General features: G+C 36.4%; 4 protein-coding genes across 4 annotated transcripts; 2 read left to right on the top strand and 2 right to left on the bottom strand.

Annotated features, from left to right (window-relative positions):
- Nucleotides 1–57181: 57181 nt before the first annotated feature.
- LOC145689595 (uncharacterized) lies at nt 57182–57613 on the bottom strand. The gene has a single exon (XM_081763774.1). The coding sequence runs from the start codon at nt 57611–57613 to the stop codon at nt 57182–57184; it is 432 nt and encodes a 143-aa protein (XP_081619900.1).
- A 15014-nt stretch (nt 57614–72627) lies between these two features.
- LOC145689021 (uncharacterized) lies at nt 72628–224831 on the top strand. Its single transcript, XM_081763160.1, has 6 exons — nt 72628–72705; nt 82962–83108; nt 157115–157337; nt 163182–163366; nt 170313–170454; nt 224377–224831. Exons 2-6 carry the CDS (start codon nt 82968–82970, stop codon nt 224484–224486), a joined length of 801 nt encoding a protein of 266 aa, XP_081619286.1. The 5' UTR covers nt 72628–72705; nt 82962–82967; the 3' UTR covers nt 224487–224831.
- Nucleotides 185731–209316, top strand: LOC145688809 (uncharacterized). The gene is made up of 3 exons (XM_081762981.1): nt 185731–186078; nt 187500–187943; nt 209212–209316. The coding sequence occupies exons 1-3, from the start codon at nt 185803–185805 to the stop codon at nt 209314–209316; spliced, it is 825 nt and encodes a 274-aa protein (XP_081619107.1). The 5' UTR covers nt 185731–185802.
- A 9916-nt stretch (nt 224832–234747) lies between the features above and the next one.
- LOC145689020 (uncharacterized) lies at nt 234748–239120 on the bottom strand. The gene is made up of 2 exons (XM_081763159.1): nt 239000–239120; nt 234748–235863 (listed from the first exon to the last, which is right to left on the bottom strand). Exons 1-2 carry the CDS (start codon nt 239054–239056, stop codon nt 234832–234834), a joined length of 1089 nt encoding a protein of 362 aa, XP_081619285.1. The 5' UTR covers nt 239057–239120; the 3' UTR covers nt 234748–234831.
- Between the last annotated feature and the right edge of the window lie 49238 nt (nt 239121–288358).

The raw sequence follows: 288358 nt of genomic DNA, 5'->3' as shown, positions 1-288358 counted from the left end.
AACAAATACACATCCTGAAAAAAAAACGGAAAACAGATAAAGACAAAAAATGTCCTCCTCCTAAAAGTCTTTCCTAAAAGAAATAAAGTTATAAACCAAAAAATGTGAGTTTTTTCCACTTTTTAAATTCAAATTTGAGTTTTTAAGACTTTTTAGAAATTAAAACCGAGAAAGCAAATACGAAAACCCACAAGTCTAACTCTTCTAGGTAGATTACAGTTTCTGTGATCAGACATTTTCTCAGATGTCAAAAGATGTTCACTGTTTATTAAATTATTAAGCCTTACACACACTGTCAGACAAAATGATTTGAAAAGGACCCTATCCGAATTATAAGCTGATGTACTATTCCAGCATTCAGTTAATCTGTCAAAGAAAAGCTTGGAAAGAATAGTGAGCATGGCCGGCTATCATTTTTTTAAAAATAGAATACTCGCACAGCTATTTCCATCTAAATTTAAACCTGGGCCATTCACACAGGTGTAAATTCCTATAATAATAATAATAATAATAATAATAATAATAATAATAATAATAATAATAATACAAAACTGTGAAAAAGGTGTAGAAACGTCTTTGCAGATCACCTATCTTGACAAGTTTTTCTTCATTCGCACCACACAAACTCATAGGCCCCAATTAGACTCCTTTGCAATGTCTTTGACGAAGGACCTTATCTCTGTGACGTCTTCGTCATAAAGCCGGAGATGCCTTAACAACATTTATATGTGAAATCAATAAATTAATAAATAAATGTACTCATGTCTTTTTCTGAAGTAGTAGCTGTCAAATTAACTTGTTCTTTGGATTTTCTTCCCTATTTCTCTGTATATATTTTCATCAACGGAATTTACAGAGCTTTAGTCTCTTTTCCTTTTTAACCAATTTTCTAACACCTTCTTGGACATCTTAAAAATTGCGAAGCAACTCTTAATTCGTCAACCCAAACATAAAGTTTAAACACTACTTAGCAAATGAAGTTCGGCTACTACAAGTGACGGCTCTACTGAAATGTTTAAAGATTGCTGTGACACGATCATACTCTATGTCTTTTCTGACTTTTGTTTACCACCTCCTCTTGTTAACAAATTTTGTTCAAATATTTTTTATCTCAACGAAAACGAAACAACAAAGAAAAATGTTTATTTTTACTTCATCCTTTTTTGTTGTTGTTTTTGCCCAGTAGGTTGCGAAAAAACTATTGCTAGTACTAACTGCTGAGTATTTATGAAAATCAATCGCCATTTTCTTTTATGTCAATTGCGGCTACAGATAAGCAGTACTAATCCAAAGTTCGCTGTTGTATTTGATGGTATTAGGAACGACGGTGAAAACTTTAACTAGACCGACAATAGGTCACGTTGTTTTGTTATTTTTTGGCCAACGATTTTTTGGCGAAAGTACTGTATATTCATTCAATTTCCTCTTAACCCTTGAACTAAAGTAGAGACTCGTTCTTTTGAAACATCCTTACACGAGTGAAAAGGAACTGGTTCCATCCCGTATTTCCTTGCTCAAATTGTATCCAATAGGTAGACTTTGAATTTGGATCAAAGAGGTCATTGGTATGTCAAAACAGAACAACTTCAATGTCACCACCCGGATATACGCCCTACTTCTTACACCCTAAAAACTCAACCTTATCTCCGGGGCCGCGGTGGCTCAGTGGTAGATAGGGATGCGCTCGAGTCGAGACATGTCTCGAATCTCGACTCGACTCGACTCGAATTCGAGTCGAGATTCGAGTCGAGACACACTTTGTAAAATTCGAGACGAGTCGAGACAAACGTATTTCTCGACTCGAATTTTCGAGTCGAGACACGAGTCGAGTCGAGACGGCTCTTAAAAATCTCGACTCGACTCGAATGTCTCGAAAATTTTTCTATAATTTTTAATATTATTTTGAAGAAAGTATTCACTCAGAAACAGCCTTGAAACCAATTCCAGCTTTTATTCCTTCAGAAAGGTACAGAACGCATAAAATTAATAGTTAATCTTTAAAGATCAAGATTTAATTTTCAGCTCAATTCAGTTAATTAGAACTAATAGTTAATGTTGTTGTATTTGGTTGTACTGCAAATATAATGATAATAATAATAATTGATTATCTAGTTTGTATAAAACTATTATCCGTAGTTTAAATCTAGTTTGTATAAAACTATTGCGATAAAGTGAACTTCATAAATTCTCTGAATGAGCAGTTGATAGTCTATAGTAATTTAGCATAGTTATAATTATTGTTTTTGTTCCCATGAACGCAATAGGGTTACGTAACTTCTGGATTATTCGCTTGCCCAACTATTTTGAGGCTTTAATATGTTGCAGCATATCAAGAGCTACGGATAATATACTGTATAATGAAACATTTGTTGTACATCACATATTGTGATACGAGACTATTTTACATAGTATATCTTATCTAATATAAATAAAATAAAGAGTTTGTTTGTGAGTTTGTCTGTCTGTTCGTGTGCGATGGGGACCAGACGAGTGGACCGAGAGTTCCCAAAATTTGGTCACGGGTACCTTGGTCCAGGCCCCAGATCAAGACGAAGCGTTTATTTTTAAATTTCGAACCAGGGGGGTCTCGGAGGGGACGTTTACTGGGACCGACCTGAGGACCAGACAAGTTGACCGAGAGTTACCAAATTTTGGTCACGGATACCTTGGTCCAGGTCCCAGTCTAAGGCAAAGCGTTTTTGTCAAAATTGTAACCAGGGGGGTCTCAGGGGCGCGTTTACCGAGACATGTAGTAAAAGTAATCCAAATTGATCGACATTAGTGTCAAATCCATAGTTTTCACGGTCGCTGAGATCAATGGTGACACTTCCATCAGCGATGACTTGCAAATTCAGCTACCACTGTACGCGGGCCGGGTGTCAGCGGGTGAGGAATACCGAGACATGTATAAATTGCCCATATTGATTGATACTAGTGTCAAATGCATAGTTTTCGCGGTCGCTGAAATGAATGGTGATACTTCCACAGGTGTTGACTTCCAAATACAGCCCCCATGCTAAGAATGGGTATATTAAGCTAGTATTACAGTAAATTGACTGCTTGGATGCCAAGAACTAGTACAGATAAGTACCTTTCACTTCTGTGAATAGGTATTTTTTTAAAGGATTTTTGTAAACACTAAATTATAAAACAATGAACTACATACAATATTTATGGTTTTGGTTCCCAACATAAAAGAAATATGAATTGTTCATGAGATATTGAACTTTAACTTTCACTCCTGGAAAATTTCAATTTTGGAGTTAGGCCACTTGGCATCGAAGCAGTTCACTGTAAGATAAATACATTCCGCACATTAGTAACATAGGTGTTCAGGAGCCTTCGATTTCCATCCTCTCAAATGAAAGCTGAACGATTGCTTGGTACATGCTGACTATATAGGAGAAATAGTGTATTAAGTTTTCGAGCTTTGGTGCGTATCCGTATTTACACTCTGATATAACTTTAAGTTCACACTCAAATCGAGCTAATTGTTTAACACATTTCGAAAGCTTTTGTTTATATGCAGCTCATTAAGGAAAATCTATTTCATAATCGTAACATTTATGTACTAAGAAACTATGAACGTAAAGTGTACTCGACCTAGCCTCGTGGCTGCTGTGACTCAGTGGCACAGCTTTTACCCTTGGTGTGTGAGGACTCTGATTCTGTGTGTGTGTGTGTGAACTCCGTGGCTAGTGTACGCGTCTTTGTCGTGGAAGACTCGGGTTCAATTCCCGGCGCGAGCTCATGTAGTTCGGATTCCACGTTAATCAGTAGGTCTACACTTCATATATCCTCGCTGCTGAAAGAGACGGTAAAGTCAAAATCAACTCAACAATATATATGTGTGTGTGCTTATGTGAATTTCCTCGTGGCTGTATGGTTAACACATACACCTTGATCGCGGGAGACTTTGGTTCGATTTACGGTGGAAGCTCATGAAGTTGTTACCGGTATTCCACTTTAAACTGTAGATCCATGCCTCATATAACCATACATATAATATATATGCCTTTGATACACTTATTTTCCGACTTGGAAGCCATCGAAAATTTCCGAACACAGAGTCCCGTAGACCGAAAATGAGAAACATGGCTACAGAGTAAAACTGCCATAAAAATAATCCTTATATATAATGCAACTAGCTTGGCCAAGCTATAATGAAGGAAATGCTATCATTTGCAACACTCTGAGAATAGAAAATGTTCACCAGGTATTACTATCCTCCCCTCTCCTGCAGAATGAAAACCCTGACTAAAACTCAATATTATATATATATATATATATATATATATATATATATATATATATATATACAGTGGCGGATCTAAGGGGGGCTATAGGGGCTATAGCCCCCCCCTTGACGCTCGGGTATACACTGGATAAAATGGACTTCAGTCCTGCTTTACACTGGATAAAACGGAAAAATATGGTTTAGCCCCTCCCTTGATCATATCCTGGATCCGCCCCTGTATATATATAACTATTTTGTGTAATGTAACAAACAGTGGCGGATAGTATTCATGTTTTCTTGCAGAGGTCCTTACGAGGGTTCGCTTCCATCTTCCTCTCCCCAAGAACTAATAAATTAAAAAATTGCGATTACTTGTTAATCTTGTAAAATTGCGATTACTTGTCAATCTTGTACAAAGGACGCAATTAAAGTCCCAGTGTAACACCCCTTCACATTTAGATTTTTGCCCTGGAAGAAAACCAGTTATTATTGTTTCTTGATTTCTCAGTCTCACCTACATAAACATACGAATAGAATTAAAGGATAGGACATGTTTAGAGTGCTTGCACGTGACATCTAACTATATTTCTCATCAAATGTGTCACAGATGAAAATGTCCGTTTGTACTGCCTCTATTTTCTGGTACACATGTTTCATTTATGTTATGTTGCTAAAATTCGTTAGGAAACAAGTACAGACTGCGCCTGTGTGCCTGACAAAACGTAAATGTACTGGATAATTATTTCTTCACTTTCTTAAAAAAAAAAGTAACACATCTCATGTCGGCTAACAAAAGGAGGTAGCGGACCAAAGATAGCCGTTGTTTACCTAAGGTCGTTACACAGCAGGGGTTTCACTCAGTCAGAGAGAGAAAAAAATAATTTAAAGTTTCTACATTTGTTTTGAACTGCAATATACTTCTTCCTTTTATTTTAAGAACCATTTCCTTGTCATTTGTCTGCATCAGAAAAAAATGCAAAAAAAAATCACTAGAATGTGCCTATTTACCCAAAGTACGTACTAGATCACTAGTTCAATAGTAAAATCACTAAATCTAGTATTATACGAAATCATAAATGTGGCATCCCTGGGTTGGAGCGAAAGTAATGGTTGAATTAAAAACTAGTCCGTATTTCTACTGCGTTCTGTTGTTGAATTCACAGAAATGTTCAAAAATAAATTCAAGAAGTAAAACACGATCCTACAAAAGACTGTTTACTTGCTCACTGGTTTTAGTATTGTGAACTGAAACTCAAGTCGCAGTCATGTTGAATACTTCTGTCCCTTTCTAGTAGTTTCTACTTTACAACTTGAGGTAGGATGAGGGTCGAGTCAGAAGCGGTATGTATTGTTTATACTACTTACAATGTTACCCCCCCCCATAAAATATAAATTCACCCTTTCTCCCTTCCCTTTTTCGAATACAATGAACCGACTCTTTTGCTGAAGAAAGATGCTAAGAGAAAATTGAAACATCTGTGTCTAAACTTTCTTTGAAGCGCATTGTTTTGTATTTGTAGGGTTTTGCGAGTGTTTTCACGTCAATATGAAGAGATAGTTAGCCAAATCTTTTACCATGGACTCCTGCTGCGAACTGACCGTGAGTAAACATAAACACCCGATCTCGCTGTGCTCAATTTCTCTCGCACACGTGAAATGGGTGTTGTTGTTTCCAAAACAAATAGGAAGTTATCTTGTGCTTTTGCATTTCTGCACGCACACAGGTACCATTGCTATATTTTAATGATCAGAAGAAATATCAAAACCATCCAATATATATGATACGAAACAGCTAACAGAGGGAGGCAAAGATTATAGTATACCAAGTTTTCCGCGTGGTACCATTATGGAGAATAAATATTTGATAAAGTCACGTAGATGCGCTTAAACCTATTCCATCTGTCCTTATAATTTTTCTGGTCTCATCAATTTCTCAGGAAAATACGTACAACATATGTCCAAATTCCATATATACTATTTCTAAACTAATGAGTAAACTCATTAAGAACACCAACTGATATCAATAAACAGGAAAGAAAACAATACTTTATACTTCTATCATTTGGTACACATCTCTATGAAGCACAGCTTGTTTCTTTTCGAAATAGCTCCTTCGTGTCACAGCTGTGGTTAGTTTTGTTTTGTGTAAGGATGAAAGAGAGAAATGCAACATTTGCTTCGCGGTGAAGTTATATATATATTATTAAGATGAGCGGTGATAAGCGAGGTTTAACAAAGAGTGCCTTTCGGATGCACAATTTAACGGGTAGTTGCAGTCCGTGTTGAGAATTGAACCAAAGCTATGTAAGACATGTCAATATTGAGCTCTTTTGTGGTAAAAGTGAACTTCAGAAACACACAAAAGACTTGAAACATCAAACTAATGTAAGGCAATTGAAAAATAGCCTACCTATCGCTGCATCTTTTCTGTGGCTAGGAACATGCAGTGTGTAGCAACAAGAATCGTGTTAAGGACTTTTTTTTTTTCGAACATAACATTCCCTTCCACACCATAAAAGACAATATAATGTTTGTTAAAAGAAAGTGCACATAATATTTTTAAATTTTGTTTGTGATCCTATCATGCATAATTATAAATAATGCCTTTCATACTACGAGAATGAGTTCAACTATACGTCATGGCCCCTCTAAAGCGGGGTCGCGGTGGCTCAGTGGTAGATCGTTCACCTCTGGTGCTTGGGGACCCTGGTTCGATCCCAGCTCGCACCAAGTGAACTTTGTAGTGGACAAACACCGTGTGCATGGGTTTCCTCGGGGTTCTTCCGTTCCTCCCACTTTCTTCATTCCACGATTTCACTAATTTCTTATCATCACCCCTCTCCTTTAGCCTAACCGGCATAACCGTGGGACGTAAAACTCAAAGATTTCACTTCATTTTTTCCCTCGAAAGCGATATCTTTCAAAATCATTTATTGTTAGATATTGTAAATTTACGGTATCTATTTTAGTGGACGGGAAATTTTGCATCTAATCGGATAATTTCATGGCTTCTAACAGGAATTCGCAGTTACGAAATTTGCATCACTGTCTTTTGAAAGGATGCCTAGAAAAAATACTACTAGAAAATAACTGAAAACACAAAATGGATTTGATAGCCAAATTCACGTCATCTTGGTTCGTCATCATTTTTCTTTAAATATTTGTATTTAGTATTAGATTAGAGTTTAGTGTCCCTTTCAGCATCAAGGCTATATGAGACGTGAACTTACAAATTAACGTGGGTTCAGAACCATAGGAGTTCCCATCGGAAATCGAACCTAGGTCTCCCGCACCAAAGACGCGTACGCTAATCATATGGACAAGGGTGTTCGATATTTAGTAATGTGTACATAAAGTTGTGAAATTGCGCTTGTATAATGGAATGCAATTCCTTCTATTGACATAAACCTTCACAATACTTAGCTGGACAAAGTATCTTTAAAAAGAAAATGTCACTCTTTATGTTTCAGTTCCTGGTTCGACTGAAGGATGGAACAAATTGCAATGAGCGTTTTTGGATCCTACGTTGTGTAGTTGATTCATCATAAACTTTGTATTTGATACGGATATGAACTATTACACTTATTTGGTGTTTATTTCTAAATAAGTCCTAATACAATTTCATAAAGTTGTAATTCTTCTTTAGTTTGTATCACTTTACACAATGACAAATCCAAAAGGTGTGTTGTATCGGTGCAGTACCAGTTTTTCACGTTTTTCAAAATGTTCCAAAACCCAAAGAATAATCTTTAATTTCTGATATTTTAGTCGTCACAAATTACAATTTTATAATGTAGTCAATGTAACGTCCCGTTCAGCAGCGAGGCTATGTGAGACGTGGACCTACTGATTAACGTGGAATCCGAACCACATGAACTCCCACCGGGAATCAAGCCCAGGTTTCCCACGCCAAAGGCAAGTATACTAACCGTTAGCCACGAAGGAGCTCCACCATAATTTTAGTGGGCGATAAGAAATATTTCGCCATTGCTTTTACAATAAATAAAATTTTATAAGTATTAAAGAATAGTGGTAAGAGATTTTATAATAGCTCTTTTATTTATGAGATATGAGTATTTAAAAAAACAACTAAAGAATAGGTTGGCGGAACCACAAAAGCCTCGTAAAATAAACTTTCTTATAAATACATACGCACCTTACTCACCTTTTATAATTGCTATGCTTACGTTCTCCATAAAAACAGAAATTCTCTTTTAGTGATACTTTACACAAGATCATGAAGTGGGTTCAAATTTAATTAAAGGCAAAATACAATACAATAATCCACAAATATTGCCTCAAGCGAGTTTAAAGATTTCTAAACACTAGTGCGAAACCGGGCTCTGCCGTTGCGATCAATTTACAGGTCTTGAGACGAAAGTAAGAAGGGACTTACGCACACAGTAAGTAAAAACAATTAATATGCCTGTAACTTTCCCCCAAATGGGTGTATCTTAAAACTAACCTCACCATTATTTTTCTAATTAAATTCTAGCCCGAAATTATGTATCATATTACCCTATTCCCATTTTGAAAACTTGACCTTAATTCAAAATGGCGGATTTCAAGATGGCTGCCATCAAGGTCATATTTACCATACGACTTCCCCCAGGACTTATATGTATCCACATGGTTTTTCTTCACTTTTCTTCATTAACGCTCCGTTTACAAAGGGTAGTAAGGGACTTCTGTAGTAATCTCTAATAACCACATCACAACTCTTAAAAGTTATTTAAAAAAATAGAAAACATGCACCATGGCAAAAATTTGTCATCACAAGTAATGATGCATACATGCCTTCTATCAGCAAAAAAAGTTTCATTGAAATTGGAGCCGGACATTTGAGTGATGTCCCTTGTGGGATGTGATTGAACGTGACGTCAGAACACATCGCCCCCCTTCCCGGAATTTACGGGAATTAGGTGACCTGAGTGAGCACATGTGGTGCCAGCTCTCTCCAGCGACCTATCAAGGATCATTGCGTGTATGCCAAGAAGTGTCGCCGTTTTTATCCATGCCAAAAGTCGACATACTGACAATTAGGTAGGTAGTCATGATGGTCTGGCTGATGTGTGCGTATATTTTAACTCGTACATTTTGTCTCGACTCGAATTCGAGTCGAGTCGAGACAGAGACTGTCGAGTCGAGACACGAGTCGAGACAGAAATATATTTTCGAGTCGAGACACGAGTCGAGACAACATTTTCTCGAGACGAGTCGAGACAGGCTTAAATCTCGACTCGACTCGACTCGAATGCATCCCTAGTGGTAGAGCGTTCAGCTCTGGTGCTTGGGGTCCCGGGTTCGAGCCCAGCCCCCGCCAAGTGAACTTTGTGGTGGACAAACACCGTGTGCGTGGGTTTTCTCGGGGTTCTCCCGTTTCCTCCCACTTTCTTCATTCCACCATTTCATTCATTACTCATCATCACCGTCTTCTTTAGCCTAACCGGCATAACCGTGGGACGTAAAACTTAAAGATTTCATTTCATTTTTTTCAACCTTATCTCCCAATGATTTTTAGAGACCAAAAAAAAAAAAAAGAGTTTCTAAGAGTTTCCAAGAAAAACATTTAGAAACAGCTTAACAGAGGTAAGCTTTTAGAAGGTAAGGACAGCGCATGTGACATCTTGAGGAAAAAACACTCAGGTTCAGAGTGATGTTTTCCATTATAGAAGGGATTCTCAGAAAACTCGATTCCCACACCCCGAAAACGAAAACATTTTTTTTTTAATTAGACATCATTCGCGACCACTGCATGACAACTAGTTGTTTAGTGTTTTTTTTTTTTTAATACAGTACAGAAAGAATAGTAGTTGCTTTTTAAAATTAAGTCAGTATACTATGAATCGCATGTAGCGTATACCAACTTACTTCCAAAATTTTAGGTGGCTATACGATAGTTTCCAAAACTTAGAGGTGGGTATACGCCGTATACCCGCGTATACCCTCCATTACATCACTGTCTGTACTCCAAGTAGTGACGATTCTGTGATGTTGTAACGGAGAACTGAAAAAAAAAGAAAAACTTCAGACTGCCAAAAACACTCTTTATCTAATAGACGCCATAATCCCCAAGTTACAAATTCCATATGAAGGTGGCAGCTGCATCCATAGGTCGCTCTTTTATGACAGCAGTAACAGTTCATTATGTTAATTAATGAAGGAGTTATATGCAGTTCGTCAACAAGCCCCGGTCTCCCCTATGGTTCACTAATTTTGACCCAAGCATAGGCATCTTGAACATTATAGATGAAAACCAGACACCATTAAAATATAGAAACACACACACACACAACATATATATACTAGCTGAACCTGCGCGCTTTACACAGCACATCATTCATATATGAGCATGAATCTCTCTGTTATTCCTCACATCTGTTTAAGTGAAAGAAGTCTTGGTAAAAATGGGCAAGAGATACCTTAAAGGGGGGAGTTCTTTCGATTACTTTTTCAATATCTTGTACCGTTTGCAAGATTTGAGCCTACTTCCGGTTGGAGTTTATACTTCATGAATGATCTGTGTTTTCTTTGTTCTTGCATGTAGTATGTAATAAGCAAATACATAAACTAACTAATTCTATGGCCTATGGAACTCGTTGGATAAATGCCGCGTTCACAAAAGCTTTCCACTGACTTCTATTCTTAACCAATTGGATCCAGTTTCTACTTTGTATTCCTATTTTTGCGAGATCCATCTTAATATTGTCCTCCCATCTGCACCTACGTCTTCGTAGTTGTTTTCTGGGTGGTCTTCCAGTTAAGATTTCGAAAGCGTTCGTCCTTACTTCCATCCTGGCTACATTACCTGCCCACCTGAGCCTCCTAGATTTGATGACCCAAACAACGTTGGATAAACCGTATAAATTATGTAGTTCATCGTTATGAAGATTCCGCCATTACCTATTCCCGTTTCTCTTGGGTGCGAATATTCGTCTCAGGATCTTGTTCTCAAATACTATTATTGTGATGGACTAAATATTCAAAATCTGATTTACTTGCAGCTTGTAACATGTAAATTGAGAATTCTGTTAATAAGCACCAGACCAGTAGCCAGCCCAAAACTAAAGGTGTCTCGTCTTAAGTTAGGGGGCCTACCAAACCATATGAGAATTCATCATCATATTATAGTTCATTTGCAAGCCTACCGTGAAAATTTTAGGGGGACCAGGAAAAACTTAGCGTGCACCCCTAGACTCCCCCTCGATACGGACCTAATAAGCAAAAAGTGCAACTATGTTAATCATACAGTCCCATAATTTTTCAACCTCAGGATGTGCTTTTTGTTATGAAAATAGCATTGTTCAACATTTTGCAAACTAGTTTTTTTATTAAACTGTGTAGATTTGCTAAACGCTTTTTTAAACTTCAAACACTAAACTTTTTGTTTGTTATGCATCTGCTCCGTTGTTTTTAATGGTTTGTGTAACTGTAGAAGTAAAAGCGTTTTTCTCTGTGCATTTGTGAAATTGTATGCTGCGTTGTGTAGGCTGTAGATGTATTTTTTGTATTAGATATTTCAATATTAAATATAAGCACCAATTGGAATTTTGAAAAGTTGGTGCCTATGATAAGGTTTATTATTTACTACTTACAAAATTTATTTAGTAATAACTAGAACATGTGGGCACGTTCTTCGTTTCTTTGTTTTAAAAGGAGACAAAGCAGTAAAAATACGTATTTTCTTATCTTGAATTTTAGTAGGGTATTCATAGAATAAATGTCTCCCGATAATTTAATTATTTTAAAACTGTCACATTTGGATCGTATTTAGGAGTTTGTTCCGGAGACGTTAGCTAAATCCAAAATTCATTAAACCTCGTTTTATTACATTATGAGATACAAATCGAATGAAAAATAAAAACTAATTTGGAAACGATAATGGAAAATAGCAGCGACAACACCAAACCAAACACGCATTCTATTCTTTGCCTTTCAAGCAGTGATACCAACCTGAAACAATATGAAATCCCATGTCGAGAGGAAAAAAATCCCATTTTACGTGTGAATTTCCCACGTTATACTTATTAAAAGTAAGCTGTAATATTAAAAATTAAATTTCTTTGTGTTAGTCACTTTTTACAATATCTAAATGAATAAGCCGTAAATTTCGATCTTCTCGAAAAATCACATATATGCTACTTATTATCCCTTTCCGAGAAAATAAGGTCAAAAACTCCACGATATGGGATTTCTCCTTCAGGTTGGTATCACTGCTTTCAAGATCATAAATAATTCACAGTATTTAGTAGAGTAAAGAAATACCATATAGTATTCCAACTCCACATCCAAAAATACAATATTTAAAAACCTGATGAAAACATGATAGTAAAATTTGTTCGTTCGTTCGTTCGTTCGTTGTTCTTGGCGGATTTTAGTTTTACAAGTAACGAGCGTGTGCTCTTGACTTGCATTTGAGTGTTCTTTTCTTGGCGTTTGTGTTACATCATCTTATCTTTTTCGGATCGCTACTGTCGCAGATCCTTCGGTTTGTTTTCCTTAGGGTGGTCGTGGCATCCTGTAGACTTGTCTTCTAGGTGCATTGGTTCCAATGGCTGCGATGCTGGGGTTGGGGTGGTTGGTGACCTGTGCCCAGAATCTGGCTGAAAGGTTCTCTCGAACTTCCTGGAGGAGAGGGAGGTCCAAATCTTCATGTAGTTGTGCAATGCTGGTTCCGAGTGCGTGCCGGGTTATGGCTCTTGCTGCCCTGTTCTGGATCACCTGTAGCTGACGTTGGTGATGACGTGCTGCGTGCTCCCAAGCAGGGTGAGCGTACAACAAGATGGGCCGTATGCAGATTTCGTAGATGTGTCTTCGGGTACTGTGGCTGAAGCTCCCGCTGAGAAGAATTGGCAGCAGTGCTCGTAGTGTTCTAGTTGCTTTGGTGGAGGTTTCCGTTAGGTGTCTTCGGAATGTTAGGCGGTCGTCCAGGATAACTCCGAGGTACTTGGCTTCTTTTGCGAGAGGTAGCAGGGTTCCAGACATCGTGATGGTAAAGTTCCGGTTTGCGTATCTTCTAGTGAAGTCTACCAAGGTGGTCTTCGCTGGGTTGATTCTGATCTTCCACTTCTGTGTCCACTCTTCGAGTTTGATGATATGTCTCTGCATTGCCCTTTCTGCGTACCGTGGGTTGCGATTCTGGGCAAAGACTGCCGTGTCATCTGCGTAGGTGGCTAGTAGTGTGCCATGGTCCGTAGGAATATCTGCAGTGAAGAGTGCATACAGAAGTGGAGAGAGGCAGGACCCCTGTGGTACTCCTGCGTGGATTGGCCTGGTGTCTGTTAGGTGCCCTGAGTGGAACACCCGGAATCGGCGATCGGTCAGGTAGCTCCAGATGATCCGGATTTGATATGTGGGGAGGCCGGCTTGATGTAGTTTGTGGACCAGTCCATTGTGCCACACCCTGTCGAATGCCTTTTCGATGTCTAGAAAGAGGCCTAGGGTGTGGCCTCCTTCGTTGTACTGATGAGTTATTCTGTCGACTACCCGGACTAGCTGAAGGGTGGTGCTGTGCCCAGGCCTGAATCCGTGTTGATGGTCCGGTAAGCTGTCTCTTTCCTGCACCTGGTCCATGATTCTCCTTTGGATCACTCTTTCCACGATCTTTCCTAGGTGGGAGAGCAGACTGATCGGCCGATAGTTTTTCGCCTCTGTCCTATGTCCTGTAGTCTTGGGTAGCATTATGATTCGAGCTTCCTTCCACACTGATGGGAAGTGTCCCGTTCTCAAGATGCCATTCGTAATTCTCGTGAGGAGTACCACAGCTTTCCTCGGTGCTTGCTTTATCGCCAGGGTTGGAATTGCGTCTGGTCCTGCTGCCTTGCGGTTGTGTAGTCGTTTGATTATTCTGGTGATTTCCCTCGGAGTAGCCAGGTCTGTCGCCGGGAGATGGTAGTCCTGCTGGATGTCCCGCAGGCTGGCCTGCACTGCTTCTTCCGTGGTGGCGTCTGGAGGGGTGTTGTTCTCCTGGAAGGTCCCCTGGAGATGGTCTGCAAACACTGATGCAATTTCTCTTGGTGAATACTCTAATCCCTGCTGCCCTCGTACGGGTTGTGTACGAGGTGGGCCTGGGGGTCTTGCTATGGCGCGGAGGAGTTTCCAGAACTCCCTGGATGGGGCGTCTATGGCTTGCAGTCTTTCGTTCCACGCTGAGTACATTTGTCTCCGGAGCCGGTTTTTCACCCGTTTCACCAGTGAATTCCAGAGTACCTTGAGCTGAGGGTGCCTTGTCTTCTGCCATTGGCGCCTGGTCCACCTTTTGAGGGAGATCAGGGCCGCCGTTCGGAGATCTTCAGGTTGTTGTTGTTGCTCCTGTTGTTGAACTGTGGTTGCCAGCCGATAGGCTGATCTGATGGCCGTGGTGAGGTGTTGGACTGCGTCGTCGATCTCCTCTGAAGTGCTCACTGGAAGCCGGGTGTTGATCATTTCTGCTAGCAGGCGAGTGTACTCATTCCAGTCGGTGGTGGCTTGCTTGGGTAAGCTGTTCACCGGAACATGGTGTCTAAGTGCTATAGTGAACAGCACTGGTATGTGGTCCGACTGGAGGTCATGTAGTACACCTGGGCCATCCAGTATCGCTGTGTTGGCTGACAGGGTGATGTCCAGCACATCTGGTAGTCCCCCGTTCCTTGGGAAATGGGTGGGTTCCCTTGGTGCTGCCGGGATCAGATCTATCTGCCGTAGAGCGTGGTGGAGTGCTCTGCCGTTTGCATTCGATACCCTGGAATGCCACGCCGGGTGTTTGCAGTTGAAATCGCCTGCCAGCAGAACCCTGTGTCCCAGTCTTCTTAGATCAATGAGATCCGGAGGGTGGAGTTTGTTCCCAGGTGCCCGGTAAACAGAGACTATATGTAGTGGCCCATCTGGAGAATGCAGCGTGACGCCCGTTGTTTCCAGGGACTGTAGTACAGGGAGTTGGAGACGGTCGTGTGCGATCTGCCGTTTGAGTAGAATTGCTGTGCCGCCTTTCCTTCCCTGACGGTCATCCCTGTATGTGGTGTAGTTCCTGACTCGGAGGGAGAGGTGGGGCTTCAGGTGTGTCTCCGAGAGCAGTACCACGTCGATGTTCTCTCGCTCCAGGAAGTCCTTGAACTCTTCTTTTTGTTTCTGAATGCCTTCAGCATTCCAGCAGGCCACCCGTAAGGCTCGGTGTATATGGGAGTTACTGTGCGCCATCATCAAGGAGTGTTGCAGCTACGTCCAGGAGTGTCGTCAATTTTGTTATGGGATCTTTGGCTGCGGCGATCTTCTTCAGTCCTTCCTTCAGGTTCTTCAGGAAGTTCTTGACGTTCAGCCCCGTCAGTAGGCTGAGGATCTCCTTGAGTGATGACGCCAGGCTGGGGTCCTCTGCTGTGGCGTCTTCGGATGACTGTGTTTCCGTTGGCTGCTGTTCTGTCTGTCTGCTGGGCCCTGGTTTCTCGGGTGGGTCAGGCTGTGACGTGGTGGCTTGTGATGTCGCTGTGGAAGATGTTGAGGGTGTCGCTGTGGGCGTTGGCGATGGTGGTGATTCTGGGTTTTTTGGAGGTGTCTTCTGGGTTGTCTTGTCTTGACTTGGTTCTTCTTGTCGTGGGGCAGAGTTGTCTTGTTTGCGTGGTGGAGGGGTGATTTGCTGGTTCTTGCCTGTCCTCTTCTTCTTCTCCGCCTGGAGGTACGGGCATCCCTGATAATTTGCAGGGTGGGCGCCACTGCAGTTTACACACTTTGCTGGGGCGTCTCTGGTCTTCTTGGGACACTCCTGTGTAGAATGCTTTTCCCCACACTTCACGCATCGTGGTATTGCATGGCACGTTTGTTGTGAGTGGCCAACGCGTTGGCAGCGGTGGCATTGCAGCAGGTCGTTCCCTTTGTACGGCTCTACCACTACTCTGTACCAAAGTAGGCGGGTGAGCTCGTAGATGCTAGGTTTCCCTTGCTTCTTTTCTAGCGAGACGAGAAACAGGGGGAATAGGGGTCTGGTGCCCTGCGCATCCGGTCTGCCTCTCATCTGGTGAACTGCGAGGACGGAGTGTCCCAGTGCTTCCAGTGCAGTTTTGACATCCTCCGGATCTGTGTCAATGGGTAGTTTCCTCACTACCACTTTCAGTGGGCGGGAAGTTTTGGGGAGCTCTGTTGAGTAGGGGTAGCTCTGCTGTTTGCAGAACGCCTCTACTTTTGCGTGGTCGCTCATTGAATTGCAGTGAAGTTTAATAAAGTCTTTGTTAAACCACACTTTGGGGGGGCTGCGAGTGCGGCCGCCAGTGTCTTCATTAAAGTGTTCTGTTTTTCCACTCCATATATGAATATGGGGGGAACTTGTCGGGCTCTGAGGGGTATGGTGGCACTGTGTTCTTCACTTCCTTCTTCCATGTCCACTTCATTTGAGGTTGATGGTTGATCCTGGGGGGGGGTTGTGCTTTGCTGGTCTGGTGTTAGGGGGAAAATCTGTTCCTACATTCGGTCCTGAATTCCACTAGGGAGCTCACTGGTCCAGTCGGTGCTCTTTTCAGTGATTTTCGGGGGGGCTGCAGGAATCCATCGTCTGAGGTGGTGGTTTCTTCTGTGGGCCTTGGGGGGGGCGGCGGTACATCTGTTGAGACTCCTGGTTCTGACTGGTATGGAGTTTCCTCCTCTCTTTGTTGTAAAGGGGGAAATTGTTGTGGGGATTGGGTATCGGGCGCTGTCTCCTGTGGTGGGGTCATCGGGGGGGGCTCCTGTGGGGTTTTCGTTGGTTTCTTGGCCTTGGTGATGGTTACTCTTCGCTTACGGACTGTGCCCAGGGCGGTGAATTTGAGTCCCTGGAGCTGCTTAGTGACGGTGTTAAGATTGCTGGGGGGGGCTTTCCTGGGGCGGGGCCCCTTGCTGGTCGTTGGTCTGCCCTTACGTGGCACGGGGGCTTGGGTGTTCCCTTCGTTCATGGCTGGAATCACTGAATGGAAATCCTACTCAAGCACTATAGTTCCGGTGGCCCTTGAAAGGACCGCAGGGTCTTGATAATACTGTCTCTTATTATGGGGGGGGAGTGTCCGTGGGTGCCGTGAGCTTTTTGGGCGTGCTCCGGCCGGCCTATTTTTCTTTTTGCCTTTCACTGTGTTTTTTGCTTATTTCTCGTGAAATTGTTCCTGTTGGGATATCAGTTTATTCATATATGGGAGTGTATCGTTCTAATCACTTGCACTAGAGTTTATTGAAATAATGTATTTGCTATGGGGAGTGGCCGCAACGTGTTGCTTCCTCCACACAGCGTGGCGGACTGAACGTGAAGAACGAACGAACGAAAAAATATTAATTTACTCTGTCTAGGCAGAGAAGGACGTCTAGCGTGTCTTGCTATTTTGTCCAGTGCAGTCAAGTGTAGTTGCTGTCAAAGTCTGTAGAAACAAGATAACGACAGTCAAAGGTAGTGTAGTGTGTTATGTTGTGTTTTTTGTGGAGAGCGTGGGGAGTAACGTGCTTAAGTTAAGGGAGTTTGTTTGATTTTTAGCTTAAAAAAAAAAAAAAAAAAAAAAAAAAAAAAAAAAAAAAAAAGTGGTGTAGGACTGTGGTTTGAGGATCCGAGGTGCTTTGACTTTTTATTTATTTATTTGTTTTTTTTTTTTTCTTCTCCTCTCCCTTCTTCTCTTCCCCTCTTCTTCTTTTCCTCTTTCTTTACATGGCTAGGAGAGAGTGCAAGATTGTTATTGGTGGGTCTGTGGGAGATCTCTCTTCATTCGTGAAGTTGTCGATGAAAAACTTTTTTTGTGGAATTCTGTCCCTGTATCTCCTGTTTAGCTTGACGATTACATCTTTTATAGGTTGAAGTTTGAGCTTGTCATAGTATGGCTTGATGTCATCTTGGTAGTTTTTTGTGATTCTTCTGAGCCAGAAGCGCTCTGCACGAGATACATCTGCGACGTTGTGTCTATTGTATAGAGGGTGTCCATAGAGGAGTATGGGACGAATAGCCATTTTGTATAAGTATATTTTGTTTTTGTTGCTCAGCGATGGATTCGCACATATGCCACTGAGGGCTAGGATGGTGCGGATGGCACGTCTTCTAGAGTCTTGTATGTGAGCGTTGAGATTAAGTCGCTTATCAAGCATTACTCCTAGATATTTTGCTGTAGTAGTGACTGGGATCTTTTGGCTTTGGATAGTGATGTTATTGCGAGTGTCCTTAATGGAATGTCGTCGCCTGCGAGGTGGAATGAAAATGATAAGTTGTGTTTTTTTTGGGTTAAGTTGTAGCTTCCATTTAGTGCACCACTGTGAAAACTCGATTATTTGTTTGCGTAGGCGGTTGAGGATGTCTCTCGTGAGCTTGGTAGACGTCCAGTAGGCTGTGTCGTCCGCAAACAGGCCTAGTTGTGTTGAGTACTGTTGGTTGACAGGTGTATCTGAACGTGAAGCGCCTGAGTTCTCCTTTTTAAGGGCTGGCTGGGAGCCTGTTTAAAACAGCCAATCAGAAGCGAGATCTCGAAGTCAAACTGGCCAATCCCGATAGGGTGCTTTCTTTCGGGTCCGCGCTCCTGAACGACTACTTTTTGGCAGTCACTTGTGCGGGAAGTGTGCGTGCAGTGCTTTGTTTGACCAAAACATGCACGTGCACACACTACTCTACAAATGCTAGCTACAGCACAGCACTTTACACTAAATTTATCACTTGCACCGCACTGAAATCAAATCACAACAAATCGTTGAGTGTTTATGATGCTGTTTATAATAAATTTGGGGAAAAATTGTCTTTATTTCCACAAATTATCACTCGGAACACGAAAGCGAAAAAACGCACATCTCACTTATTTCACTACCGTATCTCAGTGTAAAATTTGGCGACGCAATCATCGTAATTGGACCCTAAGGAGTAAATAACTAACTGCGGCACTGTTTAAATCATGAGCGGTTGATACATCACAACAAAATACAGGTAAAAAACTAAAAACAGATTTGAAAGATTTATTTATTTGCTAAACAAGTGTTCTAAATATGTTTTTGAAAGGTAATAGAGAGTTAAGTAAATATCAAAAGATTGTAGAAACTCTTGCGTTGCCCTCTAGTGACCACAAAAATATCACACCACATTTTTGTTGGGTATAGTTAAAAAACGACTGTTTTATATTGCTAAATTAACAGAGTGTCAAGAAGTAGGAACAAATTTTCTCAGCTAAGGATAACCGATCAAAAAAAAAAAAAAAAAGTCGAGGCTGTTACCCAAATTCGTATCCACGAACTGTGTTGTAATCTAGGACAAGATTAATGTATGCGTCGTTTAACCCTGAACTAACGTACTGAAAAAATGTTGCACGATTTGTGCAGGACCGGTTTTATACATTTCTTAAATGTCAGTAAACAATATGTATGCGCTCTAACTTAATTATAAAACAGTAGAAAGTTCTAATGGACGAAAATTTTCAAACATTTATTTCAGTTGCAATTTCTTTTCAAGATCTGTAGTCTCCCTGTGAATATTAATGAAAAATGGTGATATCATACCTAATTGACTGGGGATAAATACTGAAGCAAATTCCAATATTAAATAAGCAAAGATACAATACAGATACAGTATATATACATATATATATATGGAAGCAGGAAAATTCGGTGCACGGAATATTTTGGTATACGGTAAATTCGGTGTGGGGAATACGTCCGAGAAGTTGCCCCCCATTGAAGCACTAATGATCTCTTCTAGTGCAATCGTTAGTGCTTCGTAAGTGCTTCTTAGAACACCAACACCCAATATTAGTACTTCGATAGTATGGACGTTAGAAACAAAAAACTTTGGGGGGAGGGCAGCTTCACGTTAGCCCCCTCCACAAAGCACTAACGATTAAACCTAGTGCAATCGTTAGTGCATCGTTAGTGCTTCCAGAAAACACTAATAGTTTCGTTAGTGCTTCAATATTAGTGTAGATATGGCCAATTACATGACACGAGAAGCCCATAAGGAATACATGGGGAATTTTTCATTGGGTCAAATTCCCGCCAAATTAAAAAGCGCTAATGATATCTTCTTGTGCAATTGTTGGTGCTTCGTTAGTGCTTCCTAGAACACCAACTCCCAACATTCGTGCTGCAATAGTATGAACACTAGAAGCAAAAAACTTTCGGGGGGCAGCTTCACGTTAGCCCCCCTCCACAAAGCGCTAAGGATTAAACCAAGTTTAATCGTTAGTGCATCCTCAGTGCTTTCAAAAAGCACTAACAGTTTCGTTAGTGCTTCAATATTAGTGTAGATATGGCCAATTACCTGTCACGAAATGCCCATAAAGAATACATGGAGAATTTTTCATTGTGTCAAATATCCGCCAAATTTGAAAACGCTAATGATATCTTCTAGTGCAATCATTAGTGCTTCGTTAGTCCTTTCTAGAACACCAACTCCCAACATTCGTGCTGCAATAGTATGAACGCTAGAAGCAAGAAATTTGGGAGATCAACTTCACGTTAGCCCCCCCAGAAAGCACTAACGATTAAACCTAGTGCAATCGTTAGTGCATCGTTAGTGCTTTCAGAAAACACTATTAGTTTCGTTAGTGCTTCAATATTAGTGTAGATATGACCAATTACATGTAATGAAAAGCCCATAAAGAATACATGGAGAATTTTTCATTGGGTGAAATTCACGCCAAATTCAAAAGCGCTAATGATAACATTTAGTGCAACCATTAGCGCTTTATTAGTGCTTCTTAGAACACCAAGTCAAAACATTAGTGCTGCAATAGTTTGGACGCTAGAAGCAAAAAACTTTGCGGGGAGGAACTTCACGTTAGCCCCTCCAGAAAGCACTAACGATTAAACGTAGTGCAATCGTTAGTGCTTCCAGAAAACACTAATAGCTTCATTAGTCCTTCATTATTTGTGAGGAAACTCACGTAACAAAAACATTGGGAATTTTTCGTTGAGTTAAACTTCCGCCCAATTCAAAAGTCCTAATGATCTCTTCTAGTGCAATCGTTAATACTTCTTAGACCACCAAATCCGAACATTAATGCTTCAATAGTTTGGATTCTAGGAGAAAAAAAAGGCTAACTTCACGTTAGTTATCCAGAAAGCACTAACGACAAAATCTAGTGCAATCGATAGTGCTTCATCAGGACTTGTAGAAAACAGTAATAACTTTGTTTGTGTTTCTCTACTAGTTCAGTTTTGGGAGATGAATTTCATTATGTTTCTAATTTTCTCGTATGAAAACGTAATCTTTTTTCCTTGGTTCATATATAAACAGTCATTTTATTATTTTTTCTTCTGCATTGTTTTACGATACGATAAAAATTAACTACAATCCTTTGCTAATTTTAGTATCTTTAATTCTGTTTGTTGAGTATGTAAAATGGTGTTTACGGGTTTTGGAACATAACGTTTTGATCTTTTACAATAGTGTTACTTATTTGTGAACTTTAGGTTTCATGATTCAAAGTTGTATACAAAGATGAAAATGCTAAGAAGACTGTAATTAAAACAAGGTAAGTGTCTTTACAGTTAATTAATGTGGATTAATTAATTAATGTGAAGTAACTGTTATTGATTAAACTTTTGGACACAAATTCTTGAACAACTGTAATAAAGAGATTCCTGTTGTCACACCGGTTACCCTAGCAGACATCTGCTATGTTAAATACAAATTGTTAACAGGGTTGCCAGCAACATACGAAAATTAATACCATACAGTGTTCTACTGATTAATCGATATACATAAAAAATAATAAAAACGAAGAATGCATACTTCAATATTTATAAATGTATCTACTCAACGGTGATATATACACACGACTGCAAAAGTGCATTACCACCTGCAATTCTCGTTTTCCTGCAATAGCAGGCAACCCATAAAGCTCAGCGGTTGGGTTGGTTGTAAATTCGAAAGGCGTTGGGCTAAACCTCAAGTTTGTCACAAATATTACAGTGTGGGAAACTGCAAATAAGAGAATAAAACAAATTGTTAAGAATGACAATTCTATTATTGTGACGGAGTTGGATGACATTAAAAGTTAAAAAATGACTTACTTAAGCAGTTCAAACAATATGAATGGTGAGAAACAGATACAAGAGGAAGGCAATTCTGTCTTCCCCCCACCCACCCCCCAAAAAAAGAAACTCACAAAAAGAAAAAGTTATATAATATATGGTTTCATATAAAAGCGTAACAGCACAAAAACCAATAGCTAAACGAAACGAAAAATAGACAAATACAGAATAGGGGACACCAGTGGCGTAGCAGACTGGCGGCCCTCCCATTCAAGATAAAGGATGGGACCCTAGTTGTAAACCCCATTGTTATAATAATAATAATAATAATAATAATAATAATAATAATAATAATAATAATAATAATAATAATAATAATAATAATTATTATTATTATTATTATTATTATTATTATTATTATTATTATTATTATTATTATTATTAGAAATTCGTTTCCTTTCCAAAATCTCTTAATCTACCTAAGAGCATGAATGCATATAGCGATGATGTTTGCACGTTTTTTCAAAGGACCAGTCCCAAAGGCCAAAAAGTATGGAAATTTCCAAGAGAGAGAAATAAAAATCTTTCTTATGGTAAATTCTAGTTCAAAGTTCGAAGCACTTGCTTTTGCATGTGTTTTGTTGTTTTTTTCTTCAGGGAACAGAAAAGTTCTGGCGTCTAAGAAATTATATCACATAATATTGCAAATTTGAAAGTGGATATACAGTAAAACCTGTCAACTTGGCCACCTCTCTAAGCTGGCCACCTGCTTATCTTGATCTGGTTTGTCTTGAACCTGCATTTTCCCATAAGACATTCGTTACTTATTACTCTGTAAGTTGGCCACCTGTCTATCTTGGAAGTTGGCCGCATTGAAGTAATGTTTATCCTGTGTTGATAATGATAAATTTACCTGCGTATCTTGGCCACGCGAAAACGTTTTGTTATTTTTCTGAACTCTTTCGTATTCCCGTATGACAGCCAAATGTTCTGTATTTGTAACTGGAGACAGAGAAGCATAGATTCCCACGATTTGTTCTTGGAGGTCAATGATCAGAATACTACCCTGAGAAAGGGGTGGTGAAGGAAGATGAGAATAAGAAAAATCACGTACATGGATTCAGGAAATGGTTGTACGTATTTGTTTACCCTGTCTGTTTTGGTAAAACCATTAGCTATATCTGCTCCTTTCATCAGTGGGGAGCTTCAGTAGTTCCGAAAAATTCTTAAGGTTAAAGCTAACCATCTCAATTGTCATTTATTGGCACGTAACCGCTTGTCGAAAACAGATATGAATTCCCTTAACATTTTCTCAAAAAGTCTTTCGCTCCAAGGGAAACACTTGTAGCTCATTAAGAAGAGGTAGTTGCTATAAAATTAGAATGTTCATATGTACAAAAAAGAATAAAAGACATGCATCTAGAATGAACCACAATGAATAAATTTGTTATTAATAACTGATTTGCTACTTTTCAAAGGGTATCTACAGAAAATATTTGTCACTGCCGAAAAACATTAATAGAAAAACTATTAATAGAAAAATATTACTGTAATTTACCTTTTACTTCTGTTTCTGATTGTTATCAGAAATCAGCGACAGTACACATACTTTACATAGTATACCAATACACTCTATAACTTTTCACAACCAAGCAAGCCGGAAGGTGAATTTCCTGTGATATTAAAGTGGAATGTTCTAGAAAAGAGTCATAATTCATCGGCCATATTTCTATCAGTACTTTGGTACGGACTAAGAGCTACAAGACTAAAAGAACTATAAATTAGAGATTTCATTCCTTTTTTCTCTCAGACTAAAAGACTTCTGCATTTTCCTGAGGTTTTCATTTTCTTAATATAAGTCCCCTATCCTGGACTAATTCTTGCTACCGCGGTTTCGAAGTAATCGGTAAACGAAAGAGTAAAATTTGTCGACTGTCAACCCTCGACAGTTTGTGAAAAGATTTTTCACAGTTCATGTTGTTATTTCCACGTTCCAAAAACACTTCTAGTTGACTCTATTCATGATGAATTACTGAACTTAAACATTTACAATTATTGAAAAATGAATAATTATTTTTAAATATAAAAAGTCGTTACAGTTCAGTAGAATGCAGTAGTAGATGGAAGTGAATGAAAATATTGTTTATTTGTTGAGATGTGCAAACTGAATGTGAATAATAAGTGTTTATTCACGCATACTCTTCTCCAGAGGCGGATCTACGATGGACTTCTGGGGGCTCGGTGCTTTGTAATACTCTACTTAGAGAGCTACTTTTAAGAGCTCCAAACTCTGGAATGGATTTTATTTATACATGAAATAAGAAAGATTCCCTTTCTGGGGGCAATCGCCCTGATCGCCCCTGAATATGCCCCTGCCCTTGTGTAGCAGAGTTTGAAGACATTTAGTTCATGTATGCTCCTGACGATGCTGATTAGAATGGCCACATCCGGATATTTTTTTATTCGGATATCGGATAGAAACTTATCAGGATTTGCAATATCCGGATGACAGATAACAAAACGGATGATGGATAACGGATAATATCCTGCTGACGGATAATATCCGTATGACAGATAATATCCGGATAACGCATACTATACGGATGACGGATAAGGGATAATATCCGGATGACGGATAATATCCGGATAACGGATATATCCGAATGACGGATAATATCCGGATAATGGATTTACCGAATAATTTATAAAGTTAAGATAACGGGTAGTATCCAGATAATAGAACATTTGGATAAATGATTCCATCCCAATGACGAATAAAGGATAATATCCGAATAACGTATACGGTTTTAAAAGGATCACATAAAAAAAGAACATATCAGTCTATTCTGCTCATGGAGTTATTAAAAGATGATCATCGGGCAGTGGTCTTTACCTTTGAAAGATATTGCTTCTTAAAATGTTTCCTAGTAAATTCCAATTTTCTTGCTTTTGTTGTGGGGCGTAGTGTCTCAATGGTAGAGCGCTTCTTCTGGAGCGTGGGGTCCTTATTATTTCGATCCCCGGCCAAGTAACTTTGTGGTGGACAATATCGTATCCATGGGTTTTCTCAGGGTACTCCCGCTTCGCACTTTTCATGCCAACAATTCCTCTATTATCATTGACTGCTTTAATCATTGGGCGCGGTGGCTCTGTGGTAGAGCGCTTCCGCTGGTGCGTGGGGTCCTTACTGGTTCGATACCCGGCCTACTAAGTTTGTGGTGGACAAGGTCGTATCCGTGGGTTTTCTCAGGGTACTCCCTCTGCCTCCCATATTTCATTCCACCAATTCTTCTATTATAATTGACTTGCTTTAATCATTGGAGAGAGTCTTCGTCCCTTAAGCATTGCAGTGATGTCGGAAATCAGATCCAGGTCCCAAACATTTTGGGTTGTGAAGTAAACATTTGCTGTGGTTCAATCTTAGTATTTGATTACGCGAGGTAAAAGCATTAATACAGCTATAAATATTATTTTATCTTGCGCAACCAGGTATTGAGATTGAGCCAATTTTGGACGTCATTTCTGAAGCCTTGAAGCCAGGAACCGACTTCAGACATTACCCTGTGCTCAAACGACTAGGATCCTTCCAATGTTACCATCCGTGTCCAAAAACCCCATGTTTAAAACAGGGAATAGAAGTACCCGCGTCTGAAACTTCGGGACCCCGTTTCTTGGGGTTCAAGACTAGGAATTGATTTCTGACATCACAATTGTACTCAACGGATCAAAACCTTTCAAATGCCACCAACTCCTTCTAACAACTTAATGTTTAATAGGTGAATAGAAGAGACCCGTGCCCATAACGTCAGTACCCCATTCCTTGAGCTACGTGGCCTGGATCTGATTTCTGACATTAATACTGCCCTCAGAGGACCCGGTCCTTTCCAACGCTACCTCCCGAGTCCACCTACTCCATGTGTAACATGGTCCCTCTGACGTAGGACAATTGACTCCATGCTTTTTTCATAGTTACTCTCCAAATGGATTTGTATACAAGGTAGTTTTTTTAAGTTTAACAGCAGGTCTAAAATAAGCCTCTTGAGAGCGTCTCTTATTTGTTAAGGAATACATAACGATTGCTTTTGGCTGTTGCAAGCTCTGTCCAAGCAGCTTGGTAAAATAATCAGCGTAGCATAACAACAAAAAGATCTTTCTATCATAGGTTAAAAATAAAAGCACGGAAAGGAAAAGTCAAAGCTTGGTAAGGTGAGTGTCGGGGGACGCCGAATTCTACTTCGCCCCGGGCAACGAAATTTCTAGCTACGGCTCTGAGCTCCAACACTTATCGGTCTTTCAGAGTCTCATCTCTTACTTACAAGAATGTAGTTTGATTAACCTGTTATATCAAAACGTTTGGAAAGAACCTGTGAGTGAGACTTATTGATAACTATGCAATATACTGACAGAATGCCAGTCTTCAGTTTAGCACCGGAACTGCCTTTAGGCGAAATACCACGTGGCTCTCTACTTTTGTCTGTGTGTTGTAAATCGTAACATTGTGTTTAAAGGCAAACAGAAACAAGGTCAGTTGTTCAGTTCTTTGTAGAACAACTGATAAGACGTTTGTGTCTTTTACAAAAATAATTTTTGCCAGATTGCTCTTTGTAGACTTTCTGCATTATACATTATAAAACAACATATCCAGATTCAAAGAACACACAAATTTTAAAGAAGGGTGAAAAATATCTTTATTAGTCAGATGCTTTATTATTATTATTATTATTATTATTTTTTATATTATTATTAATATTTACCAGTTAGTAGAACAGCTTTGCTTTGTTGATAAAAATCTTAATTTGGCATTTATTAAAAGTAATATGACTAGGTCTTTATTGCCAGATGCAAAAATGAGAACTTTGTTCAACCATGACTACGTATTAAATGAACAAATGTATTCATGGCACCTTTCTAAAAGAAAAGTTAGTATAATTAGTAAAAAATGTATTTATAAGAATATGTCCAACAACAAACGAATGTTCTACGATTTTCTTTTCGATAAAACAATAATTCAATTTTTTTGACACACACACACAATAATTGCTTGTAGAAAGAAAAGTGTTACTTACTTCATTTCCACACATAATTTCTTGTCTAGAAGCTATGCCCCCCATTCTACTTTTTTTTCCCCACATCTTTTAGATTTCTTCTACAAATAGGGCGGGAATTGCACCGTTACTTCGTTGGAATCTGTGATCCATAAGCTTCCCAATGTATGAAAAAATGAAATTAAAACTTTAAGCATTACGTCTCACGGTTATGGCGGTTAGGCTAAAGGAGACGGTGATGATGAGAAATGAATGAAATGATGGAATGAAGAAAGTGGGAGGAAACGGGAGAACCCCGAGAAAATGCACGAGCACGGTGTTTGTCCACCACAAAGTCCACACGACGCGAGCTGGGATCGAACCAGACCCCAAGCACAGGAAGTGAACGCTCTGCCACTGAGCCACCGCCCCCCATGATGTATGAATCATTACCCCTGTGATAATTAAGAGGGATCATCAGCGCCCCGAACTTGAGAGTCTACGATTTCGTTCAAATCCCTGCAATGATGTATAAAGGTTAATGAATATGTTCTCGTGTTACAGCTACACCCCCAAAAAAGTCTAGGAGGCTAGGTTAAATACCACCTCCATCTTCATTAGAAAACTATGTGAACAACAAGTGCAAAAATGTAAAAGATCTTACATCAACGAGATTAAGAAGAAAGAGATTCTTTAGTGATTTGTACAAAACTGTGAAATTATGAAATGTAGTTCTGTGGTCTAATCCTGCATAACAGCTGTCATTCCAATTAGCAGTGAAAAACAATTTTGAGCAACCGTTTGTTCTGCTCATAATACAAACACATAAATTTTAAAGAAGGGTGAAAAATATCTTTATTAGTCAGATGCTTTATTATTATTATTATTATTATTATTTATATTATTATTAATATTTACCAGTTAGTAAAACAGCTTCGCTTTGTTGATAATAATCTTAATTTGGCATTTATTAAAAGTAATATGACTAGGTCTTTATTGCCAGATGCAAAAATGAGAACTTTGTTCAACCATGACTACGTATTAAATGAACAAATGTATTCATGGCACCTTTCTAAAAGAAAAATTAGTATAATTAGTAAAAAATGTATATATTCAAAAACTCTGGGGTAGTAAGTGCACCCTCTTAAATCTGCTTGAGAGCGTTTGAGTCCAAATTCAAGTAAAGCTAACATGTGGGACAGCCGAGTTCGATCCCAGTTGGACTTCATGAGATTCGGATTTCACGTTAATCTGTAGGTCTACATCTCATATAGCCTCCCTGATGAAAGAGACGTTAAACTCAAAATCAACTCAACTCAAGTAAAGTTAAAAGAATGTCAAAGTTTTCAATTGTTTTGGCGTATGAAATTCTACGTTAAATGAAACTACATATCTGATAATGGAAGCATCGTCAGGAATACAGTATCCAATAGAGCAAACATTTCATGGAGGATTTCTCTGATGATAAATAAACCTATTGCAAGTTGTTGAAAAGGGTGCGTAATGCAAAAATGCTATTTTATTGCGTGTGAACTTGAAGCTTCTGGAAGCGCAAGTTGTGACCACACATATTCGCATCCTTGATCATCATAAAATAAAAGAACAATTCATATTTTATAACATTCACAGACGGCACGATCAAGCACTGAACCTATTGAAAACTTACTACGTAATAATTAATGAGTAATTGCACTTTTTCTTTTAAAGCTCATGGTATAGGCTATCATAATTTAAATTGTTACCCATGTAGTGTGTACTAATGTTTAGAAAGATGGGTTTGTTAAAAAAGAAAAATACTGAAAGGATTACGGTTGTCTGGAACTGCCGCGTAGAAACATGTAATTTAATAACCTGTCTCGCAATCCACATTTTTCTAAAGTTAACTGTTGCACCGAACGTGCCTCATTAACTTACTTATGTACTTATTAGTACGTTTCTACTTACTTTTACTCGCATTTTACTAGTTTAACGTGATTTTCCAGTAACCTGGAACGACTGGGACACGCACACATCGAGGACTGTTAAATTTCGAAAGCTCTCCCACACAGAATCGAACCCGGGACCCCGTATACCAAAGGCTCACGTGGTAGCCAGTAGACCAGCAGGGAGGACACCCACTCGGCCACATAATTAGGTTATGCTCTTTACACGTTTTCATGCTATCTAGAGTATAGCTAATCTTCAATTCACATTGTCGATTTGGGTTTTTTAACGATAATTTTTATGTTGCAACTTAATTTGGATGTAGTGGGCCGCGGTAGTTCAATGATAGAGCGTTGATCTCTATGCATGGGGTTCTTGGTTCGATCACAACTCGCGCCAAGTGAACTTTTTGGTGGATAAACACCGTGTGTGTGTGTGTTTTCTCGGGGTACTCCCGTTTCCTCCATATTCTTCATTCCACCATTTTCTTCATTTCTCATAATCACTGTCTCCTTTAGCTTAACCGGCATAAACGTCGGACGTAAAACTTAAAGATTTCATTTCATTTAATTTGGATGTATAATCCTGAGTTAATTAGCATATAAGGACTTTGCACTACTATGTTGGTAGGAGATGAAAGTTGCTATTGATTTCTGTTGTTTCGCTTATTTCATCTTCATTACCCATTACTTTTGCATAAAATTTTAAAGAAATATTACATACTAACTTCTTTCTCCCAAGAACAAATTATACATATTTTTTCTCCAAAGAAAAAATTAAACGTAACGAAACAAAGTTGCCGAAAAATATGTTACAGTATAAGAGCAATTTTTCTTTATAACACAGTTGTACCTGGAAGATTTAAAATAGTTCCCATCAGCATCGACGAAATTCTGCCAACGTTCTGGAAGGCCATGGATTCCTTCGCGGTAGAACTTGTTGGGCCGTGAAGCGAAGAATGTATCAAGTGCATTTTGCATTTCTATTAAAGATTTGAACTGGCTTCATCTAGGGTGATTGTCCATGGAACAGTCCTACTAGGTTAATTATAATGTATTTCGGATCAGTACAATTGATGAACACTCCCAAATTTGCAACCGAACCACGGGGAAAGAAACGGTGTGTGTTAAAATTTTGCCATGATCCTAGATGTGTCTCGGAACTCTACAGTGTCACTGGAAATTATTTAATTTGACCACCAAGTGTACTATTTATTTTGAGAGTGACTTAATGAATCTTTCAAGCATTCTCTATATATTCCAATAGTTCTGAAAAAATATTAAAAACACAAACTCTATTTCCATATTACTGATGGACTTCTGGAAGCGGAACTTTATAATGTTAAGTTCCTTTACTACGTTGAATGTTTTTATCTCTGGTCCCTTTCCTTTCTCTTCTTCTGCCTCGTTTTCTCTCTCTGTCTCACTTCTGTTTCTCTAACAGCTATATTTTCGTTTTAATTTTTCATTGGGAAGTGATTAAGTTTCTGTCGTTTCGTCTCATTAATTATAAATCTCGTTTCGTCTCATATTTATTTTTTCACTTTATTGATACCAATACATATATATTTTGAAATTAGAATTGTGCTCATGTTGTTGTTAATTTTAATACGGGAGAAAGGAAACGAGAAGAGAGAGAGCTGGTCTTTTTACCAGACACGCCTATGCGATAAGAATGGGTATATTGGATGGTCTAGCTGCACGGTGTTAGTTGTCACACTATTTTTTCGTGTGTATAAGTTCAATAATTCACCATGAATAGAATAAACCAGAAGTTTTTTTGTAATGAAGAAATAACAACATGAAATTTGAAATCTCTTAACAAACTTTTGAGATTTGAGAGTCAACAAACTTTACACTTTCGGGTACCGATTACCTTGAAACATCCAGTAGCCACAGTTATCCCAATATAGGGAACTTATATTTAAAAGAATGACATTCTCAACAAAATGCAGAAGTCTGAGAGAAAGGAAGGAATGAAATCTTTCATTTCTAGTTCTATTAGTCTTGCAGCTCTGAGTCTGTGGCAAAAATACTGATAGAAATAAGGACAATGGATTATGAATATTTTGTAGAACATTCCAGTCTAATATCACAGGAGTTCCATCTTCCGGTTTGCTTAGTTCTGAAAAAATATAGAGTAAAATGCTATATCATGTAAAGTACCTGTACTGTCGCTGATTTGTGATGACAATCAGAAAGAGAAGTAAAAGGTAAATTACAGTAATGGTTTTCTAGTAATAGCTTTCTATTAAGGGGAAAGTATAACTAGTTTTATTTTAATAAATTTTTTGCCTTAAAATCCTTTGGTATACGGGGTCCCGGGTTCGATTCTGCATGGGAGAACTTTCGAAATTATACTGTCCTTGATGTGTGCGTGTCCCAGTCGTTCTAGGCTACTGGAAAATCAAGTTAAACAAGTAAAATGCGAGTAAAAGTAAGTCGAAACGTACTAATAAGTACATAAGCAAGTTAATGAGGCACGTTCAGTGCAACAGTTAACTTTAGAAAAAAGTGGATTGCGAGACAGGTTAATAATTTACATGACATCCACGCGGCAGTTCGCCAAAACCGTAATCCTTTCAATATTTTTCTTTTTAAACAAATCCATCTTTCTAAACATTAGTACACACTACATGAGTAACAATTTAAATTATGATAGCCTATACCATGAGCTTTAAAAGAAAAAGTGCAATCACTCATTAATTATTACGTAGTAAGTTTTCAATAGGTTCAGTGCTTGATCGTGCCGTCTGTGAAAGTTATGAAATATGAATTGTTCTTTTATTTTACGATGATCAAGGATGCGAATATGTGTGGTCACAACTTGCGCTTCCAGAAGCCTCAAGTTCACACGCAATAAAATAGTATTTCTGCATTACGCACCCTTTTCAACAACTTGCAATAGGTTTATTTATCATCAGAGAAATCCTCCACGAAATGTTTGCTCTATTGGATACTGTATTTCTGACGATGCTTCCATTATCAGATATGTAGTTTCATTTAACGTAGAATTTCATACGCCAAACCAGTTGAAAACTTTGTCATTCTTTTAACTTTACTTGAGTTGAGTTGATTTTGAGTTTAACGTCTCTTTCATCAGGGAGGCTATATCAAACGTGGACCTACAGATTAACGTGAGATCCGAATTGCACGAAGTCCAACTGGGATCAAACTCGGCTGTCCCACATGTTAGCTTTACTTGAATTTGGACTCAAACGCTCTGAAGCAGATTTAATAGGGTACGCTTACTACCCCAGAGTTTTTGAATAAATACATTTTTTACTAATTATACTAATTTTTTTTAGAAAGGTGCCATCAATACATTTGTTTATTTAATACGTAGTCATGGTTGAACAAAGTTCTCATTTTTGTATCTGGCAATAAGATCATCTCTCTTCAGTGTTTAGACTCAATCATATTACTTTTAATAAATGCCAAATTAAGCTTTTATCAGCAAAGCGAAGCTGTTCTACTAACTCTGGTAAATATTAATAATAATATAAATAATAATAATAAAGCATCTGAATAATAAAGATATTTTTCACCCTTCTTTAAAATTTGTGTGTTCTTCTCTGAATCTGGATATGTTGTTTTATAATGTATAATGCAGAAAGTCTACAAAGAGCAATCTGGCAAAAATTATTTTTGTAAAAGACACAAACGTCTTATCAGTTGTTCTACAAAGAACTAAACAACTGACCTTGTTTCTGTTTGCCTTTAAACACAATGTTAAGATTTACAACTCACAGACAAAAGTAGAGAGCCACGTGATATTTCGCCTAGAGAGAGCTCCGGTGCTAAACTGAAGACTGGCATTCTGTCAGTATATTGCATAGTTATCAATAAGTCTCACTCACAGGTTCTTTCCAAACGTTTTGGTATAACAGGTTAATCAAACTACGTTGTTGTAGGTAAGAGATGAGACTCTGAAAGACCGATAAGTGTTGGAGCTCAGAGCCGTAGCTAGAAATTTCGTTGCCCGGGGCGAAGTAGAATTCGGCGTCCCCCGACACTCACTTTACCAAGCTTTGACTTTTCCTTTCTGTGCTTTTATTTTTAACCTATAAGAGAAAGATCTTTTTGTTGTTATGCTACGCTGATTATTTTACCAAGCTGCTTGGACAGACCAATGCCACAGCCAAAAGCAATCGTTATGTATTCCTTAACAAATAAGAGACTCTCTCAAGAGGCTTATTTTAGACCTGCTGTTAAACTTAAAAAAACTACCTTGTATACAAATCCATTTGGAGAGTAACTATGAAAAAAGCATGGAGTCAATTGTCCTACGTCAGAGGGACCATGTTACAAATGGAGTTGGTGGACGCAGGAGGTAGCGTTGGAAAGGTCCGGGTCCTCTGAGGGCAGTATTAATGTCAGAAATCAGATCCAGGCCACGTAGCTCAAGGAATGCGGTATTGACGTTATGGGCACGGGTCACTTCTATTCACCTATTAAACATTAAGTTGTTAGAAGGAGTTAGTGGCATTTCAAAGGTTTTGTTCCGTTGAGTATAATTGTGATGTCAGAAATCGATTCCTAGCTTTGAACTCCAAGAAACGGCGTCCCAAAGTTTTAGACGTGGGCCCTTTCTATTCCCCTTTTAAACGTGGGATTGTTGGACACGGATGGTAACATTGGAAAGATCCTAGTCGTTTGAGGACAGGGTAATGTCTGAAGTCGGTTCCTGGCTTAAAGGCTCGAGAAATGAGGTCCAGAATTGGCTCAATCTCAATATCTGGTTGCTTAAGATAGAACAATATTTATAGCTGTATTAATGCTTTTATCTCGCGTAATCAAATACTGAGATTGAACCACAACAAATGTTTACTTCACAACCCAAAATGTTTGGGACCTGGATCTGATTTCCGACATCACTGCAATGCCTAAGGGACGAAGACTCTCTCTAATGATTAAAGCAAGTCAATGATAATAGAGGAATTGGTGGCATGAAAAGCGCGAAGAAGCGGGAGTACCCTGAGAAAAACCACGGATAAGATATTGTCCAACATATACATACTTGGCCGGGGATCGAAATAATAAGGACTCCACGCACCAGAGGAAGCGCTCTACCATTGAGCCACTGCGCTCCACAACAAAAACAAGAAAATTGGAATTTACTAGGAAACATTTTAAGAAGCAATATCTTTCAAAGGTAAAGACGACTGCCCGATGATCATCTTTTAATAGCTCTATGAGCAGAATAGACTGATGTTCTTCTCTTATGTGATCTTTTTAAAACCATATACGTTATTCGGATATTATCTTTTATTCGTCATCCGGATGTAATCAGTTATCCGAATGTTCTATTATCCGGATATTATCCGTTATCTTAACTTTATAAATTATTCGGATAAATCCATTATCGGAATATTATACGTCATTCAGATATATCCGTTATCCGAATATTATCCGTCATCCGGATATATCCGTTATGCGGATATCATTTGTTACCTGGATCTTATCCGTCATTCATTATCCGGATATTATCCGTTATCCGTCATCCGGATATTATCCGTTATCCGTCATCCGTATAGTATACGTTATCCGGATATTATCTGTCATACGGATATTATCCGTCAGCAGGATATTATCCGTTATCGTCATCCGTTTTGTTATCTGTCATCCGGATATTGCAAATCCTGATAGGTTTCTATCCGATATCCGAATAAAAAATTATTCGGATGTGGCCATCCCTAATCAGCATCGTCAGGAGCATACACGAACTAAATGTCATAAAAATCTGCAACACAAGAGCAGGGGCATATTCAGGGAGCGACCATTGCGATTGCCCCCAGAAAGGGAATCTTTCTTATTTTATATATAAATAAAATCCATTCCAGAGTTTGGAGCTCTTAAAAGTAGTTCTAAGTAGTAGTATTACAAAGCACCGAGCCCCCAGAAGTCCATCGTAGATCCGCCTCTGGAGAAGAGTATGCGTGAATAAACACTTATTATTCATATTCAGTTTGCACATCTCAACAAATAAACGATATTTTCATTCATTTCATCTACTACTGCATTCTACTGAACTGTAACGACTTTTTATGTTAAAAATAATTATTCATTTTTCAATAATTGTAAATGTTTAAGTTCAGTATTTCACCATGAATAGAGTCAACTAGAAGTGTTTTTGTAACGAAGAAATAGCAACACGAACTGTGAAATATCTTTTCACAAACTGTCGAGGGTTGACAGTCGACAAATTTTACTCTTTCGTTTACCGATTACTTCGAAACCGCGGTAGCAAGAATTAGTCCAGGATAGGGGACTTATATTAACAAAATGAAAATCTCAGGAAAATGCAGAAGTCTTTTAGTCTTAGAGAAAAAAGGAATGAAATCTCTAATTTCTAGTTCTGTTAGTTTTGTAGCTCTTAGTCCGTACCAAGTACTGATAGAAATATGGCCAATGAATTATGACTCTTTTGTAGAACATTCCACTTTAATATCACAGGAAATTCATCTTCCGGCTTGCTTGGTTGTGAAAAGTTATAGAGTTTATTTGTATACTATGTAAAGTATGTGTACTGTCGCTGATTTATGATAACAGTCAGAAACAGAAGTAAAAGGTAAATTACAGTAATATTTTTCTGTTAATAGTTTTGTATCCAAGGGGAGACAGAAAACCTACTTTTATCTTAATATTTTTTCTTAAAATTTCTATTCGGGTTCACACCCTTCTCCCTCAACATTGAATACGGAAATGGAGAACTTATTTAGAATTTGATTGTTGATTCCAGTACAGGGTTTTCATAAAGTCTGGACGGATTTAATTTGCTTATAATTTTCATAAAAATGCCCATAATGAAATCAAATAAAGTGCAAACGGTAGCGGAAGGAATAAATTTTTACTTGGCAACATTGTTAGATAAGCGGCAACTCTGAACACGTTGAGAGAGGGAGAGGGAGGGCAAGGGTCAGTTTCTTACCAAATTCCACCCATTGCTGTTTTCATTGTTGTTTCAATGTTGACTGTTGAAAGTAAGTTGTAAGCTGTATGAAAAATTCCTCTGAGAAGACTATTTTTTTACCGTATCAAAGATGGCGTCGGTGAAAGAGAAAGCGCAATGTGTTCTGTGGTACGCAGAGCTAAAATCACCAATTCTGGTGTGTCGAAAGTTCACCAAAGAGTTCAAAAAGCCGGCACCGACAGAGAGTGCAATCCGAAAGTGTCATGCTAAGTTCTTGGAGACAGGAAGCGTCCTGGACCGTCCTCGAAGTGGGAGGCCGCCAGCATCGCCTGCAACAGTGAGCAGGGTAAGGGAAAGCATCATCAACAGCCCACAGCCTACGCGAATGTGTGGACGTAAATGGCGCCCAGTTGGAGGTGTGGCGGTGAATGAACTGAGTTGGCGCAGATTACAGGTAAAAATTTAATCCTTCCGCTACCGTTTGCACTTTATTTGATTTCAATATGAGCATTGTTATGTAAATTATAAGCGAATTAAATACGTCCAGACTTTATGAAAACCCTGTATATTTCAAGCATCATTTCTCGTACCTGGGCCTGTGTTATGTCGATACATCGCTATCGTCGATATCTATATTATCATATAGCAACATTCGATATCGTAAATATATTGGACATGAATATATCATTCTAAATTTTCGATATCATTATTCGGGCAGCGAGGTATAAGGGACCCCTAAGACTTGCGATGGCTGAAGAAATTAAACTTACTGTTTACAATATTGTTTCCTAATCATAATATCTTTATTACCACAAATTGCAAAGTAAATACATCCACTTGCAAATTTGCAATATTATATGATATAATTTCTTAGACGCCAGAACTTTTCTGTCCGCTGCAAAAAGAAACAACAAATCACATGAGAAAGCAAGTGCTTAAAACTTTGAACTAGAATTTACAAAAAGAAAGATTTTTATTTCTCTCTCTTGGAAATTTCCATCCCTTTTGGCCTTTGGGACTGGTCCTTTGACAAAACGTGGACACATCATCGCTATATGCATTCATGCTCTTAGGCAGATTAAGAGATTTTGGAAAGGAAACGAATTTCTAATAATAATAATAATAATAATAATAATAATAATAATAATAATAATAATAATAATAATAATAATTATTATTATTATTATTATTATTATTATTATTATTATTATTATTATTATTATTATAACAATGGGGTTTACAACTAGGGTCCCATCTCTTTATCTTGAATGGGAGGGCCGCAAGTTTGCTACGCCACTGGTGTCCCCTATTCTGTGTTTGTCTATTTTTCGTTTCGTTTAGCTATTTGTTTTTGTGCTGTTACGCTTTTATATGAAACCGTTATATTATATAACTTTTTCTTTTTGTGAGTTTCTTTTTTTGGGTGGAGTGGGGGAAAGAGAGAAATGCTTTCTTCTTATATCTGTTTCTTACCATTCATCTTGTTTGAACTGCTTAAGTAAATCATTTTTTAACTTTTAATGTCATCCAACTCCGTCACAATAATAGAATTGTCATTCTTAACAATTTGTTTTATTCTCTTATTTGCAGTTTGCCACACTGATATATTTGTGACAAACTTGAGGTTTACTCCAACGCCTTTCGAATTTGAAACCAACCCAACCGCTGAGCTTTATGGAATGCCTGCTATTGCAGGAAAACGAGAATTGCAGGTGGTAATTCACTTTCGGAGTCGTGTATACATATCACCGTTGAGTTGATACATTTATAATTATTGAAGTATGCCTCCTTTGTTTTTATTTGGTTTATGTATATCGAATAATTAGTAGAACACTGTATGGTATTAAATTTCGTATGGTGCTGGCAACCCTGTTAACAATTTGTATTTATCATAGCAGATGTCTGCTAGAAAATGAAATGAAATCTTTGAGTTTTACGTCCCACGGTTATGCCGGTTAGGCTAAAGGAGACTGTGATTATGAGAAATGAATGAAATTGTGGAATGAAGAAAGTGGGAGGAAACGGGAGAACCCCGAGAAAACCCACGCACACGGTGTTTGTCCACCACAAAGTTCATTTGGCGGGAGCAGGGTTTGAACCCGGGACCCCATGCACCAAAGGTGAACGCTCTACCACTGAGCCACCGCGGCTCCCTACATGTCTGCTAGAGTATCCGGGGTGACAACAGGAATCTCTTTATCACAATTTTTCAAGAATTTGTGTGCAAAAGTTTAATCAATAACAGTTACTTCACATTAATTAATTAATCCACATTAATTAACTGTAAAGACACTTACCTTGTTTTAATTACAGTCGTCTTAGCATTTTCATCTTCTTATACAACTTTGAATCATGAAGCCTAAAGTTCACAAATAAATAACACTATTGTAAAAGATCAAAACGTTATGTTCCAAAACCCGTAAACACCATTTTACACACTCAACAAACAGAATTAAAGATACTAAAATTAGCAACGGATTGTAGTTATTTCTTATCGTATCGTAAAACAATGCAGAGGAAAAAAATTATAAAATGACTGTTTATATATGAACCAAGGAAAGAAGATTACATTTTCATACGAGAAAATTAGAAACATAATGAAATTCATCTCCCAAAACTGAACTAGTAGAGAAACACAAACAAAACTATTACTGTTTTCTACAAGTCCTGACGATGCACTATCGATTGCACTAGTTTTTGTCGTTAGTGCTTTCTGGGTAACTAACGTGAAGTTAGCCCTTTTTTTTCACTCCTAGCATCCAAACTATTGAAGCATTAATGTTCGGATTTGGTGGTCTAAGAAGTATTAGCGATTGCACTAGAAGAGATCATTAGGGCTATTGAATTGGGCGTAACTTTAACTCAACGAAAAATTCCCAATATTTTTCTTACGTGAGTTTCCTCACTAATAATGAAGCACTAACGAAACTATTAGCGTTTTCTAGAAACACCAACAATGTGCTATCAATTGCACTAGGTTTGATTCTTAGTGATTCCTGGGGAGCTAACTTTACGTTTGTCCAAGTTTTCTACTTCTAGTATCCAAACTATTGCCGCACTAATGTTAGGAGTTACTGCTCTAGGAAGTAGCGCTATATAAAAGTAACGAACAAAAAAGATCCTGAGAACAGAGCAGAGGGAAAAAAGAATGAACAGAATTAAAAAAAAAAGAGCGTGGTCTTCTCTATGTTAGGCCACTATTGCCAGATCCAAAGTATACATCAAAGGTAGGTACCCAAGTTCGACCAATGTTGCCAGTATCAAGGTTCAATGCAGGTTTGTATTTATGAATAAAGAATGATTCTTTAATTTCCCGTTGTTTTTTCTGATTTTGCTGAACCTATTACCTTAACCTGTTTGATATTATTGATTTAGATGAAGCGCTAAACCTTTCTTCTTGTGACTTTTTTGATTGTCTAACATGTTCCTTCACACGCGTGTTAATATTACGTTTAGTTTGGCCAATGTATGAGGAATCATATTCGCAATAGACGCGGTAAATACCCGCCTTATTTAATGGATTGACAAAATAGCTTTTAAATCCAGTGAGACGTTTTTGTAAACTTTTTGGGGGAATACTTGAAGCAGATATGTTATGCTTTGCAAGAATACGTTGAAGTTTTGTTGACGCTACATATGTGGTAATGATTGAGGATTTTTTTTTTCCACGAGGAAACAGAAAGCGTTTTTCTCTTTCCTTTTACAATTCATGAGGTGCCCCTTTGTCAAACTTTAACTTTTCTAGCAGATCTGAATTGTCATTAACGGTTGGATAACTCTCGCCAGGTTTTCAGGAAATGCTTGGGTTTGTCTCGACTAACTCTTTCAAAATATCGTTATGAACTGGGGAAATCATTCCAGCAAAATTTATGGAGCGCTTTCAAGAAAACTTCATTCATTCCGAACTATGTTGGTTATTTACTGTGCAGTTCGGAGTTGGTTAACCTTTTGTTTTACCATTTTTATTTTAGCAATATGCAACAACAAACATTAAAGCTACACTCGATACAATAACCGTAATTAGAAATAGTGTTGTGCCATATCCTATATACCGGGTGCGTCATTTATAATGTCAAACCTTGATGACGGAGAAACCAAAAAAGAGAGAGAAGCGAAACTTTGCACGAAGCAACTATACGAAGGGGCACATTGGTAGACGTATTATTTGACATCACTGGATGAACAGTGTTGCCAACCCAATATAAAGTTATGATTTTTTAAATGGAATGACCTAAATTGTATTTCATAATTTAATTCAACACTCAAAAGGAAGACGAAAGATATGCCACCCGCAGGTCAGTGTTGCAAACTTCTCGAGAAATAACGTTAAATATGTGTCACATTTAAAGGCCTTTTCCACTCACAGGGAGTAAGGTACACACTAGTTTTGCACAATAATTTAACTATTGGCCAGAACGGTTTAAATTGACACCAAGTTTAGATGGGTCCGTTAAACAGTGTTGACATAACTGAAAAGACAAAAGTCGAGTTTGGATATGGTGCAATAACTCGAAAAAGGCCATAAGTACATTACGGTTTAAAATTTATAGGACAATTTGTGATGTCATAAGAAGCATTCTCACGTTTATTTGAAGTTGATAAGTCAAGTACTTACCGAGATATTCGGAATTTTGTAAAAGCTGAGAATTTTGCGCTGTAGAAGTTGGTAACGCTGTCTCAAATTCCCACTTTTTCCCTCAACGTTGAGGAATTCGTAAAGAAGTGGTTAAAACAAAATATAAACATTAATAAACACACATACGACGAAAAAGAAATTTTTTTCAGTACTTGAAATGACTAATTAAGCGTAATTTACTGGATATGAAAACAAACGTAAGGAAGTAATAGGACTTCATATGACACGATAATACAGACTTAGAAGACATGTAGGTATCTAGTAGCTACTTTCGCACGATGAAAATATTTATCTTCTTATAAGTTTTGGACACCAATATCAAAGAAGTGGTTGAAATAAAATATAAACATTAATAAACACACATACAATGAAAACCTTTTTTTCAGTACTTGAAATGACTAATTAAGCGTAATTTACTGGATATGAAAAAAAAAACGTAAGGAAGTAATAGGACTTCATATGACAAGATAATACAAAGACGTAGAAGACATGTAGATACCTAGTAGCTACTTTCGCAAGATGAAAATATTTATCCTCTTATAAGTTTGGGTCACCAAAATCAAAACAATCCAATACTCGCACCACTAAACAATACGACAGGTCAAGCTGCTTTACTATGACAAATCTGGATTAAGCTACGAAGGTATGTATCATATGTTTGAAAGATTTTCACATACTGGTATGTAGGGTTACCAGACATGTTCTTTTATGAGTACATGTACTGTTTTTCAAGGTATTCATTTTCTACCCTCTCATTTTGAAGTGGAATATTATTTTGTACTTTTTTTTTTTTTTAATAATGTGTGACTCCTGACATGCTGAATACTTTTTCCATGTATCTGTTAACAGGAATTGGTAACATGCTGGTAATGTACACAGTGAGTATTGGATTGTTTTGATATTGGTGTCCAAAACTTATAAGAAGATAAATATTTTCATCGTGCGAAAGTAGCTACTAGATAACTACATGTCTTCTAAGTCTGTATTATCGTGTCATATGAAGTCCTATTACTTCCTTACGTTTGTTTTCATATCCAGTAAATTACGCTTAATTAGTCATTTCAAGTACTGAAAAAAATTTCTTTTTCGTCGTATGTGTGTTTATTAATGTTTATATTTTGTTTTAACCACTTCTTTACGAATTCCTCAACGTTGAGGGAAAAAGTGGGAATTTGAGACCGCGTTACCAACTTCTACAGCACAAAATTCTCAGCTTTTACAAAATTCCGAATATCTCGGTAAGTACTTGACTTATCAACTTCAAATAAACGTGAGAATGCTTCTTATGACATCACAAATTGTCCTATAAATTTTAAACCGTAATGTACTTATGGCCTTTTTCGAGTTATTGCACCATATCCAAACTCGACTTTTGTCTTTTCAGTTATGTCAACACTGTTTAACGGACCCATCTAAACTTGGTGTCAATTTAAACCGTTCTGGCCAATAGTTAAATTATTGTGCAAAACTAGTGTGTACCTTACTCCCTGTGAGTGGAAAAGGCCTTTAAATGTGACACATATTTAACGTTATTTCTCGAGAGGTTTGCAACACTGACCTGCGGGTGGCATATCTTTCGTCTTCCTTTTGAGTGTTGAATTAAATTATGAAATACAATTTAGGTCATTCCATTTAAAAAATCATAACTTTATATTGGGTTGGCAACACTGTTCATCCAGTGATGTCAAATAATACGTCTACCAATGTGCCCCTTCGTATAGTTGCTTCGTGCAAAGTTTCGCTTCCCTCTCTTTTTTGGTTTCTCCGTCATCAAGGTTTGACATTATAAATGACGCACCCGGTATATATATTATATATATATAGATATATATATATATATATATATATATATATATCGTTTTTAAATTTTACGATTAAGTCCTGATTGTGAAATAACGGTTTAGTAAAAACTAAGAAAGCTGCATTGTTTTCCTACCAGCTCGATACTTTCTGAAATTGCAATAACTAGTAAGTTTTTGAGCCGCTTTTGTATTCTGTTAATGTTGAATTCTGGACCAACAAATTGAATTGAACGAATATTTTGATTTAAATAAATTCACACTATATATTCTATAGATAGTATGAAAACTGAATATTTTAATGGAGATGTGTTATCGAAACTAACTCTATAGCGGAGTGCTTTCTCCTTTTTCAAATATGGTCTACCAACAGATTTTACCAGCAAATGTAAAAGCATAAGTAGTAAATGATCTCACAAATAAAATGTATATAAAGGTAATTGTAATCCAAATCGTAAGAGAAAAACAAGCACGTATGTATATAAGTGACAGTATATTTAATTCTGATCTGTAACATAAGGTGCTTAGCAAATAGGTTTTAATAATCTTACAGTCTTCTTTTGCAAGTAAAACTCTACCAAGCGCGCGCAAATTTTCTGTGTTTTAAAGTGTGTTTTACAAACTAACTTATGCTCTATCATCTGGTTCGAAATACAGCGGGAAGTCTTTAGAAAAAGAAAGTACACATGTTATTTATTTGTCTTGTTATGTCTTTGTTGTCAAGAAAGAACATGACTAATATAAATTATTTTGTTTACAATGTATACAGAACTTGTCATAAGAAAGAAACTCCTTGGTGAAATAATAATAATAATAATAATAATAATAATAATAATAATAATAATAATAATAATAATAATAATAATAATAATAATAAGGAAAGTGAAACTGCGGTAGGGCTAAAATAAATAATATAATAAAACGTGATAGCTACTTTCAAATATAAAACCAGGTGTGAGTGACAGAAAAGAAATTACTTGGAAAGTCAACATAATACCAATTGGTCATGTTGCAGATATTACTAATTCCGAAAGTTAGAGAAATCATGAAAGAATAGCTAGATTAGAGAATAGCTACGTGATTAATTGAGTGTCCAAATGTTAAGAAATTAAAATTTAAAAAAAAGTACGTTTAGAACTTTATCGCAGTTATTTATTAGACAATTAGAATATTGTCCCAATTATTTGCTAGTTATCAAACAGTTAAAATGTACCGTAATCACTTTTTATTCAAAGCGTCCACAGTCAGTTTATTATGTCGACAATTTAAGATTTCTGTTCTAATTACCAGATAAATAACAAAAGGATACCAACATCTCTACTCTTTAATCTGAACACAGTACCTAAGTATAGAGGCGAGACAAGCGTTACGTGAGTTCTGTTTTCTGTAATTAGTAATCTGTGACATAAGGAATAAAATCGCATAAAGAGCATTCAAGATAATTTTTCATTTTAAGTAGAGCTCTTTGTCGATTCGACTTTATATCTGTACATGTGTACGATAAATATTTTACAGTTTTCAAAATAATAATAAGAGGAGCGATCCGGAAGGTTCAAAGTGTTATGAAACAAATTTCAGGAAGATACTGAGCGCTTTGTTTCATTTTACAGTAGTTTTCAAATATTAAAGAGGATTGAACTCTTCCTTCTTTTTGTTGTATTTAAAAACATAAAATATTGAAAGAATTGACGGAGTAATTGTCGTAATTTACATCTACGTAAATTTGGTACTATTTCTGTGTAATTTTGACCAGTATTTTTGTCCTTCTGGAAGATTTGATCACCGTTTTTCCCCTTATCGACTGTTTATAACTCTGTTTAGATGTTTTCTAATGCACGTATACAAAGAGTAGTAGGAAAGTTATGCAATACAGTTTTATTTATTTTTTTTTTTTCAAAATAATTTTCACCGCATTCAATATACCTTTCCATCCTCCCAAAACTTATCTTTAAACGAGATCTCCCAAGTTTCATAGGGAGTAAGGCACATTCGTTGTCTCAAGCCCTCAGAAGATCCTCATCACTGTAAAACCGCATCCCTCTCAGCTTCATTTTCACATACGGAAACAGTGCAAAGTTGCAAAGAGCAAAGTCTGGACTGTAAGGAGTTTCAGTCCTGTAGTGATGAAATATTCGTTGCAGGCTTTCGCGCGGTAAGCTAGAGCCTTGTCATGAAGGAGAAACCAGGTGTCCATTCTTGAATTTGATCGTAGGTTCGTCATAGATTTGATAATTTCAGGCAGGCATTGTTCAGTGTACCACTTAGCTGTGATTGTCTTTTGTGCGCTCCACAATTCCACTCGATTTGAAAAATACATTTTCTGTTTTACTGATCGAGAGATTTTCTGACAACTACGGGAGTGTCCTCATCTTCAAAGACCCAAACTGTGTTCTGAGTCTTGAGCGTCACATCTTAATAGTACAACCAAGTCTTATTACCTGCCATGATATTGTTCCATATCGAGATTGTCCTTATCAAACATGTGCAGCATCTCGCAGCACCATGTCACATCTCATGTGCTCTTCAGTCAGACTATACGGCACCCAGGGACAACAAAGTTTCTTCATGTACAAATGATCACACAGAATAGAACGAATTGCTGCTGCATTTATGCCTAAGGCGTCCTCAATGTGCTGGTAGGTCAATCGCTTGTTTTCGTCAAGCATTTTCCTAATAGCAGTAATGTTTTCTTCCGTAACTAACTTCGTCGCCTTTCCTGCCCTCTGAAAGTTCTCCAGAATAAAATTTCCAACTTGGAATTCTCTGTACCACGTGGATATATTCGTACGATGTGGACAGACCACCCAGTGCAAGAGTCATTTCTTCTATGCACTGGTCTACGTTTAAACCACGCGCAAAGTTGTACTGTAAAACTGCTCGTATCTCATTTCGTGACCAAGATACCATACAAGTACTTTAGACTATCACTGCAAATGAATAACTCAGCCCGTCTACTTGGCGCAGCTTTACTGTGCAAGTATGAACATATCTCAGCTTGCACCAAGAAGCAGTCCCGTTCTGCATGGTTGCATCGTATTGCGAAACTTTACTAGTATCATTTGCACTTGAATACACACTATATGCATGCATTTTTCAAACATAGTTATTGTGTTCTTTTAATACTTACTTTTCAAGTTCAAATAAAAAACTGTATTTATAGATGTCACATTTATATACTTGGTTATATGCGTAAATCCATAGTAATGTGTGGAAATTGAACATTTATCCACATGTTGCGATTTATTTAGCACCCTTCGTTAAGATCAATATTATCAAACACTATTTAATGTCTTAACAGAGAATTCAAGGTTTCACCAACTAACATCCTTTAATTTGTAATAGCTCTTTAAAAGTGTATCCAATTGTAACTGTAGCAATCGTTGAACATCTTTTAACAAATGGTGAAATATATTGTATGTAGTTCCTCCCTGATTTTTCTTTCGACCAACAATACCAACAGTAAGGAATCTGCTCAGTAGTTTCGAAGTGTCTTCATAAGATATATTCAGGGTGTTTCAAGACAATACTGACAACGTCTGGGAGGTGATTCCTGACACCGAGATAAAACCAAAAGTATAGACCAACCTGGGTGCAGAAATCCGTCATTTCGGAGTTATAGGCTGCCGGAAACATGAAAATATGAACTTTAAAGATCCATAGCTCCAATAGTAGGAGACCTACTGTAGTCGGGTCTAGGCCACGTAGAAACTAGTATGTGCCGTATCCAAATATCCATTTTGAGAACCCTGGAGTACCTGCAACAATTTTTATACAGGTAGTTGGTGAGTACTTCAAATTATATGCCCGTAGCCAAACTCCCTCTATAAAAATCGTTGCGTGAGTACCGTAGGATTCTGGAGCATGTATTTTTGGATAGCGCACATATTAGTTCCTAAGTGAAGTCCTGACCCGACTACGGTAGGTCTCATAGTACTGGAGCTGTGGACATTTGAAGTCCATATTTTCATGTTTTCGGCAGCCTATAACTCCGAAATGAGAGATTTCAGCACGGAGGTTGGTCAATACTTTTTGTCTTATGTTGGTGCAGGAATCACCTCCCAAACGTTGTCGGTGTTGTTTTGAAACACCCTGTATATATATATATATATATATATATATATATATATATATATATATATATATATATATATATATATATATCTGTGGGTTGGGTCTAAAAGAACCTATGTCACATTTTGGCAAAAATGAGACGTTCCTCAAATTTTAACGCCTATAAATGGATATTTTCTTGTGAAAGAAAAGGAAATGTTAATATGAATGGTACATATTCCAAACTATTTCGTGTTGACATTTGCTCTTCTTGTACAATAACAATGATAGCAATAAAACTGATTATGCAATGAAGAACCTAGTCATTTGAAGTTTATATAGACTGTATGATAAACAGGTTTTTAAAAATCTAATATCGTTGTTTCAGACTGATATAGTTTTTGCAAAGATAGATCAAAATAACAAATTATAACAGAAAGTTAGAGATTGGTGTGAGAACTCTTATGTTCGTATGTAGACGGAGAGTAATTGCCTATTGAAAATTACTTATAACGTTTTATTAAGTAATTTGTTGCAGTTATGTTGATCCGAGAATGGTATAAATGCAAAATTAATTTCGCATAAGCATATTTCTCACGAGTTTCTGTAAACTTTCGATGTGGCCGCTACTGAATGTTACTTATCCCATGCCGAATGCGAGTCTCAAAACTCTTCCAGAGCGTGGAATAGCAATTCTGATTCGCATTAGCGATGTGAGGCGATAAGACCAGTGCACCTCCCCTAGGTTAACTCACAGACTATTTCGGTAGGTACCTTACACAGTTATTACACCACCGCCACGCATCGGATGATGGAGTGAATAGTCTGGATACGCAAAGAACTTGCCTTTCTTTCAGTTATCGCTGGTTGGAGTGATCCACATTAAGCTTACTGCCATCACTAACAGCATATTTTGCGCCATTTTTAGGGCGATAGCTAACAGTCTTCCAAAGAAAAGAGGATAGTAAGTTCACCTCCTAAATATGTCTGTTGGGGAGATTATCCAAGCGAGTAGAAGTCAACAGCGTATATACTGTGTCAGCGCCTGAGACGGTGAACTCACTTTCCCCCAAGAACATCAGGAGCTTGCCCGACAATACCAGATAACGAATTCCACGATATTGTCTACAACCCGCTGAATCCAACTATGATAGTTCAATGGCGCACTGTAAGACACCGGCGATGTATACTTTGCTACCATTTGTACCACTGAATACCGTAATTCGTACTTTGAGGGCAGCTTAGCTGGCTCACACAGTTTTAAACGTTGCAGCGTCCTTAGTTATTTTCTATTACTGGAAAGATGGTAAATACATGTATCTATCACTTTAGGAGTTAAAGTACATTTTGGTTCATAGAAAAACTTTAGAATTTACAAAAGTAAGTAATAATTCTCAATAGGCACTTACCTTTCTCTTCTTTGAAGAATTGTTATATTGCAGTTCTATAAAGGCGAGACAAATCGTAACGCAAAGTTGATTATTACTACGACGAATGGTATACATATACCTAAGGATGGGACGTAGATTTAAAAGAAGAAAAAAAAAGCATTTACATCAGCACGTACTATATACTATTTCAGATCAGTAGGGTGATTATTCCACTGTTAAAGGGTATTAAGTTGACTATGTGTTAAGATGATGTTTTGGATATTTTTCCTCATGTTTTAGATTTACTAATTGGTTCGAATAAGTTTTGTGTTTCATATTTGATACTTAGAAGACGAAATGTTTTTTCTTGTTTGTATTTTTGTTTGTTAACCAATTTCTCAGTGACTGCCGGCTCCTTTTATGTATGCTATATTACATGTGTGGAATGGATTTTAATATATATATATATATCTTATTGAGAACATTATTATTTTGCATTTATTTTATATATTTTTAAATATATAAGAATTGATACTGGAGACAAAGCTTCTCTTGAATAATGCAGACATGAAGTGTTTTTATTTTATAAATATTGTTTGTTTGTGTTTACATTGTACTCAAAATATCAGTTGTGTTCTAAAAAGCGGCTAGATGATGCATATACAATACGAGGAACGTCATACACTAAAGATCGTTGACAATATCATATTTATTGTATGTATATGACAAAGTACCTAAGGAAAACATGTAGTTTAATAGTTCAGTTTGTTTGATCTCTCGCCGAGACTCAGAAAATGAATTCGACCATACTGAAGTCCATTCTGCGAGTTGCAAATTCACAAATGGAAATCAGCTATAAGTGAAAATCATCTGTATACCGAACTCGAGACGAGTGTCATTCTACTCCATTGGAAATACTATCCGGAGAAACAAAATCCCACCTGCTTGTTATGTCTTGAACATGAAGGAAGATGTTGAATATATCTTACTATTTTCCGTGTTTTGGCACTTGTAGAACACCGTATACAATAATGTTTGTCACTGTACGCAATAAGGTAAAACCAAACAACTACGCATTGTATTAAGAGAATTGTTTCTATTGTTGTCCGTAAGTTTCTGTTTACTATAAGTTACAATTAGATGTTACTAATTCCATTTATTTTGTATATTAGCGATTGAACTGTGTGGCCAATATGAACCATAGTGTTGACATCGCTGTTTTAAGGAACCGCTTACTCTCTTTTGGACTGCTCTGTAATAACATTCTTAACTTAGATATTTGGAAGTATAGGGCGAGTAAAAAGCTACTGAAGTTCAGGATGTTTCTTGACCCCGATTGTCATAAATGGGTCAATCCGTTTGAAATGATTTTTTTATGCAGAGTGTTGCTTGACCATTTTTAATTTTTAAAATTGTTTTTAGATACATAGCAAAAAAAAAAAAAGGTGTTAACGTGTTCGCGTTCTGAGCATATCAGAAGTAACTAGTAACTGGCATTGAGAATTTGAATTAGATTTTACTGATGGTATGAGCTTTACGCATTATATTTGATCTTTATGCCAAGCAACGAATGACGTACTATGTTGTCTATATGTCACAAAAATATTTTTGTAAATCTTTGAATTGTTTGACAACAGTTACATGAGTAGCTGTTCTGCCATCTGTTGTTTTTAAGTCCTAGCGCATAAGAACAACAGAGGATTGCGGCAGTACTATCCATATAGAAATTATAGTATGTTATTCGTTACTTGGCATAAAGGCCAAGTATACTGCGTGAAACTTTGCTTATAGCAAACAATCAAATCCAGTGCAAATTCTCAATGCCAGTCACTAGTTACTTGTGATACACTCGGAAGGCGATGGCCTTGGTGTTAAATTAACAGACAAGTAATACGCTAAACTGGTAGTCATTTTGTGTTAACACCTCACTTTTTGCTGTGTACTATTATTACACCCATTATCAGCACAAAACTAATTTTTATAAAGTTTAATCCCAGCCCGTTTTTGAGTGGTGGTCATTTTTGTTGAGCATTGCGTGCCTTATTATCGACTTTGCAGACGTTAGCGTGAACTTGTATATCTTAGGCTAGGATTATTCAAAAACATTTCAACAAATACAATTTTGTTCAGTACTTTCTGTACTTTAATTTTGTCTAACATTTATTAGCATGAAAAGCCTTAATAGGTGAAAATTACTCCCTAAATTTAGTATTGAAATCTAACAAATTACAATTTTCAGAGCTGCAATTTATAATGAAGAAGTGAAATATCAAAGTTGATTTTTTAAATCATAACTGGATATGGCACTGTACTTACTTCACTAGAATAGCAATACTGATACGTGTTTTCTACAAGTTTTAGTATTTTTTAAAATTTAATATTTTGCAACTTTTGCATAGTTTGAAATACATCTCTGGCGGGATATGAAATGAAAAGCTTTCTGTAATATGCAGAATATACATCTATATCAAGTGTTATCATTGGCGGGATATGGAATGAAAAGCTTTACTTAATATGCAGAATATACATCTATATCAGGTGTTCTAAAAGTGGCACCCACGGACCACAGAGCAGTATTCCAAAAGTCAAACAGACAATATATATATATATATTGTTGAGGCATGTCATTGATTTTATTCAAAAAGATATTATTTTGGTAAAGGAAAGTATATTTAATAAAATTGAATGTAAAGAAACTAAGTGTTATCACGTAACGTAAACACGTGTGTGTGTTTATGTGTTGACATCAATGTTGTGTGTATGTAATGAATGTTCTACGGCTAGACGCTTGCTCGTCAATTTGTAAGATATTGTAATTTGGATTTGTAATGTTTTGAATTGTCATCAGATTGTCACATTGTAACATTGACACACTTTGACTGTGATATAATCGTTGAGTTCGCAGAAATTTGTAAGTCTGAGAATTTGATCACGATGTAATTCGGGTGAAACCAACGTTTTACCAATAGCTGAGATATACAGAAAGTCGACGAGAATGAATTCCAAGATGTCTGGAATCTTCGTATAAAACCTTATAGTTTTAGAGATTGGGAGGATTCGAGGATCAGTCTCTAGGGAGCAGTCTTCGAGCATTTGTCTCTGAATTGAGTCTAAGAGATCAGTATACGTCGAGTAGTTACATAGTTGCTCATGTCACAGTAGTCACTTCTCTGTGATTCTACGTTCAGTATTAGATCAGGAGATCTAATAGTTCAGCAGACCATTATAGTAGATAATGGTACACAATAGTCGACCATTCTAGACTATTGGCAGCAATACAGAGATCGTCCAGAACATCGATAGCAGTTCCAGTCATCAGCTGTATAAAGGTACGTGTATCTCAGCTATGTTTGAGTTCATCGTGGTTAACTTCCTAGCTGCTTAAAGATATGTGATCTTGCGATTATATTCAGTCGACGATCAATCACAATAGTACACAAGCTTAATGAAAATACAAAGTGTAGTTCAAAGTCAATTAATGTGGTTTCTTTCCGTCATCCTGTACCTACTCATTCTAGATGGTGAGTAGCAGCGATCTTCGACCGTCATTTTACATTTCATCCCCATGCTATATAGGCACGACGGTGGAAGGTTGTTATGGCGGAGATGCTGGTTTTGTAGCGGTCCTAGTGTAGTTCTCACCAGTTTTATGGTGAGGTTCGATTCCCGAAAAGTACTAGGAGTAACTCTCACCATTGTTATGGTAGAGACGCTGGTTTTTGTAGCGATTCCAGGGCAGTTTTATGGTGGAGATATTTTGGTTCGATTCCCGAACAGTGTTAAAAGTAGGTTGCACCAGTCTTATGGTGAAATCAGCTATTATAATCGTTCACCACTCAAAGATGAAATTTGGTTCGGATCACGAATGACTAAAGGCAATTGACTCAAGTAGAATAAGTAATACATTAACCCTCACCACCCACCCGCATTAGTTGTTAGGTAGTACGTAAGAAGTAGTAGTAAATAATCAATATGTTATCGCTAGTGAATAACCATAGGGAACATTACCCTGTGCTACAGGATAATGGAACTCCCGCAACAATGTTCTCATCATCAAAATTTTATAAATTGGACTTAGGGGTGTTAAGAAGTTTCACTGAGTATGGTCCAACATACGGTGAAAATAAAGAGGAAATATTTAAAAACAATGTTCAAACTTGGAAAAGGCAGCGTTGGTTTATGGGTCAATTTAAACAAAAGAATTTTAATTTAAATGAGCTTATTGACCTAGGATTTAGACGACACTTTTTGGCTACAGTGTCAAGAGTAGTTGAGACTTCTCTAAGTTTGAGAACAGCAACATTTTTTGCACTCACGTTTACAGATCCGAATTATGAAATTTGTGCTATATTTAGGGAGTGCGTTGACCAACTGAGAGTTGACAGTTGGCTCGAGAGGTTTAGATACAATTTTGAGTGTTCGACAGCCATTCAAATCGCGGATTTGGTCGAAACATTTAAGTGTTACGAGAAAAAGTCAAAGATCATTGTAGCTAACGAAAGTATGTTCCTAGACCTAGCAGCATTTGCTGGTTTATTTGTAGAAAGAAATAAATTCCTATTTTGCTAGTGAACAACATGGTGTAGGTTAAATGATTGTAGGTTAAGACTAGGTTAAAGATATTATATTTTATATTATAGTAAGTTAATTATTAGTATGTAGTAAGCTGAAGATAGTGTTAAGTTTTGTAAATAGAAGATATCAGGTTACGGGATTAATTATTTGAAGAATATATTATTGAGTAGGAATAAGTGATTATATTTTAGTAATACTAGGAGTATGGATAGATAATTTAAATATAGACATAGAGTTATAGGAAAAAGAAAAAGAATAAATAGAGCAAAAGAAAAAAAAAGTTAAATATATTGTTCAGACGACATGATTTGAGAACTAGAAGAAGAGAAATAAATATAGAATATAGAGAGATATATTGAATATGTTAGATCAGATTAGATTATTCTAGATTACAAGTATGAGACAGTAGGACAGTTGGAGTAATGTAAAAGGAAGTGAAATTGAAAGTAACATGTAGATTTTACATTTCCAACGAAAGGTTCTCGGAATAAGGAATAGATAAGAGAGATCATTACAGCTGACAGATAGATAAAGTTATAAATAGAAATAGAGAATAGATATTAAATAAAAAAATAATGAGACATTAATAGATACAAGGATAAGACTAATGATTACTTGAATAGACGAATGTTTACTCGATTAATGACTAATAAGAATATACTGATATATGAGAAATATAAGAATATTATGAAAGATAATAGAGATAATGAAGAATATATAGATATATAATTATAGTAGCTACAAGAAATGTAGAAGTATAGAAATATAGAAATATAATATAATGAGTCAGAGATACTCAGAAGTAAGAATAAATGTAGGGTAAGAAAAGACAGTGAGAAAACTGGTCGAAAGATTATCCCTAAAAGTAGGAAAATCATAGATAAGACACGAGAAATAGTCGCAAATAGAATACAATCATAATGCATCATATCAATAATTATCATTAAGTTGTATGAAAACACATTATTTTTATCAAAATTCATTTTCTAAATTCACGTTTTTTTTAAAATGAGAGAGGAATTATTGATTCATTATTATTATCAAATGATCAATTGGTATATAGATTATTTGTATTATAATAAGTTATTGTATTTAGTTCATGAGTATCTTTAATATTCATGAGGATACTGTACTCTGTTGAGTAGTTTTCTGTTTACTACTTACGAGACGACGGAATCCTGGCGAGGACTCCGTGAGCTCATGCAGCAGAGAGCGGTTGCTAAGGGGCGTGGTTTACGAGAAGATGGCCGCCAGCGTAGCAACAAGTCCCACCCACGGGAGACTAGCTACTTGTATTCACAATGATTTTGATGCGTTATGAATGAATTCTAAGGACAGAGAGTGTTGGAATGTTAAAATAAGATAGATTAAACATCAATAAAGATAATTGTACCTACAAACAACGTTAAAACTAGTAATAAAGTGTATTTAAGAGCTGAAATATGCACGAAAATGTAGGATTTTACGACTTTGAAAAAAAAAGACAATAACAGCGTCAAACGAATGAAAATGTAACAAGGATAGCAGTTTTGTATCCGAATAGGTTACATAGTGATTAGAACACTATTCATTATTTAGAATATGCATCGATTATGCATTTTAAAGAAAATAATGAACCATTAATGAACATTAACATTAGGCCTATGCTGAAATTATGAATATATTGTTCAGAAGAGAGTCATAGACCGCGGTATAGTTATATAAGTTTTTAAGAAAATAAAAACACGATTTCACACTTAGTTATATATTTACAGGTATTATGGAAAAGAAGTTTACCGTAATGGCTATTGCTTCAACATCGTTAATAACCTTAGTACTAGCAACGTCTATAATTATCATTTATTTAATTATTAAATTACGTAGATTTAGGAGAAAGAAAAAACAGGAAGGAAGAGTAGAGGATAAAAAAGTGTATGACGATATTAGTAACGTAGAAAACTGCGGATTATTTCCAATCTATGCAGAAATAAATAAAAACCACACTAAAAAGCACACTATTTGCACAAAACACAAAGCAGATCACTATCTTGAGCAGGAAAAGGAACCACAAGGTAACTTAAACATTGTTGGTATGCACTGCACCAAAACCAAAGAGGGATGTAACACAAATCACGAATTATCCGGTTTTGAAGCAGAAAAAACGGATCAACATTTGGTTACAAACTTGAAACACGAAAAACTATACATGCGTCCTTGCGACATTTTGGTCCTGTGAACATTTTGCCGAAATTTTCACGAACAATGCGGAGCACGTATTCAAAGTTAACTTTATACATCGAAGCAACGCGGCAAACAGGATAAGACGTGGAAGTTTGTCCAAGTTCAGTGTCAAAACGTTTGCTGACTTAACATTTTGCGGAAGGAAGTGCATCGAGAGTTGCTAACTCTATAGATAGCAAACTTACCATAAGTGAAGTGAATAATATTTTTAAATTTTGTTTTTGTGTTTCAAAATCATGCAGCGATAGGAGACGTTGTTCATTAGTGTATTAGTGGTTTACAACAATAAATCTAGTGTATAATGAAGTGCATTATATTTATGGAAAGCATCAGTGATATGGTCACTGGTATTAGTGGAAACTATGCAGAAACAATAAACACTGAGTTGAACTTTGAGACTAACTTCAGTGGAAAGTTTTCAAGAACGAGAACGGAAAAGTATATATATGAGCAATTCCGAGCACAGGAAATGCAACACAACTTCAAGTAGTTATATATGTAACTCAATAGATGGCAGGAGCTCATACTCTGATGAGGACTCTTGAAAAGTATTTTTTTTTTAAACGAAAACAATGATTGTAAATAAATAATGTTTTGATGATTTCTTTCGAATGTGAAAAATGAATATAAAGATATATACAGGGTGATGGTTAAATATATATGATTATTTTATGTAATATATGTAATTAGTTTTTGGTCAATTTCAGGGAAGAAATTGAGTCGAGAACGGAGTTCTCTTATTTTAAAGGAGGGGCATGTTGAGGCATGTCATTGATTTTATTCAAAAAGATATTATTTTGGTAAAGGAAAGTATATTTAATAAAATTGAATGTAAAGAAACTAAGTGTTATCACGTAACGTAAACACGTGAATGTGTTTATGTGTTGACATCAATGTTGTGTGTATGTAATGAATGTTCTACGGCTAGACGCTTGCTCGTCAATTTGTAAGATATTGTAATTTGGATTTGTAATGTTTTGAATTGTCATCAGATTGTCACATTGTAACATTGACACACTTTGACTGTGATATAATCGTTGAGTTCGCAGAAATTTGTAAGTCTGAGAATTTGATCACGATGTAATTCGGGTGAAACCAACGTTTTACCAATAGCTGAGATATACAGAAAGTCGACGAGAATGAATTCCAAGATGTCTGGAATCTTCGTATAAAACCTTATAGTTTTAGAGATTGGGAGGATTCGAGGATCAGTCTCTAGGGAGCAGTCTTCGAGCATTTGTCTCTGAATTGAGTCTAAGAGATCAGTATACGTCGAGTAGTTACATAGTTGCTCATGTCACAGTAGTCACTTCTCTGTGATTCTACGTTCAGTATTAGATCAGGAGATCTAATAGTTCAGCAGACCATTATAGTAGATAATGGTACACAATAGTCGACCATTCTAGACTATTGGCAGCAATACAGAGATCGTCCAGAACATCGATAGCAGTTCCAGTCATCAGCTGTATAAAGGTACGTGTATCTCAGCTATGTTTGAGTTCATCGTGGTTAACTTCCTAGCTGCTTAAAGATATGTGATCTTGCGATTATATTCAGTCGACGATCAATCACAATAGTACACAAGCTTAATGAAAATACAAAGTGTAGTTCAAAGTCAATTAATGTGGTTTCTTTCCGTCATCCTGTACCTACTCATTCTAGATGGTGAGTAGCAGCGATCTTCGACCGTCATTTTACATTTCATCCCCATGCTATATAGGCACGACGGTGGAAGGTTGTTATATATATATATATATATATATATATATATATATATATATATATATATATATATATATATATATATATATATTTGTATACCTTTGGGGTCCTCGTCTGGAGACGCGAATTGCAGTATGCGCCAATAAAGAACCATAGATTAGATCTACCAATCCATCGAATAATTACATCGATTCTTACCATATGACAGTTAAAGTCAATAGACGTTGACACTAGCACCATTTATTACCTTAACAATCAATGTAACTGCTTAATAGATTTATAGAGCAAAGCTATTGATTCCAAGTTAATATGCGATGTTGCCACATATTGTAACCTTGATTCCCCATAGCGGCTGAAGAAAACCCCAGATGGCATTCCATCATATAACATTTTCACTTTTTTTTTGACCTGAGTTAAGTGAGAGTTAAGGTGAATTCGGTCCTTAACCAAATTAAAAAGAAAGACTAACTTGCACAATAGAGATATTCTATTGTTGTTTTTACATACGTATGGGTAACAGCTATCCTCTTAAAATAAAAAGAAATCCATTACTCATCAGTAAGAAATAAAAGAAGAGAAAGAAATATTAACCTATTAATCTTAGGTGCAAAATTGAGAAAAAGTTATAGTATTTGTCATTTTTTTCTAATCTAAATGACTGTTAAGAGCCTAATATACTAACAAATATTACAAATTTTAACACTACTTTTTGCTTGTTTTTCATAAGTGAAAGGAGATAATGAGATGCGACTTACCACAATCATAGATAAATGTTATTCTATTCTCGCTCATTACAAGTGAGTAAGATCACTCACAACTTCGAGATGGATAGCCTTTGTTGCTAAACACACAAACACTGCAATGTAGCACTTCACCTTTGTTTTTGATTTTCTGGTACCAGTTTTGATGTAAATAGGACCGGCAAAGTTGATTCCAGAATTTGTGAAAGGTCTTGTTAGTTCTACTCTATGTTTTGGTAGTTGTCCCATTAATTGTTCTGGTCCAGCCACCTTTAATCTTTGACATGTAATACACCTTCTAATAACTTTCTTGATGGCATTTTTACCAATAGGTATCCAATACCTTTGCCTTAGTGATGCTAGCATTAACTGACGTCCAGATTGTAGCAATCGCCTGTGTTCATGTTCTATAATTAGTCTTGTTAGGTGATGATCTGGTGGTAGAATAATTTGATGTTTAGCATCAAATTCAAGTTCAGACATCTTTAATCTTCCACCAACTCTTAGTAATTGTTGATCACATATGAAAGGATTGAGAGGCAAGAGTTTGCTCTTATTGCTAACTCTTCCACTTTCTTTAAGATCGGGGGGCGCGGTGGCTCAGTGGTAGAGCGTTCCCCTCTTGTACTTGGAGTCCCGGGTTCGATCCCAGCCCCCGCCAAATGAACTGCTCGTGTGTTTTCTCGGGGTTCTCCCGTTTCCTCCCACTTTCTTCATTCCACCATTTCACTCATCTCTCATCATCACCGTCTCCTTTAGCCTAACCGGCATAACCGTGGGACGTAAAACTCAAAGATTTCATTTCATTTTTTTCTTTAAAATCAGCCATTTCCTTAGCATAAACTGAGTTTTGAACTTCTCGTATTGGTCTGATTAAAACTTCTTCAATTTCTTCCAAATAAGAGCGACTGTATTTCTTCTTGATGCTTCTACTTTAGCATTCTTGAAAAACCGCATGCAATAAGCCAAGACTCTCTGAAGTTTGTTCAAAGTAGAGAATCTTTCGATCATACTATTATCTTAAGTTGTCACTAAGTAACTTGATTTTAATTTCTTCTGTTCAGGAATCTCTCTGAGTGGGGCAGGCTCCGTCTTAGGCCAATCAAGTGAAGAACACTGTAACCATTGAGGACCGTTCCACCACAAATTATTATGTATTAACTTGTCAGGACTTGTTCCTCTTGATATAATATCTGCAGGATTTTCACTTGAAGCGACGTGTCTCCATTCTCCTCCCACTTCTTGTACCTCAGCAACTCGATTGCCAACAAATGTTTTAGATCTATTTGGACTTGCTCTTAACCATGCTAAGACCAGCATAGAATCTGTCCACATCTATATTTGGGATATTCGTTGTTTTAATGCCTTAGGTTTCTTTATTATTTGTTCTTAATGTGTTTTTTCTTACACATTAAGCTCGGAAGAGCCGAAGCAAATAAACCCATAAACTGAAACATTATACTTGATCAATGCAGGGTTGTATACCTACTTTTGGGCCACCCTGTAGATCTGAAAAGGTAGAGGGTCGCGTCAAGCTGTCCCCATGTAACCCTCACGCTTATCTTTGCCCTTTGTAACTTTTTTAGGAATGGGAGATACCACATGTTGGGAGTGGGGTAACGGCGTCACCCCACATTCCCCCTCATTTTTACCTCTGGTTATAACTTCATAATGGCTGGCAGTAATCCTTGTTCGAGTGTGTCTACAGATCGGTATGCTATTATAGAGAAATGGTTAAATGAGAAACATCATCATTACATCATTACGAAGATGGGGGAATAAACAATCCTGATATAGACGATTTGGAAAAACAACAATGGACTATAACTTCAGAGGATGAGTTTTTGGCAAAGATCATGCCAATACAATTCCAAGTGACCACGATGCGAATTCCGAAATCTCCGACGAAGATAATTACAGTGAAGAAGATGAAACCCCGGATATAACAGAAAAACACAGTACCGGAAGATCATATGATGCTAAAAATTCATTTAAATGGGCAAAGTCACCATCTGCTCGAAATGTTCGAGTCCAATATCATAATATACTCAGATTATCTAGAACAAGACGCTAACTAAGACGTAACGAACTATGTAGTTCAAAAGAGGCATTTAGTAAAATATTTGACTAAAACACAATCGAATTAATATTGCATTGGAAAATGCATTGTTTAAATTCGCTTGACGAGGATTTATTTGGTTTGAAACCCAATATATACAGTGTGTAAATTTCAGAGATTGAACATCTGTCACTTTCACATAAACAACAAACACGCTTATAGGTGGTTTAGAAGCTTGAAGATGCATTGTTGTAGGTGTATCCGAAAATAATTCCTTTGTTTTTGAATAGTTTTCTTTGTATATATTTAGGAGTGTTCAGAACACGTTATTTATATGGCACTTCGTTAACATATATTTCAAATCAAGATGAACCTAATTATGGAACATTATTTATATTACTCATTAAGAATAAATGAATAAAGAACTATATATTGAGAATATATTTTAAAATTAATTTCAGGATCGAAGAATTTTGTTTTACAAGTTTTGAAATATAAGGATCCAGTGGACCAGTGGCGAATTTAGGTTTGATGAAACCCTAAGCTACTGAAAGGAGCCACTTATACATCAAGCGTTAGGGGCCCTTTATACGTCATTCTTTCTTTTTCAGCGACAAAATTTCGCCACTTTTTAGGTTTGAATACATTCTATATGCTCATTTATGGACCCTAATGGACATCTAAATGGAAGTAAGGTACCAATATAAGCAGGGCTGGGAAACAGGGGGCTTCATTATAAGCAGGGCTGGATAACAGAGACCTTATTATAAGTGGGGCTGAAAATAGAACCCCAATACTTGCTTCATAAAAGCCTAGTACTTAAAAATAACAAAACACAATTGTTGTAATGTGTGTTTCATCTTATTTGCTTTTTCTTTTATTTGAAATTATATTACAATCCGTTTTTTCTTGAAAATATTTGGGCCCCCAAGCGAGTGGGGCCAGAAGCTATAGCTTGTTTAGCTTATGTATAGATCTGGCACTGCAGTGGACCCACGAAAGAAATACAGGGCCGAATCTATAATCCTACGAGCTACGCATTTGCAGGAGGCTCCAAGTGAAGATGGCACCAAACTGGTAAATGAATTTTGTATTTTAAATATGGATATTTATTAGAGAAAATGTTATGATGAAAGCTTTTCCAAATCTCTTCAAATAAATATTGTAGACTGAGATACAGATAAATTACATCAAAAGGATAATAAAGTCGAATCTTTGTGTGGTTGGCTGTAAAACACCCTTCTATAATTGAAATAGACTCGTGCATCAATTGACGCTAATGTCACACTCACAAGTGATGCTAATTTTAGGAAAATTTCCCACGAAGAAGGATGATTTAGGAAATATTTTTAAAGATTGTAAAAGAGAGATTTTACGAATATGTAATAAAATTGAGAGAAATTTAGCTTTTCAATAGATGTTATGTTAAGCACTACGGCAGTACGACTAAAGACAACGGCACCCTTTCCCATCATATGCACAAAATACAAATATAACAGACTCTTTATTCCTCTGCCGACAACCTTTCCGCGACCTTGCTAGAGAATATCATTACCAAATATGTCTTTTAAATAGGAATGATGAACAACAAAACGAAGTCAACTGCACGTGTTGCTTATGGTGGCATTATCACAGAAAAAAAAAAATGTCTTCAAGGGTGCTCCGCCTTGTCCTAAACAGTGTCTCCGTATAGTACGTGGGTTCAATGACCACAGTTAAGGGTTGAGAAATGTCAACGTAAATGAAATGCACAATATCGAAGTTGAAGAGACTAGGCTTCTGATGTTTTTGGTCCAGGGAAGGGGACGTTCTATTAAGAAAGACGGGCGGAACAAATGGAATTTTTGATCATTTCTGATGGAAATTTTAACTTAAGTTCCTAATATCAGTGACAGAATCACTACCCACAGCTTAATGCTCACTTTGTTAATGTCTATTATTAGTCCATTTGTCTTCATTCGTCAACATTTACGTTTCTATCCTGAGTCGTTTCTTCCTTTCTGTATTTATTTATAATGATGTGTGTTTTCACTTTTCAATAGTACTTTGTATTTCACCTGATAATAATGGCCAATGATAAAATACAAACAAACAAAAACAAGTGAGCATTTTATCGGAAAAGAAAGCTACAAAGCTTGAAAGAAGATGATAGGCGAGCGAAGGCTCTTAAATTTTTCTTTAGACTTCTGGATAAAATTTCGAAAGTGATATTGATACAAATTTTGAGACGGGGGAGTTGCCAGTATCAGTTACTAGTTACTGATAACGAAACATTTGCAAGTCGATGAAGTTTTGAAACTGTAAGTTTATTTTACTTCATTGCAGTAATTTAATTGTTAAATTAAAATTGAATAAATACGGACTTTTCGGTTACGGATCCGAGTAAGATTTAATGTATTTCAAAATGTGTTTGAATAGGCCTACAATTAGTTTTCACGCAGTTTATGCATATATAATTCGAAAGCGTAACTGTAATCGAAAGGTCATTAAGATTATAAGTAAAACTTTCTTTTAGAACTCTCACTGTCAAGGGTGCCCATGTTGTGGTTTCCAAGGGGGGGGGGCAAGAAAAAGCGACATTTCAAATATAGTTTCAAATTTCACTGTAACTATTATAAAAATTCTATTTGGTTTTCGATATTTCGAAGTACAATTTTCTCTAGGGGGTGAGCGCACCACCTTGCCCCCCCCCCTGATGGGCGCCCTTGCTCACTGTCAACCACAGCAGCGTATATATATGGTCGTTGTATTATAAGAGTGTAACAATCATTATCAATCCATTCCCTCGTATTAAATTCAGATGGAGCGATTTTTTTTTTAAACATTTGTTAACAGCTCTAAGCAAAGTAGGGTTTTGATTATTCGTTTCTTATGTTCGGGGATGATGCACTGGTAGAGGTAGTCCGAGAGTCTGAATCCCACATCTGTTAATTTTTAAGAAAATTAGCACAATTTCAGGGAGCAAATACACAGAATTATTTGCATTTTGTACAGGGCCGATCCTAGGCAATTTACCGCCCCTGAAAATTTCAGTATTTGATGCCGTGATTTCTCCAGAGAGAACAAATCTTAAAAACCACGAATTTATGTAGGCTACTCCATCATGAACAACGAAGGGGAGGAAAAACTACTCGCACTCAGAAAGGCATAGACACTACACATACAACTTAGTTTTGTTTGTTTTATCTTTAATAATAATCTATTATGTTAGTGAAAAATAAAGCAAACACACCTTCAGAAGATATATGGTTGTACTGTTTAGTGAATTGAGTTGAGTTGATTTTAGTTTAGCGTCCCTTTCAGCAGCGAGGCTATATGAGACGTGGACCTACTGATTAACGTGGAATCCGAACCACATGAGCTCCCGCCGGGAATCGAACCCGGGTCTCCCACACCAAAGGCGCGTACGCTAACCGCTTAGCCACGAGGGAGCTCTGTTTATTGAATTCAATAGCGAGTTTTAATATCAATATATCAGCTTGCAATTCCATTGCAATTAGCTCTTTCCTCTTTATTTCTTGATTTTTCTTCTATATCTCTTTTAAAATTTAAAAGAAAAACTTATTTCCACCTTCAATGACAAGGGACTTGTTTGTGACAAAGACAAGACTAGTTTTCATAACAAAACTTTGATAACTTCCTAATGAAGCATATGTTCGCTACTGTTCGAGAATTGAGTTCTTGTATTTGATAACAATCATGCATTCATACCTGTACTGGGATTTATTTGACCATATATATATATATATATATATATATATATATATATATATATATATATATGTGTGTGTGTGTGTGTGTGTGTGTGTGTGTGTGTGTGTGTGCGTGTGTACCTGTATATCTTAGTTGTATTTTGTACTTATTTAATAAAATACTATTAAATATTTAAAATTGGAACTTGGTTCAGTATTTATCCACAGTCAATTAGTTATAATTTCCCCATTTTGATTAATATTCACAGGGAGACTACAGATATTGAAAAAAATTGCAACTGAGATAATTCTTTGAAGAATTTTTGTTCATTAGAACTTTCTGCTCTTTTATAATTAGCTCCTAAATATTGTTCACTTAAGAAATGTCTAGAACCGGCCCTGCACAAATAGTGCAACATTTTTCACGACGTTAGTTAAGGTTTAAACGACGCCTATATTAATCTCGTCCTAGATTACATTTGAGTTCGTAGATACGAATTAGGGTAGCAGGTTCATTTTTTTTTTTTGAGCGGGTATTCTTAACTGATAATATTTTTGCCTACTTCTTGAAATTCTGTTAATTTAGCAATATAATACTGTCGTTTTCCAACTATACCCAGAAAAATACCGTGTGATAATTTTTTCGCCAACAGATGGCAAAGCAAGAGCTTCTGCAATTTTTTGATATTCACTTAACTCTGTGTTATATTTCAGAAACATATTTAGAACAGTTGCTTAGCAAATAAAAATGTTTTTGAAATCTGTTTCTATTTTTTAACCGTATTTTGATCTGAAGTATCAACTGCTCATGTTTTAAATAATGCCGCAGTTAATTTATGTTTATTTGTGATCCAATTACCATGTTTGCGACTCTGGCTCCGCATTTTACATCTTGTCTGGACCACTGTAATGTGGTCTATTTTTGGAGGTGGAGTTGAAATACCGTATAGTATTTCTTTACTCTACTAAATAAACATTGTAATAGATTCGTTATGAAGGTGAGAACCAAAAAGTAGAACGTGGACGCAGGGACGGCGTTAAGGGTGGGCGAGAGTGGGCGACCGCCCACCCCAACAGAAGCAGAATAATGAAGGTGACCAGTGCCGGATTTAGGTTTGATGGGGCCCTAAGCTATTGAAGATAATGGGGCTCTTTGTATTTCTAGCTTTCTTTTTCAGCGACAAAATTTCGCCTTTTTTATTTGAATATATGCTATATGGTAATTTATGGACCTAATACATATCTAAGTACGTTTTCACATATATTTCGTTATCTTAACTTACTGTTTTGAATACATTACAGAAAAACTGTAAAATTTATAAAATTAGCGGTAGTTTAATTTGGTCTCAATAAAGCCCCTTGCCGATCTTCTCTGTTTTCTTTTTGCACCAACTATGATCAACGCTCCACGCCATCTTCTACAATATGTGGAGGCCGCATCATTTCTCATTTCAAGTCGTTTCTAGTCAGTTGGGTAAAGTTTGAAACGTTTCCAGGGATCCGATGTAAGTAAATACAATCTGAATATCATCCAGGGTTGGTAATTACTGCCTGAAGCTCAACTAATCGTGTAAGCTTTTTCCAGGCCAGGTTACTAGAGTAACTCAAAATGGAATGCAACTCTTGAAGATTACACAAGGTGTAATACGACACAAATTCGCTGGAAGCAGAGGCGAATCTAGAAGGTTAAAACTGAAGGAGGGGCAACTAAAACCCAGATTATGATAGATATATTTTGAGTTTACTATAAACTTTCAAAAGTGTGTAAGTAATGGCTTCAATAATTTCTGTCACTCAAAAAACTGGGGGCTTAGACCTCTCCGGCCCCTGGTTAGATACGTCTCTGGCTGAAAAACCTGTTGCAATAAAATTATTATAAGTCCTATAAATGTAGGTAGCATCTTTTTACTGCGACGTGAAAAGATGTTGGTACCTTGCCTTGCTATGTAGTAACTAGTGCCGATAACCTAATGCATTCAGCCTGTTGCATACCAACTTACACAAGGTAAATTCGGGCAGTTCTGAACGTAACAATACGTAAAATACTGTTAATATATACAAACGAACGACTCATATGCCTATAACGAATGGATGAAATCACTATGATTCGTGCTCCTATCCTTTCCTTTAGTCAGGGGCGGATCCATTCTGAATGTTTGGGGAGGCAGTCGCTCGAAGTCAATAGGTTTTATTTTACGTTTATAATACAAAGGTGAAAATTCTTAGGATTGGTTTTATTTTTAAAATAAAAAATATTCAATTCCGCCCCTGCCTTTAGTGATGCATTATTGCACTCTATAGATCACTATATGAGCTCCTCCGTGGCTAAGTGGTTAGCGTACGCACCTTTGGAGTGGGAGACCCGGGTTCGATTCCTGGAGAGAGCTCATGTGGTTCGGATTCCACGTTAATCAGTAGGTTCCGTCTCATATAGCCTCGCTGCTGAAAGGGACATTAAATTCAAAATAAACTCAACTCTATAGATCACTTTCAAAATCAGTGCCAAGTTCTGAAAGTTATGAAAATACTTCTGCACACTACTTTTCATACTTACGTACAGCGAAATATCTATAATTTCGCGATATAAAGATTATTGCCGCTTAGGGCTGTAATTCCAATATATTTTACTATTATTTCGCCAGCTTGTCTTTTCATGTCTTCTTCTTATGCATCCACTGTTACCAGACTCAATTTCTTGTCGAATTCCAAACAGTACGTGAAAGGGTAGTACTAGAGTTCTATCCGCATACAAGATGCTGTATCACTTATGCTGTGAAGTCTTATTAAAATAATTAAGTGTAATGGCTGTAAAACAGGGTCCCGATTACAAATGGGGCTCTGAAACAAGATCCCCATTACAAGCGGAGTTGGGAAACGAGGGCTCCATTATAAGCGGGGCTGGGCAACAGAGATCCCATTGCAGGCGGTTTGGAAAACAGGGCCCTATTACTTGCTTCATGAGAGCTTAATACATAATAGTACAGAACACCGTTGTTGTATGTGCGTTTTATCTTGCTTGCTTTTTCATATTATTTGGAAATGACTACAGCCATTTTTCTTTAATTTTTTTGGGGGTCCCCAAGTTTATACGTAAATCTGGCACTGAAGGTGACATCCTATACTTCAAAAGCAATAGGTATTACTTTCGATTGAAATGTAATAGGTTCTAGGACTCTGTTTAACTCTGCAATGAACAATGATTTTAAGACAGATACTTATAGTAATATAATGATGACAAAAGTCGTGATAATTGAATTAAAGTTTAACACACATATACACAATCGTGCTAATGAAACGCCAGTGTTTGTATGTGCTGCACTGAAAAAAAAAAGTATATTTTAAAAAGCCGACTAAATAATGGACAGGTGGCCAGTATTGTCTATTGTCTCATTTCAGAAAGAGAGGGAGGGGAATAGTGCTTTGTGTCGGCGCGATAGCTTCTTATAAAAGGGTTGCAACTTGCAATTGTTTACAGCAATGTACCAATTACCACATGTCTTATCCGTGTGGCATTAAACAGATTTGAAAAAAACCCTTATTACAGCATTGTTGAGTTGATCTCTGTTGCGTTCAGAAGTCTCGGTGGTCGGTGCTTGTTCAGCTAATATGTCGAAAAAACTTATCAGCAATCTCTTCTCAGGCTTAGTGTCTTCCTTGTGTTCAAAGAAACGCGATTTTCAATTCGTTGACATTAGTGATAATTCTTCTTCAATAGAGAAAAAGACAAAAATACAAATACATGTGACAACCAGGATTCTAAATTTGAAGTGTTCGATTACGAAGAAAGTGAAAATGAACTAGATGCTGGAGAGAGCGAAGATGAAAGTATTGCTTCTGAATATACTGATTTATACTTGTCTCTTGCTTTCTTGTAATAAATCCCTCAAAGATAAAAATGTTTGCAGTAGCCTATTTTATCCTTGGTTTACTTTACCTACTTGTTGTGTATTTTATGTTATTAACGAAAAGTAGAGTATTATCTGTTAGTCTGTGTTGTTGGAACCTTCTTTCATTTCTATGCATTCATGTACATTCTTGGAGGGAGAAGAGTTAAAGCTATCTTGAACTTCATCGACTACACAGTACACACCCTTATTATTGCTTTAAAAAAAAATAAAAAAAAACTGGAAGTAGAGGTAGTGTGTCTGCCACGCGGAATAGACTGAAATAGTGTGACGTCACATCCTTCTCGTTGCCATGGTGATCGCCATTTTATTTTCTATACAAGTAGCCTAAATACCTAAAGAACCTATATGCAAAGGGAAAACTGTGATGAAATATTTCGGAACTGCAAACATTAGAGTGAAGGAAATAGTTGTTTATTTTTAAATACTTCTAATTAATGAAACGAAAAAAAAAGACAGTAAGGTAATTAGATAAAAATATGTTAAATAGACCCCCCTACTGTTACGTGCATGACATACATTGACATTGAAATCAGCGAGTTCATATGTCTTGTGAAATTTTTTCATCTGATATCGTATGTTTTGAGAATTTCTACATTTTCAAGTTAAATTAAATCTTACGGCGGACTCACTTTGTTCATAATCAGATATTAACTTTAAGTAATTCCGAAAAATGTTTGATTCAATAATATCAGTATGATACTATTGAAAATTTGACCAGAATTACTGTTTAACAGTTGTTTAAAATATATTCTGAACCATTCAAAATTATATGTGTAATTATTGCACCTTTTCTCATGTTTTTAATAGGGAATGTAAGAAAAGACCTTACTGATATCCACAGATGGTATCTATTGAATATTTCTAAAGCTGGTCTTTTTTTCTTTTGTAATGTTGTATACTTAGAAACTATATTTGTGCACTCCCATTATAAAGAGTAGACATTAGAAGTGTAAATACCCCAACAGAATTAACACTATTCTTAAAGAATTTTTCTTTTTAAAAAATTCATATATTTTTTACAATTTTTTTCTGTGACGACCATTTGTCAATCTACACGTTAGAAAGTTTATATTGAGTATAATTGCTTTTTATGGTGGATTAATGGTAATTGTGCTTACATTAACTATTTGATTTCTACCTTATTACTTAGAGATGTGGCGCTTTTAGAAATAAGCGCCATAGCTTCATTAACTTCACGGGTTTGTATAGAAAAAAACATGGCGATCACCATGGTAACGGAAAGGAAATGACGAAATCACTATTTCAGTCTATTCTGTAGGTCGAGCCTATAGCCCATCCTAAGTTCTGCATTTCTCCAGTCCCACCAGGCAATGCCGGAATTGTACCTTCTATAAGGCCAAGACAGCTGTTTTCCACATCCTTGTTTCTCCCCAATTTCGGTCTGAGCCTTAGCTAACTAAAGACTATAAAAATTGAAACTTAATTATTGTGAAAAATGTTTACATTGCCTAGTTCTCATTTTCATTGTCCGCCCACCCAGGAACTAGGTCCGCCTCTTTCCGCCCACCCCATCAAGCGTTCCTGGCGCCGTCCCTGCGTGGACGCTACTTTCCTTCATCGCTTCCAAAGTAGTTCTTATGTTTAATTCGATTTGTAACTCAATGTAATAAAACGAGGTTTAATGAATTTTGGATTTAGTTAACGTCTCCGGAACAAACTCTTAAATACGATGCTAATGTGATAGTTTTAAAATATTTAAATTATCGAGATAAATTTATTGTATGAATACCCCATTGAAACTCAAGACATAAAAAATACGTATTTTTACTGCTTTGTCTCCTTAAAAAAAATGAAGAACATGCCCACATGTTTTAGTTATTACTAAATAACTTTTGTAAGTAGTAAATAATAAATCTTATCATAGGCACAAAATTTTCAACATTCCAATTGGTACTTATCATTAATATGGAAATATTTAATACAAAAATACATTTACAGCCTACACATAACGCAGCATACAATTTCACAAATGCACAGAGAACAAAGCTTTTACGTCTACAGTTACACAAACCATTAAAAACAATGGAGCAAATGCGTAACAAACAAAAAAGTGTTTGAAGTTTAAAAAAGCATTTACCAAAACTACACAGTTTAATAAAAAAAAAGTTTGGAAAATGTTGAACAATGCTATTTTCATAACAAAAAGCACATCCTGAGGTTGAAAAATTATGGGACTGTATGATTAACATAGTTGCACTTTGTGCTTATCAGGCCCGTATCCAGGGGGTCTAGGGAGGCCGGCCCCCCTAAAGTTTGGTGGTACCCACTAAAATTTTCACGGTAGGCTTGCAAATAAACTATAATATGGTTGGATCGGGCCCCCCCTAACTTCAGCCGGGACCCCATACAGTTTTGGGCTGGCTACAGGCCTGGTGCTCATCAACAGAATTCTCAATTTACATGTTACAAGCTACAAGTAAATGAAATTTTGAATATTTAATCCATGGCAATAATAGTATTTCGTCGCACTAGATACACTGATGAATTTAATTTCACTTTTAGTTTTTTTTTTCCGTTCACCACCGGGTCTATGAGTTCCCGCTGGGAACTGGACTCAGGTCTCCCATAGAAAAGGCGCGTATACTAACCGCTTAGCCAGGAGGAAGCTCAATACTGATGAATTTATTGGGAACTTAGTTTAAGTCCACATTCTTCAAGTCATCCTTATTCATGAGCAAAATACCTTGCAATACCTTGCACTTTTAAACGTGGTTTTCTGTTTTGTTATTGTCGCAACTTAACGAATTTAGAAGCGTGGCCATATATTTTCTGATGTAGGTTGTATTGACATTTTGACCAGTTGCCCGTTTGCACAGGGTTATCGTAGAGAGTTGAGATTTGTTCTAGCTTTTTTTATTTAACAATAGCTTTCATACAATATGCTACTTGACCCCCGGTTCCATTTGCAAATTTTGAGTTAGACCCCGCCTGGGACCCTGCGAGTGCCCCGGAGACACAAGTTTTTTATTCAAAAGGTACTGTGCTTCCCACACTAATTTGATATGTATTCGCTAAGTTTCCTTACTCGACCGTTTCCGAAAAATTTGACCCGGAATATGACTTTGTAATGTATAGTATGGAGCTCAATTTGTAACTTTTCACGCTTATATCTCCGCAACGATTGCGATCGAGGATGTATCCCTTTTCGTGTTATGTTCTTTTGGGACAAGGTATCGAACGGCCATAGTTTCGACTCGAAGTCAGAGTTACAATTGAATAGATTCCCTCGTTAGACAATGATACTATAAAATTGTAAGATATTAGTGCTCCCAATCAACCACGCAATATTTCTTTCCCTCAAGTGTATTTCGGTAAAGTACGCCTATGCTTTCGGGCTTGTTGGTTCGATAACTACCCTTGGCTTCATTGGGATCCATTGTCAGAGCGGTTGTTTGGTTTCACTTGCATTAAAACTACGGAAAAAATCTTGTTTCGTTTTCAAAAAGATACGGACGAAGGTTTTACTAAAAATGGTTTCAAGAACTGGTTTCAAAACCTCGCCGGACAAAATCTCGCCAGACCGAAACCTCGCGTTGCCAAAACCTCGCCGCCCGAAACGTCGCAGGCTAAAATCTAGCCGGGCCAAAATCTCGCGTCACCCAATATCTCGCGTGACCAAAACCTTGCCGCCCAAAACCCCGCCAAAATCTCGCCTGGACAAAACCTCGCCGTCCAAAACCTCGCGGACCAAAATCTCGCTTGGCCAAAAATTTGTGGAATGAAACCTTTCCTTAAAATTTACCAAATGAGTTTCTTAAATTGCAATTCCATATTACAAATACTAATAATAATAATAATAATAATAATAATAATAATAATAATAATAATAATAATAATAATAATAATAATAATAATAATATACAAAACATCGTGTGTGTGGGCTTTTTTGGGGTATTGTAATTTTTTCCACTTTCTTCATTCCATCACTTCCTTCATCCTGATCATCTACGTCTCCTTTAACCTACAGGACATAATCGAGGGACGTAAAAACTCAAATATTATTTCATACTTTCATAAATATTATTCGATTTTGTTAGAATTTCCTAAGGTCACCGTCAAAGTGAAATAAAAACCATCCCAGGCTCAAACTCCATCTATATTGAAAATTTGATCGAGACAGGTCGGGTAGTTCAAGAGTTACTGAGTCACAAACTCAGCCAATTTAATTTTTATGTATTTCTATATGTTTCCCCTTTCCTTCCGCCTTTCCGTCAAAGTAAAATGATACAAAAAAACACCCCAGGCGGTAACCTGATCTGTCTGGCAAATTCGATCGAGATTGGTCTCTTGGTTCAAGAGTTATTAAGTTTTATTTATTTTTATATATCTCCCCCTCCACTTCATTATGCCGTCAAAGTGAAATTACAAAAGACATCCCAGGCCCGAACCTCATCTATGTTGAAAATTTGATCGAGATCGGCCGGGTGGCTCAAGAGGTATGATGTCACAAACATAGTAATTTTCATTTTTACGTATACAGATTTTCAAAGCACGCGTTAGAATATTTTCTTCTCACTATTTTAATACAATTATGTGTTATTACAAAATATATACATATAGCTATATATAGAGCATTCTACATCGAAGAAATCGTCGTGACGAGGTTTTATACTGACGACATTTCTTCCCAGGCAAGATTACGTCTCACGTAGTTTAGACCAGGCGAAATTTTGTGTCCGGAGATCAGGACCGCGAGGTTTTGGCAGGCAAAATTTTGGGTATGACGAGATTTTGGGACGCGAGATTTTGGACCGCGAGGTTTTAGACAGGCGAGGTTTTGGCCCGGCGAGATTTTTATCCGCGAGGTTTTAGGCGGCGAGGTTTTGACCACGCGAGGTTTCGGCCCGGCGAGATTTTGGGCCGTGAGGTTTCGGCCCGGCGAGATTTTGGGCCGCAAGGTTTTATGCGGCAAGGTTTTGATCAGGCGAGGTTTTGGTCTACGAGGTTGTCGCCGCAAGGTTTTGTACCCAAACCATTAAAACTATACCTTGTGAAAACCGTCAGTCCCATTCCGGACACCCTGTACTTCATCATTTTTTTATGTTTACAAGAAATTTATTTTTCTCGAAAACTGCGCATGGGAATTTACACACTTTTCAGGTCAATTATATATATTGATTGGTATATGCCACATCTTCGGATATTTTCCCTCATTACTCGCGTGAAACTAAACAATAAGTTAGATAACACATTTAACGCCTAGCATCAAAATCAAATATTTCACTCTGAGTCCAGCAGCAATCACTAGCTCATTGACTAACAAGTGAAATTTGTACAACAACATAATAGATAAGTTTGCATAAAATATATATGCACATGGCGCTTAAAGTGTTAATGTGCCACTAACAAAATATTTATGGTATCCATTACTAAAACTTTTGTTTACTAAAATCAATTCAGAACAGCACTCACTCAATAGCGTTATTTCAGATTTTGCCAGGTCAGAGGGCTGGAGCGAAATTCTCCACCAACACAAGAATTTTACGTTTTTTTTTTATGTTACTATATTAGAATATAATCGATTACAAAGTATGGACCCCTCAAACTCAAGATAGATAGCAATGGTGCCCTGCTGTCCTCAAATGACGCCCCTGCGCCGACTACGTAAAACTCGCATTTATTAGAACTTAGGTTTAGATCGGCACGGTGACCTTGCTTGTATTTTACTCTAATGTTTAGTTCCAATGTTATCTACGAACAAATAGGCGTGTACAATTTGCGTTCACATCTATTTAAAGATTATACAACTCATATCAACTCGAAAGATTAATTATTATCTAATCGTTACAAGTAGTAACTTTTTTTCCCTTTTGGGAACTGATTTGTAGTTAGATGTTTGGCTCGATGGAAAGAAGTGTATTTTTAATTTGAAGACCTGTCTTACATTTATATGAAGTAAGTATTAGTTTAGAAACGAGTTTGGAGTATACTTTCTTAGAACATATCAGGGGTATAGGAGTGCAACCTGCTAAATCCATTTTTTTAATTTTGTCAGGAGACGAAACAAAAGTGACTCCCTTATGATTCAGAATTTTTGAACAATTGTTTTTCTTTAGTTGTAGATTTCACTCAACTGCACTAAGTAGTGACCACTAAAAAAGTTCAACAATTCTGAAACATAAGGGAGTCACTTTTGTTTCGTCTCCTGACAAAATTAAAAAATGGATTTAGCAGGTTTTGCTTCTATACCCCTGACATTTTAGCAGACGTATGCTAGAATTGTAACGAAAAAAATGTGATGGGAGGATTCTATTACCAGATTCATCTAGTTTCGTGTCATTTTCTTGATACAAAGTGGTGAAAATTAATTCATTGTTTAGTGCATTATATACGGATTTGTTTTCTTGCTTCATAATTGAGAACCTTTAACGGCTGAAGTTGTGTGGAATAAAGTTAGGTTAAGTACCTGCATCGCTTATTACAGAAGTTTCCGACACGGAAAGAACATTTAGTCAAAGTATATTTTCAATTTTCCAGAGGAAGTACAATGTGCTGGGTGCCATGTTTGCATTTTACTTCATTGATTTACATGAGAATGTTGTTCTACCTTCTTTGAAATCAATTAGAATTTTAACAATTTCGTCCTCAAATGTATTTAAATGTTCCTTGCTCCATGAAAATTAAAGCATGTGACATAATAATAATTATTATTGTTATAAAAAGTGAACGTTGTACTCTGTGAACAATACTAATTCCTGTGAGCTCCTCCGTGGCTATACGGTTAGCGTATGCGCCTTTGGGGTGGATACCCGGGTTCAATTCCCGGCGGGAGCTCCTGTGTTCGGATTCCACGTTAATCAGGTCCCGTCTTATATAGCCTTGCTGCTGAATGGAACGTTAAACTGAAAATCAACTCACAATACTAATTGCTAATAGGTATAGTCGCCCATCGCCCATCGCCCATTGCTAATAGGTTGGTACGTACGTTGCCTATCTAACAATAATGGATGGTGCTAACGTGCAGATTTAGAAGCATCGGATCATTTAACTAAAGCCTAAAATCTGCCTGATTTCAATTTAATTATTTAAAAATGAATATAGTGATGATACTAAACATGAACGTCCCTTACTATTTATTATTCAGGGAAGAGTCAAGTGTTCAACATTTATTGTGTAGCCGCCAGTTACTTTGTGGGCAAAGTGACAATAAGTAAATGAAAACTAAATATAAATATGGTAACCCTCGAAGGACCAAGGGGGGGTTACAAAGTGCCACTGTTTCGAAATTAGACCAGTGTTGCCACACTTGGTACAATTGTACCAAATTCAGCCCTTTTTGTCATTCATCGGCCCGTTGGTACCACGCTGGCATTTTCAGCCCCTTTTGTGAGAAAGTTGGTACAATTCTATCCAATTCAGCACCATTCAACAAATACTTGTCACATTTTCAAAAGTGTCAATAATAACTGGACCGGTTTTACATTATTTACAAATGTCAGTTTACTTACCTTATATTCTTCCTATAGTCTATTATCCCCCTTCTGTCGTGAAATAAGCGAGAATAAGGTTCAATAATTTATGGTTTAACTTTTTATTACATCGTACTGTTTATACACGAACTCGGAGTTGATTGATTTGTTCCTCGTTTTATATATTTTTCATATATGGCCATAATACCGTTTTGGTTTATTTTCACTTTGAAATAGAGGCACGTTTGGTTTCCTTAGAATACATACCGAAGATGATAACTTTGTTCCCTTTTAATGTGTAGCCTTTGTTATACTTCCTACGTGTGAGAAAAGTTTCATCTACTTCCACGCTTCTTCGGGCTCCACCAATTTGAATGATTTTAAAAAGTCATTTTTAAAAAGAACATTTTCTTGATTTGGGCTCTTGGAAGAGGGGGAGTAGAATGTTCTAGAACTTTACTTCTTTTAGTTTCGTGCTATAGAGCCATGCATTACACTAGTATAAAATAATGAATTCAGCCCTTTTTGTTTCAATTTGGTACTATTTTTCAGCCCGCTCCAGAGCTAGGACTGTGGCAACGGTGAATTAGACATTTTAATCGTGAATATGTGTGACATCATACTCAATAATTTTATTTTGTGTCAACAAGTTTATAAAATATTTATTTCCACGGGGCAAAACTTTCTCTTCTGTTTCCTTTGTGAACAATAACAGTTCAAAAATGGTATCTCAGAATGTGCTGAGGGCTTGGTCCTGCGATGGTTGAAATGAAAATTAACATAGTTTGAATAGAATTATAAAATTAACATATTTTGAATAGTTTTTCAAATGTAATGAAAGAAAAAAGAAGCACTGAAATGTCTCCTGTTGCTGAACACATAATTCTATAACTTGTAAAACCTTTGTTATACTCTGAACTACATATATCATGTGGGGTATTGTTAGAGAACTAGATAATTGTCACCGAAGCAACAGAAGGGACATAGTTCGGTGCAATTATACCAAAAAAAGGGTAAAACCCGAACATTAAAAAAAAAAAAAGAAAAAAGCCGAAACCTTTTCTAAAATTATCATGATACGTACTCTATTCAGAAACTGAGAGAAAGTTCAAAAAATTTCCCGCATTGGATTTCGTCACTATGGCCGCCATATTGGGTAGCCTATTTCGAACGCCAAAAGTTTTCGTGGAGACCTAGCATTCACTTTAACTGGCTATAATACAGGTTGTAAACACAGCAGAGATGTAAACTATACCTCATTGAAAATATGTTTTACTAGTTGTTCTTATTGTACGAAAATTGAAGAAATTTACGCTTTCCCTATAGGGAAAAAAGGGAAATTCTACAAAATTTTTCAGAACAGAAGTGAAAAATTGAGTTTTGGAATTTTTATTACGACATTGTAGAGAGAAGAAACAAACAAACAAACAAAAAATACATTCCGAAACCATTCCTAATAATGCTAATGATGTTTATACAATATATGGCGAGTTTGGTAAAAACAAAGCACTGAGGTTTAGGTGTATAAATTGTTTGCAATGGGCATACTCTGCATGTGCAGCTTCTAATATTAAATAATATGTTTGTGAATTTTATGGTTACAGAGATGTATAAAATATTTTTCTTTGCTTCGATACAGCAGTTTGAGTTTCTCCAGTGCTATTTTGTGTCTTGTTATTTGAAAGAAAACTTAAGATTTTAACAAACTCTATAATTAACGTATGTTTGAGATTTTGTTGTTGCAGTTGTTTCTGAAGATTCCTTTAGTGTTTATCTTTTTTATATATATGAATATAATTAATTGAGAACATCTCACTATATAAAAGGCAGATTTTGAAATCATGTTTCATTCTCGCTGTATATTCTATAATGTCTGTTATAGTGTTTGATTTAATTTGTATTTTCGTATCAATAAATATAAGGTACAGAAAGATGCGCTTCCTCTTTAGTACAAAAAATGGTACTGATTAGCATGGATGCTGAGTGCCATTACCCTACTGGTAGAACAACTGCTTTCAAACGTACGTTGTTACTTTCTAACGTTTGCAGAAATAACTGCTAACGATAGGCAACAAAATAATACGCGAAAATGTACTAGAAACATTGCTTTTTCAGACACACTCTATCTTTATGTTTTTCTACTTACAGTTTTCGCAATGTTTTTAGGCCCCACCACCACGAAATTAAAATACCACTAATTTTACAGTAATTATGTGATATCTTCAAATAGATAAAAGATAATCGAAGTGTGGAACGAGACTGCCCTAGACAATATTATTTGCATAACTTACCATTATCACGAGTCACCTAGTAGCTTTCCGTTTGGTCATTTATAAAAGCGAAAAGAAATGCCGTTTTTCTAAATGGCTGGAAATCGAAAACAAAAAAAAAGTGGGTCGTGATAACGGTAGGGCGCTCTTGTTCCACATTGGAAAGCTCGTGACGATGCCGATGTTAAGAAATTGGTCGACTGGCTTTGATGCTACAATACTTTTCCTGAACACAACGATTTATAAGGATAACCAAGAAAATTCTGTCGCTTTTTCACCCACCATCTTCGATCATCGATATGTCACCTAAGACGTGCCTGGAAGATCAAAATAGTTCTATCAGTGTAATGTACCATTACAGCTTAGGTAATGAATTTTCTTGGAGGGGTCCAATATTTTTTGAACCTACTGTACTAAGCGAATTTTCAAAATATATTTTTCGTTTCATGTAGTATAGTCATTAGTTCTTTTTTAAAACCAAAATCAATGTGGAAGCTTTGGAATAACCCAGTAGGAATTATATTTCGGGGGTATAATATTTTATTCATACATTATTTTAATGTAAATCCTCTATATGGGCATTTCAAATGGATGAGTATTGAAATTATTTACCTTAATGCTATACAAAAACATAGGCCCGCAATCGGACAGAAATTCTTGTAATTGTGCACCAATCTGATATTTGGCAGAATAATTTAGACCCCCTTCGTCCCTCTGAGATACTCATATCCTCCCAAAATCCGGTTTCATCCAGTTTTTCCCATTTTCTATTCGCTTTATATTTCTTCCACCGCCAAAACGCTTTGCTCTGATCGGGACTATTTACGACGCTCTCGTATTAAGACGCGATTATTCTCATTCTCTACTCGGGACACAACTAGACAAGACGTCGTCTGTTTCCGTTCCAGAATATTCAGGATTTTCGGATAGAAAAGCAGTAAATCCAGGTAAAATTAGTTCTATTTAAGAAATGAAGCATCCAGGAAGCTTTCGGGAGTCGAAACTTATTGAAATTCCGTCAAAAACAGTTAAAAAATTGGCGAGATATTGAATCTCAAGTTAAGGATGTCATGATGGCTGTTGACAGGAATAGCATCGAAGTGCTTCGATTTTAGAGTCGTGATTTTCAAGATTTAAGAATCAGTGATTTAAACATTTAGATTATCCTTTCCACCATACTAAATTCGTGTAGGGTACGATAGACCTGTCCACGTATAGTTCTGTGTATGTAGCTTATGTGATTTTTTTTTTACATGGCGGTATATGATTTTACCGTAGTCAGTGTAAACGCTAACAGGGACTCTCATTTATTTCTGAGTTGATCTCAGCTTCCGACAGAGACGGGTTGAACGATTTTTTGTTAGGGTTCTTTTCCCTTCCGGAAAGGGACCCTTACCATTAGTAGTTTTAATATGTCTTTTCTGGGGCATTAAAAGTATTTGGAAAACCATGATTTAATTAGTAGTAGGACCATTGGGCTCTAATTATTTCGTTTCTTTTTCCCCAGTTTAATAGAGCCGATTTAGAATGGTGAAAACAGTGGTTCGTTCATTGCACATATAGTGAATTCGTGTGATAACACGATTTAGCATATGTAGTGATATGTATTGATATTTGTTTTCTTAGTTTATGTGGTATGTAGCGTGCATGTGTGTGTGTATAATTTAGTATTTTGACCGTAGTAATATGTGAGTGAGAGTATGATTTATTTAATTACGGACAGTGTATTGTTGATCATTGACTATTCGTCTCATTTAGCCCCTTGTAGTAAGTACAACCATCCATAATTAAAATTTATAGTTAATTATGTACCGTAACTACGTAAAATGTTGCTCATATTTAACGATGATAGTGCAAAACGTAATTAGTAGTGCAAAGGTTGTTTTTGCATACTACTAACGCCATCTCGTCCTAGTTGAGAATTATTCGCCACTAGTGTTTTGTTACTTCAATACTTAGTGAACGGTTCAACTCGAGCATGACACTTCTTTTGCTGTAAACGATGAGTAAATATTAGTTCTGGCCCATAAGAATGGATATCTAGATAACTCAAATCGTAAATTAACTTTCCGGAGAAGCACGATCATTTATATAGTCTACTAATCAAATTATTAATAACATTAAACTTTGCGTTTCCACTTAACTCGAAGTTTGTCTATATGTCATTTTTTTTTTTTTTTTTTTTTTTTTTTTTTTTTGCTGCCAGGCTGCAGTTACGAATCCTCTTTTTCTGTTCCTAGAAAGATGGCATTGTTGACATTTTCTAACATATAATTGCATGTAGTTGAGAAAGTTGAGTATATTGCATACAAAATAATTCGAAGCCGTAAAGTGAAATGTACAGTAGTTTGCTGTAAAAGAAATTCATATTCAGATCATATAAAATCACGCGTGTTAGTTAAGGTGCTATAATAATTTGGTATTTTAATATAGATAATAAGACTGGTTTAAACAGTCTTGGGCGTATTGATACAATTTAGTGTGTCTGAAAATAAATCTATGTTATAGAAAATAAATAAATATAAATGAATAAGTGACTAATGATAATATTAATGATATATATATATATATATATATATATATATATATATATATATATATATATATATATATATATGTGTGTGTGTGTGTGTGTGTGTGTATGGTAGAGTATGAATAAATAATAGATCACCCAAATATATATATATGCCCAGTCGTAAAGTTTGCTACAAGGTACTAATTGTATGTATATAACGATAATTTTTAGTATATTAATTATTACGTTTGAGTTTTGTGTGAAGATGGTGTGTTACTTAAAAATGATGAATTGTATTTTCACTTTGTGGCTTGACATTGAATGGTGAATATACTGGCTAACTGATCAACCGGCCTGACGATACGAATAATAGTTATATGGTAAATAATTCCGGATATTTTCCAGTTAATTACAAACTGGAATAACCGTTTGTAGACTTGATATAATTTAAAAGTACTCGTTCAGTTTACTTTTGCGATATCACTCTGAAACTTCAAATTTTTTTCACGTTACCTGATTAAGCTAAGTTCATTATTGTTCGCAGAGGTGACGAAGGAGATAGGATCGAATAATATAGGAAAGTTATTACAGTAGACTCTCTTTATTTTCGTACCCAGGTGTCCTTCCTCCCTTCCCTTCAAATATTTTAATTTTTTTTTTCGTAGTTTTAAATTAGGTTGTTATTGAAATTAAACGACACCTCAAGGTTGGCACCCTTGCGAATGTGGGAGCTGCTAGCAAGATTTGGCAGATAACTTACTAGTACAAATTTTTTTTAATTTTATTTTTTGTTAATTTTGGCAAGTCTCTGTTAGGATTTTTTCTGTTTCATCGACTCTAGTCCAGTTTTCCATACCTTACTCGTAATTCTTCTCAGTTTCTGAGGGGCCAGATAATTCTAGGGGGCTAATGAGGGCCTGCACTTCCAATTCAATTTTGTGAAAAATGCATTTTGAGGATGTTTGTTACATCCTAAGTATGTGGGAAGAAGCATCGTTTTGGAGTATGTATTCCATGTGATATACGAGATACAAGATAATGTTATAACGCTTGGAGATTCACTTGAAAGAAAAATGGCCGATCACAGGATTAAAGGTAAACGCCACTGTCTTTCCTTCTCAACAGAGAATTCGTTTCCAAAAATTATTGATGTCACCGAACAACGGAATGACTGTCCAGATGGTTCTTGTCTTCATTATCTAGATTCTTCTGGGGATATTTGAATTCAGCAAACAGAGGATATCACACAACGATCTGACGCACTGTAAACAACGCTCTTTTGTATAAGCAATTGCAAAACAAATGCATTTTGCACTGAAGAGCCACCTAGAAACTAAATTAAGAAATAAGTTAATCTTGGACATATTTAGAAACTGTTCTGGCACTGAGTGTTACATTCAGGAGGTGACTTGAGATATTACTCCCCAAAGACGATGAAATTTACAACCAGAAAAATTTTAAGTGTCAGAAATAAATTGTTGTAACACGGATCAGTTTTCTACGAATACAAAGAACCCGCAGGCAAGGGCGCCCATATTGTGGTTTTCAAGCGAGGGCAAGTATAAGCGATGTTTCAAAAATAGTTCCAAATTTTGCTGTAACTAGTGTAAAAATTCTATTGGATTTTCGATATTCTGAAGTACAATTTCCTCTAGGGGCGCTAGCGCCCCACCTTGCCCCCTTGATGGGCGCCCTTGCCCGCAGGGTAGAAATGGAATTCCAAAACTACGGATCGATTCACTAATAGATACGATCTGACCGAAATCATGAGAAAACAATTCCAGGGATCGGAGACGCAAGCAAACTTTGGTGGACTACCAACTAAATTGTTCCATGTGATGCAAAAGAAACAACAACCAAAGAAAATCAAGATCACCAATTACTGCAATATATTATCTGAAATATTCTCTAATATAGAAGGATAATTTAGATTGAGGCGGCAACACTTCTGTGATTCAATTATTGTTCATCCGAGAGACAAATGACGAACGTAGTGCGTTTTTGGACAGTATAGCGATCATGCTGACGTGTTTGTGTTTCCGATTACGGTGATTGTGGTCAATGACGGTGTTAAAATGACAACGAAGGAATTATTCTCTCACTTCAAGTGCCATTAGAGTTATCGAAAATGCTGCGCACTATGCCTCATACTTGAGTCACCGCTTCCGCATATAACCATCTGTTGCATTCTGCACCAATTATAATTCACAGAAACATCAGGTATACTGCTCATGTGGTATAGAATCTCTTACGACGATTGGGTTGGGAGATGGAGCACCCCCTATTTCCCCACATATGAGGATCTGCAATTTTAATTTCTTGTTAAAAAAAAATTAAAAGAATCACTTCGGGGACAAGGTATCTGTGATATTCTCAGCATTTTTCGTGCCTTAGAGCGCTCTCTCAACACCCCATCACACACAGAGTGTGTCAACGGTATTCAAGGTCTGCCACATATCTGGAAACGTGTTCATCAGGCGGGAGGAGACCACATCGAGGGAATGTAACCATGTTCACGAGAGTAAAACATTTCATTTTCATACCCCAGACGTATACCACTTTAGTCTAAATGATCTTCATAAGTACATTAAAAAGGATTTAAGTTTTCTTCGTGAAATCTCAACATGAAGACTTAGAGCAGAAATCAGGAAAGTACGCAATACGGACCAACCTGCCACCTCCTTTTATCCTTCCCGAGAGATTCGTTTCAATGTTTGTTAGCACTTACTTGTTCGAATTTGTAACGTAGCTCTACAAAAAGCAAGTTTATCGATTTTTCATTTAAAGAATTAACACGGCTATAGTCTCAACTTTAATAAAAGGATAAAATCAAAAGATTGAGTTAATGGTTAACAGTTACACTTGCAGTTTGATCTTGAAAAATGGGCAAGATATCATTTGCGAAGAAGTATGTTCCCTATATCAATTATGCAAGTGAATTTCAAAGTAAATACTTTCTATTGGAACGAGAATGAACTAAAAAGTGTGTCGAACACTATGGAAAGAAACCACGAGCGACAGTGAAACATTAATTCTTATCTCAAGCTTCGTAGAACAAACTTTTCTCTGCATGTAGATGAACCTTATAATAAGTGTCAATAATGACTTCAGGAGCTCTGAGGGAAAATTCTCCCGGGAACATGTCTTCAGTTGTGCTCAATGCGAATTTCTAGTGTTTTCTCAGTACTGCTTCCATTTCCCGTGTATTTAATGTCCGCTCCGAATGTGGATAGAAATACTTTCTATCAATATGCAACAAAGAAACTGGAATCTTTCAGGGTAGGAAAAGAGGGGGACAAAGATAAACAGAAGTTGAGGTGGCGATTTCTCTTTCCAAAATGTAGGATGCTACGCCAGGTCAACCATTTTCATCCCTCCACACGAGTAACTTCAAATTTTGTTACACAAGACAAAGTATTTCTTTTTAAAAAGGTTCCAAATAACCTCATTGCTGAGCAATAAGTGAAATCCATGTAAAATATGACCAAATATATGTTTTTATAGCTCATCGGAACCAAAATATGACCTAACACCAAACATGTATTTATATGACCAACAAAACAGTGTTTTCGTGTTCACGAAAGTGAGAAATGTGTTTGTATTTAATTAGACGTATATATATATATATATATATATATATATATATATATATATATATATATATATATATATATATATATATATATATATATATATATATAAAGTTGCCAGGATATAGATACATATAGCATGTCATAGAAAACCGACCCTTCTTATAAACACGATGTAATTTTACTTTTGTAATATTTTCTGTTTGTTATATATTGAAATATGTTTACGCAGCTTTTACTTGGGGAACTTAATAAAGAAGTTTTTTTTTTGTCGTAAACTGTGCTAAAAAAAACTAAATTGGTTGTAACATATCACTTCTGAAATTTAACACGTTACAAATTGCTTAAGTTATTTTCCACCTTTCAGCTTGATATGTCGTCTCCGAAAGAGAGGAGGTCCAAAATTAAAGAAATCGGATGTCCTGAGAATTTCTGCCATGTTGTTCACGTGAAGCATCCTCAAGAAACGAACATAGACTGGGATGATCCTGACCTTTGTGTTTTTCTGAACAATGTAAGTATGGTCATTACCAAACATGTTTTCATATGAAGCCACCTCAGAGTCCAAAAGATCCAACCCTCATCTGAAAATCCATTCCAGAATAATGATCATTGGAATGTAATCTACTGACGTAGGTTGGCCAAACTCAATTATTTCCAACTGAGTTATCTGTGGTGTTATAGTTTGTTGCTTTACTTCTCAACAAATCATACGGAGAGGTGAAGGAGCTGGCAGGTAACATCACGTTTATAAGACAGTGGTAACAGGCAAACAAGAACATCGATAGCATAATCGATAGTCTTGCAGGCATACTACTCGTGGATCCATGACTGAGAGTTCATTGCCAACACTTGCTCTCCAACGTCATTGCTAACCCTCCTCAGTGAGAGGCAAACAAGAACATCGATTGCATAGTCGATAGTCTTGCAGGCATACTACTCGTGGATCCATGACTGAGAGTTCATTGCCAACACTTGCTCTCCAACGTCATTGCTCAACCTCACTAGTGAGAGGCAAACAAGAACATTGATAGCGTAGTTTACAGTTTGACAGGCATATTACTCGTAGATCCATGACTGAGAGTTCAATTTCAACAGTTGTTCTTCAACGTCATTCCTAAACTTCCACAGTGACAGACAAACAAGAACATCTCTTACTTGTTAGTAGTGGTTTTTACGCGCATATGACTCACGAATCCACGAATAAACTTACATTGCTAACATCCCTTCATTCCGTTCTCTTCATCATCGGAGGTGTGAATGTTACAGGAAACCTCGATACCAAGTACGAAACAGGAATTCGAGGCTTAATAGCAGGACAATCATTCAATTTGTTGCAATGCTTCCTTGCATTCAACTTACATTCAACTCAGGTCCATTAGAGCCACCATACTTTTCAATAACCCGGAGAAAGACCTTATGTGCTTGACATGGTTCTCTTCACCAATATCAAAGTAACAGAGCCACCTATATCCATCATCGCTCTAGAGTCGGACTATAATCCAGTCATCTTTGCCATAGACCATTTTCATATATCACTTGAAACTAAGTTTTTGCCTACTGTGACAAATACCGTCATATTTTATCTACTTTCACTGATCTCAGAGTATCTGTTTCCACCTGATGAGGACTTAGGCAATTTTTTTTTTTTTTTTTTTTTTTTTTTGCTGAATTCACTTCTGAAATTCAAAGTGCACACGAGCATAATACTTTAGAAACATTTCATCAATACTTTCTTCTAGGAGTGAAGATCTTTGTACTGGGTTCTTGATTCAACTCAAGCACTGGGCCAGGAAGCTATGGCGGTCTAGTCGACTACCGGAAATGAAAAAGTATTCAATCCAACGATATTCAGAATCAAGAAGAGACTCCGACATATCAAGAACGTTCTCTGGAACAATATTCGAGCCACTTTCAAGAGGTCCAAATGTAAGTAATCTAGCGAAACATTCATCCACAAGTTCACAGCCGGTCAATGAATCGCAAGGACTATTCTTCATTCAAGAGAAAGAAGTGGAACTAATTTCACAAATGATCGAAGAGAAATTTAACAATAGCACTGAGTACTAAGACGAAGACTAAAAGTCAGTTCATCGTTAACCTCAACTACCGCATCCCACGACCCAAGAGTCATTACCCTTCCATGAAAAGAGCGCAATATTATTAAACGAATTACACATACGAAAGCTGCAAGTTCAGATAGCATTTCATCCGCAACCATTAAGCAAAGTTCTTGGAGACTTGCAATTCAACTTTAAGTTTTCAGTGCAATGCTTCGCACAGACCACTATACAACAACTTGGAAAGATCTACTTGTGATCATGCTTCCTAAAACAACAAAGTTTCTATGGAACTATTGGACTATCAGTCTTTTAAGACATATTAGCAAGGTCAAATAACGGCTTCTGCAACAAAAATCTTCATGACTTCTGACAGATAATTGATTACTGTTGGAATATTAGTTTGTATTAAAACCTACTTCCAGCTCTGTTGCACAACATACAAAGAGAGTGGAAAGAATCACTTTCAACACTAAGGCACATACATTAGCAATTCTCTTAGATGTCGAGAAAGCATTTGGCAATGTGTCGCATTCCGGTCATTTATTCAAGAAGCACTACCAACATTTTCCCACATTCTGGATCAATTTGCTGACATCACTTCTCGGAGATCACCTACATTTTTCGAAGATTATAATATTTCAGCTGGCGATTCACAAGGTACTTGGCAGTCGCTGATCTTGTACACTGTCTACACCTGGGGTACACAAACATTGATCTAGGAATTTTGTTGGTGGCACCAATACCTTTGCACAGCACATCTGATTGAAACGCTAACTCGACCAAATACAAGAATTGAGAACAAAGTGGGACATAAAAGTCAAAGCCAACAAGATTCAACTGTTACGCTTCACAAGAACACAACATTATGATGTGGAAAACATTATTCTTGATAGCATCCCACTTCAATCGTAATTTGTAGTTAGATATCTAGAAGCCTACCTTGACAAGATCTTGAACTTTCCAAAACACCTGCGCAGCACTGCACAAAAAACAAACATCGTCTTAAAGCATACCACAGCTTTCCTTAAGATCTCGTCGGTCTATTTTCTGCACTAAAATCCAGTTCCTTCAACTGCAAGATCCATGGTTACAAACCAACTACTATACCCACACAAAGATATACTCTTCAACGAGTTCAAAATCAAGTCACTCGCGTCATCTCACGATACAAGAGACATACAAGGAAGCAGAATTGCATTAGGTCCGTAACATTCTGTACCCCAAAACACCATCGAATATCACGGAAGTTTTGGAAGAAAAGACAGCTCTATTCACGAAAATTTAAAATAGTAGAGATGAGCGTAGAGAAAAACCTTAAATCTGGAACATTCTCCTGTGAACTTGGGTGGGTGATGATTAATTTAAACACCGTTTTATAATTCGTTTTCTTTAAGTTTCTGTGAATTAACACCACTAAATAATCATTTTCATATTTGGGTTCCCGATAAAAATTCTGTAGTAGAAAGATAGTGAGCGTAGGATTTTCTAGATTAACACTTGTGAATGATACCTAACTCTTGTAGGAAGGAAGGACTGAAACTGAAGTTGTGCCTCTGAGAAGGGTTTGGTAAGCACTAGCAGAATGCTCTACAGCTGTTGAGGAACTATTAGAAAGTAACAAACCTGAAGTAAATTATATGAATTCACAGTGGAGTGCTCATTCCACGCATGGGCGTAACCCTCTAAGTTTAACCTCCCTCTCGAAATATCATTCTAGAGCTCCTTCGTGGCTAAGAGATTAGCGTACGCTCCTTTGGCGCGATAGACCCGAGTTCGATTCCCAATGGGAGCTCATGTAGTTCGGATTTCATGTTAGTAAGTATGTCCACGGCTCATATCGCCTCTCTGCTAAACAGGACATTAAACTAAAAATCGACTGAACTCAACTCAAATATCATTCTGCCCTTTAAAGGTATCTTTCTTCACCGAGTTAATTTATCATTCTTCAGCTTGATTGTACTTCCATGGAAAATTAGATACTCTTCCAATAATATCATGGACCGAACCTGAAACCGAAAACTCACGAGGATCCACAAAACAGAGGTGAAACTTTTGAAATGTGTATGGAAAAAATCTTAATATGCAAGAATACTGAAGAAATTTCCTAAATTCTCAAATATACAGAAACAAATGCTCCTTTCTATGGCTTATTTTTGCATGTATCAAAAAAAGAAAAAGAAAAGAAAAAGAAATCAACTGTGGAATGCATATATGCATTTACATAGTACTCTCCCTTTTTACCCAGTAACTCTAATTGTTGCAAATAGTATGTGCATACAGAAGTTAGTGTTTTACCGTTGAGAAAATATAAATAAAAATAGATACTATTGGCGTACGCAGAATTTCATCAAGGGGATTCAAAAACTATATCTTATATCTCTTCAGGACAAGCGTGATTTTTGTATAGACATCTTAATATAGTAATGTAGTAATTATTTAATATCTTAATCAAGGAACTGTTTAACCACGAAACTTCCTTGCGTACGGCACTGGTAGATACAATCTGCTAGTTAAATGTAATATGCTACATATAGGTATACAGCACATATATAAGTAATCATTTCTTCCAGCAAAGTGGAAACTGTTATTACTTGGCAAATGTTAATTATTATTAATGAAATAAAAATTCGTTTTTATTTGGTTCTCTCGGAAACAACTTATCAAAATGTAGCATTGATCTTTTTATTTTATTCAACTTCATGGGACCTGTCAAGTGATATACAATATGCCTTACCTTTCAACAATATTTTAGGTAAAGAAAAAATAAAATTTAAGGATCAATAATAAGTTAAGGCAATATCTCATTAACTATAATATGTTATGTTGTCTTGGTAGAGTCATAATAAAGACCTTAATAAGGACCCATTTCAGTACCATTTCCACCCCAATAAGTGGCAGGGTGCTCATAGAACATCAATTTTTAGTTTCACGGAGAAATTAATTTTTCACAATTTTCTCGACAACTAGGCACAAGTTTTTACACTTATGCATGTCATTTTGTTCAGATCTGGACTGTCTATCAACTCGTATTTATATATATCATCCTTGAACAAAGTTTTTTTTTTATTTTCGGGAAACAGTAACAATATTGTAGAATGTGTACTGAATACCTTGTTGAAAGGGGGGTGTAAAAACAAGAAATAGACGTTCAAGCATCGAATTGCGGACTCATTAAGTTATCTTTGCCATAAGAAACATTCCTATTATCTTAATGTTTGTCCTGCGAAACATTATAATTATCTGAAAGCTATGTTTGTCTCGAGAAATATTATTATCTTTAAGTCACCTTTGTTGAGAGAAACATTATTATTATCTTTAAATCATCTTTGTCGTGAGAAACAATATTATTATTTTTAAGTCATCTTTGTTAACATCATTATTATCTTAAAGCCATGTTTGTCCTGAGAATCAGTATTATCTTTAAGTCATCTTTGTAGAGAGAAACATTATTATTATCTTTAAATCATCTTTGTCGTGAGAAACAATATTATTATTTTTAAGTCATCTTTGTTAACATCATTATTATCTTAAAGCCATGTTTGTCCTGAGAAACATTATTATCTTTAAGTCACCTTTGTTTAGAGAAACATTATTATTATCTTTAAATCATCTTTGTCGTGAGAAACAATATTATTATTTTTAAGTCATCTTTGTTAACATCATTATTATCTTAAAGCCATGTTTGTCCTGAGAATCATTATTATCTTTAAGTCATCTTTGTTGAGACAAACATTATTATTATCTTTAAATCGTCTTTGTCGTGAGAAACAATATTATTATTATTTTTAACTCATCTTTTTCGGAGAAACATTATTATTATTATCTTAAAGCTATGTTTGCCCTCAGAAATATTATTATATTTAAGTCACCTTTGTTGAGAGAAACATTATCATCTTTGTCGTGAGAAACAATATTATTATTTTTAAGTCATTTTTGTTCTAAGAAACATTATTATTATTATCTTAGAGCTATGTTTTTTCCTGAGAAATATTATTATCTTTAAGTCATCCTTGTTGAGCAAACATTATTATTATCTTTAAATCATTTTTGACGTGAGAAACATTATTATTTTTAAGTCATCTTTTTCTGAGAAACATTATTATTATTATCTTAAAGCCATGTTTGTCCTGAGAAATATTATTATCTTTAAGTCACCCCCAGACAGCAATTTAAACTTGCTGCAAGTTGCCACAAACTTGCTGTTGCAAGGTAAATTAGCTTGCCGCAAGCTATACTATGCAAGCCAATTAGCTTGCATTAAGCTTGTGGCAAGCTAGTTAGTTACATCTGGGCAAGGCTTGGGGCAAGCTTGTCTTTACAAGTTAAACACAAGTCAAATTATCTCAAACGCAAGCCAAGTATAAGCGTATTCTCACCAATGGCAAGCTTTATTAAGCTTATTGCAAGCGAAACACACGCCAAAGAAGTTATATATGGAATCTTGCACTAAGCGAATTTAGATAAAACAGTATGAAATCATTATAATTTAACCGTCTGACTAAATCTATGCTACAATATATTGTCCCCTCGCCTCACCAATTATTGAAGCATATGCACAACCATGAAAACACCCAAGTCTCCCATCTGCTTCTGCAAAACACCAAAATAAGCATAATTGTTACGGTTTAGTTGTGATACGAAACGCTTTTTTTTTTTTTTTTTGAGAGGAAGATTTTAGGTTGAACAAGGAATGGGTTTTCTTATAGGATTTTTTTTTTTTTTTTGGTGGAGTATTTATTTATTTGTAGGGCATAATTCATTCCATTGGTATTAATCATCAATTATTTGCATATGGAACTGCCACTAGAGGGTTACGCCCTCTCTCTCGGCATGTGATGTGTTGTAAACAAGTGCAAACATAAATAATATTAGTTGTACAATGTGATATAAAGAGAACTACGTGCGAAATGAAACAAGTACTACCAAAAGTGCTTAATAGAACAATATGCATGAACATATATAATAAACATTAAGATACTGAGCATTGCGAAAGATAACATAAAGTTATAAACAAGGAATAAGCGAGAAAAATAATGTAAAGATAAACTGAAAGGATATATAATATTATATGTTGAATATAATTAGATTTTTTTTTTTTTTTATAAATATATTAGCATGATTGATGAGATGAAAGTGCATTATACGCCACAACACAATGAAATGGTTAATATAAACGAATGCATGTTAGGCTTCTGTCTTGGGGCGGCTCAAGACTGATGGAGACATGGGGAGCCCAGATTATTGTTGAGGACGAACTGTGCAGCTATGGAAAAAGATGAGGGATGACTTGATGAATGATTTGACGTTGAAAGAATCTGCGATGAAAGTGATCCATAGGAAGATTGTTTACGTGAAGTGTGATCAAGATACTTAACGGTGTATGGCAATATTTGAAAGTAGAATCCTGCTCTGAGTCTATGAATATTGTGTCCAGAAAAATATCTTTATGAGATTCTAGGCATTTGGCTATGTATCGTTTACGTAAGAGTGAGATATGTTCTACAAGTGGTGGAAAGTCTATTCGATTGTATAGTTCTCGGTTAGGATATGGTAATTTGATGCGGTATGCTAAGCGCACTGCATGGCGCTCCATAATTTCGAGCCTATTGTAGAATCTAGACGGTGCTGGGGACCAAGCAATATGTCCGAATGTAAGTATGCTACGCATGAACGCTTTATAGGTGTTAATAAGCAGCCTTGAATTTAGCCCCCAATGCTGTCCTACGAGCCTGCGAAGCAATTGTAGCCTGTTTTTTGCTTTAAGCACAAGTTTCTGGAAATGAGCAGTCCACTGTAGTTTGTTATCGTATGTTATTCCTAAATACGTTACTGAGTTAGTCGGTTTTAATCGGTGTGTTCCAACAGTGATATCAAGCAGATTAGGGTTGCGGTGAACTTTACTGCGGCATTTAGGTGGTATGATGACAAGTGTTTGAGTTTTCTCCTCATTTACAGTAAGTTTCCATTTTGTACACCACGCAAGAAATTGATTAATTGTGAGTTGTAAGCTTCGATTAATATGCTGTATAGTTCTCCCAAGAGTTAGGAAAGCAGTATCATCAGCATATTGGAATAAATAAGTTGGAGGAGCAGGTACTGGTACGTCTGATGCGTACAAAATGTATAGAAGAGGAGACAAGCTGGACCCTTGAGGTACTCCTGTGTATGGAAAGATGGGATGGGAGAGGGTATTGTTGATACATACATATGCGATTCGATTCAGTATGAATGAGAAAATTACCCTAACATATGTCAGTGGTAGTCCAAATTTAAGCAATTTGGAAAATAGACCATAATGCCAAATTCGATCGAATGCTTTCTCTAGATCCATTAAAATTAAACAAGATGGGAGCGATCTATTATATTGGTTAACGAGAGTGGTCGTCAAACGAAGCAACTGGTCATTAATACTGTATGATGGTCGAAAACCGGTCTGGAAAATTGGAAGGAGTTGACGATCATGCAGATATTGATGTAAGCGTTTTACAAGAATTTTTTTCCAAAACTTTCCCCAATGTCGCAGTCAATTGTATTGGCCTATACGAACTGACAGAATGTGGCGGCTTGTTCGGTTTTAGAAACATACAAACTTTGGAGACTTTCCATTCAACTGGGTAATATCCTGTACGGAGAATAAAAGTATAAATAGCTGCGAGAAGAATAAAAAACTTTACTGAGCATTCTTTGATAAGTCGGTAGGATATTTTATCAAAACCAGGCGCTGTGTTGCGTTTTCCTTTGATACTCGTCTGTATTTCGTCATGGGTGATAGAAAATGTTAAAGGTTGATTCTCATCTAAGGTGTGAGTAGTTGATGGCTGTAATAGGTGAGCGATGGTAGTTTCTGAGAATCTGGGACTATCTTCATGTTGACCGTCGGGCGGAGTGAACACAGTTTGTAAATGAGAGGCAAATGCATCGGCTTTATCCTGATCTGAATGCAAAGGATCGTTGTTTCGGAAAAGTGGATATCTTGTTGTTGTTTGCTGCCCGGTCAACTGATGAAACTTTTTCCAATATCGTGTGGGATGAGTTTCTTCATTCAACTGACTGCATGTTTTGTGCCACGTCAAGCGTTTATGGGCGACAATATAATTGTGCACAGTTCTTTGCCATCTACGTGCCTGTGTTAGATATTCAGGGTTATGAGTGCGCTCATATTGTCTATAATAATGCCGAGATTTTCTTACTAAGTGCAAATATTGCGGAGGCAAAACAGGCTGATATGCTTTACCGTGATAAGTGGGAATGTTGTCATGTGCGCTTGTAGCAATGGCCTGCGTGAGTGTGGTTATGGTTGTGTTTAGACTCTCCTCTGTATCCGGTGGTAGTACAGTTTCTAATGCAGCGTCAATATCCGAGCGATATTTATGCCAGTTAGTTTTGTCATACAAATATATGGTACGTTCGGCTGCTGTCGGAGAAACGTTTTTACGTACATCGTTGACCGTGATTTTCACCGGTAAATGGTCGCTACCTATGCAATCCAAGACTTCGATATAACTCCTGTCTATGAGTGAAGTGGTAGAAAGAACAACATCCGGTGTAGTTTGGCTACTTGGTCTGGTGTGCTTCGGAAGGGGATATATGTGACCATGTAAGGAAAGTGCTATATGGTCTGCAAACTGAGTCTTTTCCCTCTCGGAACGGCTATGGATATTGATGTCTGCCAGTATCAGAAGATGCTTGTATGTTTGAAACAAATGTGTGAAATACTCGAGTGGTATCACGTGTCCGGGACGTACATATATTGTTGCTATCGTAATTGCGATGTTAGGTAGATAGATAGTTGCTGTAAGATGTTCAGGAAGTCGGTAGGGAAGCCGAGTCTGATGCTGTCGGTAAGATAACTTATTATTTATGCCAATTGCCACTCCACCTTGCGCTCGTACATTATCTTGTGAAAAGTCATAGCGCATGAGTTGATACCGTGGAAATCGTGATGGCATTGTTGGTTTTAAAGCAGTTTCATTTAAAGCGAAAACATCAATATTTTCTTCTAAAAGCAGGTGTTCAAAAAGAGCTTTATGTTGCGGCAATGACCGTATGTTCATAAATAAGAAGGCCAAACCCATGATAATGTAGTAAGCTATTGGCTTAGACAGCAGTTTCTCTCGGAGAGATGTGAAAATGTACATAATTCCCTGAATATGTGGCATACAGATTGATATGGAAAATGCTCGTGGCGGCAGCAATGACATGTTCAAGAATGAACTGTCTTTGAAAAGGAAAAATATTTTGTAGAACAAGCGTGAAATATCGAAGAAAATTTTCAACTGTAAGACCGGAAGTGATTGATTGGTCGGCTTGAACTGGTGGATCAGTTGTACGCAATGGCACTGTGAGTTCAGGGCGATCTGCTGGTGGGGCTGGCTTAGCTTTACATTTGTAGCTGTATGTAGGGTGTGACCCAGGACATACAGAGCAGTGAGCAGGCTTTTGGTGATTTGGACAGTCTTTAGTCTCGTGCTGCTCAGCACAGTAACCACATTTAGGGATGTTAGGACATTTTGCTGTCACGTGCGAGTTGTAAGTCTGACATCGTTCGCATCGAATAGGCAGGGGTGAATTAGTACGTGACGGTTCGACTCTGTGCCTTTTCTTAAAGATGTACGCTCCCTCTTGAAGGAGGGTATCAATAGACGATTTGTTGGAGGTTAGCACACGAACCATGTATGTAGGTCCCGTTTGATTTCTGATGCGAATGCATTTGTCGACAGGAATGCCTTCAGCTGTAAGCTCTTCCAGTACTTCTGCATCAGTGATTTCCGGTAGAACACCACGGATAACAACAGATAACATTGGAGTCTTTGGTGGCGGAGGTGTTTGCTTAATTTTGCTGGTAAGCTGTTTCAGCTTGGCATTTTTTCCAAAGATTTCATAGCTAGCCTTGTTTCGTAATGTAGTTCCAAAGTTCACATCCTCAGATCGGATAATGACACCATTCTTGGTGAAGACTATTTGCTTGACACTAGCTCTTGGAAGGTACTTAACTATTTGGTTGAAAATAAGCCGAGAATTATTGTATTTTAGATCGAAATCAGTCAATAGAAATGAGTAGACAGGTAAACGTTGAGGAATTGGGTTTGTAGCTCCTGGATTGTTTTCAGAGGTTGCATTAGACGAACATTGCATAGGTTCTTCAATGCTGGTAGATGGAGCAACATAGTGCGGTGATTAAACGAAACGCGCCGTTGCTTCTTACAAATATCTAACATGTTGCTATATTAGCGGCGAGTACTTGAAATTTCTACCTTTTTATATAAAAACGCAGAAAAATGTTTATACTTTAAACACAGCGTTCAGATAAAGTTTATACTGTAAGTTAAACTTGAAGTTTATATTAAAATATCTGCAACAGTTCTGTATTCTTTCGCGAAATAAGTAGGCTCAAATCTGCTGCCATCTATGTTCACATTTATGCTTTATACGTAAATACTACAATTCGTTATGCCTCATAGTTACCGAAATATGAGGAAATAAAGAGCGATATTATAGGTACGTGGGACTAGAGTACTAGAGTACTAGACGGAACAATTAAAAAAAAAAATAATTAAGTTTGTCCTTTATTCAAGCTGAATGCTAACAAGATACTAACAACGCGAACACTACCTTATCGCCGAAAGTAAGGAGGTCAGCGTCACGTGGATTTTGAGAACAACTGAAAATCGAAAGCGCGCTGGCTTTTTACTTCAATCTAAAGAAAAGCGTCTCGCAAGCGAAGCGTGGGTTGCCCGCACTACGGTTTGCGCTAAGCAGAAATAAGCTTTTGTGTATAAGCCAAAGCGAAATAAAATCAAATAAAAGCGATAGGCAAGCTTGCGGCAAGCAAACATGCTGTCTGGGACCTTTGTTGAGAGAAATATTATCATCTTTGTCGTGAGAAACAATATTATTATTTTTAAGTCTTCTTTGTTCTGAGAAACATTATTATTATTATCTTAAAGCCATGTTTGTCCTGAGAAATATTATTATCTTTAAGTGATCTTTGTGGATAGAAACATTATTATTAATGAAGGTCGGTTTCTAGACATTTCTTAAATGTAAGCAGACAATATTTAGACGCCTCCACCTAAATCACAATAAAAGAGTAGAAAGTTGTAATGGACAAAATAATTCTTTCAGTTAAAAAATTTATTCAATATGTAGTCTCCCTGTGAATAGAGCGAAAAATCTCAATATTATAACTAATTGCCTGTGGATGAATACTTGAACAAAGTTCCATTTTTAATAATTAATAATATTTTTTTAATTAAATAAGCACAAGACACAACTAAGGTATATACATAAGACGTGCTTTGGCAAGTACACTTGAAGCATAAAAGTTGCAACAATAAAACTCATGAGCTTCAAGTCAAACATTAACACCGGTTTGATTGTAACAAAGAGGTATGCTCTTATGCTTCATTAAAATCATATTTACATAGTATTTTCTAGTGATACGATTTTGGTAATAGCTTAATTCCTTGGTTTCTTTGTCACTGAAAATTCATGTTACAACGTCACTTTTCTGGCTTTCAATTTGGCAAAATTTCTTATTATTGCATCCGTATCAAATTCAGTGAGTATGTCATTTTCAATGGCATCAAAAATAACTTTATCCATTAGCTAGTCCATTTTATCGTTCTTGAGATGTTGATCTCTAATAATGCTTTATTAATTTTATCTAAACTTGTTTATTAGACAACAAATGATGTTAAGTGAGTGCTTTAATCGATATATAATTTGTCTTCGACCCAGCGATGGAACTTCAAAATCAGGTCCCCCGCAAAAAGTATTTTTAGGGCCTCTAACGCCTATAAAAAATTCAATTCTTTGTTTCTCTTTCCAATATAGACATTCCAAATAAAGGAATGAGCAACACAATGTAAACGCAAACAGTGGTGCACACAAGATCTCTCTTGGGTCCGAAGTTTTTTCGGAGCAGCCTAAATAATGCAAATATTTTTGTGCATTTGATCGCTGAAATTGTGCTAATTTTCTTAAAAATTACAAGTTCTGGGCGATTCAAATTCCCGGAATACCTCCGTCGGTGCATCCCTGAACAGAAGTAACTAATAATCAAAACTCTACTTTGCATTAATACTGTTAAAAATAACGCTCTATCTAAAATGTAATACGAAAGAATGGATTGATCGATAATGATTGTTATATTGTTATAATACAACTAGCATTCTGGAAAAGAACAGTGTTAACTATAATTCTAATGACCTTTCGATGCAGGGCCGGCCTTAGGTTCGGGGCCCGATTGGGAACATTTTGCGGGGACCCAGGTTTACAAGTAACTTGCACCAAGGCCTGTAGAACCTATCTATCTATCTATCTATCTATCTATCTATCTATCTATCTATCTATCTATCTATCTATCTATCTATCTATCTATCTATCTATCTATCTATCTATCTACTGCCGGTCAAAAGTTTCCTGACAAGCGTTTGATCTTATATTTCAATGAACTAATCAATATATTTTCGATAGGGAAAGCTACCAATTTGAAATATTATGTTTGTATAAGCTTATAGATGTCTCTCCCTTTTGTAACATATTAACATCTAGTATAAAAGAAAGTCGGTGATTATTTTAAATAAAAATAACGTGATGAAGATTATGAAGTAATTTTGATTATTCGAAAAATATTTTAAACATAAGCAATTAATTCTTTTTTTATAGTTACTCCTGGAATATAATTGTGGTATATGTCTTATTAGAGATAAATAATGTCAGAAGTGTACATTATTAGTGAACAGTATTATAAGATACAGTATAATGATGTCTTGAACACTCGTGGATTTTTTTGCTTTCTTTGGTGTTTGTTGTTGTGATTTGTTAGAAATTATGGACAGAGATGAGACCTTAAGTGTAAAGTCACTCGCTGGAGTCATTATGCGTCATAATGCGGGACTTTCTGTTCGTCAAATAACTTCCAAACTGAAATTAGCTCCATATACTCTTGCTGATTCCATCAAGTTTTTTCAGCGAACACGAGAGAATGTGGTGAAAACCCAACTGAAAGTTCTCATATTACGGCACGTACGGAAGATTGTACCATTGCAGTGTTTAGCAAAAGAAATAGGAAGTTTACTGCACTGGAACTACAATCAGAATTTAATCGTAGTCACTCTGCAAATATTTCAATTATTGCTATGAAACGACGTTTGCTGGATTCTCGGGAAGAGCTGCTGTGCAGAAACCATTGCTGGGGCAGTGGAAACGATTAAAAGAGCCATCTATGGGCTTTGAAGGAAGACAATCAGACAATATAGCAGTGGAAACGAGTGTTATAGAGACGGTTGAGTCCAAATTTTAAGTTTTTGTACAACGACGTCGAGTTTATGTTTGAAGATCTGTTACAGAAAAGAAGCACTCTGTGACTGTGTAATCAGACTATTAAACGTGGAGGAAGTTTTGTGATGGTTTGGAAGTGTTTTAGGCGGCTGAAAATACGGTTTAACCCTCAAACAATTCCTACAAAAGGTTTCTCAACGATTTTCTGTAGTATCAAATGTGCTGAATAACATATTAAAAGTTTACCAAAATTTGACCACCGGAAAGACCCAATTTTCAAGATGGCGTCCAAAATGGTTGTTAACTCTTTTACAATCTTAGACTTTCATTCAAGTAGCTACTGGGTCATCACTATTTATCCTAGGATTATGGTTCGTGCATCATTCTCTTCAGAATAAAACAAGCTTGCAAGTGGTTCCATCCAAATGTGTGCATGACCTACGTGGAAAGGGAAATTGAGAATAATTTGAGAAATTTCCCTCTTAAAAATCCCTTTTCTAAAGTATTGCGCCCTCTGAAGCGGCCTCGGGTAAAAATACACGACCCACACCTTCCTAGAGAAGTACTATGAGATATAGGCTATGTACGTGCCAAATTACATTGTGAAATCTTTAGTAGTTACGACAGAATAAAAAAATTACCAAAATCCTACTCTGTGAATATATCTAACCAAATACATAAGTACACAATAAATAGGACAGAACATAAAAGTTTGTAACACAGTACTATTAATCCGGGTATTATCATTCGTAACTCATTATTTTTAGAATGAAGCAAGCTTTCCTACGGTATCATCTCCATGCGTCCATGATACAAGTGAAAAGAGAAATTGTGGATAATTCGGAAAAAAAAATCCCCTAAAAATTCCCTTTTCAGAAGTTTTGCGTCTTCTGTAGCGGCCCCAGTTAAAAGTACACTACCTTAATGTTTCTAGAAAATTACCATGATGAATAGACTATATTTGTGAGAAATTAAATTCTGAAGTCTTCAATAGTTACGAAAAAAACAAAGCATTTACCAATATCCTACTCTGTGAATATACCTAACCGAACCTATAAGTAGGCAATAAATAGCACATCCTACAGTTTTCATCGTACAAAAGTTATTCTAGTGTCTACTCATAATTTTATGGACTTAACACACATCTTCTACACCGAAATTCTAAACTGTACTCTCTTTATTCTTATTTTAGAAAAATTAACAGAATATTTCTTTAACATATTTACAAACAATCATTGTAAGATTTTTTTCTTCCCGTACTATTTCATTCAAAATATTTTGATTCCTCAGTTTTCATTCTAATGTATTTAAAGTGTATTTTTTATAGTCTTAAAATACATTTGTTACATCTAAATGGTAAAGAATAGTTTCTTTGTCCTTAGTTTACACAAAATCAATATACGTTTTATTAAACATTAACGTATTTACGAATAGCACTTGTTACATTCTTCATCCCAAACAGATTCATTGAAAATATTTTCACAGTTTTCTGTTTGGCAAGGTCTGCGAACAGATGTGCATGATAGTCCATATCTCTTGCAACTGCACCGTTTTGTTAGGCAGGCAGTTGAGCAATTACAGTGAAGCATATGAAGAAGACTTTCTGGTGCAACAGATGTATCTGTCATAACAGGTATATACTGATTGTGCCATAGTTTCCACCTCCAACCAACTGCATTCATATCACTGTCATTTCTGATCCAAACCTTGATTTGGTAATAAACTTTAAAGCTGTGGTATTTTGTAGAGGACTCAGTAGGAGGAAGGCACTCTGGAGTGATGAGTGACATGGGAGAAACAGTTTTTCTTTTACTGAAGAGTTGGTAGCACAAAGAGGTCAGCACTTCTGCGTATACACAAGATAGCCATTACCTTTACCCCTAACGATGCTACAACAGATTTTGTTTAATGTGGCAGCAGGAACACATTTCCACAGTTCTGATTTTTTTTCACTGCTTATGAATCTTTGGAATACTGACTTCTTGCCTACACCAAATATGTGCGAAGTTGAATCACATCCTGTTTAAGCATAATCAACAACAGTTGCGAATATACATTACCACCCAGAACACGTTTCATTTCATTGATATCATATATCTTATGAAGTGTAGACTTGTCCGAACGAAATTATAGGCCTTTATTATCAAACTGAGCACAATAAAGAAGGGGGATGAGTAAATCTGTATCCTCCCCAATCAATGTTGTTGAATGTTGCTCTGATGACTTGACAGATGCTTTGACGATGTCTACGTCTGCATCTCCTGATGCATTGATAACACTGCAGCCACTTTTCTGCAGTTCTTATGCCACCATGTGAAAAGGTCCTGTTTGTTGCTAGTTGTGGCAGGAAAATCATCTTTTCCTCCCTAGAAACTCTGTTGCTTCATTGAAGCTGATAGTGAAATGGGTGATTTGGCCTCCTCGATTATGTGTATTATCCTTGATGGAAGGACCAGCTTCGTAAAAGTCAAAAATAACATTTGTTTTACCATTATGTTTTATGGTAAATTCTACGTATGAACGTGCAATGCCACCATAACTCTTGCTCTTTATCCAAGGCAGCCGATGAAAAAGTGAACTACCATCTAACACATATTGTTCAGTTGCTGAAACCGAATCCATGATAGCTTGTTTAGATTGCTTAGTAAAATACACCTCAATCGTATGAGCCAGTTGAGCTTTGTCACTTTTACAAAATTTATTTGGCGTCAAACATGGCTACTGCAAATGGACTGAGTTCATAGCTTAATACACGTTCTAAAGAAAGTTCTCAAGTTTTTGACAACCAAAAATCGTTGATAGAGAAGAGCAGGATCAATGGTTCTGTCTTTGTCAATTTTAATGCTGCACTCGTTGGCAAGGGTTTTTGCTTGGTCTTTTCTTTTAAATGATACATTAAAATTGGTTTTCCAATTATGTTTTGTACAATATTTTTCCTGATCATCTGTGAATTATGCACATTGACATCCTCTTTGGCAATTACACAGGTAACAATATTTCTCAAAGAAGAGTCTGGTGAGAATGGCGTAAAGGTTACAAGTTTTTCTTTAATCTTCTCCAAGTCTCAGTGATCTCTTTTCATCCTTGACAATGTTGTTTCTCGATGCTAATGACTGGTTGTGTATGTAAGACCATTGAATTCCTGCATGGCATCGTGATATTGAGATGAGATAGGTGTGGACATTGTCCACAAAGCACGCGTTTCTTCAGTCATGCCACTTCCGTAGATCAACTTGCCACTGCTCTTTAAGGATCTCATTAATGTCTGCTCGATTACTAGATCTGGACTAAGGCCTGCCCAGAACTGGTTACTGCGGCGAATCACATGGAATTCCTTGGCAAATGCGGTATATACATCAGGATGCGGCTCTGCAGTTGAGTCATTTCTTGCACATAGATATATGCAGATTTTAGGTAGCTATAGTATCCAGCAGCAGCAAATATTGGCAGACAGTCTAACACCGCTTGCAGGTGCATCATCCAGGACCCTGTGCGATCTGCTTTGACGAGTGATCGGGCAACCTGCAACATTTTCTGATAGTTTGCCCAAAGTAAACTTGTTTCTGCCCTGTGGCCAAATTCTGTCTTTCTTGTGTCAATAATTTTCTTTATTTCGATCAGCGTATCCGACTTTATGTCACTTTCGATTGTAATCTGTTTCAATATCGTTGATGAATATAGCGTTTCTTCTTCATTCACTAGTGACAAATTGTGCGCTGTTTTTTTATCAGCACATTAACAATCTTTACAGGAAATCAGGTATGAAAGAAAGGGTTCATCGTCATTATTTTCTAGATAAGATCGAACATTGAAGAATGCTTGCTCTTAATCTTTGTTTTTGGGTCGGCCAGATCTACTGCGTTTCGCCTCTTAGTATTTGTGGAACTGTAGCAGTATGCAAAGCTCAGAACGAAAATTACTGCTACAAGAGTGATGGTAAACACAGCCAGCGGCGTGGAGGTAATGTCCATAATATTCTATTCTTCCTTTCACGATACTTACCCCTTCATCTAAACGACTATTACAACACTCAATAATACTGTTCACAATTACTTCTGTTTTCACATAACTAATACCAGCACTTCCTGGTGTGACTGTAATACCGTAGAAGAGACAATTTATTTGGCTGTTAGAAGGACCTTAAGATATCCTAGCACTTCTCTTTGGTGGTTCAAGTCTTTTTTGTTGTTTACTTTTAATGTCCTTTGTGTTGCTGTAGCGCTGCTTGCATTTTGAGTGTATTTTTTCTCCTGTTGAAATTAACAACTTATCTCTTCTTTCTGAACTTGCTTTGCTGACTCCTTCAGCTCCCTTCTGACGAAATCGTACAATGTCTGAGCCAGAACTTAAGTTTTCGTGGCCAATAGGACAGATTTCTCGGGTTGCAAGGTTAGAATTCATACTGAAGGTTGAAAGGAACAAAATAAAACATTATTGCGTTGTCATACTATATCAATTAACCCAGTAAAGTAATAACAAATAACATAGTAAAATAATGAGATATCGGAATGAAATTTAGCACACACATAGCATATACCGCATAGGCTTTCTAGAAACATTAAGGTAGTGTAATCTTATCCAGGTGAGCTTCAAAGGGCGTAAAACTTTAGAAAAGGGAATTTTTAGGGGAATTTTTCCGAATTATCCACAATTTCCCTTTCCACGTGCATCACGGATGCATGGAAATGATACCATAGGAAAGCTTGCTTCATTCTAAAAACAATAAGTCACGAATGATAATACCCCGATTAATAGTACTGTGTTACAAACTTTTATGTTCTGTCCTATTTATTGTCTACTTATATATTTGGTTAGATATATTCACAGAGTAGGATATTGGTAAATATTTTATTCTGCCGTAACTACTAAAGATTTCACAATGTAATTTGGCACGTACATAGTCTATATCTCATAGTACTTCTCTAGGAAGGTTTGTGTCATGTATTCTTACCTGGAGCCGCTTCAGAGGGCGCAATACTTTAGAAAAGGGATTTTTAAGAGGGAAATTTCTCAAATTATTCTCAATTTCCCTTTCTACGTAGGCCATGCACACATTTGGATGGAACCACTTGAAAGCTTGTTTTATTCTGAAGAGAATGATGCACGAACCATAATCCTAGGATAAATAGTGATGACCCAGTAGCTACTTGAATGAAAGCCTAAAATTGTAAAAGAGTTACAACCATTTTGGACGCCATCTTGAAAATTGGGTCTTTCCGGTGGTCAAATTTTGGTAAACTTTTAATATGTTATTGAGCACAGTTGATACTACGAAAAACAGTTGAGAAACCTTTTGTAGGAATTTTTTGAGGGTTAGGTAGGTTTTTTTCATATCTGCAGCCGCCTATTTCGCAAATTCTGGAGTTGGTTTGCTTTACAGGATACAAGCAAATATGGACAAAAACTGTTATAATTCTATTTTAAGCAGGTATGCTATTCATTCAGGATTGAGTTTGATTGGTCGCAGACTTACTTTTCAGTAGGATAATGTTGCAAAGCACAAGTCCAAACTTTGTTCTAATTATAAGAAGAAACAAGCGGACGGAGGTATTTGTATCATGGAATGGCCTCCCCAGTCTCCAGATCTTAACCCCATTTAACGTCTCTGGAAAAAGCTTGGCAGAACTGTAGGAAAAGTCATTCCAACATCTGTTGAGGATAAGTCTCACATTCTACAGAACTCCTGGAATAATATTTCAGATGAATATTTGCAAAAACTTGTAAGTTGTGCATTACCCGACTGGTAAAACGAGTGATAGCGTCGAATGATGGTTTCTTTGACGAGAAGAACATTTAAATAATTTACCAATTTTCCCTGTTGGATAATGTCATTATGCTGTTCCAATGTTAAAACTATCACTGTTTCTAAACTACCAAGTATTCTATCCAAATTTCCACTACATTACAAGCCTAACTTCATTTTTCGCTGTATTTTGATCTGTTTGGAAACTTATATATATATATCGTTCTCCCTGCTGGTCTAGTAGTTATACCCATTTCCCTTTATAAAGTTTTTACATCTGCAAAATGTTCTGATGAAACGCTCACTCTGTTCATTGCTTTAGCAGCTAATTTTTGAGAAAAAAAAACTCAAATGGAAATGCAGACAGTGAATGAACTTTAAAATAAATATTTCACCCTTGTGCTTCGCAATTTTTCAAGAAGGTTCTGTACCAGTATTTCATCGTTTCCTTCTCTTACAAGTAAGTCTTTGGATGTCGAAATCTAGTTTCTTGACCAAACATGGCAGAGAAGTGTGGAATATCAAGAAATGAATGTAAGGAAAATTTAAAGCGCTTTTGTGAATAAACACAGCCGCGGTTGCCAAAAACTTGATCGATCAGAATGAGCCATATCACTGCGTTTCAAGTTTGAAAATTTAATTTTATTTGTTAAACTTGTAAAGGTATGAAAAACAAAAACACATTAATCGACACTGGGAGGAAGTAGACATCTACTGGAGGGCATGCTTATCATGTCCGCCGTCTTGAAATCGGCCATCTTTATCTCGCTCGACTTTCTTTCTTTTAAAAACAAGGGAGTCATGTAATGTATCAAATTGGACTATAATTTTATGAAAAATACAATGGTGGAATCTATGTTTCCATAAGTTTATATTTGTAAGACATAATGAAATGTACATTGATATGAATTCGTTGGTTCTAAGATTTCTTAACAGCTATATTTTTTTGAAAAGAATGAAAGAGAGGAAAACCTAATATACGCTAGAGACAACATTATAGGTAGCAACTTATGAAAGATCTAATTAGCTTGAAATCGTTATCGACTGCAGACAAAATGAAATGGTGATTAGACGATTATAAATCTCAAGGAACTGATGAAAGATGGATGACATATTTTCAATTTGATTATTCGAGTTAGAAGACAAACCTTCATAAGCAGCCACTTATTCAGTACACACTAATATAGAGCCTACATTCGGTTTTCCTGACTTGATTTTTTAAAAATAAATTACATCCAAGAGATTTTTCGCAGGAGAGAACAAAGTTAGTCCTCTGGTTTTGTGTTTTTAATGTAGCTATAATAACAGAAAGAATATGAAAAGAAGAGGCTAATTTATTTGATATCATCTCGGTATTCACAGTAGTATCACATGAAATAATCAGTAAGAACGCCAGGAACTTATAGTTTTACTTTTTTAGTTTAAAATAAAAGAGGGTGTGCACCCAGAACAATGATATACATTTTTACACAAACTCAAATAAAACGTTTAAACGCCCAGGGGTGTGTGTAAGAAAATTTGGGGTAGTGTTAGAGGTCTTGGGGTGTGCAGAAAACTCACTGGACACAGTATCTAATTTTACAGAACCAGTTGTAAACGTAAAAGAAACTATTGTAGCGTTAAATTCACAAAATATTTGCTTATGCCCGGAAAATACAAAGTATTCATTTACTTGTTAGGGAGAGTAGTAGTATGGGCCCCACTTGACCGCGTTTTGTGAAGAAATTTCCACTTTCCTCAGGTCCAGCCTGATCTGAAGCACTAAATTTTCCAGTGTTACACCATACGCCACGACCCACGTACCGTCCAACCATGGAAAATCGAACACTCCGAAAACTCGTTCTCTTTTATGACCACTTTTTAGAGTTGTACTCGTTCTCTTTTATGACCAGTCTTTAGAGGTGTATTCGTTCTCATTTATCAGCACTTTTTTCAACCCCTATTTTAACATAGCAGAAATTACGTAAGTCAATAAACACAGAGACTACGAACGCATATTTTAACAGCACTCCTATGTAACATAGCGAAGATTTCAGACATAACAGAAAATAATGGGGCTATACTCGTTCCCTTTAATCAACCCCTATTTTAACACAGCATAGATTACACAAGAAAAGCTACAAGCATTTTTAACATAGCAGAGCTGATAAAAGAGTATGGTATATTTTTTAACCACTATTTAACATACTATATATTACATAAGACTATGAACATGTATTACACACCCCTATTTAATACAGCAGAAAATATGAACCAATAGAAGAAGTGTATTCGTTCCTCTTTATCAACCCCTATGTAACATAGAAGAAATTACACAAGCATTCATCTAGTACTACATGTGGCAAAAGTACTGACCACCAAGGTCAAAGGTCAAATGCTTAAACTCGAATAACTCGTAAATGGAGCAACGTATTGAGGTGCTGTTTCCACATTTAGTAATGACTCATCAAGTACTACATGTCCCATATGTACTGACCATTGAGGTCAAAGGTAAAACATTTAAACCCCAATAACTTCTAAACGGAGCCACATATTGAGGTTCTTTTTTCCACATTTACTAAGAGGTCATCAGCTACTACATGCGGCAAAGTACTTACCATCAAGGTCAATGGTCGAAACTTTGAACCCGAATAACTCGAACCCGAATAACTCGTAAACAGGGCAACATATTGAGGTGCCGTTTCCACATTTAGTAATAAGTCATCAAGTACTACATATTCCAAAAGGACTGACCATCTAGGTCAAAGGTCAAATAATTAAACGTAAATATCTTGAAAACGGAGCGACGGATAAATTTTTATGGCGTATTCAGTTTTGTACCAAGCATAAAGATGTGAAGAACGAATAAATTTGGGTGTCCTATTTACTTCTGTACCAAACATTTATCTCATTTTGTACTTCTCAAATAAACGAAGGAATAAATTTGTACTAACCAGAAAAAGCGAAGAAGGACCATTTTAACTAATTCAGACTTTTATACCATTTTGTACTACTCCAATAATAGAAAGAATAAATTTAGATGTTCTGTTTTATACCCACGGAAAAAAGGAACATCCACTTTAACTAGCTGACCATTTTGTACTACAGTAGAGCGTCGATTATACGAACGTCGGTCAACCGAACGACCGCTTAACCGAACTGTGTACTCGCTCGCACCTGTTACTCTCCCACCCTACCGTCCATCATCCCCCTCACTCCTAAACCAAGTTTCCCACAGTAGTCGCCGCACTGAGCCACCGCTGGCGGAACATTGCTTCTAATGGGGCCTTCATAAGGCGCTGCTGACCGGCCAAGCCGCCACTTGATGTGTTTCAACAATCAGCACACTTCTTTTTGGCAAATAAAGATGTAGAGTTCGATTATCCAAACAAACCAGTTTTCCCAACACCCATGTCCCCCAATTACTTCGGATAATCGACGCTCTACTGTATTTAAATAAACAAGGGACTAAACTTGTACTAACCAGAAAAGGCGAAAAGGACCATTTTAACTGGCTCAAAAGTTCTGTGGCGTTTTGTGCTATTTAAACAAACGCCGAGTTAACTTTTGAGTGAGCTATTTAATTTTGTAGCAAGAAGAAAAAAAGCGAAGAAGGACCATTACAAACTCAGAATTTTATATTATTTTGCACTACTCAAATAAACGAAGAAATAAATTTGGATGGAGTATTTAGTTTTGTACGAACCAGGAAAAAGTGAAGAATGAATAAAATTTCAGTGGACTATTTCCTTATGTACCAACTGGAAAACGTGCAGGGTCATTATAACTTTTGTATTAGTCAAATAAACGAAGGAATACATTTTTAGTTACCAGAAAAGACGAAGAATGCTAATTTTAACAAACTCATCATTTTATACCTTTTTGTGCTATTCAAATAATCGAGGGAATAAATTTGGGTGATCTATTTTATTTGTGTACCAATCAGAAGAAAAGCAAAGAAGGTCCATTTTAACTAGGTCAGCATTTTATACCTTTTTGTGCTATTTTTTTTATAAAAACAGGATAATTTGAGTAGTCTATTTTATTTTTGTACCCATCAGAACAAAAGCAAAGAAGTACCATTTTAACTAGCTTAGTATTTTATACCTTTTTGTGTCATTTAAAGAAATCAATAAATAAATTAGGGTGTCGTATTTCCTTTTGTACCAACGAGAAAAAAGAGAAGAACGGCCATTTTTAACTGGGTTAGAATTTTATACCTTTTGTAATATTTAAACAAACGAAGGATTAAATTTCTGTGACATATTTAGTTTTGTACCAAACAAAAACAGCTACACACATAAACAAAGGAATAAATTTGCACTAACCAGAAAAAGCGAAGAAAGACCATTTTAACTAGCTGAACATGTTATACCTTTTTGTGCTACTCAAACAAACGAAGCAATAAATTTGAATGGCTTATTTACTATTGTGCCAAACGTTTATATCATTTTGTACTACACAAATAAACAAAGGAATAAGTTTGTACTAACCAGAAGAAAAGGCGAAAAAATTCTATTTTAACTAACTGAGAATTTTATAACTTTTCTACTACGCAAATAAAGGAAGGAATAAATTTAAGTGATCTATTCTATGTTTGAAAAACAAAGAAGGCCCATTTGAACTAGCTCACCACTTTATACCTCTGTGTGCTGTTCAAATGAACGAAGGGTTAAATTTGAGAGACCTATTCAATTTTGTAACAAGCAGAGAAGAAAGCCAACACTTCTTTACTTTTGTATTAACAAGATAGAGAAGCGAAGAAGATCCATTTTAACTAGCTCAGAATTTCTGTAGCTTTTGTACTTCTCCAATAAACGAAAGAATAGAATTGGGTGTTCTACGTTTTGTACCAACCAGAAAAAATGAAGAAGTACCATTTTAACTAGCTGAGTATTTTATACCATTTTGTACTATTCAATTAAACGAAGGAATAAATTTGAGTGGCTTACTGAATTTTGTACCAACGAGAAATGCCATTTTAACTAGCTCAGTATTTCGATACCTTTTTGTGCTGTTCAAATAAACGAAGGAATAAATTTGAACTAACCAGAAAAAGCGAAGAAAGACCATTTTAACTAACTCAGAATTTTATATTATATTGTAATACTCAAATAAATGAAATAATAAATTTGTGAGACCTATTCAGTTTTATAGCAAGCAGAAAAAGGAAAGAATAACCATTTTGTGCTACTCAAATAAACGAAGGAATAAATGTGGGTGGCCCATTTAGTTTTGTACCAACCACGAGAAAAATCAAAGAAGGTCCATTTTAACTAGCTCAGCATTTTATATCTTTCTGGGGGTCAAATATACGAAGGAATAAATCTGAGTGTTCAATTTTTTGTGGTGCTATATTTTTTACTATTTTCTATATTGTGTCACCCAGAGAAAGGGCCACTTTAAAGTAGCAGTGCTAAAGAAATTTTTATTGCCTTTATTGTCACTAAGTAAAGCTCATAATTCTATGATTAATGGACGTGCGTTTCCCGAAATAGGTCTCACATTTAGTATATTTTGACACAATTCTAACGGCGACGCTAAAGTCCAAAGTTTTTCGGTCACTAACTAAATATTTGAACGTGAGATTTAACAAACCAGAGCTGCCATTGGTTACAGACGAAAAATATTCAATTAGAAGAGAGTTGCGTCATAATTCAATTTTAACTTAATTCTGTAGGACAGACTCCATAGCAATTAGCGTTATTAAGGGATGAAGACGTACTAAAGAAAACTGATGAAGGACGACGAATCATGACAATAATGGAAAAGAAGAAACAGCATGCTTGGCCATTTTGGGTCACAGTGCTGATAGACGAAAAGGCAGAAGGAAAACCAGACGAAGAAGGAATCATATCAGGTAAAAATCAGCTCACCAAGGAAAGGAAGAGTTATTAAAGGGAGAGGCAATAAACATTTTTTAGCAATGCTACTTTAAAGTGGCCGTTTCTCTGGGTGACACAACAATATACAAAATAGTACAAAATCTAACACCACATAAATAGAACACTCAAATTTATTCCTTCGTTTATTGGAATCCCCCAGAAAGACATTAAATGCTGAGCTAGTTAGAATGGACCTTCTTTGATTTTTTTCGTGGTTGGTACAAAACTAAATGGGCCACCCAAATTTATACCTTCATTTATTTGAATAGCACAAAATGGTAATTCTTTTCTTTTTCAGCTAGTAAAAAAGTTATAAAATTCTCAGTTAGTTAAAATAGATTTCTTCTTCACTTTTTCTTCTGGTTAGTACAAATTTATTCCTTTGTTTATTTGTGTAGTACAAAATGATATAAATGTCTCTTACAATAGTAAATAAACCACTCAAATTTATTACTTCGTTTGTTTGAGTAGCACAAAAAGGTATAACATGTTCAGCTAGTTAAAATCTTCTTTCTTCGCTTTTTCTGGTTAGTACAAATTTATACCTTTGTTCATTTCTGTAGCTTTTTCTGTTTGATACAAAACTAAATATGTCACAGAAATTTAATCCTTTCATTTGTTTAAATATTACAAAAGGTATACAATTCTAAGCCAGTTAAAAATGGCCCTTCTTTGCTTTTTTCTCGTTGGTACAAAAGGAAAAAGGACACCCAAATTTATTTATTCATTTCTTTGAATGGCACAAAAAGGTATAAAATACTAATCTAGTTAAAATGGTACTTCTTTGCTTTTGTTCTGATGGGTACAAAAATAAAATAGACTACTCAAATTATCCCGTTTTTTTTTAAAAAAAATAGTACAAAAAAGTATAAAATGCTGAGCTAGTTAAAATGGACCTTCTTTGCTTTTCTTCTGATTGGTTCACAAATAAAATAGACCTCCCAAATTTATTCCCTCGATTACTTGAATAGCACAAAAAGGTATAAAATGTTGAGTTAGTTAAAATGAGCATTCTTCGCCTTTCTGGTAAGTAAAAATGTATTCCTTCGTTTATTTGACTAATACAAAAGTTATAATGACCCTGCACGTTTTCCAGTTGGTACATAAGCAAATAGTTTACTCAAATTTTATTCATTCTTTACTTTTTCTGGTTCGTACAAAACCAAATACTCCATCCAATTTTATTTCTTCGTTAATTTGAGTAGTACAAAATGATATAAAATTTGTTGTAATGGTAATGTAATGAATTTGTAATGGTCCTTCTTCACTTTTTCTTCTTGCTACAAAATTGAATAGCTCACTCAAAAGTTATCCCCTCGTTTGTTTAAACATTACAAAATGGTATAGAAATTCTAAACCAGTTAAATGGTTCTTTTTCGCTTTTTCTGGTTAGTACAAATTTATTCCTTTGTTTATTTGAAAAGAACAAAATGAAATAAATGTTTCGTACAGAAGTAAATAGGACACACAAATTTATTCGTTCTTCACTTTTTTGTGCTTGGTACAAAACTGAATAGATCATAAAAATTTATCCATCGCTCAGTTTACAAGATATTTACGTTTAAATAGTTGACCTTTCTCCTAGATGATCAGCACTTTTGGGATATGTAGTACTTGATGACTTATTACTAAATGTGGAAACGGCACCTCAATATGTTGCTTCGTTTACGAGTTATTCGGGTTCAAAGTTTCGACCATTGACCTCGATGGTAAGTACTTTGCGACATGTAGTAGCTGATGACTTCTTACTAAATATGGAACAGCACCTCAATATTTTGCCCCGTTTACGAGTTATTAGGGTTTAAACTTTGGACCACGGTGATCAGTACTTTTGAGACATGTAGTACTTGATGAGCCATTACTAAATGTGGAAACACCACCTTAATACTTTGTTCCGTTTATAAGTTATTCTGGTTTAAATATTTTTACATTTGACCTCGGTGGTCAGTTCTTTTGGGATATGTAGTACTTGATGTGCCATTACTAAATGTGGAAAAGGCACCTCAATACGTTGCTCCATTTACGAGTTATTCGAGTATAAATATTTGATTTTTTACCTTGGTGATCAGTAGTTTTGCAACATGTAGTACTAGATGAATGCTTGTGTATTTTCTGCTATGTTACATAGGGGTTGATAAACGGGAACGAATACACTTCTGCTATTGGTTCATATTCTTTGCTGTATTATATAGGTGTGTGTAATATATGTTCATAGTCTTATGTAATATATTATATGTTAAATAGTGGTTAAAATAGACCATACTCTTTTATCAGCTCTGCTATGTTAAAAATGCTTGTAGCCTTTCTTGTGTAATCTATGCTGTGTTAAAATACGGGTTGATTAAAGGGAACGAGTATAGACCCATTATTTTCTGTTATGTCTGTAATCTTTGCTATGTTACATAGGAGTGCTGTTAAAATATGCGTTCGTAGTCTCTGTGTTCATTGTCTTACGTAATTTCTGCTATGTTAAAATAGGGTTGAAAAACTGGTGGTAAAAGAGAACGAGTAGACCCTAGGCTATGTTAAAGCATTGTTAAAAAGCTGATCGTAGCCTTTCTTATTTAGGGGATGCGAAATGTGTTCGTAGTCTTATGTAATTTGTGCTATGTTAAAATAGTGGTTAGAAAACGTGTTCGTAGTCTTGTGTAATTTCTGCTATGTTAAAATAGGAGTGGAAAATAAGTCAAACTCTTTTATTAACTCTGCTACGTGTTGGTAGTCTTATGTAATTTCTGTTATGTTATATAGAGGTTGGAAATTGTGGTCATTAAACGGAACGAGTACACCCTCATGAAAAAGACCGAGTTTCCGGGGTGTTCAATTTTCCATGACTGGATGGGTTATGGCGTATCGTGCAACACTGGAAAATGGAGCCCTTCGGCTCAGGCGGGAACTGGGAGAAGTGGGAAATTCATCACAAAACGCGGTCAAGTGCGGCCCATACTACTGAGAGGCCATATCCTCCCTTGTGAAATCCATCTGTATTGCAAGATGTTGTTATATGTACTTGACAACCGTCATCTTGGCGGTATCACAGCCACGTGGCCGGTTACTTCGCGAACAGGATGTCATGTATTAATTACATATATTATGAGCAAAATTTAGTCATAGGGACCACAAAACAGTTGTTTACTTTGGGGCCTAATGTGCCTACGGCACTGGATAGTAGATTAGACGGCACTAGCACGGGGCCCGATCGGGAGCAATCGGTCCAATCAGCCTAAGGTCGACCCTGTTTCGATGAGTTTCGATTTGGATAACAGTATTTAAAATTTATATTGGCATGTACTACATAATATGCGTAAATAATGTAAGTAAAATAAAATTACAGGTTCAAAACTGTCGACTTGCAAATATTTTGTTAACAGTAACTGGTAATGACAACTTACCAACCTCAACATTTGTATGATTATTACTTTCGAAATTTTGTTCACAAGTCGAAAGATACTTTTAAGAGCCTTCGCTTGCCTTTCATCTTCTTTCAAGTTTCGTAGCTTTCTTTTCCAATAAAATGCTAATTTTTTTTTCTTTTTTATCGTTGATCATTATTATTACATGAAAAAAATATCAAGTGATAATACACATCATTATAAATAAATAAATAAATAACGACACGACTCAGGATAGAAACGAAAATGTTGACGAATGATGACAAATGGACTAATAGACATTAACAAAGTGAGCATTAATCAGTGGGCAGCGATTGTAAGGCACTTGATCAAAAATTCTATTTGTGCCGCCCATCTCTTTTTAGTCTTACGTTCTTCCCCTCTTTAAAAAATCTATTCTAAATCTTCCTGCGCCGCGGGAAATCTTCCTCAAACTAGCATCACTTAGTCAGTGGTGCCCACCACCCCTTATGTCCATGACGCCCCCCCCGCAATTGTCTATCCATAGGTGTTCTTGCATGAAAAAAAACTTTTCGATTAATTTTTACACCCCTAAAACATATTTATATAGATTTTAATCCCCCAAATATTTCAATGACGCAGTTTGCGTCATAGCCCCCCCCTTGTGGGCACCCCTGACTTAGTATCTCATTGGCGCCAATTGATGTAGGAGTCCATTTCAATCATAAAGGGGTGGTTTACAGAGTTGGCGTGGGTCAATGAAAACTTGACCCACGACCCACTGACCCACCACCCACAATGACCCACTCTGACCCACGACCCACCGTGACCCACCACCCACCATGATCCACTGTGACCCACCACGACCCACCACCCACGGTGACCCACTCTGACCCACCACTCACGGTGACGCACTCTGGCCCACCACCCACCATGAACCACTCTCATCTACTTTGACCTACTCTGACTGACCAAAATCTATCGTCATCAACTCTGAACACGATCCACGGCCTCTTCTGTACTGACTAAAGAGTTTACACTTCTAATAACACAAGACTGTGAAATTGTCACTAATCGGAGTTTGAATTTCTAGTCAATCGCTCAAGCAAAACTCTGTTACAATAACGGAGGATCTGACCTTTACGATATAAAATGGTAAAGTGTTTGTCAGTGAGGAAATTGAAACAGTTCGAGGTGGGGGGAAATTAGTGTGTGCCTAAAATATACTTGTACTAAGAGAGTATTCTTGCAAGTGTTAATTTCTGAACGCATTCCACAAGAAACTTCTATTCGCAGGAAAATACCCCTGTACAATATGGAAAAGGTTATGGTTTCTCAGTTCACAGTATTTTTCTCACAAAAGATTTAAAAAATCAGTTGTTCATACGGTATAAAGGTGCTCGGGTACCCTATGTGAGAACATCTCCATAAAGTATGCTCATAATTGTAATTTGTGTAATCACCAAATCATCACGTTAAATTTGTTACAAATATGCATAATTGCAATTATTATGAATATTTATTCAAAGTAGTTTACCTAAAGCAAAGAAGAGACTTACTAAAAATTAGGTACAAAGTTGAATAACACAAATAAGCCATTCGTAATACAAGTATACATTTTCCGTAACTCGTAATTTTCCATTTTAAAACAAATCTGAAATCGGATTTAGTTCCTGTTGGTAACTTTTTGGCGGTAAATCATCCGCAGTGGAATGATTTCCATCCTTCAGCCAAAAAATAACTAGCTCGTCTACTTTGAGCTTGTCTAGCGGTGGGCCATTAACATTGATGAGCAACAAGTTCTACAGTGTTTGAGCACTTAGTCTCTTTTTAATATCAGTCATCTGTAAATTCATAAGGGGAAATCCCTATTCGCACTCTGTCGTGGAAATTGATAGTATTTCTACCCGACTTCTGCAACTTCTCATCGACAATCTACTTGTTAGACTTAAGTCTGATAACGATTTTTCTTGGTCAGGTTTGAAATACTCAGCAAGAAGTATCATCTTTCTATCACCATACAACATCTTTTCCATATCGGCCATGTCAGTTGGCAATGTCGACCCATGTAGAACAGAAACTTCATCTACCACGCCTTTGATAGGGAATTTTGTGAATAAATTATCAATTAAAGCCTGATAAACTGATGATTTCTTATTTGTTTATAAATTTCATTTTTGCAATTACACATGAAGGTTTGATACCATTACCAAGTTCCCTCCCCGTCTAGAAAGCGAAAGGGAACGAGGTTCCTGGAAAGTGTTCAGAGGTGAATGGGAATTTTCCTCCTTCTTCAACTTCAATTACCACACTCCTGTTTGCCATGTGCCAAATTACGATGAATTTCAATTAAATTATTTCCTTCTAAATCATAGTATTATACACTCCCCTACGTTACATCGTCAAAATGAATAGCCTAAAGTAATCCCTGCCCGTAAATTCATGTATGTTGAAGATTTGATTAAGATCAGTCAGATGGTTCAAGAGTGATGAAGTCACAAAGACAGTTATTTTTATTTAGATTTTTAAACAAATATATCTCATAACATTCCTAGCCTCAAACGAAATATTCACCTAAACCCCCGGCCTTTTTTTATTAACTTTACTCATCCCTCGTGTCTTGCTCTTCATTTGAATTATTGACCCTCTCCTCTTACCAAATATAGTTTCAATTCCCGATCCTCATGTATACACAACCAGTTACCAAGAAATTCCCGGCATAAAATTGTGCATAACATCAATCTTAATAAATACTATTATATTAGCTACATACTTATTTATTACATTAATTGCTGTAGTAAAAATTACTTCTCTGTATCAGGAGCCCCTTCGGCCCTCTAAGACATATGTCAACACCAATTCGCTTACATCACCCCCTGTTTAAAATTGCTAACAATGCTTTAGTCGATTTGCTCCCACCAATTAATAGGTTATCTCATACTGATGAAACTTTGGGTCCCTCCTTGGTCTATGTTTAATTATTCAAATTGCTACTGGCTTATTCTTAGAAATACACTATGTATCAAGAATCGAATTAGCTTTTAATAGAGTACTTCACATTTGTCGAGATGTTAATTTCAGGTGACTCTTACGTACACTACATGCTAATGGTGCATCATTGTTCTTCATTTGTCTTTACTTACACGTCGGCCGAGGAATATATTATGGTTCTTATCTTTATCTTCACACTTTAAGAGTAGGAGTTGCCATTTTACTCTTAGTTATAGCAACAGACTTCGTAAGGTATGTACTGCCGTGAGGTCAAATGTCCTTCTGAGGAGCAACAGTCATCACAAACTTACTGTCAGCTATTCCTTACTTAGGAACAATACTAGTTCAATGAATTTGAGGGGGATTCGCAGTAGACAATGCTACCTTAAATCGATTTTTCGCCTTCCACTTCCTGCTACCTTTCATTGTAGCCGCTATATCTATAGTACATCTTCTATTTCTCCATCAAACAGGTTCTAATAACCGACTAGGTCTTAATAGAAATCAAGATAAAATCCCTTTCCACCCCTACTTCTCAACAAAGGATACTATTGGTTTCATAATAATAATAATACCTTTAATATTACTTACTCTTTGAAATCCTTACATGCTCGGGGACCCGGAAAACTTCATCCCAGCTAATCCCCTAGTCACTCCTGTACACACTCAACCAGAATGGTACTTCTTATTTGCTTATGCTATTCTTCGCTCTATTCCCAATAAACTTGAAGGAGTCATTGCATTAGTAATATCAATCCTCATTTTAATAATTATGCCATTTTTTCACACCAGAAGAATACGAAGTCTACAATTCTACCCTATTAACCAAATTATATTCTGAATTATAATCTTTACAGTAATCCTCCTAACTTGAATTGGGGCCCGGCCAGTAGAAGACCCTTATATTTTAACAGGTCAAATCCTTACAGTCATCTACTTTGCTTATTTCCTATTTGTTTCTTACCTCTCCACTCTATGAGATTTTTTACTAAATAAACACTAGTTATTTGCCTGAGGATAAACATATGTTTTGAAAACATACAACAGAGCAGAGCTCTAAGAACTTTATCCTCAATTTAATACACTTAAATTAAAAAAGAAATAAAAAGGAGATTCAAACTACCTAAAAATAAAAGATAATTAAGAGAAAGAGGGTCAAAAACACTTTCAAGCAAGGTATATTAGCTTATCGTAACGAAACCGAGGTAAAGTACCTCGCACTCAAATAAATCCAAAAGAAATAAATAATGCCCTACAAAAAAATAAAATAGAAAAAAAATATCGTGTTCTAAAAACAAAATACTAAACAAAACTCTCATAAATAATATACTAGCATACTCAGCCATAAAAATAAGAGCAAACCCTCCTGCTCTGTATTCAATATTAAATCCCGAAACAAGTTCTGACTCCCCTTCAGCAAAATCAAAAGGTGTGCGGTTAGTCTCTGCCAAACAAGAAGCAAATCACACTAATGCTAAGGGGAACGTGATTCATAAAAATCATAGTTCCTCCTGAAAATAACCAAAATTTAACAATCTATATCTCTCGGCCAAAAACACAAGATAACAGACTCATAAGAAATCATCTGACTTCTAACTTCATAAGAAATAGTCTATTCCACCGTCCGCAAACCACCTAGTAAAGAATATGAAGAATTAGAAGACCACCCAGCAATTATTACAGTATACACACCTATTCTAGTACAACACACACACAAAAAAATAATAATCCCAAAGAAAAGGTCAACATAATTCTTAAATATGGAATACTTAATCACACCAACAAAGACAAAAATAAACTAAAAACAGGGGCCAAATAATAAGGATAATAGTTAGATATAGTAGGGAAAACTTGCTCCTTAGTAAACAGCTTAATTGCATCTGCAAAAGGCTGTGGCAAACCACAAATGTCTACTTTATTAGGCCCTCGCCGAATCTGAATATACCCTAGAACCTTCCGTTCTAGCAAAGTTAAAACTAACAACCCCAATTAAAACGCAAATAATCAAAATCAAATAAGAAATAACACCTATAACATAATCATAAAACATTATTACCTGGATTCACTACATCCATTATTAGATCCTAAATCTAATGCACTTATCTGCCAAAGTAACTATCAATTATTTTTATTCCCTAATAATTAATATTACTAGTACTTGGTCCTTTCGTACTAAAGCACTATTTCAAGTTAAGGGATAGAAACCGATCTGGCTCACGCCGATCTGAACTCAGATCATGTAAGATTCTAAAGGTTGAACAGACCTATATTCTACGCTTCTGCACCTAGATAAAATCTTAATCCAATATCGAGGTCGCAATCTCTTTTGTCGATATGAGCTCTCAAAAAGAATTACGCTGTTATCCGTGAGGTAACTTAGTCTAACAATCACTAATAAAGGATCATAAAAATACTAAAAAGTAAATATTATACAAAAGGAGTTTATCTATCTTCTCGTCACCCCAACGCAATCCTTAAATAACAAACGTACCGTATTCGTTGCCAATCATAAAAATCATTATTTAAATATAAAGATCTACAGGGTCTTATTTTCCTCTTAAAACATTTAACCCTTTTCACTCAAAAGTAAAATTCATCATCACAAATAAAGAGAGTCTTCCACTCGTCCAACCTTTCATACAAGCCCACAATTAAAGCACTAATGATTATGCTACCTTCGCACGGTCAAGATACCGCGGCCGTTTAACCCCTCACTGGGCAGGTCAGACATTATATTATAACAAAAGGACATGTTTTTGATAAACAGGCGGAGGAAAAATTTGCCGAATTCCTTTATTCATTTTCCCTAATATACTAATAACACCATTATATCTTACCTTGGATAATGTAAGATAAAAGTACAATTAATAAATTAAATGTAATTAAAATATAATTATGCAACTCAAATAAGTTATAACAAAATTATAAATGATAGCTACCTCTAAGTCCACATTTTTCATTTAATATAAAATCGCATTTTAAATAACAAAAAGTAAAGAGCAAATCCCTCTTACCATTACTTACGACCAAATTACAACAGAATTAAATCCTTAATAACCTAGTCGCAGCTGAATTAAATTCAATTCTTGTACAACCAGATATAATGGAGACCGAAAAACATTTCACTACTAAAATAAAATTAGTCAATAATATGCCCCTTACATTAACCATATCATTTTAGCTTTTTTCATTTCAGGAAATTATTATATAATCTATTATTCTATTATTAATCTATCACATTTAGTGTCCCCTGATACAAAAGGTACAACATCTTATGTTTTCTTCCTCAAAAACAACTTTCATTTATTTAAACATTCCCTCACAGTACAAATTAACTATAATCCCAATAAATTAATTCTATACCCTATACAATAACACCAGTCAAGTTGATTCACCTAACACTAATACAAATAATAGCAATGATAAGTATCTGCTTTAATCAAAATAATCTGAATCGCACAGAAACCTCTTCGATGTAAACGAATAGCTCAACTAACAGGCTCTATTTTGCAATTAACAAACATAGGCACACCTTCCGGTACACCGACTATGTTACGACTTTATCTCACCTAAATAAATGAGAGCGACGGGTGATGTGTACCTATTCTAGAGCCCTACTCATGTCAGTAACATAACTAACATTATATTCAAATCCACCTTCATTTAAATAATTTCATATTAAAATCCGTAGTAACCATCTTATTGTAATCCATCTCCTCTTACTGATAAGCTGCACCTTGACCTGAAGTTTCTCCTAATATGGATAATGAAGATACCTAACCTCTCTTCAAATACCATTAACTACAGCGGTATACAAACTGTTCTACAACAGCAAGTAAAATATATCGTGGATTGTCGATTACGGGACAGATTCCTCTGAATAGCCTAAAATACCGTCAAATCCTTTGAGTTTCAAGAACATAACTACTATTATCCAGGTATTACGCTTTACATTAAAAATAATAGAGTATCTAATCCTAGTTTAACAAACAATTTCATAGTTTCAAACAACCGGGCTCTCCACTTTAAGTAATAATTTCACCTAAAAATAAAAAAAGCCCCTCAATTCAAATTATAACTACATCTTAACCGTCAATTAATCTTTCCTCTGACCCCCTCGTCTCACCGCGACAGCTAGCACGAATTTCGCCGGATCTTCCTGAACCTTGACTGCTTCAAACACCAATTAATAAACAAAAGTAAGTACTGCGACCAATTACACCTCATTATTTACCCTCAAGGACCAATAATCTTTCCTGCTTATTCCAAAGATTACATATACAACCAGATAAATGAGGGAAGAAAAGCCAGGATAATATTTTATCATTAAGATATAACACTAAACTAAGAAACTACTAATATGTATTTAGCCTTAATCAATAAGAATTAGTACTAAATGAAACCTTTATCCCCCTTGTTATAGGATAGAATTTTGTTTCCCCCCCCTCAAACAAAATTGTATCCTATACAAGTATATTTATTTTCTCCTTACACATATGCGGTAAAAACTAGCACATATTGGATACGTTAAGCCTATTAATATACCTTTAGCCGGTATCTCAGGCTAATAAAGAGGATTTAATAGATTTTTAAGCTTTAATTGTTATTAATATATAATGATCCTAAATTTAATTAATCTATCACAATCTCGTTCTTTTTAAATTCTCATATGTCGTTATAAGTAATAATTCAATAAGATGCCTGATTAAAGGATTATCGTGATAGGATAAATCAAGTATTTTAATATACTCTTATTACACCTAAAAGAATTAAACTTTTACTTCTGACATCAAAAATCAGCGTGCGTCGTACACTAAGATGTAGAAAGATAAGCAAAGATAAGCTAGTGGGCTCATATCCCTCATATGAAGATTTACTCTTCTTTTTCTAATGATCACTAATCCTAAAACTGTATTATTCGCCACAACACTTATGCTAGGGACCCTCATTTCCCTAACCTCCTCATCATGATTTGGTACTTGAATTGGTCTTGAAATTAATCTTCTATCATTCATCCCCCTGATTTCAAAGACCAACAATCAACGTCATATCGAATCTGCTAGAAAATACTTTTTAGTTCAAGCCATTGCAAGATCTTTGCTTCTAATAGCAATTATTTTACTTTATATAGGTCTGCAAACTGCACACTATCTGATCTCCATCTTCCTTCTGTTCAAAATAGGCGCCACCCCCCTTCACTTCTGAATGCTCGAAGTAATAGAAGCCATACTGTGACTAGACTGCATCATCTTAATAACATGACAAAAACTAGCACCTCTTGGCCTACTCTGTTATAGATTATCACCTACTAACCTAATTCACCTAACTTTAATTCTATCTTTAATCGTAGGTTCAATTGGAGGTTTAAATCAAACATCTTTACGCAAAATTATGGCATTCTCATCAATTAACCATACCGACTGAATACTAATAGCTTTATTATTAAGTGATATAACATGATCACTTTACTTTTTATTTTACGCACTACTTTCAACAATAGCAGTCACTCTCTTCTCGATAAACAAAATATTTCACATTAACCAAACCTTTTCTAGCAAAATCAATGTAACAACAAAGCTAGCCATTTTCACTAGTCTCTCGTCTCTGGGAGTCTTGCCAACATTCCTAGGATTTTTACCCAAATGAATTACTATCATAAGGACTGCCGAACAATTATCATTTATTATTCTCACCTTAATAGTAATAACAGCATCAATTACTCTTTTTTACTACATGCGAATTGCTTATGCTGCTTTTATTATTAACCACTATACACAAACATGAAAATTCTCAATGAGAAAACATCAAGAAATGTTAATTAGATCAATATTCATTGTTACTTCACTGAGAGGCATACTTATTTTGCCCCTTGTAATCAACACTTTATAGATAAGACTTTAAGTTATATATATATATATATATATATATATATATATATATATATATATATATATATATATATATATATATATAAACTAATGGCCTTCAAAGTTGTAAATAAAAGGCAGCCTTTTAGGTCTTACACGGGAGGGTCCCACAGGTTGTCGCTAAAATCTGATTGCCACATAGCACATCTAATAGAGCATCATGAGAAATGAACATGAACAAAATTTAAGGTGCTATGGACCAGAAGGATAGGAGCTAGGTGGCTTCAAAATTTGAATATGTAATTATGTACGTTTAAAATAAATATATTGAAAACCGTTAAAGCAATTAAAACAAAAGTTCCACAATATAATGAGAACAAAATGCCCTATCGAAAACCATAAGCAGTGTTGCCATAAGTGAAGCAGTGTTGCCAACCCAGCATATAAATATTTTATTATAAATAGCACCATATATAAGATTTAAAGTGCACAGATTTAAAATGCACTATTATCACTAAACATACCAGTGAAGTGTAGTGTACAGTGTTGCAAACTATTGGAGCTACGTGCGCTGAAAATGTACAATGGACAAGTTTGATATGCGGCAACAGATGGTAATAAACTAATCTGGGTCTCATACTATGTATTTAGTTCAAATGTATAACACAGATAAGTATAACATAGCAAAATGTCAGCAGTGTCACAAAATATTGAAGCATTTGAAAAAAGAAATTGAATGTTGCCATTTTTATGTCCTGTGTCAGCTTCGAAGCTATATAGGAGTGCAAAGTGGGATCCGAATCACTATGAAAGAGAAAAATAACAATGAAATGTAAGGTAGAAAGTACAACAAAAACGTGTCCGAAGCGGATTGGAACCCGCGATACCTAATACAGAAGGTCGATCCGCGTATATGTGTCCAATTTTGAAATAGCACTAACCTTATAAAAATCCATGGGACCACCATCGTTTGGCCTCAATGTGATGGCCATGTGTTCTGGCAATATCCCTGCACCGTAACTTCCACTGTAGAAGACTACGACGAAGTACAGGAAGTGGAATCTTTTCCCATTCCTCCCGGCAGGCTTTCCATAGGCGCCCGAGAGTAGTGATACGACGAGAAGAAACTGCCCTTTTCAGTAGACCAAACCCGCAGAAATCCATGGGACTGGCACCTGGTTATTTTACTGGTATATCATGAAATGGAATAGCACGAATACCGCTGTCTGTCTCCATCTGCTTCAGAAAGTTCTGGGTAGAACGAGATGTATGTGAGGAGGCCTTATCCTTATCCATATGCACAGACACTTGCTTTATGGCATGCCCATACAAACGAGGCAGATCTTCTGTATAAATTGGGGTCAGTATATGTTGCTGAAAGAATGCAGAGTTGATTTTACAGTTTTTAGGGACCTGACGAATTGTTAACTTGCCCTGATAAGAGTAACCGGCGACAACCATAAATCCTTTCAAGAAAGTTGCTTTGCAATGACGGATGGACGCAGGACGGCTTTTTGCATCTCGCGAAGTGTAAGTTATCGAGCGAATTTTGTCACAATCTGATAGATACACCTATGCTTCATCTAGTGTTGCCACAAACTTCCACTTTTCCCCAGATAGATGGCGCCTGCTGTTGGTCTTTCTCTCACGGCGATGGGCCGCACTGGTTTAATTTCCCACTCAAAGCGCGGTTAACAGTTGACTGTGGTATGTGGAGTCGAGCTGCCATCACACGTTGCGGAGGGGGATTTTCTTGTAAGGCCATTCGCCGCAACTTCTGAGCTACTTGTGGAGTCACTGTGGTTCACCCTCGCTTCCTCGACCCCTTAGTGGGTGAATGCTTACCTGGTATGTCTTCTTTTTTATACTGCTTGATTATGTTCTTGATAGTCGTCGAACCCAATGCACAACCATTTTCTTTGCGCTGCTTTTGAATTTTAGAAACCGAATATTTGGCGTGGAAAAGTCCAATTACGTAGCTCTTCCAAAAACGGTTCACCTTTGGAGCCATGATGCACATGATACACAGTTTCGCTTGGCAGACGATAGAATGGGCCTCCAGGTATAGCACACGCGTTTAACCAATTGGTTCGGTCGCTTCTATGGTCAGGGGTACGGGTGTAAAATTGGACACATATACGCGGATCGACCTTCTGTATGTCAGTTGTCTACCCTTCTAGACCGCACTGCTATCTGGTCTAATTAAAAACGAAATGAGGCAGTAACAAAATAATTATATTTCCAATGTGAATATGGTAATATTACGGAGTACAAACATAGTCATATGGGATGTAGGAGAGGAAGTAAAAGAATATGTAACTTAACACGAAAGACCAAAGCAAGAAAGTACTCTTCCAAATACTGATAAGATAACCTGGAGAATCAGTTTACGGAATTAGAAAACACGTGTTTCTTTCCTCGCGTGTATCATGTTGTTTTCGCGAGTTGTCTGCTTATTCATCGGAGCTACAGAAGTATATTGCAAAATCCTCACCTTTTTCTAATGCATTCTTTTATTAAATTTTGTTCCCACATATCAGAATTCTCCATTGTACATTTTCAGCACACGTAGCTCCAATAGTGTGCAACACTGTATCACTACACTTCACTGGTATATTTAATGATAATAGTTCATTTTAAATGTGTGCACACTTGTATATAGTGCTATTTATAATATAATCTTTTTATGCTGTGTTGGCAACACTGCTTCACTTATGACAACACTGTTTATAATTTTTGATAATTTTGTTCTCACTATATTGTGCAACTTTTGTTTTGATTGCTTTAACGGTTTTCAATACATTTATTTTAAAAGTACATAATTGCATGATATAATTCTTTGGATATTCAAATTTTGAAGCCCCCTAGTTTCTATCCTTCTGGTCCATAGCACCTTAAATTTTGTTCATGTTCATTCCTCATGGTCCTCTATCAGATGTGCTATGTGGCAATCAGATTTTAGCGACAACTTGTGAGACCCTTCTATGTTAGTATATTAACCACTACTCCGGGATTGCAGTCCAACATCATAACATTGACTATAAGATTTAACAGGAGGCTTTACACCATAAATAGATTTACAATCTACCACCTAACATTTATAACGGTATGGACTGGCATGAATTTTTAAATCAACCCTCGTATTTTTCCAACGTCAATTCTTAGAAATGAAACGCAACCAGTTAACAGTTGGAGGAGAACAATGCTCAGGAATTTGTCACCCAAAAGGTGCCTCACTTTTCCAGACAGCTCTGCTTCCTCCTGTCAGCCCATATAAGGAAGAGGAATTTAGCTACTCTCGTGCTGTCCGACCACGCACAAGTCCTCATGACGATGACAGACTTTTACGTGACAATGTAAAAATATATCAATAATCGTCAATTCCACGACTTATTGGAACAATCAGTGTTTTTAATGTGATTTCTATTAGTCTATGAACCATTCATTATATATAATTAGCAATATTACGAAGCAAAAACTTAATGTTCTCTACGAACTATATTTTAATTTGTCAGTGTATTCTTGCGCTGCTAACTGGCACTAGGCGACGCAGGAAGAGGACCGGAAGAGAGGACATTCTCTTTCAAGATGAGAAGGTGCAAGTGTTTCTACTTTGAGAACAGATAAGATTGTTCTCCAAATACTCTCAAAGAAAAGAGTATCATTCTTTCAAGATGTGAAAGTCAAAGTGTTTCATAATGTTATAGTGGTACTACGTATTAAACTCACACTCTCCAATATTAATTTGCATAAAATCAAAGTAAAAAGGAAGAAATGCAATGAAAATTTGTACTCTGCAGGTCCTGATAGTCTACTGTTCAAATAATAGTTTTTACCTCTCCTAATGAAAGTAATTATGTTTTGTGAACTTTATACAGAGATGTAAGCGAAGTGTCTGTAGTGAACTGCATAGCCACTAACCGATTCATCATATTCGTTCGGTCGAAACTTCGCGTATTATTTCGGTATCGTATCGGTTCATATACCACAGTGATTGGGCCATCTTTTCTAAGTGAAATCTTGTGTTTTGTGTTCTTACATGTGTGTAAATGTTTTATTTTCATTGAAGTTAAAATTTAAATATAAATGATTTGCAAAATATCTCTTTTTTTATATGCAATGAATGGTGATATTTAATAACCTTAAAGTGTGCGATCTATATTATCTCTTTCTCAGGGAATGGAGGATATTATTTTCTAAATGTGTACAAGTTAAAGCATATGTCACAAGGTAAGGTATTTTTAATCAGTGGAGGGCAAACATTACTTTCGTCTCCCACTACTCATCTGGCGTAAATCTCCCTTGGCTGTCCCACCTTGTATTTTTTTACAGGTATTGACTTGAATATCTTGGAGCTGACGCAACAGCGACGGTGGGTAGACGACAATCGCCTCTAGTTGGTGTAACGCCCGAATCCTAGGACCGTGGGGGGTGAAGACACTTATTTTGTAACCAGTTTCTTACTTCAATTTAATAATTTGTGCAATTGAATGATGTTGTAAAGAAGATTTTAAAGAGATCCAAGGTTCGGATCCCAATATTATTATTAGTTGGTCTTCTCGAACTGGAACAAACGAGTATCGAATCCCATTCCCCTTATATCTGGCGCCCGGACAGGTACTGATGTTTTAGTGGGGAGAAAGCGAATTTTTGAACTCCACTGTTTTGTATTCAATGCCAGTGTAATTATTTGTGTGTTGTGTCTTGTAGTATAATATTTTACAATGTCAACTTCTAGTGAAATGGAAACACTGCTCGAAGCGGTGAAAAAATTGTCCGCAGATTTAGCTAATACTAACCAAGTGATAAAAGATAATCATAATGAGTTAGCCAAACAAGGTAATAGTTTAAAAGCAGAAATCACAGAGTTACGTGAAAAGTATGAATTTTCAACTGAGGAACTTACGAATGGTATACAAAGAGTAGAAGCTGAGTGCCATGCCTTTAAAGTAGAAATTAAAGTTGAAATTGAAAATTTGAAACGTGAAGTCAGGGATTTTAAGGTAGAAGTAAATGATCGTTTTAATGAAATGAAAATTCAAACGAACAATCAGCTGACCGAAACACGAAGTGAGTTGTCATTAGCTATCCAGCAGGTTGAAGCCCAAAGTTGTAGTTCACTAACTCAAATGAAGCATGATTTTCAACAAATTTCTAACACGTATGAATGTAAAATCGTAGATCTTGAGGAGAAAATACGTAGCAATCGAAATTCATTGGTAGACATTGAAAGTAAAATTCAAGCCCACCAAGCACAGGTAGTCCAGTGCATGCAAAAGATAACTCTAAATGAAAGTAGTGTAAATAATTGCGGCACGGAAGTTGATCGGATTAATCAATCGTTACTTTTTCTCAAAAATACAGTAGATCGTTGTAACAACATTGTAGTAGAATTAACAAATGATAGAGAAAAAGAATCAAAACAGTATGTGCAGATCCAGAGTACTGTTTTGGAGGTTAAAAATGAAATTGGTAACCTCAAACAAGAACTGCAAATGTTACAAGCTCAACTAACCTTGACGCAAAAACAAATTTTGAACTTGCACGTGGAATCTAGACCCAGTAGCATTGCTAATACTCGTAGTGTAACTAATTCACTATACAGTAGTGTAGCTAACACTTCATCAACTCGAAGTTCTACTAGTCGTAGTAGCAGTAGCAGCACTAACACAAGTTATGAATCTAATAGCAAACCAAAATCTAAAAGTAAAAATCGTAGTCGTATTCATCATAGAAAATCAGTTCAGATTACGAATGTTAGGCCCATTAAGCGTAGTGATATTGAATCGTTTGAAAAGTTCTTAGGACACGAAAGCGAAATCACAGCTTCAAACTTTTTGGAATTGTTTGAGAAAAATGTTAAATTAATGCAAATTCCTGAAGAGCAGTATTTAGATATTTTAGATTTTTTGATGCAAGGATCTTCTAAATCTTGGTTCCTTACTCGTAAACCTGACTTTAAATCATATAGTGATTTTGTTTTTGCTTTCAAGCAACAGTTCGAATCTCCGCAAGTTGTAGCTGGTAAAATGTCAGTCTTGCAATCGAAAAGGTACGATCCTAAAGTCGACGGTACAGTTTACCAATTCATAGCAGATCGCTACCATAAAATTCGAGAATTGAATGAAAACGTTAGTGAAGCTTTTATTTTGAATACAATTAAATTGTTGTTGCCTAATTATTTTCAGAAACAATTGGTTTTGTTACCATCTTTGGATTTGCAAACTATGTTAAATATTGTTCAAAATCTTGAAACATTGTCAAAAAACAATGACAATTTTAGAACAAATAGTGGATTTCATAAGAAACAAATTCGTGTAAATCAGGTTAATGTCCAGGAAGATGAAAGTAAAGAACATAATCTTAGAGAATCCCAACATCAAAGCAAAAACAAAGGCAAAAAGCAACCCCACAGCAAAGGTAAAAATCAGCATTTTAAGAATAAGAATAAACCAAAAAACGTTCATCCCCAGCGTAACCCTGAAAACGATAATCAGTACGATAGCCAAGAAGCTATACATTACACTGATACTAGGCGCGCTGATAATGGTGGACACATGCCTCAACCATTTCCAACTTTTCAACCTGGTAACCAACCACCTTTTACTTCAAATTTAAGTCAACCTCGTACCTTCCCTCCTCCTACATCATCAGGTAATCAGAGTAGACAAACACCGTTAAACTAGAAACGCTCTGCCGAGAGAGTGCTTCTGGTAGAGCTTATGAAAACTTTAGTAATAGTCACGATCTTAATAATGAAGATGCACTCACCCCAATTTTTCCTGTGGAATACGTAATGTTGAGTAAAAATATCAATAATGTTGTTAATTGGGACGTAGATATTTCTGAAGATGAAATAGAAATTGATGAAAATGTACGTAAGGGTAACAACACTCGCACTGCAGAAATTTATTGTAGAGTATTAGATACTCAGTTGAAAGCATTGTGCGATACAGGTGCTTCAGCATCCCTTATCAGTTTTGAGGCATGGAAACGTATTTCTTCCGTAATTTCACATCCGCAATTAAAACCTGCATCACATATTCTCTTGGTAGATTATTCTGGTAAACGGAAAAGCAGGTTAAGGGTGAAGTAAATATTTGTGTGGAAATAGAACACTTGATGTTCGACATAAGAGTTCTGGTAGTAGATGAATTAAACACAGAATGCTTGTTAGGTCGTAATTTCCTCACAATCGCCCATGCGATGATAGATTTTTCGAAAAACGTAATTAGTTTTTCTGACGGAAAAGAAATTGTTGTTGTTCCTATGTTCATTGAAAAAACACATAGCAAAGAAAACAGTTGTTGTCAACCTAAGAAGATTTTGACTTATGCTGATCGAATAAATAAACCTGTTGATACTGAGTTCGGTATTTCTGTAGAAAATAATAACTTGTCAGATGAGAGTTCAGAGTTCGAACCCAAGCATGACTATACATTTTCAGTATGTCCTGTAATTAATAGTTTGGTTTCTCAAAAAGGTAAATTAGAACAAGAGTGGATCCGTGTTTTACATGAACGAGATCAGGCGTATTCACAGTTGAGAAAAGAGTCGAAAGATTTTCGAATAAAAGATCTTAATATAAATCAAGCAGTAGAAGAGAATTTTTTACTTGAGTATTATGGTTTACAAATATCGGAAATTGATAATGAGATTCAAAATGCTCATGGTAATATTCAAAGTAAACAGGAAAGTTGTGGGGATAAGGTATCAAATGATAATGCTATTTTTGAAAATGTGTATTCTGTAGCAACAATAAACGAAATCAGGGAAAAGGTACATGAATGTGATCATTTAAGTAATGAAGAAAAACAGCAATTATTTGATTTGTTGGTAAAACACCGTGATATATTCACAGATTATCCAGGTAGATGTAATCAATATGAATATTCCATAGATGTTGATACTACTGACCCTATAGTAAAAAGACAATATACTTTACCCTACCATTTCAAAGAAAGTATTGACAAGGAAATTAATGAATGGTTAAAAGTAGGTGTCATTGAACCAGCAGTGTCGATACATAGCCACCCAATTTTCTGTGTACCTAAGAAAAACACAGCTAAACCTAGAGTCGTAGTTGATCTGACTGAGCTGAATAAGCATGTTAAATTAAAACAATTGAAAGTAAACCGAATTGATGATTTATTGTTGAAATTTCAGGGTGCTAAGTTTGTAAGTTCAATTGACCTCGTGTCATCGTATTCACAAATTCCTGTGTCTGAGGAATCTCGTGATTTCATTGCCTTGTCTTGGAATGGCCATATGTACAGATTTACTGTTATCCCATTTGGATACATAAATGGTTCTGTTGCTCTCATAGATGCATTACAGAAGGTGCTAGGTTATGCATTGTATAATAAACTTGTTTCGTACATTGACGATTTAAGTATTCCAACTTTTTCTTTTGAGGAACAATTAAATTTATTAGATCAGTTATTTACTAAGCTGAGTGAAGCTAATATGACTGTTAATCTTTCAAAATCTTCATTTTGTAAAACTAGTTTTAATTTTTTGGGTTTTGTCGTAACACCTGAAGGTATTTGTAAAGATCCTTCTTACGTAGAAGTTATTCGCCAACTACCTCGTCCAACCAATATAAAACAATTGCAACGAGTTTTAGGCCTTTTCGAATGGTGTTCTAAATTTGTACACAAGTTTGCTGAATTAGCTGTTCCTTTATTTGAACTTATCCAGAAAGGGAAAAAATGGATTTGGACTCCAGAATGTGAACATAGTTTCCAGTCCCTTAAAGACAGTTTGGTTCAAGATGTACTACTCACTCACCCAAAACTTGATTCCGATTTTTCATTGATCACCGACAGTTCACAGGTGGCCGTAGCTGGCATACTTTTTCAAGAAATTGATGGTAAACGTAACATTATTGGATTCTGTAGTAAAACTTTAAACAAAGCGCAGCGTGCGTATACTACAACTGAACAAGAGGCGTTAGCAATAGTGATTTCTATTCGTAAATGGGGACATTTACTGTATGGTAAACATGTTAAAGTGTATACTGACCATAACTCTTTAGTGTACTTACATAAGATCAAAAATTGGAATTCTCGTTTAGCTCGTTGGAGTCTTGAATTACAAAGTTTTGATTTGGAAATTGTTCATATTCGTGGAATTGATAATAAAGCCAGTGACGCCTTGTCACGTATAGTTTTAGCTCCTAAAACTGAAACTCATATGGTGAATAACCTCGAAGTGCTACCGTTATTTTTCGGAAACATGACCATACAGGAACTAGTCGAAAAACAACGTGAACATACAGAATATGATTCAATAATGAAATTTCTTCAAAATCCTAATGACCCATACTCTAAGGTGAAAAACCGAAATCTTGAAAAATTTTATAAACTTGAAAATGGTGTACTTTTGAACAGAAATTTCCATTTCCCAAATTCTTGGAAAATTTGTATTCCACCTTCATTAGTTCGTACTGTTGTAGAACACATGCATTGTCAACGAGGTCACTTTGGAATTGAAAAAACCTTTGGTTTTGTAAATGAAATTTGTTATTGGAAATCCATGAGAAAAGATATCAGTAATTTTATTAATGACTGTATTGTATGTAAAGAAACGAAAGCAGAAACATCACCTCCGGCTAGACCAATGGAAAGTATTACTGTTAATGGTCCTCGTGTACTCATTTCAATTGATATTTTAGGACCATACGTTTCTCCTTCCTCAAGTTATAAATATGCATTGTCAATTTTAGATGTTTTCACTAGATATTACACTTTGTATCCTATGCGAAATGCTACCACCAAATGTGTTTTACGTTGTTTAGAATCATTGTATTTCTTGTATTTAGGCATTCCTAGTGCTATTCTGGTTGATAATGGTAGCTGTTTCATTTCTCGAAAATTCAAAGAAAAAATGTCAGAATATGGAATTAAAATACATTACGTAACACCATATCACGCTTCTTCTAACCCAGTTGAACGAATCCATCGTGAGACTAATCGTCTGTTTAAATTGTTCTGTAGTGAGGATCACACTGCTTGGGAAAAATTCATTCCTAAGTTGTAGTTTTGTTAAATTATTCAATTTCAAGTAGCTTAGGTGTAAGCCCTGCCAGCTTGCATTTGAATGTAAAACCTTCTGAGTCAGTATTTAAACATTTCGGTATTGTGGTTACTGAAAAGGATACAGATGAATATGTTTTGTAAGATAACAAATTAGTTATGGCAGATCTGAAAAGAACTGAAATAATTCGTAAAAGAAATGTTAAGCATAACCTGAAACAAGAAAGTAAATATAAGGTAAAGGAAAATGATTTAGTTTTCTTGAAGCAAACAAATTTGAGTTCAGCCATAGACAAAAGAATCTCAAAATTTCTTTATCTGTACAAAGGTCCCCTGTTGTGTTCTAAAAAGGTCTCAGAAAAGGTTTTTGAGTTAACGGATCCACTCACTGGTAAATGTTTAGGATTACATTCAGTTGACAGATTAAAAGTTTGGAAACCTACTAAAGAAACAAAGAGTATTTGGCTTACTTTAGCTACTAAACACTGTGGAACCAAAAGTGATGAAATCCTAAAAGAACAGAGTAAAAGCTCAGAGTTGAATAGTTGTATTGAAGAAGTAACCTATGATTCTATCAATGCTGTAAGAGTAAATCTTTCAAACCAATGTGATTCCAAAATTAATTTGAATAGAATTGCCAAAATCCTTGATGAAATTTTAGAATTAGATTTGTATTTAAAATATCTCACTGAATCATCATGGTGTAACGTACATAATTTAGAATTTGCATTGATAAATTTTATTAATCCTCTCGTTTTGTTTAATTAGCATTCTGGTAAGATCACAGTGATCAACTTAGAATGACTGACTCCTACTGATGTGGTGGGCTACCGCAGCCCTGTTTTCCAACTGAACACGCCTACGTGGTGAACCACTGAGTCACAAACGGGAGAATTTAAAAAAAATCACGGAATCAATATTCAATTGTAAATGTGAGACTAGTAAAATGAATACTTACATACTAATTGTTAGCAACTATTGTTGCATTCACTTTGTATTAATCTTTTTGTTGAATACGAAAACATTTCAAGTAGTACTTGAAGACAGTGAAGCAAAGGTCCCTCCAATATTATGGGTTATTCATATTATGTAATGCCCGGAGTAGGCAATTTTCTTATTAGTCCCCTCTATATTATTTTTGAATTTTAACCAAATATCCTATCTTTTCACTTTGCTTCGGGGATGGAAATATATTAACTAACAATTGGGGTAGGGTCTTGTTAACTTAATGCAGGCAGTATATTTTTATATACTTTGAGCGTGACGAGCTCACATGTGCCCAGTCTTTCATTTTGATTAAATGAAATATTTTTAGTGTTATATTTACATATGTGCTTTTAATATGCCATTTTGAAAAATGTGAACCAATTGTGTGCACTATATTATATGTTTTAGTTGTGTTGAATTATTTCGAATATTCTCGATAAATGTCTTATGTTAACATGTCAATGAATGTATATTTTTGAATTTTATGAATAATGTTGATGTTTTCATTGTAATAAATTTTCTACACATATAGTAGGAATGAATATCTTATTTTCATGAAAAATAGTATCATGATTAGTTGAATTACTTAGTGATATATGTTATTCTTGAATGATATTGTGTGTTTTATTTTAGAAATTAAGAAGCATTCTTGCAAAATATTAAAGTAATTTTACCATTTTAGATTTATTGGTATACAGTTAGTTTGTACTATTTATATTTTGTTGTGTATTCTTAAATATGGCATTGAATACAATACCTCATCGAATACGATACCTTACCAAACGTAATCTTTTATTGAATATGATGTTTATTCATTGAACACATTATTGCATTGAATATATTAATATGTTTGTGTAATTTGGTTTGAATTTTCAAAAACATTATAAAATACGATGTGGAATAGTATTTTGAATTACAAATAACTATTGATTTATATTCAAATATTGAAATTATTTTTGTGTTTACATTTTAAGGAATGATTAAAATAAATGGAAAATATAAACCAATAATAAAAATAAAAGGACTTGAAAGACATTTACGAAATGGCCCTCGCGTTATCGTAAATGGTCCTCGCGTTCGTTATTCTTCGAATTTCGCGATCACGTGCGTCCGAGTGAACCTACAAACTTATTCTTTAATGTGAACGAACTTAAAATGACATTAACGCTTTATGGACTAATGGAGTGTTGTGATTGCTGTTGTGTTGCAGTGTGGTTATGAAGACTTGGATTCCAGGGTTCTTGCCCACTTCTGTGATACCTTCAGTGGACAGTCCGTTGGGCGCCATCTATAACGGTATGGACTGGCATGAATTTTTAAATCAACCCTCGTATTTTTCCAACGTCAATTCTTAGAAATGAAACGCAACCAGTTAACAGTTGGAGGAGAACAATGCTCAGGAATTTGTCACCCAAAAGGTGCCTCACTTTTCCAGACTGCTCTGCTTCCTCCTGTCAGCCCATATAAGGAAGAGGAATTTAGCTACTCTCGTGCTGTCCGACCACGCACAAGTCCTCATGACGATGACAGACTTTTACGTGACAATGTAAAAATATATCAATAATCGTCAATTCCACGACTTATTGGAACAATCAGTGTTTTTAATGTGATTTCTATTAGTCTATGAACCATTCATTATATATAATTAGCAATATTACGAAGCAAAAACTTAATGTTCTCTACGAACTATATTTTAATTTGTCAGTGTATTCTTGCGCTGCTAACTGGCACTAGGCGACGCAGGAAGAGGACCGGAAGAGAGGACATTCTCTTTCAAGATGTGAAGGTGCAAGTGTTTCTACTTTGAGAACAGATAAGATTGTTCTCCAAATACTCTCAAAGAAAAGAGTATCATTCTTTCAAGATGTGAAAGTCAGAGTGTTTCATAATGTTATAGTGGTACTACGTATTAAACTCACACTCTCCAATATTAATTTGCATAAAATCAAAGTAAAAAGGAAGAAATGCAATGAAAATTTGTACTCTGCAGGTCCTGATAGTCTACTGTTCAAATAATAGTTTTTACCTCTCCTAATGAAAGTAATTATGTTTTGTGAACTTTATACAGAGATGTAAGCGAAGTGTCTGTAGTGAACTGCATAGCCACTAACCGATTCATCATATTCGTTTGGTCGAAACTTCGCGTATTATTTCGGTATCGTATCGGTTCATATACCACAGTGATTGGGCCATCTTTTCTAAGTGAAATCTTGTGTTTTGTGTTCTTACATGTGTGTAAATGTTTTATTTTCATTGAAGTTAAAATTTAAATATAAATGATTTGCAAAATATCTCTTTTTTATATGCAATGAATGGTGATATTTAATAACCTTAAAGTGTGCGATCTATATTATCTCTTTCTCAGTGAATGGAGGATATTATTTTCTAAATGTGTACAAGTTAAAGCATATGTCACAAGGTAAGGTATTTTTAATCAGTGGAGGGCAAACATTACTTTCGTCTCCCACTACTCATCTGGCGTAAATCTCCCTTGGCTGTCCCACCTTGTATTTTTTTACAGGTATTGACTAGTATATCTTGGAGCTGACGCAACAGCGACGGTGGGTAGACGACAATCGCCTCTAGTTGGTGTAACGCCCGAATCCTAGGACCGTGGGGGGTGAAGACACTTATTTTGTAACCAGTTTCTTACTTCAATTTAATAATTTGTGCAATTGAATGATGTTGTAAAGAAGATTTTAAAGAGATCCAAGGTTCGGATCCCAATATTATTATTAGTTGGTCTTCTCGAACTGGAACAAACGAGTATCGAATCCCATTCCCCTTATACATTTCGGCCATCCTATTTAATTGCAACGATGATTATTTTCTACAAATCATAAAGACATTGGTACAATATATCTAATCTTTGGGGCCTGAGTAGGAATAGTAGGAAAATCTCTTAGCCTTCTTATTCGATCAGAACTCGGCCGTCCTGGCAGACTAATTGGAGACGATCAAATTTATAATGTAATTGTAACCGCCCATGCTTTCATTATAATTTTCTTCATAGTAATGCCAATCATAATTGGGGGGGGGGTTTGGCAACTGATTAGTACCTCTAATATTAGGAGCGCCCGACATAGCATTTCCTCGTTTAAATAATATAAGATTTTGATTACTACCCCCCTCACTAACCGTCCTCTTAACTGGAAGAATTGTAGAAAGTGGTGCAGGAACTGGGTGAATTGTATTTAAATATATCCTCCTCTCTCCAGAGCTATTGCTTACGCCGGGGCTTCGGTTAATCTCTCTATTTTCTCCCTTCACTTACCGGGAGTCTCTTGAATTCTAGGAGCAGTAAACTTCATTACAACTGTAATTAATATGCGGACCCCCGGAATAACCCTAGAACGAATACCCCTGTTCGTATGATCCGTAATAATTACTGCTGTACTACTTCTACTATCTCTCCCTGTATTAGCAGGAGTTATTACAATATTATTAACTAACCGAAATCTCAATACCTGCTTCTCTGACCCTTCCGAAGGGGGTGACCTTATTTTATATCAACACTTATTCTGATTCTTTGGCCATCCTGAAGTATATATTCTAATTCTTCCAGGATTTGGTATAATCTCACATATTGTAACCCAAGAAAGTGGTAAAAAGGAAACTTTTGGTGTACTAGGAATTATTTACGCAATACTAGCAATTGGGCTCCTAGGGTTTATTGTATGAGCTTAATTCTACTCATACTATATGAGGTAGCTCACTACGTTAGCAACACCCATCCCCTTCCCCTACGTTGGCTCGTCAAAGTGAAACGATAAAAAACACCCAAGGCCCAACCCTCATATATGTTGAAAATTTGATCAAGACTGGTTCCGTAGTTCAAAAGTTATTAGGCTTTATTAGTTTTTATTTATACGTCTCTCTGTATTCATTTTCACATATTTCCCCTCCTTCCCTGAGATCTACTGTCAAAATGAAAGGATAAGAAACTTCTCAGGTTTGAACTTCATATATGTTGAAAATTTGATTGAGATCGATTGGGTGGTTCAAAAGTAATTAATTCGCGAACATAGTCACTTTTACTTTTTTTGATTTTTGTGTATCTTCCACTGCCCTCCTCCCCTACGTTGTTCCGTCAAAGTGAAATGATAAAAACACTCCCAGTCCCGAACCTCATCTACATTGAAAACTTGATCAAGATCGGTCGGGTGGTTCAAGAGTTATTAAGTTTTATTTATGTTTTTTATGTCCCCATCCTCCCCCTCCCCTAAGATGTACCGTCGAAGTAAATAACTAGAACCACTTCCAGGCCCAAATCTTATCTACGTTGAAAATTTGATCGAGATCGGTCGGGTGGTTCAATAGATTAAGAGCCACAAACATAGTCACTTTCAATTTTATAATATAGCTTAGAAATACCAGTGGCGTATACTGGTGTGAAGGCATAATCTAACACTAACCTTGTATATTATTATTATTATTATTATTATTATTATTATTAGTAGTAGTAGTAGTAGTAGTAGTAGTAGTAGTAGTAGTAGTAGTAGTAGTAGTAGTAGTTAGTAGTAATAATAATAATAACAATATACAATAAATGCATAACAATGAACTAAAAGTGGTTGATGTGTTTTCTTTGAACTTTTGCTTTGAAACCATTAATATTTTCTACCGTAAATGAAATTTCATCATATATTTGAACAGTTAAGTTCTCATGGATTGCGTTCGTAAAATGTTAATTTTTACCAATGTCCCTTCCCTCAAGAGCCGCCTCTGTTACTAACGTTGGTTGTCATTCCATACCAGTCTTTGCAAAAATTCTGAGTATAGTAACGTAATGCAAAAATACAGACATTCATTATAATTGTGATGTTCATTATCGCTACCTAAACCGCAAATTTTGCGTCCGCAAATGGTTACGAAATGTGCCCGTACAATATTTTTCGTTCATCAATTTGCATCACGAAATATGTATAGTGATTTTGCTATTCGGCAGTGGCATCTTTAGCGCATAGTCCGGGTAGGCACGGGCCTACCCAAAAATATATAAAATATATAAACACTAAAAGATACAATAAAGAGTAAATATATTTTTCACTATTTATATTAGTGGTAGATAATTATTTAACATATAGTATCAACCTCTACTGTAAAAGTAATTTCCTAGTGTTATTAAGGCCGTGTCTAACGTTTTCAGGTGAGATCATCAATTCCTCTAGACTTCGGATCGATATGCACTAAGAAACTGCAAAATATGCATGCAAATATGCGCTAAAAATCACGAAAATATGCACTGACAATATGCAAATATGCACTAAAAATGGTGAATATGCACCAATCAAAAGCTAAAGTTAAGTGAGGAATTTTATTATGTTTAGAGAAAAAAAGTTGTATTACTCGAACTACACATAGTTGGTGTATAACTATGATGCATTCATGCTACAATACACAATTATGTAGTTTTCGGTATTTTCTGTCAAAAACCTGCATTTATCAGACAAAACATTACTGTACATCGAGAATGTTCCTTCCGTGTCACGGGTCGTTAAGGAACAGCATTTCAAAGAAGCAATGTTGCTTGCAGATAAATCTGAAATTCGTGTGTCGTTGTTCCCAGGAACACTTTATTTACATTAGACAAGAATTTTATGCTAGGATTTTTCGTGTCTATTGACTTTGCGTTTCAAAGAAATGCTTGTCCGATCGGTCTTGGCGGAGTCTATTTCGTTATTGAATCAAACAGCTCACAGTCAGTATGTGAAATTAAAACACAAATATATATAACTAACTAACTAAACTAACTAACTCTATGGCCTATGGAACCCGGAGGTTCAATGCCGCGTTCACAAAAGCTCTCCACGGACTTCTATCCTTAGCCAATTGGATCCAGTTTCTACTTCGTATTCCTATCTCTGCGAGATCCATCTTATACAAATAAAAAAGAATGCACGAAGTATCTGTGAATAAAGACTAAATATACTCAGAGAAATAAATAAAAATTTCTGGCATAAGCATATAATAAAATCTACCTAGCGAAATTGAACAGGACTCGCAAAAAAATCTGTTAAAGATTTTCAAGTTAACGAAGATAGATCTATGCTTTAAAAAATTAAGGTATATACATATAATGGACATAGTGAGATAAAATAAAACGTTGTACATAGGCCTACCGTATTCTTTTACAGTATTTATTTATACTACGAATTAATACACAGTAAACTTACAGTGAACAAAAAACTACATATGGTTTCAGAGGCCAAGACAAAATGTAGACGCTTTGCCCTTTTTAGCGCTCCTCCCTCTACTTTTGGCTCCCTTTTGGTCTATTGTGTATATTATGCTCCTTGTTCCATGTCTCTACGCCAGTTAGAGAACGAGTTATTGGTATTTGGAAATTATTATGCAAATTACACTTCGTTCAAATATTCTCACGGTATTTAGGGCTTTATATGGCGGTGGACTAAAGGTTAAATGGGTAGGGTAACAAGTAAACGAAGACCTTTACAGACAACGTAGTTTATATATCTAACCTCTCACAAAATTTTGTGAGAGATCTAAAATTTTTCTAAACGCTGCATTCCGGAACTTGAACATTTCCGTTAAAAAGTGTATTTTAACACCCATTATTCGCAACACAGGTTCCGCCTAATCAAGAGAATTTAACACTTTCTTTTTTTCTTTAGATTCAATTTCATGGGACTGTGAAATATTTCCGTTTAATAAGGGGCTTGCTAAAGGCAGTGTTTACTGTATTAACAGCCTGTATTCAAAAACCTTATTGTCTTGTTTAAAAAAAAATAAATTCATTTGATAGTAATTTTTGTATCCAATTATGTGTAAACCCTAAAATATTTTCTTCTAGCGTAACATTGTCCGTTTCAAACAGCAATAATTTAAAATGTATAATATTGATACTTTAGATGGAATAAAGTGATTTGAGTGAGGCATGGAGCATGAATGGGAAAAAGGTAAAGTTATCGAAAACATAACAGAAGACTTAGTAAGAAAAGTTACTTTTGAGAGACCGAGGTGCGTATCAAAGCAACACAAGCTCATATTTAAATACTCTCATAAACTTCTTAAAGAAAAACTTGGAAACTTATCTCCTTATCTCAGAAAGTAACTGCTGTGACAAAGTTTTAGATTTTGTAAAGCAAATATTTTAATTAATTTAGAGCTCAATTTCAAAAGGATTATTCATTTCTTCCCGAAATACATTTTTCAACCGTTTCTTTGGGATGAACTCTATCTTCCTGTAAATAAATAAATAAATAAATAAATAAATAAAAATAAAATAAAAAAGCCACATCTGGGTTGTTTCATAGTTGTATAAACAGGGACGGCGCCAGAAACATTTGATCGGGGGGGGCGGAAAGAGGCGGACCTAGTTGCTGGGTGGGCGGACAATGAAAATAAGAACTGAGCAATGTAGATATTTTTTGACAATAATTTTCAATTTGTATACTCTTTAGTTAGCTAAGGCTCAGACCGAAATAGGGGAGAAAACAAGTATGTGGAAAACAGCTGTTTTGGACTTATAGAAGGTACAATTTCGACATTCGCCTGGTGGGACTGAAGAAATGCACGACTTAGGATGGGCTGCGGGAGTTCGTGGCTATATGCTCGACCTACCGAATTCCAAGTGGCAGACACACTACTTCAACTTTTTTTTTTTTTTTTTATCGATAATAACGGTGTGTACTGTGTAGTCAATGACGTTCAAGACAGCTTTACCTTCTCTCTTTCCAAGAATACACATGAATGCATAGAAACGAAAGAAGGTTCAAACAACACAGACTAACGGATGCTACTCTATCTTTCGTTAATAACATAAAATAAACAATAAGTAGGTAAAGTAAAACAAGGATAAAATAGGCTACTGCGCTGTTCTGATTTGTGTTATGACACGCAAGAATTAAACCACAGAACCTTTATTGATAACCATATTTCGAAAAACCCAACTTACAATACCAACATACGCAACATTTTTATCTTTGAAGGATTTATTACAAGAAAGCAAGAGAAAAAAATTAAATCATTTATATTTTCTCTCATATATTCTTAATTTGTGCACATTAATTTTTTTGACGTGATCTCTATATGCAACAGCAAAGACCTATTGTACTAAAAGAATAGGGGAATTCGACAGCATGATTGTTTGATTATACCTTATACAGAAATCTTTGAAACTGAAACTCAAGTTGGTAAAACAACTAAAACAATTATAAATTGGATAAAGAAGTAAATAGCAATTAACAAAACTTCATCATGATCCACAAAAACAACAATGTATTTTAAACTATGAAGGGCTGATCACATGTTACGAACAAGCTTGCAATAAACTTTTATACCTGCACTTTAATTAAGTGCAAATCATCGATATTTGTGTCCAGCATCGAATGCGTTTACCACATCCTCTACAGCAGGCCTGTACACGAATTGGCTCCCGAAGCCGAAGCGTGAGCGAGCATCAGCGGAGAAAAAAAACAGGTGAGCACTAGCTTCGCCCCGTCCACTGCATCCGAAAGTGTTGCCAACCACACATGATGGCAAAAAACCTACGGCCAAGCCTGGTCAGAAATTCGCACGATGTTCAAGCATTGAGCAGACGCAAGCGTTAAGTGTGCAGGTAGGTGTGCTCTCCCCCTCCCCATTTCGAAAGCAGTGACGCAAAAACACTGCAGGAAATAAAATTGGTACGTTCTTTGGTCGAGGAAGACGCATGATAGAGGTTACAATTAGCGTTGAAGTAACTAACAAATGAACAAGAAAGAAAGAAAGAAAGAAACTAATATTAAACATGTCAGCTTACAGACGTGAAAACGACTGCAAATATCGGAAACGAATTGTTTCAGACCTCTTTAGCTTGCTTACACAATTCGTGACGTTGTATTACATTAGCACTCGGTCTGTAACTTGTCATTCGCTTCACGTTTGCTAAGTTGTAAACGCCTTTTGTTGCTAGATTGATAGCAGAACGACGGGAGGTTGAAAATAATAATAATAATAATAATAATAATAATAATAATAATAATAATAATAATAATAATAATAATAATAATAATAATAATAATAATGGTATTATTATTATCATTATTATTAGTAGTAGTATTAGTATTATTCGGACCAAAGAGGGATGAAAATGGGGATTGGAGGAAATTCATAACGAGGAATTGCATAGTTTATACCGCTCACCTAACATTGTTAGGGTCATTAAGTGTAGAAGGCTCAGATGGGCAGGCCATGTAGCCAGAATGGAATAAATTAGAAACGCTTTCATAATTTTAACTGAAAACCCAATTGGAAGAAGACCACTAGGAAGACCTAGGCGTAGATGGGAAGACAATATTAAGATGGATCTTGCAGAAATAAGAGTACAGAGTAGAAACTGGATCAAGTTGGCTAAGGACAGAAGTTAGTGGAAATATTTTGTAAACGCGGCATTGATCCTTCGGGTTCCATAGGCCATAGAGTTAGTTAGTTAGTTAGTTAGTTAGTTATTATTATCTAAAAGAAATGTTCAAATGTTGTTAAGAGAGAATTACATAGAAGAACTGAGTTCCGACCAAACACTAATTTGCCGGAAGGAAATTCCAGTGCAGTCCAGCTCACTTTAAGCGTTATCCGTGTAACCCACGTTTCATGTTCAAGACATTGGGAATAATTGTTCGTATCATTCAGTTGGAACGTTTCTTTCCGATTTTACGCTGTTACAGTAGGCCTACAACATTGGGACTTTCAAAATCAGTCAGTAACTATCGAAGAAAGACAAGCGTGTAGCTTCAGTCGTTGATATGATTTAACATTCTTTTTAACTTTTAACAAGCCACCGGTAAGCAACCAGCGAGGGACAATATATTTTTCCTTATTAAAAAGACACTCCTTGTTAAAAAAAAAACACTAATGGCAGTCACTAATGGTCACTCTTAAAAATGGAAAATCTCTTTGGCTCTCTTAATATTTTGTTTGATTCTTTGCGATCAAAGTAACTTTAAAAGTGGAGTAAGAAATACTATTCTTCCTATTGATAGTGTAATCGTGGCTTCTAATCTCCACAACCAACCCCTTGCTAAGCCTATTCGTACACACATACATGCATAAGCTAATTTTCTGGAGATAATACTTAGATAATTACAAACAAGTGCTACAGTATTTTTTTTTCGTATCTACAGATTATCTCTTTTCCTAAAAAGCGAAACAACATAATATAACAAACCCACACTCGGATTAAGAACTTGATAATATATATATTGAAAACTGGTTTTCCATTGGGCAAACTAGCAAATTTTTATAAATGTAAGCGATGGTTTGGTTCCACCACATCCTTCTTTAACAAAAGAAAAGAAAAAAGAAGAAAAGGAACGTACATAGTTTATCATTTGATTGCTGTTACAAGTTTGTGTTGTCTATAGTTAACGGTTACCACATTGTAAAAAACACTATACACTAAATGGCAATCAGTTACCATACATACTTTTTTTTTAATTTGGTAAGCTAGTGATTACCGCCAAGGTTGACAACACTTCCGCTCCTCTAAGGACGAAACCCGAAGATTCACGAAGCACGAACAAAGATATTTGCACGTAGAATGCTCGTGAGCGCTCACGAGGAGAGTTTCCACTATCTGCTCGCCGTGGCCAGGGCTGCTCTACAGCAATATTCATTACAAGTTTTCTTTCTACTGAAAGGAAACAAAGATCACTTAGGCGACCGTTTGCCATTCGATTTCTTAGTTATGTTTTAACCCGTCTAAAACACGAGAAAGAACGCTCATATGGTGAACTAGATACAGGAATGGTGATAGCAATTACGACTAATTTGTGAATTTCATGAAAAGCAATTTTGAAACGATCCATCACTCAGTAAACTGAGAAACGGAGGTAATTTTGCATTGCTTTTCCTCCTCATGGTGTTTCAAAACTTTCGGGAGAAGTTTCAGTTCCATCTCTACATTATCGACATCACATCCATAATGACGTGCAAGTGGTTCCATTTTCTCAAACGAGAGGAAGTGTTCACTTTTAGAGTGAAGACTGTTTATCCCACTTAAAATCACTGTTCACTGCAGAGATAAACAGGGTCCTAGAACCTATTACATTACAATCGAAAGTAATACCTACTGCTTTTGAAGTACAGTATGTTACCTTCATTATTCTATTCTGTTGGGGTGGGCGAGGGAATTCATCGGGTGGGCGGTCGCCCACCCCCGCCCAACCTTAATGCCGTCCCTGTGTATAAACTCCTTACGAGTTTAACTTGCTCAGAATTTTGTCCATTTTTGTCCACCCAAGAAAAAAAATGCACCATTCAAATTAATAAAGAAGGGCCATTTCAAAATTTTGTCCACTTCGATCACCTATACTTAGTCCAGTAAAGATAGGATTGAGAAAGGAACAAATTAGTAACAAGCTGAAAATTGGTATGGAAGTAGGGAGATGTGTCAGGAATAACATACTAAAAGTCCCCTAAAATCCCACTGTAGCTTTTCCCGCAATTTTGAAAAATGTCCGCCATCTTTAGACGCCGACAAGGAATTTTTGGAAATCGTCACCCTTTATGTTTATTCCTCTAGCCACCGTTTTAATTATCACAAAGCCATGAATCATATATGGTTGGAAAGCTTGAAAGACCAGAAATCTAAGTAAATAACATTTATGCCCATTGTGCTAAATTTATAGAAGAGGAAGAAGAAAACAGCTTTTTATTTAAAAAAAGATATATTTTCAGAAACCATGAGAAGTTTGCAACAGTGCTAGTTATTGCACACCAACGAAACACCACCAATAGATGTCCTTGATATTTATCTCAATCATAGCCAACAATGACATAAATCGATGCAATACAAGCCGAGAAAAAAATATATAACTTATGTTACTTTCTGACCTCTTTGTACAAAAGTGCATCAGGTGACATACATTTTCACGGTTCTAGTCACCTTCTTTTATCACATAGGACCAAGAGTTATACATCATTGGGAATCTTAAGAAACGTAAATTCGAACGAGGTAACATTTATACTAATCAAGCCCAATTTGTGGAAGAAGCGCAAAACCCAAAATTTCGGGACAAAACATGATTTTCGCATAAATTCTTTAAAACTTGCAACACTGACAATTATCGTATGCTAGCAAAACTCAGTCACCGTTTTCACTATCATCATTATTAATTTACTTTTAAAATGACCAACGTTTTTCCTAATGAAGTAAGCTTTTATGATGCATAGTTTTACATCACTTAAATATAGCACAAATATTATTTATTGACAGCATTAGAAAGTAGCAGAAATTGGTAGTCTCCTATTAATAGGAAAATCGTAATTCACACACTTAAAATCACTCTCAACCACAATAGTCATTCGAAGGTATTTTTTTAATGTCTTGTTTAAACTAGAATGCAATTTTCTTCCTAGTATTCTTCAAATCAACTTAATATTTACATTAGACGTTAGTATGCACTTTAAGAACATTTTTGTAACTAGTCCTTTCGGACTTATTTTATTAGAAATCAATGAGGTTATCATTATCTCGTTCATCTCCATGGTTTTCATCAATTGATTTTGCATTCACACATCCAATTCCTCTACACTGACATAAATTAGAGCACACAATTCCTGCTTTCCGACAACCGTATACAACTCTTTTTACAGTTACAGGATATTACACGGAGCGGGTTCCCTGGTCATTCTTGCTGGTACGAGAATACCTCCTAATGTTGTCCATTCATATTCAGTCGCTCGTATATCGTTGAGCAATATCTGGCTCAAAATGCATACACTGTCAAGGAATGAATGGAATATACCACTTATAACGTACACACGCAAAGGGTTTAATCATTGAAGATATAAGATGCCTTCGTGTTCTGAATATCCAAACTGAAATTCATCTGCTGTACGATGTAACATGGATGATTCTCAAGTGGTTGAAGACATCAAGTCTCCGAATTGGAATGGATTTATGCAGCTGGTGACGAGCAACAACCATAAGTACCAAACATATCAAGTAGTAATTCAACCTTTCATCAATCTTCAGCCAATAAGCATGGATGTTGTATACTCAGCGCTTATGTTTGCCAGCAAAGAATGTGCAGGTACGAGAATACCTTCTAATGTTGTCCATTCATATTCAGTCGCTCGCATATCATTGAGCAATATCTGGCTCAAAAAACATACACTGTCAAGAAATGAATGGAATATACCACTTTTAACGTACACACGCAAAGGGTTTAATCATTGAAGATATAAGATGCCTTCGTGTTCTGAATATCCAAACTGAAATTCATCTTCTGTACGATGTAACATGGATGATTCTCAAGTGGTTGAAGACATCAACTTTCCCGAATTGGAATGGATTTATGCAGTTGGTGACGAGCAACAACCATAAGTACCAAACATATCAAGTAGTAATTCAACCTTTCATCAATCTTCAGCCAATAAGCATGGATGTTGTATACTCAGCGCTTATGTTTGCCAGCAAAGAATGTGCAGGAAATAAGCAAAAAAGCGTGCTTAATCACGTTGGATCAACCTTTGTACGCTAAAGCATGTGACATTGTAGCAGCATGTAGAAATTCTGGTGAATTACCGTCAGTGGTTGTTAGACATGGGGGTTTTCCACACTATAATGTCATTTATGGAAACAGTTGCATAATATAATGAAAGGTAGTAGCATTGAAGAACTTTGGTCTTGTGCAGTGGCGTAGGGAAGGGGGGACCCTTGAGCCTTCCCTCCCAAAGAGGTCCGACAATGTACTTTGGTACTTTGATGTTTGTAATTTTTTATATATTTTTATGTTTATATATTTTTTGTATTTTTTTTATATGTACCTATAACAGCAGTTGCCCCCCCCAACACACATCCTGGCTACGCTACTGGTCTTGTGTGTATGCTAGTAACTCCATACCACAGATGAAGTCAGCCCATTCTTATTGCTCGTGCTTTGCGAGCTCATTTTTTAAAACACAGTTAGCAATTGCAATATATACTGTATATTTAATGAATCAGACGCCACTGAGAAGTTTGTGCGTCAATTGCGAGATGTTTGTATTTCTCTGATGACTGAAGAAGATATCGATACTGATGTAGTTGTTCAACATTCAAACGTAGTCAATCAAGATTGCAAATGACCTGAAGTTATTCATTGACGCTGCTGCAGAAACAAGCTGTATCTCTAAGTTATTTGCTCTGTACTTTCAGCTTGTAGAAATTATGCGTCTTTTAATTCGAAAAAACTGGAGACTTGAATCTTCATCTTCACTGCATGTGAGAAATGTTACTGTACCATACTTCTATGCAGCTGGGCATCTTTTGTATGGCAAATACGCACATCTGTACTTACAAGAAATGTTGCGGTTGGAGGGTGAAATGGATCTTCACGAGTTCCAGCTATTTACAGGAGACGGTTACTTCACTATTCGTAGAAAAGATATATTTTGGAGTGGTACATGGTCTGATATGACGATTGAGCAGGTTTTAGCGAGAGCAATGAAGAGCAGCGATGGACTGACCCATAGGACAGGCATGACTGAAAAGATAATATCTAGGTGTGTGTCAAATATGCCAGCAGCGTGTCACTTACGAGAATGTCTTGAAAAATTATTAAACAAAGATAGGCATGAACTTCACACTGGTCGGCGTGTGGACCCGTACCAAAGCAGTCAATGGCGTGATATATTACATCTAAAGAAATTCTTGCGTTGGTTTTGCCAGCATTCTCCATTCCCTTCATATGCGGAGCTCGCGTCCCTAAGCACTGGCATGGTAGGTAATGAAATGGTCAACTGATAAATCTAAGGAAATCGGATTGGCTGCTATCGAAGGAATGTTTGGACAGATTTTTGGAAATGTGAAACTTAAACAAAAAGATAAAGTCATCCCACTATCCGTAATGCACAATGTAGTGCGTATCCGTGATGAGCTACTGGCTGTAAACACAATATTTCAACTGAGTCATATGAGTAGAAGTCCGAAAAAGAACTCCAGCAGTGTTTTGCTTACAAGCTTGCACCCTTTTCACTTTCTCTCTTCACAGAAATATCGATGAGAAAAACGAAAAAGTCCGCTTTTTACGACATGTTTGAATATCGGACAAATTTGAAACTCAAATTGAAAACACTGTGTACGTTATAGATAGAGGCTGGCTTCTGCATTATGTTTGGCCATAACATGGAACATACCTTGACGTGCACAACTCGTATGTGTCCTATGTACTCACAAACTCAGGAACGAAAGCAACAATATTTTTTTTATGGGTATTGCACTAAAAACCGTACAAAAGCCGCTGAGCGGGAGCAACGTGAGTCAAAGGTTCAATCAGCTTTGGTGTTATTCACAAATGAAACCGCATTATTAACAAACAAACAAAAAAAATAGATAAATTCTTAGGTAATTTCAAAAATAAGGATTGTTTCGCCCGTGAGTTGAAGGTTCATTTGACACAAGCTGGAATTCAAACTCAGCAAGCAAGAAGTGATACTGACGCACTTATAGCTAAAACTGCTGTAGCCAAGTCTTTAAATCCTTGTAGGCACGTCGTAATAATTGGCGAGCATGTTGACATTTTTAATCATTTTGCTTGAACAAGGTAAAAATCAGTACGACATCACATTTCGAAAGCTTGGACGTGGACAAGACGTGAGTAAAGAATTTAGTACTAAGAAATTGTAAGATACACAGACAAATATACTAACAGTTTTGCTCAGTTACCATGCTTTAACTGAATGCGACACATCATGTGGTTTGTATCGACAGGGAAAGAAAAAGCCATTGCGATTACTTCAAAAACGGGAAGATTTATGCCGATCACTTGAAGTTTTGAACCATGATAATGCTAGTGTACAATCTATGAAGCGGGCACATCATTTCTACTAACAGACTACGATTCTCCAGCAATAGTAACCTTACTGGATGAATTCCAGTATCATTCATACATCTTTGCAGTAAGTCGCTCCACATTCAGAACGAAATACAATTGGCAAAATTGCCACCCACCAGTGATGCTGCGAAACACCATATCATCAGGTTCAATTGTACCCTGGAAATGATTTGCGAGCGACTGAATATGGATGGACAACATTAGGAGGTATTCTTGTACCAGCAAGAATGACCAAGGAACCCGCTCCGTGTAATATCCTGTAACTGTAAAAAGAGTTGTGTACGGTTGTCGGAAAGCAGGAATTGTATGCTCTAATTTATGTCAGTGTAGAGGAATTGGATGTGTGAATGCAAAATCAAATGATGAAAACCATGGAGATGAATGAGATAATGATAACCTCATTGATTTTTAATAAAATAAGTCCGAAAGGACTAGTTACAAAAATGTTCTTAAAGTGCATACTAACGTCTAATGTAAATATTAAGTTGATTTGAAGAATACTAGGAAGAAAATTGTATTCTAGTTTAAACAAGACATTAAAAAAAATACCTTCGAATGACTATTGTGGTTGAGAGTGATTTTAAGTGTGTGAATTACGATTTTCCTATTAATAGGAGACTACCAATTTCTGCTACTTTCTAATGCTGTCAATAAATAATATTTGTGCTATATTTAAGTGATGTAAAACTATGCATCATAAAAGCTTACTTCATTGGGAAAAACGTTGGTCATTTTAAAAGTAAATTAATAATGATGATAGTGAAAACGGTGGCTGAGTTTTGTTAGCATACGATAATTGTCAGTGTTGCAAGTTTTAAAGAATTTATGCGAAAATCATGTTTTGTCCCGAAATTTTGGGTTTTGCGCTTCTTCCACAAATTGGGCTTGATTAGTATAAATGTTACCTCGTTCGAATTTACGTTTCTTAAGATTTCCAATGATATATAACTCTTGGTCCTATGTGATAAAAGAAGGTGACTAGAACCGTGAAAATGTATGTCACCTGATGCACTTTTGTACAAAGAGGTCAGAAAGTAACATAAGTTATATATTTTTTCTCGGCTTGTATTGCACCGATTTATGTCATTGTTGGCTATGATTGAGATAAATATCAAGGACATCTATTGGTGGTGTTTCGTTGGTGTGCAATAACTAGCAGTGTTGCAAACTTCTCATGGTTTCTGAAAATGTATCTTTTTTAAAATAAAAAGCTGTTTTCTTCTTCCTCTTCTTCTATAAATTTAGCACAATGGGCATAAATGTTATTTACTTAGATTTCTGGTCTTTCAAGCTTTCCAACCATATATGATTCATGGCTTTGTGATAATTAGAACGGTGGCTAGAGGAATAAACATAAAGGGTGACGATTTCCATAAATTCGTTGTCGTCGTCTAAAGATAGAGGACATTTTTCAAAATTGCGGGAAAAGCTACAGTGGGATTTTAGGGGACTTTTAGTATGTTATTCCTGACACATCTCCCTACTTCCATACCAATTTTCAGCTTGTTACTAATTTGTTCCTTTCTTGGCAGAAAAATGAGCTATCTTTACTGGACTAACTGTGACATCTTCAAATTCGACTTTTAACTACCTCAGAATTTTGTCCATTTTTTGTCCATTTTGTCCACCCAACAACGAATTTTGTACCATTCAAATAAACTAGGGAGGACCATTTAAAATTTAGCCACTTCGATCACCTGTAGTGCGACAAGTTCAAATTTTAACAAACTTAAAATTTTGTTCAATTTTTGAGCATTCATGTACCACCAACAAAAGATTTTGTATTATTAAAATAAACAAGGGAGGGTCATTTCAAAAATTGGCCACTTCGATTATCTGTAGTGTGACATCTTCAAATTCTAATTTTAATTAGATCAGAATTTTGTCCAATTTCTGTACATTTTTGACCAATAACATTTGTACCATTTAAATTAATACAGGAGGGCATTTTAAAATTTTGGCCATTTCGAGCACCAGTAGTGTGACGTCTTTAAATTAGAATTCTAACTATCTTAGAATTTCCCCTCTTTTTTTAAAGTAGATTTTTGTACCACCAAGACAGTTGAAATTCGAATTTGAAAATGTCTCACTACAGGTGATGGGAGTGGCCAAATTTTTAAATGGCCGTCCCTGGTTTTTCAATGGTACAGAATTTATTTTTGGTTGTACAAAAATGTTCAAAAATTCGACACAATTCTGAGCTTATAGTTCGTATTTGGAGATGTACTACAGATGATCGAAGTGGCCGAAATTTTGAAATGACCCTTGAGGATGAGTCACTCACCCTTTTCTTACTGTCCTTTCGCATGACCTTGGAAGATATTCTAAACTGACAACAATGAACCATTTAAAGATTTTGAGTCTTTTTTATATTGGAAACCTGAAATTCCATTTATGAGGAAAATTGTTGGACGTTAAAAAATATCAATTTAGTAGTTTCTTTAAATATGCATTTATATGCAGTAACGACATAAACATGCATTAACCTTCGAAATATGCAAATATATGCACTATAAAACTCTGCTCTTTTACCCCAAAACACCTAAAACAAATTTCTGTTTATTATAGAGCATATCAATATCACACCAGGAAAAAAAACATGCAAATATGCAAAAATCCGAAGTCTAATATTAGCATGGTGAACTTCTTTCCAAAATATTACGAAAACTATTTGTCTTATGCAGTTCAAAATTTCTCCACATGTTAACCTACCCCAATACTACATGTTCACTTTTCTATTTTTAAACTAGCTCTTATAGTTCATCAATATTATATTTTAAAAATAAATGTGACAACGCTGGAAATAATATAAAAATAAACACAAATTCAGGTATTGGAGAATCACCAGTGTTTCTTTTCCTGCTCGTGAAGTTGCAGATACAATCTCCCCTGATTCATTCACACCATTGTTCCTCACTGATCTTCAAAAAGTTGGTAGGGGAGGATAACAAGTTATGAAATGAGAAAAGATTGTTCATCTAATAATGTGGAGAGTGTACATCTTCGAAGTTATGTTAGTTGACAATCTGATCATATGGTTCGGAAGAAGAAAGGGTTGCGGAAGGCAAGACTGGCTGCTGTCAGAAATGAGACAACCGTATCTGCTTATATATCTTTTTACTTGTATTTAATAACAAGCCTTGTCAAACAGGATGCACTTTCTCTATTTTCATTTTTCGACCATTTCTAAGCCTAAGTTTTGATTTTTACCTGGCGAAAAAGATGAGACATAACAGAGGAAACGCAAAACTAAAAGCATTATTATCAATATTTTGCTTTCCAAAATAAGAAATGTAAATTTAAAAAATAAAACTTATAACTTTAAAAGAAACATGTGGGAAGATGAAAGAACAAATCATGGAATTCCGGCCTGTGCCTAATAGTAATATACAAAATAAATAAATAAATAAATAAATAAATAAATAAATAAATAAATATTAAAATATTTCTGAGGATCTAGATCATTTGGACTCGACCTTGGCATTCCAAGGATAAGCAAGTGAAATATTTTTTCACTTGATTTTGACTGAAAACCTGATTTACAGAATTGATTGAAAAGTTCGGGGGTAAACAAAGATAACTCTAATTTTAAAACCGCGTGAGTTGGTTACAGGGTTACAGGAAACTATAAAAACACTCATGTGAGCTGAATTGCGGAAACAATTCAAGATTTTAAGAAAAAGCATACTAAATATTTTTTTTTACAATGCTAGCCAAGGCTAGCTACCTTTTACAGGGTTACGCCCTGTTTTAGGGAAGTGGTGTGGGAAGACTTAGGTTTCAAGGTCTGTGGATGGTCTAAGTGCTGTAATATATCTTTATTCATTTAAGTGCTGGACTTAAGGAACTTTGCGTTCCCTAACATTTGGCGTGGATAAGGAATGATCACAATTGACAAACATTAAATACAGTGATACATGTTAATACATACAGTTAGGCCGTTGTTATGAATTACAGAAAAAAAAAATAAAAATGAAAAAATATAAGAATAAAAATAATGCTTTTATAATTACTTCAACATATCCTAAAATTAATTTATTATATGCCTTACTGTTCAGTGATATTCAGTTATTTTAATTAAAACGTACAGCAGAACACTTTCTACATGAAACTTTAGTGGAACGGTTTCGTTTAAAATTTGTGTAGTTTCAAAGGTAACTTGGAGGCACGGAACACTTCCAAGAAATTCCAACTTTTCTGTAACATTTGCCTAACTTTAGGGCAACTTTAAATATTGTATTACCAGTATTATTATTATTATTATTATTATTATTATTATTATTATTATTATTATTAGTGAAGTGTTGTGAATTTAACTGTTTACCCTGTTACACCCAGCTCCCGCCCAGTGTGTAGGTTTTCACTGTGGATAGGAAAAAGGAAAAGAAATTGATTTGGACCCCGTCTAAGGATGAATTATAAGAGACGATTTGGAAGGATTAGTGTCCGGAAGGAAAAGACGGGGGAAAAGAAGGTGTCAGCTACCGAAGAATATCAAAATCAAAACTTTGGATGCCTTAACCCATTAGTGCCCAGAATTCCCCAGTGGTATTTTGAAAAGTCTCTTTTCGCCTATTTGGTCTTAATAGTACTCTAAAATACAAATTAGAATATTTTTGAAAAATATTTATTTTTTTCTTGTTTTTTAGGCCGGCAACTTAAGTTACCAAATGGCACATACATATTCAAAAAAGAGATTTTGGAAAATTACAATTTTGAGAGACACTGCGAAATACACTGCGAAAACATAACTATTAAAATCAAGTTAATCCTTCCTTTACAGACCTTCAATCCTTCCTTCTGGAGTCTTTGAGATCAATCCAATTGAGTCTTTCCTCAAAACACATTATAGCCAAAAGCAGTGCTAACCTTACGTCAATATATCATACAAAGAAAACGCAACGATGCTATGACGAAACAGACTCCAAAGTAACTTCATGGTTAAAATCTGCGACGTCAATCCATGAATTTATGCGCTATAACGAAAAATTGCCGTGGCAACTTAAGTTGCCAAGGGGACGCAATGGGTTAAGAGCAAGTAAGTAGGATGTGTCTTCATCACGATACATAGTTACGATCTTCTTTTGGGTACAGTCCTTTGAATTATATATGCGTTATATTGATATTTTAATAAAATATATATATACAAATATGAAAAAAGAATAGTTTTTATTTACAAATTTTGGTTGATCGGATATATAGAACGTGTCGGAAGTGGCGAACGTAAACGATATTATTATTTCTAGTAAAAGTGGAAGAAGTTAGAAACTATTTCTGAATGAAATAATAACGTTTCAGATACATTTATGACTCATACTACGCCCTAACGATGACCCGTATGTATTCATGAATTGTTTGCAAAACACGTTACGTTCTCAGGCAGTACGTATCAAGTTTGTAAACATTTGACCTCATGTTGTTAGTATTTTCCCTGAGAACAAAATCGTTTAACTCGTAAGACCGAGAAAAATTGAATAGTTTTCATGTTTTTATACATCAGAAGTATCAACATTGTAAATGATAAAAATTTCCTCAATTACCTGTGAACAACGAACCCAGAAAACCTGAATAACGAAACAAATGCTGAAGCAGTCCCCTAAGACTACTCTGTTAACTAAGTCAAAAAACGTAGGAAATTGTATGTAGCAAATTGCACACGATTACGATTCCAATATTTTGTTAATGATGAAACACTGATTTCGGTCACGAAAAAACACTAGAGTCCTGAGAAGTCAAATAAAATTTTAAAAAAAACATATAAACACGCAAGGACATGAGGGAGAAAGTTCTTTAAGAGTAATTTGAACCCCTAACTGGAACCTGTTGTCTCAGACCACTTTTTTCTGATTCACCGAAAGTATTTCCGTAACTTGTCCCTATTATACTCGGTTATACTCGTTTTACAGTTATTTCCAATAACCTTGAACGACAGGAACACGAACACAGATACATCGAGGACATTTACAATTTCAAAGGCTCTCCCACAGAGAATAGAACCCGGGACCCCGACCACTGAACTATCTGATGAGTGGGGTATCTGATTCGTTCCCAATTCAAGTAAGCTTGAGACGGACAACATCGTACTCGTGGGTTCTCTCGAGAAACTCCCGTTTCCTCCCACTTTCTCACTCCACCAATTTTTCATCATAATTCACTTGTTTTTTCCAACCCTAACAGTTATAATCGTGGGACATTAAACGCAAAGATTTTATTTCGTTTCAATTTCAAGTGGTTAACCCAAACCAACCCAAACCGAAAAAGTTTTATTTTCTGTTGCTTATTAACGTGTTCTCACAAAAATATATAGAGAAAAGAACATGGGGAATCGAAATTACATTGAAAAGTGAAACAGCTTACTCATAATATCTTAACTTGAAACGAAACCATTTACACATCTTACGGAACGTTTCAAAAATATGTACGGATATTCTGAAAAATAGCATTATAGCGTCTGTTTTCAAACAAAACTGAGCCAAATTACGGTTCGGTTTCTGAAATAAACGGACACATTATGTTTCAATCTTAAGCCCAACCCAAACCACTTAGCCGGCTTTTGTAACGTGTCTAGTGCCTAAATTGTAGTTGACGTTTCTATTGTCTCTCGTCTCTTAGGCCTATAAGAAATGCAATCCTTTCTTTTCTCTTTTCAATATAGACATTACAAATCAAGGAATGAGTAACACAATGTAAACGCAAGCAGTGGTGCACACAAGATCTTTCTTGGGTTCGAAGATTTTTCGGAGTAGTCTTTAAAAAATGCAAATATTTTTGTGCATTTGATCGCTGAAATTGTGCTAATTTTCTTAAAAATTAAAAGTTCTGAGGAATCCAAATTCCCGGGCCACCTCCGTCGATGCATCCCTGAACAGAAGTAACTAATAATCAAAGTTCTACTTTGCATTAATACTGGTAAAAAAATGACGCTCTATCTAAAATTTAATACGAAAGAATGGATTGATTGATAATGATTGTTATAATACAACTAGTATATGCATACATTAGTTATATTGTTATAATACAAATAGCATATACTTACGCTGCTGCGATTGATAGTGAGAGTTCTGTAAAAAATGTTACTTATAATCCTAATGACCTTTCGATGAGTTTCGATTTCGATTACAGTTATCCTTTCGAACTATATTCGCATATACTACATAAAATGCTTATATAATGTAAGTAAAGTAAAGTCACAGTCTCGAAACTTTGTCGACTTGCAAATATTTCATTAACACTAACTGGTATTGACAACTCCCTCACCTCAACATTTGTATGATTATTACTTTCGAAATTTTGTTCAGAAGTCGAAAGATACTTTTAAGAACTTTGGCTTGCGTTTCATCTTCTTTCAAGTTTCGTAGCTTTCTTTTCTGTTTAAATGCTCAATTGTTTTTTTATCGTTGGCCATTATTATTACATGAAAAACAAAGTGCTAAGTGAAAATACACATCATTATACATAAATAAATAAATAAATAACAACACGACTTAGAATAGAAACGAAAATGTTGACGAATGATGACAAATGAATTAATAGACATTAACAAAGTGAGCATTAACCAGTGGGCAGCGATTGTAAGTCACTTGATCAAACATTCCATTTGTACCACCCATCTCTTTTTAGTCTCACATCCTTTTTAAAAAAATCTTTCCTAAATCATCCTGCGCCGCGGGAAATTTTCCTCAAACTAGCAACACTTAGTGTGGCATTGGCGCTAATTGATGTACGAGTCCATTTTAATCATAAACGGGTGTTTTACAACCAACCACGACAAGGGCGCCAATGTTGTGGTTTCCAGAGGAGGGCAAGTACAAGCGACATTTCAAACATAGGTTCAAAATTTGGGATAACTAGTCTAAAAATTCTATTTGGTTTTTGATTTGCCAAAGTAGAATTTCCTGTAGAGGGGGTGACCCCCTTCCCCCCTAATGGTCGCCATTGAGCCACGCTAAGATTTGACTGCATTGTCCTTTTGATGTATTTTATCTGTATCTCAGTCTGTACAATATGTATTTGATCCTATTTGTTAAATGTTTCATCAGAATATATTCTCTCATAAATATTCACGTTTAAAATACAAAATTCATTATCCAGTTTGGCGCCCTCTTCACCCTGGTGCCTCCTGCGAACGCGTAGTTTGCAGGATTCAAGATCCGGCCCTGCTATTAACTTTAAATCATCTTTGTTGAGAGAAGCATTCTTATTATCTTTAAGTAATCTTTGTTCTGAGAAACATTATTATTATCTTGTCATGTTTGTAGTGAGAAATATTATTGTAAATAGATCAGTGTTTATTGGTCATTGATTGGTATCGATTTCCCACCGATCGACCTATTGATTGATTTAGAACAGAGAAAACATTATTCATAATTGGGAATTGCCATTAGTGTTGTGATACTGTTGTTTTATAATAACATAAAACTGTTTTGGTTGCACTAAGAATAACAAACACACGGAAGGACTGTCCTTACTAATTAATTCATCTCTGTCTGATAATTCGGGCTATTGTTTCTTCTGTAGTTTTGTGATTTTCTTGCTGAATTGAAGAAGTGTTTGTTTACGATTATGTAATGAATTAGCTGAATGTGCATTTTTATGTAATAAAGCTGAGAGAGTTCATTTAACGATTATGCAATCATCTCTGACCTCAAGTCCCTGTCTACACATGGCTCGAGTCAGCAACGTCACAAGAAAATTTTTGTCTTTAAATACCTAGGTCAACCAGGAAACAGGGAGTTAATTGGTAGAGGAGATCAGTCGCGGACAGTCAATCCTCCGGGAATTTAACGAACTGCTCTTTTCGTCTTCGCCAGGTTCTAGAAAACTGGTTAGAGAGAAAAATTTCCTTCGTAATGAGTACGACACTCCTCCGATCTTGCAAACGGTCTGTCTGCGTAGCTCCCGTATTGCGAGCCGCATCGCGAGTCTGAGAAATAGCGAAATTTTGGGCTAAATTAAATCAGACACTTTGGAACCAACACGCCGTCGCAGAAGGAGAAGACCAGAAAGGATAACGAGGAGCCAACCAGATACAATGGAGAATCGGACAGATACTGTGACCTCAGAATCTATTCCTTCCTTCCCTCTCCCTTTGGCACAATCATCAATTTTTCGAAACTTCTCTTTTTTATTTATTTTGTTTTAAAACGGGTGTCATCCAATTCTGGTACCCTAACTACCAATGAGTCACATCCCAAGTAAAAATGGCAGACGACACAGCTTTTTTTTTTTTGAATGTTCAGTTCAATTTAAGCACCCGTAAAATTATTATTGTCGTTAAGTCATGTTTGTTCTGACTAACATTATTATTATCATCTTTAAGCCATGTTTGTCTAGAGTAGCATTATTATTATCTTTATGTCATTTTTGTTCTGAGTAACATTATTGTTATCTTTAACTCATGTTCGTCCTTAGAAATATTATCATTATCATCCAATCATCTTTGCCGTTAGGAACATTATCATTATTTTGTGTCGTCTTTGACCTGATAATTATTATTGTCATCTCTTTAGGCCGAAGTGACTCCAGAAGAGCTAAAAAACGAGGATGTGAGAGCAGTTATCACAGAATTCATCAAGAAACATGGAATGAAGTCCATACGTCAAGAAGTAAGATTACATTCCTCGTCCTCCGATGAATACTATGAGATTCCTATTTCTTCATCCACCAGTGGCTCTTCGTTGCAAACAACTTCATCCAATACTTCATTGCAATCCTCCAAATCTTCCATATCAGGTAAGGATAATGTTTAGACGAATTATTCGTCTTCTACAATGAATCTTGATAATCGGCTGCTTCTTTTCAGGAAAGAACAAGAAGGTAGAAACGCTGTATTTTGTGAAGTGAGTACATCTTTAATGACACTTAAATTATGACGGAAAAATATATTAGGATCAAATTGAAATGTCTATTGTGGCTAGTGTTTTAACCATCTTTTGTAAATTGTTCTTAGTCGTTATTATTCAGCTGAACACTTTCCCCTTGGTAGGACAGTAGTGAGATAGAGAAATGCCCCGAAAAGTAGGAAGGTAAATGCTATTGTTATATAAAAAGGAGGATCATAAAACCTTTTGTTAATGTAGATGCAGAAGAATATGGTATAATAAAAATTATTGCTAAGGTATATGTTGAAGAATAGGGTATAATAAAAGTTATTGTTAACGTATTTGCTGAAGAAAAGGGTATAATAAATCTGTTGTTAGGGGTATAATAAAATCCTTTGTCAGCGTATGAACAAAGAGAATAATGGAAGGGGATGAGAGAATTTTATATGATGTCCTACGACGGTCTGTAAATGAAGGGAATAATGGAAGGAGGTACAAGAAAAAGCTTATATTTTGTTATTTTGTAAACAAAGGAATAATGGGATTGTTTATGAGGGAGAAGTGTTACCTGACCAGCGAACGAGCGCGGGCGGCCTGTTTTGGAACTAAAATAAAAATAACAGTGCTTCTAACCAGATTACTGGTAATTAATCTATCACAGTTCCTTTGTCCTATTCATAATAAACCACTTCAGGCATATGTTCAAGTTAAGACAAGTACAGTTTCAAAAGTTATAGAAGGGACTGCGAAACTCTTCCAGAACACTTTAAGGGACTGCGAAAAAAGTACACACACCCTCCCTCCATATTAATTTGACAATAACTTGCGAATAAACTAACCTCAGTGTTGTACAAAGAAACACTAAGAACTTCGTAGCATTTGAGTGTAAGGAATTCCTATGACTTCTATTAACAAAATCTCGAAGTTCATCTTTGTGAATCTAAGTTATATTTGTCAACTGTGCTTTCATTATTTAAAGTAAGTTTTATTGTGTAGTTTTGAGATAAGACGTCTTCGAAATCGTGATCAAGTTGGACCATGTGATCTCCGATCGATTATCTAAGAAGTATCTTAAGTAACAAAATTCGTTTCTGCATTGAGATCATTTTCGATGTCCTGTAAAAGTCCGGTCAGAGAGAAACTGATAATCTTTCAGCGCCACACACTAACCGCCTCCGAAGGAGACTTGAATCCGCCCCTGATTGAGAAGGTAGATTAAAGATAACTCTGATGTCTAACCTGAAATGATTAAGCATGGTTTGGTAATTTAAAAAATCCAGCACTTCTACCATATTTTGAAAACTTTATTTAAAAGAAAAAAATGAAATGAAATCGTTGAGTTTTACGTCCCACGATTATGCCGGTTAGGCTAAAGGAGACGGTGATGAGAGATGAATGAAGTGGTGGAATGAAGAAAGTGGGAGGAAACGGGAGAACCCTGAGAAGACCCACGAGCACGGTGTTTGTCCACCAGAAAGTTCACTTGGCTTATATAAAAGAAATACAGTGTTACATTGGAGGCGATAGGGAGCGATTAAAGTTTTCAAAGTTTGTGAAAGTGGTTGTGCCTGACAATTGATTATTTGTCCCTCCAAGGAATTGAACTCCAGCGAAATTTTAAAAAAAGGAATTACGTATTTAAAAGATACAAAATACATTTTCTGGGTAACTTTTATAGGAATTATGTTATTATAAAATTAATGCTATCTCTGAAACTGATTAGAATGAACAGATATGTATTTGAATAACAAAACCACTTGCATAAGATTTTCAAAGTATCAAGTTTGAGGAACGAAATTTGTAAGTTTGTCTTCCACTGTTATCTCATTGCTCAAAGGTACCGGTGATGAAACAATTGGCCAGAAATCACGCGGCCGCTTCTTACATCAATTCATGATGAAGAAGATGAGTGTCAATGTTAGGTACCACGTTTAGTATTAGCAAAAAGAAAAAGAAAGCTACCCAAACTCTTGCAACCATATGTAGCACATTTTAATACTTAAACTTGAAATAAAAATGCAGCTTTTTTAAAGATGGTTGCCTTTGTCTGGATCTCTTATGTGGACAAAAATTTAGGGCTTTTCATGTAGAGGATGGGGAGGGGCATGTTTCGTTAAACAAGACCGTACATCTGATATGTTTGAACTATATGCAACTTGTGATTACGGGCTAAACTCAGTCCTCTGAAGTCAATCGACAAATGATTATGTAGTACAGACACAAAGGTAACATACTTTCCCAAGTTTTAAAATTATATTGTGTATAAAAACAGACAGTAGAATTAATTCTTTGCCACCTGAGACGTAGAGTCTGAAAGAAATTCAGAGGGAGTTCAAGAGGAATTTCTGTAATCATAAATAAAAGTTGTGAATTTATTTTGTGTTGAAGCAATGATACTTATGCTTGCTTCACCCATACGCTGATATTTGTTAATACTTTTTCTCACATATACCAAAAGGCTGGATTACGATAATAATCCTGAAAGAAAGATGCACTGTAATCAGATTTTACAAGTGAATCCTAGAGAACCTATCCAATCCCATAGCCCTCTAAAGAAATGAAGGAAAATTTTTTTACCTCCTTTTACCCCCAAACGGTTCACTTTCATCGATAAAATGAAATTATATTTCTTTAGTTTAACGTCACATAATTATGCTCTTTATGCAAGAGGAGACAGATGATTAATGAAAGTTAAGGAGTGTAAAATTTATTTTTGGGCTGTCATTGCGATTTCAATCCAGAACCACGTACAACAAAGACACATGCGATAGCCAATAGACCAATGGAGAGAACTTCTGCAGTGGTTGAGTGGAAACGTATCGAAATTCTTCCTTGGCTAAAAAAAGAGAAAATAATTTGTCAACCGATAAACATAAATTTAAAACAAACACAAGCATCGCGAGCCTTAACTTGATTTAATCTTACAGTTACAGGGTATTGCGCAAGTCTCTAAGCTATTAACCCTTAATTTATCTTTTAATCATTGACATAGTTATTTCTGCGTTTTACAGGTTGCTCCTGTCTTATAATGAAATCAAATAAAACGTAACCACGTTTTACAATCTGCTTAATACATGGTATGCACTCAGTTGCGTGCTATGATGTTAAATTGTTAATTGTCATGCATATGTCATTATCAATAATACATCTGCATTACTGCAAGAATAACCATTATTGTATTCAATAACAACTATATAATTTATGGCATTCTTTTTAAAGGGAAACAGGTTAGGCCACTTATATCATGCAAACTGCAACTTTTAGAAATCGTTGGATACATTGCATAGTGGCGTTCTCCGCTCCCTTGTCCAACCGCGCTTACCTAGAAACTGATGTAAACACAACACCAGCGCCCTCCATGAAAAACCGCACTAATATCCTGGTCAGGTAATATTTTGTTAGGCCGCATCTGTTTACCTGCTGGTGTTTTTAAAAAGGATGGTAAGAAGCGGGTTTTCTTTGTATGAAATTTTGAAAAAGAAAATTATTTAATGTAAACAAATATATTCCGAAGTGTTTGCAGCGATGTAATAAAGATGTAATAATATTTATTATTAATATATTATATCCCTTTGATGTACATGATAAACCGCTTATGGACTTATCGTACATATACGTTGAATTCACAGAAAACTCTAAACGAAACATAAACATGTAGACATTATTGGGAGGTGGGGAAAACTTGTTTGAACACGCACCCTAGCGGTCGGTCCCGGAAACGCGGCGAGGAGTGCGTGGCGCGGGTGCACGAACGGAAAAATTCTCGCGTGCACGGGCGCGAACGCGTAACGTCATTTAAATTTTTTCTTTAAATATGAATGTTAAATTTATGTGAATAGTGTTGTCAGCCATGGAGAACCGTCAATTTGCTAAAGACGTTGCTGAGAAGAAGGGGAACGAGATTAATGAGCCAGAAAGAAAGAAAATTAAGCTAGATTATTATGCAGATTTATCTTATATTTCTTACGAAAATAAAACAAAGTTAGATTATCCAGATTCTTTGGATACATCATCATTTAATGAAAGGGTGTTAGAAAGGTATGATAATAATGTAGAAGTTTACCCATGCTAGTCATCAGAAAGTGAACAAACGCATGATTTACCCGATGACGAAGTGTACGAGTTTTCGGAGGATCACTAGATTCTGAGGAGGAATCAAACGAAACCGTGCTATCAAATGTGGTTACGCCGGCACCATCACCTTCTCCAACGGAATTAGTTTGGAACTGTGAATGTTATGTTAATTATGTAGATGTAAACTGTGTTAGAGATTGCATTGTGAAATGGATTCCCAACTATTATGTGATTTGTTTTACATGTTATCGAAATGAAACATTTCAGTGGGCTCATTATTGTTTTTATTGTGATGACGATATTTTAGGATTACATATATGGTCTGTGTTGGTGAGTCTACAGGACGAATTGTTTTATATTTATGGTTTAACCCATTAACAAGAGACTATTTTAATATCACATATGGGGAACTAACAATTGATACGAATGCAAGAGACGATCTTGTATGCACGTTGCTTGAAAAAGACAGATTTAATTTATACAGTGAATGTGAGTGAACTATGTTCATCAAAACGTAGTGTGTAAAAATGTTTTGCGAAAATACTTTTTGTTTTTGTGTAATGAAAATCATATTAGTGAACTGTGCGTACTAAAAACAAGAAATGTATACTTACACTTTCATCCAATAAGAGTAAATCCTGAGAACATTGGTCTTTATGCAGTGGAATATTTATTCAATGAACAAACTCTTCTTGAATTATATGAATTGTTTGGAAAGAACACAGTGAAATCTCAAGTAAAAACTTTATACGTAAAACGCGTGAATGTTTAAGGAACACGGAATTTGTTGGACAAATTATTCCTTTTTTCATGCAACGTAAACATGAAATTTCACCACGTGTAAACCAATATATCATTGGCATACAAGATTTTAAATTTTCAGATAATTCATGATTCTTGAACTTTGTTTAACTGTGATGATACTGTAAATTTACATTGTTTAATAAAATTACCAATAGAATATAATTTACTACCGTTAGGTTATCAAAAACAAATTGAATGGTTAACATTGAACTTACATGGACTAACTTGGAATAATAAATGTGGTTATATTGTATCAAACATACGTAACTTTATATATTACTTTGTACAGAAGATGCAACCTTTTATTGTAGAGGTGCAGAAAAATCACCTTGGATTAAAAAGATTTTTACATTAGATAATGTTATTGCTATATATACCATTAAGTATACCCAATCATGTTTATTACTTTGACCGTGAGTACCGTGTTCTAATTCCTAGAATATGATCTTCAGACCATAATTTGATACTCCAGTGAAAGCACTGGAAATTTTACAAGGCGAGTCAATTTTAATGGTGATTACTGTATTCGCTGTCTGACAGAAGACGTAAGATCTTAGGTTACTTATAAGGAAGTCAAATAGTATCTACTTGTACGTAAGCAAGAAGTGAAATTCAGTGCTAAGAATAGAAGCTTTTAGTAAAGCGAAAAATAACAAAGTTAGCTCGTAATCTAAAGAAATGGATTGCTCTCCTGAATATATTTGTATATTTTTCCCACACTCAGAAATGTCAAGGGGTCGAATGGTAGCATTGTTGGTTTGAGTCACAAACACATGTATTCATAGAATATTACTAATATCTCATTGATAATTCATACTTTATAATAAAACAGTACTTTAGTAATAAAAGATCTTTCTTCTTTTTGACGTTATTTCAGAAAGTGCTGAGCACCATATCAACTTACCAACACCTCGTAAACGATCTCAAATTAAGAACAAGAAGCCTGATATTCAGCTAGGAAATGATTTTCGCCAGATATCTCATATTTCATGGGATCCACATAAGGGCTTCGTCATTGACACGAAAGAAGATGATCCTGTGTTTAAGAATTTTCTTGTTAAGGTAATTTTCTTTTACTCTTTTTTTTTTTTTTTACTCTCCTTCAAGTAAACATCAACTATTGAAAAGGACGGAGAGAGTAACAAAGCTAAGATGATTTAGAACGAGTAGAAGAAAGGGAGTAGTTTTAACCAGTATTTCTGGTAGTAAGGGTATTAGGCATGGCCATACCTTGCGTAGAAATTATCTTCTTCATAAAGTCAGAGAGGAAATGATGGAAGGAAAGTGAGAAATAGGAAGAACACAACTGATCGATGACTTGAAAAATAGGAGAAACCAGTTGAGAATGCTCCAAGAGGAAAACGAACGAACTTAAAAGGAATTATTGTTTTATTAAGTTCTACAGGCTTTATACTAACTGTTCTATGTATTTTATTATTATACTCATTAAACAATTCTTGTAATAATATCTATCCATTTATAATATCCCTGACTACTAAATTTTTTCTACATGTTTTGTTTAAGAGTTCTGTTAAAACGTTCAACCATATGTCGTAGACACATGCTCAAAATGGAGGGCTCAAAATTGAAAAATTCTTAAAATATCATCTCTCTATGACTTAATGTTCCCGAGATATGGCTCCTTAAATCTCCCGAAATCCGATTTTTTTTAAAACCAATTTCTGGAGGACGGTGACCAGTTGGCTAGTAGCCACCGGTTACTATTTGGTACTAAACTATTCAGCATTTTCTTAGGTATTGCTCAACACGAATATAATCTCCCTATGACTTACGGTTCTCGAGATATTGCTCTTAAATATGCCGAAATCGGAACGTTTTTGGTCAATATCTCGGGAACGGTAAGAGTGACACGAAAACTTCCATCATGTCTTTCAGATAATTTTTGACCTATTTAATGGAGAACTCAAAGTTGAAAGAAATGCAAATGACAGACAGACACACACACACATAGACATAGAGAATTTAGTAATGAGCTGTTTAAGTTCGTTGAATATTGAGAGCTGAAAGAAGCCGATGTTAAAGAAACGTGGAAGAAACCTTTTCAATTTTGAATTTAAGGAGAAAAGAATACTCCATTAGTCCAGGACCTACAACAGGCAGAATCCTTAAGGTTCTTCTCTAAGATTATCCCCACTTTTTTATTGTTTGCAAATAACTAAAAAGACAATGAAGAATATAAAAAATATGGAACATAACCCAAATAGTATCTACTAAGCGTTATATGAACGAATAGTAATTGTTTCTCTAGACTTTACATATAGTGTATAAGTTCGGGTACCCAAGAATAATGACGTCATAAATTAAGCATCCAAATTTCTGGTCTATAAGGAAAAGTTTGGAAATGTTTATTAGTTTATTTAATACCATTTTGTAGTACAGTTAGAGACAATATTAAGTACAGGTTGGAGGTATAAGAAATTATAGCTCTAACTTATAGTTAATATTGTTTCTGACTGTACATGACACACTTTCTATATTTTTGATATTTTTCTTTGCTTTAACTTATTCATTAAATTTCAAAACAGTAAGGGTGAACTTATGGGAGAACCTTAATAATAATAATAATAATAATAATAATAATAATAATAATAATAATAATAATAATAATAATAATAATAATAATAATAATAATAATAATAATAATAATAATAGATTAAAGAACAACTAATCTGAGGAAGCTGATTATATTTCAGCGGACTATTCAAAACGGGAGAACTTACGCGAGTATACCTCAGCTCACGAATCTCTTGCCGCAATTGACGTCAACGAAGAATTCCCTCCAAGACAGATACTATTAAAGTAACTTTTAATACTTCAGTTACTTCAATAGTCTCTGTCTTGGAGGAAATTCTTCGTTGACGTCAATCGCGGCAGAGATTCGTGAGCTAAGCTTTAGTATAATTATGTCGAAATTAATCTTTGGAATGTTTCCCTACCTCCGAGTATTATAAGCCATCTTCTTAGTGTCTGCTAATAAACTAAATTTCCTTCCACGGCTTAAGTCAATCATCCAGCATTTTTAAGTTGATATATATGTGGTGAATATGTCTCGAGTCCCTTCGCCATGATTGTTAAAGTAGCTTTGAGGGATTAAGCCATCGAGCGTGCGTTTTCCTGCTGGCCCATATGTACTCAACATATCTGCAATCACTTCTCCGTTGTTGTTCAAGTAGTTCCTAGGGCTTAACCAGTGTTGGGTAAGTTACTTGTAAAATTGTAACGCGTTACAAGTTACTTTACTTTCCCTTAAAATGTAACGCATTACTAACGCGTAACTTGCCCCGAAAAAGTAACTGTCACCCTACTTCGAAAGTAACGCGTTACTAACGCGTTACTTTTAGGTCCGAAACTGTGAATATGTGAAAAAAATCTTATTACTTCAATTTTCCGTACTACTACTTCTACTACTACTATTATTATTATTATTATTATCATAATTTTATCACTAGTACTATATATTCATTGCTAAAATAATGTAGAATAAGACAAAGTGCTGTATTTTTGCTGTATTTTAGCTGTTCTCAGCACGTAAAATAAAGTTTATTATTATTATTATTATTATTATTATTATTATTATTATTAATATTATTGCACATTCTGAGTCGCTTTATGTATGTGCAAGAACAAATTCTTACTTGACAGCAATATGAATATTTTCATATAATGTAACATTAACTAGAATGCCATACTGCGTTACTCGTAGGGGTGGGCACGAGCGAGTTCCAGCAAGTTTTCTTTGAAACTCGACTCGACTAGAAACAGATATCTTTGAGCTCGACCCGAGAACGGCTAACAAAATTCCTCCAACTCAACTCGAATTTGGGTCGAGTTTCAAGTCAATCGAGTCAAATCCTGGTGTAATTTTGAGTACTCTCTTCAAGTATCCTACATAGACAACATGATTATTATCAGTGATACTACAACTAATAAAATGAGAACACATGAACTGCGGGTGAATCAAAACTTGCCAGTAGCTCCCTACATGCTTTCTAAAGGTAGTTAGTTGTTCCAAATTCTATAATCAACGGGACTCTAGGATACGCAAGCTGATCTGAAAGAAATCCAATATTACTTACTACAAACATTACATCAATAAAGTATGCCTGCTCATCAGAACACAGTTTATTCATATTAACCCCTTACTGTATAGGCCTATCTTTAATCAAGGCACCCTAGTTATGATAAATATTTCCCGCCGGGGCACTTCAGACACTTCACTTTTATATTCTGTCCACCAACATCCTAAGCTTTTAACAAAAAGTATTCTTTCAAACGTTCGAACGATAAAATATTTTCGTTCTCCATCTTTATAAAAACAACACCAAACAAAGTAAAATAGACTACCGATACGATTGCAATCCTAATTTACTCACTGAATGTATTGATTTGGAGCTGTCAAAATCTATGACAAAATTTTCCAGGTTCTTGCAATCAGTACACCTGATTTTCCTGAGGCTGTCCTCATTTTTCAAAAACAGCAAGTGGCACTGTGATCATATCTGTTTCCCTGTGTGTCGGTCACTGACATATGTAGTTCATGCACTATTGATCTATTCTGAGAAATTCACTTACAGAAAAGAAACATTTGTTTCCGAAAAAAATATATCTATATTGTAGTTACTCATCTGAAACGTAACGCGAGAAAAGTAACGCAAACCAGTTACGTTACTAAAAAAAATTGTAACGCGTTACCGTTACAGTTACTTTGGGAAAAATGTAACGCGTTACTCGGAAACGTTACTTAAAAAGTAACGCGTTACTCGGAAACGTTACTTAAAAAGTAACGCGTTACTTGCGTTACGTTACTTCCCAAGACTGGGCTTAACCCAACGAGCCACCGTTTTCATGTTGGCATATATGGTGTCAACATATCTCGAGTCCTTTCGCCATTGTTGTTAAACTAGTTCCTTGAATGTTCCCACGACGCTGCGTGAATCACATCACCAACAATCGCCATCTGTTTTCCCCACTGTTCTCCTATCTATACACTGATCAGATATAGCACTGTTTACTTCGATAATACAAGAATTAATAGACCTGCTGATTAAGACGCTCACTAGTGTGTGTGTGTGTGTATTTTACACTCATGTTCAAAATGATTGTTGCATATCTATAACTCTCTTCTTGTAAGAATATAATGTGATAATGATGTTGCAGGGTACTTTTAATACTGATACAATGTGTATAATCGAGAAATATATGTTTGTGGTAAATTTCATAGGAAAAGAATTATAAATGCGAAAATTAAAATCAGTAAAACAAAATGTTCTTAAATGGACAAGAAAGTTATATTTTCGTTTTATTGTTCTTATTTACTACTCTTTTGACATGAAATTTGCCACATACATGCTTTTGCCGATTATACACATACTAACATTATAAGAAATACCGGGCAAATTCGTTATCAAATTATATTCCTACAACATATTTATAGACATGCGACAATAATTTTGAACATGAGTGTACATATACATGCCGTATCAAAAAGTCCGAAGTCTTCTTCTTAATTTCCTCCCTTTCCCATTTTTACGTTAAGCCAGCATTAGTCTTCAGTTCTTTTCCTCCATATTTCTTTATTCTGGATGTCTTCTATTTATCACCCTTCTCTTTCATATAGTCTAATCTTGTTCTTGTCTTTTTATCTCACCCTTGATCTTCCTCTCTTCCTTTCTACTACCAGCTTTCCAATCCTCCTTCTTTATAGTTGTCATTTTTTTGTTCTACATGTCGAAGCATTCTCAACCCCCATTCTTGAAAATTTGTAATTAACATGTCCCGCCTTAACACTGCTTCTTACATAATCGTTTCTTATTCTGTCTTTCCTCATCACATCCGCCTAACATTTTCACTCCCATCTTCTTTTTTTTCGAGGGGGACGCGGTGGTTCAGTGGTGGAGCGTTCACATCTACTGCATGAGGTCCTGGGCTCGATCCCAACTCGCGCTAAGTGAGCTATGTGGTGGACACACACTGTATGCATGATTTATCTCGAGGTTCACCAGTTTCCTCCCACTTTCTTCATTCTACTATTTCATTTCTTTCTCATCATCGCCGTCTCTCCAGGTTTAACTACTGTATATCACTCCGGATTTTATTAGTGTTTTATACTATTTTATTACTGTTATATACCGTATTTTGTAATCTATAACTTACTTTCTGGTCACAGCACCTCGTTCATCCTTCTCCAGTTTAGCCAGCCAGATTGTATTCTGAGTTGGGTTTCTGTATGATTCAGGCACAATCTAAGATAGTTCAAGTTTGAGGTAGGTAGCATCCTCTCTTCATAGAACCGTAAGAAAATCCCGTCTTCCTTCTTGAATCAAGATACGAAAAAAATACAGAGAGGAAAATGTCTATCGAGCTGGTTTTCAGTCTAACATAGTGGAAGTTTTCTAATTGCGCCATCTTCGACTCCACACTGGTAAGGCTGGGTTGCTTTTCATACATCTTAGGCCAAACGGCTTGTGCGATTGGAAAATTTCCACTATAGTAAATTGAAAACCACACATTTTCAACCACTATCTTTACTTATAAGGAGTTTGCCTATAGCCGTGGATTTTTTAATATATGATATACCTATAAAACTTAGAGCACTTCAAACTAATTGAAACTGACTGCATTGTTTGTGTATGGTATTGCACAGTTGGAAGGCAATAGTGTCGCATGGTAGAAGTGATTACGAAGGAATATTTGCAACGATTTAGCGATCATTCAATTGTATATAACCACGTGACATCCAATTGTTCACAGTAGTAGCATAATGTACTCACACTGAGGAAATATGGACACAAAATAATTAGTATCGATGCTCTGGAACCTAGAAGGAATCTGCTTCTTTATTTACTTTTTCTAGGAGTATGGGTCAGCAGAGTAAACGTATTGCAAAATTTTTAGCTATATAGCACAAAATTCAACACTAAGAAGTAAGGAACTGAGTGAAGAATATAGAAATACTTTCTGCACAAGTATGCAAGACCACAAAGACCCAAAAAGACCCACAAAAAAAAAAAAAAAAACTGCGACAGTAGAGCAACACTAGTAAGTCTCATAATGCAAGATTCTGGTCATTAGTAGGAGTTATGGTCTGGAATTATGTCCTCTTTAACAGAGTAAATAAATCATTGTAGGCTCACATATTCTTCGGTTCTGCATTAGTTTGTCAGTGAATGGTGCAATATCGCAACTAACATGTAACACTATCCAAGCGTGACACACCGATTTTGATAAAATTTGGCAGGTAGATACTACACATGAAATAAACTAATACGCGTTTTTCATTTTCTGCGGAAAAACGGTTTTAGTTGTCAAAATTTTGGATGGGGGCTATTGCTCTCTAAAACCGTTTCTCCGCATAAAATAAACAACATGTGTTCGTTTATTTTTGCTTATTGTTCTTTCACAAAGTTCCGTTGTAATTCTTTAAGCTCTTTAGGCTCTTCTAACGTAGGCCTATACTTATTTGTACTTTTGATATTTCGTGATCAAAGGTATGGACGGGTCAAAGGCCCACCCAACCGTTTTTTTCTTCGGGAAAATACAAAACACGGATTCCCTCATTTTACGTCTACAATATCTGTGTACAATTTCATTCACTTCGGTCCACGTCTTCTCGACTTTCGGGCGTGAACTTTCAAAATTTTGGGTGAGGGCTTTTGTCCGTAAAACCGCTTTTCCACAGAAAATTAAAAACACGTATTCGTTTATTTCATGTGTAGTATGTACCCGGCAAATTTTATGAAAATCGGAGTGTTACATGTGAGTATTGCTTCCATCATGAACTTCGGCATCTTTTATATCAATGTACCGATACTTAAGTATTAGGGAGTGGCATTGACCTCTCCTGAAAACACTAAAATTCCAATATTCAATTTTTCTTTATTATTTACATCAGTCTGAAATCATTTTCGACTACCCCCCCCCCAAAAAAAATATGATGCTTTATTTGCTAATTGCAACATTGGTAATATGTTGATTTTTCTTCCCGTAGGCTGGTCTTCTGCCAGAAGAAGGTACTCATAAAGATGAACAACAGGGATATAGCAATATCAGAGAAGAACAAACAATGTCATCTCCTCGTTTGCCTCCACGATATCCACGCTGGCATCCTAGCAGAGAAAATGTGAAAGAAGGTAAAACATAAAAGAATATCTACTTTTTTCTATAGTTTTTTTGTTTTGTGTAAAGCCTCCAAAATGAGCGGTTCAGGAGAAGAGAATGATATGTCACAGTTTCTAACTTTCTAGTAACCTGGAAAATAAACTTCAACATTTCCATACAATGCAATATAATGACACATACCAATCAAACCTCCCCTGCCATCCGCAGGTACCAGGTACATTTCTGAATTAAACTACCTACATGCTGTTCTGCCCCCAAACATTCCACCTAATAACTTAAGTCTACCAAAAGTGGCGGATATTATTGTCTTTTTCCGAGCCCCTCAATTATTGAGAGTACAATTATAAATACTATCTGTTCTATGTAGCTTATAGATGTTTCTTTCTTGGGATATTCTCCAAAACTGTTTAATATTTCCATCATCACTGGAAAGTGCATTTCTTGCGCATGGTTATAGATAACTTATTGTTATGCTTTGATCTATGTATGTCAAAGGCTAAGGACCTAAAAGATGTGTGAAAATTTATTATTTCAAGTTGTACATTTCTTTCAGCTTGTGCTTTTCTTAGTAGCGTGCCTTGTAAAGTTCAAGGTGACTCTTCTTCAAAAGGAACTGAGTACCGCAAATAAGTAGGGTTGAAATATGAGAGAAGTTGGGAAATATGTTATTCCCCCCTTTTCTAAGTCATCATACAGCAATGGAGAACAAGCCTCCGGTTTAAAGGAAGAACCGTCAATACGTAATTTGTTGATGTACAACCAAAATCTTGCAGATGACGCTATTACAGTGCTAGCACAAGAGTGAGAATGAATAGCCTATTCTGTATCCCGCAAGTATGGGGACAAAACATGTTTCAAACTATGTGTTTGTACTTGACATGACAAAGACTGAAGTATGCTATTGATAGAAAACAGCCTAGCTATCTGATGTCTGATGTCCTACTTTTGGGTCGACAATGCGGGACCACAATCGGTGGCGGCAACGCAAAACCAGCTTGTCGCCATCGGTTGAATGCACTTTGCCCATCCGCCGTACAGTCTTGACCTCGCATCCAGTGATTTCCATCACATTCCAATGCTGAAGAAGTCTTTCAGCCTTTGGAACCAGTGATGAAGTGAAGACTGCAGTAAATGAGATTTTCCGTGTACAGGAGACACGTTTCTTTTCAAAAGGGCTTTTTATACCTTGTAAAGGAGTATGACAATGAATAGAACGTGGTGATTCTTATGTGTAAAAACAAACTAATCCTCTGTCCATAGTCGTTAGAGGAGATTTATTTTTGGACTCTCACGACTTTTATTCTACCTAAGCTGACAACCGATCAAAATAACTTTTTTCTTTTGATAAACATTAATATTGGTGTTATTCTTACCAGTATGAACCACGTACACTGAGGTTCAGAGTGTGTTTAAAGAATTAATTATAACTTCCATAATAACCTACATATTTTTGAAACTTTATTACATTAGTTTGTAATAGTTGAGTATGTAACCCCCTATTTTTTAAACTCAAATTGAGGATTGAATCCAAAATTTCTTTTCATTTAGTATCCAGGAGTTATGAGATGATGTAGATATAGCAAGCGATGATAGGGTTGGGAAATAGAAGATTAATTTCAATATGCGTATGATAATATCATATGAATATAAAATTAAAATGCAGAAGAAAATTCAATCGATATACCTACAGTATCAGAGTGTTAATATGATAACAATGAAACTGAAACCTTTCAGAAAACCCTGCCTTGTCCAACTCTGACCCCTCAAAGTTTTTATATTAACGTTTTTCTTTTCTTTATTTTTTTTTAAACTGGGAAATTGCAGAAGTCCAAGACATGAATGTTCGCTTTACTTACCATCTAATAGGAAATCTGCTACGAGTTAGTGTAAACTATAGCTTTTTACAAGTAACTGTATACATTACAGAATATCATATAGGCTAATACGTACATACGAAGCTATATTTATTATTTACAGCCGCGAAATCGATACGGTATTTTGCATATGTCAACATGTTACATATTTGATTACTCTATTGAATAAGAAGCCAACCTTCTTGAAAGAAAGATAAACTTTCTGTAGGATTGATTTGCCCTATAACTTACTCGTGATTTTTAAATGAAAGAATACCTAAAATTAATAACGAATTTTTCCTTATTTCTAATATTCAATTTAAAATACGACTAAAAGCAAGTCTTTAAAACACAAATAGGAAACAATATTGTAATTTGAGAAAATGTTCGCACGTTGAGGGATTAATTACTATATCTAAAAGCTTATGAGATTAATCTACAAGAAATTGAGTCACGTTGGAGTTTGTTCTTTTTGTTATAATTTGTGGACCTTTCCAAAGTAGACTCAAAGTACTCGTTTTACCCTAATATTATGTGCAATATGCAAATATACGGGAAATAAGCATATGTTTACGACTGAGAATATTCATAAAACAAATTATATATAATTACATTCTTTAACCACTTGCCTTATTAGCCCGAGTACACTCGGAATCCTGTTATTTATAATATATTATTAACCCGAGTTGACTCGTAGGATTTGTAACAAAAGTTTGCATTTTTCTGCGAACCCGAGTATACTTGCTACAGAGTTAACTCGGGATAATAATGTTAAGGTTTTTGTTAAAGGATTTATGACGTCATAGCACCATCAATTATATATTTTGTTTCAACCGTTGTTAGTGGTATCAAGTGTACATTCCAAAAAAGCAAATAAAAAATGTGTAAAATAGGTAAAATCTTTGTGACTAAAATATGTAAGGCAAGTGGTTAATTGTAATTACAAACAAATAGTATATATAAACAAGAAAACAAATATGTTTGCAAAATAGGGTACATGGACTACATGGAAAATAGAAAAAATCTATGTTCTTATCAGTATAAAATAGTGATAATGAAACGTAACGATATTGTGACTATCACCTAAAAAGTCATAATAGATTTAACATTCGGAAAATGATCATAGTCACATAGCAATACTAACACAATGTTACTATCAGCGCTGTGTGAACTGCAACATACTATCCACCGAACGTTGTACTTAATGTGCATATCTTCCGATTTGCTTAATTACGAAAAGATGTTTTCCAATAATCATTTGTAAAATATCATGAGATTACATCAAACCTTACTGAAATACGAAAACGGTATTTTTCTCCTACTCACCATCAAAATTTGATTTATCTCTTCTAGTAAGCTACAGTTCGTCTAGTAAGCATTTATCCTACCACACTTACCATTATTGACGAACACTGCAAATTACAGATTATCATAGTTGTGCTTATTTTAACCGTATGTGTATTTTCCCTGTAAGTTAGTTATTTCAAAATCAGAGGTTTTTAACTTTGTTTGCCTGACGTCCCCTTCACAAACCCTTTATACTTCGTAAAACTTGCGTACTTCACGTCCCCTCTCTCCTCGGTTGAGAGTCATACGTCCTGTCTGCTTGATCCCTTCTGTGATTTCAGATGAAGCATTGAATAATAATAATAATAATAATAATAGGAATAAGAAGAGGAAAGATATAGTTTTAAATGTGTAGTGTCTCTATTACTAAAGTGAGCTCCTCCGTGGCTAAGCGGTTAGCATACGCGCCTTTGGTGTGGGAGGCCCGGGTTCGATTCCCGGCGGGAGCTCATGTGGTTCGGATTCCACGTTAATCAGTAGGTCCACGTCTCATATAGCCTCGCTGCTGAACGGGACATTAAACTCAAAATCAAGTCAAGTCAAGTCTATTACTAAAGCTAAATTATAAGTGGTTATTTATTTAATCTTCCGCGTCGGGAATTATGAGTTCATGGCATTCTGAGAAATTATAAGTCGTAGAGAGATGATATTTTGCGAGAAACACAAGGTACGGATAAAAAGATTTACTTTTACACGTAAGAACAATCTCAGTTATCCTTCCCTCTTCACTCTCCATTCTTTTTATGTACGTTCTGGCAATGCTCTTGGAACATTCTCAACTGGTTCATATTATATACTTACAATATGTAGGAATAGTAACTGCGTCTCTGTTAGAAGTATATACTTCATTGTTAGAGTATATGGTGACGGTGAGGAGTACATGCGTCGTTATTAAAAGTTTAACGCCACCGTCAAGAATATATCCGTCACCGTTAGGAATATATTCGTCATTGTTTGTTAGGAATATATGCGTTATTGTTTGGTGTATACGCATCACTGTTAGGAGTATATGCATCCATGTTAGATACATATAGGTCACTGTTAGAAGCATATACGTCATTGATAGTTGTAGATGCATCACTGTTAAGAGTATGTACGTCATTGTTAGAGCATATGCGTCATTGTTACGAGTAATACGTGAATGTTATACGTATATATACGTCACTATTAGAAGCATATGCGTCAGTGTTAGAAATATACGCGTCAGTATTAGGAATATGTGGGAGGAAAGCGTCACTGTTAGGAGTACACATCCTATCGTTAGGGGGTATGTGATACATTGTTAGAAAAACATATAAACAAGAATAAACTAAATCTGTTGTTTAACATTGTATTTTATTGCAATACGTAAATAAATTTAAAAGGCTATTTTTCTCGATCTTCATGAAAACTATGCTTGAAAAGCTATGCTATAGTCTCAAGCATTTTGATTTTGTTTACCTCGCGTTCATCAACTGGTTGATATATATATTATTTTTGGACGATATTATAGTTGAATGAAAAGCATAAAGGTCAAGAGCTAATCGTAATATTGCGCTTTATATCTCATTACCTATAGTCTGTAATGTGAACTTGGTAACAGAGTCGTAGCTAGAAATTTCGGCGCCCGAGATAAAGTAGAATTTTACTACCCTCATTTTAGCAAGCTTTTTCCCACATACAAGGGAAGCAGCGTTTCTTCTTATGCTACGCTGAAGTCTTATGAAGCTGCTTAGACAGACCATTCTAACAGCCAAAAGAACTGTTTACAAATAAGAACTCTGCCGTGCTAAGCAAGAATGCCATTATCTGGCAAAATTTCGAGAAATGAGCTGGATATGAATCTATACTAATTCGAAACCGCGCATTCCATTGGTGTGGCGTAAAAAGCTGTAACTTGAAGAGTAATGCTTATATAGCCATACGAATTCCCGTACCTTCTTAGAAAATGCATCATTTGCACAGGAAGAAAGCAGTAATGATGCCTTCAGACTTAATTTCCACTTTACTAACTTTAAAAAGTTTTTAACACCTTTTATATCACAGTGCTACATGATTTTTTAAAAAAGAAATTTGCATTCTTCAAGCACCAAGAGCAACAACTTTGATGTTCATTTTCTCAATTTCAGATTTAGTGTACTCTTGCTTAGCACGGCAGAACTGTTTTCAAGAGACTTATTTTGAACTTTTGTTAAACCTTTGGTTGGACGGATCCCCTCGGTGAACAGTTATGGAAACTTACAGTGCAACTATTTACAACATTTCACACTATCGATAGGAAGTGAAATTTCAATACAGTAGAAACTATATGCTTTTAAAATGTTCGAAATGTGTGAGAGAATTAATTTCCACCATAATAGTAAATTTTTGAAATTTTATTGTGTATGTGACAATAAACTAAATACATGGAAGTGCGTCGGGACCGGAATACAGCAAATCATGGATGCGTTAAAATATTAAATAATACTTTTGATAAAGTGGATAGTTTCAAATATCTAGGATCAATATTAACAGAAGAAAATCATATTCACGAAGAAATTAAATGTCGACTAAAAGCAGGGAATACGTGTTACTATTCGGTTCAAAATCTCTTGTCGTCGCGAATTCTGTCGAGGAATTTGAAGCTTAAAATATACAAAACGATAATCATACCTGTTGTTTTATATGGCTGCGAAACATGGACACTTACTCTGAGGGAAGAACATAGACCAAAAGTATTTGAGAACAAGGTCCTTAGATGAATATTCGGACCCAAGAGGAACGGGAATGGGGAATGGCGGAAACTTCATAACGAGGAACTACATAATTTATATGGTTTACCCAACATTGTTAGGGTCGTGAAGTCTAGGAGGCTTAGGTGGGCGGGTCATGTAGCTAGAATGGAAGAAAGTAGAAACGCTTTCAAAGTCTAGACTGGAAGACCAATCGGAAAACGACCATTAGGAAGACCTAGGCGCAGATGGGAGGACAATATTAAAATGGATCTCGCAGAGATTGGAATACAAATTAGGAACTGGATGCAGTTAGCTAAGGATAGAAGTCAGTGGAGAACTTTTGTGAACGCGGTTCCGGGTTCCATAGGCCATAGAGTTAGTTAGTTAGTTACGTGACCACACAAACAGCATTTTACGTTAAAAAAATATTTTGTGAAACGTAACGGAAATTCAGAAGAATCTTTCTTTGCGAATTTCTCAATATTTATCGACAGAGCTGAAGTATATGTTTAGTGTTTGTATTTAAAACCCAAACTATATAATTTGGCTACTGCATATCTCTGAAATTACAGTAATTACTTAATTTCTTAATGAATGAAAGTTCTGAATTTAAGATTATTTATTATTAATTAACATATTAAAATACATTAATATATATAGTAGTTGATGGAAAAATGATCCCAATAAATGCCTTGAAATTGGAAGCATTTCGTACATCAATGGAATAAAAAAAATCGTTGAGAGTGATCAGTCTTTGAACAAGAAATTCATTGGGTTAAGTTCTGACCAGAGTTCGAAGTGGAAAAAAAAGCAGAGGTGGTATGTTTTATTATGATTTTGACTCAACATACCGGCTATTTAAATATTGTCTTAATCACTGAAAAACCAGAGACGGTATGTCCTCATTACTGAAAAATCAGAGGTGGTATGGCATACCACCGCATACCGTCTCACTTCAACCACTGGTTTTGACTCCATACACTCTTATTCTACAACTGCTTCAAGTTGGGATATGTTATTAATTCTCTTGTTTAATTTCATTTTTAACCCTTAAGTACTATGGACAAAATAATCACGTAACTACTATGGAACGGTCTGTCAGACCGCATTGTTGTTTCACATTTCCTGAGTAGCAGTTTCATTGCATATTTTTAAAAATGATATCCTACATATCTTAGTTGCTTATAGAAAAGTAAAACATAGTAATTTCACGAGGTTTGGGTACAAAACCTCGCGGCCAGAACCTCGCGGCGACAACCTCGCGGACCAAAACCTCGCCTGGCCAAAACCTCGCCTCCCAAAACCTCGCGGCCCAAAATCTCGCCAGGCCGAAACCTCGCCTGGCCAAAACCTCGCAGCCCAAAACCTCGCGGGACAAAATCTCGCCGGGCCAAAACCCCGCCTGGCCAAAACCTCGCCGCCCAAAACCTCGCGAGCCAAAATCTCGCGGGGCCAAAACCTCGCCTGGCCAAAACCTCGCCACCCAAAACCTCGCGGGCCAAAATCTCGCCGGGCCAAAACCTCGCGCCCCAAAATATCGCCATACCCAAAATCTCGCCTGACCAAAATGTAAATGTTCCAACAGATGATAAGGATGACGGTATAAAAGACGCTGTTTCAGAAGAAGTATCACAGGTATTTGACCAAGTCCCGCAATACCATATGAAAATTCTATTTCTGTATTAGAGGATTACAATGTGAAGGTAGGGCGACAGGATGTTTTTAAACTGGTTATAGGGAAAGAAAGTCTGCATAAGGAAAGTAATGACAACTAACGAGGTTAGTTTCGTGAACTTTGGAACATCCAAAAACTTAAAATTTTAACAAAAATCTAATAATATTTATGAAAATATGAAACAATATATGAGTTTTTACGACGTCCCTTGATTATGTCCTATAGGTTAAAGGAGACGTAGATGACAAGGATGAAGGAAATGATCGAATAAAGAAAGTGGGAGGAAACGGGAATAACCCGAGAAAGCCCGATGTTTTGTATATTATTATTATTATTATTATTATTATTATTATTATTATTATTATTATTATTATTATTATTATTTGTAATGTGGAATTGAATATTAGGAAACACATTGGGTTAATTTTAAAGAAAAGTTTCATTCGCGGCTAGGTTTTGGCACGGCGAGGTTTTGGCCCGGCGAGATTTTGTCCCGCGAGGTTTTGGGCGGCGAGGTTTTGGCCACGCGAGGTTTTGGGCGGCGAGGTTTTGGCCACGCGAGGTTTTGGGCGGCGAGGTTTTGGCCACGCGAGGTTTTGGCCCGGCGAGATTTTGTCCCGCGAGGTTTTGGGCGGCGAGGTTTTGGCCACGCGAGGTTTTGGCCCGGCGAGATTTTGTCCCGCGAGGTTTTGGGCGGCGAGGTTTTGGCCACGCGAGGTTTTGGCCCGGCGAGATTTTGTCCCGCTGAGGTTTTGGCCGGCGAGATTCTGGGCGGCGATGTTTCGGCCGCGAGATTTTGTCCGTATACCTTTCACGATGTAAAAAAAGCTTTATATTTTTAAAACAATGAGAAAGAGAACATAGTCAAAATTTGCAACAATGCTTTCATTGTTATTCTAAAATTGTAATTGTTGAAATATTCAATTTTTCTCCTTTTCTATGTAGTCAAAATAACACTACTTTAAAATACACTGTTCTTATAGATGCACTGAGAACAAAAAGTACAGTAAAAACGGAGAAAAACATGGAATTTTAGCTTTTTTAAACTTACAGGAAGGTACTGTTATAGTTGTACTCTTACATTTTTTTGTAGTGTAAAAGTAATGAATAAAACTTATTTTTAGTTCTTATATGATGGAGAAAGTAAACAAAATACGTTTTGACGGTAAAGAAAGTACCGCATTAACTTTTCTGACAGCATGCACTTTCTTCAGCTAGGCACTTATATCTTCTTTTTCTGCACTGCAAGGAAATCGGTACCCCACACCGCTGACACGAATGAGTATCTTTGCTTTGCGCCTACAACTCAATTGACAGAAGACTATGTTTTCCTTTTGAACTCCTTATGCGCGATGATGAGAAACTCACTTTCGAGCTCTTGATTGGAAAACTCAGCACTCGTGGCAGATGTCCGATGAAAAATCTACGTTCTATGTGAGGCCTAACAAGTCCTTTTGCCAACGTTTTCATGAAATCAAGTCTTGTCATCACTGCGGACTTAGCGTAGACTTGATGCAAGACATACGCAATTGACACCACACAAACATCCACCAGCATAAAGAAAATTGTCAATGGCTATCGTCTTGTTTGACGACTTGATGTGTAATCTGTACATTTTTTGTTTAGAGTATCCACTCCGCCTTTACTCATATTATAAAATGTGATTATTTCAGGTTTTCCAGTTTCTGGGTCATTATTTGATGTGTGGTGCAAGATGTGCCACACGGTAAGACACAAAACTGCTAATAATCAGTAGATAACGAAAGACAACTGATCAGCAAAATACTCACGTAACTACTATAGTATGTCTCTGAGACCGCTCGACCCCTCCAGCGCCGCACACAGGGGATCAATTATAACACGAACTTCACAATATGTAACCATTTGTTAGACAGGAAGGTAGACGAAAAGATCCACTTGTAGTAGTGAGACTGTGGAATATATAATGATATGAAAAGTCGCAGCGGTCTGAGAGACGGTCCATAGTACTTACGGGTTAATATACCCGTGCAAAGAGCAGGTTGCGTGTTTCTCTTCACCCCTCTTATTTTCATACTTTCTCCACCGTCGTGATTAAACCGATTGGGTTGAAAAGCACAATTAACTAATCAAAGTCGTCACCATCAAAACGCCGAACATGTATTTCAAACTTTGACCGTTTCTGATGTAGAAAACACTCCTGCGTACACTATAAGTCATTACTCGGCACCTTGTATATCACATTGTCATTAACAAATCATATATAATAACTTTTTTAAAGTCACAAGTATAGGGGAACCAAGCAAGAAAATACTTACCAAATGTATTTCTTTCCAAACCAACAATAATATTATATTGATTTAATAGGGCGCATATACTTTTACGGCACATCGCCTCGATTACTCTTTTCTGACACTTTTTCTTTCTGCTTGCTCATTCTGCGCCCTCTTGCTGTCAGCGCCCAGGGTCACAGCCCCATTCGCCAACTCGTAGCAGGCTCTGCTGCTAATATCATAATGAAAAATTAGATGAAGGTATATGAAGTACTTCAGTATCAGTTTCATATTAGTTGGTGGCGTGGATATCGCAGAAGATTAATTTTTAATTTAAAAAATTATAAGCTTAGTGGCCCCACCTACCCACTCTACATTAGTAAGCTAGAATAAATGTTCGGGTACAACAAGAAAAGAGTAACATGCTGTTACCTACTGCATTTATCCATTCATCTTTTTCAAATATATAGATTTACTGTTAATGAATCATGTGTATTATAAAGCGCTGCAATAAAAGATGGATACCTGTTCTTGTTGAGGACAGACTTACATCTTAAAATCATTCATGAGATTAATATATACTTGATTCGATCTTGTCTTGGAGAAAACAAAATGTGAATATTAAAATCATTTTACCCACTAATGTTTCCTCTATTTATTTGTTTTGGTTTATTCTTAACTATAGAGTTATTGTAGACCGGATACTCTTTCCTAGGTAAGTTACAAACGGTAATGCTTTCTGTGTTCACTAGTTCAATCTCCCTTGGATGTAAAAAGTCTTGGATAAAACCCTAAAAATAATGATCGAGATCTTAGTCTAATCAAAAATTTTGTACTGAAGACGGATCTTAAACTCCAGTCGATCAGCTCCAATACTTTACGTTAATTTATGGTATTCTAGTTACTGCATTCGCTTTCGTTCGGGATCCCAGGTTCGAGTCCCTGTGCGAAATCATTAAAATTTTTGAACGTATTATGATGGCTCAGATTCTACCTTAAACTGTAGGTCCAGATCTCATATAGCCTCGGAGCTAAAAGGGATACTAAATTCCAATCCAACAAACCAACTAATTTATACTGCTTTACACCTAGATAATTCTGACCAACTCTTTTCTGAACTACTCTGATACTTTTCTTCTCTCCGTGATCTTACCTCCCTCCTATTCTGTAGTTCCTGCTCCACTTTCCTCCTATGTTAACATTTTGTCCTCAGTTTTAGAACACAAGTTGATATATACAATTACTTACACGAGCACTTGTAGTAAAACAACAACAAATTTTTAAACATGCCTTTACAGAAGAACTCTTAAGCTGTGTGGGATACTAATGTTGAGATGTTGAAACCTAATATGTTTGCTTTACAAAATTAAGTTCTGGAGATTTTGATAACATGGCTCCAAACTTTTAAATGACTGGAAAGAGAATACAATATATTGAATTTCAGCTCAGAATTATCGTATGTATTCTTTAAAATATTTTCAATATACTGATCAGTAGTGGCATTTGCCCTCTTTCTCCCATGTACATCTATGACTACTACCCATCCAAGGTCAATCGTTCCATTATCTTACTATAACATAACATGCAACGAGTTTTGAGGGGAAAAAGTAAGTTCAGTAGTTTCTGGTGATATTCGAGGCGATAATGAAACGTTCGAGAGTATACTTGGTCCCTTTTTGAAATACAAGTTTCTGTCTCGGTCTTGGTCACTCTCGGGTAACTCTGGGATATGACGAGCTCGGTCCGCCTCGATTTATCAAGTCCGTCTCGATCTGGGTCCCGTCTGGAAATTTTGAAACGAAGCGAGACGAAATCGAGACTGTTCTTGGTCTCGGTATCGTCACTAAATGTAATGATATATTGTAGTCATCCTTCTCCCAATAAGGATAATCTTCTGGAAAGTAAAAATAACACATATTTTGTCATAGTTCATTGCTAGGGCAAATTTGTGGATATGCATTTATAACGAAACTCTTGTGCAGTGTTTACATTTACGTTTATTACTGAAAGTATTTGAAAATTAAAACCCTAAGACGAATACTCGAACACAAGACAAACAGAAATAGGAAATGGCGGAAACTTTATAAAGAGGAACTGCATAATTGGGGCCGTTCTAGGAGACTCAGATAAACAGACAATGTAGCCAAAATGGACGAAAGTAGAAAAACTCTCAAGCTAGAAACCCAATAGAAGAAAAAGACTATTAGTAAAACCTATACGGATGTGAAAAGGCAATATTAAAATGTATGTTGCCAGAATACAAACACAAAGTAGAAACTGACTAACAAGCAACGTACAGAACAAGGCAGGATCAGATCCGACTCAAACTTTGCCCAGAGAAAACAAAATACAAAAGAAGAAAAATGCCAAATTGGAGCTGCCCCCATTCACAAACACCGGAGTTATGCTTCTCAACATAACTCACCACGCGACAATATGATATAAGGTAAACGTCGCCAAGATTCCCGTTTATGTCGAAAACGGAAAGGATGGGTAGCACCGGGATAATATCAAGATATCTGACCTGCTATAACACTAACTTGGCGGCCATCTTGAAAGCTGCAATCTTGGATATAGCGTGAGGTATTGAAACGGGAAAGGAGTCGTATGAAATATCAGTGTCGGGTAGAATTGAAAACTAAAACCAATGCCCCAACTTCTGATAACGTACCGAGCATGGTATGGACATGAATAGGAATTCATGCGAGCAGAGGATAGAAAAACAACTGAAGTTATGTTGTTAACGCGATCAAACAGAAACGGAATCTGGAACACATGCATGACGCGACAAAGAAACACATACACATAGAGAGAAAGAAATCCTTGTGAATCGGTATGCTACACACACACACACACACACACACATATATATATATATATATATATATATATATATATATATATATATGGAGATGGATAGATATGTATTGAGATAAATAGACAGATATGTGAGTGTGTGCATGTGTACGTACAATATATAATGGACAACCGGAATAAAACAACGGTGTAGATAAGGCAAGGCTGTGTTTTCTAGAACATGCTACACACTGCTATACAAATGTGCAGACAGGCACCATTTGCATATGACAACGCGTGTGGTGTGTCAAGATTGTACCTATTGTTGAAAATCTCGGCAGTAGGGATAGTGAGTAAAGAAATGGGTGACACACAGCTCCCGCAAATACCAAGCACATTTGTTGACAGATAATTCTGGGCACTCGCCTGTACAACACTCACGCTGTCATAGATTGAATCATAAGTCAGTTATGTTGTACCAAAAAGCAACGTCCTCCACTAATTCAGCTAGATTCTACCCACATTGACGCATCATATGAAATCATGGACAACAACATTGGTTGTGAATGCAGCTTAAGGACAGTGTCTTGCTGGTGAAGGTTCACGTTGGTATGGTCGCGCAATGCCTCTGAAATTCGTCACACCATGTGTTTATACAAACGGAAGTAATATAGATCCAACAGTTGGCACTGCGAGGTAGTCTTTTCAGGTATAATATGGATGCAAATATGATCGGCGTTGAAGCCATTTTCATGGAGTAATGGAGTAGCCTTGCAAATGTGTATCTGTCCTTTGAAGTCCATATGAATTAAGCAGCAGAAGACTGTGCGTTAGTAGCATCTGCTGCTACTTGTAGTATTGCGCATTCTTTGATGAAAACCGAATACGCTTCACTTGTCAATTTATCAGAAGACGTCCAGAATATCACTAAATTTGATGGGGCAAACATATTCTCCTGAACCCGAGCACTTAAAGCTACGGGTTCCTGAAGTGACCAAGAGTTTATTGGCCATCATCCCTGCTTTCGACAGCAACGGCACCACGTTGCATGCACAGACTGGACACAAGCCTGAATGTGGTATGACCCTCTTCTGGCTTATAGCCGGCTACTTGTCAACTCTTTCGCAAAACCGGATCCATCAACATTCCGTTGTCACTGTCCCAAACGAATCCCAATATCCTCGAAAAGCATAATGTGTCAAGGCGGACGCACTTTTATGCACAGACTCTGTCGCAGTTACTTGTCGGGTACCATTGTTGTGGAGTCTTGCCCTATTATTCTACCCTTCGCATACACGTTTGTTTTGCCCAAGTCTTTCATATTGTCCCGTTCACACTATTGCACATATTTTTCACAGTTACATCGCTGGTTTTCGTTTTCCATTTTATCTTACATTGGTATGTCACACATCCCGCTTCCCATTTCAATACCTCACGCTATATCTAAGATTGCAGCTTTCAACCTGTCCGCTAAGTTAGTGTTATAGCATATCAGATATCTTTATATAATCCCGGTACTACCCGTCCTTTGCGTTTTTGGCTTAAACGGGTATCTTGCGACGTTTACCATATATCATATTGTCGCGTGGTGAGTTATGTTGAAGAACATATCTCCAGAGTTTGTAAATGGGGGCAGCTCCAATTTGACATTTTTCTTCTTTTGTATTTTGTGTCCTCTGGGCAAAGTTTGAGTCGGATCTGATCCTGCCTTGTTCTGTACGTTGCTTATAAGAACAGAGCTGAATAGAGCTTTTTTGAACACAGCATTGAACCTCTGGATTCCACGGACCATAGAGTTAATTAGTTAACATGTGTACAACTGTCAGTGAGCAGACTATTTATGGAGATGATGATGAGCAACTTATTGAATTAGATTTTTTTGGAAGTTACGAAATAAATCGAAAGCTGTGATAATGAAACAAGAAATAGTAGACAAACAATAAACAGATTGTATTTATATGAATAACTAAGTTTTTCGCTTTGTAGTCGGTGCGTTCTACGTTAGAATTATGTGGCCAACTATTCTGGTCATAAGTATCCGAACTCATATGAAGTCGTGCTCATAGAACTCAGACTTCACGTTTACTCGACGTCAACCTTACAAGAGAGGCTGAAGTTGAATGTGGAAGAATCCTAAACCATGATGTACGTGTCGAGCTGAGTGAGCATGATGTCGAAATGATGTGAATAGTGAGCTTGAGGTTAAGTGGGTATGATGTCAGACTTGCAAATAAAGTTAACTGAGTGTGATATTGTGTTGATGATATGTGCCTGGCGTCAAAACGATGTTGTGAGTATGAAGTCGAGTGAGTGTGACATCCGTTTGGTAGTGTGAGCGTGAGGTTGAGTGATGTTAGGCCAAAATGGACATCTTAGATTCTGACAAGTCTTTTCTCGTAGTCACAACTCATAATTTCTTGGATGGTATCTTTGAACGGACAATCCCTCATCGATTTAACTTCAAACGTTCCTTCCTATCTTCCACAAGGAACTAAACTATTTAATTTGTAACTTTAAAATTAACCAAATAAATGAAGGCAATATGTATGTATTAATGAATGTTAATGGTTGTTTGTCTTTATGTAACACATAATATTAATTTGTTATTGAGAAGCATTTCCAGAAAAAAAATCTTCGTCTTGAAATTTCATTTTCAGGAGCACATGTTTACTCCAATGAGGACGTACAAGTTAACAGAAATAGCAATCGAATTTCGGAACATGATGCCGAATACGAAGAAGTAATGTTTTACGAAAACTATAGCGAGAGTATTCTGGATTCGTATAGAAAAAGAGAATCTGATTGTTCAGTGCAGTACGAGGAAATTCTGGGAGAGTCTATGAAACGTCACAGCTTCCCTTTGGAAAGGAAGCCATCATTCAAACAACATAACAAGGACACTGCACGAACTATTCTTAAGTACACCATTCCCTTAAATGCCAACGCTGCCAAGAGATTTGCTGTGATGGAAATTTCTGTGTCGTCGGACAATATTTATGTATTGCCTGACCAGTTAGAGGTGAGTACAATTTCATTCACAAAATAGTGTGACCAAACCCCTCATTCAGAATAAATGCTACTATATTTCAAGTTCCTATAACAACAGTTACACTTAGTATTATATGCGTGCCTCACGTTAAGATAATATTGTATACAGTGGCGGATCTCACCAGGGATCGGAGGCTCTAGGCTCCTCAGTTTTTTACGTAACAAAAATAATTGAAAGTATTATTTATTTTTTGAAAGTTTATAATAAACTCATGATGTGCTAACATAGTCTCAGTTTTGGCTGCCCCCTAGTTTTCACCTAGATCCGCCATTGATTGTATATGTTAATTAACAGTGCAATTTTTACATACGCGGTACATAAATAAGCAATCTGTTTTGCAGAATGAAAACTGTTATTGATATCAAACAACGCATTTTTAAGCGCAATGAAATTAGGTTTTTCCAATTTTCTCGGAAAATGCGCATGAGAATTGAGCTTCAAGCATATAATTTTATTTAGCTCATTGTGGTCCATCGATTAGTATATCTCTCGACCTTTACTCCTTTATACGCTAACAATATTGTAAACCTTTAATTTTTCCTTAGTAATATCACATTAAACCTAGTAAAGTGAATAGTCGTAGGCTAGTTACTTTACGAAGGACAGTTCCTTGTATTCAATGGTTTTGAGTTCTTTCCGAAACGATTTAGCTAAGGCTTGTATATGTATTTCAAAGCATCCTTCGAAATTTTGTCCAAAGTTCCATCAAATCCTGTTAGTTTTCAGTTCTTTAACAATTTTAGCCAATAATTCTATGAAGAGATGCCGAAGATTATTAGCATTTATGGATTCAGAGAAAGACCCATAATGACATCGTCTTACTGAATAGATCATTCCGCTGAACTTCCTAGTGTTATATGGTTAGTGTACGTGGCTTTGATGTGAGTAACCTAGATTTCATTCCTGGTGGGAGATCACTGTTCGGATCTCACGTTAAACTGTAGATCCATTTCTTATATATCCTCGGTGCTGAACGGAACGCTAAATTATAGTTAATTTGAGGATTGAAACATTAAAGTGAATCAAAACAATTTATTCAACTAAAACACTTCCTCAAAAGATAGGTTTGTAATTCCAACGTCTCACGACCTCCTTCGGTCACCGCGATTTAGATACAAAATTTGGAGTCTATTTGGGGGCATAATAACCGTATCTGTATAAAATTTTAGCTCTATTTAGAACGGGAGTGCATAAAATTTAAGTTGCAAAATTTTGATTGTAATAAACTCAATCGTAACCTTATAAATGTACTGTAAAAGATAGAGTGAAAATAGGTGTATTGGGAATTTTTGCCCATACAATAAAATAATCACTTACCGGTTAGATTTTTATAAACACTTAGACTGTAGTGTAAATAAGTTTATATTCTAAATTTCTTGTTTCTTTTACAGGTTAATAGCAAGAAGGGATCAGCAAGCGAGGAACATTTATCCGAGTCCAGATACGAATTCACTGAAGAGAGAAGCGAAAACAATGAGTATGTAGAGATGAAAGGCATAAGACCAACTGTCAGCCAAGACTCGATACTTTCAGAAGTGACCTTACGCTCCAAAACAAATTACTTTGCAGAAAGTAGCTCTTCTTGTATTGCAAGTAGTTTGAAGATGGAAGAATGTGACAGCCGAGAACAATCATCATCATCCGAAATATCTGAAGCTGATACTGTTGTCACAGTCATTGAACGTAAGAAAACGGAACAAAGTACTACTGAGTCATCGAAAGAACTATTGCAGAGCGTTGAGGAGGTTGCCATGAGTCGCCGGTATATTAATACCTGTTACATGCTTTTGAGTGACGAATTAGACCACGAGAGTGATTTGGATTTCTCGAACGAAGTGAGTCCTAGTATAATCGTTCGTTTATACTCCATTACATACCCAACGTTTATACTCGCAATATTTTAATCAGTTTATGGATTTAATATCCTAAAGGTTACTGTGATATTTCTGTAACTTTGGTTCCAGGAAAAATCACGGCGGAAGTATACGGATTTCAGAAATCGTGGTAAACTGAAGATTCATGCCTTACTTAGCCTTCGACTTGGAAAAGGAACGTTAAGCTCCCATTATAATTAATAAACCACGCAGATCTTGAAATTATGAAAAATGAATTGAGTTGAATTGATTTTGTGTTTAACGTCCTTTTCAGCAGCGAGGCTGTATGAGATGGGACCTTTTGATTAACGTCGAATCCAAAACGACGAACTCCCGCCGGGAATCTAACCCGGGTTTCCCACGCTAAAGGCGCGTACGCTAACCACTTAGCCACGAAGGAGCTCTATTATGAAAAATGTTTTGCCATTTCTGTCAAGAGACTAGCAGCTCTTAGTATTTGCAAGTACAAAATTTGAAATATTTCCGCCTATATAAGTACTGGATTTACTCATGTGTTAGTTGAATATTATTTTCTTAGATTTTTAGTCCTTAGATAATTGATACGGAACAATCTTAAAGAAAGTTACTAGATTTGTTGTGTCTAAGAAAAGGACCTATAATAATACTTCTTAACTCTAGCACTTTTAAAGGCCCTTTGTATACGCTCAACTTGCCCATTTGTTCAAGGATAGCTCACTTTTGTTAAATGGCATTCAATGCTATTTTCTTCACAAACCTTTATTTGTAACCTATCTCAAAGCTGTAATTTATAACACCTAATTACAGAATATTGTCGTACTAACTTATACTTTATTGGTTGGATTTCGTGGGAGTTGTGCGGTTAAACTACACTCTAGGGAGACAGAACTATTTTCCTCAAACAAGAAAAGCCTTGTATCGCTATCACACTGACGCAAATCCCGGGGGGCTGAGGGGGACATGTCCGCTTCAATCTTTGAACTGAGGGGAACTGTCCCCCGAATAATGCGATTTGAAATGTGTTTTGGGGAGAAATTTGATTATTTTTGTCCGATTGCTAAAAAGGAACTTGAAATGAAATTGATGTCCCCTCCAGAATAAATCTCAAATCTGCCCGCCTTCTAACGTTGAAGACAACTCTGCTCCTCTGATCCTCCATAACATTGGTTTTCAACTTCATAAATATTTTGGACATAGCAAAAAAAAAAAAAAGATTATAGGAACGGTCTTACCCTCCCCCCTTAATGTTGAAGGAAGATTTGCGCCGCTGCGCTATCATGACTGTTTTCAAACAGTAAATGCATTAAAAACAACAACAACATAATGGCCATCTTCTAGACGTATGAACTTTGGAACGAAATATGCCCACTCTGTTCACAGGTTCAAGTGAAACATTCTTGAGAAACCTTTCAATTGGCTTTATTGTTTCGTTAGTTTGTTTGTTTAACCCTTTATCAACTGGCGTTACTTCTAAGTCGAGGTCTTTCAAGGTGGCGTTTAATAGTATGTAAACACCCTTATGTTGCTAGTAACCTAACGGGATTCACACAGTTTTGCTTCTAATGGTTCAAAGAAAAGTTACAAGATGGCAGAAGGTGCTTTCTAGCGTTCATGTGGGTGTGCGACTAATATAATTTCGCGCGTTTCGATTACGCTGTTTGCTTTTGACTAGTGATCGTGTTGGCCGATATTTGAACATTGTTTTCTCTATTATTTGGAACTCCAATATACGTGTATTTTTTCCGTACTTCATCAGATAATGTATGATTAATAGAAATAGTCATTACAAACAATTTTTTATTATTGTGTGTGTTATGGAGTAAAATTTCACATGGACCACGAAGTCCCGTCAGGCTTTTACGCAGTGAAGGGCGGTGTTAGGATTTTCCCTTCGAGCCTGCACAATGTTCGTTATATTTTCAATATAGATCGTTAATAGTGATATCTAAGTAAAGAAACTGCACCGAACTCTTAACTAATTTATATTCTTCATCTACAACATACACTATGTGATGAAAAGTATCCGGACACCTGGCTAAAATGATTTACAAGTTCGTGGCGCCCTCTATCGGTACTGCTAGAATTTAATAGGCTGTTAGCCCACCCTTACCCTTGATCACAGCTTCCACTCTCGCAGGCATACTTTCAATCAGGTGCTGGAAGGTTTCTTGGGGAATTGCAGCCCATTCTTCACTGAGTGCTGAATTGAGGAGAGGTATCGATGTAGGTCAGTGAGGCCTGGCACGAAGTCGGCATTCCAAGACATCCCAAAGGTGTTCTATAGGAGTCAAGTCTGGACTCTGTGCAAGTCAGTCCATTACAGGGATTTTATGGTCGTCTAACTACTTCGCCACAGGCCGTGCAGTATGAACAGGTGCTCAATCGTGTTGAAAGATGCAATCGCCATTCCCGAATAGCTCTTCAACAGTGGGAAGCAAGAAGGTGCTTAAAACATCAATGTAGGCCTGCGCTGTGAGAGTGCCACGCAAAACGACAAAAGGGTGCAAGCCCCCTCCAAGAAAAACACGACCACACCATAACACCACCACCTCCGAATTTCACTGTTGGCGCTATACACGCCGACAGATTACGTTCCTCGGGCATTCGCCATACCCACACCCAGCCATCGGATCGCCACATTATGTACCGTGATTCGTCATTCCACACAACTTTTTCCACTGTTCAATCGTCCAATGTTTACGCTCCTTACACCAAGCGAGGCGTCGTTTGGCATTTACCTGCGTGATGTGTGGCTTATGAGCAGCCGCTCGATCATGAAATTCAAGTTTTCTCACCTCATGCCTGTCATAGTACTTAGAGTGGATCCTGATGCAGTTTGGAACTTCTGTATGATGTTCTGGATAGATGTCTCCCTATTACACTTTACGACCTTCTTCAAGTCGACGGCGGTCTCTGTCAGTCAACAGGCGAGGTTGCACGTACGCTTTTGTGCTGTACGTATTCATTCACGTTTCCACTTCACTATCACATCAGATACAGTGGACCTAGGGACGTTTAAGAGTCTGAAAATCTCGCGTACAGACTTCTGACACAAGTGACACCCAATTACCTGACCACGTTCGAAGACCGTGAGTTCCGCGGAGCGCACCATTCTGCTTTTTCACGATGTCTAATGACTACTGAGGCGATGATAATGAGTACCTGGCAATAGGTGGCAGCACAATGCATCTAATATGAAAAACGTATGTTTTAAGGCTATCCGGATACTTTTGATCGCATAGTGTATGTACATGTAGATAGGGGGCATAGCCTCTCGGATAATAATTTTAACATATGATGGCCTACATTATTAGGGCTCTATGGTAGAGTCCTAGCTCCCTATACTTTCATGCTGTTTATACAAATGATGTAGAGGTCGCGAATATTGCAGGACGTTTGTTGAAGCTCTTCATATCTCCTGGTGTCGTCCCGCCTTGGATATTTTTTCATTGTTGGAAAATACAATAAATACACTGAAATTGCGAAACAAGTTTTTCCGGTCCTTTGTAGGGATAATGTCTAGAATCCAGAGTAATATCTAAATGGAATTAAAAGAAGATTGAATCCAGACCACACTCGAAATGTACAATGTGCAATGTTTTTCTATGTTTAAATGAAAAGAAAAATATATTTCTTTGAATTCCGTCATAAGTGAGTGAAACATTGTAGATTACTTTCCAAATTTGGGTTCAAGCATACTGAATAATCATTTTCTGTATTGAGATATTGTTGAAGGAAACAAATAATCAGAAATTTCAGTTTAAGAATGTGAAATATCAAAACCAAATTACACTGCTCGGCGAAATTAAACATTTTTTCGCTCCCACGAACGAAAATAGGTCATTCCTATAGGTTTCGAGCTCCTGAGTTCAAATCCTTAACCCGTTTTTCTCCAGGACGTACCAGTTTTCAGGAAGGAGGGGGTGTTTCAATATCCTCCCAAAGATGTTATTCTCCACTCATAATAATTTGCACGTTATAATTTAAATATCAATATAAAAAGTTTTACACTTACGTGTCACTTGGTTTTCCTACTCCTCTTGTAATTACTATAGGGTGTCTCGCGTGCCACATTCCAACAGAAGTCTGCCAACATATTCACACTTCATTTACCACTGTAGCGCCTCTCCATGGTAGCTATTTGCTGGTGAAACCTTTCCCCGTGTTCGTGAAAGACCTCCCCCAAGCTGTACATTGCAGCGAAGAAGTCCAGGTGGCAATGCAGGAAGTGTAGCTTTAGGGACATATTACATCCCATGTTACGAGATGAAGTAATTAACCTGCCCACAATGTCTTTGTAATCAGGTGACTTATGATTCCCTAGAAAGTTACTGCACACTTCTCGAAAGGCCTCCCAAGCCTCACTCTCCACTTCATTAAGCTTAGAAGAAAATGTAGTATCCTTAAAAACACCTTCTTTCACCTTGGCCTCGCTGAGTCTTGGGAATAGTTTTCTGAGTTAATTAAATGCTTCACCATCCCGGTTCAGGGCCTTGACGAAGACCTTCATGAGCCCTAATTTGATATGAAGGGGTTGTAAGAATATTTACTCCAGATCCACAAGACGTTCATTTGCCATGTTCATCTCCCCCAGGAACAGTTGCTTCCTTGGCGGCCATTTTGTGGTGGTGTACTGATCTTTGGCTCGACTATCCCAATGACACAAGAAGCAGCAGTGCTTTGTGCAACCTCCTTATAAACCCGTGAGGATGGCAATAACCTTAAGGTAAGCGCATACAGACCAGTGGAACTGTTCGTACTTTATTTTCTGCAATAGGTTTCGCATGTTCTCGTATGTTTCTTTCACATGTACAGTATGAGCAATAGGGATGGCTGGCTTTTCATTGCCATTGTGTAGTAACACTGTCTTGAGACTTATCCTAGAGGAATCTACGAATATCCTCCAATCTTCAGTGTTGTAGTTAAACTTCAGTAGTCCCATAAGCGATGGAATGTCACAGCAATACACCAAATCACCATACTTCGTAAAATTAGGAACTAGGCTCACCTCTCTTTTCCTATACGTCGATATATTCACATCTTGGTTTAGTAGATTCCATTGTTGAAGTCGTGATGCAAGCAACAGGGCCTTAGACTTGGGAAGGTTTAAATTTCTGATGAGGTCATTCAGCTCTTCCTGACTTATCACATGTGGTTCATTAGTGTCAGGCACTGGAGGGTAATTGGGATCTGACTGTGTACTCGAAGATTGTGCAACATCCTCACAAGTAACAGGTTCTTCATCGGATGAAACACTGCACAGAGTGTATGAGTCTGGTGGTACGGGTACAGGCAGACAAACATGATGTTTCACAGGTCTCCTCGCGGAATCCAAGTTAGGATACTGTATTTTATGCTTCATGTTTTTCGAGAAACCTTTTATATTAGGCAGGCAGAAGTAACAGTCTGAAACATAATCACGGGGCTCGCGCCAAACCATAGAGACGGCGAACGGCATCGATTTATGTGTACCTTTCAACCATCCTGTGAGAGTACGCGTACATGAGTTACAACTTTGTTTCGGAGCCCAAACGCGATCCTGGTGGCCAATTTTACACCCGAAGTACAGATGGTAGGCTGTCTTCAGGAACGTTGACAATGGCCTACTTTGTCCCTTGAAAATCACTTCCCCACATATGTAGCAGAATGAATCTGTCGAATTGTTGCAAGTTCTCGGCATGTTCGTTTAATACAAACGTCAATATTTTACGCAGAAATATTTTTCACCTACGGTATACACAGACACAGCGTAACACCACCTTCTAACATGAAGATCAACTCGAAACTGAAATATTTGTTTCACGCGACAACGGGGTGGATGTCTTGGCGCCTTTTTTAACAATCTGTCTGTCGTCAAGACAAAAGGTAGCCGACGAATGATCGCAAGTTGATTACGAAACCTTTCTCCGTCAATAACGCCTAGGTTTTAGTGTATGCAGTATGGAACGACAATAAATCTTTCCAACCCAAGGGGAGGGGCTACGTTTCCTAGGGGTCGTGAGCTAGAGAAAAGAATGTTCCTGGGATATAGCCTAGTAACAGTTCTTGGATTAATATAAACATTCAGAATTATGCACTCCAAATACGGAAAACACATATTAAATACGAAAAATACGATTTTGCTTTCAATTATGGAAAGAGAACCCCGCCAAAAAAAAATCTTACGTGCTGGAACTTTGTCGATGAGATATTCCTAATCAGCGTCTCGAAATCTATCCGGTACACCCTTCCACCCACGTGGGAGGATTTTCATGCCGACCAGTGTTTTTTTTTTTTTTTTATTACATAGGAGAGGGTAATAGTAAATGCTGCCTTGAAATTCAAGTACTATCATTTTCTTCAACTTAATTTATGGTTATTCAAATGATAATAGAAAGTAAAATAATCACGGATGATATGTAAAGGCGTCAAGAATAAATTCTGATGGTATAAATAATTCAAAATTTTAAAATTATTACGATATCCGTAGCTTTATCTAAATAAGGCATGCAAAAATGTTATTATTATAAATTAGTCAATATTTGCCTGACGCGACTTCAAAGCCCCACATCCCCAAAATCTACACAAAAGAATAAAACACGCATTTTGCTTGTTTTTTCTTAAAGTATTCTATTTATGCTATTTCATAATTAACGGGTCATAAAAGGTCAAAGCTTTTAACCCTTTTCGAGTGAATTATAGTTTTCTTACTATAATTTGATATACAGACGTGGACAAAGCAATTTTTGGAAATTCATGCAAATTTGTTGAATTATTGTATTTGTGAGACACCACAGGACAGTGTGAGCAACATTTACAAGTTCTTTACGAATTTTTATATGGCAGTTGAGTGATGATTCATTTAGTAATCTGATGAAACATGATTACATGTGGTTTCCAGGTGAGGAATGTTTGAATGGAGGAAAAGTCTAAGGGGCAAGTAAATTCGTAAAATCACTGATAATATTCTGTTTAAAACATTTCTTGATAGGAAAGGGACTTGTTGGAGCAGTTACTGGTTCATTTGCGAGTGTCTTGAGTGCATGTAGGGTGGTTCAAATGCGATTTTGTGTGTTTGCATGAATAGGATTCTTTGAATTGTTCTGAACTGTGGTTTTGGAGCAAGATGTGTCGCTAGAGAAACGAGTGATAATTCGGATTCTGTTGAACTTGAAAAGTATGTCCAAGTTGGAGATTAGCAGAAAAGTAGGGGTCAGTTCATCATATGTTAAAAGATTTTCACGAAACTTAAGCCGTGAGATTGCACTGTCATCAAAATGTATAGGTGCTTGCGGCCGAAAATCATCCCTATCCGCCGATGCAGACAGACTGCTGGAAATGGAATCAAGAAAAAATGGTCGAGCAACTTCTACATAACTACAGGGAATGCTCACAAATGCTGGTGGTCATGTTTCATCGTGAACTGTTCGTCGCCGGTTGTTTGAGAGATGGTTGAAAGCTAAGCGTTCCAGAAAGAAACAAAAACTCACTCCGGCAATGGTGAAGAAACAATATCAGAGAGCCAGGGATCACCAAGATTTGATAGCAGATGATTGAGAAAACATGTTTTATTTCTCATTTGAGTGTAATAATACATCATTTATCATTTAAGTGTAATTTGATAGATTGCAAATATACAGATTGCCAGTATTTTTGATTACTGAACGAATTTTAGTGTGATGCATGTAGACTTCAGTAATTCTGAAGTCATTGAAACATGGTCATTTATCCACAGGTTGTATTCAGTGATGAGACCATAATTTTTGTAGAAGAGGAGAACTCCCAGTATTTGGGGAAACCGAAGGTGAATTCTTTAAGACAGATTATGTAAGACAAAGTGTGAAATCTCCAACACGAGTGATGGTATGGAGCTGCATTAGTGCGAAAGAAACGGGACGTCTCTATGAATAGAAGGGAACACGAACGCAGGGCAGTATCAAAAACTCACCAGAGAACATATTTTGCCACAATTGTATGAATGGTTTTCATCTGGGGACCCGATTTTTATGCATGATAGCGCGCCGTGCCACAAGTCTAAGGATATTTCCAAGTCTTTGGGGAAGAAAGGCGTCCTAGTCCTTCTGTGACCTGGGAATAGCCCGGATATGGACGACACAGAGTCTCTGTGGGTCTTCCTGTAGAGAAAAGTTACGAAGCAGCATCCAACTTCAGAAACCAGCTAATAGAAGTGGTGAATAATGTATGGCATGGTGATCCAGAAGATAAAGACCTTTTGCTGTACATTAATAAACCAGATGCCAAAATGAATCCAGGCACAATGTGAAGTCAAGGGTTTCCATACAAAGCTCTGAAATAATGGAACATTACGTAGAATGTAGTGGGATACAAAATTATTTAGATATTAAAACGTTTACAGACGTATTCTTCTTTTAAGTTGTAATTTTCTTCAATATTTATGTGAAAATTCTAAAATTGCTAATAATTTGCCCACGTATGTAATATTAAATTATAGTAAATTGAGAGTATATTAGACTGTATAAAAATATATTTTGCTTCAATCGTTGCTCAACAATGCTGGGAAGAAAGGGCACTCAGGAGTCACGTCAAGCGGATGTGTATAAATATATATTTGGAAAGCTTGCTGAAGTAAAAAATAAAATGGTTGGTGGCACTTCGAGATTTATTTCGTAAATAAAAATATTCTTATAGGTTATACAAGTACTAAAGAATGATTTTGATTTTGTTACTAACTGTATCTATATTGATAACATCATACAAAAGTGGAAATGTCAAAACATAACAATGAAATATGAGTAGACTAGATATAAAACCATCTCGGTTTCAAGAGAGGGTGTTTATAAACTTACATTCTGAGTGTGTTATACAGGGTGTCCAATATACATGCTGGGTACATGTAAGTAAAAATGTTATCATGATAATTTCAAAGTTTGTTTTTCATTGTTCTCAGGAATTGCATAATGTAGACCGATCCTTAACACATCTTTTGATGCACTGAAACATCAGCAAAGTTGCTAATTCAGAGTGTTAATTTATAAAAACTAAGATTTCCCTAGTTTCCCCTTACAGAGGCCTCATCTGATAGGTGTCGGTGGAAATGAAAAATTCGTTTTTCTGCTCCATAGTTTCCAAGCTACTCCAACTAAACAAACTGAAAATTAATGACAGAACAACCACATGAGTCAATTTACATGTTTTGCAAAAAATTGATTTACACCTTCGGTTACATCTGGCAACACTGTGTGGTTCTTCGTGTACTTCATTCGTTGCTTCCTAGTTTTAAAACATATGCACGAACAAGGCTTCATTTTGGTATAACCATTATTTGTGTATCACTTCAGGTTGAAAAGTTGTACTATCCCAAACTCCGGGTTGCATTGTATATTGTACACCCTGTATTTGGTTATAACATAGTTCATTGGTTCATTGGTTTATGAATTTTACGTAGTCATTACGACAAAGACTGAAAAAATCTTCACATTAAGGTTGCAATTATAAACCATGTAAGCACTCAAAGCGGAATGATATTCATAGAAACAAATTTTCTTTTCATTTGAGCAAAGAAAAACTTTACACATTGTGCACATTGAGTGTGGCCCTGACTCTGTGGTTGCGAATGTCCCGCTGTTGGTTCCTTCTCATCTACGTCTGCCTGTGAACTTGAAGCTAATGTTTTGTTGGTAGCCATGTTAGCACGTTGATTATGTTAATCTTTAGATTCAGTACTAGAGTCTTCTGCAGAAAGCCATTTCGACGTTATCCTGATTAAAACACGCGACGGTTTTTGTAACATCTTTCCACAGTGTATGTTCCTTACTATATCTGCATGCCCTAGCCCCTGAAGGCATTCAGAAGCAGTGCTGTCGAAATCGGTTTTTGAAAAAAGTGAAATTTCATAAAACCGAAATGTCGGTTTTGAAAACCGATTTTGAGGTTTCGGTTTCGGCGGTAACGACGAGAAAACAACAAAGAATCTTTCCCCACTTCGGCTCACAGTTGCCAGATGGAGGGAAATTTCCCTCGGCGTAGGGGAAAAAAATGTTGAAAATTTGCAGAGGGGAAAGAAGGTATTTTTTTCTTAAAATGTCTTAAATTGTACGGAAATTCTTGTTGAGGATTTTTTTAGAATAGGCAGAATAAAAAAATAAGTTACAATTTCTCACAAATAGACACGGCTATCGTTATTGAGAAGTAAAAACATACAGAATAAAACATGATCGGTGTTTTCTTCACATATAAACTATTGCAGGTGTCTGGGACTTGCGTTAAGAAACCAGTGAACACATGCGAAACCACAACATTCATATTTACCGGAGTGGCAACAAATCGACAATAAAATTGTGTATTGCGATTCTTTCTCTCTTTTCTTTTCTTTTGAAAGAAAGGGAGGTGATGCTTTTTTGTTAAAAGAAAGAGTAGCAGTACTACTTTTTAAAAAACAAGGGGAAAGAGTAATAATAATATAAAAGATCTCAGTCTAATGGATGAGATTTCAAATTGAATTTCATGAGTTGCATGTATAGTGATCTTAAATAAAGATATACCTCATTTTCTGTTTAGCTTAGTGTTACCATATTACCCGATTTTAGCGAGTACCACCCGATTTTCAGGTTCTATATTCGTCCCACGATTAAACATATATTAATCACGAAAAACCACCCGCTTTTTGGGATTGGAGAAAAATCTAAGACGACTTAGTTGATAAAGTGTTGGTATATTCAACATAAACCGCTACACCTCTGAGAATCTCAATCGCGATTGAGTTAAATTTGGACTCGCGCTCAGGCTCAGGCTGGGGCTATCTGAGCAGTGCGCGTGTGCAGGGTCAATTGCTAATAAGAGATCTGCTCTAATGCACAGTGGTTTTCTTTGTGTTTTTTAATGTAATGAACTGGAGGTTCTATACGTATGAATATTCGCTTGTAGATGTTGTGACAAACATACTTGAATTATTCATGCCTTCATAAGCTACAAGAATGCCGAACGAAATTTCAAGTGTAACTTTGTAGACTCTTATAGAAGCGAATTTACGTTTGTTAGCCAGGGCAGATCTCAGTTTGAAACAAAATGTACACTCTGGAAAACGCAGTTTCGTTTGAAAAGTAGGCTGCAGGGAAGCAAACTGAACCCCACCTCATTTTTATATATTTTGTAAAATAGACCACGAGGAACACGAATCTGAAGGAATTTTGACATTCCGAATTTTGGAAACTCCAGATATTCGAACATAAAGTGAACCAGGAAGCAAACTGGACTCCACCTTATTTTTATATATTTGTAAATTAAACCACGAGAAACACGAATCTGAAGGAATTTTGACATTCCGAATTTCGGAACTCGAGATATTCGATTATAAAGTGACCATGGAAGCAAACGGGACCCCACCTGATTTTTATATATTTTGTAAACTAGACCACGAGCAAGACGAATCTAAAGGAATTTTAAAATTCCGAATTTCGGAACTCGAGATATTTGAACATAAAGTGACCACGGAAATAAACTGGAACCCCACCTGATTTTTATATATTTTGTGAACTAGATCACGAGGAACACAAATCTGAAAGAGTTTTGACATTCCGACTTCCTTAACTCGAAATATTAAATCTTAAAGTTTAATATAGAAGCTATGTATCTATATGAAAAGAAAAAAAACACAATATTCTCTGTACGAAACATATTATGTCCTTTGAGATATATAAAGGAAACCAAGAAAGTTCTGTTGCTTTTTGTGGAGGTCTGTGTTCAATTGTCCCTCACACCGTGAGTTGAATGCGAAGGGAGATAAGGCGAAGGTCAGTTGTTGGTGTGGGAATATCCAACATTCTACCTGGTTGTAGCGGTTCAGTTACAATGGGAACTTGTGTAAGGACAGAGTGAATATGGAAGCTCCACAGAGCGTCATAAGGGCGTGTATGCTGTACGAGTTCAAACTTGGCTCAAATGTCAGTGCAGCTTGGCGGAAGATTTCTCAGACCTTCCGGGCGAACAGCGGACAGATATGTGAAGAACTGTTGCTCAATGGAGTGGAGAAACCATTTGGCAGCACCTCCATCAACTTGGAAAGCACTACAAGTTGGGTCTATGGGTTCCACATGATTTGACTCCGGGCCAGAAGGCTATGCGAGCAGACACCTGTGTTTCTCTGCTGTTTCGTCTGAGGAAGGAGCCATTTCTGGACAGGATGTTGACATGTGATGAGAAGTGGGTCCTGTACAAAGCTCCACGGCGTCGTCATCATTGGTTAAATTCCCATGAACCGGTTTCAAAACAGCTGAAACCAGTAATGCAGCAGAAAGTCCTTCTGTGTGTTTGGTGGAGTGCTCGCGACATCGTGGATCGGAAACTGCTACCCGCTGGTCAGAGCAGAACATCAATGCAACTATCTATTGTCATGAGTTGATCCGTGTTCAAGATAAACTCAAAACCCTGGAGCCAGCACTTCTCAATCGCTAAGGGGTTCTCCCGTTACGGGACAACGCCAAGCCCCACATGGCTAGAATGACCCGGGACACCATCCTACGCCTTGTATGGGAAACACTATTGCATTCGCCATACCCCCTGGACATTGCACCGTCCAAGTGTCTCCTGTTCCATTCCTTAGACCCTCACCTTAGAGGACTCCAGTTCAACTCCGTAGTAGAGGTGCAAAATGCACTTGATACCTTCTTCGCTTCACGACAAACCAGGTTCTACCGCGAAGGAATCCATGCCCATCCCGAACGTTGACAGAAGGTCGTTGATACTGATGGGTACTATTTTTGATCTTCCAGGTACGTTTCAGGCGAGATATCGATGCTATAAGGTGATAGGTCAAAAAGCGACAGAACTTTCTTCGTTACTTTTATACATACTATATAAAACTACTGTATAAGTTCTAGTATCTCGAGTTCGGGAAGTCAGAATGTTAAAGTTCCTTCAGATTATTGCTCATTTTGGTCTAGTTTACAAAATATATAAAAATCAGTTATGATGCAGTTTGCTTCCATGATCACTTTATGTTCGAATATCTCGAGTTCCGACATTCGAAATGTCAAAATTCCTTCAGATTCGTGTTCCTTATGGTCTACTTTACAAAATATATGAAAATCAGGTGGGGTCCAGTTTGCTTTCCCGCAGCAGAAAAGGCTATTGAAAGTGTCATCAAAGAAATAAGTAAAAAAAGTGCCAAGGATCCCAGGTGATTATTTGTAACACACAAGTTCACATCAGTACTTACGGTTTAGAACTCCTCCCCCCCCAACTTTTCTGATTTTAAAATATGGCAACCCTAATTTAGCCGTGATTTGTACAACCATCAAGCTATCCCTTTCGCACTGTGCTGCACATATTACCACAATAGACTTGGAGCAAATAAAAAAAAACGTTAAAACACACATAGAAATCAATACAATTGTCTCAATTGATAGATGCTTTCACAATTGTTAAAAGGTATAATTAAAAACAAAAAAACATTGTTTCTGCTTTGAAAAGGACAAACATGGTTTCACTTATAAAACCGCAAACACGGTTTCGGCCGGCTTTCGCTTTCGAAAAGAGCTGTTGCGGTTTCCGTTTGGAAATCCGCTTTTGCGGTTTCTTTCTTTTTTTAAGTTTTACGTCCCACAGTTATGCCGGTTAGGCTAAAGGAGACGGTGAAGATGAGAAATGAATGAAATGGTGGAATGAAAGAAGTAGGAGGAAACTGAAGAACTCCCAGAAAACCCACGAGCACGATGTTTGTTCACCGCAAAGTCCACACGGCGCGAGCTGGGATCGAACCAAGGACCCCAAACAGCGGAGGTGAATGCTCTGTCACTGAGCCACCGCGCCCCCACCCTTTTGCGGTTTCGGTTTTGGAAACTGCTTTTGCGGTTTCGGTTTTGAAAACAGCTTTTGTGGTTTCGGTTTCCAAAACCGCATTTGCGGTTTCAGTTTTGAAAACCGCACTTGCAATTTCCGTTTTGAAAACCGCTTTTGCAGTTTCGGTTTTAAAAACCGCATTTGCGGTTTTCGGTTTTCAGAAAACCGGTTTTCTCAAAAACCGAACACCACAAATGTCACAAAATTTCGACAGCACTACTCAGAAGTACATAAAAATAAATCCATAACCAAAGTTACATCAGAAACTCCACATAAGATTTTCTTTGATAATATTATTGCTATCTAAGTTATTCATAGAATACAGAAGAAATAAAGGCATTAGTAATTTCCTAAGTTATTCATAGAACAACTTAGAAAATTACTAATGCCTTTATTTCTTCTGTATTACAATTGCATTAGCATGAAATCACCACGGTAGGTTCACCAGGATTACTACAAATACAACTTCAAAAGCTTCTAAACATTTCCTTTTTCACTGCACTTACAACGTCTCGAGGAGCATTTGTTCCTTCTACATATTCTCTCCACTCAGAACTAACAAGTTCCATCAGTCCACAACATGATTCGAGGCACACAGGAGTAATAATGTATAAGTAAAGAAAATGGGACTTAAAAAGTCCCGACAGTCGGAAAAGGGTTAAACGCTTTGTAAAAGATGCATGAGATTTAGCGTAAGTAGTCAGAAGCGAATAACAGCAGAACAACAAAGTTTAATATTGAGCTAAAGTATTTTTCGAAATGAAATGGAATATCAAGTTATAATTCCCTTGGTTTTACCCTGAAGGGCAAAGAAGACAGATAATTAAGAAAAATTAATGATTGTAGAATAATTAATGAAATGAGAATGTAGGTGAGGATCTAGTGGGAAAACCGCGAGAAAACTCACAATCTCAAAATTTTTACATAGTTCCTGGAGTTAACCCTAAAATGCATTTTGATGCCAATTGGCATCATAGTGAATCAATAATACTAGCAATAATAATGATATTCTTAAAATGTGTATATTAGCGAATAGCGCACGCCGATGCCATGTGGCACTTATGGAATTAAGCTTCCTACCACACAGTTTTCGTCTAGTGGCATACGTCGGACAGAGAGTGTCAGAGAGCGTCAAAAAGCATATACAAAGCACAAAACGTGCACGTTTGTTACTTGTATTTTTTTCACAAAACCTTTTTTTGTTTTCTTAACATTAAAAAAATCATTATTTCGCAATCACTCATACCATATGGTTTCTGCTGATATTGACACTAAACTCTGTTTTTACTAGTGTAATACAACCATGCCATCTATCCTGTAACTTGATACCCCAATAAGTAAAAACCTTAAAAAAATAATATTATTGGATATTATTTACATTTATCTACGTAATACATAAACAAAGAAAGAAGAAAAATAATTTCGACAGGACCAAAATTAATTCGTGCAATAAAGGGTTAATTGAACATGGGATTTAATAAATTGCTTGCAAATTTGAAATAATTTTAAACTTCTAACAATGTCAGCGTCTAATAAATGGAGAAATGAGTTTCACTTCGGTGCGGAACTACGGTAAACTTCTAAATTATGGGGATTCAATATTCAAACTTAAAATAGTAATCTATAACTACTGGTTGCTATAGATCAATAAGATCAAAGGTAGAACTTGTTCCTCGGAAGCTGAACATATCAGAAAGCTTGATCGCTATGCCTTACTTTTTTGTTGTATGGCAATTAAGGTTAAAACCGGAAACCGTGAATTTGAATCAATTACGGATTGAATGGTTGGTTAATGGCGAAGATAGAACCTACCCTTGGGAAGCTGCACCGATTGTTAAAAACTGCACCTGAATATCTCTTACCATCTCTGCTCAACGGAAATCAGTATTAAAACGGAAATCAATATATTATATTATCGTATATATACTACGATCTATTTGTTCAAAGTTGCCTACTTTTGCTGAGGCGGCAAGCGGTCGAAAATCGTAAAATAAAATGCTCTTTGCCGACTGTTGCCTACCGTCAGAGTCGGCAAACCAGTCGGAAAGGCTTCTTTCCGACCCTCTGCCGACTCCTTATGCCGGCCTCTTTTCGACGGCGGCGCCGACGCATTTCATGCTTATTTCCGGCTGTTTGCCGACTGCTCGGGGTCGAAAATCGCGCAGAAAGACGCCGGTGTCCTGCGCCGGCAATCTGACCGCGGCATCTGGTCGGCATGGATAAATTGTCCGACTGTAGGCGGCAGGATCCTGATAGGGATAATATAGTAGTCAGTATGAGACATATCAGGGGAATACATTGGGTGAAGAATGATTCAACACTGCACGTCATATAAAACTTGCGCCGTTTTTGAATGACATCTGCACGAACATTGCCGTACAGTATGGCGATACTTGAGAATAATCTGCATTGCTTGAACTTCAGCAATGTAACAATCTGCATTGATGAATTCATCTCGCATGAGAAAGACGTGGTGGATCTCTCCCAGCTTATAAAACCATACCAGTAGTAACAGTACAGATTTGGTTTGGAAACTGTTCTGAGGACTTATTCTCTATGCATCTTCGCAAAATTTGCGTGTCTCAATGAACACAAAGATTTCAAGTAGTCATTATGATAATTATCACAAACTAATATGAGAAATTTGAGTTGCCTTGAAGCAAACCGTTTAGGAATCGGGCCTTTGGACGTTGATTACGATACAGTCATTTTGTTGATTGTTTATGACTGTTATAGCAAATTCATTTTTCATGTAAAATGATAATCCGATGCAGATAACTTTCCTAGTTGTTCCTTACATTCCGAGAACTGCACACCTCTAGATTGTTATTCTTGTTCGCCGATATAACTTACGTAGAACCTCTCACATTAATCATTGCTCAGAGTAGCCTAATGATGGTTTTGTGTATTTCTAACTCGTATGCAATGTTCCGAACTTTTACTGTAGGTCTACATCCATCACAGTTCTGAGGAGATCAGTCGCATATGATAATAGTCGCTGTCCATAGGGTTCTTGTTGCAATGCTGCTCCAGCGGAACGAAGTTTGAAATAAAATGGAAAATAGTGAGTTCATTCACCAACCCGATCCAAATGGACTCTTTGAATTTCTAGTAGCTTGCTGTCCATTACATATTTGTTTGAAGTTGAAAAGAAAAATCGCTCGCAATTGTTCGTATTTTTACTGTGTATTTTGTTTTACAGACCTCACTCAACTATACATTCATTCCTGACTGTCTCTGTATTCTGTTGTGTATGGTGTACTTTTATACGACCCTGCTCAACAACAGATTTATTCCTGACTGTCTCTGTACTTGTTTTCTATGATGTACTTTTATATGACTCTGCTCAACAACACATTTATTCCTGACTATCCCTGTACTTCTGCATTCTATGGTGTACTTTTATACGACCCTGCTCAAAAACATATATATTCTTGACTGTATCTGTACTTCTGTTTTCTATGATGTAGTTCTATATGACTCTGCTCAACAACATATTTATTCCTAACTGTCTTTTTACTTTTGGTTTGTATGGTGTACTTATAGACGCCCCTACTCAACAACACATATATTAATGACTGTCTCTGTTCATCTGTTTTCTAAGGTGTACATTTATACAACCCTTCTCAACAACATATTTATTCTTGACTGTCTCTGTACTTCTGTTTTCTATGGTGTACTTTTATATGACCCTGCTCAACAACATATTTATTCCTGTTTCTGTACTTGTTTTCGATAATGTACTTTTATATGACCCTTCTCAACAACATATTTATTCTTGACTGTCTCTGTACATCTGTTTTCTATGGTGTACTTTTATACAACCCTGCTCAACAACATATTTATTCTTGACTGTCTCGGTACTTCTGTTTTCTATTATATATTTTTATATGACCCTGCTCAACAACACATTTATTTCTGACTGTCTCTGTTCTTCTGTTTTGCATGGTGTACTTTTATATGACCCTGCTCAACAACATATTTATTTCTGACTGTCTCTGTACTTTTGTTTTGTATGGTGTACTTTTATACGACCCTACTCAACAACATATTTATTCTTGACTGTCTTTGTACTTTTGTTTTCTATGATGTACTTTTATATGACCCTGCCAAACAACATATTTATTCCTAACTGTCTCTGTACTTCTGTTTTCTATAGTGTACTTTTATACAATCCTACTCAACAACACATTTATTCCTGACTGTCTCTGTACTTCTGTTTTATATAGTGTACTTTTATACAACCTTTCTCAACAACATATTTATTTCTGACTGTCTCTGTATCCCTGTTTTCTAAGCTGTACTTTTATACAACCTTTCTCAACAACATATTCCTGTCTGTCTGTGTACCTCTGAATTCTAAAGTGTACTTTTATACGACCTTGCTCAACAACATATTTATTCCTAAATGTGTGTGTACCCCAGGCTGTTTCTTGGACATATACAGGGATTGTAACTTTAGATGTGTTGCCTTAGTTCATCCCAATCTTGTGTTGTTGAAGTAAGTTCTCACCAGACGTGTAGGTAGACATTTCATTCTACTAACAACTTTTTATCTTCCCCTAATATATGCGTTGAGAATAATTCTGTGTGTTTCTCTTAAAAACTTCTACAAATGGCGTTTCTTTTATAAATTGACAGTATTTTCAGTCAGTGTAAAAAATTCACACTTTTTTGCTGTAATAACTCGATTTAAGTAGCCACAGCGATATCATTAATATCAATTTAAAAAAATACTTTATTTCCAGGCAATCATCAGCCATATTTGTGACCTATGCCACATTACTGAAGTACTCTGGACATCAGTAGCATATAATTCCTATTTTATTGGTGTTTACGACACAGTGTCACGTCGTATGAAGAATGGCATCTCTGGTGAAAAACGCAGTTCTCTAAGTAATTCCTTCATTTGGAGAAAGATGTAAGTCGCGGATGCTCGCTTTTGGAGATTAAGTTGGATATTCAAGGAGCTCCCACCTCTACTATTATAATAAGTCGCTTATAAGACCAACATGGTGACAGCAGCCTTTTTCATGAAATAGAACGGGTGGAATTACTTGGACTTGCAACCATTAACTTCTTAAAGGACAGAGGTGTTCTAGAACAATTAGTGTGCGCGGCGTTCACAGTAGCCTAAAGGAACCACATGAGAAAATATAACACACCTCGTATCGTACGCTACTATCCGCATCACTTTCAGATTTCCACATTCTTGCCGTAGTTTTGAGGTAGAGCAAATGATGAGACATGGCTTCACTGAACTCTCAGCTGAATTCTGGCTTGTATGATTGTGTTAATTTCGTCCATACCCGTGATTCAATCTGGAAAGGAGTATCCTTCTATTTTGTATCTAGACAAATGATCACTTACGAGAGTGTAATGCTCAAAGTTTTGAACATTTATAAGATGATGTGATGTTCCTCGTATTTCTGTATCAGGCCACTTCAATCTTTATTCATGCACGCTGTTTAAATTTCGAATATAAAGCGTTAGAGTAATCCAATTCCACAGTAGCAATTCACAGCTATGTTTTCGTTTGCACGAGTGACACTAAGTGTAGTGGATACTTCTGCTTTTTCTCTAGACATGCTGATAAGACCTTAGGCAATATACCTGTATTTTTAGAATGTGTATGATGAATCTTTATGCGTAATACCTTGAATTGTATCATTTGTTGAGTAAGTACAATGTTGTACATTTACGTATATGATGTGAACCGATGCTACGTTCCCAAGTTATTCCAGACGGTGTGGGGAACGGAGTATCTAGGAGGTACCCAATACTTCCATCCTCAGGTGTAATCTTTAGTATGAGAGTTAGCAAACGTCTCCTGAAATTTCTGGAATTGCAACTGTCACTACTTTCCAGCAATCGTAACACGGCACTATGAAAGAGGTTGACGAAACGGTTGCAGCGTAGGATGAACTATTAGCAATGGAAAGGCTGCTAAATAAGTCAATGAGGACGGGCCATCCATTAGATAAGTTACGTTGGCCGAGCAACAGGCTGCATTGTAGATTTTGGGTGGGTGAAACATCTGGTAAAAAAAATGCTGCTGAATGCAATGCAGATAAACTGTAAATATGGAGATGTCATCGCCTACATTCAGTTGCGCGATCTGCTTGCTGGGGTCGTGTTTTGTGATGGAGAGTAAAGACTGACTGATTTTGCACAACTTGGAGGTAGTGAAAGTATGTTGGAGCAATATTAAGCCACGATGCACAAGCATAATTGAATATGTAACATCTAATAGCATTGTAAAGTATTATTTTGTTTTCAAATTTAAGGACAGGGCTTAGTAGCAGAGGAAAATTAAAATGAAATCTTTGAGTTTTACGTCCCGCGGTTATGCTGGTGAGGCTAAAAGAGACGGTGAAGATGAGAAATGAATGAAATGGTGGAATGAAGAAAGTGGGAGGAAACGGTAGAACCCCGAGAAAACCCACAAGCACGATGTTTGTACACCACAAAGTCCACACGGCGCGAGCTGGGGCCGGAGGTGAACGCTCTACCACTGAGCCACCGCGCCCCCACTAGTAGCAGAAGATGAAGAAAATTGAGTCATTGTTTTCCGGAGTAGAAAAAGATCAGAGCTGTAGATGAAACGTAAGGTTAGAATGAAGAAACACTTCTAGAAAGCGCTCCTAACCATGGCTGGAAATAGATTGATTGTGAAGAATAAGAACATGGAATAGTACTCTTCATAACGTTTATTTTGATTCCTCAGGAATGCGTCCATGCTCCCTGTAAGGTGGAATTGTTGAATGAGAGAGAGTACATCACATGTTCAAGTGTTGTGCAAATATGACCGTATTATCACCGTAAATGGCCATATGATTTATACTAGAAACGGAAATACCAGAAATATAATGCACATAGATTAATTTGGATACACAGATTCATGTGAACTTCTGACTGGATAAGACATACGCTCGATAGGCCGTATAAAATGCAGTCCTACAAGGTTGAGTTTGTTAGGTTAGATTGAATAATTAGTGTAAAAGGAGACCTTCATTTAACCTAGATCAATGATGGTTTGTTCAATATCCAGAAATACACCAATAATGAAACAGCGATTGTTGAATCCACCAAGTAGCTCAATGATGTGCACGAACTGCATTATGGTGTCGTGTTAGGAACGGAATCAATGGGAAGGAAGGAAGAAGGCTGTGAGTGAATGTGTATTTTTAAACCCGTGACAAAAGGGGTGAAAGCGTTCAAATATTTTACTCATGACAGAAAGAAGGCGAATATCTGTGTTGAATAAGAGAGTAGCATGAAGTCGGAGGGATGTTTCTTTATAGACTTCTGCTCAAATGCTTCAGGCTCAGGGGCTTTGTTCTCTGGAATATGAAGAAAGTTTCGGATAAATACTTAGTCAGTAATTAGAGACGCTAATTGAAGTATAGGGTATCAACAAAAGTATTCATAATATGACGTACTTCTTCAATAGTGTGATCATCCTGGAATCCAGATGTGTGCGAGACTGTTGCTGGAAATAGCCGGCGAAATCAAACATTTTATCCGTTGGAGTTTGAAGCAGTTTATCCTCACTTAACAAAGCGTTCTTCGGAGATTGATTGGGCCGATGCGTCAGAGTGCGAGCTAGCTTCCGAAATGAAATACTAAGAACTTCAATTGCACCAACTTTGAAATATCAGTTTTCATATCGGGTGTGAGATATATGTTTCTGGAACATTTCAGTGAGAGAGTCGAAGAAAGAGTTGAATGCTGATGCGTTTCATGTCCAGCATTTTACACAAATCACAATTATCAGTAGCAGATCGCACAGATGTGGGCGTAGCGGTCGTGGTAATGGGGAAACTAAATGCAGAAAATATTAAGGCTGAAAAGTCAGGGTGGTGTTGTCCAATTCTTAATTGTGTTGATGGTGTAGCAAAGCTGGTAGTTCGTGAAGAAACCGATCCGCAAGTGCATCCTAGTCAATGTGTCATTTTGCGTAAGTGTAAGCATAGGTTGGTGAAACAGGATTATGTATGATAAGAGCATTGGCAAAGTGAGATCCATCCGTCATGTGGACTTTTCAATACAGCAATAGCAAGGATACTCCGAGAACTTCACGGAAGAATGTATATTCAGTAGGGGCGGTGATTTCACAATGAAGAGCAGGGGACAAGGCGTGGAAATGTCTACCTGAAGTGTTAGTATTCAGGAGTACCAAATAAAAATTTTCCAACAATTAGAATTTTATTGGATATATATTGGAAATATTGGAAATATATCTCCAATAATTTGCAATTGATTTGAATTACTGCATCTCCTTTACCGTTTATATCCCCAATAGTTTGAAATTTATTTGAGTAGCAAAGGTATTGGACAAAACTGTTACGCTACCACCAATTAGGAAAAGTAAAACGCGTCCAAGAATTCATCTTCAGAAATACCTTCGAAGAGGATATTAAATCTCGTTTTTTCTTGATAGAAAGCTTTGTTTGTTGACTATAAAATTGATTCAGTTTTAGTGGTGGAAAATGCAACACCATGTCTCCCACCTCACACTTAGACACAGATGTTACGTATTTCATGAAGAAATGATCCAATGTATAGAAAGGATCCAATCTTCTCGGGCTGTCAGCCAGGTGAAGGTATTAACATCCGACGTTTCGAATGCAGACATCTCATTCATCTTCAGATATTATAATGAAGAGACCGGAGACGGAAGCATGTATATATAGTGACTATTTAGGGCTAGAGTTATGAATGGAGGCTTGTGATTGGCTGAGGTATAAATATAAATTTACAGTTGTACTTCCTCCGCTGAGATATTTACCCTAATATTTTTGAAAACAACTACGCGACCGTAGATATAACCTTGCCAGTAAAAGACAATGCTAAGAGTATGTATTTAAAGCACCAAGTCTTACGCAATATTTCCGTTAAAATTCAGGATGACTTTTTTAAGCATAACTGGCCACAATTTGGAATAATATTCATAATATTCTTAATGTAAAACAACGCTATGTATGGTATAATGTAATTATAACCCCCTCCATGTAGCGGACCATCATCGTCGGGGAGGGGGTGGAGCTGACAGAGCGGCTTCATTCCTCATTAATTTATCACCCCTTATCTTCATATCATTGTATGCCCTCTCAGCCGCGAATACCGCTACCGGACTCGCGGGTGGTTGGTGAGAGTCGGGAAGAGGAAGGTCTACTGAACATCTTCCTCCACTTGGGGAGGACGTGCACCCACCCGGCCTACCGTTGTGTGCGTCCAGTAATTGTGTTGTCCCGAGTGTTGAGTCTTTGAAAATATAAAAAAACAAAAAGATTGCAAAACTAAAAATCAAAAAGCGAGAAAATTATAACCCCCAAAATCCGAACCTTTTTGTACTGTTTTGTTCCTTCTTAGCTGGTGGGTGTCTATGTTTTTGTTGATCAGGTTTCTATCCTTTGGTTTTGACTTCTTCCATTTCCGGGCTCAGGCGTGTTTGTCGACGGTAATAGTTTTGTTGTATCCCCATTCTCCTTGACCGCGTCGCCCCACGCTGATTCTACGGTTCGGGCGTGCCTATGGGATTGCCAGAGAGTAGTGTAAGCTCTTCCCGCAAGCGCCCCGGTGTGCCGTTGCGGCGTTCACACTCTTTTTTCCTTTTCAATGTTTATTTCAATCCACACTTTTATGGGTATTAAAAGTTTAAAACTGGGTCCGGGCTCGCCCTCTAATTAAAAGCCAAAACTTACTGAGAGTGAGATAAACACTCCTGTTCTAGAAAATGAGGAAAGGACAAGTATCCCGTCGCCTGTTGTGCGATATCTTGTAATCAAAGATAAAGACAGTGTCAGTGTCACTTCTGATGACAATCGTCCGAGTGCTTATTCCCTTTTGTCATTCATAAAGTTATCGCCTATAACGCCGGACAGGTTAAAGACATCAAGAAATTGCGGAATGGCACCTTATTGGTGGAAACGACAGACAAGATGCAAATGACGAAGGTACTTAAGTTAACTGCTATTGGACCAGTGAACGTGCCAGTAGAACACCATCGTCTGCTAAACATTTCTAGAGGGGTGTAATCGTGTTGGGATCTCCTTAACGCCACCGAGAAGGAGATTAATTCGGAGTTGGCGGTCCAACATGTTATAGACGTAGCTCGAATCAAAAGTAAGAAGTCAGGTGAACTCGTCGCCACCTAGTCACTGATTCTTACTTTTAGTTTGCCCACGCTTCCGGAGTACGTCAAAGCTCGGTACTATCGTTTGAAAGTTCGACCCTATATACCTAGTCCGTTGCGCTCATTTAAATGTGAACATCTTGGACACACCAGCACGTCGTGTAATGCAAGTGCTGCTCTTTGTGCAAACTGTGGCCAGGGTATTCATGGTGCGGAACCCTGTAAAGCTACCAAGCCCTTCTGTGTCAACTATAAGGGTGAGCATTCTGCTTGATCTCGGGAATGTCCAGAATTTTAGCGCGAGAAGCGTATCCGAGAACTCATGGTGGTTGAGAAGATTTCTGCTGCTGATGCCAAACGTCGTTTGAAAGAAAGCCTTCCTTCCTCGCTTTCTGTCCCATTCGCTACTGTTGCAGCTAGTTTTCGGAAACCTGTAGCAGCACAGATGTCTGATGTTTCCACCCAAACATACTTGGTCCCAGAGGATAGTAGTGACTCTATGACCCCAGTCGCAACGACGAGCGAACTTTCCAAAACTCCCCGTGTTTCTGTTAGTGGTGGTCTTCGGCGTACTCCAGCCCATCGCCGATCGCCTTACGTGGCTGGCCTCAAACTTAGTCAGCATATCCGCAGGCTGAACGACACGGTTCTCTCTCCGAAGAGAACGAAATCTGCCCCCGTTCCCAACCCCTCTGCCGCTTCTCTCAAGTCTGATATGGTGAAGGGCGAACTCATGAACACAGAGTGGACTGTAATTAGGCCTCGTGGGAAAGTTCGCCTTAAACGTTAATTTCAGCCAGTATGGCGCTTCTTCAGTGGAACCTCAATATTTTCTGTAGTCACCGTGAGAAACTGACAACTGGTTTACGACCACTCGCCTGTACTTCTCTGCTTGCAAGAAACCAATTTTAAGCCTACCCAGTCCTCCGTCTTACTGGGTATACTATGTACAAATGTGATAAGCCAGATGCTGGTGACACTGCTGGCGGCGCTGTCATATGTGTTTCCGATGCTGTTTATTCTCGGCAGACTCACAATACATCTTAACCGCAAGCAGTTGCGGAGAGAGTCTTCCTCCCTCGTCCGCTTGCTATTTGTTCGTTATACACTCCTCACTCTGAAGCCTTTAGAACCACAGACCTGCTTCAGCTTTTCCGTCAGCTCGAGCCTCCAGTTTTGCAGTTCGGAGACCTCAGTCCATACCACCGCCTGTGGGGCTCTGTCCGTACTGACGATCGCGATCGTCAGATAACGAAATTTCTTGAGGAGAGCCAATTGCTCATCCTTAACGATGGCATCCCTACTCATTTCTCCACTGCTCATGGTACCTATTCCTGTCTCGACCTCTCCATGTGCAGTGATGGTCTGTTGCCCTCATTGACATGAAGAGTACGTCGTGATCTTTGTGGCAGTATTCATTTTCCTCTGTTCTTCAACGGTCTCCCTGTAACACATACTTTACCTCCTCTCCGCCGCTTCAATCTGAAGCGTGTTGACTGTCCTAAATTTCGTGAGCTCAGCGAGTTCCACTATTGTGATTATCTCAATGCAAATGTTGTAGCAGAGGCTTTCGAGCAGATTGTTCTTGATGCTGCTCATGGTTCCATTCCAGAATGTGGCGGCGACGTCTCCTGCCGGCGTGTTCCGTGGAAGTCTGTGGACATTCGTGAGGCTATCTTGGTTCATTGGCGCGATCTTCCAACTTTTAATCGTCATCTCAGTGACGATAATCTGCAGCGCTTTCACATTCTACGTGCTCGCGCTAGATGTCTTATAAAACTCTCGAAGCGCCAAACCTGGAAGAATTATGTTTCGTCCATGAATAGTCGCACAGCGATGTCTACTGTATGGCGTCGTGTCCGCTCTCTTACTTGAACTAATTCTTCTGTTGATGTCCCTGGTTTATCTGTCAATGGTGTACTCGAGACTAACCATTCAGAAATATCTTACATTTTGATACAGTATTTTGCATCTATCTTTGTGTCTGGACACTACCCTCCAGTGTTCGCTCTATTAGAACCCGGTTAGAGTGGAAGACGTTAAACTTCCGTACCGCCAACAGCGAGGATTACAATGCCCCTTTCACGCTTGTTGAGTTCGACTCTGCTCTTCGTGAATCCCTCAATACTGCCCCAGGGCTTCATCGTATTTCGTACGATATGTTGCGCAACCTCTCCTACGACACTCAGCTTGCTTTATTGCAACTCTATAAGCCCATCTGGGTAGAGGATTTTTTCCACTTGCTTGGCTTGAGGTTCTCGTTCTTCCCCTCTTAACGCCTGGAAAAGTCGCAACTACCCCACGAGCTATAGACCCATTGCTCTTATGAGCTGCATAAGCTGTTTGATCTCATGGTCAACAAGCACCTGATCTGGTATTTGGAATCGAGTTCACTTTTAAGCAAGTTTCAAAGTGGATTTTGTTGTTTCCGATCCACTACCGACAATCTCGTTTATATTGAGGATCAAATTCAAGACGCCTTTCTCAGCGAAGAACATCTTGTAGGTATATTTTTTGACTTAGAGAAGGCGTATGACACCACATGGCGTTACGGTATCCTAAAACAATTATATGACTGGGGTCTTCGTGGGCATGTGGATCACTTCATTGTGAACTTTCTTCGTAATCGCCATTTTAGAGTGCCTGTGGGATCTACTGTTTCAGAGCGTTTTGTCCAAGAAAATGCTGTTCTCCAAGGCAGTATCCTTAGCGTCACGCTGTTTGCTGTTGCCGCCAAAAACATTCTTTCGCAGATCCAGGCTCCTGTGTGTGGTCTGCTTTAAGTTGACGATCTTGCGTATCGAACACCCTCATCTGACGCACAGCTTTTTGCTGCGGAGATTGAACCCTCCGTATTGTGAAAAGTGTATTGTCCCTCTGAGTATTCAGCACATTCTTGTTGAATGTCCTGAATACTTAGATCTCGGAGAATGTCTTAAACTGCCTTGTATACTTACCCGTGTTTTGGGGATGATCGTGATGTTGTTAGGCGGATACTTAAGTTAATTTCTGCTTTTGGAGTTGCTTACGTTCTCTGAGCACTTTTAGTTTGTTGTTCCTGTTTTACTGCTGCTCCACTTTCATCTTTTCTACTCCCTTTTTATTGTTTTCTTCTATATATTGTTAATGTTATAAATTTTATTTTATTTATTCTTTTATCTGATTGTTTTAATTTAGCACTGTTTTATCCTTTTGTAATAGATTCGTTTTAGCTTTTTCCTTCTTTTACGTTGCAGTCCGTTCTTGAGCAACCGTGTTAGTCGAGACGGGGATATATAACCTCGATGCTGACGTCCCTATTAATCCCCTACTCAGTTATTCATGTAATTCATAACATTGTCGCTATCAACAACAGACTCCACATGATTTAGCTTTCTGCTTCTCTGTTATGTGAAACGTGTAAGCAATTAGATGACCTACACAACCGCTAAAAGAATTATCCGAAAGCATTCCTTATCTGGAACTTCGTGTGAAATGTGTTTGTTTCGTATTATTTGTTGTAGTAGCTTGGCTCACTACCATCAATATTACTATGCTTACCGGATTTAGGCTATTATCCTAAAAAAAAATGCAACGCTGTAATTTCGCTATGTGCTGAATGCCGTTGCCGTTGAATTTGTCACTCAATTACAGCAGTGTATCTTGATTAGCTATGAACATAATCTAAAAAAAATGGAAAGTGAACACTCTTCACCAACACATACTGTTTGCAAACTTTCTTCAAGTGTTGGATGAACACTATGTGGTGTTCAAAATAAGAGTGGTCTATGTTACATAAGCGTTATTTGAAGAAAAATGGCCTCAAAGTGTTACATCTCTCGTGATTAGAATATGTGCTGTTAGAGTACTTTTGTGGATAGCTTCCCAATCAGTTGAGATACACATATCATACTTTTCCAACAAATAATTTTACGTACATTGTTCTTACCTGTGGGCATGGGCACCCATTAGTGGGGGACAAGAGGGTGTGCTCGCTCCCTCTCTAGAGGAAATTGTACTTCGGAAGATCGAAAACCCAATAGAATTTTTAGAAAATAGTTACTGCAAATTTTTAAACTATATTTCATAGGATAAACCAAAACTAAAAATTTCCTTTGTGATAACTAAAGTTGAACTGAACGCGATGAATTTCTGTGTTTGCTGATTTATTCTTAAACTGAACTCGCAACTATGGTTTTTCGATAGGATTTCCTGCTAGTGATTTTATCACTAGATTTGGTTATCTACTACTTGTGACCTATGGGATGGTAGACAAGATACAACAAGTAAGAGTTTTTCTACTTACCCATAATTATGAAGTAACTTACTTTAAATAATTGAGGGATAACGATTGGAGTCCGAATGAGTGATGTGAAGTGCATGTCCCTGTACATAGTGAAGTGCGATTCAAGACCGGGCACTTCAGACTTTGTCTGGGCCATTTTAACCATTACTTAGTGTTTTGCAGGCCAATTCAAATAGTTTGATTTGTGCCACTGTGACTCTTATATTACTTTATGAAAATGGGAGGGCGATAGCAGATAGCAAGCAAGACGACTCAGAAAGTTGCACATGATCTGACTCCTTGCAAGATGAAAAAAATATTGTATGTTCCTTTCCAACACTATGTTTACATGGAGAAATATTGTTGGGTTGCATGATTTTTTATGACAGCTAAGATTATTATAAAGAATAAAACAGTAATGAACAGTAGGATATTAACATTATTACACTACATTTTATTAAACAACATACATTTTGTTTTTACATAATTTTTCACAAATAATTTAAGTTTATATTTTTTAAAACAGCTCCTTGTGAACAATATCGTAATTGGAGCCTATATTAAGATATATATTTTCTTAGTTTTGGTGTTACTGACGACGGCCGACTTGAATCATAATTAACAACGGTCGAAAGTGTGATAGGAGAAACCAAAGAAAGTAATTACGTACTAAGAAAGACAAGAGTAGAATGGACGAAAGAAGAAAAAACGCGAAAAACTAACAAATTTTTCTAACAAATTTATTTCGGAGAGGGGAGGCTTGAGCCCGATGTCCGCCCTAAATATGCCAGTGTGATTGTCATATGGTGCTTCCGATTGACATACGGTGAATTCCTCGCAGTTGCGCTGTTATTGCTGTGGAAAACTCCATAATTTTGAAGTTTACGAATGTTTTTAATACTGTAAATTTCTTAGTTTTTAGCACTGAATAGTAAATGTGATATTGTTAGATTTCGTTCAATACATAAATTTGAAATGCTTGATAACTTGACGTAGCGCCAATAATAAGAATGTGTGGCGCCAAACAGCATGTCAACCCGTCATCTGCACCGGACTGAAGCCTCGATTGTACTTCGAACTAATACTAAGTCTTGTTCTAGGCTTGGTGTTGCGTAAGAATACATAAACAAGAACAGTCATTATATTCTTTCAAGTAGCCTATAGTGACAGCGACGACTCGTGAAACCTGAGCACTACACGAATGATAAAACTGCTTTCCATCACATGTGATACATCGGAAGAATTCGGGATGATTCGTGGAGCTGCCTTCCAAACGCACACTTGACAAAACGTCAAACAGCAGAAGTGCACCAACAAGGTTGCCAAACTTAGAAAACGTGGCAAACGAGCAACATAAATAGCACTTAAAGAACAATAGGGCAATCACTGACAATTATGCAACTAAAAAGGGTAGTAACAATAATAGCTAAATATAAAACAACAATAACAACGAGACGAAACTTAGTAGCGATCTGACAACACTGCACTCTCAGAAGATATTCTCCATATAGCGCGCGAGACGACATTGGCAAAATTTCAGAGGGATGTTGGCGACCGGGACACACCCTCGCGTTCTGTTGGGTGGTGAAATTTGTAAATATAGGTCACGTTTCACGAGTCCTCCGACCACAATAAGAGATAGTGACTGTTTTTCACACGAAATAATTAGAACTCCAAATCTCAGGGTATATGTGTCGCAGCGAGTTAGATTTAACGTCATTTGACAGCTGACAGTTGAAACTAATAAATGTACAAGAACTGTTGAAATTCTTATACTTGGACATAATTTATTGCATCGTGAAGATGAGTGAACATTTCTAAAAACATTTTACAATTTTCTTTAGACAAAGGCGGAAATACTATGTTAGCCTATCAAAAAATTTGTGCTATTAATGGGCAACATATGTTATCAAAAGCAACACATGAAAGGCGGTTTATTAGCTCTCGTTCTAAAAATTTCCATGTCCAAGATTGTCCTCGCAGTCAGCGTCCAATCAAATAAATATTGATGATGTTATGACAAAATTCGAACAAGACAGTTACATCACCAAATGATCTAACAAGTGAACATTCCGATTTGGTAAATTCAATTGCTCAAAATGATTGGTATCACTGGATTAAGCACCAAAAGAAACAAGGAAAAAGAGGTGTTTAGTGGCAGACCGTATACAGGGTAGGAGATAAGTGAGGGCAAAGTGGGAAGATAGAACATAGAAAATGTCTAGAAATGCCACGTTAATTTTAAAACGAGTAGAGGGATTGAGGTCAAATGTTGGATATGAGGAATGCATGGAGAGTTATACTGAATAATCGTAATGTGAATTATGGGATACATATGAAAAGCTGCCATGTTGGAATTAGCGCAAGAAGAATATATGGGAAAGGGGTCAAATGACATATGTCTCCTCACTCACACCGTCTATTGAAATCAATAGTGGCCAATACAGTTTCAGATCTCTGCAACAGGAGGTGTGGCACGCTATGGCAATGTAACAATACTGTCTTAAAGGTGAAGTGAATGAAAATCACGAACACGAATGAGGCCACTTTGCAACCAACAAGCATTCCGATCCACCCAATATTCGTTCATATGCTGGTAAAAGTGCAAATATGATCAAATACAACCTGAAAGAGATTGGTCTTTCATGACCAAAGAAAACGTCATGACTGACGTTTTCTGGCCTTCTTTAGAGCTGACAAAACTTTTGCTCCTTGCTGATTCATGGAGAACCAATAAAAATAGAGTTAGTGCAGAAACCGGACAATGTTGAACTTGACCATTTTCTTTTCCCTGATGGTTGTTCGTTACTCATACAACAATTGCATGTGTCCTTCTTCTGTACATATACGAATTTTGTAAAATATATAAAAGACACAGTTTTTCTTTCATTATAGTACCAAGGTTCCAAGCTTATGCTTTCTACAAAACTGGATATTTGCAAAGAGCACCTGACGCATTCGTGACACCTGTCGACTACTGCTTCAATTTCTATACCGGAAACAGCTATGTCGAACCCGCTTGTTCTTCTTTATCGTTTATCAAACGTACCCACTGGTCTCCATTTTTGTATCAACTACACAATCATTCTTAAGTTCCATAACAGCTGCAATTAAACAGAGGCCTCAACCTGTATTGGTCACTCTTGATTTCAATAGATGATATGCATCAACAGCCATGTCACATGATCCCTTTCCCATATATTATTGTTCCGCTAATTCCAACATGGCGGCTTTTCAGATATCATGTCTCCCATGATTCACATTACGTCTATTCAGTGGAACTCTACATGAATTCCTCATATCCAACATTTGACCTCAATCCCTCTACTCGTTTCAAAGTTAATGACATTTTTAGACCTTTTGTACGTTCTATCTGCGCACTTTGCCCTCACTTATCTCTCACCCTGTATACGTTCTGCCACTAAACATCCTCGTTCTCAGTTTCTTTTAGTGCTGAATCCAGTGCCAGCAATCATTTTCAGTAATTGCATTCACCAAATTAGAATGTTTCCTTGTAAGCATCCATCACCAACCAGTTTTAAACCATTTGGAGAAAGCTGGCTGAAAACGTTTGGATACCATGGGACCTGACTCAAAATTACTCGATCGGATTTCTATCTACGAATCTCTGCTGATAAGTAACAAACTCAGGCCATTCCTGAAGTGGTTCATAACGAACGATAACAAGTGGAATACTTAATACAATAATGTGCGAAAACGTTCGTGGTCGAATCGAGGAGAAGTTCCACAGTCTGTGAAAAAATACACACTGATTCCCAGGAAGATTGTGTTGTGCGTTGGTGTAGTGGGAAGGACGTCATGCATCACGAGCTGCTGTCGCTGACAAGAACTCTTCAAATAACCAAAATGACCTATCCAATGTTTTTGCTTTTGTTTGGGACGCAAGCATTCTATGGTAGTAAAGACCGTTGATTTCAGTTAACGAACTTAACATTTAATTAAACTAATGCCGCATTATGCAGAGTCGTTTTGATGTATGATTAGCGTCATACTATAGGCCTGAGTACTGCAGGAAACATGTTAGTCGAATTCTTTAGTATGATACTAATCACGTGTCAGAATGACTCTGCATAAGGCCCATGGTTTCTAATTTTATGAACTTCAACTAAACAACATGCACCGTGAGTTCAAGCTTTATATTTGGTAATTGAAAACTGCTTTTCAATTTGGTTGGGCTTTTAGATATAATTTGATTGGTCCTAAATTACTGTGGGAAAGCATACGTCGTTACCGTCATAGCATCGTGTAGAAAGGACGATTACAACGAAAAATCAATGGTCGTTCAATACTCATTTGTATACTTCGATTGGACCTGTACTCTCTACAATTAGTCCAAGTGCACCGAGCAATTAAAAAGAAACTACCAGAAATATTCAACAGAACGGGTGTGGCATAACACGCTGACAACCTCAGACTGCATACATCTTTAACGTCCGGTCAGATATTCAGATAATTTGGCTGGCAGATTTTAATGTATCCACCATATAGTCCGAGCCAGAAACTGTGAGACTATATATTATTTCAGTCTTTGCATAACTTCTTCAATAATGTGAAGTTAATTTCTGAAAAGGTTTGCGATAACAACGTGTCACAATGTTTCGACCACAGAAGTTCTATATTGGCAGCATTATTGAGTTGCCGAAAAAAATGACAGAAAGTCATCGAATAAAATGACACATATGTGGTTTCATAAATGTAACTTTCAAGTAATAATAATTCATTTTCAATTTTGGGCTCCAAAGATTCAATACTTTTTATGACAATCTGATAGATAAACACTTCGAAGTCATGTTTTAATTTCTCATATTTATCTCAATTCAGTTCTTTGCAATCTTCTATGTCACAGATCCCTTATCTATTGACACAGTAATTTAACAACGCACGTTCTTATCTCAAAGACTAATGGGTACAGATTATTTTTCAAACAAGTGACATTATTCAGTGAACGATCAGTCTATTTTTATACCTTAGCATGTTTAGTAGTCACGCCATTTATTTACTTTTTATCCCATTGTTTTATAATTGGAAATAATCTAATCGCTAAGCAAGACAAATCGATTTTCTGTAATAAAACTAATATTGTACAATATTGTCGCAAATTAAACTCTTTGGCTTCATCAGACACTATCTGGTGAAACCAGTGGGGTCTTACCTAAACGCGATTGACTCTACGAGTCACTACAATTTTTAAAAAACCGAAGTAGTTTTCTATGCAACTTTTATTTTTCAATCAAATACTCTTCACAAAAAATAAATTATTCTCATGTTAAAATCTTAACCACTGATTCTCCTACACTGTTGTTGCCTAGGATGATTCAATGTCTTCCTTCCTTAGATCATAGACTCCTTTCAGACATTGCATGGACCTTGGAAGTGGAAAGTGCGAGTGCCGATGCCATGGTTACTACGCTAGGTAGAAGCGCTGCTCGCGCGTAACTTTTGCGATTCTGCAATTCGGATAGCGTCACAAAAATTTCTGTACTTCAGTTGAGCAGAGAGCGTTGCTACTACAATTCCAGCCATAAGCAGAACAGAATCGCTGGGGAAGTTGTTATGGATTCATTAACCATAAATTAGCCATTCTAGCCTATTTTATGTTTTGTGATTGAATACAAGTATATATCAGATGCCCTTAAATATAGATAGCGTTGAATTTAATAGTACTCTTTGCACACATATGTCGGTGAACACTCTTGAGAGAAAGTTCAAGAAAGCTGGTTTAATTAGATACATGCTTGTCATTAGTGAAATTGTGTTATACTCGTATGAGTGGAAGGCAAATATGTATAATTTTCAATTTTGATATACGGGTTCCGGACAGACACATATTACTTTGCGTTGGGTGTAGTCTTGTAGTATTTGTACTTGAAAAAAATATTAATATATATAGATAGCTAATATTGCAGTGAATCTCAATCTATGAGTCGTGACACACTGGTAAGTTCTGAGGGAATTTTGGTAGGTTATGAAATATTTGTATCATAATTAAACCATTAAATTAAGATTAACAATGTCTGAATCTGTAAAGAATGAATATTCTGAAATTTTGAATGAAACCTCTCTATGTATTAATACTCTATATATTAAGCCTGTAAGTAATTTATTCTCTTGAGTATGAAAATGTGTGATTGTTTGGTATCCATGTTCTAAAGAATTTTTTTCCATATATTTCTGGGTTACGTGAGGTTCGAGGTAGACACAGACTGGAAATAGTTGGGAAATTATGATAGGATTTCGATGTTGTGAAATTAATGCAAGATTTTGTATCGTAACCTGAAACTGTCACAACTTGTCTGAAGTTGAATGGAATTAATCGAATTAAAAGCATCTATTATCAATATATTTCAGTCTACGAGAATTTTCACCACATAAAAGTTTGCAATTCTAGATTGAACAAATTCCTTAAAGGCATTCTGAGCACCCTTTCATTGGCTGAAGATGTGTCCCTTCGAGAACATGTATAAAACCTGGAAAAGGTGGAAGTTAGTGGGTGAGCATGTTTGAAAGGGTAGCGTTTCGTAGTACGATGCATATACTCTTTTTAAATTAATTTATTCACATAGTTGTCGTAGAACATGATTAGACCACTCTTGTTGACTAACAGCCGAAATAGATGTTTCAGTTTTTGTGCGTTTGTCAATATTCTGAATTCTTGGACGTTATGCATTTGCCTGGATTGACGATGATATGATTTTGAGTTTAACGTCTCGTTCAGCAGCGAGGCTGTATGAAAGTGAACCTACTGATTAATGTGAAATCCGAATGACATGACTCCATCCAAATCCTGATCTCCCACGCCAAAGGCGTGTATCCTAACCCCTTAGCCACGAAGGAGCTCTTCCCTGGATTGAGTACGATGTAGTGGATCACTGAAGCTACAAAGCATATCACAGTCGCCATAAACTTCTCTAAGTGTAACTTCTGCTCTGGGAAAGCTTTAGGAGTGTAAACACGGTTTAATCATTTGTGGAATCTGTTGGTTGACGTCTGTACAATATTCATTTTCTCTTGCATATGTGGATTTGGTCGAGAAATAGATCGTTTTCGTTGGCTCAACAGTAGCAGCAGCGTAGAATTGAGTTTAAAACACTAGCATTTTTTATTTTCCATCAATTCATATGTCGTCCATTCATCCATCTTTCTCCATTTATCTATAGTTTTTAAAATGCAGTGTTACAATCGAATAAACACTACTGAGTTCTAGTGTACTTTCCGCGGATTTACTCTGCTAATCACTTGTGCTCAATTCTTAATCACCAACAGCAGAATAATGTCCATCATCCTACTAATCTTTCAAACATACGTCACCACATTAGAATTTTTTAAAGCTACTTTTGCATTGTATATTAGTTAACTTCGCTCGCCGTTTATTAATCTTTCCAACTATTTAGATGTTTCTTTTGCGAGAATCGTTTTTAGCATCCTGTATACCTACTCTCAGTCTGAAAATAGATTAAATTATAGAGTTATTTTTATGGCCTATATAGCCAGGAAATGCATAACAAGTATTCTGCCTTTATTGACAGATCTCTTACCTTAACTGAGAAGCTTCCTTGTGCCACGCTCTTCAGCTAACCTTTTTGTTTCTACGTATGATTTTTCTGTTTTGATACATACCGTCCATCAGTTGTACTCTCCTTCGCCTCCCTCTCTCTTTCCTGCCACTATATCCTCTAGCACGTCCATCATTATACAGTTTCTTCTTATCCAATGTTCCAACCGGTTTCTCTTTCTCTTTTCAGTAACATCTATTTCCTCTCTCATTATTTCTAACACCTCATTCGTTTCTCGTTCGTTCCAGCTAATTCTCTCCTATCTTCTCACGTCTACATTTCAAAGGCTTCTAGTTCTTTTTTTAAATCGCTTTTGTGTAACGTCCATGCTTCTGGCTCATAATGTATAATTTTATATAGAAAAAGATTTTTAAGTCTTTTTTCTCAACTCCTTATTCAGGGATTCACAAAATATACTTTTCTTTCTCCTAAATACTTCTTTCACTATTCCTATCTTCGCATTTATTTTACCTTCTCACTTCATGTTAGCATAATAATACTACTCTGGTATCAAAAACTAGTTACCTGTTCTATTTTCTTCCCTCCTATATTTGATACAAGGAAAATAAGTAATAGGGCATAATGTTGATAGTTAAAAATTTTTCAATACTTACATTGCTTCGTATTGTTTTATTGTTCCAGGTGAAAGGAAGAGACGGGTACGAAATTATCATCGAGATTCCAATGTCAACCGTTATGAACACCAAACCACTTCCGCTGGACAGTTGGTGGTACGACGTTCCGTCAGCTGAAGCTTTGGGTTACAAGGTCTCCTTTGTGCAACGAAAGTATTTTCACCAAGAAAGAAAGCATATAAATATATTATCACAACCTGATGCTTGATATATTCAGCAAAGCTAACATAATTTTTAATTTATTGTCTGAGGATGAGAAGACAAAATAATTTTTACTATCATAAGCGTAGAGCTGGATTTAATATTTTGCCGCCCCTAAGCCAAAAGTTCTTTGAAGCTCCTCGCCCTGAAATACAAAATTTTAACGCAGTAGAGATTTTTTAAAAATAAAACAAACTTGTAGCTATTATGTTTACCTTTGTTTCAATGTTCTGTGTAAGTTATAACGAATTTTCAAGTTAATGCGGCGTAAAAGAAAAATTCGAATTGTAACAAATTTAGTTTCCAAAAAATTAAATAAACTTACAGAGAATAAATAGTTTTATTTCTATAATATATACAGTCTGTATTAGTGCAATAATAAGACATTTGTTTTTAATTTTCGTCCGCAATAGTGTGATATTCAAATACTAAAATTATCACTTAAACGAATAGAATAATTATTTTGATTGTTGATTTTTTTTTACTTTTACTGTAATAGAAAAATTACCCAGACACACACACACACACACACACTCACTCACTCACACACACACACACACACACACATATATATATATATATATATATATATATATATATATATATATATATATATATATATATATATATATATAGATAGATAGATAGATAGATAGATAGATAGATATAGATATAGATATATATATATATATATATATATATATAGATAGATAGATAGATAGATAGATAGATAGATAGATAATAAAAGTTCTGTGGAGTGGACCCCAGAGTATGTATTCGATGTATTTTGTTACACAGACTATGAAATATTTCATTCGATTTTATTTATAATTTAACCATGTTTACCATTATGATTCTACAACTGTTGCCATTTTTTATCTTGCTTATTTAATTTTTGTTCAACGTAAGCCCTTACGCCAGTGGCTATGGGGCCAACTGGTAAATTCAGAGCAACCGATTTTGATAAGATAAATCAGAACGTCTCTTATTCTAAGAATGAATCAGTCCTTTCCCAATTGAGGACTCCTGCTGAGCGGTGTAAAAGACATTACAGAAGGCACAAGCTGTACCATGAAATTGAGTTAGAATGAAAAGGAGTCAGACTTTTTAAAAGAAAAAAGAACGATTACCTAAACCTGTATTGAACAAAACTCAAATTACAGATTGATATTTTTTTCATTTCAAATATCTTTAGCAAGATTAGCCAAAGGAAATAGTTTCCTATCAAATACATACATCCGTAAGTTACTTTAAAGTATTCTCATTATCTCTATGTGGCCTTGAAGAAACATAATTTCAATGTTGGCACTCTCGAAAGTGATATCTTTGAGCGCCCTGCACGAAAAACAAAATGGCCGCCTTCACAAACACTTTGAGGTATATTTCGTCGAAACGTACCTATAGAAGTGGAGGCAGTGCTGCAAGTTCCTGATAATTTCGACATAATATCGCCTATTACATTTCCCAGACCCCAAAGCCACTTTTAACTAAAAAAATTACAATATATATGTTTAGTTTTTATTTATATATTTATTTATTACTTACACAGGGTGATTTTTTAAAACTCGCGGATTTCATTTGGGTCTAGAATTTCTAACTGAAGTCCGATTTTCATGCGGTTTGGGGCAAGTGATCAGGGAAGGATCGGAGATTTATGGGACTATGTTTACTGATTTGAATTCATCCGGGGTAATATCGATTACACCTCAAGAAAAATAGCAAATCGCCAGTGCACCATACAATTGGAATGAAGTGCGGTGCGGTGTGGAGATTTGAGTTTTCTTCGTTAGATGGAAATCTTGCCAAGGTCAATATTAAAGAGGAAACTGGGTGAGCTGTATTGAGAATTGTATTGTACAGTTCTGTGCTACTGTGTGATTATGTTCAGAGCACATTGAGAATAGCGTACTCTTTGAAACAACCGTTAAAACTTTGGAGAACGGAATCTGTTGTTGCTATGCAAAGGCCACTCAAAAACACATTTGCCTCACATTCTTCTCCAGACAGGAACATAAAGTGGTCGCTAGTGAATAAATTTTAAGAAACAGGTTCGCTTCTGAGTGAGACAGGGTAGCATCGGACCGCGCAGGCGAGTGTTGTGAAAGATGTCAGTTATCGACTCCTTAGGTCACCTAAGAAATCTCTTCGTCGTTTGTGGCAATAAATCTTCTATAGCTATTCAACATGTGATTTATGGGTGTTAACACTAACACATCATTCGTTTTCTGCAGTTACGCTTCAAAAATCAAAAACCTCATTCCATTGTAAGATACACTGGCGAATATTTGCTGTTTTTCTTGAGATGTGATCGGTATTATCCCGGATAAATTTAAACAATTAAACATAATCCCTTACATCTCCCATCCTTCTCTGATCATGTGCCACAAACCGTATGAAAATCGGACTTCAGTTAGAAATTCTAGATTCAAATGAAATCCGTGAGTTTTAAAAATATCACCTTGTATATTAATATATTACTTTTTGTTGTCATCACAACTAATTTAAATTAGAACCGATTTCAATCAAATTTAGTATAGGAATTTGGGAAATTAAGGGTAAAGAGAGGGACGAATGAACAGAGAGGATCCAAAGACGGCCATTTAAAAAAATATTTCTAAACTCTTATTTATTTCTGAATTGTCAAATGGGCTGCATCAAATGGGTAACATTCAAATCCATAACAGCTGATTTGGTAAATAACGAAATGGGAAATTCAAATTTACAATTTGCTTGTACGTTATTAAGTATATCGTTTTTTGTATGCACAGCAATTTGCGTGAATTGAGACTGATTAGAAACAAACTCGGCATGAGACTTTGTAGGCCATAGTACACGTATGCGTATTAAAGATAAGTACATTTATAATGTTAACGTGTAATTAATAAACGTTTTAAAAATACACTGTTCACAGATTTCTGTTGACAGAGTACAAACAAGAAATACTTTTATCTTCTTCAATGACACTGCTAATAACGATCATCGTCACTTTCAATAACAATCTCAGTTAGTCCTAAATCTTCATCATTGTCTTGTTCGCATATAGGTCGGAATTACCTTCACATTTCGGTACGTTTAATCCCATCCTACTTAACACTTACATGGATGAGATCATTGCCTTTGAAAACATGAATAACGACTAAGTTCCAAGATTAATTCTGGAACACAAGATTTATTCCAAGCAACTTCCTCGTATATGTTTCCTACTTTCTTCCATCTAAACACTGAGGGAGGGAGGTTACTGGGATATTAAATAAGATCCTGATTCCACTCGAAACACTTGAAGATTCGCCCTTAACAAAACTGAATAGAATGCAGATCTTCTTGGAGGAAGATGCTCATCTTGACATTATTTCTGGGTGAATAACAAGTGTCTCACAGCTCCTATGTCGAACCGTTGTTGTTTTGGGGACATAAAGTTGACGAACTCGGGCTATCTTTATTTTCGTACACGCGCAATTCCAAATAACGTATTTAATCAAAAATTTGATGAGAATATTAACTCTTTTGGAAGCAAATAGGAAGATTATTCACCAAATATTAATGGAGTATTTAAAGAAATCGAAGCTGTGTACAAGATTTGTGCCACATTCCTGATCGAAATTAAATGAACTAAAAGAGTGGTTGTCATTGTTCGTAAGTTTTTGTCCCCCCCCCCCCAAAAAAAACTGGTTTTGTACCACACTCTGCACACTCCCCAGACCTGTCACCTGTAATTATTTTGTTTAGCCAAATTAAAGCACCATTAAAAGATTACGTTTTTCCTATGTATCTCCACCATCACAAGCCCCTAGCAGACCCTTAAACACCACTACCAGTCAGGGTTGGAAAAGATACAGTTTTTTTTTTTTTTTTTTGAAAAAAAGGACAAAACGTGTGTTTAAAACATGAAAAAGGTGTTTAAAATGTTTTAAACATGTTTTGAACCACACATACACAAAAAACCTGTTTTAAACATTTTGAACAGTTTAAAACACGAATTTAAACATATATTTCAAAATCGAATAATAAGTTATTTGTTAAGATTTCTTGCTGTTTACTAGTGATCTTATGTTATGTTATTAGGAAACAAACTGTACAAGGTAGACAAAAGCAGTTTTTACTGGACACTACAAGTGACAAGAAGGGACCTACACAGCATTCTAATACAAGGTGGTGTGAAGAAATTAGGTACTACTGCAAATATCTATGAATCAAATTACCCAACATAAATGGTCGTCAAAAAGTATTGGAAAGACCTTAATCCAACAATGGATCGATAAGTGTTGATAATATGTATGCGTTTCAAATATACGTAGACCTAAATAACCCTCATCACTACACTCACGTGATCCCAGTTTTCATTCTTGACATCTGAGCATTTGAGATTAAGAAATAAATCGCTTATGCTTTGTCTCTCGGAATCCTATGTCTAACCCTTTAGCTGTGAGAATTTCTAAAAGCAAAGATAGTTAAACTAAAATTTGCTGTTCCTGAGTATAACTGAGTAATTTTTACTGTTATATCTGGTAATAACAAACGGTTCTGCGAACTAGGAATATTTAACAACCGGTTCTAGCGAATCGATCGGAACCGGCTGAATAGCACCACTGCTTGTAACAGACCTTTTCATTTATTTTATCCCTGTTAAGATACAATGTGTCGGGTACAGAATATTTCAGTATAGAGTAGTAATTCTCAACGTTTTTCATATCACGACTCCCTTTTTTTACAGCCTCTTGCCAGTAACTTTCATAAGTAGGTTGTAATAAGCTTTTTAGGTAATTTTAAAATCTACCTACTATGGAGATTTCACACCATCTATCAATATACGTACATGGTGAAATAAAAGTCCTCATCACCCTTGTGTGTTGAGAACGGGTTGAGGGAGAATGATGAAACTTGAAAGTGGTCTGACACATCAGATGGTGCTATCAACCATCATGGCGGCTATCTTTGATTGCAATTCGAAATTTCAAATGCAAAGGGAGTCATTTTACATGTTTTAAGGTTAGAATTTTATCAGAAATACGCTTGTGCGGTTATTTTAGCCCTAAGACAACTCATTTCAAAGTTACTGTTTCTGAAAGTTTCCTAATTATGTCCTTAGGGGCTAAACTCACGTGTCGTGAGGCGGGTGAGATTTTAGTTGCAAAATTTGATTACTTTTTCAGAACACTGATGCTAATAAAATTATTTTAAAATAATAAATTTTCGAAAAGTAATATTTGGAGCACACTTCGCGTTGTGTTAACATTACAATATTTTCTGCAAGCCTACGTAATTGGTTCCTTTTTTTCAAGCCAATAATTTATTGAAGAAAAGTAATGTTTGGGGCGTTCAGAGCACAATGGATCCAAGTCCATTTTCAATAAGGTTCAGTGTTACTCAGGAAACGAATTCTATTTCAAAATGTAATATCTTCGCAGTCAAGAGTCCGAAATAAGTGTAACTAAAACCACGTAAAATGGCGTAGGATAGTTTCATATGCCAGGCGCTAGACAGGGACATCAGTGGGGCAGGAGGCAACCGCCCCCAAGCCCACCCTGAATCTCAGATTTTGGGGACAGTAGGGCAGTTTTAGAAACCTTTTGATAAGCAAAGTCCAACAGAAAAAGTTTGTGGTCCTTACCAGGGTTACCAACCGTCCCGATTCTGTCGGGACTGTACCGATTTCTGACTTATTTGTCCCGCATCCCGACCGGACATTCGTCGGGACGCATATTGTCCGTTTTTATTGATTTTCAAAGTTAATTAATATCTTACTGGGCCATTTTTACAAAGAAATAACATTCTTTTACATGCAGTTTTATGTACAGAATCACTTGTTAACAAATGTGTGTTTTAATTTGACTCATAACAAAATAACAGCTCGTCTTTAATATATAGTTATTCCCTAATTGTTTTGAGTTGATAATCCAGCCGATTATGATGATAGTATATTCCATGCAGCCAGTGTTGAATTCAGACATTTTCACCCGGGGGGGAATGCCAACTCCTCGGGGGGGACGGTTGTTTTTCTGTATTTTTGCAAGAAAGCAGCAGCATATTTAACAATTCCATTCACATACACATCTTACCTAATATTGAGACTAATTGCTGATAAATATTCAATGTGAAATTATAATTAAAAAAAAAACAAAAAAAAAAAAACAATCGTTTGATTTCATCTAAAGCATTAAATAAAGACTGGCAAAAATATTTTAGACAAAACTTTAACTGCTATTTACAGTAGCTATTTTTGTAATTATTTCCTATATTCAGTAGTTATTGTTTGTTACTAATGTAGAAGTTTTTAAAAAGATTTAAATTAACTCAAATATTTTTTGTTCTAAAACAAACACACACAGAAATATCTTAACAAAAAGTTATCAGTCTTTCTCACACTTCTGATTCTAAATCAAGCATATTAGCCTTGGTTTCTTCACTGCATACACATCAATAGTTTAGTTTACGAAATCTTCAGTAGGATTAGTGCCGTGTCGTGGAAAATCAGCGCTTGGCGCGAGAATATACGACGGCACCCCCGTATATATGAGTGAGGTCGACAGACCAGCCGCAAAGGTGAGAAAATTTTAAAAAGTAAACCATGCTTTTCCTTGATTTTGAGCACTTTTCATTACTTTTTTTCTTTTATTTTATATAATATGTGCACATGTGTTTTATTCCTCTGTTTTTCTTTCCCTCTTTTCTTTTTCCCTCCCGAATTTTGCACCCCTTACTTCGGCGCCCGGGGCCGTCGCCCCGCTTGCCCCTCCTCCATGGCACGGCTCTGAGCAGGATCTTCAACACCTTCAATAGCGATCTTTCACTTATATACTACTATCGTATTGATAAATTCTATATAAGTCTCTAATCCAGGAGGGATAACTGTTCCTCCCTGATCCCTTTAAATGACGTCCTCTGAATCTCTCCCTTTAACTTAATTATTTTTAATTAAAGAAAGGTGTGTTTACTTTAACAATCGTAAAACACATTTACGTCTGTTACTTCCGATGCGAGAAATGGGATTTAGGTGCCCTATTTCAAATAATGCAAGAACTGTACATTTTCAAGAACTGAAATCTGTTGACATCAGAGATCATATGGAATGATCGAAAGATCTTCCTATCTTTCCTTTCCTATATCAACCTGTGCTAGTGCTACCTACAAATATACAATATAGGGCGAGAGTATAGTACCTACTAAGATACAAACCTTTCTTCAACAGTTGACAATTTCATGTTCTGCCAAACTCGGTCGTAGCGTTAAGAAATACAAGTTTTATTGGCTATTTGGTATTCTATCTTAGATGTTACATGTTTAATATTTATATAGAATGGGTCTGCGTCATTTATGTGTATATTGAGAGATTGGATTTCGTCTGCACGTGCACGGAAAGAAAGCAAATAATTATGTGAAGTAATTTATACATTTTGTGACTGAAATTCTTTGAGTTTCTCCGGGGGGGAATGAATTTTCTTCGGGGGGAGATTCCCCCCCGGGCTACCCCCTGAATTCAACCCTGCATGCAGCACTAAAAAATATTGTTTTTGCAACCTCTTTTAAACGTTGTTTATGTTATATAAAATACAATTACTTTGATTTGAATTCTTTGCATGATAATAGCCAAAGAGTAAGACTTGATTTCAGTAATACTTTTTGTCAGTAATTCCTTAACAATATTATGCACTCATTTGTGATAAAAATCTATACAGTTTTCTCTCTAAACTTTGTTTATATTAAATAAATTGCAGCTGTTTTGGTTTGAATTTGTTGCATATATTGCTTATACTTAGTGATGAGCAGTGGGTAGGAAAATTTTTTAAAAAATAAGGTGCCGCATTCATTCGGGTTCGTGTTATTCAGCTGATTACTTACATTGTTTTCAACGACTTGCTGTATATGTAGTTTTCTCGTGGGTGAGGGGAGCGGGTTCCAACACCGATTGTTCCGTCCCGATTTTATCCTTAAGAGAAGCTGGCAACCCTGGTCCTTACACCGAATAAATACAGAGGAAATATAGATGATCAAAATTGGAACCTTGCTTAGGCCCAATTTCCAGAATTTTAAGCAGGCCCGAAACTCGAAAGTAGATCCTTCGACCTTTGAAATCCTAGGCCAAAAAATAAACAAGAGAGCAATTTAGGTCTATAGTTCCTTACGGTCAATAGAAATGGTGGTCGAAGTCCGTATTTATTCGGTATGAGGACTTCAAATTTTTTCTGTGGATTTTGCTCAGCAAAGGGTTTCTAAATCTGCATAACTGCTCCCAACATCTGAAATTGAGGCTAGGGGGCGGATGACCTCTAAACGGACGCCCCTCTCTAGCGGCAATCATATAAAATTCGATTGTATAGTTTTCTTTTCTTTCATTTAGGATTCTTTCTTTCTCTAACCCTTTGGGGATCTTATGGTAAAATTTGTACCATACGGGGTGTTTCATGGTACATTGCGTTATAGCTCTCCTATTTGAGCTTTTTCGTCCGTTTTTTTTTCAAGTCCAGAGGCATTGTAGAAGACATTACGTATGGTTTCACACCTTCCTGCGTCGAGACATAGGAGACGTCATAAGTCTAAAATTTATATTTTCGTGTAATACTTTTTTGGGGGGTTTACGTAAAGTATTTTTGGCGGGCTTATTTTTGCAAGTAGAAGATTGAAATTTTGCACAAACATTCAGTGCACCGAGTAGTATCTACCAGATTTTTTCAGATTTCTGCGTTAAAACAGGGGGGTACAGAGGGGCTAAACCTTGAAAAAGGGAAATTTTTACCAAAAATCCCTTTCACGGAATATTCCCGCCTTCGATACATGATGGGAACAAGTGAATGGTATTGCCTGAAAGGCAGTTCTAAGCTGAAGAGAATGATGGGCGAAACATGACCCTAGGGTAATTAGGGATGTCTCAGGAAATTTTTTACCTGAGATCATGGTGTTTTACGGTAATTTGGGGCATTGTGGGAATTCCTGATAAAATTTCTCCCGCCCTTGGTATTCAAGATAGAAACTTGAAATTTGACACACACATTCAGTATACCAAGTACTATTTATCAGATTTTTTTAGATGGCTACGTTTACACAGGGGGGAGCCAGGGGGGCCAAAGTTCGAGAAAAATATTTTCCCTCCGAAATTTTCACTTTGACATTTTTTCCCGCTTCTGCTATATGGTATGAGCATGCAAGTAGTATCATTTGAAAAAGCCAGCTCCATTCTGAAGAGAATGAGGTATGAACCATGATCCTAGGATAAATAGTGACGATGCAGTAGCTGCTTGACTGAAAGCCTAAAAAATAGCCCAAAAAATCAGGTGCCGGAAAGGGCTAAAGATGTATATATGAAAACTGAGAACCTACACTGTATCAACGAGTGCTTGCGATATTTCAGAAGCACAATTTAGCAAAGAACCCTTTGTTTGTTTTCTGAATACAACACAAAAACTTGTTTCCATGATAATTGTTTTATTTATTTTTTAATATCAGTTCTATAAGAAGCCCAACCTTCGACTACGACACTTTCTCGCAAGTCAACTGATAAGCATTTAAACAGTACAATAAACGTTAAAAATAAGGGGAAAAAAAGAGACAAAAGAACTTGTAGATCACGACATTGACCCGCTGTAGCCACGAGAAATCAAAACATTCACATGGGAATAAAATAGTCTTTTGAATGAGAAGTACTTTTTAACCAATTTGTTTCTCTGGCAGATTTTGTTTTACAAAAATGAAATAAAATAAAAATAAGTATATGTTTAAAACAAGTCTTAAAAATACACGAGTTTAAAACAAAATGTTTAAAACGTACATAAAGTTTGTTTAAAACAAAATCAATTGTTTAAAACAAGTTTTAATCATTTGTTTCAAACATTTTGTTTTAAAGAAAACAACCCTTCTACAAGTGCACAACTTCCAGAAACCATTCCTTCATTTACTGGATGCTGCAACTCTGTGTATGAACAAAAGAGTCCCTAGTTTGGATAAACCGAGATAAATTGATTGAAAATACTCTTTGTTTACTTTTCACAAACCAATTACTGCACTTCGTATATCTTCTTGAAATTTCGTTTCACTTGATAAGTTAAATTGCTTATGATAATTAAATAGTTGCCTAATACGCAGAAAAGTTCAATATAGTCCTATCAATACTTCTCAGAATAGGTTAATAAATTAGTGAAAAAATAAAGATAACAAAAGTAAATAAATTTATTGTTTTCTTTGGTACAACAATGTTATTTATATTATGACGCAGTAAAATAACTCTATGTACACATCTTAGTTTAGTTGATTTTCAATAGACATTTAAAAATTACTTTCTTCTGATACCAATTATATGTGCCGGCGTGTTCTTGATCGCTTTCCCTGTTTGAAGAACGACTTGTAGTGGCATATCTTCTTCTGCTTCCAAAATCAGAACAACTTCCACTTTTTCTCCTTTCTTTAGGTTCAGATGGAGTCCCAGCTCGTCCCCTGACCGTACTGTTTCCTGAACTATTAACTCGTCAGCGAAATCAGCTTCAGTTGTAGCAGTTGTAGTCTCGGTGTAATCACTAGTAGTAGTACGTGGATAGTCGGTGGTTGTATACCAAGAATTACTAGTAGTAGTCTCGCCGCCGTAGTCAGGGGTAGTTGTATACCAAGAATTACTAGTAGTAGTCTCGCCGCCGTAGTCAGGGGTTGTTGTATACCAAGAATTACTAGTAGTAGTCTCGCCGCCGTAGTCAGGGGTTGTTGTATACCAAGAATTACTAGTAGTAGTCTCGCCGCCGTAGTCAGGGGTAGTTGTATACCAAGAATTACTAGTAGTAGTCTCGCCGCCGTAGTCAGGGGTAGTTGTATACCAAGAATTACTAGTAGTAGTCTCGCCGCCGTAGTCAGGGGTAGTTGTATACCAAGAATTACTAGTAGTAGTCTCGCCGCCGTAGTCAGGGGTTGTTGTATACCAAGAATTACTAGTAGTAGTCTCGCCGCCGTAGTCAGGGGTTGTTGTATACCAAGAATTACTAGTAGTAGTCTCGCCGCCGTAGTCAGGGGTAGTTGTATACCAAGAATTACTAGTAGTAGTCTCGCCGCCGTAGTCAGGGGTAGTCGTATACCAAGAATTACTAGTAGTAGTCTCGCCGCCGTAGTCAGGGGTAGTGGTACGTGGATAGTCAGTGGTTGTATACCAAGGATAATAAGTAGTCTCGCCGTCCTTCAAATTCTGGATTATGTCCTTCGCCTTGTTGTTGGATAGGACATTCAACAATTGATATAAAAGTGTTTTGTTCTCCATTATTTTAATCAATTCAGGCGCAAGTGTACTTTGCATTTTGTCGCCATCTTTCGTTCCAGGGAGGCTCTGAAAATTGAAAACAAAAATTGTGTTAAAATTCGTTTCATTAACGTGATTAGTATGTTACAAATACTATGATTTTCAACGAGGCTACAAGGACTGTACCGTATGGATTTAGGATAATTTAGTTCTAATATTCTAAATGGGGGTATTTATTCACCTCAATGGTATATGATTTGTCAATATGCTTTATATTCAGGGCTCGAAAAACCCAGATCGCCAGAGCGACTCGAAATAGGAGTTTGACACTTAACGTTTTTTCACATCAAATATTTTTGTGAGAGAGCATTAGCTTAATGAGCCTAATACGGAATAATTTGAGGTCATTTATGGGGCTGGATATTAATATTTAATATTCATTAACATGAATGAGGTGTCATTGGAATTTAATGTCAGTGGTCAATTAGTCTTTCACTGTTCAAACTAAAAGACTGAACATGGGATGTCGTTATATTAATTTCAATTCCTGACATGTTTTGAAGAATAACAGGTACACTAAAGTAAGTTTACATTTTTATACTAGTATGTAGGCCTTAGTATGAAATTGGATTTGCATTATTGCAGGGCCTGGTTTTGGAACTGACGCCTAGGTCAGCAGAAGATATCACGAGCTCTCTTTGTATTATATTTCACAGAAGTTGCATTACTATCATTTAGATTGCTTTATGCTTAAATTTCTATTGCTTTCGGAATTATCAAAAGATTGAGTGAATCGTTTTTGTGTTTATGTTCCTTTGCAGCAACTAAGCTATAAAGATAGATATCTATTTTAAAATAGGATCTATTATAAAGTAAGATTTACTTCAAAGTAAGATCTATTTTAAAGTAAGATTTATTTTAAAGTAAACTTTATTTTAAAGTAAGATCTATTTTAAAGTAAGTTTCAATTCAACTTACATGTTTGTATTCAAAGGTATCTACTTCTGTTGGAGTTTAGGTCTGCAAATTTCCATGTTATTACGGTAAATTCTACCAGAGTCTGGAATTATTTTGGGAGTGAGAAAAGATAAATGGAGAAGTAAATAAATGGAGAAACATTTAGTGACAAGAAACTGCAAACACACAAAACTTCATTTTCTAACTCAAATTGAAGCTAAATGATAGTCGAATCTGGATGGGGCTCCATGTTTTAAATTTTCTAAATTAAACACTATATTTCCCGATTTCCAATAAAAGCAGTCGTTGCCAAATGATTTTTTCTAGTAAATACTGTGAAATAATTAGATACGGTATGTCATCCATAAATTCCAGGCAAGAACTTCAAGATAATAGGGCAGAAAAGAAGATACTACTATAATTCTTGTTAGTACTACTATAATTCTTGTATATAGATCTTGTTAGTAACAAAAAGTATGTTGGAGTCTTGCTTCTCGGATATTCATTAAGGCGCTTGACTTCCAAATGGACTAAAGTTGTTAGTGTACAAATCTCTTTGTCCTTAGTTCTACGGCCAGTCTCCGGTAATGTGGTGTATGGTTCGTAGTGGATTAGTTTGTATTACTGTTTACCTATAACTAAACATCGAATTTTCCTAGAACATTTATTATTGTACTTTAATTTTATGTTCTATTCTCTCTTTACGGAGAAAAACAATGTTACACTGTTTTCGTACTCAAAATACTGTAGTTCACTTCGGTAATAAATTATGACCACAGATGCAATGCATTTTGCCATCCAATTTTCCATTTGCATGGCATTTCTGTAGTCTTGGGTACAATAGCAAACTATACGATATCGTTTAAAATAAACGCTGATAAATACGTAATGAGCTTAGGAAGAACCAGGCGCGGTCAGATTTAGTTATGATATTGTGTGGTTATCCTATCGGCTTCCATTAGCAATATCTTAATTAGGTAGTTGTTCTAATGCATGATAACCATATGTTAATGCATGATAATGTTAATAACGAAAATTTTATGACCCCACCGAGAATGGATCCCAGAACGGATACCGAAAGTGCGCGTCTAACAAGCCTCATGCCAAGCCTAGCTGCTCTGGAATACGGCCTTTCGTAAGATCTACAAAATGAAGCTTGTCAGGTTTGGTTCGAGGAATGATGGGTGGCCGTTGGTACTCACTAGATGATGTTGATTTTGTGTTGTTCATCAGCGTTGTGAGAAAAAGTGGGGAGCTGCTTGAATAAAAAAAATAGCGAAATCCGGTCTAGAAAACTAGCATGAACAGAGAGGAAAGCCAATGTGCTGACTACACATCAGTCCAAAGCTACAAGTGTCAAAAGACGGCTTGTAAACCCTGGTTTCCTGAGGGTTGTTACATTAGCAATATGAATAGGGATTAGATTTCTGGGCTTTCGGCATTTATAGTCATGTTAGTCCGTCATATGAGAGTGATGACGTCCATCGGCGATCATACTACTCGAAGAGTGAAGAATGGAATGAGGAAAGAAGGAAGCGGTCTGGGAGCATTATGTTACGTATCATTTGCCTGATGTGAATGAGAAAAGCCCACGAAATCCTCACTCAGAATGGTTGGCCTTTTACTCAGAATGTCTTTTACAGGTTTCCAGCCGACTGTCCTCAATCGAACCGAGGACTGCTCGCACCAAGCTGAGAGTGTTAGCGAGCAGAGATGGTCATTTTCCTAACCCTCCCTCACCCTCACACTCAATTGACGCCCCTCACCCTCACCCTCCATTGACGCCCTCCCCTCACCCTCCCTCACACTCACCCTCCATTGACGCCCTCCCCTCACCCTCACACTTACCCACCATTGACGTCCTCACACTCACCCACTCTCACACTCACCCTCCATTGACGCCCTCACACTCACCCTCCATTGACGCCCTCCCCTCACCCTCCATCACACTCACCCTCCATTGACGCCCTCACACTCACCCTCCCTCACACTCACACTCCATTGACGCCCTCACACTCACCCTCCCTCACACTCATCCTCAATTACTTTATTGTCCTCAACCTCCAACGACCTCACCCTCAACTACTAAAATGAGGGTGAGGTGAGGGTGAGGGCGGCCCTCATGAGGGCAAAATGAGGGAGGATGACCATCTCTGTTAGCGAGTACGCTACGCGGGGCCACATGTTGCACTAGGAGTTTAGCTAACTATTCTCATGCATAATTGGAATAATAATAATGATATTACTAATAGGATAGAAACTTTACCTTAGCGGAAGCGGAAGCTAGTCCAAGAGCGAGAATCACAAGAACCTCTCCCTTCATTTTCTAATAAAGACGTTTCTACGATGAACAGAAATATTTGATAAACACAGCAAAATGCAACGCCTTTTATAGGGATTTGGAATTTCACGTAGAAGCATTTACTCTAATAATGTTGTAAAGATAATGATAAACTTATCTTTATTGGAAGTGATTAATTATTATCCAAACACACACATAATTACATAAAGCGTGACCTAAACTTTTGTTTCGATGTTATCTTTGTTTGATTTTAAAACGTATTATTGATTTAGAAGTAAAATTTCTAGGAATTGATGATTTATTCTTTAGTAATGTACAATCAATTATCCTGCAGAAGCACTTCCGTATACATTGTTGATACTTTTCTTGTGTACAAGCTTATCATTGTGAATTTAGAGATAGAATATTTTTTTCCTAAAAAAATCTACAATAACTTACAATGTCTATAAAATGCATTAATCCTACTACTACAAGTTTTATAACATAAAAGCGTAATAAAACTTCATTTATCTTGCATTTCACTTTGTGATAATAAGTCTGTTTGTGATAAATTACCCATTTAAGGAAAGTGTAGAAGCTTTTGTATTTATGGCTGCAGCACACTTGTTTGTGTTATGGCATGACATCGTTTTGGAGACCATGGATTTTTTTTTATTTTTAGGTCAAGTTGTAGTCTATAATAAGAGTTAAGCACGAGACGAGAAATAAGGCTGTTTTGTCTCGTCTCGTAAATTTTGCATAAGTCTCGTCTCGTCTGGATTCTTGAAGATTTTTCACGTCTCATCTTTATTTTTCGAAAAGCTTTAGTCGTTTTGTTTCGAAAATTTTATCGGCTCGTTTTGTAAATGTATGTACTGATTTTTTTCTTAATTTCATCTAGATCTAGAAGTTATCAGAATATTTTCGTGCCAGAAGAGCTCCTTGAAGCAGTATTTTATGCAGACATGTTACAGAAAAAAAAGATTCCAAAAATTCTAGAATTATCTCCAACTTTTTAAAAGCATATTTAATTGTAGCATGTAAGTTATAATTATAGCTCCGTACTAAAACTTTAGATTTCCTCCCAGCCTCAGAAATCGAGAAGAATGGATAAAGTACTGCATAAAGTGTGTGATTCTAATTTCCATGCCATTGAAATTATATGTTTCATTGGAGTATATTGTGTAACGATTTTAGTATCTTTAAGCATTTGATAAATGTTCATCATAATCTTCGCACAATTACTTCAACAATTTCTTATTTTATTCTGTGAATCATGTAAAACTAAAACAGTGTTTTAGGCCTACGGCTTCGGTAAACGAGTGTTGCTCACCAGCCTCGAGAAACAACGAATTTGATAATGTACTTTGAGACGTAAATAGGTGCAAGACCATTTACAACAGCCAAAAACTTGGGTTTATTGGTTTAGTATTTGTTTATTGAGCTTTGGCGCCCCTTTTCAGCACCATAGGGTTATAAGTGTTAGAGCTACAGTCTAGGGGGAATTCGAACCATCATAATACGTTCAAACTTGATGCTTTCATGAGAAATCGAACCTGGGAATACACATACCAAAGGCGTGAGCGATAGCCACCACATCAGTAGACAGAGTTGTTGTGCTGCTATGCTTCTTATGTATCATACATAAAAATGATAACTATTACTATATCTAAAGTATTCTATTCTGTAGGGTATTATAGCTCAGTTGTGCCGGTATGGCGTAGTTCAATAATCTGGAGTTTTGGTGACAATTGTGAGACGAATCAGTTGGGTATTCGAGTATTACTAAAGACTATGAGAGATTTAAACCATTCACGATGTTTCTGTGCTCGTGTCGCTATGCCGCGACATCCAGACTCTATTCTCAATGGGAGCTCATGCTATTTAGGCCCCACGTTTCATATAGCCTTTATACTAAAAGGGAATCTAAACTCCGGATCAATCATTTCAAACTGAATGCACAAACTCTCACTCTGTTTCTTACCTTCTTAGTTTGAGGGGCAGGATCTGGTAGGTATCATGTCGTTCATAAAAGCCAGTGGTGACTCACAAAGAACATCGATAACATAATCGATGGTGTTGCATGTATACTACTCGCGAATCCATGGTTGATAGTTTAATGCCAACACTTCCTCCCCAACGTAATTCCTACCTCTCCTAAATGAGAGGCAAACGAGAAAATCGATAGTGTAGTAGATGATTTTCCAGGCATACTACTCGTGGATCCATGACTGAGAGTTCAATGTCAATATTTGCTCTCCAATATAATTCCTGCCCTCCTCAGTGAGATGCAAAAAAAGAACATGGATAGTGTAGTTCATAGTTTTCCAGGCATATTACTCGTTGATCCATGACCGAGAGTTCAATGCCAACATTTGCTCTCCAACATAATTTCTGCCCTCCTCAGTGAGAGGCAAACAAGAAGATCGATAGTATAGTCGACGGTTTTGTAGGCACACTACTCGTGAATTCATGACTAAGAGTTCAATGGTAACATTTGCTCTCCAACATAATTCCCACCCCTCCTCAGTGAGAGGCGAACAAGAACATCGATAGTGTAGTCGATGGCATTCCAGGCATTCTACTCGTGGATCCATGAATGATAATTCAATACCAACAATTGCTCTCCTACGTTATTCCTACTCCTAATCAGCGAGAGGCAAACAAGAACATGGATAATGTTGTTCACGGTTTTGAAGGCATACTTCTCGCAAATCCATAACTATGAGAACCATACCAACATTTGGTATCGAACATCATTCCTATCCTTCCTCAGTGAGAGGCAAGCAAGAACATCTACATATAGTGTAGTCGATTGTTTTCCAGGCATACTACTCGTGCAAACATGACTAAGAGTTCAATGTCAATATTTGCTTTCCAATATAATTTCTGCCCTCCTCAGTGAGATGCAAAAAAAGAACAAGGATAGTGAAGTTGATGGTTTTGGACGCATACTACTCGTTGTCCATGACTGAGAGTTTAATTCGAACATTTGCTCTCCAACGTCATTCCTGCGCCTCCTCAGTGAGAGGCAAACATCATCATAACATAGTTAATTGTGTTGCAGGTATAATACTCACGAATTCATGATTGATATTTTAATACCAACACTTCCTCTCCAACGTAATTCTTACCTCTCCTTAGTGAGAGGCAAACAAGATTATCGATAGTGTAGTCGATGGTTTTTCAGTCATACTACTCGTGAATCCATGACTAAGAGTTCAATGGTAACATTTGCTCTCCAACATAATTCCTATCCCTCCTCAGTGAGAGGCAAACAAGAACATCGATAGTGTAGTCGATAGCTTTCCAGGCATTCTACTAGTGGATCCATGAATGAGAATTCAATACCAACAATTGCTCTCCTACGTTATTCCTACCCCTAATCAGCGAGAAGCAAACAAGAACATGGATAGTGTAGTCGATGGTTTTGGAGGCATACTTCTCGTAGATCCATAACTATCAGATCCATACCAACATTTGGTATCGAACATCATTCCTATCCTTCCTCAGTGAGAGGCAAGCAAGAACATCTACATATAGTGTAGTCGATGGTTTTAAAGGCACACCACTCGTGAATCCATGACTAAGAGTTCAATGGTAACATTTGCTCTCCAACATAATTCGTACCCCTCCTCAGTGAGAGGTAAACAATATCATCGATAACATAGTCGATGGTGTAGCAGGTATACTACTAGCGAATCCATGATTGATAGTTTAATGCCAACACTTGCTCTCCGACGTAATTCTTATCTCTCCTCAGTGAAAAGCAAATAAGAACATCGATAGTGTAGTCGATGGCTTTCCGGGCATTCTACTTGTGGATCCATGAATGAGAGTTCAATACCAATAATTGTTCTCCTACGTTATTCCTACTCCTAATAAGCGAGAGGCAAACAAGAACATCGATAGTGTAGTCGATGGCTTTCCAAGCATTCTACTCGTGGATCCATGAATGATTGATTGATTGCTTTTGAGTTTTACGTCCCGTTCAGCAGCGAGGCTATATGAGACGTGGACCTACTGATTAACGTGTAATCCGAACCACATGAGCTCCCGCCGGGAATCGAACCCGGGTCTCCCACGCCAAAGGCGCGTACGCTAACCGCTTAGCCACGAAGGAGCTCGATCCATGAATGAGAATTCAATACCAACAATTGCTCTCCTACGTTATTCCTACCCCTAATCAGCGAGAGGCAAACAAGAACATTGATAGTGTAGTCGATGGCTTTCCAGGCATTCTACTCGTGAATCCATGAATGATAATTCAATACCAACAATTGCTCTCCTACGTTAATCCTACCCCTAATCAGCGAAAGGCAAACAAGAGCATCGATAGTGTAGTCGATGGCTTTGAAGGCATTCTACTCGTGAATCCATTACTAAGAGTTCAATGGTAACATTTGCTCTCCAACATAATTCCTACCCCTCCTCAGTGAGAGGTAAACAATATCATCGATACCATAGTCGATGGTGTTGCAGGTTTACTACTAGCGAATCCATGATTAATAGTTTAATGCCAATACTTGCTTTCCAACATAATTCTTACCCCTCCTTAGTGAGAGGTAAACTATATCATCGATACCATAATCGATGGTGTTGCAGGTATACTACTAGCGAATCCATGATTGATAGTTTAATGCCAACACTTGCTCTCCGACGTAATTCCTACCTCTCCTCAGTGAGAGACAAACAAGAACATCGATAGTGTAGTCGATGGCTTTCCAGGCATTCTACTCGTGGATCCATGAATGAGAATTCATTACCAACAATTGCTCTCCTACGTTATTCCTACTCCTAATCAGCGAGAGGCAAACAAGAACATGGATAATGTAGTTCATGGTTTTGGAGGCATACTTCTCGCAGATCCATACCACATTTGGTCTCGAACATCATTCAAATCCTTCCTCAGTGAGAGGCAAGCAAGAACATCTACATATAGTGTAGTCGATGGTTTTGCAGGCATTCTACTCGTGAATCCATGACTAAGAGTTCAATGGTAACATTTGCTCTCCAACATAATTCCTACCCCTCCTCAGTGAGAGGTAAACTATATCATCGATACCATAGTCGATGGTGTTGCAGGTATACTACTAGCGAATCCATGATTAATAGTTTAATGCCAATACTTGCTTTCCAACATAATTCGTACCCCTCCTTAGTGAGAGGTAAACTATATCATCGATACCATAATCGATGGTGTTGCAGGTATACTACTAGCGAATCCATGATTGATAGTTTAATGCCAACACTTGCTCTCCGACGTAATTCCTACCTCTCCTCAGTGAGAGACAAACAAGAACATCGATAGTGTAGTCGATGGCTTTCCAGGCATTCTACTCGTGGATTCATGAATGAGAATTCAATACCAATAATTGTTCTCCTACGTTATTCCTACTCCTAATAAGCGAGAGGCAAACAAGAACATCGATAGTGTAGTCGATGGCTTTCCAAGCATTCTACTCGTGGATCCATGAATGATTGATTGATTGCTTTTGAGTTTTACGTCCCGTTCAGCAGCGAGGCTATATGAGACGTGGACCTACTGATTAACGTGTAATCCGAACCACATGAGCTCCCGCCGGGAATCGAACCCGGGTCTCCCACGCCAAAGGCGCGTACGCTAACCGCTTAGCCACGAAGGAGCTCGATCCATGAATGAGAATTCAATACCAACAATTGCTCTCCTACGTTATTCCTACCCCTAATCAGCGAGAGGCAAACAAGAACATTGATAGTGTAGTCGATGGCTTTCCAGGCATTCTACTCGTGAATCCATGAATGATAATTCAATACCAACAATTGCTCTCCTACGTTAATCCTACCCCTAATCAGCGAAAGGCAAACAAGAACATCGATAGTGTAGTCGATGGCTTTGAAGGCATTCTACTCGTGAATCCATTACTAAGAGTTCAATGGTAACATTTGCTCTCCAACATAATTCCTACCCCTCCTCAGTGAGAGGTAAACTATATCATCGATACCATAGTCGATGGTGTTGCAGGTATACTACTAGCGAATCCATGATTAATAGTTTAATGCCAATACTTGCTTTCCAACATAATTCTTACCCCTCCTTAGTGAGAGGTAAACTATATCATCGATACCATAATCGATGGTGTTGCAGGTATACTACTAGCGAATCCATGATTGATAGTTTAATGCCAACACTTGCTCTCCGACGTAATTCCTACCTCTCCTCAGTGAGAGACAAACAAGAACATCGATAGTGTAGTCGATGGCTTTCCAGGCATTCTACTCGTGGATCCATGAATGAGAATTCATTACCAACAATTGCTCTCCTACGTTATTCCTACTCCTAATCAGCGAGAGGCAAACAAGAACATGGATAATGTAGTTCATGGTTTTGGAGGCATACTTCTCGCAGATCCATACCACATTTGGTCTCGAACATCATTCAAATCCTTCCTCAGTGAGAGGCAAGCAAGAACATCTACATATAGTGTAGTCGATGGTTTTGCAGGCATTCTACTCGTGAATCCATGACTAAGAGTTCAATGGTAACATTTGCTCTCCAACATAATTCCTACCCCTCCTCAGTGAGAGGTAAACTATATCATCGATACCATAGTCGATGGTGTTGCAGGTATACTACTAGCGAATCCATGATTAATAGTTTAATGCCAATACTTGCTTTCCAACATAATTCGTACCCCTCCTTAGTGAGAGGTAAACTATATCATCGATACCATAATCGATGGTGTTGCAGGTATACTACTAGCGAATCCATGATTGATAGTTTAATGCCAACACTTGCTCTCCGACGTAATTCCTACCTCTCCTCAGTGAGAGACAAACAAGAACATCGATAGTGTAGTCGATGGCTTTCCAGGCATTCTACTCGTGGATTCATGAATGAGAATTCAATACCAATAATTGTTCTCCTACGTTATTCCTACTCCTAATAAGCGAGAGGCAAACAAGAACATCGATAGTGTAGTCGATGGCTTTCCAAGCATTCTACTCGTGGATCCATGAATGATTGATTGATTGCTTTTGAGTTTTACGTCCCGTTCAGCAGCGAGGCTATATGAGACGTGGACCTACTGATTAACGTGTAATCCGAACCACATGAGCTCCCGCCGGGAATCGAACCCGGGTCTCCCACGCCAAAGGCGCGTACGCTAACCGCTTAGCCACGAAGGAGCTCGATCCATGAATGAGAATTCAATACCAACAATTGCTCTCCTACGTTATTCCTACCCCTAATCAGCGAGAGGCAAACAAGAACATTGATAGTGTAGTCGATGGCTTTCCAGGCATTCTACTCGTGAATCCATGAATGATAATTCAATACCAACAATTGCTCTCCTACGTTAATCCTACCCCTAATCAGCGAAAGGCAAACAAGAACATCGATAGTGTAGTCGATGGCTTTGAAGGCATTCTACTCGTGAATCCATTACTAAGAGTTCAATGGTAACATTTGCTCTCCAACATAATTCCTACCCCTCCTCAGTGAGAGGTAAACAATATCATCGATACCATAGTCGATGGTGTTGCAGGTTTACTACTAGCGAATCCATGATTAATAGTTTAATGCCAATACTTGCTTTCCAACATAATTCTTACCCCTCCTTAGTGAGAGGTAAACTATATCATCGATACCATAATCGATGGTGTTGCAGGTATACTACTAGCGAATCCATGATTGATAGTTTAATGCCAACACTTGCTCTCCGACGTAATTCCTACCTCTCCTCAGTGAGAGACAAACAAGAACATCGATAGTGTAGTCGATGGCTTTCCAGGCATTCTACTGATGGATCCATGAATGAGAATTCATTACCAACAATTGCTCTCCTACGTTATTCCTACTCCTAATCAGCGAGAGGCAAACAAGAACATGGATAATGTAGTTCATGGTTTTGGAGGCATACTTCTCGCAGATCCATACCACATTTGGTCTCGAACATCATTCAAATCCTTCCTCAGTGAGAGGCAAGCAAGAACATCTACATATAGTGTAGTCAATGGTTTTGCAGGCATTCTACTCGTGAATCCATGACTAAGAGTTCAATGGTAACATTTGCTCTCCAACATAATTCCTACCCCTCCTCAGTGAGAGGTAAACTATATCATCGATACCATAGTCGATGGTGTTGCAGGTATACTACTAGCGAATCCATGATTAATAGTTTAATGCCAATACTTGCTTTCCAACATAATTCGTACCCCTCCTTAGTGAGAGGTAAACTATATCATCGATACCATAATCGATGGTGTAGCAGGTATACTACTAGCGAATCCATGATTGATAGTTTAATGCCAACACTTGCTCTCCGACGTAATTCTTATCTCTCCTCAGTGAAAAGCAAATAAGAACATCGATAGTGTAGTCGATGGCTTTCCGGGCATTCTACTTGTGGATCCATGAATGAGAGTTCAATACCAATAATTGTTCTCCTACGTTATTCCTACTCCTAATCAGCGAGAGGCAAACAAGAACATCGATAGTGTAGTCGATGGCTTTCCAAGCATTCTACTCGTGGATCCATGAATGATTGATTGATTGCTTTTGAGTTTTACGTCCCGTTCAGCAGCGAGGCTATATGAGACGTGGACCTACTGATTAACGTGTAATCCGAACCACATGAGCTCCCGCCGGGAATCGAAGCCGGGTCTCCCACGCCAAAGGCGCGTACGCTAACCGCTTAGCCACGAAGGAGCTCGATCCATGAATGAGAATTCAATACCAACAATTGCTCTCCTACGTTATTCCTACCCCTAATCAGCGAGAGGCAAACAAGAACATTGATAGTGTAGTCGATGGCTTTCCAGGCATTCTACTCGTGAATCCATGAATGATAATTCAATACCAACAATTGCTCTCCTACGTTAATCCTACCCCTAATCAGCGAAAGGCAAACAAGAACATCGATAGTGTAGTCGATGGCTTTGAAGGCATTCTACTCGTGAATCCATTACTAAGAGTTCAATGGTAACATTTGCTCTCCAACATAATTCCTACCCCTCCTCAGTGAGAGGTAAACAATATCATCGATACCATAGTCGATGGTGTTGCAGGTTTACTACTAGCGAATCCATGATTAATAGTTTAATGCCAATACTTGCTTTCCAACATAATTCTTACCCCTCCTTAGTGAGAGGTAAACTATATCATCGATACCATAATCGATGGTGTTGCAGGTATACTACTAGCGAATCCATGATTGATAGTTTAATGCCAACACTTGCTCTCCGACGTAATTCCTACCTCTCCTCAGTGAGAGACAAACAAGAACATCGATAGTGTAGTCGATGGCTTTCCAGGCATTCTACTCGTGGATCCATGAATGAGAATTCATTACCAACAATTGCTCTCCTACGTTATTCCTACTCCTAATCAGCGAGAGGCAAACAAGAACATGGATAATGTAGTTCATGGTTTTGGAGGCATACTTCTCGCAGATCCATACCACATTTGGTCTCGAACATCATTCAAATCCTTCCTCAGTGAGAGGCAAGCAAGAACATCTACATATAGTGTAGTCGATGGTTTTGCAGGCATTCTACTCGTGAATCCATGACTAAGAGTTCAATGGTAACATTTGCTCTCCAACATAATTCCTACCCCTCCTCAGTGAGAGGTAAACTATATCATCGATACCATAGTCGATGGTGTTGCAGGTATACTACTAGCGAATCCATGATTAATAGTTTAATGCCAATACTTGCTTTCCAACATAATTCGTACCCCTCCTTAGTGAGAGGTAAACTATATCATCGATACCATAATCGATGGTGTAGCAGGTATACTACTAGCGAATCCATGATTGATAGTTTAATGCCAACACTTGCTCTCCGACGTAATTCCTACCTCTCCTCAGTGAGAGACAAACAAGAACATCGATAGTGTAGTCGATGGCTTTCCAGGCATTCTACTCGTGGATTCATGAATGAGAATTCAATACCAATAATTGTTCTCCTACGTTATTCCTACTCCTAATAAGCGAGAGGCAAACAAGAACATCGATAGTGTAGTCGATGGCTTTCCAAGCATTCTACTCGTGGATCCATGAATGATTGATTGATTGCTTTTGAGTTTTACGTCCCGTTCAGCAGCGAGGCTATATGAGACGTGGACCTACTGATTAACGTGTAATCCGAACCACATGAGCTCCCGCCGGGAATCGAACCCGGGTCTCCCACGCCAAAGGCGCGTACGCTAACCGCTTAGCCACGAAGGAGCTCGATCCATGAATGAGAATTCAATACCAACAATTGCTCTCCTACGTTATTCCTACCCCTAATCAGCGAGAGGCAAACAAGAACATTGATAGTGTAGTCGATGGCTTTCCAGGCATTCTACTCGTGAATCCATGAATGATAATTCAATACCAACAATTGCTCTCCTACGTTAATCCTACCCCTAATCAGCGAAAGGCAAACAAGAACATCGATAGTGTAGTCGATGGCTTTGAAGGCATTCTACTCGTGAATCCATTACTAAGAGTTCAATGGTAACATTTGCTCTCCAACATAATTCCTACCCCTCCTCAGTGAGAGGTAAACTATATCATCGATACCATAGTCGATGGTGTTGCAGGTATACTACTAGCGAATCCATGATTAATAGTTTAATGCCAATACTTGCTTTCCAACATAATTCTTACCCCTCCTTAGTGAGAGGTAAACTATATCATCGATACCATAATCGATGGTGTTGCAGGTATACTACTAGCGAATCCATGATTGATAGTTTAATGCCAACACTTGCTCTCCGACGTAATTCCTACCTCTCCTCAGTGAGAGACAAACAAGAACATCGATAGTGTAGTCGATGGCTTTCCAGGAATTCTACTCGTGGATCCATGAATGAGAATTCATTACCAACAATTGCTCTCCTACGTTATTCCTACTCCTAATCAGCGAGAGGCAAACAAGAACATGGATAATGTAGTTCATGGTTTTGGAGGCATACTTCTCGCAGATCCATACCACATTTGGTCTCGAACATCATTCAAATCCTTCCTCAGTGAGAGGCAAGCAAGAACATCTACATATAGTGTAGTCGATGGTTTTGCAGGCATTCTACTCGTGAATCCATGACTAAGAGTTCAATGGTAACATTTGCTCTCCAACATAATTCCTACCCCTCCTCAGTGAGAGGTAAACTATATCATCGATACCATAGTCGATGGTGTTGCAGGTATACTACTAGCGAATCCATGATTAATAGTTTAATGCCAATACTTGCTTTCCAACATAATTCGTACCCCTCCTTAGTGAGAGGTAAACTATATCATCGATACCATAATCGATGGTGTTGCAGGTATACTACTAGCGAATCCATGATTGATAGTTTAATGCCAACACTTGCTCTCCGACGTAATTCCTACCTCTCCTCAGTGAGAGACAATCAAGAACATCGATAGTGTATTTGATGGCTTTCCAGGCATTCTACTCGTGGATTCATGAATGAGAATTCAATACCAATAATTGTTCTCCTACGTTATTCCTACTCCTAATAAGCGAGAGGCAAACAAGAACATCGATAGTGTAGTCGATGGCTTTCCAAGCATTCTACTCGTGGATCCATGAATGATTGATTGATTGCTTTTGAGTTTTACGTCCCGTTCAGCAGCGAGGCTATATGAGACGTGGACCTACTGATTAACGTGTAATCCGAACCACATGAGCTCCCGCCGGGAATCGAACCCGGGTCTCCCACGCCAAAGGCGCGTACGCTAACCGCTTAGCCACGAAGGAGCTCGATCCATGAATGAGAATTCAATACCAACAATTGCTCTCCTACGTTATTCCTACCCCTAATCAGCGAGAGGCAAACAAGAACATTGATAGTGTAGTCGATGGCTTTCCAGGCATTCTACTCGTGAATCCATGAATGATAATTCAATACCAACAATTGCTCTCCTACGTTAATCCTACCCCTAATCAGCGAAAGGCAAACAAGAACATCGATAGTGTAGTCGATGGCTTTGAAGGCATTCTACTCGTGAATCCATTACTAAGAGTTCAATGGTAACATTTGCTCTCCAACATAATTCCTACCCCTCCTCAGTGAGAGGTAAACAATATCATCGATACCATAGTCGATGGTGTTGCAGGTTTACTACTAGCGAATCCATGATTAATAGTTTAATGCCAATACTTGCTTTCCAACATAATTCTTACCCCTCCTTAGTGAGAGGTAAACTATATCATCGATACCATAATCGATGGTGTTGCAGGTATACTACTAGCGAATCCATGATTGATAGTTTAATGCCAACACTTGCTCTCCGACGTAATTCCTACCTCTCCTCAGTGAGAGACAAACAAGAACATCGATAGTGTAGTCGATGGCTTTCCAGGCATTCTACTCGTGGATCCATGAATGAGAATTCATTACCAACAATTGCTCTCCTACGTTATTCCTACTCCTAATCAGCGAGAGGCAAACAAGAACATGGATAATGTAGTTCATGGTTTTGGAGGCATACTTCTCGCAGATCCATACCACATTTGGTCTCGAACATCATTCAAATCCTTCCTCAGTGAGAGGCAAGCAAGAACATCTACATATAGTGTAGTCGATGGTTTTGCAGGCATTCTACTCGTGAATCCATGACTAAGAGTTCAATGGTAACATTTGCTCTCCAACATAATTCCTACCCCTCCTCAGTGAGAGGTAAACTATATCATCGATACCATAGTCGATGGTGTTGCAGGTATACTACTAGCGAATCCATGATTAATAGTTTAATGCCAATACTTGCTTTCCAACATAATCCGTACCCCTCCTTAGTGAGAGGTAAACTATATCATCGATACCATAATCGATGGTGTTGCAGGTATACTACTAGCGAATCCATGATTGATAGTTTAATGCCAACACTTGCTCTCCGACGTAATTCCTACCTCTCCTCAGTGAGAGACAAACAAGAACATCGATAGTGTAGTCGATGGCTTTCCAGGCATTCTACTCGTGGATTCATGAATGAGAATTCAATACCAATAATTGTTCTCCTACGTTATTCCTACTCCTAATAAGCGAGAGGCAAACAAGAACATCGATAGTGTAGTCGATGGCTTTCCAAGCATTCTACTCGTGGATCCATGAATGATTGATTGATTGCTTTTGAGTTTTACGTCCCGTTCAGCAGCGAGGCTATATGAGACGTGGACCTACTGATTAACGTGTAATCCGAACCACATGAGCTCCCGCCGGGAATCGAACCCGGGTCTCCCACGCCAAAGGCGCGTACGCTAACCGCTTAGCCACGAAGGAGCTCGATCCATGAATGAGAATTCAATACCAACAATTGCTCTCCTACGTTATTCCTACCCCTAATCAGCGAGAGGCAAACAAGAACATTGATAGTGTAGTCGATGGCTTTCCAGGCATTCTACTCGTGAATCCATGAATGATAATTCAATACCAACAATTGCTCTCCTACGTTAATCCTACCCCTAATCAGCGAAAGGCAAACAAGAACATCGATAGTGTAGTCGATGGCTTTGAAGGCATTCTACTCGTGAATCCATTACTAAGAGTTCAATGGTAACATTTGCTCTCCAACATAATTCCTACCCCTCCTCAGTGAGAGGTAAACTATATCATCGATACCATAGTCGATGGTGTTGCAGGTATACTACTAGCGAATCCATGATTAATAGTTTAATGCCAATACTTGCTTTCCAACATAATTCTTACCCCTCCTTAGTGAGAGGTAAACTATATCATCGATACCATAATCGATGGTGTTGCAGGTATACTACTAGCGAATCCATGATTGATAGTTTAATGCCAACACTTGCTCTCCGACGTAATTCCTACCTCTCCTCAGTGAGAGACAAACAAGAACATCGATAGTGTAGTCGATGGCTTTCCAGGCATTCTACTCGTGGATCCATGAATGAGAATTCATTACCAACAATTGCTCTCCTACGTTATTCCTACTCCTAATCAGCGAGAGGCAAACAAGAACTTGGATAATGTAGTTCATGGTTTTGGAGGCATACTTCTCGCAGATCCATACCACATTTGGTCTCGAACATCATTCAAATCCTTCCTCAGTGAGAGGCAAGCAAGAACATCTACATATAGTGTAGTCGATGGTTTTGCAGGCATTCTACTCGTGAATCCATGACTAAGAGTTCAATGGTAACATTTGCTCTCCAACATAATTCCTACCCCTCCTCAGTGAGAGGTAAACTATATCATCGATACCATAGTCGATGGTGTTGCAGGTATACTACTAGCGAATCCATGATTAATAGTTTAATGCCAATACTTGCTTTCCAACATAATTCGTACCCCTCCTTAGTGAGAGGTAAACTATATCATCGATACCATAATCGATGGTGTTGCAGGTATACTACTAGCGAATCCATGATTGATAGTTTAATGCCAACACTTGCTCTCCGACGTAATTCCTACCTCTCCTCAGTGAGAGACAAACAAGAACATCGATAGTGTAGTCGATGGCTTTCCAGGCATTCTACTCGTGGATTCATGAATGAGAATTCAATACCAATAATTGCTCTCCTACGTTATTCATACCCCTAATCAGCGAGAGGCAAACAAGAACATGGATAGTGTAGTCCATGATTTTGCAGGCATACTGTTCGTGTATCCATGACAGAGTTCAATGCCAGCACTTGGTCTCCAACGTTATTTCTGCTACTCCTCAGTAAGAGGCAAACAAGAACATCGTAAGCAGAACGGCGTAATCGATGGTTGAGAAAGTATACCACTTGTGGATCCATGATTGAGAATTCAATGCTAACACATGCTCTTCTACGTCTTCCCGTCTTTACTTTTGGTTTCTGCTTTCCTCAGATTGTAAAACTGTTCTCTTGCGTCATACATCAGCCAGATGGAAATTATTGCTTCAAATCAACCAATCAATCTTCAAATTTTCTAATGCCTGGGGTGGTTGGTGTAACCTTTGCTTTCGAAGTAACGCAAGAAAACCCATCAGGGATTTCCATTCGGTTCTTTTCTTTAATCTACTTTGTAATAACTAGCGAAGACCAGTCCGCCTGAATGTTTATGTACTACAAACTTTTATATGTTAAATTGTATGCAATATGAAAATCCGTGGGCAGTACTGAATGCAAATAGCTTACATAAGCATATGAATGGACAACAATTAAACTGGGAAACATTGCATACTTTGATTATATTGTGCATAAAACAACTTAAACCCATTGAGAGTATGGTTTTAAGCTAAAATAATGTTCGTAGTGGTAGAAAACGGAATTCTTTAGTATATCAGTAATAATACATGGTGACCCTATAACACTTGGTGACCCATATTTTGGTGCTTTCATTGGAGGGACGAGAGGAGTGAGACCCATTAACTTCCTCTTATATTTGGTAAAAGGAAATCTGAATTATAACCTTGTATTTAGTATTTTTTTTACTAAATTCCACTTTGAAGCAACGTCCAAACTATAACGGTAATCTGTCGCTTTTCAGTCACCAACTTTGAACCTTGATATGTCACCTAAGACGCACCTGGAAGACAAAAAATAGTAACCATGAGCATCGACATTCTGCCAACGTTCTGGAAGGCCATGGATTCCATCGCGGCAGAACTTGGTGGGCCGTGAAGCGAAGAAGGTATCAGATTCATTTTCACCTCTACTAGGGATTTGGACTGGTGTCCTCTAAGGCAGTGCAATTCAACAGGGGATACGCGTACCCCTGAGGGTACGTAATGCTGCTTCTGAAGATCTGCTAGAAATCTCTGTTGACAGTCCACTGCAAATGAAATTCGATAACTTGTCAATTTGTGACTATTGTATTTATGGTCGAAAAGAGTACAGTGAAATTAATGACAGTGCTATTTCACAACTTCTTCCATTCCCATCAACATATTTGTGTGAATAGAGTTTCTCTGCATTAACGTAAAAAAAAAAAAAAAAAACGAAGCACAAGCAAAAACGAATCCGGAATCAGCTCTGATTCTCGCACTCTCAAAGATTCGACCAAGATTCCAGGAGTTGGTGTCCCGGAAACAAGCTCAGTCATCTCATTAACAGGTTATTTCTAAACTTACTTTTAGTTTTTGAATTTTTAACATTGTCCTTACTGCACAAATTATCAGGGAGGATGAGGGTAAAATCCTCCTTAGTAGAACTGAATGTCTCCCATGTGTTTCGAAATTTCACATGTTAATTTTTTTCGGATGTGCACTTTATCCCTCTGTAAATAGTCTTTTGATTGGCACAAGTTTAACAAGTTAATATCGATTTAATTTCTTTTAAACAGATTCAGGAGTACAAGACTGGATAGAAAACTGTGTCTAGGGGTGCGCGAGAGAAAAGGTTGAATAATACTGCTCTCAGGTGATGTCCAAGAAATATAATAGATGTTACTCGAACGGCGCAATGTCCGGGCAGTAAGGTGGATGCAATATTGTTTTCCATCCAAGGCGTAGAATGGTGTCTCGGGTCATCCTAGCCACGTGCGGTTTAACGTTGTTCTGTAACAGGAGGACTCCTTTGCGATTCAGAAATGCTGGCTCCAGAGTTTTGAGCTTTTCTTGAACACGGCTCAACTGCTGACAGTACACAGTTGAAATGATGTTCTGATTAGCTGATAGCAGTTCCCGTTACAGGATGCCGCTAGCATTCCACCAAATACACAGGAGGACCTTCATCTGGTGCAGTACTGGTTTTGGCTGTCTTGAAACCGGTTCACGGGATGCTAACCAATGACGACGGCGCCGTGGAGCTTCGTACAGGACCCACTTCTCATCACATCTCAACACCCAGTCCAGTAATGGCTCGTTCCTCACACGAGACAGCAAAGGAACATGTCTGCTTGCATTGCCTTATGGCACTCAGTCAAATTATGTGGGACACATCAACCCAACTTTTAGTGCTTTGCAAGTTGATGGAGGTGCTGCCGACTGATTTCTCTACTCATACTGAATTGTAGTCCCATTTCCTCACATGTCTGGCCACTGTTCGGCTCAATTGCTGCCTGAAGATCTTCATTTTGTACATATGTTGGTCTTCCGGTATACGTGATGCGTCTTCGAGTGTTTTGTCACCGTCCTTAAACTTGTTAAACCACCGCTGCACTGTCCGCGTAGTCATGAGAACCCAACAAAAGGCCTAGCATATCTTCCGGTCCGCTGCAGCTGCATTTAACCTCAGTTTGAACTCGCACAGTATACACGCCCTTATGACGCTCTGTGCAGGTCCCATGTTCACTCTGCCTTTACGCAAGTTCACGGTGTACCTGAACTGCCACAATCAGGTAGTAAGTTGATATGCCTACACCAACAACTGACTTTCGTCTTATCTCCATTCGCACTCAACTCACGGTGTGAGGACCAAGGGAACACAGGCCTCCACGAAAAGCGATAGGACTTTCTTGTTTACCTTTATATTAATATCTGGACACTAAATATTACGAAAGATTATCTTTAAATTCCCGTTATTGTGTATATTATGTTACGCACGTTTAGTTTTGTTGATAATACATGTTAAATGAATTGATGAATATTCGAAAACAGTTCTGAATTCGACAATTCTTAGTTTGCTTGTTTCAAAGAGTATTTTTCTTTGTAGTCTTATAAACTTCATAAGGATCTAACGATAGTCTTCGGTGATACAGAGTGTCCATAAATAATCAGAAGTTTTGAATTATAAGTGCGAATGAAATGAAACATTCACCATGTGAAGGCCTCTTCTCATACATGTTTTTTGGATATAAACTGTGAGGAGTGGGTGTTGGACGTTTGTCCTCACGAATGCCAAAATCATACAAAAGTGAAGATATTTTTTTTTTTTTTTTTTTTTTTTACAAAACGTGAAAACTCAGGAATTAAATGCAGCTGAGACTTCTTTTTATGGGCAGATAGGAATCCTAATGGGTATACTGGATAGGAATGTCCCGTTCTGAATCAGCAACGAACAATGACGCCAATTGTAGACTTCCCGCGACCGTGATACTGGTGTGTTGTAAAAGAAAAAAAGGGCTTTATTTTCCGGCATTACGACGTATTATGGGAACATTGATGGTATCAGCACGAGAGGATAACTACGTCACTTAACGATATCATAGCAAGATTGAAAAATACGAAATTTCAGCCTTCTAGGTTGATTAGTTTTCGAAATTTTACGGTTCGATTTCCAATTTTGGTCCAAAAATTGCATATATTAGCCTTTTTCTTAATTTGATATATCTCGGCTCCTAATTAACGTATCGAACTAAGACTTGCATCATTGCAAAGCCATTGTTTTAAGCTTTTTTAGATATATAAATTAATTGGTGTGTACTTAAAAGAATTTTCTAAAATTCGAATTCGAATTTCTCGAAAAATGACAATTTTAAATTTGTGAAAAAATCTTATATGTAGGCTAGGCCTTTGTAAAGATACAGTCAAAATATAATTTTGGGATCGTTATGGGATTGAGAGAGACAGACTTCGAAGGAAATTGTGTGAATAAAGAAAAAAAGTCTTACATGATTTGCATAATGTTCACTGAACTTTCCTTGCGCTGTAACATTTGGCAATTATTCAAACTACTCAACTGTAGCGCATCTATAACCAGAGACTAACCTTTAGCTAAAGTATTTTGAAGGGATGTATTTCTGGAAAGCTCTGGTAGTTGTTTTGCCATCTTCAGGAATACGGTAAACACGACCGTTAGGTGTCGCTGGGCTCTCTTTGCATAGTGTCTCGTGACTGAACCCACAATATGCCCATCTTATTTGGATGAAGAAATGAAGGTGATGGTCAAGCAGGGTGCAAAAATATTACCTTCATCTGGCCATCTTCTTGGTTAGAAGTGACGACATGTCCGAGCCACCAATTTCCTTCGTAAACTGTAGTCACATATCCATGAATTTCACTTAATGGAAGCGTCCTGGATGTCCAGCTGTGTATACTGGATATTGAAGAAAAGGAGAAGGTCTTAATCACTACATACGTTCTATCACGGGATATAGACATAGAATCTTCGTGTCCCTGAGATTCCGTGAATATTTTCGAAACTTTTTTTAAGAAGTTCACCAGTCGCAGCATATTCTGAGTGAGTGACAAATATGAACTCAATCCCTGAGATACTTTTCTTTGCCCAATCACAGAGTTGTAATGACTCAATAATTTGATCTGAGAATGGGCGCTGAAGGCTTACTTTTTTGGCAGTCTCTTCACAATGTCTCTTATACCATCGCATTTGCCTTTACCATGGGTGTGGCAACAAAGTGCCACTCAGCCTGTATTTTTAAGTCTTGTTGGTGTAAGCATAAGTTTAGAAAGTTCTTACGGTTTATATTCTGTGCAGCTGAGTCATCCGAAAAATATAAAATTTTCTTAGCGGCAGTACTATGTTTGCTTCGAAGGAATTCCACAAGCTTCTTCTGAAAAGAGCAGAAACCCACAGTATTGTGCTAAGGACATTCAGACATTATAACCACGTTACAGTGGTCTTTTCTGTTACATTTTCGGTGATAAATTACGAAGGTGTGGACTGCAGCTTGGTTGGTATTCCAGTGAAATGATTGTGTCTCATCTTGTACAACAAAGTCATAATTTTCCACGAAGTCACAAACAACAACAAATTCACTTTCAGAATTTTTTCCTTTAACATGGTTGAAAAATAAACGTTGTTGCTTCCTTGTAAAGTCATGATAAAATATCATTTAATTTTTGACAAATAGCTCAATAAATTCTGATGGTAGCTTCTGAAGAGTTTGTAATGTGCATCTATCAACAGACAACTATTGATAGATAGTCACGCTTTCGATTAAGTTTTACTGTAGGGTGTCTTCCAGCAAAGTGTTCATGACGTCAGTTCCAGGGCATGAAGAACAAGTTCCTATAGAACAGACCCCAGACATAGGTTGACACGTTATGAGGTGTAGGCAGTCCTTGTAAGTTATTATGGAATCATTCAGTTGATTTTAAAATTGATATTAACGTACCGTTCAGCAGCGAGGCTATATGAGACATGGCTTACTGATTAACGTGGAATCTGAACCACATGAGCTCCCGCCGGCAATGTAACCCATTATGTAACCACTGGTGAGAGTTTGTAACTTGGTATTTTCCATCATTAACTTCACGTTTTGATGTGTCGTACAAACGCAAACAGTGTGCGTTAAATTATCTCCAGTTAATAAAACATTTTTCGCCGAAGCTCTGCAAATTTGGAAAATCCTATGCTCATATAAGGAAACTGCTCTTTAAACAACTGATATAACCCACACAAATTACACAAAAGACTTTTAGAAATTTCAACTTTCTTCCCACTTATCTCTTACTGAAAGACAGTCTTTTATGTCTGGCATAATCCTAGGAATGTCAGCAATTTGGTAGAATTTCTTGAGCGCGTGGGCGTTTTCTGGTAGAAGAACTTCACATGGTTCGTTTCTATTATTTGCATCTCGTGATCCCATGACGATCCCAAAATTATATTTTGAACGTATATTTATAAAGCCCTAACCTACATGTGAATTTTTTCACAAATTAGAAGTTGCCTTTTTTTTTTTAGAAATTTGAATTTGAAAATTCGAAATCAAAGTTTCGAAACTTCTTTTTAGTATGCCCCCATTGATTTGAATATCTGAGAAAAGCCTGAAACAGTGGCTTTGCAATGACATAAGTCTTATTTCGGTACGTTAATTATGAGCCAAAATATATCAAATTAAAAAGCTAATACATGCAATTTTTGGACCAAAATTGGAAATTTCGAACTATAAAATTTCGAAAACTAATCAACCTAGAAGACTGAAATCTGATACTTTTTAATCTTGCTATGATATCATCATGTGACGTGAAAATCATTAAACTCCGAAAATGTGAGGGAAAAAGTGTGCTTTTTTTAGTGTTGATTTCATATGGCATGACCCTGTAACAATAATCATCAGAGGTATACTTTGAAAGTTTTCAACAGCCGACAATGTTAATACAGTAATTAGTGAATTTCATTGTGTGCATATTTACACGTAAGTTCAGCAGATATGGTGATTTTGATTATTCTTTTTCATTTTTTTTAAATACGTTTTCGCAGGTTCCAATAAATTTAAATGAATTATTTTCAGTTTTACAGTTCTTTATTATTATTTAGGAGAAAGAAAAGTCTGTTTTGTGGGACCTTGAAGAAAGAGTTGAGAAAAAGATTCATAAAATGCTTCGTGTGGAGTGTTGTACTGTATGGGGCGGAAACGTGGACATTACGTAAAGGTGATGAAAATCGACTGGAAGCTTTCGAAATGTGGGTGTGGAGAAGAATGGAAAGAATTAGGTGGGTCGAGCGCAAAACGAATCAGAGAGTGTTAGAAATGGTGGGTGAGAAAAGAACACTTTTAGATATTATTAGAAAGAGGAAGAGAAACTGGTTGGGACATTGCCTAAGAAGAGATTGTATCATGAGGGACGTCCTAGAGGGTATGGTGTCGGGAAAGAGAGGGAGGGGGCGAAAGAGACTACAATTAATGGATGATATAAAAACAGAAAGATCATATGCGAAGACGAAGAGGTTAGCGGAGGACCGTGGAGCACGGAAGCTTCTCAGCTGCGGCAAGTGACCTGCCAGTAAAGGCAGAATACCTATGATGATGATTATTATTATAATTGTCTGTTCTTTGTGCTCTTATTATTTTCTACTTTTAGATCGTTTGTTAAAGTCGTTAATATTTTTTTATATAAATTTATCCCAATTATAGCATTATAGTCGAGGATAGTATTTATATTTTCTCATCGTTTTCTACTATTTGATAAGTTTGATTGCTTAGACGTAATATCTAAATAAAATTATTATACTTTTATTCATATTTTTCACAATAGATTTAATAAATTAGTTACAACAAAGATCACACAAGTAAAGACGTTTATTGTTTTTGTTTTGGTACAAAAAATAATTGAAACAGAAACTTACATCATGATGTAGTAAAATATTATGGTATATAGTTCGATTCATTCTATAAGTTTTTACAAATTACTTTCTTCTGACACCAATTATATGCTCCGGTGTGTTCTTGATTGCATTTCCCGTTTGGAGAACAACTTGTAGTGGCATGTTTTCTTCTGCTTCCAAAATCAGAACAACTTCCACTTTTTCTCCTTGCTTTAAGTTCAAATGAAGCCCCAGTTCATCACCTGACCTCACTGTTTCTTGAACTATCAACTGATCAGCAAAACCAGCTTCTGTTGTTCCAATGGAAGATGTTTCAATAGGAGTTGTTTCTCTGGGAGTTGTTTCACTGGGAGATGTTTCAATGGGAGACGTTTCAATGGGAGTTGTTTCAATGGGAATTGTTTCACTGGGAGATGTTTCAATGGGAGTTGTTTCACTGGGATATGTTTCAGTGGGAGTTGTTTCACTAGGAGTTGTTTCTCTGGGAGTTGTTTCACTGGGAGATGTTTCAATGGGAGACGTTTCAATGGGAGTTGTTTCAATGGGAATTGTTTCACTGGGAGATGTTTCAATGGGAGTTGTTTCACTGGGAGTTGTTTCACTGGGAGTTGTTTCACCCCAATTAGAATCAGTATAGGCATTGTTGTTATGGATTATCTGCTTCTCCTTGTTATTGGAAAGCATATTCAAGAATTTATATAGAAGTGTTTTGTTCTCCATTATTTCCAACAATTCCGGAGCAAGTGTTACACTTTCCAATTTGTTGCCATCTTTGTTTCCAGGAAGATTCTGAAATAAAAATAAAAATTGTATTGAAAGTAGATTCATTGAAACGATTAGCATTTCTTTACACTATTATATACTTATCAATATGGCTATAGAGGTCACAATTTAAGAGTTGAGAACCAACTAGCCCTATATTCTACCTGTGGAAACAGATTCCTCAATAGTATGCTCTAATGGTTATACAATATCCGTTACATGTTGTTATTATTCTGTCTATTTATTCCAGGTTTTGCGTTTATGTTTATGGATTGCATGTTTATTGCAGTCGTTAATTAACATTATTTGGTTTGTGTCTGTTTTATACTTGAAACTGTTATTATGTTAATATAATTTAGAAAGTTAACCTAAAACAAATAAGGCTTATGACTAGAGTCCGGATTTTATGTAATATCAACCTCCTAAATATGTACATAAATATTAACAAAAATCGCTTAAAAATGTAGGAAATATGTAATATTACATTTGTTACATATTTATGAAAACGTAATATTAACACGCGTATGAGTATGCAATATTTAAACGAATTATGAAAATAAAAAGGAAAATCTACTACATTTTTATCCTGCTTAATGCAAGTCCCTCAATGAAGTGAAATGATTGAACAGCTGAGACAGCCATACGTCACTGACGTGACTGATTGCAGGATAAAAATCAGACGCAAATGAAGGAAGATGTGAATCGGCTAGAGAGAAATAGGAAAGCCCATGTACGTCAGAAATCTCATGTGGTCCCGTTTCAAATCTAGAACTTTTTACAATAAATGTGCATCCGTCACCACGGCCCAATCTTGGAATGAATTATATGCAATATACAAATTTACATACTTAAAAGCAACTTAAGACTAAATGTTATATATATATATATATATATATATATATATATATATATATATATATTTCATGCAGGGAAAAACAGTCCTATATCTTTTAAACAATACCAGCTGAGCTAAGATTGAAGAATATTTCCACTAATGAACATTTTTAATTTCAAATAAAGTACTTACAAAAGATGTGCCTGCAGTTCAACTCTGTGTTGTTGCACAATAGGTTACAAGGTACATTTCCAAATGACCAGAAGTAAAATTTTGTCGGCGATCGGATAAAATATTCTTGTATGCAGAGAATGATCTCTCCACATCACATGAGGTAACAAGAGCGTATTTTAACAGGTTGATGTAGTTGGGGGAAATATCTTCAGCGGGGTTCTTGTTTCACCACTGAGAATCTCACACACTGCCAATAGGCTGTCTTAAACCGGGTTTCTTTCCAGCATTTAGTTTCTTTCGAACTTTTTCTCCTACATCTCCACACACAATTTGCAGCAGTCTCTTTGCATCCTCTATGATTTCCATGGATTCCGGAAGAGGCCGCCCAACAGTCTCTAGCTTTTTAATACTTGTAGGTAGCCAACCACAATTGCTGTCTATGTATGCGATATCATACGCTACTTTTGAGTCATTAAACAGTTTCTCAGCAATGCCAACCGACACAGCAGACTCCGATGGAAATGAATGAACAACAGGCTTAATTTTTTGAAAATGTTCATTGTAGAAATTTACTGCCTCTATCCAAGTGCCCCAAAGCTTAGCACAGGCTCCGGAAGAAGTGGCGCGTCGGAAGTTGATCTGTGTAAACTTGAACACGTTGTGGCGCCTTAACAAACGTTTTTTTTTTTTCGTGGAAGAAACTAGTTGATTTACTTCACAAAAGTTGTCTCTCACCTCTTCAGCAACACGCTGAAGACCATGGGCCATACAGGTGAAATGAATTAAGTGAGGGTAAAAAAAAACTGTAAGTGCTCCAGCCGCTTTTAACATGCACGCTGCGCTGCGCTGTATAGAGATCGAGGGCTTTTCTTCCTGAATTTCTCCCGGCCACAACACTTTAAGAAAATCCTTTACAAAGCCAGCAATCGTGGAATGATCCGTGCATTCCAGCAATTTACTCGCAATAAGATAGGATTTAGATGGAGCACCTTCACTTAACTTTCCAATCACTGAATTTGCTACATAACGTAACAAAACGTCTGTTTTTTCTTCCACAGAAATCCAAATACATAAACTACGTATTTCTGCCCTAATGGCATCTATAGCTTCCCTATAACAAACTTCGAGATAACACTTTCGAAGAGTGGATTCGATAGGAATTCGACGCCCGCAGTACTTCTCCAGAGAACACGGTATTTTGGCACTTGAACTTTGTTCCAAATAATGTTTGCTGCTATCATTGCTTGGCACAAGTCTTTGAAAAACTCACTCATGAAATATCTTGATGCATTTGTGTCAAGAGTACTTGTTTTTTTTTTTCAGTTCGCAAATTTTTATTTCGTGCATGGAGTGCACTTCGTACATGTTGTTCTAACTGAGATTTCATTGAACATCCTTTTTTTTATCACACACTTGGCACAACACCACTTTACTGTCCCTAGTAAACGCATCATCGATAGTTACCCACGACCGCAATTTCGCGGATAAAGTTGAGGCAACCGGAGCCATTTCTAACTTCGACGGTCAATACAGAACACGCGCGTTTTGCAATTGCAATACTAGAGTACTGTCCTCCTGTCATTCAGTTGAACAAGCGAAGTTCTTTGAAAGCTTAGGTTACCTGCTATGATATTGCCATTGTCGCCAGCTTCTTGGAAAGATCTTGCAGTAAATTCCTGGAAACACACTAGCATACAGTTTTAACTAGATTTGCAGGCTTTGCTTTCATCTTTTTTCCCGTCCGACTTCCGATAACAATCAAATAGACTTCATTTTAGGAATTTCCTGGCCAGTCGCCTGTCAGGCACCTGATCTGTCTTCCTCTAGAGTTGAGAATAAAGGGACCTCGGTGGGAGAATTTTTACTTGTTTCTTCTTATATTTCTTTTGTTATCGGCGAAAATTCTGCGAAACATGGTTTGACAAATAAAAAAAAAAAGAGAGAGAGATTTCTCTTTCGGTAACGAAACGAAAAGATAGATATGACAAAATTGAATCTAGACACAAGCCTTGCACAGTTGGAGAGTTTATTTTTATTTTAACTTTAAATTTCAGTAAACGCAAAATTTTAAGACAGTTTTATGTAAAAAAGAAATATGTAGAAACCATAGAAATATGTAATATTGGCCAAAATATGTAAAAAAAAAAAAATATGAATATGAAACTTGAGTTGAAGCACCCTACAAGTGTGAATCACAAACATTTAAGGATTTGACGAACCTACATATAAAGGAAAAATTTATGTAATTACATACAAATCCGCACAATACTTATGACATGTCTTTTAAATGTTAAGGACAAGGTTTTAGTTGAACAGAATGAAAGAAATCAGCAAAATTGATAAGAAACAAGGATTAGAATTAGATTTCTGAGCTTTCAGCATCTATGGCCATTTAGCCCGTCACGTATAAGGGATGACGTCCCTCGGTGAGCATACTATCCCGGGAAAGGGAAGGAAGGAAGCGTTCTGAGACCTATATGTTAGATACCACCTCGGCATTTCTCTGGTAGGAATGAGGAAAACCCATTAAAAATCTCACTCCTCAAGATGGCTGCTCTGGAAAAGTTGTCACACTTTTTCGATTGAGTGATAATAAAGAAGCTAATATCTTCATGTAAATGAACATTCTACTCACCAAAGTTCATCATATAAAACAACGATAGGACTCACTACAGAGAATATGTATTTTGACAATAATGAGATTCAGAAGAAAATAAAAGCAATTCAAGACAGAATTCTCTCTCAGTGTTCAGAGCATAACCTTAATTTTCCTACTGCAATTTTTGAAGATACATCTAAAAAACTTAATCATATATTTGAATAATAAACACTTAAAGCCATTTATACTTTAAACAAAATTACAATATTCAGTTTGGAAATATAAATACATTTTTAATATTGATTCAAAAAAAACTTAGTTAATTTACACTTTCATCGAGGTGTGATCAAAAAATACGGCGAATAATTTTATTAGAAACAAAGTAATAAGCTTACATGAAATTTGATTTAATCTTCTTCAGGTGAATAATTTTATTAAAAACAAAGTAATAAGCTTACATGAAATTTGATTTAATCTTCTTCAGGTGAATAATTTTATTAGAAACAAAGTATTAAGCTTACATGAAATTTGATTTAATCTCCTTTAAACTACCGTCTTTGATTAGCAATGCACTTATCCCAACGTTAAATCAATAACTAGAAGCATTTCTGGAAGGTTACTTTTGGATGGCCATTCAGCTCCTCTATCATGACCCTCTCAATGTCAGGAATGCAGTCAGAACGTTTTCCTTTAAGCACGGTTTTAATTTTTTAGCAAAAGACAAAAGTCAGATGATGCTATATGTGGAGAGCACAACGAATGTGGACAGATAGGAATATTTTTCGGCCAAAAACTCGTGGATCAAAAGCAAAGGTGTAGCGCGGTGCGTTCTCGTGGTGAAGAAGGAAGCCGTTTGCTCATGTAACCAGCAGTTAAAATGCTTTCCACGGATCCATAAGAGATGTTTAGCTCCTCGGAAAACTCTCGAGTAGTCATTCGCCTGTTTGAACAAATTATTAGTGCTACTTTTTGCACGTTTTCATCTGTTTTTGATGTCGAAGTACGTCACGATCGTTGCTTGTTTTCAACCGATTTCTTGCCGCTTTTGAATCGCTCATACTACTTTGTAAACAGTCTTTAATGCCACCGCTTCATCGCCATACACTAATTTTGACATTTCGTGGGCCTCTTTGGCACAAATTTGCAGCTTAGAGCAAAACCTAATGTTGGCGCACGACAGACATTCTTAACACGCCCTCACTCTTCAGCCTTTGGAAGCCAACTAACGTGTCACAACTCGTTCAAACTCGACACTGACTGTACCAAAGGTTTAGGCTACCGGGCTTACTGGTTGAAATGGATACAACATCGATAGATGGCACTGTAAAACTATATTCACCCTACTTTTTGATCACGCTTTGTAACTCCTAGCGAACACAAAACAAAACTATACTCTTTTGCTACAAATATATAGATATAAATTAAGAAACAATTAGTTGATTAGACTCTACAACTATGACTCTACAGTGTATAGGGTCTACTCTGATAAAGGTTTGAGAAGAAGATTGGTTCCAAACAAAATCATGCTAAAGTAATCAAGTATCGTCTGAAACAGATATATTTCGCTTCAATCGATTGAAACTACAGTTTTACTGATTTCGCAATATTTTCTAAATGTCAATAAAGTTTATAGTTCTCAATAATGTGATGTTTAATATTATCATTATGACTGAATAAGTAGTGCTATCCTTACGAATCATTCTTTGTTCGCTATTTGGCATAAAGGTAACTGAAATATCTAACAAAAATTTACTAACAGCTGTTGTGCTCGAACGAAGTGTAAACGAGCGTTCACTCAAACGCGTTCAACATTAAACTTTCAAGTTTAAACGTGGTTCCCGTACTTTTGTTGCACCGTTGAAAATCGAAGTTCAGTAAACCTCGTTTAAGAGGATTAGCTTGGGAGAGTAATACTCCCGGAAGTAGAAACGAGAAACACAGTTCTGATTGGTTGGCGTTATCCACTTCTTGCCACGTTGCCTTAAAATAGCAGAAAACAAACGCTTGCTGCTGTCGGACTTGGTGGCCGAGTGGGCTAGCGCTATATGCTAGTAATGAACGTCTCTTTTGGTGTGAGTTCAAACCCGGCCCGAGGAAAGTTTTTTAAAACTTTTTTTATATTTTTATAGCACTTATTAAATTAAAATAATATGAAAATAATACTTAAAAAAGTTATTTATTTACTTTTGTGCAGATAAATAGTTGTAGTACGTATGCCCTTGTACTCCATGATATAGGGCTCGTTTTGTTCCCCTTGTACTTCATGATATAAATTTTGTGACCAACTTAAAACAACTGGTTAGGATAGCGCGTAAAACAGCTGGCTAGAGTAGCGCGCGGAAAAACGTACTTCCGGGAGTATTACTCTCCCGAGCGGGTCGTCGTTTAAGTAAACTTTGGTCAATTTGTAAAACCGACTCTGATTGGTTGTTGTCTTTTGTCTCTAATCTTCGTTTAACAAAGTAACAAATGAAGAAAGCATACCGCGTGCCGGGGTTTTTGATTTTCGAGATTGTGTGCATCTCGACTGAATACAACATCAAAGAATGGACTAATAAATTATACCTATAATAAAATTAACGAGTGATACTTGGTGTTGCAATGTTGGTAGTAGATTTTAGAATAGATTGTAGCATGTAGTTTTACTATACGGATCCATAGTATAAGTAGTAGTGTTAGTAGTAGTAGGAAAGGGTTAGAAGTTCCGCAAGGGTTTGTTAGGTTTTGTTCTCGGTGTTTTACTATACTGATACACAGATTGTAAAATGTATAGAAAATATATGCAAGTCTTTAATTTGCTCATTTTATGTCCAGAATAGAACCAAACTAATCCCTGCGGGGCTTCTAACCCGTTCCTACTCCTAATACTACTCACACTATAGATACGTAGAGTACAACTGCACGCTGTTCTCGACATAAAATAGACAAATTAAAGACTTCTGCATTTTTCCGTATATTTCACAATTTGTGGATCCGTATAGTAAAACTGCACCATTATGATTACACTTAACTCATAACAAAGAGCAAATATAATGTGGATCTATGTGGGCCAGTAATAATTTCAGGAATAGACCGGAGGGAACTTCTCCCTGAGAACCGTGAATTTCCCTCGAGACCATATATCCTATGCTCAATGTGGATTCCCAGTATTTTCGTTACTAATACATTTCATCCCCAGTATACTGAAATTCGCCACCACTAGAAAATAAATAAATAAATAAATAAAAAGAACTTCTGGAATCCACTGATAGGGAAAATTGATTCAACAGTTATACATATTTCATCGTGAAAATGTTAATTCTAATGTATTTTACATCCTTTCCTTGTTGGCGTTTGCCTACAAATGCCAGTTAGCATAGGTAAAGTTGAGGAGCGCTACCACTTGTGATCTAACTTCTGCACTCTTAGTTTCTCACCTGTCCACCAGCTGCTACACATTTATAATATGCTTCCAAACATATATTATTTATACAATAAGTGCAAAAAGCATGCACGAATGTGTGCTATGTGGCCAACATAACCTGAGTTTGCATCTATTCCGATTTCAAGCATGGCACAATTTGAGGGATCGCTCGTTATTTTGTCCGAGAAAGCAGGCACATTAGCGATGGTGGTGTGTGCATAGGGAAAGGAAAGTGTGGAAACTATCAATTTCCTGTTTTCCGGTGCAATTTTCTAAAATACATTCGTTACACACGTAAGTAATATCTGATTATAGAAACAGCATTAAAATGTATGGTTCATAATTATACAATTATAATGCAAAACTAGCTTGTAGTGATCACCAACTACAGATTTTTGTTCTGATTTGTTCATTGCTCGAGCAGACGGTTTTACCAAATTTTGACAAGTTCTTATATTTTCAGGTTAGGTTAGAGCGTTCTTTTAGCAGGGCATGCACTAAATGAAGAGCTCCATTACTGCTTGTGGGTTGACTTTAGGATGACTTAGTATCATATAAATAAAGTGTGGACGTACAGCATAAAAACTACTGTGTATAAAATACGAACCAGTTTGTGCTACGTGGCCACCAAAAAGCACGAATGCTAGCTAACCGAGTTAGAGTAGGAGTGCAGTAGGGAGGCTCGAGCGATAGCGAGCGATTACATACATAGGGAGCAGGCGCGTTAATGACGAGGTATACGCATAAACGAGGACAGTGGAAGAGCACACCTACACAAACAATATTTTTTATCACTAATAATTAATTTCAATATGCTGTGATAGAAAGTAATTACTTATATTCACACTTTTATTCCTTCATGAAAAATACTTCATGTCGTACTGTAGTTTACCTATTGCTTTTCTACTTGGTAGAACCGTCTGCTCGAATGAACCCTTCATTTCCTTACACGTATACCCACCAGCGCAAATTTGCCTGTTCCCTACGGACGCACCTCGACTATAGCCCTCCAGCTTCATCTTGGCGTAAACCGTAATAGGTTCAAAAATAGCTTGTAACGAGGAGCTTGCAAAGTTTAGTGCGTGGTTTTGAGACCTGTGGCTTTTACTATATGTAGCTAAGTTTGTATGTGTCTTATACAATCGTACGCAATTGGTTGATACCAGTCGAGGGGTAACTAGATAATAAGTTTTACAATGAATATCTGGATAATAAGTTTTACGCTGTTTGCATGGAATTTTGACAAGAAAATACAGTATTTATAGACATAAATTTTATGCCCTCCTAAGGTTAACCTTTCCTGGAAAATCGTTTAGGAAATATATTGTCGAAAATGCTATGACCTGATTTTGTCAAAAAAATATGTGTAGTTTATTTCTAGTGGGTCCTAGAGAAATATTATTGTAAAGCTACAGCCTCGCAGGTTTTCTACCTACATATCATCCTTATTTCTTTTTGCGAGTTAACAGACTTTATTGTCCGTTTACTGTAGCTTGGCGCTGTTTCTTGTTCACAAAACCTGGCTAGCGAATCTTAGCAGTCCTTCCCCTCCTTTCTCCTTATCGCAGTGGTAACAGTGGCACTAACTCATCAACTTTAGCACTAGTAGGGTTTGGTATTTGCAAGTTGCGTAAGTTTCGAAACAGTTTACCTCTAATCAGGGCCCGTAACTTGTGTGGGGCAGGGGAAGGGCAACTGCCCCCCAGGGAGGTTCCCCGCCGTTTGAAGGGGCCCATTTTGGGCAAAATTTTCTTAATCCATATACGATACGAACATGAAATTATAAATGAAGCATCAAACAGTTTTACTACATTACATAAAGCAGCGCACAAAAGGTAAATAAAACAAAAGTGAGTCGTCAGCCCACTTCAGTAAAAAGACGTCTACTATTAGGGGCCCTAGAAATAACATTTATTCGTATGGTTTTGAATCGTATACATTTCGTAAGCTTTGAGATATTTATGCCTTTCAAAATCTAAGTTCAAAGATTCTAAAGGAAAATACTCATTTCTAGAATTACGAAAATGGATATTCTGAACTTTAGAATGATCAAAATAGCTTGAATCTCTTTCTTGATTATCATTCCTCTCAGTTTGGACAAATACAATCACGAAATTAGGCATATCAAATTCACTTGAGTTAAGTTGTGTGGTTAGATCGAATTCCAAATATTTACCTGTAACTGATTTCTGTAAATATTGATATGTGTTGAAGGAAATGGAATCTTACCCTCTTTCAACATGTTAGATCTTAGCAAGGTAGCATAGTTAAGTTCATAATTAACAATAGGAATTCTCAACTCCATATTTGTAATCTTAACTTTACCTGGATGTGGTTGATCATTCTCATACGTTCCATCCTCTTTTTTTGTTTTGCAAATAGCAAATGCGTTATCATCAGAACCACTTCTTTTAAATGTAAATTTCAATCCTCCTTTCCACATAATATCTTTATAATCAGAACAAAATCCTGGTAAAAGTCTTAGTAACAATACTATTTCTTCATCTGTTCTTCGCCATGGAATTCCTTCCCATGCACATTCATCATAATGATTTGCTTCTGGTTTTGAAATCGGACATGTGTTTACAGCTATCAAAGTTAAACCAGGATAATCTATAATATCCAATATCTGTCCATGCTTACTAACTTGAATTTGAGAAAACAAATATGGGAAGAAGTTATTAATAAGTTTAATATTTTGTCCAGCAGTATATTCTCCATTAGCATCTCTACCTCTAATTTCAAAAGTTACATAAATATCATCATAATAAGGATGAACAAACCCATCCCCAACATCTATATCTGTTTGGTTTGTTTAAATTTTCGATTGTCTTTTGATTAGGTTTAAAGGATTGTAATTCATATGACTATTTGATCCATATTTATTATAAAGAAAAAATATTTTTGTCGATTTATAGATTAAACCAATAAAACAAATTTAAATATAACTTCTCCAAATATCCTTATTCCTATTCACCTTACTAATGATTTCTGAAAAACTATATCCATATGTAAATATTTTAATACTACAATACATAAATGCCCGCAGATTACCTCGTTAAAATGTTGTATACGATTGCTACTGTACTCTATATTATAACCGATATTTTACAAGTGTCTTTGGCGGATTATCTCCGAATGAATCAAATACATATTTTCTATTTCCTTCTTTCCAATAACAAATCCAATGAGTTTCTATATTTTTAGACGTATGAAACTTAACAATGGCACACTCATTCTTTTCTGGCTCTTTAGGTAATTCGTCACTTAAAAATTCACCTCTAAAGTTTCTTATCTTAAGCTCTGTTTAACAACATGAATTAGATCCAAGTTACTGAAACGTTTAATTTCTTCGTCTTTACTCTTTGAGGATATACGTTTTTTGGAATCTTGCCACCTTGTTTTTCTTCCATTGCTAAGTTATGTCTCTTTTGTTCTTCTAATTCATTTTTATTTTTTTCGCATCATTTACCGTTTTGGCTATAGCAGCAGAACCTAGAGCACCTATTATAGCTAAAATTGTTGGAAGAGTAAATATAAAACCACCAAAGTGAATATTGTCTTTAGTTTTCATTTCTTTGTTTATGATTTAACTGTTTGTTAAAATGTGATCAACATATAATTTCTTAAGTTCTTTTTTAGGTATTGTAAACGTAAAACTACTTAAGTTCATATTTGAATTTATTATAAAACTTTTAGGGCAAAATCTACAAAAATTAAACACAATACTTATAAACCTAAACCAAACCTTACTTTTGCATTCATAGCCAAAGCAGTTCCAAAAGCTGGTAATCGTTTTCTTATCAAGTTTGCATCTTTAGCGAAAGCTCTTTCCCATGCTTTATTTTCTAATTCTTTGTCTGCAATATGTCTAGAAGCTGTATCTTTATTATCTCTGTAGTAAATATCATGGTCTCTACAAGCTTCATCTAGGGGTTAATACCTTTATCTCCTCTTTCTAACCTTTCTTGTAGTTTTGTGTAAGGACCACAAAATTCGTAACCTGGAATATGTAACTCTGGTATTCCCTTCATGTTTAAAATCCTATTCATTAGTCCTTTTCCATATTCTCATTATTCCAAAATTTTGGTGGTAACGTATTCAATATCTTTATATCAAATAACCTACACCCTTCGGAACATTAAGAATAAATTGTGAGAGTTTAGAATTAATCATATCCATTATGCCTACTTTCTCATTATAAAAGTTATCATTTCCAGATTTTTCCTCTCCGTCAATAACTATTAATCGATCAATTAACTTTCTCACGTCATTCATTCATATATATTCTTTAGGTAATTCGTTGTATATTTTTATTCCATTTCCTGTTTTCTTTCTTGTTGGTGTTGGACCCAAAGTTGGTTTTCTATATCTATCCCAAAATAGGTTTGATAATTTCTTTATATTTTTGGCTTCTACTAGATCGTTGTTTTCTTGTATTTGGATCATTGTTATGAAATACTACATTAGAATCAATGACTATTTATGTATATTTTTCTAGATCATCTTTATTTTAGTTTTTTGGATTATGTTTTGTTAGTAATTCTCATAAACCTTCTGTTCCTGTGTAATGTTCATTATTAATAACTAAATCATCACCATGAATTTTAACGTCTGTATCCCCTATCATATGTATGATTTTTCCACCTTCATCATATGGTTGTATACCAAAACTTTTATCATCTCTAGTTGCATAATATCTCGAAGCAATCTTACCAAAATGGGTAGTTGCTAAAGATTCTATTCCTTCTACTTTATACTTAATTTGCTTTATCATATGTTTTATTTATTCTGTTATAGGCGTATCACTTTCACTTATTGAAATCTCATACATAGGAGGTGTTACTAATAAGCTTGAATCTACTATGGCGCTTTAATTTACAACTGGAACTAACTCTTGAATTATATTTTTTTCTTCTGCTACTTTTGGTATATCTTGTACTAAATCTTTAATTTCATCAATAACAGATTGATCTTGTTCTTTATATTTCTCATATTTACTTCGATTAGCTTGTTTAATTTCCTTAAATCTTTTAGCAACTTCTTTTTTTAACTTTATATATTTCTTAGCTTTATTAACATCCATTTATTATAAAAAGAAGAAATAAAAAGATATAACACAACGTATCATATACGTTCGTCTACGTTCAAGTACATTCGCTTGCGTTGTTTACTCCTTTCTATACTTTTAAAAACTCTTTAATTTTATTTCTATATTTACCATTATTCGTTTTCCTAGTCATATCTATTGTTAAGAAACCATGCTCTTCTTCCCAACACTTATTGCATAAAGATTGTAATTTTTCAAACGACATATCAGATCCAACAAATTCATCATATATGTGCTTTAGATTTACATTGTCCTATCTAAAGATACAAAGAAAGTTTAAGTTATCTCTAATTAATTGTTTTCGTACTTTAGAATATGTTTGTCCGAGATAGAAACAGTTTAAACCCTTATGACGACTTCCAGTAAAATATTCTCTAACGTAGTTCTGTTGTTCTAAAATGAAATCATCAAACACTACCACAGAATCATTCTTACATTCATCTAATGGAATAATTTCTTCGTTGCTTCCTCTTATTACTGCTATTGTGTCTTTAATACCACATTCTATATCTCTCGAAAAAGTTGTATTAGCTGTTGGTATTTAGGTTGATGTTGGCTTTTAGAATAGATATCAACATTTGCGTATTTTAACCATTCAGGTGCTAACAAGAAATTATCAATCATTAGCGTTGTTTTTCCGCATCCACTAGGTCCAACTATTAGACATCTTATATCATCAGGTAACAACACACCGTTTCTTTTTTCTTTGTGGCTTTTTGTGTTACCCTTACTTTAATATCCCAATTATCCATTTTATTATTTATTATATAATAAATGAAAGTATTTAATTTAAATGGTTATTCATCTGTATTAAACATGTCTTTGCATTACCATTTGAAAACAACTTTGAAATAGCTCTTGCAGGATTTTATACCACAAATTTAACTCCAAACATTACAGAAAGAAATAATAAATCAATATGTTGTAGTAAATTTCCTGACTATCCTCAATTTTCAAAACAACTCATAGTTCAACCTGGTCAATATAATTTTAAAGATTGAGAAGAATACATTAAATCCAATCTTCCATACACCACCGATGCTTTTAAAATATTAAATTTACCGAGGACAGAGAAAAATAGAGGTAAATATTTAACGAGCATTGTAACATAATCTTAAACACCATTAATACCGTATTAGGTTTTAGTGAGAAGAACTTGGCTAGTAACATAGAACATGTCGGAGATAAAATACCAAAATTTCATCCATTTGATACTATAACTATTCACTGTGATTTAGCAGAAGGTATGATTTTAAAACATAATGATACAACACATAACGAAACAGATTTAATCGCAACATTTAGAACAAATGCAGAATTTAGAGATCCAATTATATATGAGCCTACGGAAAAGTTATTTTCCCCAACACACCACAACAAATTTAATAATTTCAAAGTTTCAATTCGAGATGAGATTGGTAATTTGATTGATTTTGGTGGAGCTAGTATAACTGTTCTCGCTGTTAAATAGTTAAAATTTTGTATATAATAAATATGGATATCTTTGGTAATGTTAAAAGTAGGATAAGTGATATTAATATTAGTGAAGATAAATTAAAATTATTAGAGTATTTTAATAATGTTGTTAACGTAAAATAATTTAAATCATTAGAAGCCAATGTTAATAGTCAATTAGAAAACGATTTGAAGATGTATTAAAAACGTTACAAGAGACATATATCACGAAAGATGTGATTGATGCTAAGATGTATGCTACACAAGAAGACTTTCAAATGCTGAAGGAAAACACCGAAAAATTAATAATGCAAAAAGAAACTATACCTCTACTATGTCGATTGAGAGCTATAAACGTTAAGGAGGCAATCTTTAGAATATTTAATCTCTCTAATGGCTACGAATTTCTCTATAATGGTAAAATAATGCACATGGAATTAAGCTTTGACAGATATTTTCTAGACATATATTTGGGCGATACTTTGATTGAAGAGTTACCTTTTAGCTTTAACAAGAACAATATAATTACGATTAAACCAAATAAATATTCTGCTATGGAAGAAGGACAATTATTGTTTGTTTTAATGTACATAGAAAGAGACCTCTCGTAAAAAAACATTTGGTATAGAATAAATATGTATATTTTGGTAGCATTAAAAGTAGAATAGAAGTTTTTACATCCAATTATACATCCTGGGTTGATTTTAAGATTAAAAGATTGGTTAATGCATGTAATGCTATCGATAAACAAGATGTAACATTAGAACACCTTGAATCAGCGAAATAAGAGTTTACACGAAAAGAAACTGTAGAATTACCATGTCGATTGGCAGAAGATGATGTTGGGAAACCAGTCTTTTTTCTATATAATTTAGCTGCTGCGTGCAAATTTGTTTATAGAGGTAGGTTAATGCATATAGAATCAAGTCTCAATTCATATCTTATAGACATATTTTAAAATGATATTCTAGTTGAAAGTTTTCCATTACACTTTAATATAAATGATCAGTTAACAATTAGACCATCCAAAGATTCGGATCTGAAACAATCCAAATTATTAATGCTTCTTATGTATATAGAAAGAGAAGATGAAAACGAATCAAGCAAAATGATAATGTTAGGAGTGTAGTATTAGGTAATGATGAATTTTAAATAATATTGATAATAATAATAATGACAATAAATAATAATAATAATAATGAATTTCTATATAATAAACAGGATGTGTTGTGTTAAGTGTAAGAGATCAACAGACACGAAGAAAAATACCATTAGAATAGAACAAACAAAGAATGGAAGATATATGAAAAAAGTATTTGTTCTGTATGTGGTGTTACTAAATCTCAAGTCGTTAAAAAGAAAGATTGACTAGAAGAAGGTAAAGGTGTTAGAGAAGACATTATAGAAGAAATTCACAAACCTTCCAGAAAGAATTATCCTAGGTTATGTGTTATTGTTAAATGTATAGATGATTTATGGCAAGCAGATCTTGTAGAAATGGATAGTGGAGTATTAAAAAGGGTCTCCAAGTTAAATAAAGATACAAGTATTTGTTCACGATTATAGATGTATTCTCAAAATATGCTTTTGCTGTTCCCGTTAAAGATAAGCGTGGAAAGAATGTTACAGAAGCGTTTGAATCAATATTAAAAATTAGAAAACCTAGTAACTTACAAACAGATCAAGGCAAAGAGTTTTACAATAAAGAATTTAAGAAGTTGATGGAGAAAAATAAAATTAATCATTACTCAACCTATAGTGGTAAGAAAACTTTTGTTGTTGAGAGATTCAATAGAACACTTAAACAAAACATGTGGAAGAAACTTACAACACAAGGAAATTATAAATGGATAGAGAAATTACCAACACTAGTTAGCAAGTATAATAATCGTATGCATAGAACAATTGGTTTAAAATCTATAGAAGTTAATAACAAGAATGAGCAAACAATATTAGATAAAGTGTAGAAAAAAGAATATAAGCATGTTAAGTCGAAGTATAATATTGAAGATTATGTTCGTATAAGTAAATCGAAAGGGTTATTTGAGAAAGGATATACACCTAATTGGTCAACAGAAGTATTTGTTATTAGCGAAGTTATTCCATCTAATCCACGTATAGAATTAAAGATTTAGAAGAAGATGTGCAAGGTAGATTTTACGAACCATAACTATTAAAGGCGAAACATAATTAAACTTTAGGCAAACATTTCCCTTTCAAGAAGACATCTTTGAAAAACCAAAACCTAAGAGCTTAGGTAGGAAGAGAGCTTTAAAACTGTTCCCATTTAAAGAAGAAGTATTTGAAGAATCAAGAGTGAAACCTGAATCAGTACCAATTGATGTAAAGCTCCAAGAAAGGGCAATTAAATCAAGATTAGAAACATGGAGATTCAAAGCAGATTACAGAGAACATGATCCTCTAGAACAATATATCACTTCAACATCAAAGGTTTTAATAAATAGACTAAACATCAGCTTACAAAAACATGGTTCGTTAAAGGTTAATCTCTTGATAAATTGTCAATATAAGAAAGGTAAAGAAATCCAAAACTTTTATTTTAACACTAGCAACAAAGAGGTATTTCAATCAACCAATCTAAAAGAGTTCATAAGTGATGCTAAAGAAATATTACGAGCAAGAATGGATGAGTTCCAATTCTGGATGGGCTCTTACAAATATAAACTACTTAGAGTTAGCTCTTAATAAATATGCACCGTATAGAGGATCACCGTACATAGAACTACCAAATGAAATTAAAACAAAAAAGGCCGTTATTAACGTAAAGAACAAAGATGAAAAATGTTTCCTAAATTCAATTGCTTCTGTATTACATCCTGTTGAAAAAGATTCACAACGATCACCAAAGTACAAGCTTGTTATTAAAGACTTGGAAGAAAAATTAAAAGGTATCGATTATCCTGTAAAACTAAGTGACATCCCAAAACTTGAAAGACGACTTCATATATCGTTTAACGTTTATACATATGATGATGAAAAATATATTGTGTACGTTTTATATCATACTAAAACCAAGAAAGACACCCATGTGAATTTATTATATGTAAAAGAAGAAAATAAAATACACTATTGTTGGATTAAAGACCTAAGTAGAGTAGCTGGCACCCAAATAACAGAAAAGGGAGCTCGAAAATATTTGTGTGATCTATGTTTATTATACTTTTACTCGCAAAGTGCATTAAATAAACAAGAAAAAGATTGTTCTACTCACGAAGCTGTTAAGATAGAAATGGCACCAGAAGATGCATACGTTGAATTTCAGAACTATCAATATACGATGAAGATGCCATTTGTGATTTATGCTGATTTCGAATGTTTATTGGATAAGGTTGAGTTGCGAAAAATGTTATCCAGAAGATGAATCATATACCAAAAATATCAGCAGCATAAGCCATCTGGAATCTGTTACTATATTGTAAAAAGTGATGGAAGTAAAATAGATCCAGTTGTGTATAGAGGTAAAGATGCAGCTAAGAAGTTCATAAGAATGTTAAAGAAAGAAGCCAAACAAATATCGAACAAATATAGAGAAAATAACGAATTACCTTTAACACGTAAACAGTTAAAAGAGTTCAACAAATCTAAATACTGCTCTTAATGTAAAGTAAAAGATACTCCAAAAAACCATAAAGTTAAACATCACGATCATATAACAGGAGAGTTTGTAGATGCATTATGTAACAACTGTAATTTAAAAGTTAGAATACTTAAGTTTGTACCAGTAATTATACATAATTTATCAGGATATGACTCCCACTTGTTTATAAAAGAACTAGGATGTAATAAAGAGCAAATAGAATTAATACCTAATAACGAACAACGTCATATATCATTCAGTAAAAAAGTTGGAAGTATCAAATTAAAATTCGTAGATTCATTTGGATTTATGGCATGTAATTTAGACAAATTATGATCAAACCTAACGAGAGAACAAATGATTCACACACAACACTTCTATCCTATCGAAAGGAAATTTGACCTTGTAACAGGAAAAAGTGTTTACCCATACGATTATGTTAGTGACTGGAATAAGTTTAGACAGAGACAATTACCACCAAAGGAAGCATTTTACAACAAGCTTACCAACACCCATATAAGTGATGAGTATTATAAGCATGCAAAAAAGTACGGAAAACATTTAAATAATCTCGGACAGTACCATGACCTATATCTAAAAACTGATGTGTTGTTATTATCAGATGTGTTTGAGAACTTTAGAGAAACATGTCTTAAAGCTTATGATCAAGAATCCAGCTTGGTATATGACAGCACCAGGTTTAGCTTGGGATGCAATGTTAAAGACGTCAAATATAAAACTAGAGTTACTAACAGATTACAATATGGTCTTGATGATAGAGAAAGGCATAAGAGGTAGAATTTCACAATGTAGTAAATAATATGTAAAAGCAAACAATAAGTATATGGAAGGTTACGATGGAAATAAAGAAGATTATTACTTAATGTACTTGGATGCTAACAATTTCTATGGATGGGCAATGAGTCAATACTTTCCATTTAAGGGATTTAGATGGTTAAGTGAAGACGAGATAAGAGAAACAGATTTCACAAATATACCTGATGATTCTAATACTGGTTACATTTTAGAAGTTGATCTTGAATACCCTAAAGAATTACATAACTATCACAAAGACCACCCATTAGCACCTCAAAACATGTGTGCGCCTGGTTCTGTTAACAACTTTATACGATAAGGAAAAATATGTAATTCCCTATCGAAACTTAAAACAATGTTTATCACTTGGATTAAAACTTAAGAAAATTCATCGAGTAATAGAGTTTGAACAATCAGATTGATTAAAGAATTACATAGATTTAAACACATAGATGAGAACTAGAGCAACAAATGACTTTGAGAAAGACTTCTATAAGCTAAAGAACAATTCAGTTTTTGGAAGGACTATGGAAAATATTAGAAAGAGATGTAAACCTATAAAAATAGAATGTGATCCAGCAAGAGTAGAAAAACTAATTACTAAACAAAATTTTAAAGGTAGAATTATTTATTCTGAGAATCTACGTGCAATCATAATGAATAAAACAAAATTAACTTTCAATAAACCAATATATGTTGGAATGAGCATCTTAGATCAATCAAAATATTTAATGTACGACTTCCATTATAATGTGATGAAGCCAAAATACCAAGACAAATTAGAAGTATGTTATACAGATACCGATAGCTATATATACCATATTCAAACAGAAGATGTGTATGAGAACATGAAAATTTATATTGATTACTTCGACACGAGTGATTACCCTAAAGATAATAGGTATACCACAGATCAATAAGAAAATACTTGGTAAGATGAAGGACGAGGTTAAAGGAACAATCATAGAAGAATTTGTTGGTTTAAGATCAAAAATGTATTCAACCAAATTCGAATATTGTAAAAAAGCAAAACGAGTTAAGATAAATGTTATAAGTAAAGAACTTTCATTTAACGATTATAAAGACTGTTTGTTCAAAGGGACTACCATAAGAAGATGAATTTGATAAGAATTTATAACCACGATTTGTTCAGTATAGAAGTAAATAAGTTAGCTTTAAGTTGTGTAGATAATAATAGATGTGTTCTAGAAGATGGATTACATACCCTGCCATGGGGACATTATAAGAAAGGGGAGTTGCAGTTTTAGATGTTAGTTTTAAATGTAAGATTTTATGATTTTAAATCTCATAAAAGCCTATGCGCAAAGCACCCTGCCCAATCTCACTTTAGAATTGTATTTGCACTAACCTTCTGTGTTAAATAATATTTGACAAAGTACTGGAAGAGGGAAAAGTGCGCTAGAAGTAACCAACCTATACTACTATAGAGATTTCAAAGTAAAGAAAAAATCAAAACAATCTCCTTGCTCTGGTGATTACTAAAGGGTAATTTCACTTTTACGAGAAGTCAATAATTAATAATGTTCCGAATAATGAGCACTCAAACTCATCTTTTCATTTTATTCGCGATTAACAAAGAAAATCAAAATAGTATATTTCAATTTGTGACCAAGTCGAATATCGTGCGTTTAGCAGTCAACTTTGACTGGTAGATAGATAAAGTTTGTCAGCTATGATATAATATTCCATTTTGTGAACAATCGGTGACTGATTCTTTTAAAGAATTTCCAAACCTCTGGTCATCACTAACAGTTAGTGAGAGGAGAGTGAGATCTTTAGTGAGAAGATAACAATGAAGAAAGACGAAGTACGGCTGAGACATATGGTCGGTCCTGAAACTAATAATCCAAACGAGACATTCTTCTCCATCTTCGCAGAAGGAAATCAATATTGCACCGCATGAGGAATAGTAGAGTGTCTTTCTAACAGCCATTCATGACATAAACTTCCACTCCACATTGGACATTTACATTGAATGAAGAAAAAAATTTTTACAAGAAAATAATAGGTTTTGACCTTATCAGCAGTCAAACACATTTCCTTATTGTTCCTGGAGCAAACTTGCGTGAGTAGCTCAAAGTTGAACTTTCACACTGTTATCATTCCGAATTCCACACATTTTGATCTTGCAGACAGGAGAGATTCAAGGAAGCCTGCTTTTCTAGTTACAAAATGATCGCGGTTGCCAAATGCAGGGTATATTTTTAAAAGATTTCAAATGGGAGATTAATTTTTAACTAACGTGTTCTAATGTAACATTAGCAAGAAACACTATCAGTTAACATATAGTATTAATGATAATTCAGATCTCAACGAATTTTGAAGTGTGTAAAATAAAAAAATGTCATAAAACTTTCGAATGAAATATGATAGGATATAGGATATAATATAGGGAAGTTCTATTACTTTCCAGGTGCTAGACAGAACCTTAGCAGCGTGGCAAGCCTATATCCTAACCACACTCCCTTCAAAGGCGTAAGTGCCTTAAGCTGCCTGTTGTTCCTTAGGGACTGTTACACCAGGAATTTATGATTTTTTTTAGTTTAACGCCCCACGGTTTTTCCCTTTAGGCTAAAGGACCAGCAATTTAGTTTAACTGACTATTCTGATATGTAGTTTGAATAATAATAATAAACTTACCTTAGTGGAAGCTAAAGCTAATCCAAGGGCCAGAATGACAATGACCTTACCCATCATTGCTGCTAAGAGGTGTATTTCTAAACTCAACAGAAATTTTGATAAACACAGCAGGTGCAATGCCTTTTATAGAGATTTGGAATTTCACGAAGACGCAATCAGTTTAATAACATTGATGTCATAGCAATACACTTATAGATAACTTAAAGTGTGCTACTTACAAGTTAGATTTCTAGGGACTAAAGGTTTTTGTGTCATAAGTGTGTAATCAATTATCTTGAACAAACACTTGAGCATTTTTCTCAGCTCGTATTGCGCGTAGACATTTCAAACAAAAGAAATTGAATCACCAAATCGTATGTGAAGAATCGAATGGTGATGCTTCCATATCCAGTGGCGTGGCAGGAATACTACTACGGGCTGTCAACTCCAAAATTTCAAATGGAAATTGGTATCAATTTCGATTTCTTTGGAAGCACTATTGAAAAAGAAACAACCTTTACAGGAAACACTTTTCGTTAAATTCTATGGTTTGGCATCTACGTCTGTTATATTTTGTAGAATTGCTTCTATCAGACCACCAGTCCCAAGCATTTTTCTCGGCTAATAGTGCACGTAGACACTTCAAACAAACAGATTTGGTGCAAGACATACTGTCACAGTGAAAGCAAGGAATGAAATTGCGTGTTGCATGTGAGTTAGGAGATTCGAAAATACTTTTCCCGATATGTATGAAAAAGAGCTGAAATGCCATGTGAAACAATTAGCTGATCGCTTAATGCCATTATCACGAAAAGAATGCCTGAAACTAGTTTGACTTAGCCGAAGAACTCAAAATCAATCACAGGTTCAACAAAGATAAACCGAGTTTTGTGAAAGATGTTTACTACGAGTTTATGAAGTGACATCCCGATTTGTTTATTAGAAATCCTGTGTCTACAAGCATATTGAGAACAACAACTTTCAACAAGGAAGAAGTTCCAAAGTTATTTTCGAATTAGTGCACACTAATGGAAAAGTATTCTTTTCCACTATCACAAACATTGAACGTGGACGAGACTGGTGTATCGTCGTTACCACCCCAAAGTGATACGTGGAAAAGGGAAACGAGTTGTGAGCAAATTAACGTTGAGCGAAAGAGGTCGACATATAATGTTGATGTTCTACATGAGTGCTACTGGTCAGTTTGTACCACTCTTCTTCATATTTCCGCATCAGAGAATGAGTGAGAGACCGATGGTTGATGCTCCATCCGAGATTATTGCTGTAGCAGAAAGTACTGGTTGGATAACGTTTGATACTTTTTTAACTTGGTTGCAACGCTTGTGAAATTCTGTCACGCTTTCCCTCAGTGGTCCGTTTGCTAATTGTTTATGAACATGGCAGCCATAAAGAGCTGAAAGTGATTCAATAATCAAGGGATCACAGTATTCACTGCTCAGTACTCCTCCACATACCACTCATAGGACTCAACCGAGTGACTGGTGTTTTATGAAACCATTAAGGCCCAATTTTTGTTTTTAAATAAAACTCATCTGGCAGACGTGTTTCAGTGCTTTTAGTGAGAAAAGAAAGGTATAAGATTTTTTCAAACCTTTTTATTGATTAAAACTTCCAATTTATGTACGATCTTCAAATGGGGATCATGGGACATGCCGTGAATATATTTTGTTATCACAGATATTTTTGTTGAAAATAATACGGGTATTTTTTTCTGTTACTAAAGATATTTTTGTTGAAAACAATACACATACATTTTTCTCAGTTAGCTCTGCAATTGTAAACAAACCTGTATATAAAAATACATTTATGTAAACGTACCTAAACAACAAAATATGCAGCTACCGGAAAAATACAAGATAGGTAAAATGATGACATATAGTTTTAATTTGAATGTCTTTACCTTTCTTAGATTTCAAACTGCAGATGAATTTACTCTACTTTGTAATCACATCAAAGCACTCCATGTGCAAACTAACAATGCACTTGCAGCATTGTTTCCTCACATTGATTTTACACACCGCACACTTTCGTTGCTTGCCTTCGTTTGTCTTTTCCAAAGAATGCCCAAATGGATCTCTCCTCATTGCATGCGCTATATCTCTAATAAATTTTGTCTTTCTTGCAGTTTTCCGTCCTAGGTTTCTAGGGTCTGAACACGATTTCAAAGATAAATATCTTACAGCTATCTCCCTACGAAACTGAAGAAGAGAAATCTTATTTGATATGCAGTAAATTTTATGAGCGTTCACAATAGCGACGTCAATAGAATTTGTGAAAAGAGGAAAGTACCATTTTTTCCCTCTGATTCTAATTCTATGTTTCTGTACCTCCCAGCCCAGTTTGTCAACTCTCCCCATGTACTTAATGTAATTATGAATCATGAAGGGTTGGGCTACTGCAACGTCTTGTTTTTCGGAACGAGAATATCTTCGTACATTGACTGTCGGAAGCACAGTTTCGTGGTTACTTAGCACTCTCACGCACCGATTATCATTCCAAACAACAGCAAGAACCCCATTGTCCTCATCAAATCTGTAATCATAGGATCCTCTCTTTTCTTTGGAAAACTGTTTATCTTGTTTGAGTGGACAGTTATTCATTCTGTTTCATTGCACAGTTCCTGTTGCGCGTACTCCACAATCTTTGAGCTGTTTCAAGAGCTTATGGCTAGTAAAAAAATGTCAAAATACAAGCGATGAGCCATAGGATCTTCTATTACCGATAGCATCTGATGAACAACTGCTTCTCCAAGTCCCATGTTTTGAGAGTAATCTACGTCTTTGCCTTCATAAACACTCATCTGGAAACAATATCAGGTCTCGGAACACGAAAGAACCCACTGCTTGAAACCGAACATAACCTGCTTACCTCTGATAAATTGCTTTAAAACGTGATGGCCATAATACCGAACCATCTGTTCGTCAATGCTTAACTTCTAAGAGAAAATACCAAATTTCATAAAAGCCTTGTTTAACATATCAATAAGTGGTCGAATCTTAAAAAGTTTGTTCCTCTTACTAGCTGGAATAGCAGCGAGATCTTCGTTGTCATTAAAATTAATGTACTTTTTAATATCCATAAAACGGTTCCTGCTCATGCACTTTCTAACAATACCTACATTCATATCATCATCTTCGCACCAATATAACCGTTGTTGGGGGAGAACGTGATATCCACTAAAAATAAGAATACCAAAAAATGTACGAACACAGTCAGATGACAAAGAAAAATCGTGGTCATTACTCTGAAATGCGTACTTTACACTTTCTTGAACAATATACTCCAAGACTTCATCGCTAAAAAATAGTTCAAACACTTCCACGGGAGTTCTCCCTTGTACACAAGATATGAGCTTCTCACGATTAGTATTCCAAGTATTGGTCTGTTTAGGGGAAAGAAGAATATTCACCATCCTTCTTCAACCAGAGACTTTTATACGAACTTGTTTTTTGCTTCTTGTGAGGAACTTCTGGACCGTTTGAAACACTTTCAGTTTCGTCACTAGTAAACTGAGTGCCGCCCGAGGTATGAATCTCAACAAAACCAGGTACATTACGCGGAGCTGTATCAACTAATTCTTCATCGTCACCCTCCTCAATATCAGAAAGTGAGTCTAAATTATCAGTATAATAAATCTAACAGTGCTACTTTTCGTTTAACAAGCATAAGATTTGAAATGTCTAATAATCGGAATAATACTACTTAAAAATATGATTTAATGTTAGGTTGGCAACACTGTCAGCTATGTTGTATCATAGAGTATCCCAAATAATGTCCTCCTGTCTATATTTACAACATGCAAAATTTTAGCTTTTTCCATTCGTTTGTTTAAATGTACGAACACAATTATCAACATTAAAAAAATACGCAAATCATTCTACAATATACGCCAATAACAAATTTGGTTTAAAAGTTGTTATATCACCAGTGACATAACTAGGGGGCAAATAGGGTTTGTGCCCCGGACGTCCGATTGGGGGGGCGCAAAACTGGGCAAATATTTATTTTGACTGTAAGGCAAGGAAATATGTTTAAGCAAACTAAAGATCATTAAAAAAAATACCTCAGATGCTTAACAGGACAACAACGACTCACCAACCTTAGGATTATATCCATAGAAAATAAGTTAGCTGCAAAGCTATCTTTTGAGGACATTGTAAAAAACTTCGCAGCCAAAAGAGCCCGCGAAGTTAAATTTTAGTTCAAGCTTTTTATGTTTTCATTTAACTTACATCGATTTAAGAGATTTGTAAAACGTCCGAGTATAATATTCGAGACAACAAATTGACTGTTTGTCATAATTAAATATTCTATTGTAAAGCAATAAACTGTTGATTCGTTGTACATATATATGCACATCCCGATATAATTCCAAAAACACTGTGATTTGCAGTTATTATGATAAGACTGTAAGAATATGTCAAGCATTGTCAGTACTAGACTATTTGGCAATCAAATACTATTTAATTTGGTGTTTTATCTTGTACTAAAAATAAATTATGTACTGCAATTTTAAAATTAAGCCTTACCACTTGAAGAAAAAATGAAATAGGAGAATTACAGTGTGATGCCAATATCAAATGTAGTCGGGGAGCGTTCTGGTTTGGTTGGTCAATGAAGAGGGCACTAAGGCAAATTCTTGCCCTGGGAGATACTAGCTTAGTTGAGTTGCTGTATATCACACTGTTCCTGGACCTGCCGCCATGTGAAGGATTTTTATAACTTGTAGACGAAATTAAAAAGAAAGATGAAGGCATAAATTTTGTACATAACTTTGCAAAGTGAGATGAGAAAGCATTCGAAACGACAACGTGGATTTAAGAAAACCCCACAATCGAGAACAGACAAAAAAAAAAAAAAACTTTTCGAAAACCGAGACCAGACTAGAGTTTTTACAAAATTTACGAGACAAAACGAGAAAACCTTATTTCTTGTCTCGTGAGTAACACGTTGCAAATTATATTTGAGGTCTCTGAAACGAACTGGGGAACAACCATAAGTATAAAATAAAATGCTACTCCAGTTTACTTATGACAAATTATACACAAAGAGCTTTTTTTTTATCACAAAATGAAATGCAAGATTAATTGAGTTTTATTATATTTTATATTACAAAATATATAATAGTAGGATTAGTGCATTTAATAGCCATTGCAGTATGCTTTCCGTAAGTTATTGTCATAAATAGTCGTTCCTAGAGAAAAATAGCTGATTTACAGCTGTACTCAGTGGTGATACTCAGCCGGTTTCCTAGATCTGGTTGTTGACTATCTTTGTTTTTAGAATTTCTTACAGCTACACGATAAAACGTGTTATCTCAGAACAAAATATAAGCGTTAATTTCTTAATCTCAAATGCTCAGATATCAAGAATGAATACTGGGATCACACGAATGTAGTGGTGAGGGTTATTTATATTTGAAACGCATATATAGGATGGAAACAGTGTTGCCAATCCAAGACAAAGTTTTGTTTTTGTAAATCGAAAGATGTAAATTGAATATCATCATTGGAAGCAGTAGTGAAAATAAAGACAAAAGAGATGGTAAACACAGATCAGTGTTCCAAACTTTTTGAGAAATAACGTGAAACATGTATTAAATGCAAACGCCGTTGGCGCATACAAGAAGTGAGGTACTGACGTTTTGTACACCTTAAGTTAAATGTTGACAACAACTGTTTACACTAACTAAAAGTCTAGAAGAATCTGTCTGCTGCCATTAACTTAAGAGAGAAGTTGAGTTTGGAAAAGGTACAATAACTCAGAAAAGGTAACTAGTGCAGTATGGTTTGAAACCTATAATGCAAGGCGGTAGAGCATGCGGAGCAGTATTGTGGTTATGTGAGATCGATAAGTCACGTACTGAGATATTTGTTATCTTGTTAAAGCTGAGAAGTTTGGTTTGTAAATGATGACAACGCTGCTTGCGACAACAGCATTAGCATTTATCACATGTTTCACGTTATTTATCGAGGATTTTGCAACACTGACTTGCTTTACTATTTCTATTATCTTTATTTTCATTGTTGCTTCCAATGATGATAGACCCTATCCAACTTAGATCTTTCAATTTACAAAA

Source organism: Thermobia domestica, chromosome 7 (assembly GCF_964235325.1).
Source record: "Thermobia domestica chromosome 7, izTheDome1.hap1.1, whole genome shotgun sequence".
Lineage (NCBI taxonomy): Eukaryota > Metazoa > Arthropoda > Insecta > Zygentoma > Lepismatidae > Thermobia > Thermobia domestica.
The sequence above is the reverse complement of the archived record's forward strand: the minus strand, read 5'-3'. Positions and strand labels throughout refer to the sequence as shown.

What these genes read in the sequence shown, in the direction of transcription:
- LOC145689595 (XM_081763774.1), bottom strand. Translation starts at nt 57,613, where the DNA reads ATGTCTGAACTTGAATTTGATGCTAAACATCAAATTATTCTACCACCA.
- LOC145689020 (XM_081763159.1), bottom strand. Translation starts at nt 239,056, where the DNA reads ATGAAGGGAGAGGTTCTTGTGATTCTCGCTCTTGGACTAGCTTCCGCT. An exon ending in TAGCTTCCGCTTCCGCTAAG is followed by an intron (nt 235,864 to 238,999) that starts GTAAAGTTTCTA and finishes TTCAATTTTCAG; the next exon opens with AGCCTCCCTGGAACGAAAGA.
- LOC145688809 (XM_081762981.1), top strand. Translation starts at nt 185,803, where the DNA reads ATGTTTTACGAAAACTATAGCGAGAGTATTCTGGATTCGTATAGAAAA. An exon ending in TATTGCCTGACCAGTTAGAG is followed by an intron (nt 186,079 to 187,499) that starts GTGAGTACAATT and finishes TTTCTTTTACAG; the next exon opens with GTTAATAGCAAGAAGGGATC. An exon ending in ATTTGGATTTCTCGAACGAA is followed by an intron (nt 187,944 to 209,211) that starts GTGAGTCCTAGT and finishes CTTCTTCAATAG; the next exon opens with TGTGATCATCCTGGAATCCA.
- LOC145689021 (XM_081763160.1), top strand. Translation starts at nt 82,968, where the DNA reads ATGTCGTCTCCGAAAGAGAGGAGGTCCAAAATTAAAGAAATCGGATGT. An exon ending in CTCCAAATCTTCCATATCAG is followed by an intron (nt 157,338 to 163,181) that starts GTAAGGATAATG and finishes ACGTTATTTCAG; the next exon opens with AAAGTGCTGAGCACCATATC. An exon ending in TTAAGAATTTTCTTGTTAAG is followed by an intron (nt 163,367 to 170,312) that starts GTAATTTTCTTT and finishes TTCTTCCCGTAG; the next exon opens with GCTGGTCTTCTGCCAGAAGA.